This window comes from Melopsittacus undulatus, chromosome 1 (genome assembly GCF_012275295.1).
Source record: "Melopsittacus undulatus isolate bMelUnd1 chromosome 1, bMelUnd1.mat.Z, whole genome shotgun sequence".
NCBI classification, from domain to species: Eukaryota; Metazoa; Chordata; class Aves; order Psittaciformes; family Psittaculidae; genus Melopsittacus; species Melopsittacus undulatus.
The window spans coordinates 72,900,790-73,189,147 of NC_047527.1; the positions used below are offsets into that span (position 1 = coordinate 72,900,790).

The window sequence follows — 288,358 nt, forward strand, 5'->3', positions numbered from 1 at the left end:
TCTTCCATAAATTTTATTTGGTGCAGAGAGGAAACCAAGAGTTTATTACCATACAAGCAAAGCAGACCAAAGCCTACCATCCGGACATACCACTCTAACAAACACCACCTCCAAGTGCAGCTGCCATTTCTGATATGCATTAAGTCTGTTATTAGAAGGAATTTGTGGTGGTGATGCTGGTGGTAGTCTTGGAAGTTGGCTCAGATATGTGTGGGGCCTCACATTAGGTCCCACACTGATGACAATTGCTCACTTTTTAGTGATAGCTCTGAGTTCACTACATGGTATCCATTTTATTACAGAGAAACTGTAAGATTCCTGGCCTAGAGCTCAAAGTATTGGTGCCTTGTTACTGCTGGTCAGCACTTTTTTTCCCTCATGGAAGACTTTGATTCAGTGCCCAACAGAGATTTGTGATTCTTAGGAAAAAGAGGGAACAGGAGAAATTGGGTTTTATTCTTACTGTCCTCAAAGCCAGTGGCTCAAAAGAACTGGAGAGTTTTTGATACTACAGCCATAGGAAAGGGAAAACCTAGAGTTCCAGAAAAACAGAAAGAAAACAAAAAGAGAAATCCATCATTCCCATGATTTGTTTTGGAGATTTGCTTTCAGTTCTCACACACATCGCAAGGATAAGCTCTTTACACAAAGATAAGCACAAGAACTACTCTTCAGCATAGTAGGAGATATGGTGGGCATCTACCAAAGAAGCTGATGCTCTAGGCTGCTGATCTCCCAGGAGCTGTCTGTGAGTGGGTATCCTTTAGGAGGCAAGATTTTGCAGATGGTGCTTTAGCTTTTGCTAGTTTCTCTTTTGGCTACATTGAAACTTCACAGAGCACAGTTCTGGAGCACTGATGGCAGACCAGCTTGCTAGCAATTCAGTGGTACCTCTGTTAATAATCACTAATTGGCCCCTGCGAAGCTGATGATGTTATATATTTGATGAGGAAACCTAGAGGATGTTGAACTCAGTTTGTATGAACTGGCTGACTAACCCTTCAGATGCCTTTCTTCTGAGATACTAACACATTATTTAAACCAAATGCTGTGAGCACCTACTTTTCAAATATTGAGGCAACTCACCCAGGACACCTATTTTCTGTTTTGTGTTTACCTACCCGATCTCAGTCAGTGTGTGAGCTCCCAAGCACCAGTGAGAAACACAATCACAGGGAACATACAGAATGATATTTTTATCATTACACACACAAAAAGCTAAAACTATGATCTGGCAGTGACTTTAGCAGCCCTTTCAAAGTCTCCCATTGTCATACTGGACATGTATGTGCTTGTTTAGGTGCACATGTTGATGGCAGAGAGAGCATGTGGGTGCAGATAGACAAGGACATACGTGTTCTTTCACAAGCAGGCTATAAACAGCAGGTAAAAAGCCACAAGGCAATTCTGCAGTATTTTGTCTTTTGAGCAGGAACTTTTAGCCCACAGACATCAGAGAGCAAAGATAGGTACACAAGAAAGTTACACTAAAAAATCCAGTCTCAAATCCCACCTGCTATTGGATGCAGAGAACACACAGGTGAAATAAATCAAAACTTGACCTGCTCTGCAGTAGCAGTCTTTCTGCTTCAGAAAACTCTCAGGAAATTTCTTTGTGTTGGCTAAAACTAACACTGTTGTTTAAATGTTACATCTGTAAATTTTCCAGGTTGATAACAGGCTGCTGTCACCACACAGATCTTGCAACACAACGGAAGCACAACCTCTCTGCATATTAGGACACTTTCTGCTTGTTCACTTATTTACCTGGGATTGGTAAGCTTTTAAAAACTGTCTTTGTTTTAATCAATGCTGAAATCTAGATCAAGTAGTGCTGAGGAGGTATGGTGGATGAGCCTTCCTCTCTCAAGAATTCTTTGGCTCTGTTGTAGGTTTAGGTTTTTTGCTGTTTTCTGCTTTTTTGTTGTTGGTTGGTTGGGGCTTTTTTGGGAGAAGTGGTGTCTGTTTCCTTTTAATGAAGCTCCCATAAGAATCTTTATCACAAAGGCTATGTAAAATTTTGGCATCTAAACTATGGATTTCCATGGCATAAATACTTGTTTACATGAAGGGTCACACACCATTTTGTCTACTTGAAATGTTTTTTCTCTGCATAATACCTTAATCTTAAAAAATACCAACACCCTGATATCTCTGTCTGTCTCCAAGTACCCACCTGAGCACTCTGAAAACAAATGTTTGTACTAGAGCTGAGACACCTTGTCAGGTTAAGTCTGAAGCAATGCAGTTACAGCCAACCAGAGAATACACAGGTATCAGGTTTAAAGTTCATAACCAGAAAACAGCTTCTGACTTGAAGCAGAGAAGATGGTGGCAACCACACAAGTGTCTGGAAACTTGTGCTGGAATAAGGATTGCAAGATAGTGCCAACTTATTGTCTTAGCACAGGGTAACAAGTGAAAGGTTTTTGCAGTTATGGGTGCAGGGTGGGGGAAAGATTGCTATGCAGGACGCAATCCCATTAAGAGTCAAGAGTCCCCCTTTCTGTGAGGGAAAAAAAAAATAAAGAAGTAACATTTGATTCCATAGCAAGGAAAGGTCATCCTTTAAAAGGATTATAGCAAAGCAAGGAACAACTGAACCACAAATATAGATGCTCTCAGTTACTGCCAAGAGAGAGGCTTAAATATGCTTTTGGTCTTATCTGGCATGATGGCTCTCATTGTGGTACATTAACTATGAATCTATGTAAGGAATTTAAATTCCCAAGCCACTCCCAGCAAAACAAGCTAATCAACTTTCTCCATAATTGACAATGATGAGAAGAGGATGCCCTCTTCAACCTGTGCCTTTCTGCAGCAAGGTACATGTCAACAACATATTTAGTGCTAGAGAGTATCTATCTTCTGCTCTAATCTGTTCCTCAGGAGAAATCTTAGCTCAAGTTTTATGGGAAATCATAGGCAAAGATGGGTTTATTATGGCCATGGATAAGCAATTGATAAGGTTTCAAAAAGCCTCTCATAAAACGAATGGTCTTGGGAAGTTATGAATACATCTAGGAAATCAAGCGAATGAATGACCCTAATCCATAACTGGAGCCAAATCATGACATTTGAAAATATTTTTACCCATCCCTGTGGTGTCGGTTGATGGCAAATTTTATTTCTGGTTTAATATCAAACACCTTTATCATTTCATGCGATTAGGAAATCCCATAAATACAGCTTTAACTATACCCATTGTCTTGAAAGGCATTCTTACAGAGGAGGACTTATTTACTTTTCTATTCATTCACCAGGGCCCCCAAATAACACCAGGCAGGAAGCTTCAAAGGGAGTTTAGAAAGGTAAATAAGTTGATTTTTCTTTTCCTATGTACAGAGTCCAGATTTATCACTGCAGAACCTGGAAACTAAAAATGGAAACAGTACTGGCTTGTGGGTTAGTACTGTTTCCATTAGTGCAAACACCAAGCAAACAAAAATATGGCTTAGAAGATCACAGATACGTGACTGAGATTTGAGTATGTGTGCTAAGAATAAGTTAACTGATTTGGGGAAAAGTGTTAAATGAGCACAAAAGGAGAAAGTTCAGGTCATGCTGACATTAAATACCTGAAAAGGACAGTAAAATCCTTATTATTGAAGCTTGAAAAGACATAAAGTCAAGAGGAAACCGTGAATACTAATCAAGGCAGTTAAATAGTATCAATATGAGTCATGGAGATTAGGAAAGTGGTATGCTTTCCCCACCCCCCCACCCCTCACCTCCAACCTAAAATCAAATTTGATAAAAGCTAATTCATGAAATGAAATCATTTAAAGTATCAAAAAATATCACTGGAGAGGGAAATACAGGGTGCTTGCATATGACAGAAAAACATGGTCATTACCCTTCAATTGAGCTGCTTCGCTGTGTGTCTAAAGCATTATGTTAAATTACATCCCTGGAGTACTAAATAAGTCACCAGACAGCCATTACAACATGAATTTGGTGAGTTGTCTGAATAGGTGTAAATCCAAAGCGAGCTCTGTGTCAGTGGAACGAGCCTGCAGTCGTAATTGGCTTAGATTCCTGCACCCGTGCTTCTGTGCTCAAGCCACTGCACCAGTTTCTTCTTAAATCTGAATATTTTCAATGGCTCTCTGGGGAAGTTTTCTAAGGAAGCTGTTTTTGAGGGAGCTGATGGCAAGGCAAAATTATTCCCTATAAAGTTCTTTACAGGGTTCATTTACTCCCACTATTGCAATAACCAATGACATTCTCCTGATACCAAAACAAAAGCATTTACTATTGCTAAAAGTCTCTGGGCTCTATTTCAATTATTTTATCTTGGGTACATCACTATTAAAAACAATTTTTCCACAGGACATTTCACAAGGCCATGACATGTGAAAGCCCTTTTCAGCACATAGATATAAAAGCAATTTATTCTGCAGCTGTAGTGGCTTCAAAGCTTTATTTAAAAGTTGGGACCTTAAATTTCCCATTTATTTGAAATTTGATATGTATTTCACTTTCAGTTAGTGCCTACTGCTGCAGCTAACAAAAGGAAGAAATCATTCAAAACCAAGGGCTTAGTGATTTAGCAAATCTGATTGATGAATCCTGGAACATATAACCTTAATTACCTTCTATGATATTTTAGAATCTGAAGCTATTGTTGGATGACGTTTGTGGATAAATAGTTTGGAGAAAAAAAAGGAAGAAAGCCCAAACCCCAGCTGTTTTCTGCATTCTCAGCCTCTAGGAGCAGATTGTGAGAATGATGAAAGTTACACAGATTGAACTTTATTCTGAATGAGATTATGAAAATATCACCTCTGTAGTTTAGATGTTCCTTTCTGTTAAGGAATTGCCAGAGTACATTCAGCTTAAGAAAAATTAAGATAAACTGAGTATCAGTATAATAGTTTATGCACAGCCCTTGATGGTCAGCTTGCCTCTACAACTTTTTAGCAGACTTCTCTACTGGTATAAAGTCACTCCTTCAAATTGGTAAATCCTCAGCTTCGTAGAGCTGTTATCAGTTTCCCACAAGCAGAAAAGGAAAAAGTTTCCAAAAAGCCAGTTGGAAGCAAAGGTTTATCAGTTCCTGGTACACCTCTCACTGTGCCTTCATTTGCATCATGGAGCAGCCTCAAAGTATGTCATGTGGTATGTTGTGTTTTTCTGCTTGTTTCTGTTAGTTTGTTTGGGGTTTTAATGAATGAGGGAAACTAAACAGTACACTCTAACTGGCAGTCTGTGGGACTAAGACAGGTGTTAGTCCAAAACCCAAGAGTTCAGCATCAGCTGTTCTGCTCTACAGATCTGTTCTGGTTCCCCTAACCTTCCTGCCAACACAGATATTGCCAAAATGCCACCTGTTCTGTACTTACTGCCTGTAAAAGTACTTTGTTCCCTTTTTGGTTAACCTGGTGCTGAGAGTCTCACTAGTTCATCTCTCCCCCGATTCTGAGCAACAGTCACAACTTTGCACAAGTTCCAGTTGCAGACTGCCTTTTGCTTGGCCAGCTAGTTGGCTTGACAATCCAGGAGATTACAGTCTCAATGTCCTGGCCCATGGCAATTCCCCAAAACCCTCCAAATTTCTGTGAAAGCTTATGGACATGTTTGCCAAGCCTTTAGTTGCATTCTTCTATGTTTCTGTTTCCACTTCTGTCTATCCTTGCTACAGCTTTGGTTGAAATCTTTGCCAAACCTCCTAGGTTAGTGCATTTTCTTTTTTGTGCTATCCCAGCATGGCAACACAATGCAAAGCATTTCATTTAGTTACACAGAACACTCTAGCTAAGGGCGATTTCAGCTGCACACAGATTAATTTTTGTGGAGAACAGAAAAACAAAGGGGAAACATTCACAGATCCCAGAACCCTTCTTTATTTGGAAGAATGGCTTTTAAATGAAGTCAAGCAGTATCTTGTTTTATCATTCATTTATTTAGCAAAGAAAGGAATGAATTCAAATACCCCACACAATGAACACATATCTATTCCCTGATATCAAGATGCAGATCTGCTTGTGAACAATTTTAAATGAATCTGTTTTCTTACTATTGAAGTCATCTTGTACTGTGCATGGATTTGTGCAGAAGCAATACATTTTGGGCTCAATTCTGTAAACACATTAAAATAAGTAACTTCTTACACCCATACCACTGAACTTGGTGTGGTTACTTACGTGACGAGTAAAATCATACTCAAGAGCCTAGCTTTTGCAAATTCAAATTTAGGCATCCAAATGACTATTAAACATGTGTCTCTCCAGGCTCACTATAGCGTTGAGCAAGAGACACAAGCCCTCACCAGGATGTAACTCTGTCCATCTAAGGATGTTCTCCCAGGTGAGACATAGAGGGTGCTGGTGGCAGCTACAATCACAAGTTAGTCGGATGCCTCAAGCAGAGCAAGATAAGCTTGGACCAAACTGTTTACGGAACTGATCTCATACAGCAAAGCCATTATGCATACAGTTAACTTCAGGAATGTACTTATGTTGTGCTGATTACAATAAAACTGGTCCCACATTTAAAAAAGTGATTATATTTGTTCCATAATTCTGAGGAAAAAAATATTGAAGCATTTATTCCCATTAACATTTTTGTTGCATCTGGGACCTCTTACTCTCTTTCCTGATTTCAACAGCCATATGGTCTGATGCTCTCAGAACTTTCTTCACTTAACCTAAGTGCTTTGGTAGCTCTTGATTTGTACATTGACATGGTATTTTTCCAGAGGTTACTGTGGAGCTCTGGTCAAGCTAACTAAATCCACAGTATCCTATACCCATCTGAGACTTTAATCAGTACTGCTTAATAGCCTGGAAATCAGTGCCATTTAAGCCCCATTCTTTCTCCCACTCCTAAGAAAATCCTAATCCTAGTAAAAAATCTCTTGATTAGTTTTAGCTAAATAACACTGCTCCAACAGCAGGTGACTGCAAATGGCTGGAAAAGCTTCCATGAAAAGTAACTTTAAATGACCATAAAGGTCATTAGACTCAAATCAAAGTACAAGATAAATCTGCAAGCACAGGAGTCCATTTTCTAAGAAACTAAGGAATGTGCACTGTGTATCAGACACAAAAATAGGCCCAAAATGTGCACTCAAACACAATTCTACTTTGACTTATCCAATGAAAGTATATAGTGTAAAGACTGGCAATCCTGCTTCCTCCTCACTCTATGTAACAGGCTTACAAAGAAACGGATTCACACAGAGAATTTTGATCTATCTGTCAAAATGTTTGCATTCAAAATAGAGAAATTTTAAAATTTATGCAATCAGTATAAAAGTGGTTTAGTAATATTAACTATTGGTGTCAGAGGTAATACAATTATTTATTGAAAAAAGATCACTTTATACAAGCAAAAGGTATTTAAGCACAGCATTTAATTGGCAAGGGAGTTGGTTTTCCCTTTCCAAAAAGAGAACAATGCTCTAAGAACCAAAATTTTCCCTTCTGCACATTTGAGAGCTCTTTTGGCTTAAACAAGATAAGGAGGAAAATGCCTACTCATTACATTTTTGGCAAAAGAAAAGTAAGAGCTTTCATGGGGAAATCTGATTTTCACTATAATATCTGTAGCCTGTTTAGGAAAAAAAAAGAAAAAGAAAAGCTAAATAAAATAAATTGAAAATTAAGAGACTGAAATTTGCTTTGCTCCATGTCTTAGGAAAGGCTGTATTAAACTACCTGGACAGCTGTGTAGAATTCCGAAGGTGAAAATACTGATATAGGCAGTGCATCTGGGGTCCTTGAGAATTACTTAAGATACAAATACCTAATGGCTTTAAAACCTGTTGTCTCAGAATCTAGCTTGACCGTGAGATCTTGCCATAAATTTTTTCTCATTGAAGTGCTATGAAATTTCCATGTTTACCCTGCTGATTTAGACACAGGTTTGAATATACCTGTACCTGCAATTTAGAGCAATGAAATTTAGGAAGCTAAATGGCAAAAAAAAGTTGAAAAGAAACACTTTCCTAACAATTTGGTATGGTGTTTAAATGGCATCTACATGGGAGTTGCTCAAAGGTCTGGAACACGTGAAATACTCCTTGGGGAGATGGAAGCATGAGCAGCCTGAGCATCTGCTAAATGCACCTCTATCTATGATCATGCAGACTTAACCTAGAGTATTATTACCGCATATATAACGCAAATCTAAAATATGTATCTATCCATGAAAAGAATGGAAAACAGATGACTGCAAAGATAGGCGTGCTTCAGACTACTGAAGAGTTAAAAAAAATAAAGCTAATTTCAGATAATTTTCATTTTAAAAGCTTAAAATAAAAATACATAATTCAAATATTTTTAAGATATTGGTCTCATAACTAATAGTCTAAATATAAAATCCATAAGCCAGAATAATGTGCTTTTAGTACAGGGCAGAGAGGAACAGTGTTGTGCATATCAGTGTATGTGCATGTGCTGCTTTTTCCTGGCAGTGGCAGCAATATAGATTTTATTTATCTTACTAAATGTAAAATTTTATCTTTTGGCATGGACAGAGTGATTCATGTACTGGACTGGTTATGATTCCAAGGGCTTTTTTTCCCTCTATCTGTTTCACTACATTTTCTTACCCAAGGCAATCAGCTAATTTCCTCCTGGAAAACCAAATCTAATAAACAGTAAAAAAAATCACAAATTATACAGAACCAGTATTATTATACTTTCTGGGGATGAACTGGTGTGAGGGTGGGGTGGTTTCTTTTGACAGAGAGGGAGAACTATTCAGCTGGAAAAAATGAGTGTCAGATCTTAATTATTTTCATAGATGCTAAATGTGCATTCATTTTGCTGCACAGCTTTTCAAAGACCACTTACTTTGCATTTTTTCATTGTACTGCAGAACTGAGATAGGAAGCATAGTGCTACATTCAGCTCTATCCCCATTCAAAAATGTTGCTCACTGCTACCATTAGAGATGGTGTTTATCCTTGCTCAAATCAATGCTCAAAATGCATTCTCGCATGATCAATGTTTCTTGGTACTTTTTGCCTTTTTTTATTGTGAATACTTATAATCTATACATGTTTTTCTCTATTTGCTTATCATAGTGTAACCTAATGATCAAGGACTCTAAACACAGAACGGAAACATTTCCACTCTGTTTCTCTTTGCATACATTCCTGGTACTCCAGTGTGATGATCTCTGCATCTAGCATGCTCAAAAAACTGAAAGCCCAATTCTTTACTCCTTAATATTAATTTTTAATTTCTTTTCATAAGCTTCTGAGAATAGCAAATACTGCCTTACTACTAAGTACTCTGGAAAATCTGACCCGAATCCCTGCCCTTTTTTTTTAGTTATACACCTGGAATTTCAGATACAAAAATAACAATGTCATGAATGTGGGTGAAGACAGACAGAACAAAGTAAAACGGCATAAAAATTCTTTGTGTTTCCTCACCTGCCACTAAAAAAGGAATTAAAACTGATAACTTAAAACTCAAACAGTATTTTAAATATTTACATCAATGAAGTTCAACAACATAATCACTTAAAATACCATAAGAATGTTCCTCTAGGGGCTGACTAGCGTGGTTGGACATGGCAGCAAGATGAGATGCTTTGCAAATACATCTGCGTTTTCTGAGCCAGCTTTGCTTGTCAGACATGTGCATATAAAATGAAAGCAAAAAGAGAAAAGCAGATCTATGTCTATGTATCCCCAAGAGCCTGAGATGGTACACAAGATGGTGCAGTCATATCTTTCCATGACCAGCCTGATGGCGAAGGCTACAGCAGAGTGAGGAATGGGTTCCCATTCACACACACCAAGGAAAGGAAGCCTGGGGAATGCCGTGACTTCTGCAAACCTACGTGCTGCAGCAAGGCTGTTTACTAACCATACACAGAAAAACCTTCCAGTGTGCCTTTCCTATCTGCCCTCCTCCCTTGGCCTCTGTGTGGTCCATGCCCTTCCAGACCCTCCCAAAAATTAAACTGAACTAGGTGAAGGCTTTATGTGAATGGGCGTAGCTCACAACTGGAAACCACTAACCCCGTGGCCTTCTGGGTTAATTACAAGTTTATATCCCTCAAGTACGTCCTTAGTGTCTGCACTCTGAACTGCAGCTGGAGTGATTTACAGGCCAGGAAGATCAGCCCTACAGATCCCAGAGCTGCAGAGCATTGCTAAACCAACACATTTCTTCTTGCTGTTCCCAGCACCCCGTGAGCTGTTTTTGGTGGTGTGACTGCACAGAGGACTCCCATGGCTAACAGCAGAGATCCCTTTTCAGACCTCATGGAAATAAAAGACAATATTTAAAAAGAAAGTTAGATTTGTACTCCTGGCGTAGATTTAAGGGGTAACATTGTGGGTTCTTTTAAAGCTCAGGAATTACTTGTTAGAGCAATCTGACTGGAAGTTAATGAAACTGAGTTGATGTGATGCAATCCTCATGAGTGGTCCAGCGACATCGAGGGATCTATAGCTGCATCCAACACTGAAGGCCAACCTTGCACTCTGCAAAGAAAACATCATGTCACAAGCAGGTGTTTTGGGCTTTTGGCAGCAATGGGACATTGATGGCTTGGATCGTGCTTGAAATGTCTCTGAACTTCATCTCTGAAGCCTCAATCACATGAGCAGTCAAGTAGCACAGGCCTTGGGGACTGGGGAGTTACAGGAGGCCAGAAAATACACAAGCCCATTAGTACTCATCATAATTATTGAAATCTGTAAAATAGGTATTAGAATAAGTCTTTGCAGTGAGATGTGGATTGAAGTATTTGTTTCTCTCCTCCAAAATCAGGTTGTTCTTGTTAAATGCCTGGGGACAAAAAAAAAAAGATAAGAAAATGGGAAGGACAGAGGAACCATAGCTACTAAGCACCCTTTCACCAAGTCAATTTTTGTGGCAAATATCTGAGTATAATAAATCAGTCAAAAATATATTAAGAAATATCAGCACATTTACAAAAACTTGCTTTTGCATCTATCTTTTTGCATACTAACATTCTTGTAAAAAGCAAGGCTACTCAATAAAGTAAATCCAGGCAATATCTCCCAAGTATTATAAAACTAATTTTACAATTAAAAATAATTTTAATCATACATATCCAGCTTTTCCTATTAGAATAATTTGCTCATTACCTTTTTACTTGGTAAGAATTTTTTTTTTACTGCATTAATTCCTTGATTTTCAAATGCAACATGTAGGAAAAATGTCTGAAGGTCTTAAGAGGGTAAATCTGGCTTTCTAAAAAGTGATGTGGGTATTTAGAATATGAATTATCAAAGGTTATTTTTGTTTCTGTAGCTATCCAGAGAGACAATTAGTGGAGTTTGGAAAACCTTTAAATTAGGTACCTATTCCACTACTGATTACAAAATTTTGTTGCCATTTTTAATGAAATTCTTAACAATTTCTTTAATTAGGAAGAAAAATGCAGACATTTAAAATTGGATTACCCAGGTAGGATTTAAGAAAAATCCTCATTTAAAAACATGCATGAATAAACTGTGTCATCTGAAGATACAGAAACAGGTATTTTCAGAATGCTCATCCTTTCTTAATTCAGTGTATCTGAAAAGCTATTCTAAAAGGTCAACAAAAAAAATATAACTGTTTGGGAGCAGTTATCATATACAGATGTCATGCCAGATTCAGCTAATGTAAATCTGTACCATTCATTTACATATATTTTGGGTATGAACACTAGCTGAGAGCCTGACCCAGAATATATTCACCAGATACATCTCCTGTATAAAGACATAGGGCAGGAAGATGAACCATAGCATTGGAGCCAAAGGATTACCTTCAATATATGTCATGATTACCATTAATGGCCCAATTTATTTCTTGAACAAGCCACTAGGGATCACAATCAGGTTAAAAATCCTCTACAAAACAAAACTTGAGTGGCCTGTTTTTTTCCATGAAAGGCTGCTACCATATAAATTACACATGCACACAAAATCAAACTTCCTGTGTAATAGGGATTGACAATGGAAAGGATCTGTAATTACAATACCTCAAGTGAAATCTATTTTTGTCATTAACAATCAGCATAATTTGAGTCCAAATGACACTGCAGAAAACTAGCAAGTAGAATCCTTTTGATACAGCAGAACTGTTGTCTAGGACAATACACCTTGTACATTATAGATCTCCCAATCCACTTCTCACCTTGATGGCTTCTACAGAATCATATTTGTCCAGTTTGTTAATATGGTTGGTAATGCTGGTATTTAGAGGAGCTGGTGACACCGGATGGATTACAGTTGCATCATGGGACTGTTGCTGATACCGTTGGCAGTAAGTGTAAACAAGCAGGGTAAGAAGGCATCCAAGTATTGAGCTACTTAATCCCACTGCGATCATGTGAAACATATTGAACTCTGCAGGGGGGAGAGCAGAAGACAGTCTTATTTTCAAGGAAGCAGCAATAAAGGCTTAAGACTGGGGTAAAATGTAGGCAAGTGCTTAATTCAAATAAGGGTAAGGGAAATTTCATGTGTTTCCCAGAAATATCCTAAGTGCAATGGTTTTTCCCTACAGTAGAAAATGTATTGCACTTCCCTGAAGGGACCATTATAAGAATCTTAGATACCCATACATCTCTGTCAGTATTAAGACTGAGATTTTTTGAAAGATGCTTAAACAAGTTCAGAACGCAAATAACAGATGAATGAATTGCATTTTGTATATTTGAATAGCTCAGCATTTTTTTTCTTTGGACTGTATAACACCTTATTATATATAAATTATGCAGATAAGGTACATACATAGCTTTTTTTTTTTTTTTTTTCAGTGACCTACAGTATCACCTCCCTGTTGTTCTTCTAGTTCTTTCTTTTACACATAAGGACTTGTGGCGGAACTAACAAAATCCTGGTATCTTTGAATCACAGTCCTGCTTTCCCTAAAATGTTTTCCATATCCCCTTTATTTGGTACATGTCCCAAAGCAGTGGCACACATTTTTTTCCATTCCTGCTTTGATTCTTGCTAGGTCTCTTTTTCTGTCTTTGATACGTGGCTGACTGCTTTCCTTCTCCAGGCTTCAGATTATTTTCCTAAATGTAAGGGAGGGGGTAAGGAAAAAATGGTAGTGTTTAAGGGGAAAATGGGAAGGTGGAGTGGGGGCGCAGCAGAGAGAATGGGTCTTTAAAGCTCAGTGTGCTTTTAACCATTGTGACCAGAGAGTGCAAAGTCAACAGCTCAGAACCCACCAGTCTCCTGTCTGCTCTGCCCTTCAAAAAGATGCTATGGGATCAGACGAGGGGAAATCCTCCAAATATGCAAGGATTAAAACTGAGAGGAAGCTCACTGCTGCATTAAACTGTGAAAGGGAACGTAAAGCACAATCATCCCCTGATGTTACTGGACAGAGATAACAGGTCAGATGTTGCATCAGTAGGAATAGCTCAAAATGAACAAATTGAACTCATTTTCACTGTTATTTCAAACTGGAGCTGTGTTTTTTTATTAGGAAAGAGGTACTAGCAAAAAGCTCATGTTGGAAATTTCACCTTAACATTACTGAAAATTTGTTTGTGGTTGCCTAAATGCACAAATGAAAGATTTTAAACTGAAAGAATGGCACTAGTCTGAAAAAACTTTTGCTAGATGCTTTTCACTGTAATACAGAAAAATAGGCCAGCTCATGTGTCCCATTTTTGCAATGCCTAAGGTAGGACCTTTGCATGCCTACTGGGTATTTAGAAACACAAATATTTAGGTGACTATGTTGACTGCATCACTGACATATCCTTCTACACTTCTATGAGAATTTCCCACTGCTGCAGAACTTGGCAAAAGGTTTTCAGAGTACCAGTGCTACAGAAAAAAATCAAATCAGATTATTCTTGCTCCTATAACAAGTTACCATGCACACTTGTACCCTTGTATAACCCCTGTGTTTTTGTTGTCCGCTATTAGGTTAAAAATGCAGTTTATCTATGCATGGAAGAATACTAGGACCGGCCAGAGCTATTACCATGATGACACAGACTAAGTGTGATAGCTCAGCACAAAAAAAAAAACGGTCATTTTTCCTTTTTTGTTCATCTTACTGTTGTTTGTTTGAGGTTTTTTTTTAAAAAACAATTCTCTCTTTAAAGATTTGTTTTGCTAATATAAGGACTCTCTGGAATAGAACTTATCTTTTTTTTAGTTTTGTCTCTGGCAGTGAAGCTGAAAATGATTCCCAGACACAGTCTGAGCTATTAAATGGGTTAGCAGGCTGGCTTTCTGCTATTTATTTTGAGTCCCAAAGAGGTTTGTGAAATTATTATTCTGAAAAAGGTGGAGTAACTTTACAAATTTTGACGTATTGATAACTAGCTTATAGTAGGAATTTGCTTTTTGAGACAAGGGTGACTGCCATACTGAAAAGGAAGAAAATACAAACATCCAGTAATACACGTTCTTGTCTCAAAGGTCAGCAATGGCAGATGGATATTTAATGAGAAATTCTGTAGTAACTATTTCTCTTTTTCTCTACAAGTGTAAATAATGAGAATAAGGCATTTTGAAGTTAGAATAGAACTATGAGAGGGCAAAAGGTGAAACAAAAGCAAACAATGGGAAATCAATATTTCATCATTTAATACACATCTGGAGCTGAAAACCTTACCGCCACATCGTTTTTCTTCTATGCTGCTGGATCGTGCCACTGATATCTCTAGAAAAATAAATAAACCACTTATGCCGAGAAGAAAAAATATTACAGAGGACTACTAGCTTGATTAGAACAGTAAGGATTTAAAAATTCATTATACTATATTCATTACAACTCCAAAGTACAAAAGATTTTGATTAGGTGGCAGAATTAACAAAAAGGTCCCATGACATTTTCAGGTTTCTTAGTTTCCCAAGCAAAACCATCAACATATTTTTAATTCTTGACTCAAAACATCTCTGGAATTAAAAAGATGATGTGCAGATGAAAACTTTCTTTGTGGAGTTTGAACATGTTGAGGAAGTGTTGATTTTCTGAATAGTAAAATTAATGAGAGTTTAATTATCTTGTGTTCAAATGGGCTCATTACCTGTATAAGTCACATCTAGCACTAATGTGAACAGAGGGAATATACAAATCTTCAAACAAGATGACTGCTAATTTCATGAGTCTCAGTTGTACACTAATAAAATGTAACTCTAGCTTTTATCCTTACCATTTTGACATTGGACACCTTCTGTATAAATATTGAATAAAATCTGTTGGCAATCAAATTTTTCTACTTTTTATTTCAGAATCATGGCTTCTGTGAAGGGAATTCCTCCCTTACAGATCTCTTGAACTTCTCTGAATGTGGCAATGATCATGAGGATATGGGTGAGGTAACTGACAGTTTACCTGGATTTCAAAAAAGCTTTTAAATTATTTATCAAAGGCTATGCAAGCAACAAGTGAGATGAGGGAAAAGGCTGAAAACAAGGCAGTACTATGTACCCAGTTCTTACAATGGAGGAAGGTTACCATTTCTGCAGGGACCTAGGCTTTTTACCAAAGATCTAGAAAAGCAGGAAGCAAATGTGATTTTGAAATTTGCTGATGATACAAAGTTAAGGGTAGCATGGACAAGGCTGTGAAAAGCTACAGAAGGGCCTTACAAAGGTAGATAATAAAATAACTAAAGAAACAAATGTAGATTGACATAAAGCAGTAGAAAGCAATCCTGGCTTCACACATGAAATATGGGTGGTGAGCTGACCATCACTACTCATGAGTGAGGCTGGGAGGTTATGTAAAATTTTTCCATGACAGAATCAGCTTAGCGTTCAGAATCAATCAAAAAGGCAAACCAAATGCTAGGTACTACCAACAAAGCAATAGTTAACAGGAGAGGATATCAGCATTATGGCACTTTACAAATCTGTGTGATGTCCGCACCACAAGTGCTGCATGCAGCTATGGTTTATCCATCTAAGGGTGTCTCTGGTAGAACTAAAAAGCAGACCAGAGAAGGTCAGCAATGATGGCCATACGTATGCAACATCTTCTGTATGAGGAATTAATAGAGTAGGCTCTCCGCTGCCAAAAGATGATCCACATGCAGCTACTGCTAAAGGGACCATAATTTTTTACCTTACTTCAAATACTAAATCAATACTAAGTATTTTCAAAATGAGAAAGTATTAGGCCTGACAGGAAAGCATTGTCAGAGAGAGTTAAAGGCTGAGAGCATACTTTGTCAGGTTGAGACTGTTTATTCACAATCCAAACAAAAAAAAAATGTACCAGAAAATCATAAAACTCTGAAAGGTGATGTTGATAGTGATTAACTCAGGAAGCTGAGGAGTTGACAAGAAGTAGTAATTTTTGCACTCGTCCAGAATCACTTTGTATACTAAGTTCTGTAGAGGAACAAAGCTAAGGAAAGGCATGAGGAGGTAACATGAGGTTGGACATGCCAGCACACTGGATGAGGAAAGGAGAGAAGTGAATTAGAAAAAGGAATGGAGGGAGAGAGGGAGGGATGGACAGATGAAAGGAGGGAACTCTGAGCTGGAGGACGTGGAGGAGCGAAAGTGAGCTAAGCGATCATAAGAAAGCAAGCTAGTTTGTCTAAAGCGAGAGTAATGGGCATGACCTTATCTGCTATGATATGGGTATTTGAGGAGGAACGGCAAACAAACCAGAAGGGAGAGAGAAGAGGTATCTCATTTCAGATTCTGAAAATGCCTACTTTCCAAAACAAGATGAAGAGCTTATATTGGATTAAGCAGGGTACTGACAGAATGTGAGTATTAACAGGGCTGCTTCAAAAGCCTGAGAAAAGGGGGAAAATTCAGTGTGGGAGTTTTTGCTTTCATACTTGCATTTTTCACATTGGTTTTGGAGGAGAAGATAGTATTCAGAAATTAAAGCATTATGCACCATCCATAAAAACAGTATTTAAATTTGTTGATTTGTTATAGTGTACGATATTGTACTGCAGTCATGGGGAAAAAAAGGTTGCTGCACTGAGTAAACACAATTACATTTCAAATGATACATTAAAATGTAAATTTCTCTGTGAATAGACCACTAGCTTTTCTTAATGTACACAGGTGGAGAGATAACTGTTAACAGCAATTCAATGTGGCCACCCATACTGCTGTGTGGTTTTAAATGACTGCTGTGATTTAAACAAAAATAAACAGTACAATCATAAGTTTTGACAAATACTATAGAATAATACATGGATGTGACTATCCATCAGGTACTTAGCAGTCATGGAGGAGATGAGGACCTGAGGCACATTAATAATATTTACCTTTTTAAGCAGTTATTAATTTAAAGGACTTGTGAAATGATTTCCAGATTAACTACCACAGCACCCACGTTTGTACATTCAAACCACAAAGCCTAAAGGAATGTTCCTCTAATAGATGTAAAGTCTCAAAACCACTAAAAGTAAAAAGCAAACTGTATTTTCCCAGCTGCCTGTACTCATTGCTACACCCTGCTACCAAGCAGTAAGTGAGGACCCGCAGAATGCTGTGACAGTGACTGACCCAAGTCCCAGGTGCTGACAGTAGGGACAGCACCACAGCACTCAGTGCCATGAGGCAGATTTTCATGTAGACAGCAGACCCAGCAACATGGGCTCTACACAGTGGGCCAACACACTTTTCCTGACAAAAGGCAAGCTCTGCTCCAGCTCTCAGCTCTGCACAGTGCAGTCTGGGACAGTACTACACCTTGATCCTGAAACACTGAGAGATTTCACTAATCCTTCAAGGAGCAGGCTAATCTCACCTGGTATAAAGTTGGAGTCCAAAGCACAGGCTCGGCTCTCTGTGGTGTTGCCTGTGCACTGGCTGCCCACTGGAAACAAAATGATGCACTGACGAACACGGAACTGGAAGCCAGATGAATCACAGTCAGACCACTCGGACCACTCGGACCAGCTGTCTGCAACAGGCAGAGAGACACACACAGATGCTGCAATCAAATGCATCCAGTACACCGAACGAGAGACAAATAGCTTGCATTTCTGAATTATGACAGAAGGCCTCATCCCCAGCCTCCATCAAGTAGCAAAGGCCAGCTCTTTCATTACAATAAAACAAAGGCAGTTTGGCTTTGGCAAGTCTCTGAAATGTAGAGTGTGATGGTAAATTTGTCATAGACCTATTATGGCTTTGGCTTCTGCCATGGCCTTTGCGTGTGGAAGTGAGAAGTCAGAAGCAAGAAGTGGCGGTGACTGAAAGAGTGATCACTGTGAAGCTAATTCCAGTTTAAGTCATTGGCATGGACAATGACACTTTTTTTCATGCACCTGAGAAGTAGCAATGAGAGCTATAAGAGTATGTATTCCAGGTCTGAAACAGGATGCTCATAAACACAGCTGTATCTTGCAGACACTTACTGCTTTTTTTTTTAGCTTTTGTTATTTCAGGTCCATTTCTTTGCAACAGAGATAAAAGATCCCATCAAGTATTCTCACCTTCTCTTCCCCATGCGGTTCATTATCAGCTTCTATTGTTTCTCTATATTTCTTCCTCTGCCAATGTAGTTTTAAGACATTTTTATTTCATGCCTGTGTGATCTCAGAATACTTCCCTTAAATGCAGTGAATTGATCTCATTCCCATGATGCTCTGGGTTTACTGAGCTCAGCTTTCTTACAATTCAAGCACAAGCCTTGCCTTCATTGGAGCTTTCTGAGTTGGCAAGTGTAGCAGACAGTGCTCTCAAACTTTCTGCTTTCTTCCGTCAACTTTCCCACTGAGATAGATTTTATGGTTTTGATATGGAATAAACAGTCCTACTATCCCCAAACCAAACTTCTTCTTGCTTCAAAATTGTAATTGATTTTATGCCAATGTGAAAAATAAAATATAAATTTCATTTTGCTTCAAATAAAAAAATACATAGTAACCTAATTTTGTTTCAAGTTAAATCGAAGAACACTAAAATTTGCAAGTAATTTTGAAAATTCATGAAACTTTTGTACACTTTTTGTGAATCAGGTGAAAAGTCAGGAAAGCCTTACAATGTTTTGGACCCCTTTCAATACATTGTGTAAATCCAGCACAGAAGGTTCACAATTACTCATTGGCCATAGAGTAAAAAACTAAAACTCACAGTCATCCAAAATTTAACAGATTCTGACAGGAATATTTGAGCTTGCAGTCTCGAAAAATGTCAGGCAATAGGTATTTTCCATGACAGTATTGGACATTCACTAACTGATAGCACAGTAAAAAGAAATGGATGAAGGAGACTGACATAACTGTGGTGTGAAAAAATCTCAAGCTGTGTTCCTGGGACCATCTGAAGACAATAGGAGAGCGCTGGTTAGAGAGAGAAGCAATCAGTCCTAGCAGCCTATGGTTCAGATGCACACCATCACTTGTGGAGTTGTTCATAAAAGGGATTTACTCAGCAGCTCAGGTAAGAACCTGGATATTGGTATTTAAGGACACTTAGCAACTGTCTGGATTGGGGGCCTCCTTTGAACAACAGGGCAAATACCCTGACACAAGCAGCTGACGTCAGGCAGTAGGATCACGTTATTGTGAGGAGCAGGAATGCAAATCTCTGTCCTTTGGCTCTTCTACCTAGGAGATGTCCATGGAGGGCCTCATTTGCAGAATGGGTAGTAGGAGCATGGAGGCAGAGGATATAATGTAGGTGGGATCCTAAATCAGATGCTAAGAGAGCTGAAGTGGGAGTCAAGCAAATGGACACTACTTATACAGTGTGGCACATCCAGGAGCTGCTGTTGTCACTGTTAGTATCAGCTGCTGAATCTAAGTAAACTAAATACACAGATCCTTATTTTAAATATTTAGTAACAATAAAGCCCTCCTCATTGAAGTTTAAAGGAATGCTCCTCACTACAAATCTTAGCCCAGTTCTCATTGCTGGCAGAGAGCTTGCTTAAGCCAGAGTCAATACTCTTGCCCAGTCCTGGTAAAATTGGCATATATGCAGCAGCTGCCAAAATGTTCATAAGCATGCTAAATGCGGCTTGCTGGCTGGTACAGTCTGCAGCCCCATTTTGTCCAATGTGCTGCTGGCCCACCAGGTTCCTTGCTGAAGCTGCTACATGCCGTGATAAAATAGGAACCTCAGAATATGAGTAGATCATGCCAGGTCACATACTGGTTGGCCCACATAGGCTCACATACTGGGCAAGGCTGTTGTTTCAGTCTGCCCTTCAGGGGTCCTATAAAAGACACTATGTGAATTAGGACCTTCCCACATATGCAGTGCAGGACACCTCCCTCCCATCTTGAGTTCCACAGTGCAACCCAGGCACTACAGCACAGATAGTCAGTGGGTCTGGTGCCACGCTGATCAGCTCCACCTGGCACACAGAAGAGAGAAAACCTCAGTGCAAGTATGAGAAGGATGGACATCCATGTAGTCATGGATCCGGGTACCAAATCTGTGTTTTGAGGGGTGTCATTTATAGGATCCCAGAGTCACACAAAAGCAAGGCACTCAAGACAACTGCATCATTTCAAATTGTCAGACCTTCCCTTTGTGGACCCACTATCTCTGACATCACAGAGATGCTAAATCCACAGCTTTTGCACTTCTACAGACTCATCCTGCCTCATCCTTTTGATTTTATTATTTTCAAAGAATCTGAGGCTCTCTTGCACCTCAGGCAGGCTCCTCAACTTGCTTCTCAGTTCTTTGCAAAAGTCATGAGAATGGAAAAGAGGGAGTGAGCTGGAGAGGTGTTTAATCTGGAACTGCTTTTCACCTCTAACATGGCAAGACTTATTCAGTCTTTTTCCTACAGAGTCTTGTCTGGCCTTTGAAGCCAGGTTAACTCCAAGCAGTTCCTGAAAGACCCTTTGGAGAAGAATGCACCTCAAAAGGATCTGGCCATCAGTCTGTAAGATTATAAATTTCTTTTATGCAGAACTACACCATCATTTCTATAGGCTCGACTGCTTTATCCATTATTTGCATGTGTGAGTTAGCAATTCAATGACAGAAGATATCTTCCCCTCTTACAGCAGCAGTAAATAGTCTAGGTAAAAAACACTCTTGTATTGAGTATGACAGACACCATTGCAAACGACTACACTGACTGATAAGTATAAACCACTACTGATCAATAGTACAGTGCTTCCATTCATACTAATGAAATTGCAAATTAAAAGGAAAAAAAACCCAAGCAAACAAGACTTAGTGATACAGCTTTTAAAATGAAAGATGAGGAAAACTGATGTATTTTGCAGACACAAGTCTGTTACTTTCTTTTAAGTGCATACTTGCATACTTTCAGTTAGATTTGCCATTAACACTCCATGAATCCTCAAAAATTCCTTAGTATCGAGATTCCAGAAATTTCAGTTTTCTGCTAGTTGTATTTGGCCAAAAAAAAAAAAAAAAAAGAAAAAAAAGCGTACTATTGCAAATGCCAAGAAATCTTTGTTCTTTTCACAACTTAAGAAACATTTCAGTTTTTGCATATGCATTTTTGTGTTGGTTGGTTGTTCTTAGATTCCAAGTGTCATTACTACTCCTTTCCTATATTAAACATGTCACTCAAGGAGTGGATGTCACCAGCAGTACTTTTTGATCTGCACAAGGAAAAACCTCTCTCCACATATCCTCCTCATAAGAAAATGTCTCTGCAAGGATGCAGGAGCATGTCCAAACCTGACATGTGTAGCACTGCACTTATTTTTGTCTCATACCAATGTGAAATAAGAGCAGTAAAAAAACTTTTAAATCTACACTGTAAACATGAGGCAGAGACCATTCTCACAGTTAGCTGAGGATGTGCTGTTTCAAAAACCAACAGCAGCAAATTTTCAGTGAGTTTGAGATATTAATAAAACATTACGGAATGTGAGAAATCCACTTCACCATCTGAAATTTTATTGATTTATAAAGGTTTTCTCTTTCTTCAACCAAAATGAAACCAAACTCTTCCTGCACCCCCATCTACTCCAAAACTTGCATAACAAGCAGGTCAAAATAGATGAAGAGATTATTTATAAATGTTTGCAAACCACCATTTCAGAAAAAAGGTGGTAGAAAATAAATGTGCAATGAGAGAAATAGTTACGATAGCAGCACAATGAATGGCCAGTTCTGACCTTTTAAAGATGCCTTAAGGATACAAATGCATGCATGTAACTTCTACATACAAATGTACACAATTTGTCTTGAAAAATCAAACCATCAACTGATTTCTGTGTTTGGATTGTTAGTTTTTGTTTTGTTTTGTTTTGTTTTTAACACAATACAGTGCTGCATCTGCTTTAATTTTGACAAAGTAGGTACTTTTATTCTGCTTCAAGAGATGCAGTGCCCTAGAAAAGGAAATTAACTTAAATCGTAGTTCAACACAGCTAATAGGATCCACAAATTCAAACTCTTAGGGCTTATGCCTTCATGTGCAAAAACTCATCATATGAGCAGAAAACTTTTGCTATGAAGAGTAGAGGCTCTAAGGGAAACAAGTAATATAACGTGGCATCAGAGCTGCTTATTTAATTTTCTGTTGCCTGTAATCCATTCATCAGGAATAAATGAAAACAAATTTTCCTACTGGTTTTTCACTAATGATTTTATCTGGTATTATGTGGTTTTATTCTCTATTTTTCACTTAAATTTCATGAAAAAAAAAAACCAAGAGTTTCCTTTTAATATGGGTCAAAAGGCAGAGTCAAAATTACAAAGAAAAAGTCATAATATCAGACAATTAGCAGGAGTGCTGAGACATTTCATTTACTAAGTACTCCACAGTCATTTAAGAAGATGAAGCCTCTGCTACTTAACATCCAAAGTTGAAGAAGGTATTTTACAAAGAGCATTAAGTTTGTTTTGTGCTTTATACAAAAACAGGGCAAACATCTACTTGAAGGACTTTGAGATAACACATATTGAATATTAACCTCAGCAATTTGCTTGCTGTGAATGTTTAGTGTTATAACAAATGCACTTCTTTGGGATACTGTTATTAAAAGTCTCTCAAGCTATTCCCATGCTGCACTTCAAATATTATGCAATTTTAGTTTATCCAGACCTGGAAGCTGCTAATTTAAATTTTAATTTTTAATTTTTAAAGGGTAAGGGAGAAAGTGGTGTCCCCAAGGCTATAATCTGCTAATACTTGGTTTATTTTGATTGTAGCATGAAAGAGCTAATTGTGTACCTAATAAGGAAGAGAAATTATTTGCTCCTAAATGAAAGATTAAGGAGCATTATGTTGCCTAAATGTGAATGCCTGGTTCTGTGGCACATAACCAACAAAGCTGAATGGGCTGATTCTCCATACCTGGGCATGGCTGTGTGTTGCAGAGTGCTTCTTCAGTGTGCAGTCCAAGGCAGATGTCCCCTCCGTATGCTGGTGCTGGATTTGTGCATGAGCGGGTTCTCATGTAATGCCCTCCTCCACAAGTTGCTGAGCACTTTGACCAGGATGACCAACAAGACCAGCCTCCATCCACTGAAAAGGCACAAAATTTGTTCCAAGTTAATGCGTGATGCGACACAATATAACCCATCCTTCCCATATTCTGTGGATCTACTTCATGGCCTATTGAAATTATTGGACATTCTTAGGTGCCACTGAACACAAATTTAATTTTACCACAGTACAATTTAATTTACATATTTTAAATGTCCCAGTACAGGGAAGCCTAAAAAGTTACTCATCCTTATAAGGCACTTTCAGTGGGTACCATAGTATATTTAAGGCCAAAACTCTTTTCCTTTCCTTTTCTCACTTGTGAGTAGATAAAATGCCAAAGCTTGTTTAGCAGAAGTATTATAAGCTCAAAGTAATATTTTATTCATAAAATAAAGCTTAATAATAACTACAGAGGGATGGAATTCAGATTTTGTTTCACAACCCAGGTGAGATTGGCTGAACACTACAACCCATTTCAACAGATGTAACATAGTCTGAGAGTTTGATAGGCCAATATCATGTTGCATTTTTAATGCAGCTCTAGCATAGGTGCCAGCAGCAGAACAACGGCAGTAGCTCAAAAAAGTAAGAGATGAATGACAAAAAGGAATTGCCACTTAAGGCTTCAAACACATGTTGTAGAATAATTTGTGTCCCCCCTCCATTAGTATTTACTAATTTAAGTATGTCAAATTGCTCTCCAGTCTGAATTCTCACAAGGTTCCTCTGAAGTGTAAGCTGGATTTCACAGGGGCCCCATTTGTCAGACAGCTTTTGACACATGGCCACTAGACATGCTTCTAATGAAAGTTCACCTCATTGCCTATACAGGGCTGGCTCCTTTGCAGACTCTGTTCTTAAAGCTACTGCTCCACGATGTATTTCTGGCATTTATTGCCATATTGCAGCCCATCTGCCAAAGGTTTCCTATCTGCAGCCACATTACAAAGTCAGATGTTCTCATCCCAGGGACAGCATTCCCTCTGCAAAGAATCTCTATATTTTGTTAATTTCTCTTTCAATTATTCTTTGGGGGGGGTGGGGGGTGGGGAAGAGAGGAGGGGGAAAGCAACAAAACCCTAAACTTTCACATTTTCATATCTCCCACCAAAAGAATTAATTTCTTTTCAAACCTCTATTTGAAGTTTTATCGCTTGCTTTGTTAAGTGAGGAAATTATTTACTGTGTCTGCAACTGATTAAAAGAAATAGTGTGCAGTTCAACTGACAATAATAGATGACACCTTAAGTACAATAAAAGGAATGTGCCAGTAAAGTTTTGCTTTATGACAGAGCCCTAAACTGAGCAGAAGTTTTGTCTTTTTTTTTCTCCCATCATTCACAGCAGCAGTAGGCATTTTTACCACATGACAGAAACTCATTATTGCCTACTTTTAAAAATGCTAGGTAAGAACACATTTTCTGCAGACAGTTTTTACAGTGCACTCATTTAAGACATTCCTCGTAAGACTTCATTGTTTGTTGAAATAATTGATTGTCACTGAAGTCTCTAAAACATCCCTCCAGCATCTCACAATGACTCTTTTTGATCCTTTCTGTTCCATTAATCAAACAGCCTTTCACAGAGTAAATCAGTTTCCACTGGTTTATTGAAATGCTATTCCATAATTATCTCTTAACAAAAAGAAATTAAGTTCCAAATCTGAAAAATATTAACTTATGATGAAAATACCTGTGCAGTATTTACATTTAAATTCTCTCTTGGAGATGTAGAACATCAAAAAATACTCATTTCATTTGGGTAGCACTGTATATCACAAACACACTTTGTGAGTCAAGCAGAATAATTTCTATGCAAAGGTGGCAACAGCAAGAAAACAAGATAGGAGAATGTGGTTATTTTGATATTAAACCTATAGGTGCATATTTGAATGCAATTTCAGATACAGCATACCCTCAGATTCTCAACTGCTAATCAAACAGGTAATTCACTAGTGCACACCTAAGGCTATTAACTAATCCTGTAAGTGACACTGCTGAATATAAAAAAAAAAATATTCCCTATATTGATAGCAACATTATCCTACACATCAAGAAAGCATTTCCTTACTGAGAACCATAGTTGTAAAAGCTTTTGGAAGCAATATATCTGATCCCTGAATAGCCTGATTGGACAGATGGGATTCATGTAATCTGGTACTATATTCCAAGTATGCAATTTAAATAAGTTATTCCTATTATTAATTAATTCAGTGATTTCTATTTTTTTCTAGGCTATATTTATCAGCCAAATCATCTAGCTATGCAGATACATGAGAGAGTTTTATATCACCTGTCACAAATATATATTGCATCTTGGTAGAGTGCTTGACTTTTTCTTTTATTCATACAGTCACTGGAAAACAAATGTCTTTGCATGAGATAACTGTTAATATAGTATAATGCAAGCTCACATCTAAGGAAGCCACAGGTTATTTTTCTTCAGTGAAGGTGAAATATACTGTGTAATTTTATATCAATTTCAAGACATGGTGTCTTTTATTCAGAACTTGCCTTCTTTTCCTTTTTTCTTAAATTAAATTTCTTAAATTATGTCAAATAAAAGCAGAAGCTGTTACCTAAACTATTCATTTCATCGTGGTATGAAAGCTCTTCCTTTCCAGATACCTTTTTATTTTCTTTTATTTAATTTAAAATGATCCTTGACTAGCTTAAATGAATAATCTGAGGGCATCTGAGGGTATTCCTGCTGTGATGTATAGACCTGCATGAAACAGAATGACAGCCTGAGACTGCCTAGACAGCACCTGCAAATATTACATGTGGCTTGTTCACTGTAATGGAGACAGTGACCCCCAATACTTTCTACTTATTTTTCAATGGACTAGAGTAAGCATTACAAATGCTATGTATTTGAAACTGCCATCTGCCATCAATCTATAGATGGCTGAGAAAACAGAGACTGAGGTGACATGCAGGAATGTCACTATGTTCCACAAACGCAGTGACCATGGCTGTACTATAAGAATTTGGATGTAAAGGGATAAGCAGGGAAGATGGGAAAGGGCAGAAATAATATAATAGACAATATTAGATTTGATCACAGTTGAGCTGGACAGTGTAATTATAACTAAGGTATATAATTTCCATAGAGATTATTTACTCACAGGCTGCCATCCTAAATCTCTAGGAATTTCAAGGAACATCCTAAGTACCCTTTTTATTTTTCCTAGAACTTTTCCTTCTCAGCGGCAGAAGATGAAGCATCATGGTTAAATAAGATCAAAGGAGTGGGCATTTACTGCTTGAGTTTTTACAAGACCTAAATAGAGCTCTGTGGTTTCTTTCATCTTTCTTTAAAGTTGCTTAGCAACACAGCACCATCTGGGTTGGTTTGGTTTTTTTTTCCTCCTTTTTTTCCTTTTGTCATGGAGTCCTTAATGTTATTTCTGCTTCTTACAGGAGGAAAATAAAACAGCTGCAAGGAAAGCTCCAGTCCTTACAGTTTCTTTACATAACAGTTCTGTAGAGCTGTTGAACAAAAGAAAGTCATTAAAGGAGTTCCACAATGAAAGATACAAGGAATCTTTACCTTTTCTGGCAATTACTGAGGTGGGTCCCTTCGGGAGGAAAGCACCCTTCAGCTAGAAGGGTGCCTCAAACAATGTTCTTTTCTTTGTAGTAAAGCAAACAGGTTTTTGCCTGCTGGCTGTTGTTGCTGTTAATAAATATTTCTTCAGTATAATGAAAAAAACCAACCAACCAACCAAACACAGGGAGGAGGATATACTGGGGAGAAAATGTACACAAATAGGATCTCCTGAGGACATGACAAAACATCCACAATACTGAAGAATTTCCAAGAGACAAGTAAGTAAACTGGATACCCTGCTATGCACTTTGGGGTTTACTAGGAAATTGAAGGAACTAAGTGTGGGCAGGCAACACACTGACCTCACCTGCTTTCATGAGAACACAGGTGGAGATTGCAAGCTCTTTCCATATACTGTCTGGTCTCATTTCAAGTTTAAACAACAAAAAACATCTTTGGTTTTTTTTTGGTGTATGCCTTTGGGTTTATAACTTTTCATGTTGATCTTTTTGAAAGTGCAGCAAAAGAGAGTAAAAAAGATGAGAGAGCAGTCTTTTCTATATCCATGAAGGAGTATAAATAGATCGGTTGTCCATTCCAACCACAGAAATGCTGTTGTTGTGCTTCCCAGTGGCTGAGTTGCAGTTAGATCCAGGGGCACTGGGTGTTGGACAGCCTATAGACCCAAGAGATTACTGCTCCTTTTCAGAGACTTGGGGATCATTCCATTTCATACTACTTAACTCTATTGCTTCTTCTTGATCCTGTGGGGTACTGCTGCAGGTTTCTTGGAAAAGAAAAAATTTTATGTTGTAGTTTCCAAAAGCAAAGTTTTGTTTCTGTGGTGCTACAGATAACATTTACTCAGAAAAGTAATACTCAATGAAACAGTCTGCAGTGAAGGAAGGGAAGACAAATTAATTCTTCTAAGGAAAGTACAATGACAAAATGTATGGATAAACACAGGTTTAGGCCTATAACTGAGACTCTAAGTTAGAAAAGCAACAGCTGCTTCTAAATGGCAGTTCAGCCCTCTGCTCACTGGCTACAGAAGCAGCCTAGACAGATCAATGTATATGGAGAGATGGGCTTCATCAGCCTGAGAGGCAAGTTATGTTGGGAACAGTTTCTGTATGTTTCTTTAAACATATCCCTGTTCCCATGTAGCCAAGTATGACTGCAAGGAAAAAAAAAAAAAAAGCAATAATGAAGGAAAAAACAAACAAGCAATAATTTGCTTTAGGGATGCATATATAACTTTAACAGTCTTCCAGGGAGTTTTGTATATCTGAAACTATTGTTATTAGCACATTCAGTGATATATGAATTTGTTCAGTTCTTCTCAGGCAAAACGTCACAACTAAACCAAACTTCTTCAAATAAGTTTGAAACCACTAGGATCCCAAAGTACTGCCATGAAGTAACAGAACTGCAAATCTAAGAGATGGCAACAGTCCTTCCCTTCTGATCCACCTCTGTGCTCTGAGGAGAAGAGGGAACAGAAACTCCTGTAGGTCATGTTACTCAATGGCATTCATGCAGCTATGCTTTAAACTCCTACTTAAGGCACATGAGCCAAGTGTCCCTCTGTGCAAAAGAATAAAAGAAAAGGCAACAAGAAACAGAATGAAAGAAAAATAAAGCAAAAGGACCTGAAGAAATACACCCCTGGTCCTGAAGGAGCTGGCGAATGAAGTTGCTAAGCCACTGGCTATCATATTTGGAAAATCATGGCAGTCAGGTGAAGTTCCTGATGACTGGAAAAAGGGAAATAAAACACCCATTTTCAAGAAGGGGAATATAGACGACCCGGGGAATTACAGACCAGTCAGTTTCACCTCTGTGCCTGGCAAAATCTGGGAGCAGATTCTCCTGGAAGGCATGCTAGGGCACATGAAAAACAACAAGGTGCTTGGTGACAGCCAGCATGGCTTCACTAAGGGCAAATCCTGCCTGACCAATTTGGTGGCCTTCTATAATGGAGCTACAAAAGTGATGGACATGAGTGGAGCAGTTGACGTCATCTACCTGGACTTGTGCAAAGCGTTCGACACTCTCACATGACATCCTTGTCTCTAAATTGGAGTGTCATCAATTTGATAGGTGGACCACTCGGTGGATAAAGAACTGGCTGGATGGTCACACTCAAAGAGTTGTGGTCAATGGTTCAATGTCCAGCTGGAGATCAGTAATGAGTGGTGTCCCTCAGGGATTGGTGTTGGGACCGGTCTTGTTTAATATCTTTGTCGCTGACATGGACAATGGAATTGAGTGTGCCCTCAGCAAGTTTGCCGATGACACCAAGCTGTGTGGTTCTGTTGATACGCTGGAGGGGAGGAATGCCATCCACAAGGACCTTGACATAAGGATGATCAGGGGGCTTAAGCTCATCTAATACAAAGACAGGCTGAGAAAGTTGGGACTGTTCAGCCTGGAGAAGAGAAGGCTGCGTGGAGATCTCATAGCAGCCTTGTAGTGGGCCTACAAGGGTGCTAGAGAGGAACTCATTGTCTCAGGGACTGTAGTGATAGGACAAGGGGTAATGGGTTAAACCTAAACATGGGAAGTTCAGGTTGGATATAAGGAAGTGACATTGGAACTGGTTGCCCAAAGTGGTAAATACTCCTTCCCTGGCAGTGTTCAAGGCCAGGCTGGACGGAGTCTTGTGAGACATTGTCTAATGTGAGGCATCCCTGCCTATGGCAGCAGATTATCTTAAGGTCCTTTCCAACCCTAAACACTTTATGATTCTACAAATACTGTGAACTATAACAGGGTACCTTATGTTTGGTTGTTATTATTCTCAGGAAAACATTTTTTTTAGATAGTAAATATCTGTAATTTTTGTAAATTTGCAGTATTTACCATTCAAATAATGTTTCTCTTTATCATCTGTTTTTCTTCATAATGTATCTTGCAAGCCCCCAAGGATAACAAAACTTTAATATGTCTGATTATAGATGCCTTTCTTTTCATATTGATCACGTTAGTAACTCAAAGAAAATAGAAACATCAGTGAGTATTCACAGATCCTTTCCATAGTTATTGAAGCTCTTCAGTGCTTGCCAGCTCATCTCTATTCACCACATCTCTGAGCCATTAAAAAGGAGCTGAGGCACAGGGCCAAAGCATAATTTGCTAGTGCAAGACAACAGTGCAAATTCTCCTGCCCCTCAAAGTAGTTTAGCCACATAGAAACTGAGTACTGGGAACAGGCCTTACCCTACACTGACTCCCAAACTATAATTATTTGGGAGAGTGTTAGTCAAAGAAAAAACTGTATGAGGGATCATTCTGAAACTTGTACAATACAGACAAATCATATTCCTGGCCTTGGGTACAATTTCTAGCAATATTCTGGCACTGTTCCATTTACTATAATATACTGAGCCTTCAAATACCATGAAAAAAATAGTCTGCCCAGTGACTACTATCAACCTCCACATCAGTGGATCATTTACTTTGCTACAAGCTGTGGGAAAAATTTCACTGTTTGTCTCTTCTCTACAGACTCAAGAAAAATTTAACAGTAGCTGCTAAAGGCAGGTCCTTGATGGCTTCAGCATTTTTTTTAGGTTCTGGGATTCTGCAGCACCATAAATTACTGGCTATTAATATATTAGTAAGTATATTTAAAACAAGGCTGCAAGACACTTAACCAGACAGAAGCATCTTGTTGCACTCAGTGATCGCTCCATAGGCTTTTTCACTGTGTCATTTCTTCAGAGCACTTACTATATTCTGGGGTGACATTGAACCCAGATTCTAATTCATTTAGAAGCAAAAAGTCCTACTGACTTTCAGCATGACCTAAGCACTGATCAGTATGTTTCTCCATAACTCATCTTTCTCAGCAGTTTACATCACAGGGAGTTGATCCTGTCTGCAATAAGTAGAACAGGGAGCAAAGAACCTGAGCCTGCACTAGCAGGAAAGCTTCTGTATGGCTGCCATCTCGCCCCTTCCTATTAACCAGAAGATTTCTGAAATGCTCATTATTGGACTGAAACTAAAAGGTTCTGTGCCAGCAAAGAGCAAGTAAAACTGTCCTTAGACTGAGGGAGCTCAGGTAAATCTTAGAAAGCATCAAAGTCTTTGTTGCATCTTTGTTTCTAGTACTATGGCCATTACTCTCAAGTCAAGGCCAGAACAAAATCTCTTCACATGCATCAGCCTTTCTGTCTGCACCTCACTTATTTACATGGGCAAGAACGAACTGTGCAGAGTCCGTGTTTTTCTCCCTAATGCTCAGGCTAGCAATAAGGGCCTGATATGTTTACTCCTACTCAGTCCCTGCAACTCCATTTACAGCCTAGTCCCTATGAGGAGGGTGCAGTCAATACCACAATGAGACTCACACATGTTCCAATCTTTCTCAAAAACATCTGCAAGGGCTGTGTGATCAAAACCCAACAGGGACATTTTAGAAACTCACTTATATAGCATAGGTAAGACTGACATTATATAGCCGTCCTAAATATAGCTCTACAGAAAATGAAATCCAGTCTGCAGCACACTAGTTAACAAGAAGGCTGAATATTGATCCAGCCATGGGTTCTCTTTCTAGCTGCTCTCCCCTGTGCCACTACTGTGAGGTCTGCTAAGGTTGTACTCATGGGCCTGGAGAAAAGGCTCTTCACTCATGCATTACTTATGTTTCTCCTTTGTTTATGAGGTGTTAACAAATGTCAACCTAATAGATATTCACATTTATGCACCAATTTAACTTTCTGCAATTTTCATTAAAAATTAAGAGAACTGAATTTCATCAGTATGGCTCTCTAATAAAAATTTATTCCCTTTCTACAAATTTATAATCAGAGTTAATTTATGGATAAGCCTTATTCTGTAATCATTTTTTACTTTCCCATGTCTTAAGGAAAGAAAAATAGTCAATTACATCTACTGCTTGCAATGTTTTCCCTTTAGATTTATCTGAGATCTGACTTAGGCCCTTACATTTCTTCTTAATTACTGGCAAACAGTTCTGCAGTTGAGGAACTTTGTGATTCATTGCAGGCTATCATACATCTAAATACTTTGTTAAGCTCTACATCTTTATTCAATTTTGCTTTGCACTAAAAAGAACAATGCAACTTGTCTCTGAAGAAAGTTATTAGATATATTAGGACATCCCTTCTTGCTTCAGAAAGGCTTGCCACACTTTATACCAATTGATCTTTAAAAATATTTTCAAATTCAGACATAGCCAAAAAGTGAGTATTTTTATAAAAACACAATTTCAAGTTCTGCCTAACAACTTCATGTATTTTTAGTTTTGGGTTCTGGTTACCTCATAAACAACAACGGCTTCTATAACAAATTATGTCTGTGTAACTTTGTGTTTTACTTGTTGCAACAATTTCCTTTGAAAAAAAAAAACCAACAGTCTACCAGCTGTAGAGCTAATTAAAAATACTACTTCTGAAAACCTTTAACTTATTTAAGAAAAAAACAAATCAAGACGACATTCAATTTAAGAATCAATAGCAAGAGATGAACTACAAATCTGACCCCACTTTATAGACAATCTGGGCCCATTTAATGAATGTACTTCTGTTTCTACAGTATGGTAATACAATCACGTATCTCAGTGCTTGTGAGCAGACCTGTTAGCTATTACTACACTACTCACCCATTTCAAAGGAAGCTGAAAACAGTGTCTGACAGGGGGCTGCCCTTCATAAGGGAAGAAGAAACCACGAGGAGGTGCTATGCTCTAGCTTGTTTCAACTAGGGTGTGCATCCCTGGGGAGGTTTGCACATGTTAGTAGAGTGGTCTCCTAAGTCTCTGACCTACTGCATTACTGTCAGCCTTCACATTTTTTCACAGATGAACAGTTCAGCCACATGAAACAGAATTGTTTATAATTTTATTATTCAAGAAAAGCAAGATGTTATGATTTCAGTTTGGGAATTAATGGATTAGAGCATGCACCAGGGCTGTGGAAATGTGGAGATTTAGGCCACAATTCTATAATTTTCTGTCAACTGTTGGTTCTCTGCTGATTCCCCTCCACCTCTCTCTCACACTGTTTGGTGTAGAAAACATGGTCACCCTTCACTCACTATGCCTCTAGGCTCAGAAAGAATCCATCCCCTTCATCTCCTCAGATGCTTACACTGCCAGATGGAGAAGCTACACAATGAGCATCTAAAGGATGCAGCAAAAAATTTTCACCAGAAAGTGCTGGCTTTTTCTGCCCAATTGTCTCTTTCAAAACCGCAATGTCTCAAAGGACATTCACCCAGACCAAAACAGGGATTCCCAACTAAACTTCCCTTTGGCTCTGCCCTACCAGCAGGAGAGACAGAGGCCTTAATGCCTCAGGAGGCTGCCTGAGGCATTCAAGTTGCCAAGCGATCCTACCGTTCCCAGTAGGAATCCATAAAACTGCAGAAAAGTTAACTTTCACTGAACAAACAGAACACATACAGAGCTGCTGCATTTGTGGAATATCTGCCAAAACATATTCTTCAGGTCCAATTCAAGATGGAAGTGTTTTTGAAGAAACTGTATATTCCTGAAAGGGAAGCCCTGTCTTCTGCACAGATGTACTGCTTAAATTCTGATGCAGAGAATGGTCAGTCACTGTCAAAGGGCTTAAAAAGCTTAGGAAAAGCATTGTGATTTTAAGATTAGACAAAATACATTAAACAAATATATCTATGGTTTAGGGAACACAGTTTAACTTGTAACCATATATATAGACAGATAAATACACACACATATGTTTTACTATGATAATGTACTTATGTAGTATGTATATTTCCATAGTGATCCTTCAGGTCCACACTTAAGTAAATGCCAAAAGCTCCACGTGTCCACTACTAAAATATGCTGCACTGTTATACATAATTAATACAATTAAAGATGCATGAATGCTTATTTCTAAATTTACTTGAGTCTCATTGTCCTCCTTCCTCTCTTTTGTTTCTTAACTTGAATTTTTTCCTCTTGTTCCAATTGCAACCTTCTTTTGTTCATGTTTTCTTTTCTACCCTTCTCCTTTCTACCATAAAGCCTCTGCAAAGCTCAAAAGCTCTTGAATTTGGATGTGTTTTATAAAAAGTGGGGGGTGACCAAAATTTTTTCCAAAAAAATGTTTAAGATACCAAAAAAATTATAATCCAAAGTAGTTTCTTGGAAAAATATATTCTATTTGCAATCATTTTCAAAGAACCATAAAACAACATTCAAAGAAGGAGAAGCTCAAGATTCCAACAATCTTTAAAGGCCTACTTCAGTTACTATCTAGTTGGTGATCAGTCCTGAACATTGTTTGCTGGAGGCTCTACACTGAGAAGCTTGCATAAATTTAATGCCAACAACTACCGTGATGAAAATGATACTTTGAATTTAAATAAAGACTAGGCCAGATTTCTCAAGTCTCACCAGATTTCTTATGTCTTTTTTCTTCTTAAATTTACTCAATAAAATTGTATTTTTACAGTCTAAGTCTCACAAGTGAAAAAAGACATAGCTGTTAAAATTGTTGACGATAAACTGATATACATCACATGGGAATCTTACCTAAATTCACTTATATTATAAAGGTAAATTTGAGCTGTGATTTATTAAAAAAAAAACAACCAACAAAACCCAAATCCACCAATTAAAAAACCCCAAACAACCAAATTAGCTATTTCAAGATATAGCCTTGAAGATGAGTTATTTTCACATACTACTCTCTTTACCTCTTACCTGGACAAGGCAAAATGTTGCATTCCTGGTACTCTAGAGATGGGCCAAGGCAAGGAAGTCCTCCATACTTGGGCTCAGGATTGCTGCAGACCCGTTTGCGATTCCGTATACCTCTGCTGCAGTCACGACTGCACTGAGACCATGGCGACCAGGGTGACCAGGCACCATTGATGGTATGAGCAGAGTATCGTCCAGAACGCAAGAAGTCCCCTGACAATCCTAGTAAAATAAGGATTAAAAAACAATACTGAATTAAAACGGTATTTCACCTCAAAACAACCTTTTCCACTTCGAATTTACTCCTATGCTTCTAACAGGATTATTACCAGGAGTGTCTTGTCCTTTAGTCTCACAATCCAAACCTTTGTTTAACCTCAAGAATCAATTCCATAATAAAAATTTCACAATCCCTTGCACAGAACTACAGTGAAGACTTGGATCCAACTCATTACTTAAAGCTTTATAAGCCGTATTGACTGAACTAAAGTCAATTTACTCCGCCTGAGGATGATAAAAGTTCTCTCTCTCTTGCACAGGAATTGTCATCTGAAATACTCCAAATACACTGTAGAGGTATTACTGCCTCTGTTTTCGAGGAAAAAGTTGGCACAGAAGAGAGGAATGAGCTGCCTGTGACCACTCGTTGAGCCAGTTCCTCTTGGTCACACTGCACGATTCTGTCCACTTAATTTACTCAGCCTGCGCTTGTGCCCAGAGGCTCATGGTTGTCCTTGAAAGTAATGCACTGTATTTATCCTAACCATAATCAACCTTTAGATAGTGTATAGCAATAATTCCACAAAGTCTAGTAAGACTTCCCTTTTGTGTAGAGCAATGTTTTGCCACTTTAAAAAATAGTTTATTTTCCACTGAGTTGAAGTGTTCTACACCACATATAGATGGTTTCATATATGCTTATGAAACCAATCCAGCACATGATAGAATACACCTTAGTTAAAATAACCATCTGGCAAGTGGAAAACATCTTTTCTAAGTGAGTTTAGTACTAAGAAAAGGCATTAAACAGTGGTGGAAGTTGAAGTCTGCTATCTATCAGTGAAAGGAGAACACACAGAATCTAGTTCTCAGCATACAACCAATATGCCTGGATGTAGCTCCAGGAGAAGTTCTAATAATCTGCAATTAATTTGAGTATCTTTGTTGCTTTCAGTCTTGATCCCACATAAAAGTATACCTCAACTGTATTCAGCACAACACTGAACTCACTCTTGAGCTGTAGCATTACCTGTAAGCACCACTACTAAGCATCTCCAGAAATACTACTGGGATTTCCTACTGTTGCCAAAGCTGCTCAAACTTCCCCAGTGGAAACTGCAAACTATGCTCAGTGGGCCACTAACTGCTGCTTTTATTACAAGCACTTACTTAAGTAGTTGTGATGAGAGAAGGTGCTGTGAATGGTACTTAAGACAGCCAAGGATGTGCCTGCCTGCTTCTGCAAGAGCTTCAGTATTGCTAATATAAGTACACACAAACAGTATCATCAACAGTGGAGAAACGCAGGGGATTGTTAGCAGCTTAAACTGCAGCACAAATTCTCATTCTTAAGAAATTTCTTTATGCCCTACCCACAAGCACAGGCACTGTGGGAGTATCAAAGGGAGCTAAAGAAATTGAAGATGTACTGATTCACATACTGGAAACAGCTACAAGTAATATTGTGAAGAGTCTGTCCAGTAGGAGTTCTGGTCTGAACAGGACCAATACGATAGATAACCAGAATGGAGGATCCCCTTATTTGCAGTGTCCAGTACTGAAAAAATTACACCCTATTTCTACCTGTGGTTATGGCATTAGTGATAATTTTTAACTTCTGCCCTAATAAGTACACTACAACATCCCAAAGTAGACAAGGATTTGCATATTTTTATTCAATAACTGGCAACATTAGAATGATGATGCAGCAATACAAAAACACATCTAATAAGAAACTGTTGAAAAAGAAAACAGGAGAATAGCAATATAAAAATCACTAAAAATGGATAAAATCTTTCAGTGATTATAGAGACTATAGAGACTATCTATTTCTCTCCTGCTGAGCCAGATTCTACTACACAGATATTAAAAGCAGCATTTCAAGAATCATGGCATACACTCACATCCAAAAAGGGAACGAGTACAAAGAAACAATATGGGAATTATGAATACAGGGCCAATTTCCAGCTCTTTAAGACCATTATTTTGCAATATCACTTTGCTCATGGAAATGCCCAGGTTATGCAGTGGCTGTCAGACTTAATAGTGGTCTTCCAGTACCTAAAGGGGGCCTACAAGAAATCTGGAGAGGCACTTTTTACAAGGGCATTTAGTGATAGAACAAGGAGAAATGGCTTTATGCTGAAAGAGGGGAGATTTAGATTAGATATAAGGAAGGAGTTCTTCAATATGAGAGTGGTGAGACACTGTAACAGGTTGCCTAGAGAAGCTGCAGATGCCCCTTTCCTGCAAGTGTTCAAGGCCAGGCAGGATGGGGCTTTGAGCAACCTGGTCTAGTGGAAGGTTTCAGGGGTTGGAACCAGGTAATTTTCAAGGTCCCTTTCAACCCAAACCATTTTATGATTCTATGAAAACAAAAGTAATTTTTTATACCAGAATTTCTAATGCAGATATTTTTAGTTATTAAATTAACCACAATGCAAACAATGGGAAAAGTGTTATTTGAAGCAGATCGCCAGTTATTTTCTTTCTAAAACAATGCAGTGTGCATCACTGAATACCGATACTAGGATATTCTGAAGATTTTTGCAGGAAAGGTGTAGCTTTTTCAGGAAAAGGTGTGATCTTATTTGCCATTGTAATGTTAGATTCCTTGTGATTTAAATTGGGGAGTAGGGAGGGGAATTTTCTAAGGGAAAGCTATGAGGTACTTTAGCTCTGAAATAATTTTTAAAGAATCTTTTCAGTGTGGAATTTGGTCTGCAGCAAGTGTTCTCCTATGCTTTCTTCTTTTCAAAGCACTAAAAAAATCAGTACAAGGAGCAGCCTTTCCACCGTTTTACAGTAACTCATACAGTGCTCATAGAGGGGCTTTTAGAATTTTCTTTTCAGATGGAAACTGCACAGTAAAAGATTAACATTTTGCCACTAATGACATTAAAATAGCAAGATCAGTTTACGTTCTGGAAGTACAGTACTACATATTCCTTGAACAACCTTGTAGCCTTCTACAATGAGGTGACTAGTTTCATGGACGAAGAGAGAACAATGGATGTTACTTAGCTTTAGTAAGGGTCCTGATACTGACTGCAAGAACTTCCTAACAGACAAATCCACAAAGCACTAGCTAGATAAATGGACAGTGTGGTGGATCAAAAACTGGCTGAACAACTTGGCCCAGAGGGTTGTGGTCAGTCATACAAAGTACAGCTGCAGAAAAGTCACTAGTGATGTCTGCCAGGGGTCAGTATTGGGTCCAATCCTGTTTAACTCCACCATTAATTACCTGGACAAGTTGGCTAATGATATAAAACAGGGAGGAGTGGCTGATACACAAGGGGGTTGTGCCATAATCCGACTAGGCAGAGAGGAACCTCTTTGAGCTCAACAGGAAAATGTGAAGTCTTGCATCTGCAGAGGAACAACCCCATGCAACAGTAGTTTGTGGCCATTTAGAAAGCAGCTCTGCAGAGAAGGATCTTGAGGTTCTGGTGCATGCAAGCTGACTATGAACCAGCAATGTGTCCTTGTGGCAAAGGTGGCCAACAGCTTCCTGGGCTGCATTGGGAAGAACCTTGCTAGTAGGTCAAGAGAGGTGACCCTTCCCATCTTTTCAGTATTGGTGAGATCCTATCTCAAGTGCTGGGCGCAGTTCTGGGCCCTCCAGTACAAGGAAAATATGGACTTACTGAAGAAAACCCAGGGCAGGACCAAAGGATAATTAAGGGACTGCAGCATCTTTCATATGAGAAAAGGCATAGGGAGACAGGACTCTTTGACCTTGAGAAGAGAAGATTCAGGGGGATCTCATTAGGGTGCATAAATACCAGATGTGGGAGAATAAGGGGCTCTTCTCCGTAATACCCACCACAGGACAAGAGGCAATGGGCACAAATTAAAACACACAAAATTCCATCTGAACACAAAAGAAGAGAAACTAAGCAGGTGGTTCTCTCCTTCAGATACATTAAGGAAAACAATAAGAAAGATTTTGTTTCAGAAGATGGTAAGGCACAGAATGGCTGCCTCTGAAGACAAAACTCTAAACAGGACCTTTGCAGAAAACACACTGTGTAAGTATCTCATCAGTGCAGCCTCTTCATTTCTGCAAAAAATGTAAACATCTTGTCCATGGACAATGCAAAAAAAAAGTGCAACGTGAACAAAATGACTGGACATAAACACAGCAGCAGATACAATATGAAATAGATATGATACTAGAGAATAAATCTAAGAGAAAAGAATCCATAGTTGAAAATTAATGAGACAGCATTCTGTAACAAACCCCTTCAGTTTCAGGACCTTGTGCTTCTGGGGCATTTTCACTGCGTAAAATTCACATCATCCTGTTTTTAAATAAAAGTTGTTCAATATTCTCTATAGCTAATATTTCACAAGGGCACCCTGCAACAACTTTTTAGTATTAGAATATTGATACTCTCATGTGCTACTTAAAAAGCCAATACAGAATATGAATCTGCAGGGTGAATTTGCCTAGCATTATACCAGCATGGCGAAAATCCAATAAATCATACACATATATACATACACACAAATACATGCTTATACATATGCATGTATTATAAATAGATAAACACATGTACATATATACCCATGCATATACATATACATACAAAAAAGAAGACTTGTGGTCTAATCATCTTATGTCTGCAGAGCTCTTGTAACTGTCCATACAAAGACTGTTGCAAACAGAAAATCCAACTAGCCCTTTCCTTTGTTTTGGCCAACTGATATGTAGTGTGTAGTAACTTGTAAGATATGGAAAACAGATGGGGAATAAGAATCATTGAGTCCTACATCTAAGAAGTCCTTATTTTGTTTGATATGGTCATTACCTGAGGTGGTGGTGGGGATGGGGGTCAGAGATGGATAATACAAAACTAAAAGAAAAAATTACCCTCTAGAATTTCTTCAAGAAAAAGTTCAGAAAGTAAATGGCTATACAGAACCAAGTCCTATCTGTCTCACAGTTTACACTAAACTCGACAGGATAAGTTATAAATGTAAAAGCATTGTAATCTTTCAGATCAAGCTGCATGAAAGTATGAAAACTCCCACTTTTCTCATTGATCTGTGGTGCTCTTGCCACCTCTGTTTGTGATTTTAGGTCACTTCCTGATTACTCCACATCTGTGTCCAAGAAGAGAAAACAGAGTGTGCCACCCAACAGAAAACAACATTAAGCCTCCTGTATTTCTCAGCTTTTTGCCCCCAAGATGAAAATACCTGGCTAAAACAGCCTGCAACGGCTAACACCCTTGTCTTGGTAACAGCAAATGTCTAGTTTACACACCACCTAAGCTCTCCTTTTTAATGTCTATCTACAGAAATAGTTGTGAATATTCTAAAAGAATGATCTGTCATAGCATAGTCAGTGAACTAATGAACAGTTTTCCCAAGACAGACAAAACAGCTGTGAATCAAATACATATGTGGCCTTCATGACAGGTTCATCAGTCAAATGTTTTAAACTAAATCATTCTCAGAAAGCCCATGACTGACTTAAAGCCCTGTGAATGACTAGAATGTATGAGGTTTGCTTGCAGTTTACCAACAGGCTTATTTTCAGTTGTTTAGAAGTCATACTCAATTAATAAACTGCTGCATACAGAGGCTAGAAAAAGGGAATTTGAATACTTAATCCCAGGACAATTTAAAATAGGCAGCTGTGCTTCCCTAAAGCAAAAATTTCCACAAGTAACAACAAGTATTGCAAAAACTGCAGTAAAATCAATCGCAGGGATTTTGTGGACAAAAGAACCATCAACTTCTAAGACCAGAGAAGACAGAAGATATCAAATGATGACTCAATGGAAGACTATTCTCTCATTTTAAGTGCCTAAGCTCTGTTCAGTAGGGATAAAATTACAGAGAAATAAGCACTGCTTCATTGCTGACTTACTTACTTATCCCAGTATACCTAGCAAGCATATATAACAGAAAAAAATTGTCTCATTAAGTTACAAAATTCTGCTTCAAATCAAAATGATTTGATAATTTCTAAGTAATTTTTAGGGTTTTTCTTTATTGAATTTGAGTAATCTTGTAATTCCACAAGAAATTAATCATGTTCAGAGATACATTAACATGAAAGTCACCTGCCCTGACTAGTACAGAAGAAAGAACCTGCCTTTGCAAATGGCTGTAATAATACCTTAATTGGCTTGATTTTTCTTGAAGACGGCAACATTCCTAGCTGAGTTCAATTAATTTACCTTAAAAGTGAGGCTCTAATAAAGCATATATATCTATAATAATTCTCTAGTCTAGCCTGTAGCTAAGAAAGAAGTAGCAATATCTGATAAATTAGAGTCCTTGACTGATTTATGCCTTACGTTCTCATGTTCAAACCTAACAAACCTACAGAGTCAGTATGTTTAATGTAGATACTTAATGTTTCATAAGCACCCATTAAAGCATATGGTGATATAATTTCAAGACTTTTAATCTGGACTGTACAGACATTCACATTAAGATGTGCAACAATGTACACTCTCTCAGTTGACTTGAAATAGCTGTGCCTTTCCTATCGGAGCTCTATATGAAAACCAGAGGCAAAGAATGAAATCCTCTTAACAAAACTTTAAAACAGAAAAGCACAAACACAGTGTGCAAATACTACTGCTTGGTTAATTGAGATAGAAATCTTACCACACTCAGGAGGAGTCTAGTGGGTTTCTGGCAAGAAGTTGTTCCACCTCTAATCTCAGACTGCAAAGAAAGTTTGCTTTGCTAGCATCTGACAGTGAAACATGATTCTGTTTTACATTGCATGACTGTAGTTGAACAGTGGGAGATTATCGGCAATGAGAACATTTCTAACAAATGGCTTTCTCTGCAAAGAACAGAGAACTGATCTTTGCAGAACACATCTCTGGTAATGAGGTATTCCAAGCACGCTGTACCAGAATTAATCTTCCTATAAAAGCCAGCAAATTGCTACAGTTCAACATGGAGATAAAGAATGTTTCACAGTATCCAGGCTCTGGTCAGGCGGAAGTAAGTTATGATGCTTCCTTGCTATCTAGCCAGAAATTGTGAAGGTGCCTGCCAAAATTCATGGTTTCTCATTCTCATGAAATCCTCCTGTTCAAAAAGCTACAGCTATGCTACACGGTTCATGTATTTCTTTCCCATGAAATCAAGGAGCAGCAGATGGGTGGCATGTTGACCTAAATCCAAACCTGGGAGCAGGGAAGTGCTCCTGAATCCTGTAGTTTAGAGGAAATCAGTAAGTTTCATCACATCAGCAAATCAAAACAGTAATCCCCCTGCAAATGTTCCACCCCATACTATTCTGACATCCATAATCAGAAAATGCCTCTGCAAACAGGCTCAAAGTAAAATGTTGCCAAAGGAGACGTAACAGTAATTCTTTTAAACATAAGCATATTGGTTAATGCAGCCACTAGGAATGCCAATTTTACTTTTCATTTCAGAATAATTAAGGATAAATTAATGATAAAGTTATGAGAGAGCTCACTAGAAAGAAGGGACAGATGTATAATAGTTTCTGCCCTGTTGACTATTCAGTATAAAGTATTTAAATATTCAATAGTTTGGGGTTAGTCAGCAAAAATGCTTCTCCCAGACGAACATTCCAATTACTGTGCAATAGGGTCACTCCCATATATTGGTCCAATGATTATTTCCGAATGAAGCAAAGTACCAGCTTCAGCAAGATGCAACAAATCACCTAAAATACCAGGAAATTCAGGAATGTCATGTTCAGAAGTGAAAGCAATATCTTCAAGCTAATCAGGCAAAGAAAGCACCTGAACCCACTCCCTTGCCTCTCGCACTCGCAATGCTTTATTTCACAAAATGTAGGTATGTTACTTCTGACTGTATTCTGTCAGAAAGAGTCAGTTTATGCATCCAGCTCCAGGAGAGGACTTATGATTATGACTTCAGAACTGAAAAAGGTGTCTCCGTGCTTAATTTTCTTGCAGCAATGTGATTTAGGGGAAACTGGCTCTTGCACTGGTTTGTCCTACTAACCTGCTCTCTAAGTCGGTTTCATATAGTCCATTGTTAAGTTCTGATATTTCAGCTGTCAGACAAGAATATATCTAGATTCTTCTGTAGATAGAGTTGTAGATTCTAATTGTGATAACTCTCCGAATTCTGTACTATAGGGTAGTGAAAATGTTCTCTTTTTAATTTAATCTCATGAAATTTTAAAAAGGTATCATAAATGTCAAAATGATGAAAGACAGCATAAAAGCAGCAAAACCATCCAAAAGTCTTATTTAGGACAAGAAAGACAGCTTATACAAGTAATCCTAGCAGAGTAACATCTCTGCTAAACAGTAGTTTGAAACATAATTTGGATGAAAACAGGAGAATAGCAGGAACACTTGTTACAGGGGTTGCTCCTTGCCAAAATCTGCCTTGCTATTCACACCCAAAAAAACAAAACATTGGAGGCTGTAGATTGCCTGCAATGGGAATGACATAGAGTATGAAACTAAATCTCATCTGGAGTATCACAGGTTTTGTTTTATTATTATTTCATGCAGTTCTTTACTATGCATTTCATTAAAAAATTACTAACATCTTGCCCTATCCAAAAAGACACAGATGTCAAGTGAACCAATAAAGGGTGATCATCAATCACTATGAAGGGCATGGGGGAAGCTTCTAGCATCTTCTCACTGAAGGCACCCCTGCAGCCCCCCCCCGCTACCAAAACCTTGCCATGTAAGCCCAGCGCAGGCAGCACAGACAGGAAATGCTTAACACTGATTTTCACACAAGTAAGTCTGAAAAAATACTGAGAATGAGAAAGGCCAAGGACTCAGAAATCGTTCTGTCTTTGCGGCTTGAGATAAGCCAAACGCCTTCAGTTACACTTTTTTTTTCAGCTAACCTGGGTGTTGTGAAGATACAAAAAGCTTCATAAGTGAAAGCAGGTTTATAAATTTTAAAATATAATAATTAAAACCAGTATTTCATGAGATTATATAATTAAATGTAATACTTAAAAAGAAATGCTGATACATAATTAAACTTGGATAATTAATGAAATGCATTAATAAGAGTGTCAGATATTCTTCTAGTATTTTTTATATATACATATATACATTTTTTTCAAAACTATGTATTACTGATAGGGAAAGAACAAAATTCTGAAGAAAAATAATTCTAATTTAAAGTCATCTAAAGGTGAAAAGATTTTGAAGGAGTTCAGTTTTCCATCTCAGAAATAAACAGAACTTTAAATCACTACCAATGGCACAACATAAACTTATTATAACAGAAATTATCTAGTTCATAAACTCCTTATTTAAACACTTGCATGAATCTTACAGTTGTTATTTCAGAATTACTAAGTGAAAAGTTCTCAGCATCAATACTACATATTCTAGCTAAATATTTATCAAATACCTTAATGTTGCACAAGTTCTTCCCCAGTAAAAAGCTGAGAGTATAAGGAGGTGAAAGAGTCCTTCAAGAACCGGGCTGCCATGTAATGGCTCACAGATTATTGTAAATAATAGTAAAGTAACCTGGCAAATAACACAACTGGTGTAAAAGACCCTTGATTAGTGTGAATGATGAAACTACGTCCAGAAGAAATATAGATTCCCAGTTGTGAATCACTATTACCTATTTTTCGTTATCAGTTCTGTTACACAAAACATCAGCAAGCAAAAACTTCCACTCTGTGCTGAAAATGGAACTGCAGATACCTTGCTAGCAGGAGGCATCATTCGGCCACTTTAGCTTTTCTTACCATCTGTCGAGCATCCACTGGTGCCATCACTGGAACAATAACGCATTTCAATCCTTTGCCTTCCCACCTCTAGCAAATTTGGGTCAGGCAAGCGCGCTTTGCAGGTGTATCGGAAGCGTTGTTCATAGTGGCCACCATTGTCTGAAATATTGACTGGGGTCCAAGGCGTCCAAGGAGTTGTCTTTTTTAACTCTGGGCAGGCATTGGTGTTACAAGGCTGATATTCCTGACAGAAAAATGTTCATCATTAATATTATCATTAAATATGACTTAAAAAATCCCAAAACCCTCATAACAAACAAAAATAACCAATAGAATAAAACAGTTTTTGATATTTTTTCCAGCATTTCCAGTAGAAGTGACCATCAATAAGCTTTTAATTCCAATCTCAAACTAAAGTGGCTTTTTCTGCTTCTAGGCAAGCACAGTATCACACTCCTGAAAGCAATAACTGTACAAATTAAATCTATTACATCCATAAAAACAGTAAGCTGAATGCTATATATACCATGATAAAGTGCATCTTTTATAAATTAACAGCTCCAAATAAGGTGCAGCTAAATATGTTAAAGCTGTTAAGTAAGAGAAATTCTGATAAACTGCAAGTACAAGACACAAACTAGCAAATAATTCCTTGGTAAAACCCAGTGGCATATGGATAAGCAAAGCACTGTTCATTTTGCATACTGCTTATGCATTAAAGGGGAAAATGGACAAAAAATGTTTCCTATTAAAGAACCTGGCTCCCCAAGGTGCATGTTACCTCCAGCACAGCAAAACCTATAATCAGAAGTAAATTCTCTATGGACTGACAGCCATCAAGAGGACTAGATCACACATAAGAAAAGCAGATTGGTCAATATTCCCAAGCCCCACAATATATGGCTTCATTCATTTCCCACACCACAATACGCTTCATCTGATGCAAGTGCTTTGTAAACTACACAGGTGAAATGAAACAAACACTAAATATGAGAATTAATTCATGCTGACAAACTACTAAAGGCAAAAAGACTTCAGTCTTCAGAGGTACAATGTTTAAATAATCTCTCTGCCTTTGATCTCTAGAATGATACACAGTGGAGGGTACCTTCTGAAAAGGAGCCTACTAAAGTTTGTAATTCCAGCAAATATTAAAAATATGGATACAGTAAAAGTAAGTTTTATCATTCATAGTACAACCTCCTTCTTCTATAACCCCTACCCAAACTGATACCACCATTTTGCAAAAAGCAATAGATTACCTGCTCCTGTCATTCCCATGGTAATAATAACCTTTTTATCTCATACTTTCCCCAGTTCACTACCACTTCTCTTAGATAGTCTAACTTATTAATACATCCAATTAGGCTGAGAGTAATTCCTCTATATTTTGTTTTAAAGTCTGTGGTGCTATTTCAGATCTAAAAGGTGATTCTCTGCCTGAAAGCTTTTGTAATGTTTTCCATCTATTAGAGTTGGAAGAAAAGATTCTTCCACAGAAACCCTTGCCCCACTAGCAAAGCAAGACACCGCATAACCTATGGATATGTTCAGGACTGGTTTCATAGTTTTGTGGTACTTCAGCCAAGAAAGAGTTCTTAGTTCAAATATTTCAGCTGGACTACTGCTTGCTTCTCCAGGCTATGCAAGGTCTCTTCCCACAGTGGTGGCCATGAGTCATATCCAGGGTCATCTATGAAAGGGGATCCCTTTAGAGCAAAGAGGACTTGATCAACCTGTCCAGGACCTGACATTCAGCCCTGAATGCTTTTTTTTTGGATCAGAAGACAGCAAAGAACAAACAATCAGGTCTTGTGTACAGAGGGGAAAGTAATTTGCCCTCTAGGCAACTGTTTAAATAATGTATATTTTAGACTGAAGACAGAACTCATAAGCCTTAACTTATCTTTGCAGCACATGAGGTGTAAAAAGGAAATCATAAAATTAAGAGATCCCACCAACAGCCATAACCACCCTGTTTGCTTTCCCAAGCGGGTGTTCATGCCCAACATGCAGTCCCCTCCAGAGGCTGGATCACAGTGCATCTTTTAGCAGGAGCACTGTTTCTTTGCCTCTCTCTTTCTTCTTTTTTTTTAAAACAAAGATGTCTAGCACTGGTGAGTCTATCACCTCCCCACATCAGCTGTTATACTATTTACTAACCCTCAAAGCTAGCAAATTGCAAGATAATTCAAGGCTGCATTTCCCCTTTAATTTAATTTTCTGGTCACTGAATTTTGCTGTGCTTTTATCAGTGATACTGAAAGTGTTCCTTGTCCCATACGTACAAACAAATTTTTCATGCCCAAGTACCAGTACATATGGTAAACTAAGCTGAACTTCTTAAAGCTACATGTGATTTAAAACCTGATCTCCAGGTCCTGTGCATCCCTATGTCTTCCTTATGTCCCATTTCCTTATTTCCCTTAAGACTGGACACCAAAATTTGACTTGGCAATCTAGAAGCAGTTTAATCAATACAGCATTCAGAGGCGATTTAATACACACATTATTGTGTTAGTGCGGTTTTCTTCCACAACACTCTACAAAGAGCTTAAGTAGACCTAATTATCTTTGATAATATATCCTTTAACTTACAGCTTTACAACTACATATAGTCTCCTATCCCACACAAAAGACTGGTGTTTGGCAATATTAAAATATATTTTATTAGCTTTTGCAATTATCTACCATATTATTTACTAACTCAACAATCTCTGTCATCTTCAAGCTTTATTGAAGATGGTTTATATCACTGTCTAGACTGTTGATAGAAACGTTAAGTGCTATTGACCCAAGAACTGATTCCAGGCAGACCTTGCTAGACACATTCCAGTCATTTATAACTGTGCATTAACACCACATTTTTCAGTTTGTCAGTGAGCCAGCTTTTAATCCATTTAACATTTGCCATATAATTCAGTTTTCCAAATCAAAGTATTTTCTGTTGCAAAGACAAATGTCTTGGAAAAATTCAATGAAAGTCAAGGAGAAGTGCTGTATCACTTTCAAACATCTTGAAACACAAGCTTTTTTTTAGTAGCATATAAAGAAAACATTCATAGCGATCTAAAGTTTCAGTTCTTCATTTGCTGTTGATTTCTGTAATGATATTTTACAATCAAAAATAAAAGCTGCTATAAATGTGAGGATACTGGATATGACATAGACAGGTGAGGGTCATATACAGCAGAATGTGTGAGATATGCAGTGAACCCTCTTTCAAATTAAAATTAGCAACAAAGGAAGAAGTTAATTGAGTGGCAATGTATTGAATGCTGCTTTGCTAATACATATGAAATGAACATGTCAGCTCACTTCTTTCTAGAAAGATAGACTACCAGTAATCAGCATGCTTCAGGATCTGTAGTCCCTCCTAACAGAGCGTATACTCATACATTGTTACATGAGCCAGAAAAGAAAGGTGATCCTTAAGAACATCTGCAGAAAGCATTTGTTAGCTTTTCCTTTCTTCTTGCTTGATGCATAGCTTATCATACATTGTTACATGAGCCAGAAAAGAAAGGTATGTCTTAAGAGCATCTGCAGAATCCATTTGTTAGCTTTTCCTTTCTTCTTGCTTGGTGCATAGCTTATAAGAAAGTTTGTCTGCTGTCATGTCTGTCTATTTGGTAACACTTATGAAAGGCTCAGAATGGCAAGGGAAACAAAAGTATATGCAGATTACCAGCATATATTTACAGCAATAAATAATCTCTCTTTGAGAAAATTCAGAGGAATAGGTGACCCTATGAAGCTCTGCACTAATAATGACCTGGCAGAGCCTGATGGCTTCTCTCACAGTGAGTGCTGTGCTGCTCTACCAACTACTGTGTCTGCCATAGAGGAATCAAAAATTGCATTGTGCTTGATGAAAGCATTGATTTGATCTGGCACTACAAAAGTCCAGTATAAATAGAACAGTGATCTGGTCTGAATGGTCTCAGATTTGGAAGTATAGGAGGGAAAAGGTGCAATTCAGACCACACATGGGTATATATATTTAGTATTGCTAGCATGAAGACATAGTCTGATTGGAAGGATTTGTCAGGGACTGAGAATATGGACTGCTCTTCTCTGCCTGGATTATCTACTTCTCACCTTGTTGTATGCTTGAACAATTTCTTAAGTGGGTGTCATAGTTTAACCCAGCAGGCAGCTAAATATCATACAGCCATTTGCATCCCAGTGGGATGGGGAATAGCACTGAAGAAAAGGAACTATAAATTAAAACCCTAACCAATGATTATGCTATTAACCAGACACCTTCCTTCTGTCTTTACTAATAATATCCTAATATTTATCTATAATGAAAAAAGAATATTACTATCATGTTTTTTATCAAGATTGATTTAGAATTATTTGGTTGTATTATGTTAGATAAGGACAACTAAAATGTTATTTCCAAAACATTTCAAACTGGAAGCAACCTGGTAAATAACGTAGAACTAAATTCTACTGTTTTCTCATGGAAAAAAAATGTAACAGACTTTTTCTTTTTTTACCTCTGCATTGCCATTTCAGTCTAATTCCTAAAAATTTTGAGAATCTCTGAGACATCCACTCCTAGTTGAAGTTTGATTTTAATTACCCAAACAGCATGATAGGCTGATACCTCCTTAGGAAACTAGTCTAAAAACTTACCTACACCTGAACTACAGTTTTATAAAGAACAGAATTTAGATAGAGTATTCCCATTTATATATCATGATTTATATTATGGAGGTATTTCTCTGAGCAAACTTATTTCTTTGATATATATAGCATGTCTATGTTGAATGCACTTCTTATGTTCTCATCTGTGTTTTTCTTTCTCATTTGTTAATGTGAGAGACTATCTTCACAGCTAAAGCAACATTAAGAGTCCATTTAAGTATTTTCAACCCAACAGCTATCTTTTATGATTTTAATATATCGTATTAGTTCTAAAATATTTTTTTTTGGAATCACCAAACGGTCCACTGAATAAAAAATACTTTAATTTTTTCACTTTTTGTTCAACATGATAAGCTTCAGTTTTTCTGGCCCAATATTTTTTTTTTTTCAGATAATAAGACAGTGATAGAAAAGAATGTTGCCAGCTCATAACTTGAGTGCTGTAGTATGTCACCTGGGACAAAACAGGACCGTAAGATGTAAGAATCTGAGTCTCTCAGCAATCTCCCATGCTTTGAGTTTGTCACAGCAATTTGTAGTTAAAGGAAAGGATAGCTGTCACATGCAATCAAAACAAAGGCCAAAATGCATGTAACAGTGTTATAAAACTGAGAGAAAACTAGTTCCCATTTAAAGGGGGCCTTGTTTACACATCAAAACATAAGTTTCCAGAAGGGCTAATATCCCCTAACCCTCTCCAAGAATCAAAATATGGATAACATTTATCTTGCAGTGGTTGAAAAACACATTCAGTAAAATCCCTAATTGAACTTGAAAAAATAAATGGTTCATTTATTTTAATTACAGAAATGTAAAATATTTTCTATTTATAAAAGTATTTTCAAAATAAAACAAACAAAAGACCAGTAATTCCCTGATCATGTTTCTACTCATTTTCACAGTTCAAAAAGCCACATTCTTCAGCCAAATACCATTAGATACACCTTACTTTATTGTCATTTCAGTGTTACAATACTATTTTAAGAGTATAACCTGAAAGAACACCCAAACACCAGTAAACCCAAGTCCTTAAGCAAAATCTTTTACACTGTAAATTTCACAGTTAAACTAACCCCAAAACATTGCTAAAATCCTTATTGTATCTGAGTCATGCAAAGACACATCTATATCCTATATCCTAGATTATAGGTAGTATTTTAGCTTCAGTTAACACCACTGGAAGTAGCTCTCCTGATCCTAGTGGAACCAGGACTTCAGAGACTATTGAGTGCAAATGTAATCCTGTAGTGCTGTAAGGCAAGGATAGGTAAGTTGTGTTCAGAATGGGTTTCTTAAAATATTTTGATGGATAGAGGGAGGAAAATAATTTTAGCCTTAGCAAAAGGAACAGATTTCTTCTGCAGCAAACAGGTATCTTTTTTTGCTGTAATACTGAGCACAAACTTTTGTTTCGATTTTGAGTGTGTTTAAACAAAAGAACTGGAAAATCTTCAATTCATGTAAAGGGGAATGTTAAAGGAAATAAAGACTGGATTTAGAACCATTTTCCCCAGAGGAGTCTGGGGCCTGTTGGGCAAGTCACCAGACTGGGACAGTCCAGAACTCAAATCCTTCCTATAGTCAACATAATTTTATTCAGATAAGGAAAGTTCCCACTTTCACCATCTCTTCATAAAACCATCAAGGTTTGATGTGAGGCAAGCTACCACTTTCCTCTTATTTTTTTCTCTACCAGCCATTTGTGTAACTCCACGATCAAACACTAGATTTTATGTCAAAGTAGTCAAACTTCTGTGAAGGAAATTGTTACAAAAAATTAAATCACTTAATTGTGAGTAGCATAACTGGCACAGGGCACAGGGTTAGTAGGAACACCTTCAGCTTCACCGCATCAAGCAGAACAGCTATAGAACGATGCATTGTAGATAATTTGGATTCTTCCAAGTGTAATCCATTTATAGACCTGTGTTACAATTAAACATCTTACTCAAATGCACCTAGCAAATGAAAGTGTTATGTGATACAAGACAGAGCAAATTTGTCAAGATCTGTAAATGGTTTGCTTTTTTTTGAATATCTGAATACATCAAGAACTTATGTGTATTTCTGCATACTTCTCATTGAGAAATGAAAAGTAATAAACACACAGTAAATGCACAGCAGCAGGTCTGCCTGCTGACAGATGAATTTGTACCAGTCTTCCAAGACTCCCTATTGTGATCCCAGTGCTACCACTAGAGGAGCCACTTCTACACCTTATGTGCAGAGCAGCCTGTAAACACAGCGCCCTTCCTTGAACCTCCACACTTGCATGTCAGACTACGAGCTCCCTGAAGGAGAAGCCCCTTTGCCTCTTTGCAAGTCTTTGTATAATGGGATCCTGGTTCATCATTGAAGCTTTCAGGCAGCAGGACAACAGTGCTACCATAACTATAATGCTTTGGAGGCTAGTTTCCTGCTACGCTAGGCAGCAGATCTGCAATCTGATGGTTTTAAACCCCTTTTAGTGAGTTGCAAGTCAAGACCAGAGGATTGCAAAGGTGCTGTCCTTCCCAGAGTGCTAAGGCAGGAATGGGTCCCAAGCTATAGCCATTATGGGAACTCGAGCTCTAAAATGGCAACATCCTCTCCCCCCTTGTCAGTGCTTAATATTGGAAAGCATCTCAAAACCAGTCAAAGAACTGACTAGTGGAATTTACTGTCAGGTTTCATACTATGAATGAAGTATACTTCTAATGTGTTTCAGCGAAATGGATTTGGATTTCGGTTACAGATGTCTCTGCTGGCACTTGCCTGCATGTCCAATTCAGAATTAAGCGTTGTGAATAGACTGAAACTGGAGACTGGGTATTTGTTTTTAATTGGACACTGGCCTCACTTTCAGGAATGTGTTTCACAAGGGGAGTTAATATTCTGTCTGGTCATCTGGTTCCTTTTTAAATATGGATTTACTTTGATGTCTGGGCTTCTCTTACTAAGTTAACCATAAATCTTTTTTTGATGAACAATACCTTTCACATTTTGCCCACAATGACATAAGCCTTCTGTAAATTACCCTGTTCCTTTCACTCTCGGGGCAGTAAAGTTATTGAATGAACTGTTAACAGTTAGGAAACAAGCAATGCCTCTAAAAATGAATGGCCTGAACAGAAAATTCTTCCTCTCATTCTTCCTTCCCCTTTACTCTAACCATTGTCAGTGAAAAATCCCATAATATGGACAAGCTCTGCAATTTGCTCCAAAGGACCACATACTCAGCTACACGCAAGAACATAGCAAGCAGGTTTACCACAACTTAGGTGTACGTTTAGGCAATAAATTTTACTTTCCCGATTTTTACCATAGTCATGGAATGATACACCTACATTTGTGTACACTACTAATTTCAGGTGTCACACTTCAGCGGTTTTATTAGTAATGTAATTGTTAGGGACTTGCCACCAATTAGAAGTCAAAGATACTCAGTTGCCACTCCTAAACACTGAAAAATAATAGTCCGGGTCCTCAAAATGATTATATTGGCTTAAAAGAACCCTAGACAGGGAAAGGGGGACCATCTAATAAAGGAAGCTGATTAAATGCACTGGTTTATGCACTATCGTTACTAAGAGTGCGTCCCATCATTCTGAAAATTACTGTTCTGCAGGTAAGTTCCAGTTTAGCAGAGAGGTGTTCAGGGCTCATTTGCTCCAAGACTCTTGCTGCAAACTCCCCCTTATCTGTGGCTTTGTATGCAGCATTATGATCTGGCACAGCATAAACCTGCCTCCTGTAGTAGCAGCTCCACTGTGATGAGTGAACCAGAAGCAGGGGGGGTGAGGAGGTGGGGATGAAGCTGGGGACATCACTTGAACCCACTAAAATTTGATAAGCCCAGAGGTGCTTATCAAAGGACTAAGGATTCAGTTATTTTTGAGTGTTGTCATTCAGACTGCTGCAAAGCCTGCACAATGTAGGTACAAGATATTACTGAGCTGATGGAAACAGACCACACAGGTCCATAAATAATCAAGGCTGTAAAGCTGAAGGGATTGTTCACCTATAAATGACTGCATGGATTTACCAAAACTGACTTAGAAGTGATTTCAGTTAAGGAGGTGCTGTACTGCCATGTAGTGAAGGCCACAACTTGTGGTAAGAAAGGCATGACCTCCAAATTTGAGAAACAACAGACAAGTGGATGATGAAATATAAATATCATTAAAGATAAATGAGGTGCTACTTGTACATGAATCAATCTTTTCATCATTTAAATTTAGTGTGTAAGTATCAGCTTTGAAATCTATATTTATACATTTAATTCTAAAGATAGGAAATTCAGCTTTACCTTTACAATTAAGAATGTACTAGTTGCTGTTGGAAAAGACCATGGAAACAAACGTAGCATCCTGTGAGCTGTGATTTTGCTTACCTGATCACTCAGTACTTCAGATGTGGGAAAAAGGGGGATTGTTAAAATTCCATTTTGGGAGGTATGATCAGCTGATTGGAAACAAGTGAGCTGCTGCAGCTTAGTGAGTTACCACTCAGCTGGGACATGGTAATGATCTCTACTTGTGGCTTTATTCATTACAAATGCAAATGCAAGCACAAAAGAAATCAGATTAAGTCAGAGGGATAAGGGGTGATTTACTTTGCTGTAATAACTCAATTGGTTGCAATTACTTTCACATACTCTTACTGAGATGGTTAAACTTTCTCACACAAACCCTATAATTCCTGTCAAAAGTATTTTAAATTGCTGAAATAGTTATTATTAAGTTAAAATGCATTTTTTAAAACTGCTGAAAATCATGGCTATTCGAGTATTTATTAATTGAGAGTAAGAATGTTAGAAGATAATCCAATAGTCAAGAAGGCATGAAAAGGCTGTCAACTCATCAGTTTTACAGACTGCTGCTTTGTAATGACTGCAAATCTGTCATCATACATAAATTACCTTCATTTGTATACTGCAGCATAGGTTTTCCTTCATGTAGGCTTCCAGAAAGACAATAAAAACTATATTTTTGGTGCAAAAGAAAACCTCCACAAAAAATATTTAAACACCAAAAGTGGAAACAAAGCTGGGACAGACAACACTAGTTTTACTTGGTTATTTTGTGACCTGGAAAGAATTTAACCCTTAGATTCCTGATTCTTGGATTCACCCATGAGCCTTTAACTGATCCTAGGAATGGGAAAAATCTGCAAATGAGTTTCAGTTGGGTTTGTCTGCCACCACATATCACTGACTACACAGGGTGCTAAAACTGTGTAATTGCAAAACAATAAGAGAAGAAAGTAAAAGCTGCACAGCCTGTAATCATGGGGCTGAAGATAAGGCTGAAGATAAGGACCAGGGTGGTACTACTATGGAGAAAAATGGCTCATTTCTTTCACAAGGCAGTATCAAATTAAGCACAGTAGTAAAGTAGTTCTGGAAATTTACATACTGAGGACACATTTACTTCCATAATAATTTGACCTGGAAAATCAGCTGTGTGAAAAGCTCTCCAACAAGTAATGCAGAAAGAATACAACAGTTATTACTACTTTATATCCAGCCATAGAGCACATTTTCAGATACTTATTCATTTATCCATAGTCATTTAATATATCATCAGTGCAACCTTATATTAAAATTAATCCTTTTATCAGCCTGTAGATCATCATTAATCTTATTTTCTACAACTACACAATCTTTTAGGCTCAGCTGAACTTTCACGTTTTAAGCTCAAAACCTGAGGGCAAAACCACGACTACTAAAAAGCAGTGTATCAAAAGAGACCTAAGAGTATGAAATTATTTACTGCTTGTGAAGTCATTTAGTCAACAAGCACTCAATTGCAGCTTGTCTTGTTGTTAGTGGTTCTTTCCCCCCTGTTAATTATGAAGAGCTATAAACTGTCTTATACAAAAATTGAAGCAAAATTTGAGAAAGCTAATGTTGGAAAGAGCTGAAGTCTGGTATTGCTCACCAAATATTATTTTAATATTCTTACTGTATTTTTCATTCAAAGAATGGTTTGAATTAAATAATTTCAAAGAATGATTTAAATGATACACAAATCACTGGGGAAAAAAACCTATAATGTCACTGCTCCTGAGATAATACTCTAAATGTTACAGCAGCTGCTAAATGACAAATGTGTAAGGGATGGAAATGGTACAAACTGAATAGATGAGGAGCCATAAACTTTAATTCAAAGTTGGCAGTCCAAACCCAGGAGATGCAGTGAAAAGCAGGACTGCTTGTTGAAATCTAATAAACTATGCAAGCGTTTAAATCCACTGAAAATAGATTTAGCCACACAAATGCAACACATTTAAAGATTTTGATCATCTGTACCCTCTGACAGCAGAAAGGGTATGCTCTGTACTTCTGAAAATGAAACCACAGTGTAGGGAATCTGAGTATGGATTTGCAAGCCTAATGGAGGTGGCAAAATGCAGCTGCTGGAGCTATTTCCAGTTCCAGATGAATTGTTGTCTTCCCCCAAACCTCCAAAATATTAGGAAACTCTAACTACTTACTAGAAGAGAAATCAAAAATGGTAAGTTAATCTGTATGCGAACATTCCTAGCTTAAAGGCCACACTTCTGTAAATGAGTGAAAGAGGAAAACCAAACACAACACCCATCCCCCAAATTCCTTTCAAGCAAAATTTTTCTCTATTTAGATGTCAAAAGAGAGGACAGCACCTGTGGAAAATGGGTATAACAGGTAGGTTAAAAATATAATTATGCTATAAACCTCTTTTTCAGGCCTTGACCCAGACACACTGAAGAGAACAGTAATATAACTGAACTGAAAACGTACTTAAGCACGATTTAATACTTTATCACACTGCAGATATCTGCCTTTCCCCCCGGGCAGAAGTTACAGCAGAGCTGACAGACGTGAATGTGTGCCCACACCTCAATCACTGCTGCTGCAATCGAATGTATAAACACAAAACCATCTTCAGTTATAGCTTATAATCACCTGGAGAAGGGAGCACATCAACCAAGATGCCGACATGTTTGCTTCTGCCAATTCCACTATGGCAGAATATGACCTCCAGCAAAAGGAACACTTGAGCTGGTTATATCACTACCGCATGCATCAGTGTAACTCATCTGTCAGAGCCTCTGGCTTTGTGAGCAAAACCCCCCACAAAAATAAGAAAAAATCAGAATAATGGCATAAAATTTTACAGGTTGCCTGGCTGAAAAGCACAAACACAAACAGATATATTGTGATAATAAATGTCAATTGAGATTACCTACAAACTTTCATAGGATATTGAGAAAGTGAAACTGCACGGTGAAATATCAATACACAATAGCTCTACTTTTCTAATGAGTGAATATCAGCTTCTCAAAGCTTGTACCCTTAATATAGGATCAACTGTCCAAACTCAGGGCTCTGTTGGCATTTTAAATGCCAACAGTTATCTCACCTAGCTTCCAAACTGCTCTAAAAGCACATGGGTCTCTCACACATCCTCTGATTTATCTTCTGCTTTCACACAGATGTTATAGATCCTCTACTGCTTCTCAAAAAGCAATGTGTCTCTGTTTAAGCAAATCTGCATCCTGCTCTTGCATCCACCAGTGGTGTCTGTCATTTTTCAGAATCATATCAGAATTGAATCTCCTGTTTCACATTTTCCATTTAATTCACAGTAATCTGAAAAACTCTATAATTCCATTGCTCCTACATAACACTCTTCATTTTAGCTTTTTCAATATTATTGGGTTTAAATAAACTTTATTTACAAGGGATTTAATCTGTCTATATGGTATTTTTGAACACTGTGGTTGCGAATAAAACACTTTTTTCTCGATCCGCAGCCAACTCCTGGTAACACAGATGTTTTTGGGAAAAAAACCCGACCAAACCCTAATTGGATGCTGCTTTATATTGAGCTCTCTTTCCAATATAAGGAAGAAAAAGGCAAGAATAACTGTGTACCTCCTTTACATCTCCTCAAATATGAGCTGTTTGTAGCTTGCATGACCCTAGCATTAATCAGATCAGGTTTTAATTGGCAATAGCCTGTGTGTTTCAGCCCAGAAATGCTGAAGCTTATGCTCCACTCCTCTGGGGAAATTCCTTAGGGGAGGATTAAAGCCCTTTTATTTTACACCTTGTTTGAAGTCTCAGCAAAACGGCAAAGCACTATATAGTGTAAAGGTGGCACTACGAAAGATATTCAACCCAGAAGGTTAATGAAGAAAACAAAGAAAGAAAGTAAATACAGACCGTACAAAAAAAAAAAAAAAAAAAAAAAGAAGAAAGAAAATACTGTAGCAATGAAAATAAACTGACCAGGAACAGAATATGACTCCCTGGCAAAATTAAATCAAAGCACATTTCAAACGGAGCATTTTACGAGTTTCAACAAGTTAAATGTAAAACAATATTTTTTCTTAACACAATACTCATGAGAGCTTAATGCACATATGGGATCTTTAGCTTCCCTTTATACTTGGCTATGCTTGTCGCAGTCTTGTCCCAAATCAAATTCCACATGTTAGCTTTGCCCCAGTTGTTATCATAAAATTCACATAACCTAATTTACAATAGGAAGAAAAAGAGATGAGCAAGGACTGATTTACATTGCAGCGATAAAATTGGGCAGAAGAAAAAAAGTCAGTGAATATGTCATCTACCAAAATTCTTTTCAACAAATCAGAAAAGGGACATAAACTGCTACAAGTTATGAGAGTTCAGTTACATGTCAGAGATTGGAAAATTTAACAGTGGGCTATGCCTTCAGGATACTGAAGCTGCAGTGTGCCACTGCGTAGTAATGCTGTGCTTGCTTATCAATCAAAGCAATATGTAAACCCACATTAAATTATTGGACAGGCTCAGAAAACTGGGGCTATTCAGCCTGGAGAAGAGAAGGCTGTGTGGAGACCTCATAGCAGCCTTCCAGTATCTGAAGGGGTCTAACAAGGATACCGGAAAGGGACTCTTCATCAGAGCTTGTACCAATAAGGGGTGATGGGTTCAAACTTAAACAGGAGAAGTTCAGGTAGATGTAAGGAAGATGTTCTTTACTGGGAGGGTGGTGAGGCAATGGAACTGTTTGCCCAAAGAAGTGGTGAATGCTCCATCCCTAGCAGTGTTGAAGGCCAGGTTGGACAGAGCCTTGGGTGACATGGTTTAGTGTGAGGTGTCCCTGCCCATGGCAGGGGGGTTGGAACTAGACAATCTTAAGGTCCTTTCCAACCCTAACCATTTCATGTTTCTATTCTATGATTCTAAAAGTAAGGGGTGGGTAATACAAAATGTTGTATTTCAGACATTCCTAGCAGCGTGGAAAGGACTTAGTGCCAGTAACTGTGTAAACGTTGCTGGAATACACAAGTCAACTCAACAGGGATGAATTTTAGCTCAGTGTCAGTATAGATGCCTGGACTTACACTGTAAACTTTATAATTCAGGCTTCGTTTTGGCAGCTCAGTGAACATACCATCAGCTCTTTGGTATTTTCAGGCCAGTGACATTAGTAAATGGAAAAGAGAAGTGATACCTATAGACTGCAGATTGCTTTTTTGTAGAAAACAGTAAATACTTTGCATGCACATAGGGCTTTTACATTTGAAATATCTGACTAGTAAAAGGTTCTGACTTATCAAACAAAACACTGAAGGCAAATTTGCTGAGCACTATACTATTGGAACTGGCTGGTTTGAGTCAGGATGATTAGGAAGTTACAGAAGCTCATATAACGGGCTCTATTTGGGGAAGTCTGTGTTGGGTTTTTGTGACAAGGTTTTGGCAGCTGGGGGGCTATAGGGATGGGTTTTGTGAGAAGCTGCCAGAAGTTTCCCCTATGTCCGATGGAGCCATTGCCAGCCAGCTACAAGACGGATCCACCACTGATGAAGGCTGAGCTCATCAGTGATGGTGGCAGCACCTCTGGGGTAACAGAGTTAAGGAGAAAGAGTTACTGCACAGGAGCAACAGCACCTGGAGAGGGGAGTGAGACATGTAAAAGAAGCAGCTCTGCAGACACAAAGGTCAGTGGAGAAGGAGGAGAGGAGTTCTCCAGGCACTGGAGCAGAGATTGCCCTGCAGCCTATGGTGCAGACCATTGAGAGGCAGAAGATTATGACACTGAGCTCACTTTACATATCTATGGACTTCAGTTCATGTGACTACATGTGACATTTTACATATGACACTTTACATATCCATACTCAGTTCATGTGACTACATTAAATAAATGCATTAACAGCTAAAGAAATTCCACTGATAAGAAATTTCAGGTGTTTGCTTAGAATTTGTGATGCAAGTGTTAGGATTCAAGCAGTCAACAGGATCCCAAGGGAGAGGGAAGAAACGAAAACGACAGAATACAATTCTCCTTAATCTTTGCTGGGCAGAAGATCCTTAAAGGGAAGGATCAAATGTGTTGGTTTTGGGCTTTGTTTTTTGTTTGTTTTTAACGGCATCTAGTTTACCTACTCATATTGCTGCAGTTTTAAAAAAGCATAGGAAATTCCATCTTCTATCTTTTAGTTCCATAATTCAAAAAGGTGTGTAATGTGGGACTTACTTAATTTCGGTCACAGTCTCTAGGACATCTTAAGAGGGTAGTTTCTCAGCAAGGTGTGTTTTAGTAAATATTTTAGTAGCAGTGAGAGGGTACAGAAGATGAGGCCCACATCCTGTGCAGTTAATTCTTGGTTTATAAATGCAGTCACTCTGCAGACACTGAATGATACATGAACTCTGTGTTAATTATCCCAGTATATGAAACCTAAGAGACTCAACAACCCAGGTATTTCTGTACCAGTAGAGAGGCATGAGAGAGATGCCTTAAAGGATTTCAGAGAGGAGAAGCACATATGTTGTTTACAAAAGATTTTTCTAAGGTATACAAAATTATGCATCATTACCCTGCCTTCTTACTCTTAAGATCAAATATCACTTAAATGAGTTTTTCAATACATGCTATTCTGGAATCGAACTTTTTTTAATTGTTATTTTGCAACTGTTTTGCCACCTAAGATTGCATAGCTGCCTCTTCATGTCTGGACTGCTCTGTGACAAGTCACAGCTTTGAAGCTATTGTTCCTTAAACTGCAGCTGATGTAGCTAAAACATTTCAAAAACTATGTACGTACTTTGTTAAATCTCATTTTTAAGAAATGGAAATTTTAGTACTTGTTTCCTTTGGAGGAATCTGTGGCAGATGCATGAGGGTAATTTTTTTGTTTTTAAACAGGAACTCTGGAAAGAATCAGTCCAAGGTGGCAGGGTTTATCCTGCTCAGAGGTGAACAGACATTTCATTTTATATTGAAATGTTCCAAAGACCTAGTGCTAGCTAAATGCTATCATGTGAACACAGGATCTATAATCATATGGCTGCTCATATCTCAAAGACACACAACTTTACAGAAAATGCAAATTACATTTTTGACAATTTAGTGACATTAAGCCACAAAAAATAAAAAAAAATTAAATCATTCAGTATTTCAAGTCAAATGAGAATAACATTCTCAAATACCTTATATCCCCGTCATTCCTTCCATCACTTTAGCTTTAGAGAACAATTCTTAACATAGGAGGAAGCCAAGATAGAGGAACCACATCTCATGCTATAATAGTTCTAGATGTGATTATTACACACATCCTAAAGTTGTGTTTTATCTGAAAAATACCCTTCTTTCCTTTCTTCTACTGATTGCAGAAAGGACAAGTGGATGCAGAGATTGCATGCATTTCTAACAAAACAAAGCAATTCCTTGCTAGGGGTCACATGGATTTACATGAATACTAAATTCAGATTTCTCTGAGACTCTTTTAATGAGGTCCCATGTGTCCCTTTCCTATACTGAAGATTATCAATTTAAAAAAAAAATAATAATTTTAGGCACAGGAGTTTAAGAACAGCAATAAGAAGAGCTGTGTGTTTTATATCTGCTTTAATTGAGTGATAAAGGGAAGAATCTGGTTTGGAGAGGCTTTTGATAATAATACCAACATGTAATGTTAAGATGATGTAGTTTTTATCAGTATAGTATACCATCTTATTTCTGGCATCACAGATGATGAGATCTGAATGTATAACACTTGCATTCGATCAAGGCAGTTACCGACTAATCAGCAGTTACATAAGAATGGCCAGCCTTCCCCTACCAGTATCAAACCACCAGATATATTTGCTCATGGGATAAGACTACTAGCCAGCATTAAGAATAAGAAGCTCATGACATAAGTAATTTATTCAGAGGATATGAAATCTACTGCATAAGTTCCAGAAACTGGAAACTTATTTCAAATCAAGGTCTCTCAACAATCCCTAGTTGAAATGAGATTTCTGAAACATTGATGTGAATACTGAGACCCACTTACTGAAAACCCAGTGTGTTTTGTTTTCGTTTCATGGATATGGCAAGTACTATTAAATCTTCTGAGGAGCCATTCTTGCATTTCAGCATGGGTGGTCCACCTGAAATGTAACCCATAACAAAACTGCTAACACACATCCTAGCTTTGTAGCTCAGTAAAGGGGGAGTAACTGCTGTTTTAACAGGCCACGGGTTTTGCATTAAGCTAACAACATAGGCTTTGGGACCTGTTGGGCTTTCCTTGTGCTTGTCTTGGTTTGCCTGAAGATTTGTTTCTGCATTAAATAAGCAATTATCTAATTACCAGATCTCTATTCCCTACTTTGTTTTAACATTTCAACAGCTCTTATAATTGTGTGATGTAATGTCTATAGTGATATATATTTTGGAACTAATGGGTATTTGTCCTACTGAGCAACAACTAAAACATCAGTGTGTTAGCAGCATTGTTCTCAGGCTACAGCCAAAACAGAGCACTGCACCAGCTACTAGGAAGAAAATTAACTCTGTCTCAGCCAAAACAAAGGCATATGTGATATCAGCAGAGACCTATGCACACCCTGGCCTCCTTGGTGACAGAAAGGAATCCTCATCAGCATCAAGTTAAGGGGAATAAACCATAAGGTGAAGCATAAGCATGAGGCCTGAATTAGGTAGAGCTATTCCATCATCTGCACGCAGCCAGTCATCAGCCCTTGTATTAGTGGAGGAAGGAGGGAAAGTTCTGCTCCAACTCTTACTACAAACCAACCCATCAAAGGCTTGGGCAGTGTGAGTGAAAATTGTCCTCCCTTTCTTCTCTTTTTTCCAAAAAGCATGAGATCGCGTACCTCATTTGTTATGTTGTGAGGACCTAGCATGTCATGATCATTACAATCCAAAAAAAAAAAAAAACAAACCTGCCTGGAAAGTTAATGATTTTAGGTAGTGGGAAGCAAAGAACAGTAACAGAAGTCCCAGCAAAATTCAGCTCTAGTTTCCTTAGTTCAAGAACTTATGGAAACATAACCAGTGGTAAACTGTGAAGCTGTAGAATGTGCTAATATAGGTAAAACTGTATTCATTATACACTATCAGCTGTTTCATTTGCTTTTCCCTCACCAATACATATCCCCCAGATTTATTTGTAATTTTGAAGCCATTTAAAAAATGTTTTGAATTTAAAAATTGTGTTGAGAATTCTTTCCTCTAAGTCTGGAATATTTTATCATTAATTACATTACTTTACAATACTTTAAATCTTTGAATGTGTACTGTTTTGTCCTAGACATAGATTAAAGGTAAGAAAATGAGGACATCATAATTCAGAAAGTCAGGAAGGTGCCCTCCCAGTAAAACAGGCATCACAGAATCACAGAATCCCAAGGATTGGAAGGGACCTCGAAAGATCATCTAGTCCAACCCCCCTGCAGTCATTCCTCCTCAGTTTCCGATCTGAAAATAAAAGCATTGTTATTAAACAAGCTATTTAAGGAAACCTTTATGTTTCCTAATGCTGTCTTTTGTCTCATCTGCCTGTGTAACCTGGAATACTGCCAATATCATGATTCAAAGTCCTGTTATGCAATGCTTTCAATTATAGTTGGACTGTACAGGCTTTACGGTGACTGAGATGCAAATTTTATTGGCATTAATTCATAGAAGCCATTGAGACTTTGCTGCTTTTGATGAATGAAACAATCCCAAACTCATGCAATAATTGGTACTGTTCAAAATAAGAAAAATTAGAAAAATACCATTAACTAAGCCACTAACTGAAACAGGTAAAGTCATTCTGTCTCTAAATTACCTCTCCACAGCAAAATGGCTTTCAGGAAACCTATACAAATGTGGATTCTACAAAGAGCCTGACCCCAGCATGAATTACAGTGATTCAGTCAAGTCAAAGCTTAAAAAATCCTTTCAAACATTTTGCAATCAGTTTCATAGCCTTCACCTTCAGTATCCTTTACCTCAGGCAGCCACCCAGACAAAACTGGGCTAAGCTGCTCCCCAGGACACAGGTGTCTATTTTTCACTCCTGATATGGCTGTGCTCCTGATTCTTACTAAAAGCTTACAATATGCTCATCTATCATGTATGTCCTGAGCATACACACGTTTAAAAATATCTTTTTACAACCCCAAATACATCACAGATATCGCTATATATATATATGGAGACATACCTTCCATAACTTCAACACCAACTGGAAGTTGGACTCCACTGTTACATTTTAATTGGAAAGTTTTAGAGATGGCGTTTAAAGGCCTATATGCTTTTTTGGAAAAGGTCTTCTGACAGTATAAACTCTGCAGAGTTAAAAGCTTGAGTTTTCTACCACAGCATAACTGTACCACTTCCTCATATATCTTTCAAACCTCACATCCAGAAAAGCCCTGCAAATGATACCATGTTTGTACTGTACACTGAAAAATACACAGACATGGTTTGTTAACTTTAATTAATGGAATCGAATAAGCATGTATCCATTTATGAAAACCCTTTCTTTATGAACTTGTGTAATCTCTTCACCACTTCCTAAAAAAAACAACAAACAAACCACAGAGCACTTAACATTTTTTCCAGGGAAAATGTAGGGAAGGAATCAATTGGAACAGCTTTGTATTCAAAGTCATCTGTGAAGCATCAAAGTTATGCTTGTTGGCATCTGTGCTCCAGCTGTGGGGTATGGAGCTTTTTTATTTTTTTAATCACGTTCCGTTTTCCAATGAGTAAGTACTTGATTTTGTGCATTTACAGAGTTGAGAAGTGAATTCATCAGGGACTGTTAATACTCCCACAGCCTTTAATGGCATTTCACTGGAAGAATATGGCAACTCTAAAGCTTCACAGGACATCTTTTTTATGAGATCTTGGTAAGTGACAATTTTACAGTATTAAGCTAGATTTGAGAAAAAAATCTTGGTTCTACTCATTGAACTGTGTAAAGAGAAAAAGATGATGCCTAAAAAGACAATCAAACCATCCAACGTGCTTTTCATTGAATTAATAAAAAATGTTTCTGATGGCAACATGAACTAATTGGGAATCCATTTATGAACACAGTCAGAACGACAGAATGTCTGAGGCTGACCCAGGCACCCCTGAAATCAGAGAAAGACTAAAAAGACTTCAGTACTTCTTGGATTGGGCTCATCTTAGCAGTGACAAGCAAGCACTAAAAATTACACTTGTGTGTCAGTTTGTGACTCCATACAAAGTATAACATGACTGGGAATTGCTACAGAAACCCAGTCATGTATTTTCTCCATTACTTTCAAAGATCATGGATTCAGAGTCCTCTTGCTTCACCTCTGGTACCCACAATTAGATTATCAGGGTGCAAATGCGGGCAGGTATGATGTTAGGGGTAATAAAGTGTAATAAAGCTATTGTCCAGTTAAGCAGCTCAGAAAAGTCCTTCAAAGACTCACCATTTACCCTTGACTGAGACTAGGTTACTGGTTTATGTGTCCAAGGTTAAGAAATATGATTACAGTGGCAAAAAGGACTCTGTTTTGGCCAACTATTTTTTTTTCAGAGAAACATGACAGAATTTTATTTGCTGCTTTCTGCTCTCTTGAGAGGTGACTCCACTCAAGAGAAAAGTATTAAGGGACTAGTCCCTGGCCTCTTCTCTGCAGCACAAATGAACAAAGAATGTAGCTGAACTCAGAACAACTACTGGGATTGAATCAGGGATATGAACTATCAGAGTGCTATAGGAGGGAAGCTCATCATGGGCACTGTATTGCAGGCAGAGAGCAAATGCTTGCTGTCAATTGAGAAATCTGAAGAAGGGCAAAAAGAAATCAGCAGAACTACAAGTAGGGAAAGAAAGGTCATTAAAAGCACAAAGATGCTCTTTGTGTACACAACTAAAGTTGTGTATGAACAAAAAATTAACAGCAAAAGTCATGAAATCTGGCATATTAAATATAAAAACACATTAAGACGGGCAGGAAAGAATGCAAGGAAGACCTCTGAAACTCAAACTCAATCCTATTTCAAACACATCAGGGGCAGAAAGATTGCTACAGAGTCCATAGGCCAAAAATACTAAGAAGGCTACAAGGGGCATTTGGATATGGCAAGACCACAAAAGGCTGTGTTAGTTGGCGTGATTATGGAACAAATATATAGACAAAACAAACAAAAAATGTCACCAAACAATGTAACTAAGGAAACAGAAATAAGTAAACTGATACTAGGGGCACACAGCTTTCTGTTTAAAACTACCTTCCCATCTGAGGCCTGGAAGATGGGAAGATGTAAATGTGGCACCCTTTTCAAAAATACCTCAGGAAGTTCAGGGAACTATAAAACAATGAGCATGGCATCTGAATTGGGAAAATCAAGGGAAATTGTTGTATAGCATGAAATTAGTGGACACATGAACAAATAAGATCTACTAGAGAGCAAAATTATATATCCTGATTTTTTATAAAAGGAAGTTATGAACTTACCAGTCTCTGAAGGAGTCAATAAGCATAGATACAGAAGATTACTTGATACCGTTTACTTTGAGTTCAAGGAGACATTTCACAATGTCTCCAAAGTCTCTTAAGGAAATTTGCAGCCACAAGCTCAGAGAAGAGCTATTATCCTTTCACAAATAATTAACTGCTTAAAAGATGAGAAAGGGAAGAGAGGAATAAATAGCCAGTTTTCACAATGAAATGTGTCCAACATCATCTGTGTTGGGACCTGTGATCAAACATATACAACAGCACTGGAAGTACTGTATCTAAAATACAATCTACTTCCAAGAAAGCACTCTGTATCAGGCTGATACTGCAGGCAGAATGCAGTTCTAAGAACTAAACTAATCAATAAGTTTCCTCCAAAGAATCAAAGGTGTTTAACTTATCAAATTTGAAAGACTGACAGTCCATTTTCATCTCTACTTGTCTGACTATTTTAGACAAAGCCCTTCTGTGACTTTAGCAAAGACACTTTTCTAAATCTTGCACTCTCATGATTTAAATTTTTCTTTCTTCTCCACATTTCACCCTACCTGCCCGTCACAAAACAGGAAATTCTGCTCACACATATTATTTTGCCTATGAATTTTAAGGTAACATAAGCTAGTTTTACTTGACATTTTGGGATTACCATGGAAAGTCAGTTCTGACTTTATAGTAAAGGCATTTCATATTGTGAAAAGTGAAAACATTTTCCCCAACTAAAACCACCAAACGATAATGCATTCTTTACTTTTTTTTAATTACATTCATATGATCCCCAGCAAGGTTTTCAATGGATTAATTCCTATAATACATCGTTTGCTCTTTTTCCTGCATTCTGTGTAAGGATCATTCTTATACTTTGTACGAAATTGCTGAGGCTAGATTTCACTATATGTCTAATATCCCCCTTAGCCCTCCATTTCAGAATAAGATTATATGCACTGATATTACCTCTTTTTCTAAGTTTTTTAAAACCTCTAACAAAATATTCATGCTGCCAAGCTATCTCACACAAATGCTTCAATATGTGAATGGGGATTCTGGATCAGCTTTTCAATAAGGGATAGTGCACATAAATTAACTATTTTTAATAGGGAGCTTAGTGAATTTGCAAAAAAGGGTTATGTGCTTCTGTGTGAAAGCGTACAGTATACTTCTAGTTTTGTGAGCAACTGCCTGAAAAATTTTGAAACTTCTGACTGAATCTCTTTTCATGCTTTAAACAGAGTGAACATATTTCATTTCAGATTAAAGCAGGATTATAGGTCTTGGTTTTCCAGATAGAAAAACAGCCAGATACACTCACTGGAGTTCTGCTGGCTGATGTCATTCGAGGTTGTGGAAAGACTTAGCTAAGTCAGGCAGCATTGAGAGATGTGGGTCTACTGACTAACTTTCATGTTTTTCATGTAGGTTGTGTTGATTGGGATGGGGACAGAATAAACTCAGCTGTGGGAAATTAAATTTTTGCTCGTAAAAGGTACATCCATAGTAGTATGATATTACCAAAACAGTAAATTGAATACTATCTGAGCTCCCACATGCAGATCTGAGCTATATACAAAGTCCTCACAAGCACTGACACATAAATGGACTGTTATAAATCATCTCGGAGTCTGCCACTACCTTCATAAATGACCTTCATTTATGAAAAGTGGGGTTGCTTGTGAGTAAAGAAGCAAACACACGAAGAGTCTCATGTTGAGCACTGTCCAGATGTTGGCTATGTAACCATCTTGTATCTGACCTGGCTTCTGATAATTCAGCCTGCATAATTGAGCAGCCTTCTAGCTGGCCTATAATGGAAGAAATGCCTGGCCACCCATGCTGCAGGATGAACTGCGTATAGAGCTGGCAATGAGGGCACTCTGAGCTAGGGACTGCGAATGCATTTAGGATCATCTAGTCCTGTCTTATTCTGCATAAATATTCACAATTTGGAGACTGATATGTCAAGCTATAACTTGCACTTTTTCTCATGCATCTTAGAGGGTTTCATCAGTTTGTGTTTGCTGAGGACCTGGTCAACTCCCTTAATTTTAAATATAAGTAAATTGCTAGCAGAGTTAGCATATCTAATCTACCACTTTTTTCCACAAAACCCAAAGGATCAGAGTCTGTCCTTCTTCTGTATCATAGAGCTGAAAAATAAAGGTATAGTCTGTAGCTGATTTTTTCTCCTCTAGAGCCTCTCTGACAAAGCAAACCAAGAACTGCATTTTGGGGCTGACCTATTCCTCGACCACTCCCTGTCTACTTCGTGGTTCCACCAATTTCAAAGGAAAGATAAATCAACTCCTTTGTCTTCACAGTATGATAAATACCTAACTAATTTCTCATGCTAGAAATTGTTGCAAGTAAAAAAGTTTGAGACTTTCATAATGTAAACAAAAAGGCCTATGTTTATGACTTCAAATTCATTCACTTTTCTGATACTTCAGATGATCTAATAAGTATTGTTGAAGTAGAAAAAACTCTGTTCTGGAATATGTAGGCTTAATACTTTGACTTTCAGCTGCATTTCTTTGGCAGAAAAGAAACACACTACATGACGATCAAAAGCAGCATAGCCAGCAGGTCGAGAGCTGATTCTACCCTTCTACTCCTCTCTCATGATACCCCACTTGCAGTACTGCATTCAGCTCTGGGGTACCCAACACAAGGGACATGGCGCTGTTGAAGCAAGTCTAGAGAAGGTCCATGAAGATGATCAAAGGGCTGGAGCAACTCTCCTGTGAAGACAGACTGAAAGAGTTGGACTTTTTCAGCCTGGAGAAGAGAAGGCTCAGGGAGAGATCTCAGAGCAGCCTTGCAGTACCTAAAGGCAGACTATGAGAAATCTGGAGAGGAACTTTTTACAAGGGTATGTAGTGATAGGACATGGCTTTAAGCTTACAGAAGGGTGATTTAGGAATAAATTCTTTACTGTGGGGGTGGTGAGGCACTGGAATGGGTTGCCCAGGGAAGTTGTGAATGCTCCATCCCTGGCAGTGTTCAAGGCCAGGTTGGACAAGGTTTTGAGCAACCTGGCCTACTGAAAAGTGTCCCTGGCCATGGCAAGGAGGTTGGAACTAGGTGATCTTTAAGGTCCCTTCCAACCCAAATCAGTCTATGACTCTATGCTGCTTTCAAGTACCAGGAGAGGTCCTGATAAGGGGACTGTGAAACAACATCCTACCTCTAAGCTGCAACAACAAATCACTGTGTATGCTGGTAAATGAGCTCAGTGTTTGCATGAGTTTATATTCTCAGACAAAGAATCATAGAATAGTTAGGATTGGAAAGGACCTCAAGATCATCTAGTTCCAACCCCCTGCCATGGGCAGGGACACCTCACACTAAACCATGTCACACATGGCTTCATCCAACCTGGTCTTGAACACTGCCAGGGATGGAGCATTCACTACCTCCCTGGGCAACCCATTCCAGTACCTCACCACCCTAACAATAAAGAATTTCTTCCTTATATCCAATCTAAACCTCCTCTGTTTAAGTTTGAACCCATTATCCCTTGTCCTATCACTATAGCCCCTAATGAATAGTCCCTCAACAACATCCCTGTAGGCCCCCTTCAGATACTGGAAAGCTGCTATGAGGTCTCCATGCAGCCTTCTCTTCTCCAGGCTGAACAGCCCCAACTTTCTCAGCCTGTCTTCATATGGGAGGTGCTCCAGTCCCCTGATCATCCTCATGGCCCTCCTCTGGACTTGTTCCAACAGTTCCATGTCCTTTTTATGTTGAGGACACCAGAACTGCACACAATACTCCAAGTGAGGTCTCACAGGAGCAGAGCAGAGGGGCAGGATCACCTCCTTTGACCTGCTGGTCACACTCCTTTTGATGCAGGCCAGGATACGGTTGGCTTTCTGGGCTGAGTGCACACTGCTGGCTCATGTTCATTTTCTCATTGACTAACACCCCCAAGTCCTTCTCTGCAGGACTACCATGAACTTCCTTTTTGCCCAACCTGTAGCTGTGCCTGGGATTGCTCCGACCCAGGTGTAGGACCTTGCACTTGGCATGGTTAAACTTCATGAGGTTGGCATCAGCCCACCTCACAAGCATGTCAAGGTCCCTCTGGATGGCATTCCTTCCCTCCAGTGTATCAACAGAACCACACAGCTTGGTGTCATCGGCAAACTTGCTGAGGGCGCACTCAGTTCTATTGTCCATGTCACCGACAAAGATATTAAACAAGACCGGTCCCAACACCAGTCCCTGAGGGACACCACTTGTTACTGGTCTCCAGCCGGACATTGAACCGTTGACCACAACTCTTTGCGTGTGCCCATCCAGCCAGTTCTTTATCCACCGAGTGGTCCACCTATCAAATTGATGTCTCTCCAATTTAGAGACAAGGATGTTGTGTGGGACAGTGTCGAACGGTTTGCACAAGTCCAGGTAAATGACATCTACTGCTTCACCAATCCCGCCTTCTGGCATATTCAGGACTAAATATTATTATTTCAAATTGCTGCAATACAGAGTCATAGTATCTTGAAGATACAAAGTTAAACAAACACAGTGAAAACATATGTTTGTCTCTTGTAAGGCTTGTGAACATGTTTGTTTGTGATGAATGTCAGAGGCTTTGAATAACTTAATGCCTTTTATTTAGTGGCTGTAGGATTAGAGCAGAAGTCTTCTAAGCCAACAATTTAATGTGGAAGGGACAAGGGAATTAACCCAGGACAAAAAAACAGGTAGTTTTAATAACTCCATCAATAAATATTCCAAAGTTTTTTTTAAACTATGTTCCAACCTGATATAACCTGTGTAAGACTAAGGCTGCCTGACACTATTTTCAACAAATAGCAGAATCCTACCACTGCCTAGTAAATTAAAAATTACTATAATGCTCTGAGCCTAAGTGAAAACAAAAGCCATCAGATAAATATCATTAATTTGGACAGAATTCCATTTAACTGCACTCAGACAGGTAAGGACTACTGCCAATTAGCTCAGCTGACAAATCCATCTTGCACTCTTCAATGGTTGCTGCAGTAGTGAAGCTATAACAGCAACAGTGAATAATATTTATTCAGGCTCCATCTATCCCTCCATTTACCGAGGATGAAATAAAGAATGCTGAAACAAAGCTCCACTTCATCTTAACCCTCAGGTCTGTGTGTAAGCACCCTTTCTGGTATAAATGTGTAAACACAATTACTGTGTTTGCACTGTAGCATTTTAACTACAGGTGGCGAAACCTAAAAGGAACAAAATAAATTAGAGGGACAATTTGTTGTAAACTGATTCAACATGCACTTACAGAGAGGAACATTGGAAATGCCATTCTAGACCAGACATGTTGTCCCTGATTATTGTTAAAGGACAGTACAGAAATAAGTAGAATGCCCAAAGCACAGCTCTCTAATACTCAGAAAAAGATCTAAAACTTTAAAATGTGGTTTACTATGCTAACCTATTCTGCTTTTCTATTTTAATTTTAGTTCATCCTGATATCCTGCACAATTTTAGTGGTGTGGGATTTCTTTAATCTTTAAGACTTAAGCCTCAAAAATTTCATGCAAGAAGTTACATTTAACAATGCCCTGGTTAGAAATTAATTCCCTTAACTGACTTCATATTTCCTTAAAATTCAGTATATTACAATACAGTGCACAAAAATCCCAGTGTATTTATAATTTATGTATTAGTCCTTGATACACTAGAACCCTGCCTTCCCTGATTTATCAGAATCCCAACCTTTTGCCTTTCTTTGAGACACTTTCCAGGGCTCATCTTACTTCCACCACTTGTCATATCCTTTAAGGAAAGTAAAATTAAGGGTTTTGCATACTTGCAAAGATACATCTTTGTAACAGAATAGACTTCGAAAATTTGTAGATGAAATTATAATGAGGTTTCCATGACTTCAGTCATTGCTCCAGTGGTGTCTGGTGTTCAAAATAAGCTCAGCTTCGAAGATAACACCAGTGGTGGAGAAACCATAGTACTTGCAATATGTAAAACAAAAGGTGTGATTTCAACTAGCTACACTCCCAGCTGTAACAGTCATCTCTTCTGAGATTAGTTTGCATGAATATCCTTGACTGCCTTTTATTCTCTACTGGAAATACCTTGCTGAAACACCTTAAATGCTAGAACTGAATCTACATTTTCACTGTTGCACAGCTCTTCTGGCTTATAGTTTATCTTAAGCTATCCTACTACCATGATTGCTGGATAGAGGGCAGGAAGAAACATCCTCCCAGAAAGTATCTTAAATTCCCAAAAAAAAACATTTTGATTTCCAAAAAACTACACATTCCCAAAGTCTGCCGAAATCTCTGGGTTTGGTTTTGTTGTTGGGTTGGGTTTTTTTGTTGCTGTTGTTTTTTGTTGGTTTTTTTTTTCTTTTTCCACAGTTCTTCCTGCTTATGTCAGTTCTGATTTCATGGAAATGCTGCTTATGTATCGAATAATACTACACTACACATACTAAATAAGTAGATCTATCAGCACTGGAACTAATTAAGTCAAATTTCCTGTCAGTTTATATTTCAAACATTTTAACTTTTTTCCTTTTCTTACTTCCTCTTCTCCTGCCACTTATCAGTCCTACTGCTAAAAATTTAGACATATAGTGGCTAGTCCCAGGCTACATGTGTGCTAACCTATATACTCATTGATCAGCACCCTGATGTCACTTGGACCAAATAAGGGACTCGGATGCAGCTCTGCTTCTCAGTAGGGGAACTAATTTAGGCTTTTGTCCTCTATGAGGCCACTGTTTTTCATGCAACCTGTAGCAATTCCATGTTGTTGTCTAAGACCACCCCCCAATCAACAAAGTTGAAATGGGGGAGTGGTTTTTTCGTTATGGGCAGAAGAGTAAGAATACCTGACAAACTATTATATGATCCTGTAAGCCTTATTACTTAATGAAACTAAACTAAACCCATGCCACTTACTTTTAACTTTGATTTTTAGTGTTCAACGACACACTTACAGGTTACTCTCCAGAGACAGTTCTAGGTCCACGCCAAAGGAAAAACCTCAGGCTGGATGAAGTACGAGTCCCCAACTTCAACATTGCTCATTAATTAATTCTAAAATTAGTGTAGCATAAAACCTCAGAATCCAACATCTTTTCTTCCTAAATATCTTCCTCCTTTTACATTCATATTAAAAAAAACAGCCTGTTGGGTGCAGAGTGAGGGAGGTTTTAGATGCTTATGCTTTCAGTGGTTATCAGATACAACAATACCTACAGTATGGGTGCTAAATCTACAGCCTGCAGAACAGGACTTCCGACAGTGTCAACTGTCACAGGTTGAACTGAACTGCTTGGAGTCAGGAAAGTCTTCCAGCAGCTGAAGATTTATCAGCTTTAAATTATTTTTAAATTTACATGCGTCTCAAGAAATGGATACTTGCTCTGTTTCAAGCAAGAAAGCAAACAACTCGTGGTTTAGTCCCTTTTTCAGAATTAAATAAATCTAACATAAAAATGAACACTGGATATGTAGCTAAAGACTACCTTTGACACCTCACATTTGTATATATATATGCACATTAGTTCAACCAGTTTGCATTTCACGTTTAATTTGACTACAAGAGAGACACTGAGGTGCTAAGAGGGGCCAGAAAAGGGCAACAGAGCTGGTGCAGGGCCTGGAGCACAAGTGTGATGGGGAACGGCTGAGGGACCTGATGGGTTTAGTTTGGAGAAGAGAAGGCTCAGGGGAGACCTTATTGCTCCCTACAACTGCCTGACAGGAGGATGGAGCCAGGAGGGATCTGCACTCTGCTCCCAGGGAACAAGGGATGGGACAAGAGGAAACAGCTTCAAGCTGCACCAGGGGAGGTTTAGATGGAGATGAACCATGAGAGGGTGGTCAGGCATTGGAACAGGCTGCCCAGGGCAGTGGTAGAGTCACCGTTCCTGGAAGTGTTCACACACCGTGTAGATGAGGCCCTCAGTGCCATGGGTTAGCAGTGGCCTTGGCAGTGCTGGGGGAACGGTTGGACTGGAGGATCTTAAATGTCTTTTCCAACATGGTTGATTCTATGATTCTATGTATGTCAAGTTGATAAGTCATTTTAGTGAAAAAGTTGAGCACCACATTAATAAACGTAAGTATTTTCTGAAACTATTCCTTGTAATTTTGATTTTTTGCTTGTTTGTTTTACCCTCTTTAATTACTTGGCACTGCTTATAATTGCAGCAGCATGTGAAGCATCAAACGAAGACAGGCTTTACTTTGCTAAACTTTCAAAACATACAAAAACCAGCTCATGCTGATAGAATCATAGCATCATAGAACAGTTAGCACTGGAAAGGCCCTTAGGATAATCTAGCTCCAACCCCCCTGCCATGTGTAGGGACACTCTGCCCTACACCATGTCACTCAAGACTCCTTCAGCCTGGTTTTGAACATTGCCAGGGATGGAGCATTCACGACTTCCTTAGGCAACTGATTCCAGTGTCTCATCAAACTCACAGTAAAGAGCTCAATGGAGTTTACATTATTATCAGAAGAAAAGGTTGGAAAAGGGAATTACCATGAAGTAGCAAATGTTATATAAAAAGCACAATATTTTTGTATCTCATACTTGTGAGAATATGTTTTCTGCGTTTGCAACAAATGATGCATTATTTTGTTTTTCTTTAACACAGAGATGTCAAATGGAAACTTAAAAAAAAAAACCAACACATAACAAAAATCCTATTTTCTGGTCCCTTTTCTCTAGACTAGGCATTTTGAGTTTATTTTGTGAGATGGCAAATATTTTAAAGGCAGGCTTTTCTTTCTGATGGACAAAGTACTTCTGAAAATCTTCCATCTTCAAATTCCCATTAAAAGCGTAATGAAAGAAAACATTTCTGACATTTGTTTTTCCAACACTTTTTTTTGTCTTGTGTCATAAAAGAAACTTTAGAATATAGATTTTTTTTCCCCAAAGTGTATTCAGCACACTTCTGGAACATAGAATAAAAAATAAATAATAATAATAACAACAACAATGACAACATGACACTAGCAACTATTTCTATGAAACAAACAAAATTCCCCTTTTTTTTATTCTACAGCAAACCCCAATATTCTTTCTTTTGGTATATGGGAAGTATCTACACTTTACCAGTCTCCCATTAGAAAAACAGAAAGTAATGCACATGTTAGAATGACTGAAATGAGAACACAGACAAATATATATAAAGTATGTCACCCAACTTGAGCCTCAAACTAGATTTCTTATTCTAGCAATAATTCTTAAAAAAAGTTATTTTTTATTACTGGCCTGAGGCAAATTCAACTGAGATTATGCTTCTCAGGGGAAATGAAGCATTTTCTGAAGCAAATGTACAGCTTATCCGAGTATGCTGTAAAATCTGAAGATATTTGTCCTCTGAGTCATATTAGCACAGTCCATAGAATTCCGCAGTTCCCTCTTTAGTGCATGGATCACCTGAATACATGAGAGTAATACTTAGTTTGTGATCCACTTAAGCTTTATATTACCAGATTTTAGTTGGTCTTAAATTTGGCTGTGACAGTCCTATGTCCTACATGACAATTGCAAGCATTATTTACAAACTTTGATTAACATGAAGACTTTCACAGTTGCTTATGACTCCAGATTTTTATTTCAAGCTTCATCATTTTGACCCTTTGGTGTCTCTGTGGTCTAATTGTCCTATATCGTAACAATTTATGGTTTTCTATATTCAGCCTAAATGCTTTCAGTTCTAAATCTCTGGCCATCTATTTTCCTGTATTGAGTACACTTCAGAGAGACATATTCTTAAAACATCATCATGTTAATCTCTCTTTGGAATATTTATATGCATCAAAAGATTTATTACTATTATCATTATTACTTTATAAGATGCTACATTTGCAGTAATTGCAGGGAATGCTTTACTGAGTCCTGATAAAAATATTCAAGTGTCCTGGTTGATTTCTGCTCTAAGACGGATAAAACCAAGGAACCAAATGTTGAGAAACATGCAAAAAGCAGAACACAGGCAGTAGCTGCCTGCTGTGATATTACGGACTAAGAGCAATACAACCAAACTAAAAGGAAGGAAAAGTGCTCAGTAAAAATTATGTGGTATAAATCATTAGACAGACACAGATAACAGCCATGAATAGTGTAAAAGCTGCAACATAAGAACAGCTAAATAGAATTGGCTACCCTGCAGTCTCATAGCCTAGTTGCAGATTGGAAAACAGAAGAGGTAGGCTCTCCTATGACATAAAATCTGGTCCCCTAGCAAACAGCTGAAAGACTTACTTTCCTAAGCATTATAAAAACAGTGTCTGTTTTCCTTCCCTTACCCCCCACTGAAAAACAGTTCTAAAACCAAAGAATCGGCATAGTTGAAAGGGGTTCCAAGACACAAGCCTTGACTTTACAGACCACAGACTCTGAACTATACAGCTGCAGAAGGTCTGTGGCAACTGATGCCATTCAAAGATTTCCCATCCTCTCCTCACTGAAGATAATGAAACCTGTAGAATCTCTTTAGATTAAAGCTATCATCTAATGGTTGAAACAGAGAACTGCATTTTAAGTCCCAAAATCTATTCTCAGCTACACCTTTAATTCACTTGGTGAAAGTCTGTCTCATAATATCTTTTGTTGTAGACCAGATATCTGGTACACAGGGCAGATTACTACCACTTTCATTGCAACTTTTCCTGAGATTATTTAGCTTTAAAAGTGATCTGAGATACTCAGAATAAAAGGTTTTACCTCCTAAGCCTAGTTGCACTACAACCAGTAAAGATGGAAAATTGTAGTAATAAGGCTTAATAGTTTCTCCTTTATTCAATAATAAATAATTCTAGTAACAAATGATATATATCTACAACAATAAAACCAAAAATTTGGTTGAAGCAGAACCACCTCTTATGAATAAACAAGTTTTTCTATTCCTGCTCCGCATTTACTAGAATTTTATTAATATAAATATTTCATCCTTTCACCAATTAGAAGAATGCATAAAAATATTTCACATTGCTCTTTCCTACATTAATGAAACAAACTCTTAGAGAAACTAAAGTACTTTCTTCTCTAGGTACAGTTATTGACAAGGTCCAACTATGGTTGCAAAACTCTTGACTCAAGGCAGGTAACTTCCAGGTTTCAATTCACTGAAACAGAACACAGACTATATCAGAGTCCTTTGTCTTACAAGAACACACAAGTTTATAGCAAACCTGAGGCTGGTTTCTGTTTATGCTGATTGACATTCGCAGGACAACTACGTACTCCAAAACTAAGGGGGTTTTGTTGTTTTTTTTTTTTTAAACCGTCAATGCAATCATTTTCTAATTAATAAATGCAAACAAACAAACAAGAATTTCTACAGCTGAACTGGTAACTGTTCTGTGACACCACAGAGACAATGAGCTAAGACTTGTAGTCAATCACAGAACAAGTAACATTAATCTCAAATCAGTTATAATGAAGAAATTTAAAGTTTTTCCTCCTCATGGAGCTTCCCGATAAAATTACAGCTCTGCATTTTTCATTTCAGGACATGGGAAGATTATGGGCAAATCAAATACGTCTTTCTTTAACAGACATTAGTATGGGATAAATACAGATGACTAGGACAGAAAACTTTTAGACTGCGCTCTTTTCTGTGCTAGTCAGGAACAGACCTAGACCACATGTCTGCTTTCTTTGTGTACCATCAGGGGGAGACAAATATTTTGGAAAACTTGTTATAATTTTAAGTTATTAGGTTCATTTTTAAAGTTCAGCTGAGACAAGAACAAACCTGTTGGACATTTTCAATCTAATGAAAATGCAATTCCACCACCAGGATAAATGTTAAAAAGAGAACAAATGGGAAAAAATCCTGCACAAACCCTTACAAATAGAAAAAGCTAATAAATTATACTTTCTTTAGTATTGAATTACTGCCAGTCTAACAAATAGACCACAGACGATGACAAACCTCATAATTAAGCTTACTCTCTGAAATGAAGGCATATAAAAATTGATTTAATATGTGAAAAATACCCGTCTTTTCCTTCTACCTCTTTAATATTCTAAACAAAATTGAGTAAATGTTTCTTGGTGTATAACGTTAGGCCTGGCCATTAAGCACAACTTGGCTGAACGCAAACTCTCATTTTTTCCTTCGAACTGCGTTCATTATTGGTCACTGGGGAGGTTAACACCACCATCTGTCATTCACCAGCAGAATCTGTCATCTGCAATTTTGGCCACTTCAAATTTTCACCCACAATGCCCTCTCAGTGACAATCTACCACTAGAATTCAGATTACCAAGAAACAGCACCCCAAGGTTCATCTTCTGATATTCATCTACACACGCTAATGGTTTGGTGAAGTTTCTCATTGCCCTGCAATAATATTCTTTGCTTTGGTTCTGACAGTGTTATCCATGCAGGAATATTCATACTGAGGTTATCTTCCCAGCACACTGCAGTGAATGTGTCAGGCTGCTCTCTACATGTCTCCACAATGTTTCTGTCCTCCACCTATATATTAGCTACTATGCATCATCTCATTCACCTTCAAGAAAGCAATGTCCCTTTTTAATGTTCCCACCACATGAAACCTACCACCTAGCTTTGTTCAGATACAACAAAAAGGCCTCATATGCTTTTCCATATGTTTCTCTTCATATGCTGGGTATCCATAAAGCATTTCTATTTATTCAAAGTCATCCCACTATAGCTTCAAAGCCTGACAGCTGCTAGGCTGCTGCCATGCTAAGATGAATATCACTCTTTAAGCTTACTTCATCACTTCCTGGTGATTCCCTGTATTCAATTATTAGCTGCTTATGTACTTAGATTTTAAATTTATCTTTTTCTGTGCTGTACAGGACCTGATACACTGGAGTCCTGGTCTCATAACAAGAGTTCCTATGTGCTGAAAATAAAAAACATCATAAACCTACCAAGGACACATCCACATCCGTACCAACCTTGCCTCAGGAAGCTCATATTCTAGATAATAGGGTGAAAAAGCTGAATTATATATATTTCTTATTGATGAACTGTGAATTTCAGCACGCACAAGCAACACACAGACAAACACACTCTGGTGACGCATGTTCAGGGTAGAGCATACAGACCTACACAGCTGCCTTATGGACAGAGATACCTCCATGGCATATGGCTATAGGTAACTGCTGAAGGGAAAGATGACAGTTACTTACCACGCTGCAGCCAGGGCAGTCAGGACCATTTTCACATGTCCTACGCCGTGCCTGAATCCCTCCACCGCACTGAGCTGTGCAGCGCTCCCACGGACCCCAGCCTGTCCAAAACACATGAGGGGGGCACAACAAATGCTCATTGCAGTACCTGCGAGAAAAGGCAAAAAATCTATTTAGTACCAAGACAAGACCTACCTCAAAAGTTCCTCTTTGCATTATTCAGATAAATGTTTGTACAGGAAAATATTTTATACAAAGGGCCCCTCTCTATTCATAAAGCACTGAACTAACAGTTGTCACACTGCACAGAGTGTTTGAACAGTTGAGATTTTTTTTTAGGCTATAATTGCGTGGGTGAAGCATTTGTTTGCTTTATTCAGTGACTTTATACAATCCATGCAATGCAAACATGCTATTGCACTGTGAGCATGTAAGCAAGGTTGACAACTGCTTTATTAAAAACAGTTGTGGTTACACATCTGGAGCAGAAGTGAGTCGACCAAACAAAAGGCAACCATTTATGGGGAAATCTTTTATCAGTTCCAGCTAAGCACTGATTAGGACCCATTGCTCTACTCTTCAGAGGAGCTTTTTGCTTTCCACAGTGTCTCCACTTTTATGGGTAAAATCAAAGCTAAAACATTGATTCTAGGTATAATGAATTGTCCTGTTTTCATAATGTTATTACTTTATCTCCAAAGGGGTGTTTTTAGCTATTAAAATCTTTACAGGATCTCCCAGTGCTGCAAACTGACTCGGATGTCTATTAGGTTCTTGGGGGAAGCAGAAATGTTTTACAATGAGCTGTCATTATTGTAACAAAACATTCAGACATGTGAGAGGGTCCCATCTTTCTAGTTTTTTAATTTTTTGTAAAAACCTAAGAATCATGAGTTTTTGAGTGTGCCATCCAGTAACTCCAGCCATTGTATCTGCTGTTTAGTAAGGACACTCTAAACACATCTGAAGGGTCTGGGCCACCAGAAAATGTGACTGAGGCTCTTGAAGAGGCCAAGCTGTTATCTCAGATAAAGCAAAGCCATGACAGATATTCAGAAAACAGATGACCCTGAAGGAGTGCTCTAATATTTTATGGATGTGGCTGGGTGGCTTTTGTTCTGAATACTGACTGTCCTGAACTCACAAATCAAACTGTTACTATGTTTCCTCATTCTTTACACCAGCCATCCAAATTCCACTGTCTTCGTGTCCTTTTAACAAGTCTTCATCACTTTTCATTCTCCCGAGTGACTCAAATACTTCAAAAATTCATTTTCTACAAAAAGAGAAATGATAAACTTCTGTGATTTTCAACAAGAACCACTCTTTTTTTTATTGGTTGTTTTTTTGTTCAGTTTTGTTTTTGTGTTTCAGAAAGACCCAGGATCCTCAAGCTCTAATTCTTAATTACCAAGGAATCTGCACAATCAGAATTACATGGGAAAAAAAAAAACAAACCAAGTTGCTTCTCTGTGTTTTATGCAAAAGTAGGTTTAATACATATGCCAGAATCTATGATTTATAATATGTCCCTAGGTCTGAGCAAATGCCATAAAAATTTAAAAGCTTGGGAGTGGAGTAAATAAGGGAGTGACATTTGGTTTTGTGTTTCTGTATAGTTGAGGAAACTTCCAACAGCTTCTACTGGCCTGGCTCTCCAGTACAAGAGAGACACGGAGCTACTGGAGCAAGTCCAGAGAAGGGCTACTAGAATGAATAAGGGTCTGGAGCATCTCCCATATGAGGAAAAGCTGAGGGAGCTAGGCCTATTCAGCCTAAAGAAGATGTGATCAATGTGTTTAGGTACATGAAGGGAGGGTGTCAAGAGAATGGGGCCAGACTCTTCTTGGTGGTACCAGATGATACAATGAGAGGTAATCGGCATGAACTAAACAACAGGAAGATCTACCTGAACATGGGAAGGAACTGTGAGGGTGAGTGAGCATTAGAATATGTTGCCTAGAGAGGTTGTTGAGTCTCTTTCCCTGGAGATACTCAAAGAGCCACCTGGATGCAATCCTGAGCAATGTGCTCTAGGTAACCCTGCCTGAGCAGGAAGGTTGGATGCAATGATCTGTGGTTGTCCCTTCCAGCCTCAACCATTCTGTGATTCTGGTACCTGGTCTTCTGTTTGCCAGTAAAATGAGATAAAACCCCCCAAATCCTCAACACTTATGAATCTTCTTTCTCAGAATTCTTCAGTGCACGATTTGGATAAAAGTTTTTAAAGTTAAGCTTATACATAAGCTATGGGTTTTTTCCTTCTGCAGGTTCAATATTTGCAATTCACAGTTCACATACGCCAACACTAAAGATGCACAGGAATGTTCTGCACCTGGATATTCTTCCCCCAAAACTCCAAGAGCTGCACACATTCTTTGTCCCATGCAGCCATTTGTGTGAATGTTTGGGATAGTTTGTCTTTGTAACCATTTTTTGAGAATGAGCACCAAATGAAAGATAGATGTAACATCATCATTTATTTAGTGAAATGAGTTAATTTGACATACACACATAGGATAAAGCAAGTCTGCCATGAAGTTGAGAATTTCTAATATTCAGCCATGCAAAAAGTAAAATTAAGGGTGGGACTCATCACACCTTAAAATACAGGCATGTACAGTGTAACTGTTTAGAAATGAAGAAAGCCGTCTAAACTTGAGTAACAGTTCATGCAAATAAACCCTTTAAAAACATGATTTATGTCACCCTAAAGCGAATGTCTAATGTAGGTCATACAAATATGGCCTTCAATATACTGATTTTTCTCTATTGACTACAGAAGCTATGTGGGAGACAGACATCTAAGCTCCATTACAGTCAATGGAAATTTTGTCAATACAAGCTATGGAGACTAGAATGATTAATTTGACCAAATTTAGGAATATACAGCAGTAGGAGACAAATCACCCTGTTCTCCACAGCCTATGTTAACTAGACTTCCATTGGCTGTCGTGGGAGTTTAGATTGCTGTTTCCCACACAGCTTCTGTAGTCAAGTCACTGGACACATACATAAGCACCCACATTTGTATACACATGAAGTTAGGTGTGACAAATCTCACTTATATGACACCCATAACATTATACAGTGCCACTTTTAGTGTCAACGTGCCCTATCACCTGCTTTTTTATACTTAAACGGAAGACAGAAAGAAACCTAACTGACACAGTAAGCACTTCAAAGGTTGGCAGTTCTGTTAACCAAGGCTATTTAAAGATGCAGTTACAACTACAAGATGAAACTGAAAAAAGCCCTCAAATGTCTAATGCAAGCTTCTTAACTTCAATTTAGGTTTTGGTTTTTTTTAAGTCAACAACAGAAGTGAGTGTCAAGTTTTCCTTTTATTCTTTTTGTTGTTTTGCTGGGTTTTTTTTTTTTTTCCCGGAAAAAGGAAAAGAAACAAACAACACAGAACACAAGTAGAATCTTATTTTCAGTTCAGCCAACCAGCCTCTGAAAACACCAGGTATGTTTTCACAGCTAGAGACATCCCTGCAATTGATCTTTGAGAGCTGTGCTACAGCAAGGGGCTCTGAGCCAAGTTTCATTATATCTCTTCTTGGCTGCATTTCAAGTCATTCAGCAACCATTTTTCCCTTTTGCTCTTTCTTCCCCTCTTAATTTTGTTCTCAGGACCCACAGGGCTAACATTTTACAGTAATCCAACAAAACATGCAATGCAAGAAACATGAATCTATGAAATCACTGTCCTCTCCCCTAACCTAACTGCACTGAGGTCAGAAGGGAAAACAGTCTCAAGAAATGTGGGGTTTGTACAGTGACCCTTCCCATTTTCCCTTGCAGTGAATCCAAGTTCAAATGCCTGTCATACTGGGCGAAGTCCAGTTTATCCACAACCACTAGTTCCTACACTAATGTTTTCATTTTTACTCCAGGCAATTCCAGTACAACTGGAATTACTAATTCTTGTTCCTATGAAGATCTCAACCTTTAGTAACACATCAATTTATGTTAGTGTTGCCATGTGGCACTGAATACCACAGGCTAACTGCATGACAGTTAAAAATGTGTAACATCTCCAGAGAGATACTATTTAAATCAACCATATAGTTCTTAAGTTTGAACTATATTATACTAGCATGTATTTAAGAAAAACAAACTCTCCTTCACTGTCTGACCATTCCTATGCAATATACTGTCATGTGGTAGGTGACTACTAGCTGGTGACTTACTGGGAAGCACACACTATACAAAGGTTGATGGGAATGCTGGATTCCTTTAATTGAAGGCAGACACATGATGCACACAGATGTCTTCCTGGATTCAGATTGCTGAATTCACAGGAATCCCTACCCAGGAAATTGTGGACGGTTGAGGGGGCCAGGGCATGCTCTCTTAGGGGCTTCTGTGGAAGAAGAGGAGGGAGTAAAGAAAGAAAAAGGATGGGAGTACACACTTCCCAGCAGATAAGACAGCCATGGGAGCACAAGCAAGCCCGAAGACTCATGGTATTTGATCTGCTCTGCTAATGGGACAGGGCTTGTTCACACTGCTCAGAAACAGGAAGTGCTACGATGAACAGCACATAACTTTGATCTGTTCCTCCTTCTCATGGAAAGAAGCCCAAAAGCTCTGAATATCTGCTGAAGACTGTGCACTAAAAAAGGTGACACTATTTACTGCTTCTAATTGTCTTATAACCCCCCAAAATTTCTAGGGCTTTCAAATATTTACTCTTCATCTGCAGCCAATTTGGTTTTCCACTTCTGATTCACCACGCTTTTTTCTTTGGGTTTTTTTTTCCTATGTAATAAAAGATGAGGAAATGAACATGAGCCAGCAGTGTGCACTTACAGCCCAGAAAGCCAACTGTATCCTGGGCTGCATCAAAAGGAGCATGACCAGCAGGTCGAAGGAGGTGATCCTGCCCCTCTACTCTGCTCTCGTGAGACCTCACTTGGAGTATTGTGTGCAGTTCTGGTGTCCTCAACATAAAAAGGACATGGAACTGTTGGAACAAGTCCAGAGGAGGGCCACGAGGATGATCAGGGGACTGGAGCACCTCCCATATGAAGACAGGCTGAGAAAGTTGGGGCTGTTCAGCCTGGAGAAGGCTGCGTGGAGACCTCATAGCAGCTTTCCAGTATCTGAAGGGGGCCTACAGGGATGCTGGGGAGGGACTCTTCATTAGGGACTGTAGTGATAGGACAAGGGGTAACGGGTTAAAACTTAAACAGCAGAGGTTTAGACTGGGTATAAGGAAGAAACTACTGTTACTGTGGTGAGGTACTGGAATGGGTTGCCCAGGGAGGTAGTGAATGCTCCATCCCTGGCAGTGTTTAAGACCAGGTTGGATGAAGCCTTGGGTGATATAGTTTAGTGTGAGGTGTCCCTGCCCATGGCAGGGGGGTTGGAACTAGAAGATCCTAAAGTCCTTTCCAACCCAAACTATTCTATGATTCTATAACTACATTCACTAAAAGCAAGGAATTCTCATTCTAATGTCCCTCATTTCTGTATAGGTAGGACCAGCAGACTTCATGAGGCCACATCCACAGCAATTTCCACAGAAAGGAGAGGACAAATATTTTCACTCAATGAAAAAGCCAAGACAGGCTACTACAGACTATAAAGTAAAACATAGGGAGTTTTCCGGCATATCTGGTGAATATTTCTAGCACAGAAAAAGATAAATTTTAAGCTCCTAAGGAATTAATCAGGATATCTTCCACATGGAGTTTTAACTACAAAATAATTTTATCTGATCAGCAAATTTTGTTAAAATACTATTTTTACTCACTCTCCATATTCTGTCTAAACACACATCGGACGCACTTTTGACCTGTTTCTACAAAGCAAATTTGCTTTGTAATATGAGTCTTTATTGCTACCTCTCAAGTGTTTCTTCCCCTCTCCTACCCCTCACCCCCATTTAGCAGCAGCTTAACTTATCTGCAACACTTTAAATTGGCAAATATTGACATTGATTTCAGGGGACTGACCAGCAAGCACAGAGCTGCCTAACATATTACCCATGCTAGGATCATGGCTTTCATGGGGTAACCCAAATATAACCTAGACAAACATTTAGCTCTTAATGTATGAAAAAATATGCATTCACATCTGCAGGTGAATTTATGTCAGCTATATGCTGCTTTTTCCTAGTTTGCTTTCTATAGAGTTATGCTCTGGACTTCTACTGAAATCACTGTGTTTTTGGAAAGCTGTTTCAAAATTTGACACAATGCTGGCTGCAGAAACTGAATCCTGTATTTTTGCTCCCTGAACACGTGAAGGTGACATGAATATGTACTTTTATAAAGACAAAAGCACACAATATGTAAACCAACTAATTCTAGTTTTTACAAAGCCTACACGTATATCCATTTTACCTATGAGCTGGGCCATTAAGGAAGTAAAATTTTAGGCTATTTATAAGCATTGATTAATTTAAATGAGAAAAACTGAGAAGCTGCTTATTGGTACTTGGGATACAAAATTAAGTTTCTTAGGAGTTACTCCATGTTGAATACCTGCTCAGCCTGCCTAAATGTACTGGGGCTCAGTTCTCAAAGGGACGGCTTCCATTTGGTGCACATGTAGCTCCAGCAGTACAAAAACAAATCAGTGAATTAGAATTACTGTAAATACTGCTACTCCATTGCCCTTACAGAAAAAACTCTCTACAAGCTATTAGAGCCCTGAGGACACCATCAACACCCTAATGTTCCCAAACAGCCTCACCTGGGACCTCTACCCACACTGCATGGTCCCAAGAGCTGTATATACGCTCTGCCAGGGACTGTCAACCTCTGCCTGAAGTGCTGCTGGACCTTGTCTCTGTCCCACTATGGAGCCTCTTGATCTAGACTTCAGTGTGTAGACTGGCTTCTGGCCTTGGTCCTGCTGCTACAGACTTGCCAATGGCTGCTGAACCTGACCCTAATCCTGGTCTGTGGCTTGGCTTCCCAGCTGGACCTCAGACCTGCTTCATGGCCATGGTATTGCCCATGACTTAGATTCTTTGATCTGGCCACAATCTCCAGGCTACCCCTGCTCCCCTGCTGGGGGTGTTGGGATAGGTCCTGACTGGCAGCTTTCCCAGGACACTCTGCTTTTTACAGCTCTGAAGAGATTCATCCAAGTATTTGGCTTGAGACTGACAAAAATCCTGGCAAATAACCGATGCCTCATTCCTCTAGCTGCTTTACAAATCTTATGACAAAATTCCACATACCATACCTTCTGGACATAAACTTATAAATTATAAAAATACCAGCACACATCATAGATAGCAAACAAAATCAGGGTTGAGGTAGGAAGGTCACCTGTGAGCAAGCTGGTGAGTGAGAGGAAGGTGCAGGGTTTGTGAGGGTGAATGAAGGGTTTTGCAAAGAGATAGGAAACGGTAACAGAGGAACTACAAGAGAAAAAGTCATCCTGTCATAAACTCACAGGCACATACATCCCAGATTGCTGCTGAACTGGACGAAGAGGGAAAGGACAAGTAACCTGCAGGCTACAAAAGCAAAGTAACATAAGCCTGTTATTCCTTCAGAGCCGTTACACACCAAAAATCAATCCTTCTAGGGTGCTCTTATTTCATCTTGGATTAAGGATCATTTATCATTGTCTTAATACTGGACATTTTCTCCTATAATTATGGAAGTATTCATCATGGTTTTCCATATTTCTCTTAAAACCCTTATCGGACTTTTATTCCATGTTAAACTTAAAATGAACAAAGATTCATGAACTACTAGCATTCATAGCTTATGGTTATGTATAACCAAGAAGTCTATTCAAACTAAACTCTTTTCTTCTATATTTAGTCTCACTGTGTCCTCCTCTGGACTGACCTCTCACTTCAAAAAAATCAGTAACTGTTATTCAAGCTGGACAGAGCTACATAACAGCAAATACAATCTAAATTTCATGGTGATGGCTTTCTGGTTGGGCAACCTGTAAAAGCAATTTACAAAATAACAAAATGCTCCCCTATGCAATGAAATGATAAATATTTACAGTTCTGAAACAGCAAGAAGTGTTCACCTGTTCAGTGATTACAATCCTTTACCTTTAGAGTTAGAAAAACCAGGTTCCTGATGATTTGTTAATACATAAGTGTGTGATGCACCTTCCCTTCAATAGGATCTTGTCATCAGAGTGTATGTTTAATTAAAACCCTCACTGAAACTCATAATAAAGGTTACTGAATCTTGTTTTCATCCTACAGCAACATCGGATACTAAATCATGCATATAGAAATATTGAAGTAAGCTGCAAGTGCATGTGGAGAGAAAATGTATTCACACACATCTCTTTGAACAGATGACAACAGTACTCCAAATTCTAACACCAGTCTTCTGCTATCTAGCTTTTTGGCATGCCTCAGAAAAGAATATAATGCATCTAACAGTTGCAGTTTATCTGAATATATTCTAGTTTGATTTAAAGTGATATTCAATTCCTGTTAACATTCCTAACAATTACAAATTAGAGACATAAGGGGCATGTAAAATGGAATCAGAGGCCTGAACTTCACATTCTGAGCTAGTGACAAAAATACTCAGCCTAGTGTCAAAGCAGCAATAGTGAAACCAAAATCTGAGCTGATTTCATCTATTGAGGGTTTAACATATATATATAAAGAATTAAAAAAAAAAAAAAAGCAACAAACAAAATCCAAACTGAAACCTTGCTAAAAGATATTTGAGTTCAAGGTGTATTATATTTATTGAATATAAAACAAAGCCCTTGAAACTTCCTTTCATGTTGCATAGACACTTAACTCATTTAAGACAGAAAAAAATGAACTCACAGCATCGGTAACATAGTGCTGTGACCTTACTATATTTTCTCTGAATTCCAGGTCCTGAGGCTGGGTGAGTTACAATTCAAACATGATACAATCAATTTTCAAGGAGAATCAATTTTCAGGGTCTCAAGGGACAGCAGCACGTTGCTTCAGCACAATTCTCTGGCACTACCAGGAGCTCTCAGCTGGCTCAGGAGGGATGCCTCTAAGTGAAAGATGAAAGAACTGCTCCACACCTCCAGCCTTGTTAATGGAAATGGTGTCACTGTGCAGCAGTGGAGTTAAAGAGAGTGTGAAAGGAAAGGGGAAAGAAGGTGGCAGGTAAAGGAGAAAATGTCCTGTGGAATACAGCTGAGCAGAAGAAATTAAAACAGACAGTAACGAAAAGATAACTCACCTCTCCTCACGATTCTGTCCCACACAGACACGTCCTCCATGTCGAGGGGTTGGATTGCTGCAGGAACGCTGACGAACTTGAAAGCCTATTCCACATGTGGTACTACAAGGTGACCAAGAAGTCCATGGTGTCCAGCCTCCATTTCTGGTAGAATAAAAAGCTCAGGCTCTGTCATCTGTTATACATAGCGAATGGCTGATTAGGTGTGACTGACAGCAGAATCTGGCTATTAATATTTCTGTAGAAGTAATTAATACTGCATAGTGATCAATTTCTTAAGGAATATTTGACTAAAATAAAGGTGCTCTGATCCTTCCATATTCCATGCTTTGTAATCAGCAACTGCTAAAATGACCCATTTACACAAGTAAAGTACAAAGATACGAAGCTATTTAGTTGCTTTTGGTCACTTTATTCTGGGTAAACTCCATCTGCAAACTCCTGGATAAAAGTTCTGAAGAAAAATTTTAATTACATATTGTTCCAGTTATTATATATGGGTCTTCTTTTTAGGGAGATTAAAATGTGAAGTTTTGCTACCTGTTCTGAAAAGAAAATGATCAAAGCCTGGAGAAAAGGAAGCTGAGGGGAGACATTATTTCTTTGTTACAGCTACCTGAAAGGAAGTTGTAGTGAGGTAGGGGTCAATCTCTTCTCCCCAGTTACTAGTGATAGGACAAGCAGAAATGGCCTCAAGTTGTGTCAGGGGAGGTTTAGATTGGATATTCAGAAAAATTTCTTCACTGAAAGGGTTGTCAAGCACTGGAACAAGCTGCCCAGGGAAGTGGTGGAGTCACTGTCCCTAGAGATGTTTAAAAGTATTTAAAAGACGTGTACAAGCAGCGATTAGGACATGGTTTAGTAGTGGACTTGGCAGCGTTAGCTTAACTGTTGCACTCTGTGATCTTTCCAACCTAAATGATTCTATGATTCTAAAGATAAAAGAGTTGTAAGTGTCAAATGTATTAGTTCACAATTCCAACAGGATACTCTGAGAAGATGCCAATACCTTATTTGTAATGCAACAAACAGGTAACAATTCACATGCTGTACCTTGTGTTTCTGAACTTTTGGAAAGAACACCCCTGTCCCTCTGCAGTATGCTAGGGAAAATATACTAGACCAAACATTCATACTCTGTCCCTAAGCAAAAAAAAATATGCACTTAGCAGTTCCCAAAACCTTTCATCACTAGCTTGCAGTTTCTGCATTGGTGGAAGACAAACAGAAATCAGGAAAAAATAAAACTAAATTATAATGAGTTCTTGAGGTTTTATCATAAAAGCAAAAGTTAAAATAGTGCACTGCTTGATTTTGAAATCACTTTTTTTCTTTAACAATGAAAACTAATTAAATTTAGTAATAAAATTTATATGATTATTCAAATAATTTATCACAAATATTACCAGTTTAAATTTCACTCATATTGATGTCTCATTATTATAAGGGTTGATGACAGAGAAGAAAAGCTTTTGAAACAAATAACCAGCTATCACTGGTAACCCAGACAAAAAAAAATAATCTGTCAATACAATGCCTGACCCCAGCAGTAAAATGAACTAAGAATCTGGATCTCCACAAATTCTGGGAATCAATTACTAATATAGCAGTGTTAACAGGAGTAAGATTTTAAAATATTATGTGATACTGCCAACAGCAGTATGTGAATTGAGGCCCAAATCATATTCCAAATTCTCTTTTAAACCTGACTGTTAATAGCTGATTGTTCAGTATCTCACAGCATGCTTTTCTACCATTCTCCTGATATATTATATTTGATATTGTTATGCTTTTAACAATTTCCCTAAAATTGACTATTTCCACTTACAGAGCTTGCAGTTATCTTGTGCAGAAGGATAATCAGTTTTATTCACTACCATGATTTGCTTCTGATGTTAAAAAAAAGCAGAGACAAAAAGCAGAAAGAATCATTGAAAATAAGCAGAATGCACCATAAAATAAGTTTCATCTTGCAATTAAAGTAACATGAAGTCCTAATGCAGTTCAGAATATGTAGTGCCCTGAGTCTCTCTGAAATGATTTGTTCTTACTGTTTTTTCTGGGAGTGGTTATGTGCCTGAAGAAGACAAAAGAGTGGCTACAGAGTGGCAGACAAACTGGTAATAAATCTAAACGTCATGATACAATCTGATAGAATGAAAAAACTTTGCCCAAGGCAGAATGGGGGAATACAATGGTGACATGGGATGTCCTAAAAAGTGGAGAGCTCTGACATTCAGGAAAAAAGTTTCATGTTTTACAGAACTGAAAAAAAAAAGAATCAGACTTCGGGTATTACCTAATGTTGATTTTTTATTTTTTTTTCATCTGAGCTTTTGTTAGAATTAGCTGAGGACAGTATTGCTTGGTACACAGCATTCGAAATCACTGCATCTGCCTCATTCTCTCTCCACAAAGTTAGAGAGATACTAACGTCTCATTTACCGTGACCATTTCTATGAGCTGTTTCATGCACAGAGGAACAGGACCTGTGGGTTGCAGGTCCAGTTTCAAAAGGTAGGTTCTATTCTAATTAAATTACAAACTTTTAAACCATGAATGCCAGAATCTGAAATTGTTTTGTGTACCTGGAACAGTTGGCAATCTCCATGGTTGGTCCTTCACACAGCCAACCTCCACACTGAGGAGCAGGACTGTCACACAAACGTGTTCTGCAAAGGCAGGAGCCAACACTGGCACCGTCGTTGTGTGTGCAAGGTTTCCATTGTGACCATGTTCCAAAATGCCCGTCCACTGTCAGATTCCTCATCTAGAAACAAACACAACAGAAAGGCTTTACCTGAGGCCTGACATTTCCTTCATACAATCTCTTAATTCTGGAGGTACGGCCTTGAGACATGAACAATAAAAGCCTCCATAGGAGGGGTATTCCTTCCAGACAGCAAGCTCCCCTTATAATTTCTGTAGCTACATAACTCCCACCACCTCCAACCAATCTGGGTCACTGAATGCCAGCACTACAGCAACAACAATAATCACAACTGTTCGTTATGTTTCATAACCATGCTTATCCACAATGATTCAAATGAAAGTATAGTATCACTTTCTTGATTATTGTCTAATGACAGTATTCCCTATTTCCTAATATTTATGGGTGATTGGGAACCTGGATACTGACTGTAAACCAGCATGTGCAAGAATGTGTGGAGCCCCAAATATAGATCAAAAAAAAGAGGCATCATAGGACAAGGAAGAAATAGAGAAGAAATTCTTCACTGTCAGGGTGGTGATATACTGAAACAGGCTGCCCAGGGAAGCTGTGGCTGTCCCATCCCTGTTCAAGCAAGCTGGTCTAGTGGAAGGTTTCACTCCTCAAGCTGGGGGAGGAGTGGGAGGGGAGGGTTTGGAACTGTGTGATCCTTAAGGTTCCTTCTAATCCAAACCATCCTGTGATTTTATCATAGTCCAGAACAGCAAACCTGGATGAATCAAATTCAAACCTCCATGATGAGTGCCTTCTTTTGACAACAGTTTTTCTAAGCACATACCATGTAACACTACTTCATAAAAGTGAAATGTGGTTTAAAACATTACTCTCCTAAAACCACCTTCAAAAAGCAGCACCTAGCTTCTATGTGATGGGAGAATTTTCTCCCACTGAAGTAAATTCTCAAAACCTTTGGCTGGAAGGGTCAGACCATTCTCATCTTGACCGGAATGTTTTCATCATGCAGATATAACACATGTTCATAAGGAATCGTTACTATCCAGCTGAAACAAAATGTGCTAATAGAAATTATAGCAGCCTCCATGGTTACCAGAATTTCTAAAGAAAATGGGGCCCTAATATGATTCATTCTTTCAGCAAGGTGTTAATCTTGAAAAATCTGTGATCATACATGGAAATGATGGCAAATTTTTCACTTAAATACTAAAGGATTTTCCTTTTGATTATGACATTTTTAAACCTTCAGTTAAAGCAACAATACCAACAAGTGCAGGCTAAATAACATTTAAAGTAACTTTTAGATAAAAATAAATACATATGAGCTGCAGTCATGCATATTTTATCAAATGTGTAAGAATGTAACACTTCGACATTTGCTTAATTATTGAAATAGGAACTACAGCTATAGATTGTCATGAATGATCTGAAAAGGTGTATCCCTTTGCTATTTTTAGTACTCTTTCAACAGTGGTGAGAGAAGTATACATTTCAGTAATAATGTTAAGATCCAAGAGATTCGATTACAGCACGAGACATGTTTCCACTGCTACACTGGGTGCTGGCTGATTCTTTCCACTGTGGTAAAGGTTCCATAATTTCACTACTAATTACATTTCTTATGATTTATTCACAGATACAGATTCTCCTCAGAACAGCTATGTGTGTATGGTGCCAGCTACAACTGACATCAACATAATTCATCATTTCAAAATTCTGCTGACAGCTGTTTATTGAAAATAACTCTTCAACCTTTGCTCATGCAGAGTAGACGCTGTTGTTTTTCATAAAACAACAGGAAATACTTATTTCTTGTTAAGTGACAAGTAAATCCATTCTCTCTTACACTGCTAGTCTAAGACATATGTAGTCCATAAACTAGTGATGTTATGTACCTAACCTAATTAATGTCAGAGATTTCTCAAGTGCAATTGGTCACACTTTTACTTTTGGGCTAAACTAGCGTATAAACAGGCCTCTCTCTAATCCAAGTTTAGAAGAAACGCATGCATGCATTAATCTGACACATTCTCTGTAGTGTTAAAAAGATTTAGTAACAATTAAGATACTGGAACCAATTGGAAACAAAAGAGGGAGAGTAGAAGATTTCTAATATTTTGTTATGCTCTGCTTGCAACATTATCATAAATGTATATAGCAAATGTCAAGGATGCACATAGCTCAATTGCTTACAAAATGAAATTCATTACATCTTGGCTTATATATCCTGGGAATACAGCACATAAAAATGCTATAAAAACAAATATTTGAAAGCCTCACTAAGTAAAATTGTAATCAATTGCAGTTTGCCAGAATACAGTGTTATTTTAAATGAAAGTTTGTATGAAATTTACAAATTTGTTCCAATAATGTCTTACAATAATGTGTTCAGAGGTAACTAACAGAAGAGTGGTAAAACCATGCTTTTCAATTTAGACAGTTAATTCGAAATTTTTCAGTTAATTCTATTTTTTTCCCTATATTATGCAATGTCAATATGCTCAACTTCAAAAACCCTTTGGATGCTTGCTAAATCCCTTCATCTCTGATATGCAGTATAAGTCTCACAGCTGCAGACGAATTTCTGAACAATCCTTTGGTGCTCCCCTGCTTTGATTAGACTGACACATCCTATGCAATTGTCATATAATAGATACTAAATAACTGGTTTTCCATTTGAAGAGAATAGAATCAAATTCTGCTTTCTAAATCATTCCTCTGTCCCACACCAACCCTCTCTTGGCCTCATGATTTGTATATATGAAAGAAAATAAGGGCTAATGCCAGAATTCAGATGAAGCAGTAGACAGACTGTTCACGTGAATATCAACCAACCAACCCTTTCCAGTAATACTTCCTGACACAGCAACCCACCAGCAAACCCTCCACATAACTACATTTAGCCTGAGATTAACAGTCATTTATGATACACTGCATAGACTTAGGAATTAATATACTGTACAATGCATCTAGTTACTTGCCAATCAGAGAGCCAAGGACTTTACTAGTAACTGAATCCAGACTTTCTGTGAGACAACAACTATGTCTCTATTAGCAAGTGGTATGCACGCATGCAAATCTGAAAAATAAACCAGCTGGTATTGAAGATCTGACACATGCACCATACCTATTTTGTGGGCTTTAGTTTGGACTCACTCTGGCCATGGATCAAATACCTAGTAGTAGTTGGAGCACTTTTTTGTTTTAATTTCATCCAAAAGTAGTGTGGTTTGTGTGCTTCAAGACCGATTTGAGCTAAAATAATGAATCACATGCAAGTCTTTGTTATTAGGCCAAAATGTGAGAGCATGGATTCAAGGCACTGGACAAGATATTGCCTAAAAACATACTATTTAATGTCAAACACAGACAGAACACAGGAGCTTATTCTCAAGAACCTCATAATTAATCAGGGTAGTGATTTGCGTCCATGAGGCTGCTGAAACACATGTAAATGTCACAAGTGAAGGCTGGAAGAACTTTATCCTAATTTTTTACATAGAGTTCACTAAACAAAGCATAGCTTAAGAAAGAGGACTTTCAATAAAATGTTAAAAGGAGCTTCTTAAACACATGGAGAATAGAACATGGATGTTGTATGAACACAAATAAATAGATGCATGTGCTCCAGTGGCAAGCAGGGACAAGTTCAAGAAGTCCTTATTAGCAAAGAAAGCAGAACTGAGTTGGAAAGCCTCTGTCCACATGGGCAGAAGGCAGCAAAGATAAGCAGCATGAGTTTCCACAGCAAAGAGCTTAGTAGCTCAAGGAAGATCCTTAATCCTCTTTTAGTGCTCTTTGGAGTAACGGAAAAGAATCAATATTAAAACAACATTGGAACCACATTAGAAAGGAGAGATACAAACTTTGTTATTTGGTTTTTATTATATAACATCTATTAAAAATTAATATTTAAAGTTCTAAGCCACTGTAAATATTAATACTGAGTTTTTTATAATTATCACTTCAGTCATTTATGTGGGGGAGACTTAACTCATACGATTCACCCTTCAAATTCATGGGCTTTGAAAGATGTTGTATGGCCTTTCCTATTAGCAACAATGATCCTAAAAGAGAAAGTTATACCATTAGTGATTAAATTTTTTGAAGTACAAAATGGAGCAAAATCCTGCAGAGAAAAACATGTTTGTCTCTCTGTCTTAGTGAACTTTTGCTTTCATTGTGGGAACACAGACGTTATAGGTAAAATACAACTACCCTGGGAAAGTACTATAAATAAATTGATCATGTTATATCAATAGTTTGATAAGAAATAGAAAATAAATATCCTGTTAAAATGCGATGGGAAATCTTGAGTAAAATAGCATTAAAAACAGTTTTCTGAGCTTGACAAATCTATGTAAGCTCATTCTCATGAAATTCACATGGAATCAAAATTTATAAGAGATAAATAAATAAATGTATTTGGACTTACTGGACACACAGTAATGCTTTGCTCCCATTGACTCATGCTCAGACTTTCTTCCAGCGTTGTGCATTTCTTCATCACCATGTCCCAACCACAATAAGGGTCTTGGGATCCAATGCATGCACTGTGAATGAAAAACAACCAGAAAACATGACCATTTACCTTCCTCTGTACTGTCTAGAGATCTCTAAACAACTGTGTGGCATCTCTTCATATTTCACAGTCCTAAAACAGTGAAAGTGATCCCTGATGTGGATGGATTGCCACAGATGAAATGACAAAACAGAAGAGAAATTAATTTCAATGCCTATGCAAAGATAGGATTTCTTTCAAGTATACACCTGAATTTCCGGCTGCATGCATGGTATGACATCAAGACTGATTATTGTACTTAATTACTGGAGAATTACAGCAATTCATAAAAAGCATATGTTGCTAGCTCCAAGAAAATATTTCAGGAGTTACAGTTCTTAGACTTTTCTATCAGTTTTCATTTTGGAATTATAAATCAGGTGACAATGTCTATTCTTCTAGAAAACTTTGACTTGTTTTCTGCACTGTTACAGAATCCCTGGAAGTAAATTTAGAGGGGCTCTGGTGGCTGCCATCACATCTCTTGCACAACACATGCTGCTCTAGACATTCCCTCCTAGTGACGCATGAGGACAAAAATGGTTAAGAGAGAAGGAGATAGGCCAGCTTCCTACAGAGTCTAGTTTTGCACTAGAAGTGTGCACTAGAAGTGCAACTAGAAGTTCTTTTCACTATCAAATGACAGTTTTCTCTTGCTACTGCTAGGTCAAGCATCAGCAGTTGAGGCAATAGGTCTGCAGCTTCCTAGTTAAAGATACATAAGAAAGGAGGTTGAAATCCCATCACAATTAAGCATAATAGTATTGTTTTAACATTTGTAAAAATACCTAGAAATTATACATGAAAATAATAAATTCAAACATTTTGTCAAGATTATAAAAAATGCTAGAGTGATCATTCTTGTTCAGCTCAAATCCATGTGGATTATCATTCTCGTTTTAAGTGCCTGTTCACATCACCTTTCCTGTGAGAGGTTATGAGAGCTGGGACTGTTCAGCCTGGAGAAGAAAAAAGCTCAGAGGAAATCTCATCAACATGTACAAATACCTCAAGGAAGGTTGCAAAGAAGATGGAGCCAAGCCCTTTTCAGTGGTACCCAGTGACAGGGCCAGAGGCAACGGGTACAAACTGAAACGCGGAAGTTTCCCTCTGAACATCAAGAATAACTTTTTCACTGTGGGGGTGACCAATCACCGGCACATACTGCCCAGGGAGGTTGTGATATCTCCATCCTTGGGAGATACTCAAAAGCTGCCTTGACATGGTCCTGGGAAACTGACTCGAGGTGACTGCCTGAGCAGGAAGTTGGTCCAGATGACCTCCAGAGGCCCCTGTCAACCTTAACCCTTCCATGATTCTGTCCTTACAAATCCTGTGTTTTATTCATATTTCTGTTTATGTCCAGCATTCCTCATTCCACACTAACATCAGACAAAATGCAGACTTATTAATTCCCTAGTATGCAGTTCTGTAATACCATTACAGAGGGCTCTTACTGCTTATAAATTTTAAAGAATTAGTTTCTACGGTACATTTTGCAATGTGGATTGCCAGTATTATGTGGAAGGATAGTTGCCATCTGCAAAATGGGGACAGAGTAAGAGACATAATAGTCAAAACTCCCTAGGCACCCCTCATTAGACTTCATGTTCAAAGATAAAGCTTTTGGTTTAAGGAATTCAATGCTGAGAAGAGAGTTCCCACTGATGGCTGTTGCAACTGTGAACACTTAGCATTTCTGTAACTCAGGCTGCACATTTCCATTTAACTATATAGAAAGTGAAAAGGACAATTAATGGAAATTATGGAAAGTTTTAAGTGTCTTAGTCTTCCAGTATTTGTAAGACAAGATGTTTAACATTCTCCTTCAGAATATTTCTGATAATGCACGTTTTATGAAAAAAGAATACAAAACAAAATTAAAGGCTGACATAATGTACAATTGGCAACATTAGCTGTGCTATTTCTGTAGAAGTGTTCACTTTTCCAACTTCACTATTCCATTACAATATGTGTTAATAGTTTTAAATGCAGTGATTATGCTTTTGACGCTTTTTATCAAAACATAAAATATTTTAGAAGCCACTATGGTTTCACATAAAACTGCACTCCCTTCTTCCTGGAAGCAAGCTGATCCTTCTCCCACTCTGCTCTTAGAGCCCATTTCCTCTTTTGCTTTGGTTTCCACATTACTTTCCACTCAGGCAAATCAAAATGGTTTGTACCTGTCATTACAAGTCATTTAGAAGTTATAGGTAGGGCACTAAAAGCTATTTGAACCATTCATATAACCTCCTGGTATCAGAACAGATCCTAGTTTCATTGAAGAAATAAAGTTTAGAAAATGCTGAAAAGTCCTTGCAATGCTGTGACAAAGCCTGTTCGATCACTCTGTAAACACTGACCATTTCATTAAGCAACCAGGTTTGGAGAGCACTGCAGAAAGATAAAATTAGTTGAGTCTTTTCAGAATGTAGTTGAAAAAGTCCACTGAGCAGGTGAAAACTATGATTTTAAGAACCTAATAACTCTAATTTCCTCCTACACTGGCAATTCACATTTTTTACCAAATGTAAATGATAGGTAGTTAGATGAGTGTCACTCCTGCAAGGCATTCATTTGACTGTGATGATTCACTATGCCTATTGACAGTCATGCAACACTTAAATAAGGGATTTTGACTGACTAGTAACAGAACCATAAGTCATCTCATTCTAAAGCAAATGAGCAATAGTAAGTAATTTTCTTCATCAGTTTTATAATTATCACCAAGCAGGCTAGCAAACTGCTCTACTTTAGTTACGTTTGAGATGATATATTCAGACAAAAAATAAGGCAGAAATGCACATCATTCAGAGCAAAATATATTAAAAACCCCATAGAGTTTAAGACTAGAAAGAATTCATTGTGTGTTCTCCAAAGAACAAAAAAACCCACTTTAAATTAAAAGCTATATCCTGATACCATTAATTTCAAATAGATTTTAAAATCTCTTTTCAGGTGAAGAATATATTCCCATATTGATATATTTTGTAAGTGTTAAACAGGTATTCTCTTGAGATGTAACATTTCTTCTCAGAGAATATATAAACACAAGAGGTGCATCTTCAGAGACTGTTCAATGAAACATTTTTCTGCCTTTACCTATACACAGCATTTTGAAGAAGAGAGAATATTTCAGTCTTCTGATCCTTTCAATCATTTCTGCTGAGATAGTCATGCCTACCTAGTTTCAATTATTGTCAGCTGTGATCCAGACACTGTATACCAGGAACTGAACTGGGGTTACTATTGTATTTCACAGAAGACAGATTCCCCACTGCAAATTTGAACAGCGAAATGAAGATAAAAGCCTGTCTCATGCTTTAAATGTGCTGTGCTATCCATTTCTGAATGAATACATGAATCTGATAATAGACTTCTGTACAAAGGTATCTATCAGTGTTTTCATTACTGCTGGTTTTGAAGATATATACATATATATATATATATGTCTGCAATGAAGAAAGGGGATCTAAAGACACAGAGGAATGATGTAGATCATAAATGGTAGGCATGTAATTTATAAAGTCCTAGGAGTTCAAACTAAGATGCATGTCAAATATTCAGAATCCTGCTTAATCCTTGCTTGTATTGCTAAGAAAAATCAAAGCCTTTAATCATCTCACTCTGTGTGGACTACCGTTGTTTCCTCTTACTTGAATTTCTACAAGGCAATCAAACCTCATTTGGGTGTGATTCAATCTCACAACATGTACTGACAATACTAGCCTTAAATCTACCAGCTTCTCTTGTACTGGGCTCAGCAGCAGCAGTCATTTTTCTCTTTCTTAGTAGCTGGTGCAGTGCTGTAGTTTTGACTTTCAGCCTGGGAACAGCACTGATAACACTGATGTTTTTAATTGTTTCTCAGTAATGTTTACTCTGACCAAGGACTTTCTGAGTCTCATGCTCTGCAGGGAAGAAGGGAAGCCAGGAGGAAGCAGAGACAGGACACCTGACCCAAACTAACCAAAGAGGTATTCTATACCACAGCACGTCATGCCCAGTATATAAACTGGGGGCAGTTACCCAGAAGTGCTAGATCACTGCTCGGGTCGGGCTGGGTATCGGTCAGGGGGTGGTGAGTGGTTGTATTCTATTCCGTTGTTATTTCCCTTCTCATTATTATTATTGGTGGTAGCAGCAGTGGTTTGTGTTATACCTTAGTTACTGGACCGTTCTTATTTCAACCCATGGGAGCTACATTTTTCGATTCTCCTCCCCATCCCTCCAGGAGAGGGGGGAGGAAGGGGGAGGGGAAGTGAGCTAGCGGCTGTATGGTTCTGGGTTGCTAGCTGGACTTAAACCACAACACCTCCCCTCAAAGTCAGAATCAGGAATTTATGCACAATATGTGTAGTAAAGTTGTTTATAACACACAATTCTTTGAATCTTGGCATTTCCAAGTTGTTCTACTTAGAACAAATGTGAAAGACAATTTTCAGAGCATGCTCTCTACAAAAGAATGCAGGCTTGCCATTTGTTGTTAAGAAACAACATCTGAGGTCCCCATCCATGTCAATCACCCAAGGCAGAGTTTCCAGCCCTCTGGTTATGAGGTAGGAGCCTGGAAATATTGGGACCCCCAGCTGCAGCTAAGGTTTTCAAAGCTATTTTGATGGGCTGAAACTGGAACTTGCAAATCTGTGGTTTGCAAATAGGCTCTGAAAATCTGAGCTACCTAAGTGGCAACAAATTTGGGGATTTTCCCACAGGTTTATGCATTGAACAGCAACAACAGTGATTGCCCAGACTGGACATGTCTGCTTCCATATGGCATCCCCATATCTTTAAAAGACCTGTGTGTTTTTAGTGGATATAAATGTAAACAGGGTACACAACCACCATATGCTTTAGTCAGCTGTAACCTAGGTTATTGAACTTAAATGCTGAGGTTAACTTTAGACTAGAAAACAAATCATTATAAAGATAGCAAGCCCCAATTTAGGACATACAAATTGACTCCTTAAAAAGACTAACCAGATAGCAGCCACCGCAACATTTCAAGGGCACTGTTACCTCTCATTCCACAAGCAACTATAGATACCTTCACTTCAGTGTATTACAAGGAGCAGATGGCCTTCAAAGCCACCTAGTTTAGTCATAAAACTGAAGCATCCAAACTCCTGGAATCCTGCTCACAGCTCACACTGTTGCATCAAGAATATTCTCCTCCATCTCTCCTTCCCTAGCCCTCTTTCTCACATTCCATTCAATGGTGGACTCCAACCTCAGATATCAATTTTCTGTATATGTTCAAATAAAGGTCTACAAAAAAGATTGTAGAATGAGAGCTGAAAATAATTCTCATGAGAAAACAATTGGTGTGCAATGCAGAGCACTCTAAGCCAGGTTGCATAGGGTATGTACTGGTCTGACTGAGTAGCAGTCCAGTAGGTGATATGTTAAAGTATTTCCAAATAAAAAAACCTTCCATATTTGCATGGGGGGTTTTGTTGGGGTTTTGTTTATTTGTTTGCTTTCCCCTTATTTTCTTTTCACCATCCAATTCCTTTAACTTCTGTTTCCAGAGAATCTGATACTTGCCAAGTATCAAATGCCTAGTGAAATGACGACTAAGAAAGCAGGTTGCTTTATACATGCCAGGTGACTTTCAAGAAAAACTCAACAGTAACTACACTGAATTTGGAAATCCTCAAATGTTTTGGAATTTTTTTAAAGCAAAGAAATTAATTACATCATGACATATGAAAACCACATGCCTGTTTTAAATTTTTATTTATTAGCTTACTTCTTTGTTTAAAATAATATCCTAGCAATTATATCTGAATTGGAAATACATAGTCAAGACCATATGGTTTTCTTTCAACTTTTCAGACTAAAAGGAAAGGACATTTTCCTCTTCCTCATAAGGCTACTTCAAGAAATACACTGGGAGCAGGCTGTAACAATCTTTTCATTTATAAAAATTCCTTCTTGTTGCCAAAAATGTGTGCTTTACAATGCAATGCACATGTGCATAGATCACACATGTATTTCAGGTACGGTAAAGTGTAAATGCATAGTTTGTCTCTGGTGGATTTTATGGGCCAGACAGACAAAGATTTTCTGCTAAAACCTTGGTGTTCACAGAGGAAGAAATATAGGTCAACCTCAGATTTGTAGAGCTTGAATTGATTCCCTCCCCAGTATGGAACTAATATTCTACTTCTTTTGAGTGAGGAAAACTTTCAGTGTGCTTATTTCATGGTTCTGCTGACTCATAGGTTCACAATAATTGAAGATAATTTTCCAGTGTATCTAATACCTGAAAAAGACTTCCTATATTTTAAATGTTATTATAACCCAGTCTTGTAGCCAGGATTATGGTTTATCCCAGTCTGGGAAATGTATGAGGATTCTGACTCTGGAGAATACTCCCAGAGATAATCCCTAGAGAATAGTTCCAGAGATTCTCCAGATTCTCCAGAATACTTCTGTAGTATTCTTCCAGAATACTTCTCCAGATTCTCCAGAATCTCCAGATCCATAGTGATACTCTGGAATCACTAATTCAGATCATTCGTCATGTGGTTCCAACATTTTGACACAGATGTTTCTTTGATTTAAATTGGAATTAGCCTTGCGTATTTTCAAATAAGGAAATCCACGTGGATATCAAAAAATAACCATTCTGGAATTATTATTTCAAAACAGCAACTTCAATTCCATGTGTTGGCAAGCTCTTCTGGACACATCAGCACTTATTAATAATTTAGGCAACATTGCTCAGAATCACAGAATGGTTGTGGCTGGAAGGGACCACGAGAGAACATCTAGTCCAAACTGCCTGTTCAAGCAGGGTCACCCACAGTGAGAGTTCTACGAATGAAATAAAGCATAATCAAATTTGTAATAATTGTTTTCTTTTGTTAGTAAATCCAGTACCCTTTCTACTACTGCAGTGCTACAGTTATCTGTTGTATACATACAGATTGCTTAGCTGATGGCTCACGAAGACAAAATAAAAATGATGGAGTGCAGAGGGAGAGAACAGTTATGCTTACAGTGGAATAGCTATGATAACATTACTTAGCAAAACAGTCTTATGACCCAATAATATTTTAAGTGTAGAATGTAAAAACTAATATTCAACATTTTCCAGAAATTGTTGGGGTTTTTTTTTACACCAGAGAAGTCACTATTTGTACAGCTATTTACTTACACAAAAGTAGTTATAGTAAGACCAGCCCATGAAATCTGTCTTCCATGAGAAGTATCAATTCTTGAACCTTTCTTGGTAAGATATTGCATAACATTGGACTGATACAACCTTTCATTGCCCCTACTTTCAGAACTGATCCACTGACAACACCAGTACAAATTATACCATCGATAAAATTGCCTCCAAGAAATTACTGCCATCCAAAGTTGCTTCTGGAGGCTACAGCTGCCAATAAAAGACAGCTGACTGGTTCTTTTTACAGGGGAAAGTTTTTATTCCCCTCCTACAGATCTTATTCTTTATTACAGATGCATAGAGCCTTCAAAGTAAATATCAAACACTGCAGCTTATTTTTCTCCTCATAATGATTCTACTTATATTATAGTTAATTAGCAGGTATACAAAAGTCATTCCTGCTTTATGCTTGGCCTACTCAACTCTGAAGAAAGTGGGAAAATTCATAGTGAAAATAGTAGCTGCAGTGAATAATGCTGACAATCTTCTGTAAAAGGTGGATAAACATTTGTGAATTGCAATACCCAAGCGGTAATAGCTTGGTCAAACCTTGAGATTTTTCCCCAAGGACAGCCAAATCAAGGTAACTGCTTTGCTGCTTTCTCCTGGAGTATGAAGACATCAGGGCTTTTTGGGGAACTGTTTTTAAGAACTCAAAAATCTCAAACCATTTTTTCTTAGCTGACTTCTGAAAACAGCAGGATTATGTCAGGATGTTCAAAACTGTTCAGCCATTGGCCAAAGTCAGTGAGAGACCACCCCACCATGAAAAACGTCAATCCAAATAACAAGCATGGGCAACTCATAAACAGCAAAACCATGGCATGTGGAAAGTGCTGAGCAACCCAATCTACAGGTGTGACAACAGGCTCTGCCTGTAGCATGGTCTGCTGCCATGGTACTAAAGTGTACTGAACTGCACCTAGAACACATGCAAAAAAATAAAAATAAGCCTCCAAATGTAAAACTATATTTTCAAGGACTTCAATAACAGTGTTTGTGTGAGCGGAACTGTGAGTTGGTATGGAATAGGACTGGCTTGAATTAGAGGGAATGTCTGTCAGAGGCAACACCATTTCACAGAGGATTCCACTACAGGAAAGTGCTGGAGTGCTTTACAAGAAAATACAAATTAGCTAAATATGTACAGCATGTCAGAGTGATAATTAAGGAGACATAATAAACTGCAAATAAAAGCAATAAGCGCATGCTTTGAGGCTAGTACGTGAAGATAAAACAAGGAATAATGAAATAAATAGAAAAAACAGGCAATGTCAACATTATCTTCATATTGTGATATTAGCTTGTGGAACAGTTTGCTCAACAGAGGGACTGAAGTTGCATTGTCTGAAACCTTTGCAATAATCCTAAACAAAAAGACTAGAAAAGATTAAATGGTGAGCACTTTGCCATTAACACAAAAAGAGAGAGCAGATGTGCTGGTACATCTTGAGGCTTTGGGGTTTTCTAAGGCTGTTATTAATAAACAGGCATGTTTTATTTCTATTTATATGAAGTACATATTAAAGACTACATATGCCCTTGATCTAGGAAAAAAATCTCTAGTTATTATTGCTGCAAGTTCAGAAGACAGCCTTGGCACAGTTATACAGCCATAAGTATGATAAATGTGAATGGATAAAATTAAAACAATCAAAAAAAAAAAAAAACCCAAACAAGAACCACAATTCCCAAAGGCACTGCTGCAGGTGAGGTTTGCCCATTACTCTGTCCATTGCTATAGCGTAGAATAGTCAGCAACACAACAAGAAGGTGAGTATTAAAGCACTCAGCAATGCAGTGACTGTTTCAGATGTTCTACTACCTAGTGAAATTTATAACCCTGAGTAAGGTACCTATACTCTCTTCAAGTAGAGAATGAAATATACTTGAAATCTAGCGTAAGCTAGGAAAAAAATTAGTCAAGCCAAAAGTAAGTGATAATGAGAAAAAGACTATGTCTGTATTTTCCAGTGACATTAGTGCTTAATGACAGATGACAAGGAGATGTCTTATTTTATCCAGATCACACCTGCAAATCCTCTCCTTTCTCACAAAACTGCTAGAATTGACAATGAACACCTTAACCAAGAAGAAAGTGAATGGCAACCATTTTGATGCAACAGATATTTAATTACTACAGGGGAAGTCATACAACTACAAAAGATATGACTGGAGAAACCTACAAGGAATAATTTCACCTCCTTCTAAGTAAGTCATTCCAGCAGAAGACACGATTTCACATAGCTCTGGGCAACGGAATAAGTTATCATTTGAGCAGCATTTGAGCCATTTAACTACTGCCCTACTTAGTAAAGGGGAACAGCACTTTTTTTTTTTTTAAAGCAAGCTCTTAAAATCTAGTCAATTAGACCCCACTGTTCAAAGAGGGAGAGGAATGCTCAGCCTGCAGCCATGCATCTGGTCTATGATTTGAGACAGCAGTCCCACACTGTGAGGCCGAAAAGTTTGGGCCCTGCAGCTAGAATAGCACTGATGTGCCCCTCAACTTGTACTCACAGGTACCAGGGACCTTGTGGGACCTCCATACAGGCACCAACTAGGCAGGTGCTCTGGAAGTCTCATCTCTGAATTCTGAAGTTCACACCTCACTATTAGCATAATGAGACTCCAGCCTTGAACTGTCTGGAGTGCAGGCTTGGCATAAATACGGGATCTGTGTTTATGATTGCCATTACGGGTACACAGCCCCTAAGAAAACACAGGACACCAGGTTAATCTCCCTTTCTGAAATAAACACGTGTGCTTAGGGAATCATGTTTACTGTCTTATGCAACTAGAATGGCATAATCATATCATATTCAAGAAAAGAGAGGAGCATTAGAGTATGTCATTAGATTTTTTTTTCCTTCAGATATACACATATGCATACATATACACCTCACAATATATAAGGTCTTCACTTCATGGAAAAGAGGAAACAAAATAAAAAGGGCTACCAAACCACCACGCATCCTGTTTCAACTCGCTAAATACAATAAAGATGAAACTTTGTCCTATGTTGGCCCTTTAACAAAAAACTTGAGGCATATATATGCCTAACTTTCCCTTAAAACAAGCACTAATTTTTCTTCCAATGGGGCTTGGAGTGTCCTATCACTTCTATTTTAGTAGAAAATGCTTAAAATATGCTGAATAAGAAAACATAAACAAAAAGGGCTGGTAAAGAATATAATAAGGAGAATACTACCCTTCCCTTGTCTACTCCAGCTTTTCAGGGCACAGCTTTTCCTCCAGTCTTTTTTCTCAACCCAGTAGACTTTCATTGGGCTCCTGCATGGCACCAATCCTCATGTAGATCCAAGTCCCTTGGAAAAGTCCTTTGACTGTCCCAAGCCACAGCTCTATACCTGTGTCCTGTGGTCACCTCCCTGCTGTGACTGCATGTATGGTCCCTCTGACAGCCAGAAATGTCTCCTCCTGCAAATGATCACTGCTTTTGCAGGGAGTATAATCTCTGCCTGCTGCACAAACAACATCTCTGTTACCCTGAGTGTATCTGCCAAGAAAGACAACTGGCAGCCCTTTCTCTCTCCTTTAATAGCCCAGCTTTTCAAAGGAACGTATATTAAACAAGCCGAAAGCAAAATAAGCTAAAACACAACCAAATGCATCTGTTAGTGTTCTCAAAAAGCTCATCACACTGATTCACAGTCTCTGTGATGCAAAAGAAGAATAATTACACTTAATTACTGGAACCACACATCAAAGGGAAGATATAACGAATGACATGAAATTAACAGTCACTAGTAGTATATGTTTCGCAACCCAGAAGTGCTTTCAGGTAACCAGTACACAGAACTTTAAATTCCGTAACTACAATGATATAGTCTAAAAACCAAGTGATACTTTTTAACTTACTTTCCTTGTTTGACTGAACAATTATTAGCTGCATAACTTTTTCACCTAGTAGAATATTAACTTTTATTATGGTTTCCTGATCCAGCACTACCTTTAAATAGCCACTTTTCCAACCAGTCTTAACTTCAATTCTTGCAATCCAGTTTTATTTCTGAACTCACAGAGATAGTTTGCTCAGTTATATTACAGTTTAAAAAAAAACCCAACATCAAAGTTGTTCAGATTTCAAGTTTCAAATATATTAAACCAGTAGCTATATTGCACATTATCAGATACCTGTTTTGTATATAAACCATTTCTTAAAGTTTCATATCACAATTCAGAATCTGTATGATGACACTTAAATATCTATATAATTTCTTGAGAGTCTCATCTAGTCCTGACAAGTCAGTACAAGAAGTCAGAGACACTTCTGATAAACAGTGTAGATGGAAAGTTATTGCTGAGAGAGGTAAGTAATTTGGATTCCTACTTACAGTCATTTTTCTTCCCATTTTTCCACAACCCCCCGCAAGCGTTTTTCTCTAATCAAATCAAACTAGGTGATTCTTCATACCTGTATGTTTTGTAAAAGAGACATCTTTTCAGGGGGACTTTAATTACATGTTCCTGAAGGCCTACAAAAAGGACACTCTGGCTGTGCAGGATCTGAAGGCTCCTGATGGGCTCTCGCTGACTTTTTGGCAGGAGTTCAATTTCCTCAAGCAGGCAGCTACTTGAAGTCTGGTTCATTGGGGCAAGTACTTTCTTAATAGTACCATAGTCTGCAAATATAAGAGGAAAATGGGTTACTAAAAATCATTACAGGAATTCTACCTACTTAATGTCATTCAGTGGATAAATCTTCATCGCATACTGGATGTTTTCAATGAAGCCTCAGAACATGGGAGTACTTTGACTGGAGTTTCCTAAATTGCTTACAGTATGGTGAAAAGAACTTGAGAACAGTCATTAAAGTTTTCTATGTGATGTAATACAGTAAAAAACATAACTTCATTAGTGCATAACAGACTTCACAGAAGTAGTCACTGGAAAACAACCTTTCAAACTGTGATCATTATAAATGTACATTCATAGCAAGGGTTACTGATTTTAATTTACGAGATTGTACTGTACTTTACTATGTTTAAAGCAGTTTAAAAAGCAATAAAGTCCATCATTGTCCCAGACTGTTTTAAAATACTACGGGCTGAAAACTATGGGGTTTAGATACGTATTGTGTTCATAAGCATGATTACCTGTAGGTCTTAATTGGGTAAATACAATAATAAAACAAGGCTGTGTTCCTTGTTTTTACTTACCTGGATTTTGACCTTTAAAAAAAAAACCTTATCTTTTAGCATTTTCTCTTAACTTCTATTCTTATTGTGATTTCTAAGCAAAGACAGTTAAGCATCACAAACCAGTGTCAGACTACTGATGAGATTTCTGATTCTCTCATGCAAACATTTTAAATAATTTAGCAATATCAAAGAACATTTATTCTGAATACAAAAGACCACATTCTCGTACTGATAAATATTTTAGGTACTGCTCTGACCAAAACTGTATTATGCAATTTTCCATGTACCAGCAACAGTAAATTTTAAATATTCAACACAGCAAACACATACTGAGATTAGCTCTTACTCATGTGAGGTCTCAAAAGACTAAAATCTTTTGTGAGTTGGTAACAATTGCAAGACAAATGTTTGGGATGTTCTGCAGACCACTAAATATGGGGTTTACCATCACTAGCACAAAGCCAGCAGCTTGGTGGAGAGCTGGCTGTGCAGGGTTTCAGCACGGGTCTGGCCCTGCCTTATTGAGAGCTTCTTTCAGCCATGGCAGCAACTGCCTGTTGGCCACATTCTTGTTGCCTCCCTGTGTTGGCTTCACTCTGGTAGCACCTGGGCCAGGGGCTGGCACCTGTAGTCACTGCAGGACAAACAGCCCCTGCAGGGTAACAAGGTGGCACAGGGGCAGCGTGCCTGGGATGTACTGATGAACAGCAATTAAGCAAAATTAAGAAAATACAAAAAAAGTAGCCTCAAGCAAACTCCAAAACTGAAGAGGAGGTGGAGAACTGAAGATGCTAATTACTGTTAAAGTCTTTTCCCTTTTCGTGAGGAAGACTGAATAGTCTTAAGAACTGGAGAAGTACTGGAAGGGGGGAGATAACACCAAATAACATTCTGTAGGAAGTTTATGTATCAGATTTTAACCATACTATTAACAAAACTTTAATACTTGGATAATATGGACTTAACTTTATAAGACAGTCAAAACTAATTAGACGAACTACAAATGCTTAGCTCAGTAGATAAAGTGCATTTCCCTTAGTCCCTAACAAGATTTTGAGTGTAACAGATAATGTCTGCATGTTGAAGTCTTCTGACTGACCTCTCAATTCTTAATATAATCACTTTTTATAATTGTTTACCTTTTCCTCCTTTTTTGGTATAAGCAGTCTTGTCAGGACTCACTCTTGAGTATTTATTAGGAAAAAAACTTTCATTAAATTAGAGTTTTAATTTTCATTAAAACTTAACCTTTTTGCTATTAAAAATCACTCTAATCTGACTATCACTTTCTTTCCAAACAATCTAAAGTACAGCTATATAAAAAAATCAATTAAACCATTGCTAAGAATCAGTTTTGTCATAATAAAGTGATAACCAGGTCTACTGAAGAACCTAAGAAGCAGTGTTTCCCCTGGCACTGGTTGGATGTAAAATGTCAACTACAATTACAGTAAGTTTCAAGGCAAAAACATGGTCTGAGAAGTGCCCAGAAAAAAGAAGTCAGTGGCTGTATGGGTTAGACTTTATTTTTTGGAGCATGGAACTTGGAAGGGGTACTAGCAGCAAGAAAAGAGGAAGAAAAGAATAATCACCGAGATCATTTTACATATATAAATTAAAAATATAAAGTGATAAAGTGATTTTACAGATATGAAGTGATACCGATCACTTTATAGATGAGTGAGGACAATTCGGTATCGCCTGTCTAACTGGCAGCCAACAGATTCAGCATGATTCACGATTCATTGCATTTGGCTTGCCTGCATCTTTTTACTGCATGAAACAAAAATCAGGTACACATTCAGTGTTCCTCAAACAAACTAATATTTCTACCTGCCACTGTGCTGAGTCTGCCATCCACAGACTGAGTCACTTGCTGTCACTTCTGCCAAGATAAAAGGAAAAACAAAAACAGACTAGAGGCCTCTTTCCTCCATGCCTATATAGACTTTCAATTTAAAAGTGCAGCTTTGGACAAGAGAATATGACCAAACCCAAATACACAGTCCTTCTTTTCTCATCAGTGAATCTGTTTATTGCATAGGGCAGAATTCCAATTTTATTTTATTTTTTTAATATTGAGGCCTATGATCTTGGGAGTATGGTTACAGCAGCATACTGCTCTAGATGGAAATAAAACATTCTCACTGAGATCTGCAGCATTAATGCCTTCCCCAGGACAGCTGTCATTGCTCTTGTTCTTCCTTCTTATCTTGGTATACCTTCTCCATTCCTCCCATTTCCTTTTGACTTCTTTCAGCATCTAAACCATTCCTTTCCCATTTGTTGTCTAAAATCAGCACTTGCACAGAAATGTCAGAAGTCATAAACGACTGGGCTTTAAGTGAAGAAGCAGTTCCAGGGATCCTATGGATTATGAGGAAGAAACACTACTCTTCAAACAGCCATGTGGGTCATATGTAAGTTCAATAAAAAAAGAATAAAATGTTATCTGAGATCTACTTCTGCATCAGTAAACTCTCCTACTTCTGACCTTCTATAACCTATCTTCTTTGTTTTAAATTCCTCCTGCCTATGACTCTGATTTTGCATGGACCACCTGAAAGCCCAAACTAGGGTGAGGATCTATTTGTATATACAACTTGTGAGACAGACATAGATTGAATTGGTGGTTGTGTTCACCAGACTATGGTACCTAGGAAGTGTACGTAGCTATAAACCTCAAACTATACCTGCATGTAATAATGGCTAGACCAGGTTTCCTTACGGTGAAAAATCATTACCGTTGCATCAGTACTTTCAAAAGCCAGGTCATTTGCTCCAGTGTTTCCAATTATGCTACAATGCGTGCAAGATCATGCACCAAGCCTCCAGCAAAGATCACATATTTCCTAAAGAACTTGTTAAACTCCTATCCTTGAAAGTGTTGGCTGTTCAGTTTTTTCACACCACAGTTGTAAAGCAAAATAAAGAGAGAAGCGTGGAAAGAAATGTGTCTTGAATACAGCTCTGGGACATGGAGGTTTTCAGACCTGTCAAAATCTTTCAAGTGAATATTTACTTTATAATCAAACTCACCATCCACTTCTGCCAGGAAACAGCTAAGAAGAATACTAAACACAGACCTTCCTAATGGATGTAACTTTACTGCCATGGACAAAATCAAAGTTCCAGTTTCATCACAAATGTCAAAGCTGAATCCAACAGCTATATAAGAATTCAAATGAATGGCACCTTTGCATCTTGAGTGTAAGCAAGACATACTGGAATAGATGCAGACACCTGACAGCCTTGATTTAAGGATGACCAAGTATATACAGGAGTAGTAAAATACAATGGCCACAATGAGTAAATAATGTGCTTTGTTAAGCTCAATACATTTTAAAACACCTGTAAAACCAGCAACTGAACGTTAAAAATCTAATCACTGTGAATGAAGATGTAGAAGAAAAAAAAATTCTAGTTGAAATATTCCAATGTAATGTTTAGGAGACTATGATGAACCAAATGGAAAGCCTAAGATGGAGTCAAAGAGGAGGCAACAGAGTCTGTAATGAAAAAAATGATAATGGGACAAAATCAAAGAGTGGTCTCTAAAACTGAAAAGCAAAGTGTAAGCTGGAGCAACTTCTTGCTATGGAGGAGAATATATATTTATCTGAGCTACTATGTTTACAAAATATTGCCGCATTCTTCAAGCAAAAACTTCTTTAGCAAATAATCCAAAATGAGGGAGTGTCAAAGAAAGTTCATTTCACCACTTTAAAAGAAAGGAAAGAAAACTTCACACATTGTTTTTCAAGAGGGAAGCTTTCAGACCTAACTCTTGGACAGTGAAGCAAAATCTAATATTATCTACACTTTACATTAGTTCAGCATAGTATCTTGGAGAGAAGGATGGTTTCCAGAAAGCAAATGAACCAGCACCAGAACACGGAATCTGAGTCAATATTTTTTCAGAGGAGAAGCTTATGGCATTGTCTTCCAGTAATGTAGAAAAAAAGTCATTGGTGCCTTCTAAGCCATATGAGTTGCTAACAAAAGATACTTGTAATAGTCTCAAAGACATCCTCAGGGTAGCTTTATGTCTACATGTATAACTTTAGAAGTATTCCTGCACTTTCTGAGCACAAGAAGGTGCCTTTAGAGATCTGAAAATCTCCTTGCCTATACCAAGAAAAACTCAAAAGCAAAATCCACTGCAAATTATGAGCTAAGAATAGTAAATGTAAATAAAGGTCTATTTAGCCATCTTCCCACAAAATATTGTTTTGAAAAGTACAATGCTGCAGGTAGATGAAAAAAAAAATGTGGTCAATGCAGAGGAAATGGTCAAGACACAGAAAATAGAAGCTAAAGTTCTATTTGATATTGCAAGTGACGTTTGTAATTGAACTTCAGTAAGGAATAAGGTACAAGCTATGCAAAAAATATGCTACTTTGTATATTGAAAACAGACTCACTGGCATCTTTGATAATTTGGCAACATAATCAGTTTTTTGTTTTAAAGAAAAGTTTAAAATTAATAGATAGATATTCCAGAGAAAACATTGTAAAGTGTAGCTGAAATGACTGCAAATTACATAGGTTTTCAAGGAGTGTAATCTGAAATGTATTTTGTAAAATAATATTTATTAACTATTTTTATTTTGTCCCTTATACTCTGGTTTTGCATATTACTTGTTGTATAAAACCGATTTTTCCAGAGGGAAAATAAAAGCATTCAGACAGTATTAAGACTGCTGAAATTAAAGAACAAATCTGTTAATGTGAAGTTTCCTGTAAATATTATCCATATGTGTATATAAAGTGTTTACATTCACCATACAACATTTGTATTCAGCACCATAGAAACAGAAAAAAATAGGGTATTAGGGCTGCCTTAAAGCAGTGGTCTTTCAGAAGAATAAAATATCAAACAAAAATTGATGTACAGAATGTATAATTGTATGACATCAAAGAAAGTGGCAGGTGATTGATAAACATCCTCTCACTGTGAAAAAATGCATCATCAGTGTTTGCTTTCCTCCACTGCAAGAGCTGAAAGAAAGCCCTACTGCAAAGCAGAATATGTGTTTGTTTAAAAGCAGAAAATTAGTCCAATGACAGTATTAGATTGCATAATAGTTTAAGTGTGCTCAATGCAGAAAAAAATCCCACAGGAACAACTAATATAGCAGCTGGATAAGCATACAAAGAGAAAGCCCAGGACTTATGATTTAGCAATCTGTGTGGCATCAAAAAAGATGCATATGGTACACAGAATATTAAAGGATTTAAAACCTGTCCATTTTTTCCCTTCCTAAAATAACTTTAAAATTAGTGAAATCATTAGTATAATATGGATAATTAAAGCCTTTGCTATAATCTCTTTTCCCATAAGCGAGTGGGAAATAATTTGGTTTAAAGCAAGGGCATATTCAGAAGATAATATAACCATTCTCTGTAACTTAATTTATCTTTTACCTCCAGGTTTCTGAGATATGCATTTATACTTGATTTACTGGAATTGGTTTTTAATCACACTACTGCCTAAAGGACAAGTGAAAGACTGAGCTTCAACCTTTCTGCTTTAAAGTCTAAAAATAGATTATGGATAAGTATAGCACTTCTACGATGATGCAGGACAAAGACCCCAACAAAACAACAAAAAAAAACCCAATTCAAGGATATACTTTGATTTTAAAATTCCCACTTTAATTTACAGAATTTTACTTCAAATATCTTAACTTTTTACATGCATATTCATTACTTCTTTAAGAAAAAAAGTGAGATTTCTTTAAGAAAAAATATGAGATTCTGATGCTTTATCAAGACATAAATTATTTTTTTTTTTTCATTTTTATTTTCAGAGCTGGTTTATATGCTTATAGTTTGTCTCTCCATTTGAAATTAAACCACTGCTTGAACAATCTGGTCAGTGTGCTAACTAATTTGGGTTTGGTTTTTTTTTTTTCTACTTTTAATATATTTCATGGTGTAATAAATTATATATATGATTGTTCTACAAGTATCAGTCAAAAATGGAGATTAGAAATCTGAACATGTTCTGTCTTGCAGCCTTCATAGAGAATAAGAACTGTGATAAGCTTATGAAGAATTTCAACAATAAACTACTGTGACTGCCTTGCTATTACAGCTCATTCTCATGATGATAACAAGACAATGATGGATATTAACAGGAATATAGATATAAAGCATATTTTTTATACCACAAAGGCAATTATGTAACTACATAACAAAAGCTTGTAACAAATACCATAGCTGGAAACACAAAAATAATTTTGTTGCATTTTCCCAATAAATGCTGTAAATTGTCTGCAATGTTCATGTGAAGCTTCCTGTCAAACTATAAACAGTTTGCAGCAATCTTACAATTAGACATTCACTTGTCTGGTGTCCTGGCCATTATAAAGGAAAAAAAAAAAAGTGCTAAAAAGGTACTTATTTGCTTTATTTATATTTTAGTAAAACCTATCTTTAAATTATAAACAGTTACACTGCATAGTGTTTAGTGTATTAAGTTTCAAAGGACAGAGCACTTGGTTAAAAGAGATGTTTCCTCTTGCCTGACAAAAAAATAAACCCAAAGTAATCTCAACACTCTCAAAATGTATGTATTTTTCATGACTCATGCTCATTGGTGCACCCTTTATTTACTACTTCTATTTTCAATCTGATAAGAGATTTTCAGCTTGCCAAAGATGTGACTGCGAGAGGTAAGATACAAGTTCATAAATTTTGTCTGATTTAGAGCAGATGAACCTATCTATAACACTTCATAACTCAATTTAGTCAGCATGTATCTTCAGAGTACTGATAAGCAAAAGCCGTAACAGCTACAGGTCCTTAACAGGCTATAGTCAATAAACCCCCACATTAATGTTTCAATCTGTGATACATTATTTTTGTTTATATGACATAAAGCATTAACTATTTTAAGACTTTATGAAGTGATATCTTTTAAAAATCTTTTATTTGAAAACTCATGTAATTAATTTTCGATGATAAAAGTTTTAATAAAGAAATTGTCTTATGAATCAATTTGGAGACTTGTGAGATCTGGGCTCAATTGCCAGCTTTCTCTCCCTTAAGACTCTGTGTGTGAAACTGGTGTTCAGAACAGTAATAACATCTAAAGTGAAAAAAAAAATAAAACTTGAACCTTCACTTTTTGTAAAACTATTTTATGTAATGACAACAATATATAAATATAGATACTTTAACAAGTACCTTTTCCTTCTGAAGATCTGAAACATCTTTTGTTACACTGTTTTCTTGCACACTAACTTGATTTGCTGACAAATTAAAAACCAGTGACAGTCTGTAACCTAATTCTCCCTCAATGTTTAGGACACAGCTGAACTAAAGACAGAAAAGTCTCAGCTGCAGCCAAGAAAACACATGAATGTGATTTTTCTGATGTGATTTAGGTGCTTTTCATTTCCTTAGAGAACTTCAGGGAACTTACTGTTTAATTAAAAAGGTATTTAAAATACATTTTAATACCCCGTGCAGCAGGGAGCAAGGCATCATCTCTCTAGCTGAATTCTCTACCTACTTGGCTGTGAGTTGCTGTACTCCTGCATCTGCAGACAAGATGAGCTGTGTGCTCTGCATGTAGATTAAAACACTGTTGGTGAGCGGATCCAGAAGGGCTCCTCCCCATCCCACAGCAGCCCCTTCTCCCCTGGAGTAATCATTCAATATGGAAGCTGAAGACATAGGCTTGAATTCTCAAGCCCAGGAAGAATTAAAGCTCAGCTCTACATACCCCGTATGAGTGTTGTTACCATTCGCATTGCTGTATCATCAGACTGACCTTTCTCTCTCATGTTGCTGTGTTTATGGCAGAGGAGAAGCCCAAAAAGTGTATTAGATTTGCTCAAGGCACTGCTATCTGATTATGTCCCCGCAATAGAGGTATCACCATTTACATCCCCACTCAGAAAGTTATATTAAAAATGTGAGTAAGAGTACTTTAGATACTAATATCATTTTACGAAATGCTGTATAAGCAGTGAGAAAATGGTTAAAACTACTGCATAAAAATCTTTCCATGAGACTTCAATGAGGTGGGGGACAGAAAGGTTTTACTCCTGACTTGGCAAACAGGTGACTGACAATTTCAAATTTGGCTCTAATATGTCAGACTCTTTATCTTCCCTGTGAAGGTATCAGGAAATTTCAGGTAGACAATACAGACTAAGGCACAAAGTCCTTGATCTTACCAAGCAATAATCTCATTTTGAATTTGTATTTAATTCTGTTATACGGTTCTACTTATGTCTATAAAGTTACGGAGTAATAAAAAAATATTTACAAAGATCATGGCAAATGAAGCCAGCATCCTCAAAGAAGCCCAGTATAACTTTTTGTCTTGCATCAGACTGAAATAACTTGGTATATAAAAAGAAACATTCTTCTAGCTCAGAATTTTTTTCTCCCTAAGGACAGTCAGATGATAACTAAACAGATCCAATATAAAGAGCTATATGTGAGTAACACCTATTCTAGAGAATACCCATTTGGCAACACATTTTAATTACAGCCATGCATGTTTGCAACATCCAGCTTTTACTGTGCTAAAAATCACACATAAGATTTGAAACCCTGAGGCAAACAAGACACATGAATTCTTATGGTTCTGAATGGGAAAAATTACACCTATCAAGAGATGAAATATTTTGATATCCTGGATTTTGAAAAAAGAAAGAAAGAAAATTATAAGGTTGCTACTGGGTTAGACAATTCACAATGAAACCAGCTAACAAAAAAGTCTACATTAATTTCACAGAAACTTATCCTCAGGAAGAGAAAACATCCCAATTTTTTCAGACCTTGTAAAACATTTAATCAGTAGCTAGGACTGGACTTCTCAGAGAGCAAAGATGAACACCTCTAAAAAAATGTGTAACCTCTAACTAAAGCAGTAGAGCAGATAATAAACACAGATATTAATCACAAGATGAAATGGTTTGATGAAATGAAATGATTTAAGACTTGCTACCTGACACACAGCAGCAATGAAGAATGCCACACTGTACCCAAAGGCTAAAATTACTAGTGAATACAAGCTCTGGATCCCTGGCAGTCTCCCAAAGTTGAGATGTATTAACTCTGATTGGATCTGACTGGACAGGGAGTGCTTAGTGCTCTTATTATTTTTTATTGCCTTCCTTCATGCCACCGCAATAATAAATATGTTGTACTACCTAATACATGCTATGAATATGATAGTGTTTTCCTACTGAATAAATTTGTTAGGGCCCAGATCAAAGAAGTGCTTACATGCACAAGTGGAGAAAACTATTCTCAGATAACAGCAATAAACCTTGCCTCATTTCTTAACTGAGTCATATGTGGCTATTTTCATTGGAAGTGTCAGAAAGACAGCTGACTGCCATAGGCTGACTAGAATATTTCAGGGACTATCCTACACTCAAACTCATTTGCAGTTTGCATAGTACATGCCCCTATGCCTCAATTCCTAGATGAGCCAAAGACAGATATTGCGTACAAATCCAATACACGGTACTTCAGCAGCAATTTCACCATGAAGTACAGCTTTTGTTCAGAAATATAGATGGAAAGAATGATGCTGATTTCTTTCTAAAGTAAATTAGGAAGTAAATAAAGAAGTGACAGAAGCAAAGTTGGGATTAGAGACATGAACCTAAAAGCCTCTAGCCAGATGTTCACTGAAGCAGTAACAGCCATAGTATACAATACATATAATCATATTATATCTTATTTATATAATAGTCTAGGAGTCAGGACATCTGGTAATAACCAGGAAATCTCACACACGTTCTTAGTCAAAAAACCAGCTCTTGTCTCATAGGCAAGTGATCTAACCTCTCTGTTGGTTGTGGTCATGGCTATTCCTACTGAAGGTGAGCAGTTGTATTACCAAATTTACAAGGTTCATGAGATAAGAAAGAAAAAGAAAAATAAACTAGAAGAATGAATCTGTAGACAAATGAGTCTATACTCCAAGTATTATGACTCTTACCCAGTGACTTGAAACAGTAAAATACATATGGAACCCAACCTAACTTTTGTGAATCTGCCTGTAGGTTATAGGACTCTTCACACAAAGGCCACAGTATTTGGAATAATACATCTTCACATTTTGATAACTCTTACACGTCACATGACAAAGTAAATAAGGCATATCTGTATCAAGAAATTCTTTAGCTTATGAAGATTTGCCATGTCCTATGACCAGACCTGAGTAAAGACAAGAGAAAAAAATACCCACAAATACTATAGGAAGAAACTCCTACTGATTACTAGTGGCACTGCTTGTATTTGCATAGTTGTAAACATTTGTATTTATTGAGGTTTACTGAGAGAAATGCTGCAGAATGAAGAAGTTCATAACACAAACAGGGGTTCAACAGAATATTTAACTTTTGCCTTTCTGACAGCTCACACTGAGTATTGTACATATAATGTCATCATGCTTGTGATCCAACATTTATGGGTTTTTGTTTGTTCAGGGTTTGTTTGTTTGTTTTATGGTCAAGGATGAGTTTCATGAAGGGTTTGGACTTCTCCTTCCCTTCACCCCTCCCTCCATCATGATTTAACTATTCCACTTTCTTCCTTGGTTGGCAGAGGTTCATTGAGTCACTTTTATAAATGTCCACTTTTAATTAAAGACTTTGTAGAAGTAGAAGGCCTTACAGAATATTCTAAAGTTCACAATGCTCAGCAATGTGTCAACTTACCTAATCCTTTCTGAAAAGTTCTGATACAGCCAAGTCCCTTCAAAGGAAGGCAGGTTTCCTCCCCACTTCTCTCAGGAAGAGTCCTCAACACCAATTGTGTACTCACACAAGAGTTACACGGTTCAAAGGTCAGACTTTGTCCCAACATAAGGCTAGTTTCAACAGCTGTTTTCAAAATTAGAACCAGGTCTGTTGACCATCACTGTATGCTACCAGGAATAAAACAACAGATTTGAATATAGGCTTAGATCTAATAGAAAACTTAGCTTTGAAGACAGCAGGTCAACACTGAATACTACGTAAGATACCCCTTTTCACTCACAGCTTCACAATCTGTGCATTAGAAATATCTAATAACAAACAAATGTTATCAAGTCTAGTTTGCCTGCCAGGAAGAAGAGGTGACATTCCTGCAAAAAAAAAAATAGATAGGAAGAAGGAAAGGCTATTTAGTCTGTCTAAGTTTATAAGGTAGTCAAACAGGATTTGAAAACTCAGTGAAGAGGAGCTGGTCTCATTTTAATGAAAGGTTGAGACTTTGCCTTCAGCTCTTCACAATCTTTCCTTCCCTGGCCGGTGAATTACCCTTTCCCTTATGCAAGCAGAGCCAGTTCTTCAGCCAGTAACTGCTTCCCACAGCAATTCTGACCTTCGGTGCCTGCACAGAAGTGCACGCACCATATGTTCTTTGGACATTTATTTATAGTCTTTTTCTGATAGAGCTGGGCAATTACAAAGAAATAATGATAATTTGTGAGTGGAAAAAAAAGGGCTTCTCCTACTTAAATTTTTCCCATGAGAGAATAGAATACAAATGTCATCCACTTGCAGCAGACAATTCATGACCATGTTATCTAAATTATAAACAAACTGTATAAGCAAATATCAGCAACAAACTAATCAAAATCATGACCTATTTATGGGTTGATTAGAATAACAAAAAATGACTGCAAATAAGTGGTGGTTAATTTGTGAAACAAATAAAGGGCTATGATTCTCACAAATTGCTGTCAGTGAATAATTTAGTCAGCTCTGGTTAGAGCCATCTATTTATTAAAAAATCTTTAGCACTCTCCAACTGGAGCTGGCAGAATGATTTATCTATACACACAGTGATAAAGCCAAGGGAAATCAGTACTACTGGACATTTTAAATGTTGGGTTTGATTCCCTAGAGCCCTGTAGTATCATTTATAACTATCTAGCTGGACTTTAGACGTGACCATTCTCATTTGGTAACATTTTAAAGCCACTTTGCCCAGAACAGATGACACAATACACAAGGCAGCAGCAAATCAACATTTCTATGTTTAAATTACATAGTAAACCTGTGGTTTGCACTAGAAAATAACATAAACATTCTAGCAGAAATATACAGCAAGCATTCTTAGTAACAAGCATAAATTCCAGGACAGATGTTGGGCTCTTAAAGACAAAACCATGCTATCAATTTCCTAGAAAGATTAATATTATAAACAAAGTATTAATTCAGATAGGGTTTTCCTTTATCAGAGGTAGGGATCACTACAAAAGGAGTAGAGAATAAAGTTATTGATTTTAGGGCTTACTATTTGATTTTTTTTAAACAAATATTCAAGATCACATATTACTGTAAGGACTGTTGTCTTTCAACATTCACCAGCTTTAGACAGCAAAGTAACTGACTGTCCTTGTTTCAAGCCTCTTAAAATGACATTGTATAAGGCCAGAAGGATAAGATGTTACAGGGAAATAGTGTTAAAACTGTTGCAGGGGTGCTTCACAACTGTGTAAAAGCACACTATTACCTTGTCAAGGAAAGGCATAAGAAACAAAGCAACCATGTTTTCTTACAACAGAAGATTTTAAATAGTTTTTAAAGGATGACAACTGCCTGTCACAGTGTATATGCCCCATTATCCACCTGCATTCCAATTTCCCTGTTTCTCTTGTTTTGAACTAGAAAATATTAATACATACAGACTACCTTCCACTTTCACGCTTGAATTGTGACTGAAATTACAACTGCTTTGATCATCATCATCATTATTATTATTATTATTATTGCATTTATATTGCAATTTCTAGACTAAGAAGGTGCTTCTCAAAGTGAGAGGAAAATCTATAGCTCCTATCTACAAAAATTATCTAGATTACTTCCAACTACCTCAACACATTTGAAATAAAACAGTCAGAAATAGCAACAAATTAGAAAAAATGCAATCAATTTAAGCTTTGTTGCTGTCTTCACTACACATGAAATGCACATAAACATGTATTATTGCTTAAAATTTTAAGGTCAGTAACTTCACAGATACTACATATATTATGACATCATGCACATTAAAGTGTGAAAGTTATTGTCTGCAAGAAAATGACAATATTTCATCTGAGATTTTTTAGCCAAAACACACACAACTTTTTTTCTTGTTAAGACTTTGGGCTGTTCCCTAGCAAAAGGTGTGCTGTACAGATTATGAAAACAAGAGGAAAAAGTTGGAACTGTAACAAACATCACAAAGGAATACAATTGTGCATGACTTTTCATCAATTTACTCTCATATTTAAAACAAACAAGAGAAACAAACTGTTTTGATAGCATTTCTAAACTGAGTTTCATTAGTACTTCCGAATAGCTTCATCATGAAGTTGAGACTAGTTTCTGGATAATCTACAGTATTAGGGCTTCATGGGAAAAATGTTACATTTGTGGAGATTTACTACCTGTTATAACCCTTCTAAAAGCAAATGTATGGAACATTTATCTGCATTAAAAAAGAAAACAACAAAAAAACAAACAACCAAACCAAACCTCTTGAAATTTCTTCATGAAACCTCTCCATTTCTTCATAATAATTGCTGTATGTGTTTCATCAGAATTATTTTTATAATTATTCTCAACATTGCTACCTGTAATTTTGAGGTCTGAAAGGAAGGAAAAACACTTTCTAGAACTTCTTGGAAAGGGAAGTTCAAAATCCCTTGTAACATCCTCCAATCATCTTTAAGCCTGATCTTTAAACCTGGCTTTATGGCATAAAAATTCAAGTGAAGTTCAGTGAATGACCCACTCTTTAGAGGCATGCAGTGTACCTAACAATAAAACTTTCTTCAGGTTTCAAATTCTCTTTGTAAGTCATCCATACCCAACTTAATCAATGCTAACCTATAAAACTCAATAATCAAGATCCACCACTGGACACTTACTGTTTCTAATCAGGATACATAGAGGACATACTCTATCCAGTGGGACTGAAGAACAGAGAAAACATGGGAGTTTTTCCATCAAGTAATTTTTAAAATATGTCCTTCAAGTTTCTTTTCACACAGTGCAAATATGACCTTTTCTGAACTCCCATGAAACAGCAACCAGAAACTGCTTTTGGAATACCCTCAAAATAGATGCCATACCTGATAATTTTCTTATTTATTCTAATAAACCAATACATTTAGCCACAGTCCTGTAAATAAGGGCTAATTACTTTTGTTGCAGGATACTGTTTTATAAAAAAAAAAAAAAAACAAAAAAAAAAAAACCAACAACTTTGAAGACTTTTTGATATTAACAAAGTTTTAAACTATGTGGCACACAAGCATTTAAATTAAAAGCGAGAAACAGAAGTGAGACAATAAAAAGAGCAGTGTAAGGGACAAAAGGGAGAAAAACAAACTATGACACATATAGCACTATTTTGTTTGGATTATTTTCTAATAAAGTCTTTTAAACTTCAAAGTTGTCAAAATAATTAGTTGTTCTCTAGATTGCTCTGTTTTTCATTTACTATTATAGATGATTTTTAGTTCAGAACTTCTGTGAATGCTTTTCTTGACATCCTTTCTGAATCACTAAAAATGGTTTCAGGGATTTCAGCCTGTCTAAAGCCAGCAGCACTATGCCAACTTTAAGCAACACAAAATGTGCAGGAATTGATATATCCTTTAATTTTGAGTTAGAAGTCAGTGCAGTGAAAGATTAATATATATTTCTGAAGTACTGAAGTATATTTTTGGTATGAGCTGTAGCTGTTAAATCCCAGCACACCAGAATCCCCTAGCAGAATGATGAGTTGGCAAAAGTTTAGGAAATGAAGTCTGTTGACACAGCAGATTAATGAATTTGTTTGCTTTCTACCAGTCTCTCTTCAAGTAATATTATATCTATTTAATGTTTCATGAAATTAGATTACACTTTAATACTGTCAGAGTTACTCTCCTCTGTAATATTTGTATTTTAATAACAAGATGGATAGGTAAGTGAATGTGAGGGGGATGAAGAGCAAATTTCCCCTTTTTTACTGCCTATCTGCTACAAAGAATAGGATTTTTACTTTGAGTAACAAAGACAGTGGAGCATTCATTTGTATTCAATCCAATCTATATGCCCAGCTTTCCACTGAATCGGCTTTGTGCATTTTAAAAAGACAGTTTTTGTAAGAATGCTGCAATGAATTATAACTACAGAAGTCACATAGAATACATCTCACACAGCATGGGTTGGATCCATCCTGCTTTATACCACTAGGTGTAAATTGCTTACTGCCAGTAGTTATATTAGAGTAGTTAAATGCTTTACTTCTAGAGTAGTTAAATGCAGTACTTTCCTTCTGGCAGCAGAAAGTACAACAACATTTATTAACACAGTGCTTAGCAAAAATGTAATTTAGCCCAATCGATTTGCACATTGTACTGGCATATGATAAACAGAGGATAACAGGTTGTAAGGTACATCAGGAGGTCTCAATCACCTTCTGCTCAAAGGACAGTTATAACATAGACTGGGCTGCTGTCTGGTCTTGAAATCCTCCAAGGATGGAGACTGCATAACCTCCCTGGGAAATGCTGCCTGACATACACTGCTTGACTGTCCACAGAGTGAAAAAGATTGTCTTTATACCCAGCCTGAAACTCCCTGCCTGTTGTCTGTCGATCACCATACACCACTGTGAAAAACCTGGGTCTATTCTCCATGTAAACTCCACGTAGGCATTTGTAGACTGCTAGTAGGCCCCCACTGAAGCCATCAATCATGTGCCAACAGAAGTGTGCTCCAAAGAGGTGTGCTCCTTGATTTTCCCAGGGACTGAATGCAGACCTCCCTGATGTTCCTCAGATCTCAGAATCATAGAACCATAGAATTGTTCAAATTGGAAAATACCTTTGAGATCATAGAGTCCATGTGTTAACCTAACACTGTCAAGTCCACCACTAAACCACATCCCTAAGTGCAATATCTACACGTCTTTTAATTTCCTCCAGGGATGGTGACTTCACCACTTCCCTGGGCAGCCTGTTCCAGTGCTTTACAGCCCTTTCAATGAAGATTTTTTTCCTAATACTTAATTTAAACCTCCCCTGGCGCAACTTGAGGCCATCTCCTCTCATCCTATCACTTGTTACTTGGAAGAAGAGACCAACCGCCACATCACTATAACCTCCTTTCAGTAGCTGTAGAGTGACAAGGTCTCCCCTGAACCTCCTTTTCTCCAGGCTAAACAGCCCCAGTTCCTTCAGCTGTTCCCCATCAAACCTGTGCTTCAGACACTTCACCAGCTTTGTTGCCCTTCTCTGGACCCGTTCCAGTACCTCAGTGCATCTCTTGCAGTGCTGGGCTCAGACCTGAACACAGGATTTGAGATGTGGCTTCACCAGTGTCGAGTACAGGGGGATGATCACTGCCCTGGCCCTGCTGGTCACACTATTGCTGATATAGTCCAGGATGCTTTTGGCTGCTTTGGCTGCCTGGTCACACTACAGGCTGATGTTCACATGGCTATCAACCAACACCTCCACGTCCTTTTCTGTCAGGCAGCTTTTATTTCTTTGGCTTTTTTTTTGAGGACGGAGCATTGCAGCAAAATTTTAACTCCAAATATAATTTGATACAATATTTAATAATGCAAGTAAATTAAATTAGAAAACATACAAGAATTAAAACCTTTTCTGGTCTGATAGTTATTGTAATTCTTTCACCTCAATTACTGAATTCTTTCACCTGAATTACTGAATTCTTTCACCTCTCCCAAACATACAAAAGCTGTATGGTGGTAGGAGCTTGGGATAGATGACATTGCATGTGGGAGTAAGGCTGAATACTGGAGGAATTCAAAACTGTTGAACTTGAGCTGCTTCCAAAGTTACTGTTTACTTTTAAAGTTAAGGCTGCTGCCTTTTAGTTTCTGTTGTTTACAGAAACAGTGGTGTTTTCTCAGTAATCTTTTACCACATGCAGTTTAGGATCAAACTCAATAACAGCTCCACAGCTTCTACACAAGCAAATATCTACCAAAAAGGTAATTTTTCTGAAAGGTGAATACTAATATTTCTTGAAATATAAAGCTTAGTACTTTTGCTCACCTGGGGGGTGGGGGATAGGAAACAGAGCAGAAGGAATCCTAACAGAACCCACTGTGATTGAGTGAAACAGAAGTGAAATAGAATTAGCTATGTCAAGAAAACTTCAAGAATGCAATAATGTTACCTGGGGTTTTTTTATCATATGGTTTCTCACAGTTATAAAACATACACTGCCCAATTACATAAAAGCATGTGCTGGAGTCAGACTAAGGATCCAGCTAAGGTAGTATCCTGCTTCCATGAATGACCAAAAGGTGAAAGTGGAAGGCAAGCATACATCATAAGGACTATAGGAGCATACCTTTATAGCAGCAAGAAAGATTCATAAAAAGAACCTACAATCATTATTGAACACAATTTATTAATGCATCATGAAATGTAAAGTTTTAGATCCTCACTGAATTAAAGATGAAAGGAAACACAGCAAGGGAAACTGAAAATTGAAGACAATCAGAATTATGACAAATTACAAATGCAGTACATGTCTTTGTAATTCAGTTTCTGTCATGAGATCTCTACAATAGAAACAGCATCTAGTATTGACTTGATTCCATTTACAATGCTAAGGTTTACCAACTGATGGGTTGTTTGGACTGGGATGGTCAAATCCAAGCACAGTTTTAATCCATTAAAAGCTTTTATATTACTCCCTGTCTTTCAATGAGCACAAGAAGAAAGCTACAAGGATAATAGGCAAAGTCATACCATCTCACCTGAATGCACCAAATTACTATAAAATTTCGTCAGACTCAAAAGAAGCAATCTTCTCTGCAAAATGGCATCATGCTTTCAAGGGAAAATGAAATCTTATATTGAGCCACAATGCAAATCTTATCTAGGCACTTGATAAACTATAATCTGTAGAATATGATTTTTATTAGTAAATAATAATTTTATTAATTAAAAAGATTGTTCCAGTTTCTACTGACTCAATGATAATTTTAAAATTTACTTTGCTGATTGCAAAATCAAATAAATAGGATTAGGATTTTTTTCCCTCTTGTTGCTCAACAGATTCTTTCCTTACATTTACCAAATTCGGCACCTACTCACTTTGAGACAAACTGTTCATTATGGTTTCAGATGGGTAAATGAGCCATTGCTTTGATGAACTATTCCCTTCTAATATACACAGGACTACATATCTGAGAACTACTCCAAGTTTTATGCCACAGGACTCTAAACATTTTAGTCCAACTGAGTATTTCAGACACAGCTGGGACATCCTTTTTTCTCAAAAACAGTTCTCTGACACCCTTGCTATTTTTAAGATGCTTGAAATTTTGATCCAAGAAGGCGGTATTTCTAACCAAGGCAATTTTAGGTGGAGGATTATTTTTCTTTCATTGCTAAGCTCATACATAAATGGGCAAATAATAAGGCAGGGTGTGAAACTGAGTAATGAATGACTTACTTAAAAATGAGATGAAAAGGAAAGGAATAAAATTTATGTGAGCAGAAAAGTCAGAGCAACAGCAGTAGTAGTATTTGCTATTTTTAAAGTTACTTGTATTTCAGAGGACCCTAAACCATCTTATCTTGGGTGAGATTGTACCCTGAGCTAAATAAAGAGCAAAAGACAGAGAAACTTCTGAAGTCCTGTTTGTAGAATTTCCAACTATTCACTCCCTCAAAAGCACACAGGCTTCATATCTTCAAAGGAGAATAGGAAACAGACACCAAAAATTGAGTTCACAGTATAATATAAACAAAGACGTTGTGAACTGCTGAATTCATCTACTTGGAGAAGGTAGAAGACAGGTGAATGCTATCAAAGAGGAAAAGCTGTTGTTCAAGGTGCATTATACATATTTCATAACCAATTCACAGAACATTAAAACTCATAGACCTCATAAACTTTTGCAGTTTTTAGAGCAAGTCAGAGTTCATACCTGTGGCGAGATAAATGATATGGAAAAGCATGTCCTTGCCCTGCACGACATCCACAACCACATGGGAAAATCGGCTGTTGTCTTCCATGAAGTAAGGAATTGGAATAACTGGTTGAACAACCTCATGCATTAAAAAGAATTTTTGAGCATCTTGAAGATTCCTCTCTGTCAGATTCACATACAGTCCCTGGTCCATGGTACCACACTGTAAACACAGAAAAGTAAGTTACTATATACATCAATGATAACAACATATTTACTCTGCAATTTACAGCACAGGAAAAATAAAACACAAGAATATATTTTAGTGCTGACCAGACTGACCACACAGTGATTGAGGAAGCTCAGCTTTCCTGTGGCAGTACTCTGGAGGCTCCTTAACTCTAAACACCATGGGAGGGCACCAGACTGACCACCACAAGTAATATTTTGCTATATCATTGTTCCCAGGGCAGGAAGGAGAAGAGCTAACACCCAACAAAACACAGAATCTTCTGACTTGTTTGCATTATAATTTACACAGTCACAGTGCTAAAGACGGGAAAGCATTTATTAACTACATGCAAATTTCAACCATGAATAAAGAAAGCAAAATAAGAGGCAGTTAAATTTAGCACCTTTGCATTTAGGTCTTCAACCATCTAAGGACACAAAAGAGAAAGCTGCTTAGTGGATGTGAATGTCTAAACATCCACATGTTTACTCACACATAATTACATTAGAGAAGTAAAGCAGTACTTCACAGAATTTATCAAATATGTCAGTGATGTGAAAGGCATACCTAAGTCATACTTTTTTATTCTCTGTCATAAATTAAGCCATGAATTACAGCATGAACAAAATTATAGTGTGCAAAACCCTACCAGTTATTTTGTCATTATTGCCATGTTTTCAATCTGAAATTATGTGATCAGTTCAAATCCACAAATGTTAAGAAAAACTCAGATAAATAATTTCATAATGAGAGATAGTATGATAAGGGGAGGCAGTTAAGCAACTGTCAGGAAACAATTACTTGCTCTGTGTGCACACTGCATGTCAGGCCAGTGAAAAAAATAAACCACACCAAAAAAGAATTTTTCTGAATCTATCAATCAGGAAAGATTCCAGCTGGAACACTCATAGTACACTGAAATACACATGGTCCTTGGTCTTACAGTGCAAACTGTCCTATCTAAAGAGAAAAGCAACAATCTCTGGAGAAAAACAGTGTTCCTCAAAACTGGGACTCCAGTAGTAGTCTAATCTGGAAAATATTTCATTATTATAATCCAGTCTTGGAAGTGCAATGTCTGATGTAATTGTTACTACGTAGCAGTAGTATTCATTCAAATCACATGTTTTTGCTATTGCTGAGTAAGTGAATACTCTGAGGATAAATCTACTTCTGACGACACAAACAGAACTTCTGATAATTTATCATAAGGACTCTACAAAAGAAAAGTCCAAGTCCTCCTTTCTGGGAAGGAAACCAGACACTCAGCCAATGAATATATTCCATCTACATGAAGTATGTACTCTAAAGCATCATCAAGTCACAAAAAGAATGGTTACGCCCAGCTCTCAGCATTAGACTAGCTTCTGGTATACATCACTACTACAGTTATGGAGCCAGAAATCTAACAGGAATTTCAACAGAATAAAAGATTGCACTTGCAAAGAACAGAAGTTTGACATTACTAATGATACCTACAGATCAGCCAATGTCAATTGGCTTCAATACTGTGTTGTAAAAGGCTGTGTTACAGCTTCTAACACTAATGCTGGCCTGCTGATACAACTGGTGCCATTGTTTTTGTAAAAAGAAGTAGCAGCCATATTATAATTTACCAAACTATCCAAGCAAGAAACTTCTTCAACAGCTAAGCCTTGACTGGAATTTAGAAATCAGCACCAACAGCACTGTAGAGACTTAAACTGTTTTTATACAGCCATCAGGCTGTCGTCTTTGTGTGCACCATCTGTATGGGGTGATCTCACAATAACTATCAAAACATTAATACAAGGTTTGTAGGGAGGGATTAATAACTTTTATTGGACTTACTTTCCTAGTCAGAAAGATTTTTACATACAAGCCTTTCTTCAGGCTTTCTCCTTCAAAGATTTAGCCTCACTTAGACCCTCCTGATATCACTATTTTGACAACAGAAATATATAAAAAGCTATATACAAATATAGCTCACTTCTGCAATATGGCTTACTTAAATGGAGTCTTGTCTCTTGGGGCTAATGCCAAACACTATATTTTGGAAACATAACACAGTCTGGCCTGTAACTCAGAGCAAATTCAGTGTCTTATTTTCCTTCATATGCATAAATCAGGAAGTAATTAAAACTACCTACAATCCCCAGTGGGTGATTCTGTTTCATCCTTGCAGAGATCTCACAACTCTTAGAAGATAGGGAAGGCTGTTATTAGGAGTAGCACTGAACATGCGAAATTTCATTAATGGAGGGTGAAAGGTGGATAAAGGCAAACACAATGTATCTTGGTGAACAGCTATTGTTGTTAATTACTAAATTAATGCTGTTTTCCATTTCCCTTGCTAGAATCACACTTACTAAAATTTTCCTAGGAGTGGTTAATATGAAGAAGAAAACAATGCCTATGTGCTTACCTGAAATACCCTTTTCTTTATGTAGAAAACTAATTAGTTTTATGCTGTCAGTGAACTGCAAATTATTACACCCTCTGAGGGTGACAAGTTCAAATGAGGGGCACCCCACATCACAAATTCTTTTGATCAGACTATTCAACAAGTGTGGGCCACCTACACAGGAAAATCCTGACTGCTCCTCCTTTACCCCTTTCCCCTCTCTATCTTTTCTGTCAGTGTCCCCTTTTCAGGTTCAACTAGCACAAGCGCAGTGTAAAAGAGAATACCAGTTGGATCATACTTAGGCTAGGAATTAATGTTACCTTGACAAATAACTATAGTGTTTAGTGTTTCATTTTGACAGAAAATTGAAATCAAGCCTTTTTTCTCCTACCCTTCAAAGTGCATCTGCTTTTCAACACAAATTATTTTGTGGAAGGATAAAGTAAAGTATGTTGAAATAAGGGGACCTCTTAAGCCTTTCTTGTTTGGTTTTTTTTTTCTGTATTTCTTTTTTTTAAGATTGTAAACTGTAACATACCTCAAATCTGGACTTACTAACTATAAACCATACAACACTTTGAAAAAAAATCATGTAAACTATTGTCCTTCTCCCATGTATCTGTACCTGAAAATTAGGGTTAGGATTGGGATACGGAAGCCAAGCAGAGCGAGAGTTTTCCTGGTATTTGAAGGGTCCATTAAAGGCCTGAGTTATGGCACTCAGATTGAAAACACAAACTGCTGATGCGGCTATGCTGTTCCTGCAAAACAAATATAAACATTAACCTAAGTAGCAATATTAAGAAGTTGATTTCCTGATAAAATATTAAACCCACAATAACTCTCCAATCCTCCATGTAATTAACAAAGCAGATGTGATCAACCAGGAGACGATATCTCAATACAGCAATAAATGATGTGATGATTTTAGGCACCAACACTGGATTTAAAATTTCTGTCAGCCTTCCCAAGTAGCTGGTATGCAAGAAATGCAGAACTGCCTACCTTTTGCTGCTACTCTAATACCACAGGGCTATACTTCAACACATAAATACATGCATTAAGAATATATTTCTTCTAGTTACAGAGTTCAGGATGAGATTATTCCCAGTGCTCATTAACAATTCTTCTATACAACCAATGGCAGCCTGACAGAAGGAAGGATTTTCAGTGTATGGTATATCTCTAGACCCTAGGGAATCCCTGGGTAAGACACCTCCACAAAAATCCTCACTTTGAAGAGATATTGTCCAGCATTAAGAATGCAAGTTTCAGAAATCCGTCAAGAGAAAATAACTTGGACTGCATAATTCCCAAGATAGAGGAATAAATAGAAATAAACAGCAGCCAGGCAAAATACACAATTTCCTGTTCTTGTCTTGGAAATGTAATATACACAACAATAAAGTAGTTCTGCACATTGTAAAGAATATAACCCAGTGACTATGAGAGCTCACATTCATGTTCTGAATGCCTGCATGCATTGTTCTTTTCCACAGTTTGAGATAAAGGGATAGATAAGGAAGGTAACAGTTTCACAAATTTCCATTGTAGGTAAAACTGCCGACAATTGATCCACACAGCGTTCTTTTTCCCTTCTACACCCACCTCCCCTCCTTTTTTTTTAACTTAGCCTGTAATTTACAGAAGCATTAGGAAAGGCTTCTATAGAAACTCCAAAATGTTGGAAAGAAAAGCTAACCCTAGGGGATCAAATCTATCAAGAACTGAAAAAAGGAGCTAGGATACATGGATTTAATAGCAGGACAAAAGAACCATTTGCTTTCTTACACTTCTCAGTCTTATTTCAAATAAACCCCCAAATTTGAAGTTTCATGCTAACAATTTCTTTAGAAACAATTTTCATTTGATTTGATATTTCCTTGCCTACATCAACTATCACTAAATGCAGATCACTAATATTATTAACCATACCAATGTCACTTTTACTTTCTTGAAGTCCGTAAAGGACATTAGACTTATGCTTATAGATTTTCAGATAGTCTGAAAGGAAAAAAAAAATCAGCTTCATTATGAAGCAGAGGATACAGTGGGCTTAATCGTCAACGACACATAAAGAGTGCAGGTTTTGCTATTACTCAGTCTTTATTAACAGAAATGCTTCAGCTTTTTCCCCACAGGTATATCCAAGTATATTCACAGTACATTAAAAAAGCATTAGGGTACAATAAAATCATTGCAGTTCTGAAGACACTGAGATTGAAGAATGCTGAATGTGGTTCAATAATACCTGATGCTGTTACACTAACAGAAAGGAATATGTTGTTCCCCATCGTGGGTAACCCTGTTTCTGTGAAGAACCATTAGGTGCAGAGCTGAAAGGTGAATCATATGGGTTGTGTGGTATCTGAGAGCAGTATTCAGCATGGGGAAGTATTCTTAACTCTACAACATTGCAACAATGTCCAAAAAAATTAGTTACAATATTTGATCACATGAACAGTATAATTTAATGAAACTATCAAAAAACCTAAACCCAAACAGTTGTGAAGAATTCCACTTTGAATGGTCCATCTCATTTGGACAAGACAGAACGCTGAGTCATAGGGGAAGAAGGAATTAGCAGCAAGATTTCAAATACTGACTACTTTCATGTGGCAAATATAGCCTTCCATTAGCAAATCCATTTTCAGAAGAGACAAGGTGTGCTGATGACAGTCCTGATATTGTTGCTCAACCTCAGAAATTGGAATTTGTGTCCCAGGAAACTCCCTAACTCTCCAGATTGTCAGGGCAGCCCTTCTGAGAGAAGGGCATTGTTTCCCTTCCATGGGCACAGCCCTGTGGATTTTCTGGAGCAAAATTCCTCTGGTTAGGCTTTCAGTGGCAGGACTTTGTCAAAGCTATTATCTGATATCACAGGTCATGAGTCACCACAGCCTGATTCAAGCAGCCCCTCACTAGTCATGCTCACAGTATGAGTTGCCAGCACAGGGATGAGCCCAGGTCTGCAAGATGCCTAGATGTATTAAAGGATGGCACCAACAGCATGGAAATAAACTCAAGCTCAAATTTATGCTTATTGTAACATACAGGCTGCTCTCATGGAGCAACATATGAACTCCAGTGATAAAGTAACAAAGGACATTTCTGAGATGAATGTCTTTTATTTCCTAGGAGTTAAGCAAGTCTTGATATCAAGCTCAGAATCTAGGGAACTTTTATTATGTTCATCAAATGTCTTAATATTTTACCCCCCAAAAATATCATAACTAATATTTTACCAAATTGTTACTTTTAAGACCATATTGTACATTTTTTAATTTTACTCTATTGATATAACAGGTTCAGTTGAAAATTGGACTAAATTCTTGGTTTGACCTTCAAACTCACAGGAGTAGATGTTAGGATTATAAGAGCACTTCCTTTGGGTAAGGTCATCCTGAAATGGTCAAATTATATAATGTGAAATTCATTATTATGTCACATTATAAAATATTTATTTAATAAAGAAACAATGCATTTATGTACTACAGTAGTGTGCAAAATAAAAAAAATAATGTCTTTTTTAAGGATGCATGAAAAATATGACTGAATAGTCTTAAACACAACTGGCTCCCAGCTGTAGGGAAATATTAAGAATTCTTCCTTCTTTCATACACCTTCAACAATTCACATGGAAAGCAGTTTGGAACCAACACTTGTTTCACAAGAGGACACTGCAAAACGGTACTTTGGAAAGCTGAGAAAAACAGTAATTTTTATTTATGCTTACCCAGCACAAGCAGAATAGAGCAGCTCAGAACTTTAGTTTTTACTGTCATGAATGGCAAGAAAATAAAACATACCATGGAATTTACTTACACGTTAGTGGTAAAAATCCCATAAATCAAGTCCAATTCTGGCAGAAAGAAAGTGCTCTGTAGTTCATTATAGTAAAATGGAATTTCTCCAGGGCGAGAGCAGTTCAGCCGAGCTTTCATGAAGGTAGTCCAGGTATCCTCCAGCACAAACTTGCCACCAATATCATTTTTGCACACCCGAGCAGCACGAGAAAAGACTGTTTTCCCACAATCATGTTCCACTGCATTCTCCCGGAAGAAAAAGTAGGTAAAGTTCCCAATGTCATAAGATGACACAAAATTTGGCTCTGAAAATAACAGAAGAAAAAATTATTTATTACCTTCTTGCAATACATGCACTCATATTAACATGGAAGTTGGATGCATCTTCAAGCACTAAATTTAGAAAAACACACCTTTTATTACCCTTGCAGGGAACTGGCCCCATGATGTAGCTGAGTAGGAGCTACATGAACATGGCTAGACAGACTTCCTGCTTGAGGTATCTATAGCACGTGACTGTGCTGGGCAGCCCTAGCCCAGCTCACCATATTCTACCATCACAAGCATCACTGAGTTTATCTGTTAATTGTGTTTCTGCTTTGTCACCATACCAAAGCTCCAGATTAATGGTTATGGATGATAACTGAACATGACTAAGAAAGTGCTCAGAGGCTGTAATGAAAAGAAAGAGAAGGCTATACAAGAGCATTTGATTGTAAGATAATCACATTTCAGCCCTTTATTGCTTAAAGCTTTTGATAGCATTACAGTATTCTTTTTTTTTTCATTTTTCTTTTGTTTTCAATGATTAAATACTGATCAAAGAAACTGATAGTGATGCAGGAGGAATTAGAGAATATATTTAAAAAATCTTGAAAACAGTTGGCAATATTTTTTTAAAGAACAAAAGGGAAACAATGAATACTAAAGACAATAAACCTGTGGCCCATTTCCCATAAAGATTACTAAAACTGAGGAAAATCCATGACCTTAAGAGAGACTTACAACTTCTTGACAACTTTCTTAAAGAAAAGACAAATTTGATATACATATTTGTGAAGAAGAGCTGGCCTTGTGTAAGGAACCTCAGAAACAAGCAATTATAGAACCCCGAGAAACAAGCAGTTCTGGTGTCTTCGACATAAGAAGGACAAGTATCTGCTGGGACAAGTCCAGAGGAGTGCCACAAGGATGAACAGGGGGCTTGAACACCTCCCATATGAAGATGGGCTGAAAAAATTGGGGTTGTTCAGTCCGGACAAGAGAGCTGTGTGGAGACCTTATAGCTTCTTCTTGGAGGCCCACTGATCTAAAATGGTCTAGGACCTGACTGCAGAGCCAGAAGCACAACTAAAAGCTCTCAAAGTGTGGAGAATAATGAACTACAACTAAAACTTTCACAAACTTTAAGAATAAAAAAATCAAATGAAATGCATTCAGAATGTTCTCAGGGTTCTTGACAAATCCCTGGCAATCTTTCAAGAGACAATATTTTTAAAGTTGCACAGATAATCATAAAACCATGCGTAAATAAAAACTAGTACTCATATTTCATGGATATAAAACTGAGGAACAGTATATACATCTGCAAATACCTATATGTATACTTTATTGATTATAAACTGATGAAAATGTGACCTGACATTGAAATTTCTGAAAACTATTTTCATTTGCATGAAATGTAATAATTCCAGAGCTACCCCAGGGTATTCCATGGATATGGAAGGATTATCATGTCAGAGTTAATTTTTTTTTCATTTTCTCTTTGGAAAAAGTGAATTGGATCACTTCAAAGTTTCAAAGGAAAAAAGAGATTCTTGTCTAGGAAAAATTAGTTCATGTTTCTAAATATTGTGCTGTAAGCTGTTTGCTATTTGTTGACATGGAGACCTCCCATGAACATTTTTTAATGCAGCAAATTAAGTGACTCTCTTGTTTCCTGCTGAATTTGCAAATAGTTCTGGAAAGGTAAACGCATTTCATTTGTGAATTAGTAGATCATCACAGCAAGTGCAGGCATTTGGGTATTTGGCAGGATACAGCCAGTACAGAACAACATGAGAATGTCAACCTGTAATAATGTCACAAGTATTATATATGACCTTTATAGGATTTTATATATTCAATTTATGGATGCATCAGACTGACTAGACTTTCCTAAATTAAATGGAACAAATAGAATCAGGAAAACAAGCAAATAAACTTGCCAATGTGACACAACAAAGATCTCCAGTGTATAATAGGGAGCACTGCTACACAGATACACAAGTTCATGCCCTGAAAGCAGCCAGTGGCTAGTTACTGCTGCCTCTGGGCAAATACACTGTAGCATGCCATTTCCGAAGTTTGCTTACTCAGCACAAAGCCTGGGAATGTCTATGTCTTCCTTCATAAAGCAGCATCACTGTCCTGTAAGGATGTTTCCTCACAGACTCTTCTAAGTTAAATCAAAAAAGATGACTGAACCATATGAAGCCAAGACAGCACTTGTATCTGAAATAACCTAATTGTATGTAGGTTTTGCCTCCCACCTTTAGAAATTTTCCAGAGAGCACAGTCTCTATTGTTACTGAGAAGGCACTCACCAGGAAGAGACAATACTTCCTGTTTGGATTGTTCTCCTTTCACACCTGTCCAGTGAACTTGGAGATCAAAGAGATCAAGCCCATAAACACTGCCTGACAGGTGCTGTCTGACAGTGCTGACTGCTCCTTATAGAGACTGGCTGCAGCTCTGCCATGCAGCAAGTGGTAACACTGTGCTCTGGAGAATGGCATCAAGGCAACTACATGGTACATACCCTGGGAGGTGACATAAGGACAGACTGGGCTATCTGGGAGTTTAAAGCTTACTGGGAATGGGATGGGGCACTCTGGAGGGCAGAAGGAGCAAAATGGTGCAGCCCCACCTGTACTGCCTCTTGCTAAGGGTATAAATCAAACTTCTCCCCAAGTTGCACCCAACTTTTCAGTGGGAAAGCAGTAGCTGGAGTGGTCCAAAACAAGGCTACAAAGCGAGCCAACAATTAAGCAATACATATGATCAAGGATTTTGTGTGTAAGCTTGTTTCCTAGACATTTTTTTATTTAGTGGTGTAGATGTAGTCTGAGTTAGTAAAAGAATAACCGGGACTGGACAGGAACTTTCTCTACGAAGAATTATGGGAAATGGGAGCCTGAGAGAGCTTTCACAGAACATCTGAAGGAGCCCTGGTCTCCTCACTTCCTGAACTTTGGAGCAAGAAAGTTTGCCTGTGCTTTTTATAAAACTCCACATACTCTGAAGTAGGCTAATATGACTTAATTTACCCAGCTAGTGGATACTACTATTTCCAGAGTGAACCACGGAGTAATCTATCTGTTTTTCTGGAGGTAAGAGCAATTCACCTTAAGAATTATATGGTCTACTCTGAGCAAGAAAGAACTGTGATTTCCAGTGAGTATCCCTGTGAGAAGTGACCACTCACATCTCAAGTGCAATGCATTCAGAGACCCAGGCAAAAGCTAAATTAACCCCAGAAATGTGAAAGCTAGAGTTACATGTTTGCGAGATCTAGACACAAATGTGATTACATACATACACAAAATAATACACATATATTGATATAAATGAGTATGAAGTTTTGAAAATCTTCAGTAAAATACTGAAGTCTAGATACTTGTCTGATGCTGAACAACACCTGTCTGAAGCTTGTTCATTAACATGACTAGATCAATTAACCACACCCTTGTACCATCTGCCTCTAAGGACCCATTCCTTCTATTTGTATTCAGCGAAATACTTAATGGCATTAAATTCTAGGAAGATGCCTTTGATTTTTTTACTTTTAATAAAGCTCAAACTCCAGCTAGAAATGCTCTCTGAAAGGGAAGCTTAAAATCATGGAAAGAATTTAAGCTCCAAATGCAGTGGTCCACTTTTTCTTTCACCTTACTGACATAATGAATAAGTCCATTTTTTATTTGTATTTTGTAATTCCGGTATATTCATTTAGTGTAGCCCTCTGCAGCTGTTGGAAAACAGTATAAAACTTGCATTAAGATGACCGAGGCATCATTACTCATGAATGTTTAAGGTCAAATCTTAATCACAGAATAAAATTTTCCTGCAGTGTTAAAACATTGCAAAAGTAATATATAACTCGTAGTCATCATAGTTGTATCTATCCTCAGGAGCTGAACTTTAAAATGTTAAATAGTGGTATAAAGCTGGCCAAAACAATTCCTTAATAATACCTATTTTTCCTCTGTGTTTCAGAGTTATCTAGGACACGTGCTTAAAATGCTAGTATGACATAGCATAGCTGGGTACCAGTTCATTTTGACTACTGTTTCTTCTGCAAAGCTTCAGCTCTCCATGATTTCTTTTACATTCTTTTCCCTCTGCTAAATTGAACATTTTATGGGTATGGAAGAGCAAGGACCGCAAAATACACTAAAACTGTGTATGCCAGACATTTTTTTACCAATATTCTCTCATACTGCTGATAGGTTTTATAATACAATTCAGTATAATCATAAAGGTGGATGCATTCATTATACATTACATTTTACTGATGTACTCTAATAAATTCTGAAATGTAATTACTTCTTTTCTGAAAAACAGTTTTCAAATGCAGCATTACAAAATTCCTTGTTTTATTGCCTGTTATTCATTTCAAATAAATCTCCTTCATTTTCAAGGTAAAGTGTTCTTTCATGGCACAATATTTTGCAATTTATTATGTCATTTTGTTTATGCAAATTCACCAGTGACCTACTTAGTGACAGAAACCATTGTCTGTTCTGATCTAATACCCACTCAAGTCCTTGAGAGTCCCATCTGAAGTTCAGTGGATTTTGCATCACATATAGTCACTTGCATACTGACATACTGGGTGAGGAGCAAGAATCAAAAATATAGAGGACTACCTTAATTTACTCAGATCCTCTAGAGGTTTGGGCTATACCGATCTATCAAAAGATCCAGAAGCTTGGATGGTTACTTAAAATTTGAATACAGAGTTCCACATACAAAAGAACAGAAACCCCCATATTTCTTTAAGTTGATAAGCCAAACAGCAGGTATGATGGCTTACCCATTTATCTCCAAACGTTCAGACTGCCATTTTTTGGTTTTCTCTGATGCAGTCTTGCAGGGAGGGAGCTGATCAAAGGGCCTTCCCTGCAGACCTGGTGCTTTATTTTTTTTTTCTTTTAATGAAAAGAAAACCAGAATTCACTTTCATAATCATCCCCTTTTCCTTTCACTTTAAGGCTTGGTATGTCTGCTACTGAAATTCTATCTCTGCCTTCAGTATTTCTGTCCTCCCCCTTTCTTTGGTGAATGCTGTTTTTCATGTGTTCCTGTTTCCTAAAATTCAAGATTTTCTCCCTTCCCCTGGCTGAGACGTATTTCAGTTCCAAGTTCTTTCATCCTCTTTGGCTTACTATGTATTAGTTTTCTCCATTAATAAGGCTGATGCTCCTGTCATGCCTCTTTGCAGCTGGGCACAAATGATCTGCTTGCAGGGGTGCCTTTCTTTCTTCCTTCCTCGTTCAGCCTCTCCAGTTGGCACCTAACATAAGCAGGCTAGATGATATATGCAAGAACAGGCTTTGTCCTCAGTGGCCTCCTAGTTTTTTCATAAATGGAAGGTGGACCTCGCTGTTTTACTGAGGGTAGATAAGAAATAAAGAAATCCTGCCTTCATGGGTAGTGCTGCCTGTTCTCTAGCATTTCAGGTGGGTAAGGAAATATTATTAAGGTGTTTTCTAGTAACTTAGTCTGGCACTGGAGAAAGGAGGTCAGTGAAGGCACCTCCATCTCGCATCAACTTACTGCTCTACTACTCTGTCATTGCCACCTGGGAGAAGATGTACAACTTTGAAAGAAAAAACACAAAATAACTGCTCAACTTTTTTCCTTTGGTGGCAGCTCCAGTGAAAAAGCCTAAAGATGGGTTTCAAAATCAGCACACGCTGCCCTCCCATTTGGGGATACCAGCAAAAAGGATGATATGCATGAAAGAACAGAACTATCTCATGGGGGGCACAACCCAAGGAAAGTAATTATTTATCTTCTTACAAAATTAGCAAGAAATTGTAGCATATGCTTTGCATATTTTCAGTCAAGTGTCTTATCTGAAAGCTAAAGACCAAATTGCACGTCTCAAGAACACACTGGATTTGAGTTACATAAAATATTACATAAAAAAAAGCTCGCATTAGGTAATAACAAGGCTTTTCATTAAAACCCAGAAACAGAAAAGGATAACCCTGAATTATTATAGCCCTTTCCATTAATCCTTATAAGCAAAAGTGAATGGATTCATTTTTGATCTTAGGTCATAATTTCTCTCCACAAGGTCATATTTTCTCTCCACATACCCTACTATAAAGCATGTCCACTGACAAATAATGATGAGAATGAATTCAGAGCCGTATTGAACCCCACTAACCAAACTATCTTTGTGAGAATTTTACTTTCAGTGTTATTTTTGAAAACTAGAAGTTCCTGCTCTAGATTTATGAGGTTTTTTAAGTGAAATGTTTTTAGGAAAGTGATCTCAGAACAACCACTTTAATGGTACCTAATAATGAAACGCTTAGGGCAGCAAGAGGAAAAAGCGGTAATATTATGTCTACCAGCAGAGCAGAACAATCCAAACATTCCTATGCACTCTGCAGCTGGAAAGGCTTCTAATCTGTACTAGATTTTATTTAATTTTTTTTTCTGGTTTGGGACTACATCTGATATAAGATTACATTTTAATCATCTATAGTCTGCTTACTGATGGAGCGTCTTGACCTTTAAAACAAAGTTGTTACTTATTTAAAGTGTTCCAAAAGCATCTATCATTGTATACCTAGGACAAAGAAAACAGCTCCAGTGTGTTTCAAGATCATTGGAGACCCAAGCAATTGTAAGCAAAGGCATTTGGCAAATTATGAAACCAAGTGTTTCAGTGTTTCTCCATATGATGACAAAGAAAGGGATTGACTTGGATTTCATTTTTTTTTCTTTAATCTGCTTTGCCCTTTTATTGGCTAAGTGAAGCAAACAGACATTTTAGACTAAGGCTGACTTTCACACTGAGGCATCAAACATTTACTGATTTGAGGCTGTGGACTGAAAGGAGAAATATCTTTACTAACTGTAAATGCTGGATTACAGAAGAAGCTTAGAAGTCTAAGCAATGAAGGCTTTTCCATGCCTAACTGTATCCACTGCAGCTGTGGACTACAAATATAACTATTCAATTTACCTCTGTCCTCTAGAACAAATGGTGAATTCTGCCCCTGCTCCACTTTGCAGATCAACTCTAAAGCAGTCTAATTAGAAGCAGACTGTAACAGACAACTCTGGATATGACTTAAACTCTGTGTTACACTGAGAGCTTAAAGAGGCACAAATAGACAGCATGCCAACTGTAAATCAAGGTGTAATTTTTTTTTCCTTAATGAAAGATTTAATTTATTGGCTATCATTTAATAATGTCCAAAGCAGACTGCTAAGGCAGATTATTCTTCTTACAAAATACTACAAAGGTAATTTTAAAACGTTCTAGCAACATGCTGCCCTGTACTGACCTGAGCAGTTGGCTGAAGTTCAAGGTTTTGCTGATTGCTTTGGCCCAAAGAAGAAATCAATGGAAGAGCTGTCTGCTTTAGACATAATCCTCAATGTGTGCTGTATTACCTCAAATTGTTTCCCTGAAGCACAGAAGTACTTAAACACAGATTCAGAGAGGAAGAAAAAGGAGAGCAGGTAGCAGAACAACACACCTTTAAAAGTAAGTTACTGGTACCTTTCTATCTTCATTTGTTTATGGATTTATATATTCACATGAGTAACTTCAAGTATTACTTCTTTACTGTACATGAGAAAAGAGAACGTCAAAATATGACATCAAGAGAAGGAAAAGTGGGTCCTCTCTTCCAAATTTTTAGGTTTATTATCCTGAAGCCAGCTGGGCTGCTGGCTGTGGAAAGTACTGGTCTGCAGCACTTGTTAACTCAGCTGAGTGATCATGTTCCCCTCAATTGAGAATATTGACAGCTACAAAGTATTGACAGGTTGAGCAAGAAAGGTGACGATAACGTGGGTCTGTTTCTTCACTGACAGCTGATAAATTCTTTGTGAGCAGCCCAACCTGAAGGACTGCTGAATTATGGTGAATGCTCAGGTCATAGCATCAAGGTAGTCTGGTCTTTCAGAAGTGTCTTCTCATGGAGATGAGCAGAATCTCTGCATGGTGATGACTGTAGTCAAAAACCTACTCAGTGCATTTGTGCCAGCTGCACATTGTCAACAGCAGTGACAGGAACATAGAAATAGGGTCCATAAGCAAAGCATTCATTTCTTTTTCTAGAAGAGGAAGTTCTGAGGCAAAACAATAACTGTTGATCATATTCAGAGATAAGCAAGAGCTGAATAAATTACTACTCTTAATGTTACAAAAAAAAAGTAAGATCCAATCACTATCTTCGGGGGCTTCATTCTTCCATCACTAAAGACAATATGACTGTACATTCTAAAATCTTCCAAAATAGGAAAAACTTTTAGGAAGTAGCAGGTATCTGTAACACTTGGCCAACTCTTCTTTCTGCCATTAAAAATTGTCAAAACAGACAAAACTCAAGGGAGTCAAATCTCAAATATTTTCAGCAGGTTATCTAGTGGGTGAACAAAACACATATTCAGAGACCCTATAAGATGCTCCACAGTATGTAGCTCCAGTAAAAACAGGATTTCTGTCTTTGCAGTGTTGCATGCTGTGGACATGCTGTGCTGTCCATCTACCTTTTTGGATTAGTATTTGCTCAAGATCTTTGTGCTTCACATACTTTGGGCTCATTGAACTTCAAGATATTCAAGGCCCGCCTGGACAAGCTCCCGTGTGATGTACTCTAGGTTACCCTGCTCTTGCAGGGGGGTTGGACTAACCCTGAATCCAACCCTTAGGATTCTCTGTGATTCTGTGTGATTCCTGTAGCTTACTTTTATACATACCCTGAGTAACTGATATTTTTAACTAAGCTACCAAACTCTTCATCACCACAGATAACTGAGTGTTGAGTGCATCAAGAAAATAATACAGAAATGAAAGTTCACTGACTTGTCCATACTCTACTAAGGTTTAAGCACCTGATCAGAATGATGCTTAGCTGAAAGCATCATTATAAAGATACCTATGCTGAAAATAACTGCTAACTTCCTTTTCAGTTGATGTGGATTGCTTCCAAACCTAGCAAGCCCGCAGTAAAAGGCAGGACCTGAATATATGACTCTGGCTGAACCAGAATTAATAGGGAATTCAGACTATCAACTGAAATGTATTTTATTTGATATCTTTGATTCCAGAAACTGCAGTCACTGCATGCTAAAATGGAATCTCCAGCCACATGACACATCAGCTCTGCCTCCCCCTCCCACACTGTGTCACACAGTTCCTGTGATTACAGACCTTCTGATTATTAAGATTAGAAACAAGGTTTCTTCTGTGATGAAAATTCAGAGCTTCCCATGTCAAGACCCTTCACCATAAATTACAGTGAACACTGACAGCAGACTGTCTCAGCATATAGGCGTGTTCCTTTGGCCTGAGTGATCTCACTGAAAACCCCTGAAATTCACTGAGAATTGGCTAGCCATTAAAATCAACAATGTCTTCATTGCATAGAGGAAGATAATCAGCTGTGCTATAGAATACTGCCACTGCCCCCAACATGACTTGCAAAGTAGAAAATTTAAGTGACAAAAAACATTGCACCTCTGAGGGAAACATGGATGTAAAACAAAAACACGCTTCACACTGGAAACATTCACAGACACATGTGCACAGACACCTAAAACAAGGCTGAATTACAGTAACTGACAGCTACTGCCGCTGACCTACAGTGGCTAGGAAGCTTCCATTCCAGTTGATGTCTCACTTTTTTGCAGGATTATCTGTGTTACTTTCTCACCAAAAGCAGCATAGTCTTCCCTTCCATTCAAGCACTGGAAAACTAACAGAGTTTCTTGGCACTGAATCACATGTGAGCCAGCAAACTGACATAAAAGCAAAAGAATCCCCAACTCTTAGCCACCCGAAAAAAGATTATTCCTCCCTTTCATGTAGGTAACTTGGCTGCTTCCAGCCTTTTTATTGGATTTGCTTGAACTGGCTCTAATTACAAAACTAATATCATTCTTCCTCCCCAAAGATAAAAGCCAGTTTTGTGGCAACTTAATTCTTAACAGTTTTGAAGCAGAAGAATGAGCTCTAATAGAGAATGTATAGGTGCAGTTGAATGTATTTAAACTAAATGTATAGTGTAAGCTGAAGCTTTAAACAGACAAAATGTAAATACAGTGAATTTCATTAATTATAAGAGTCAGGGGCAGGGAATTTTAGTATAAAGTTAGCATATTAGCAAAAAAACTTTGTATAAAACATAACCGGTTAAACTGAAAATTAAGTGTGAAGAATTTTTTCCCTTTGACAGAAGCACCCAGGTGTGGCATAGCAATTAGTTTCAATGCCACAGCAGTGTGAACAAAAGGTGCCTGAGCAGGAATATCTATACAATGAGCTGATTTTTCCTCTCATGTTTTTGTGGCACTGCTATAATTCTGTTTTGTTGCATACAGTTTGGTTTTGTTAATTAATATTCTCAAATCAGCTGACCTTCAGAGAAAGTCACAAATTTCTCCAAGCTACCTCTGATGGCTTCTTTTGTACAGGAAAAATACACCAATCAAATATGCACAATTCAGCATTCAGATTATATGAAAACTGAAATATTCAAAATAAAGTCTGTCTCTTGTATCAGATCCTAATGTTCTGATGCTAGGATTTATATTTGTATGTCATTTCAAACCTGAGAATAATCCCATCATAAAATGAAATGCACTGTGGGGATAGCAACTGCATGCCACATAGCATACTTTATGAAAATATGTTTTGCTCCTACTGGGATAAGCATGAGTAAATTATAATAAAGATAATTTCACATTTTAGGTTAAATAATAATTTTCATTTTAGAAAAATTTGCTTCTGTTTTGAAATGCTGAAAATGGCAACTGAGCACGTTCCATCTCAGGAATACCTATCTGTTTACAGCTTCTCCCAGCTGGAAATCCTCATCAGGTGATTAACATCCATGACACAGGAGTGATTGCTGCAGTGCAATTCTATGATATATTTTGCAGACTAGACATATCCTTTGGCTATAATAAGCTTCCAAAGTGTCAGTCTGCCACCTAAACAGCTTGAAAGCACAACTTTTTCTGCTTGTCAAGGTTGGAACCTGCAGGCAAAACCAGGAGAATTCAGTCCATTGTAAACTGTTTCTTTTCTGCCTTAGGCTTTTTGAAGGACTTAACAAAAGAATGCTCAAGGTAAGTTACTGCTCTTGGCTGACTCAGCTTTGCCATGTAAGCACACCTGCAAAAGTGACATATATTTAAGTGTACATCTACAAAATGCAGCTCTATTAATTAAATGTCATACTTACACTTGTAAAATTAAAAATAATGCAAAATAATTTTAAAATTAGATAAATAATACTAAAAAAATCAAATTCTCAGAATGGAATTTAAAGACTGTAAATATGGAGAACACAGTTTAAAAAGAGTTGAGTGCCATGGTCCATCAGCACTCACCATTCAGCCACTTGGAGTTGTACTGGGCAGTGCGGAGAGGAGGAAGGGCCCCCAGACTGCGATAAATAGCAGGATCCCTTCCTGGAAAATCCATGGCTGTTGCAGCATATAATTCCCCACTGGAAGTGAGAAGAGCAGTGGAGTTGTGCTGGGGACTGTAAGGACAACGAGCCATGCCACTGATTTGATCGTGTATCTCTGTCAAGTTACTTAACTGCAAAAGAATGAGAAAAAGGGATTAAAATGATTTGAAAATTATCATTTTAGCCAAGCTGCATCAATCTGAGCAAAATCCTATCATAAGCACCAGTTATCTCCTTTGGTATTGCACAACTGTTACAATCTGACCTTTCCATCAATCTGAAACTGTCTCATACAAAAAAGTTTCACCAAAATGCTGTCTGATCTCACTTTTGCCTCTTCAATATGTGAAACACGCAACTTAATCACATTAGCATATTAGCAGCAACTCAAAAATTAATTATCTCTACACGGACTTTTTTTAATGAAAACTAAAACCAGATCTGATTGTCAGAATCAACTAAGGTATTTACTGCAGCAAGTGACAGACGATAAAAAAAGAACAAATCTATTATTTGTTTTTCTGCTGTGTTCTAGGAAAGAATCTCACATGAAAAATGTGATTAAGAAAAGAGGAGCTTTCCAGTTCAGCAGAACAATCTCTTTGATTTAGTAGCCCTAATACTTTCAGCCATAAACCACAGTATGATGTTAATATGTTATTTGAAAGTGAAGGTGCAACAGGTGTAAATATGATAAATGTGCAAAGGAGTTTTTGGCAATACAGCTATTTTTTGTATTCAAACACTTCTCCCCTCCTGAAATAAATAGCCACCTTAGTTCAAATGGTGACATCTTGATTTTTATTATGACTATTATTGATCCTTAATGGACTCTCTTTCTTTGAGACACATAATACACAACTTGGGATTTTTTTCATACACAGCATGACAGATCTTTTCAACCAAGATTTCTCATTCTCACCAGTCAGAAATCACTAATTCAGGTACTCTCATCTTCCTCAGGGCTACACATACACAGTATGCATCTACCCATCTATATTTTACAACTAAACCAGTTGATGCCAACTGAACTTGACACAGTGACAGCAGTCTTAGAAATACCTATGGTTCATGAAAATTGGCATGTAGGAAGAATTGAGGTGCTCATAGCTGTGTTCTCTCCCACAGCTGAGGAAAAGACTGCAAAAAGAGATAATTTATTAACACTCCTTTTTGACCTGCCAATAACTAAATCAGCCTTTTATACATCAGCTCACCCATCAATATACGAACAGCCTGGACTCAACCACAGCAGCCTTTTAATCTGCTGGCTCAGAACAGGGACTTGAGCTTGTGGGACAGAATATTTAACTCATACCGTCCGATTAGTGCAGATTGGAGTAAACGCGTTGGTTCCACAGGTAAAGAGATGGTTGCCTCCAACAAGAAGCACTCGAATGTAATTCTGGCATTCCTCCTGACACCCAGAAAAGAAAGACAAATACAGTGATACTTCAAAGCATAGAGGAGACTAATTACAATTTGCTTTCCATGGTTATACGTCCACACATAAAAATTTACGTGAATAAGGCTTAAGCCTTAAAGTAACGTTTTAATAATCATTATATACCTAGTTTTCCTAATTACAACATGTGCCCATCAATCTGTGAAACATTCTTAATAGGATAACAATAGACCTCTTCAGTACTGAAGATATCTTAGCATATTTCAAAGGTTTATCTAAACTCTGAAAAGAGAGATACTGATTTAAATAATACACTGCCACACCAAGAAATCAGACACTGGCTTTGAAGACAGATCAGGCCAAGGGAAGAATTTGTAAGGAAAACAGGAAAAAGAACAAGTTGGCAGTAACATAAGTATGTCGAAACCAAAATGAATAAAATTCTTGAGATGTTCAGATGCAGATTTGTCACTGACAGTTTTATAATTTGCACAATCTGTTTTATTAGAAGCATCTACCTTTCTGTTAATTTGAAGTTTCTAATGAAATCTCATTACCTCAATACATAGACACTCACATCTGAGGAATAATTTTACATGGTTTTTTTTTTTTTGCCATGAGGATGTGTGAAGGCTTTATGATGTTCTTTTCCCTAATTTCAGAAGCAAGCAAGCAACAGCAATTTCTATTGTTTATTCAGACAGAAAGCTTTCTTCTGCAATACTAAGAGTCTCTCAGAACTGTATGTAGGAAAGATGCAAACACTCCTGCAAAAATCAATGTCCCTATCTGATAAAATGACCAAAGCAACAATATGCTTGGAGAAAATAAATTTTCCTGGAACCTTCGATTTGAATGCTCTCTAGCATCCATTCACAAGGTAGTCTCACATAAAGCACTGAAAACACTTGTGAAAATACAGCTACTCAATTCTAACAGATATTAAGTGAAATCGTAAGTAAATCCATGTAATAGTAATGTTGCAGAAGTCCCATTTTTTGGTCTACAGCTATATTAAACATATTCTTTGTTTATCTTGAAAATAGACTCAACCTGGAAGACAAGAAATATAATCCTGTATAAATTGAACAGGCATAAAATAGACTGCAAAGCAAGATGGGCAAAATACTCCAAAAATCTCTGAGAAAACTCTTAGAATTTATCATCTGTACCTTTCCTCATGAAAATAAAGTTAAAAAGCCCTACAAACCTCCCACAAAATCTCAGAAAAAAACCTACTTCTTGAGAAAAATCTCTCTCAAAAATCACATTTACATTAGTCTCTCATGAAAATGTAGCTTTTAAAAGCTTCTCTTTGAGCATTTAAAGGCAAATGTCAAAAATCTTAGAATTAAGATTTGATGCCTACTGGGTAAAAATACAACATCACCTTTTAAAAATTATAATTATTTCACTTCTGTGCAGTTTCCCTGTTGAAGGTTGTTTTAACCACACCAAAATAAACAATAACAACAAAAACTGAGGGCAATTCCTTTTCTTTCTTTTCTTTCCATTTTTTTTTTTTTTTTTGGAAGGGTGCTCAGAAAGATCCATAGAATGCAATACAGAAATTCATTCTTTGGGTTGTTTCCATCCTGCCCTTTACAGCAAGCCATGGAATGTAAGTGTAGGAAAAGTAAGTGGGTTCTGACATTACAACCATCCAACCACTTTTCTTCATATTCCAGAGCTTCCTGAACTACTGCCATTGCCAAATTACTTGCACGCTGATCACCCACTCCTTCTGCTAAAAAATGTTAGTTTTTTAAACTCTGACATTCCTGGGATTCACAAGATTCTTCTCTCTAATATTTCCAAGTCCTGTGCCAACTTGACAACAATTCATACTGCAACAGGGCAAATAAGACATCTCCTATCAAATTTGTGTTGGGTACACAGTACAAGAAGATCAAAACTGAAAGAATAGCTTTTATAATTGGATATTTTCTTCATATGAAAGATCAACAACAATTCAAAACAAATAAAAAAAATAGCTGTGAATAAAATAATCACCAGCCAAAAACATATTGAAAAAAGACTCCATTATTTAATCATTTGAATTGTGCAGAATCACTTTTCTAGCTACAGAGTCAAGCTCAACTGTACTGGTTCACTTTTTCCATGTGCAAAAAAGAGATGTGTGTTGTAGAAGTGACAATGGTGAATGCAAATGACTTCAAAACCAAAGGATTTTCATATTTTGGAAGGTGGTGGTAGGTTTGGTAGCTATCTTTTATGCAGTCTTATTCTCCACTTTATCTTGACCGCTATGCCATATTTTTCCTATTCTTCTACAAAAATATCTCTGAAAGAAAGAAATCCATTTAGCAAATATCTTTTGCTTTTATCTCAACATCCCTATAACATAACTGAATTCCTGAATACAACTACTAGAAACAATTCAGCAGCCAAGCAGGCTAAGTTGCTACTTAAGTTTTAGACCAACTTGACAGTTCAAGGACAACCTGGCTGAACATGGTTATTTGTTTGCATCAATGTTTCTTGCATAGGCTAACATTTTAAATTCAGTCTCATTGGATTTTTTAATAATTTTATTGAAGTTTCAGATGCTAACACGCAGAGCCATTTGAATCTTAAACAAGTATGGGATAAGAGACTTCAGTTATATATTGTTTTAAATCTCTGTTTGGTTTATTGCATTTTTACTGTGTGCATTTATATTTCTCCTAATAGTCTCTATCACATGTGGCCAGCATGAATGGCCAAGTTTATTCTCTTATCTATGTTTGGTGTTTAGACTTCTAAATGCTAACACATGCTGGTCACAAGGACATAATTTTGTCTGGATCACTCTTGGAGCCACTAGTTATTTTGAGCAACAGCTTAAATTGGTGGATAAATGTCTGAAGCCTCAGTAACAAACATCAGCCTTCAAACATCAAGTGCGTATTACACTGTCAAATGTGACAGATGTCCCTATATATTTTCGCCTTCAGCACTTTCCCCTCGTTGACTCCTAAAGCATAAACCTCAGAACAACTACTGCTAACAGCTAGGGGCAAAAATTCTGTGCAGCTTCTTTTTCAAGAACAACAACAAAAAAGAGCTGTGTGTAACTGGCCATTATCTCTAAACCACTAGATTTGCTTCAGGGTTCAAAGCTAGCTTCTGGTTTCAGGACACTCCACCAGCAAACTGACTTTCAGTTTTACTGCCTGAACTCATTGTCCCCATGCTGCTCTGTGGTTAGCAGAACTTTCAGAGAAACCAGGATTTGAATGAATAATTTAGCCATAGCCACCACTGTAATCCTCATCTCTTTAGCCTTGTATATTTTGTCTACAACCTTTTCTGTCCCCTCCCTACAGTCACACGTCTGTCCTGAAATCTGAATTTGCCCCCAGAAATGTTACAGAAATGCAACCTCCAGCAACTCCCCAGTTTAAGCTGGATCTATTCATTCAACAAGCAAGCAAGTTATCTGTCTGATAATAGTAACTGAAATTGTGACAACCAGGGAAATTCCTCTGAAGAGGGACAATTCACTGTAGCACTAGTGTGAATATCTCAAGGTCAAATAATTCCTGGTTTTTGTAAAGGAGGGTTTTAGTAGTTTGACTAGGAGAAGAAGCAAGCCACAGATCAGGTCTTTCCTCACCTGCATTCATAAGCCCTCCTTATACAGAGTACAATGACTTTGTTTTAGTCTCAAACATAAGGCAATAAAAGACAAACATCATTAGGCTATCCTTTCTCTGGCCATAAATTTACCCTTTGATTGTAACCTCAATCACATCAGTGAAAGCAACAGAAGCACGAGAAGTGAAAAATGACAGTTGTCATGCCAGCTGGGTAGGTTGCCTCAGTTAATATCTCTGCATTCTCCAGCAACTCCCACATGAAGCTTTGGGGCCACGAAGTCTGCACACCAAAAAAAAAAAAAAAAAAAAAAAAAAAAAAAAAAAAAAAAAAAAAAAAAAAAAAAAAAAAAACCACCAACCCTATGGTAACAATGAGAAAAGAATAATTTTATCCCAGGACTGCCTTGGAACATAATGAAATACACAGATTGTACTTCTAGATTGTAAATGAGGAACAAGGCTATGGATACAAATGAAACTGAATCTGTATCCACCTAAAAAACAATACTAAGTAACAACTTCAGAGGTAACTATTAGAACACCATATATACAATTTTCCAGTGATGGCATAACTTCAGTCACCAGCTTCTTCAAAAGGGTGTACTGAGAATGAATGAAAATCTGAATGTATGTACCACACTAAGGTCCAATATTAAATGCATTTCACTGGTGCTGAGCATTTCTCCCAGAAAAATTATTTAATAGCAATATGTGCTTCTTCATTGTTGAATACAATGTGGATTTTACACCACAAAGTGTTGTCAACATAATATTAAAAAGTACACTTCTGTAGTCTGAAATTTAATATTACTTTCATCCATCATGTTAGGTGCTAGGTCACAGTCACTGAATGTGACTTTCAGACAAGCTTAATGTTATTCTCACGGTTTTAAACTCGAAAAATCACTGTAAACCAAAGGCATAAATGTTTAGTTACACACTGCATTCATACCAGGACAGTTTCTACTGCATGTGCACCTTGATCAACGAAATCTGTTGTATCATATTGTTCTTGAGCATACTCTTACTTCGGAGTATTGACATTTAAAAGCTACGGATCAAGGCTGGAAGGATACATTACATGAAGAAGCATAAATCTTCTAGAGAGAAATAACAACTCAGAAAATGAAACACTTCAAATATGAGGTCCCCTAAGTTTTTCTTACCTCTCCACAAACTGACAAGCATTCTAATATGCATTCTGATCTCTAATCAATTTCTGTCATTAAAGCCTTCACATGTAATTTGAGTCATCAGAATTTATCTACTCATATAAGAAATATTAAAGTAAAATCTAACCCTTTTTTTTCTCTAGCCATTAATACCTTTTATATACCTATCATATCCTGCAGTGTGATGACTAGTGAACAGTAACTCCTAAATATTTGTTTCCCACACTGGGACAGAAAGAAAAGGAAAGCAAGACAAAGAAGGCAGCACCATTCTTGATGTGTTTTTCCCAGTGTTGTAAACTCATTTCTATAGTGAAAGATGATCCTCCATAAAGACAAAAATCTTTCATGTATGAAGCTTTAAGATGTAGATTGACTACACTTGCTTTTTTCCCCCAAGTAATTCCATCTTTTTCTCTCTCTCCTCACAGTACAACATGGGCCTGCTTCTGAAGTGAGGCCCTTCTACCCTTTCAATCTCAAATGGAAATGGACAGGCCAACAGCACACTGCAATTTTATTTTCCAGAACATAGTAGGAAAAGCTGGAACTGAACTGTTTAATGAGAGAATTTGAAAAGTCAGTGATTAGGTCACTATGCAGAACAGATTCTTCCTCTACTAGATGCCAGAAGCTTTTGGAATATGTTTTTGAAGCCCAGGGATTTTTGAGTTTTGCATATCAATACTGTATACTGATGTGTTATACTGAACTTGGGTCCTGAAAGCAAGTGTGCTCTTTTGCAGTTATCACTATTGATGTGCTTATCCTTTATGCTTTATCTCAATTACTTTTAATTATTAAGCAGTATAAGAATCACAAAAATAAATTTTATGAAATTCTAACTGCTTGTTGGAGCAAGTCCAGAGGAGAGCCACGAGGATGATCAGGGAACTGGAGCACCTCCAAATGAAGATGGGCTAAGAAAGTTGGGGCTGTTCAGCCTGGAGAAGAGAAGGCTGCGTGGAGACCTCATAGCAGCCTTTCAGTATCTGAAGGGGGACTACAAGGATGCTGGAGAGGGACTCTTCATCAGGGACTGTAGTGATAGGACAAGGGATAATGGGCTTAAACTTAAACAGGAGAAGTTCAGATTAGATATAAGGAAGAAGTTCTTTACTGTGAGGGTGATGAGACACTGGAACAGGTTGACCAAAGAAGTGTTCAAGGGCAGCTTGGACACAGCCTCAGGCAACATGGTCTAGTTTGAGGTGTCCCTGCCCATGGCAGGGGGGTTGGAACTGGATGATCTTAAGGTCCTTTCCAACCCCAAACATTCTATGATTAATTCAATAACTAACTTCAGCTTAGGACAGCCACAAAAGAATACAGGTTCACTGATACAGGTTCCATTACACCTACCTGTGCTCAATAAAAGAAATTGTAACTGACCATATAAGGAATTTGTTCTGAATACTAAAAATATATCAAGTCCCACATCTAAAAAGTTTGTGAATTTCATATTATGTTCTTTATAGTGCCAGCAGACAAGAAAAATAAAAGTTCCTAAAGCTGCATTTAATACACAGGGAAATAAATTGAGGCTTTTACAAAGTAATTACAGTTACTTGGGATTTACAGCACTGAAAATGAAATGAGAATAAGGCCACTATGAGTGAGATGTTGTGGAGTCAAAACAGTAAACTGTTGGAAACTAAAGTACTTGATCATTTCAGAAAAGAATCATATATGACTGTACTTCTCACCCCATACTCCCTATATTCCTTTTTATTCCTTGGTTTATATATCAGTGTCAGACTCCTTTCCTACAACTCTCTTCAGAAAGGGATACTGTAAAAATGCTTAAGGTAGAGATTTATACACTGAATTACACCTACTATTAACATTTAAGTTTTATTAAAGAGAACAGCTGTCTCATGCTTACCTTTGATTTGCCTTTACTGTAACAGGCTCTTTTAGTAGCTTCATCACATTGCCATTCCACTGCCTGCAAAAAAACAGGGATTAGTTAGAAGAGCAAGGAACACAGAAATATAAGCCTCAGAGCTATCTAAGCCCATGCTTGAGATACTTGTTCCAGGCACACTGATGATTAGCTGCGGGTGACTCTACCCATAACTGCCTTATAAGCTTTTTCTCCTTAGAAATGTAGTTTTGCTGTTGATGTTTTTTTTAGTATCTTGATCTGAAGTGGACATCCTCATGATTCACTGTACCTACTGGTATAGCACAAATAACCACAGTCACATTTGACACTATTTAGCCACTTTTTTTTAGTCTTATTAAAGTAAGAAGTACACAGAGAAAGGCTGAACCTCTCTCCCCAGTAGAGCTGGGCTGCACCACCACAGCATCTGAGGTCAGCTCTGCTAAGAGAACTTGCACTGTGGGAAAGTGTGCTCTGTTGAAATATTTGCAGCATTTATCTCAAGCATCAAATGGAGATCTTAGTTTCTCAAGGTATGACTGCAGGACTCATCGGCAGCAGTAAAACATTCAGTCAGAGAAAGGAACAACAGGCAGACACATACAAGACAACAGTGAAATGGAGCACAGCAAAGCAGAAGCAATTTATCCTTATTTCTGAGCTGTCTCTGCTTCAACAGATTTATGCCAGAACTGTAATGCCTAGTCTGCATTACTACAGTTTCACTGCATGAGTTAATTCCAATTATTTCCATATTTAACATTCACCAGCTATGACTTACAAACTTTATTGTTCAGTGGAGCAGGTCATATGCTTGGTGTTTGTGTGCCAATACATGTACATATTTGAATGCCTGTATAAGCAGTGTAGTCAGAGTACAGTTTAAATTAATCTGTATTCTTTCACCCTGACAGTGTACATCCATATGTTCTTTAGATAAAAATGCCACAAAGCACTTCATGTTTTATCAGAATAAATGACATTTCTAAACTAATCAGTGCTACTTATTTATTAAAACCACAGCTTTTTCATTTTTATTTACCAGGAAATAATGAAAGACCATTCATTCAGATTTAATATAGGTAATGTTTTGTACCCATCTTTTAATGGAGACTATATTAGTAGCAAGCAGACTCTATAATTAATAAAAATAATAGGGTGAAAGCCTATTGAAACCAGGGGGAGATGCCTTCAGAGTATACTATGCAGGATTCCTTGACTTGTGTTTCAACAAGCCCAAGAATGAGCTTTTTCACTTCAGGAAAAACAGACTTACGAAAATTAATGCCACTATTTCTCTTCCTCCACCCCAAACCTGCCTATTTACAGCATTTGCTTTTACAGATGAACAGCATACTAGGGAATATATAGAAAACTTCTGGAAGAATCCACTTGTGAATGACCTTAAGTGTTTACACCAAACTGTATCTAGCAGCAAGAAAGAAATCTCATACTGAGTTACATGAAAAAGCAGCAATGTGTCAGACAAAAAGGTAACAACTTAACTCTTCTGACTCTGCAATGAAAAGAGTAAAGGAGATCAGAGTACAAAAGACTGCTCTTGGACAACCAGTGTAAGCTCCTAATCAATCAATTAGGACACATAGAAACTATATACTATATTGCACTAGATACAAGTATCTAGCTAGAACAGATTATTTCTAAAGAACCACAAAAAAAATTTAGATGGTGGAGAAATGCCAGAATTAGTTACCAGTAGGAAGTCAGAGTAGAAAGACTTAGTGGGATACAGGTGCTCAAAAGGAAGGTTTGAAGGGAAGTTCTTACCAAAACTGAGAAGAATATGCCAAACACAAATAAGAGACAGAAATATTGGATTAAAGATAAAATGTTCATCAATTAATCAATTTTCAGTGACAATAAACCCATTGGCTCTAAGTCCATAGTAAAAGAGTAAATTGAAGGAGAAGGACGTGAAATGCAAAAAACACACAGTATCACAAACCAAGCAAATTAAGTACATTTCTCAGGCACTGACAGTTTTGGAAAAGAGAATCAACAGACTTCGGAGACAGGAAACTCAGAGGTGACAATACTTCAAGTTCTGAGAAAAGCATACAACACATCTTTGCAAACAGGTCATGGTTGGAAAATCTGGGGACCACAAGTGCCTACTAGGGCAAGTAAAATGTAGGACAAGTCAGGTAGAGGCTTTATTAAGCCTGACCATAGTGAGAGAACACTGCGACAGCATCTCCCTTATGTTTCTTCTTCTCTGTCAAATAATCACAGAGACTCAGCCTATATACTGGTACAGAAAAAAAGAAAGATGTGAAGAAAAACAGTAATTGCAGTGTTAGCAACTTCAGGTATCCACCCCTGTAGTGATGGACTCCTTAAGGAGCTTGCCAACTGCCACACTTCTAAGAAGGAACAAAAAGTAAACAATGTGACAATACAGAGATAGGGCTTCTGGTGGAGCCTGCAGGAGTGGCACACCCATTATTACCTTCACTCAGAAGTGGTGAGTTGGAAACAATTACAGGCTGTTAGCTTTTAGGTGACTATTCTTTCAGTTAGGATAAATGTCTTAGCTAGATCCCTCAAATCTTAAATATTAATAATTTTACCACCACATCAGAAAACCACTAATACCATTATTAGCATAACTGAAAATAAACTTTCTTCTCTTTCTTTGACATTCATAAAATGCATAGATTTAAATAAAGATACTGTATATTAAAATATTATGTAATATTTATGGACACCATAGTTAACAGCACATACAAGAAACAAAACAGAATAAACTACTGTAACTATATATAAACGCATATGCTTGCAAGCTAGCCAAATGGCAAACTCTCCCCGTTCATGACAACATAGGCCAAAGGAGTAATATTGTCTGGACATGCAAGAAATAAGTGCAGACACACTGGTGACAAAACTAAGTGCCACCCTTGAAATCAAGTGTAGTTATCTTCCCATAGCCCTGGGTTCCACTGCTGGAGGAGACAGTAACAGAGCACACTGCATATGAGGTATATTGCAACAGCATCTCAAGACAGCTGGGTACTTCAGACTTGTACTTTGGTTCCTAAGGCTCCCAACATAGTTCAGTAATGCATACATACATCCTATTGCTGATTAAATGAAAAGAACTATTATAGACAACTGTCGCTATATAGAGCTAATATTTTTTTCTGTCCTTCAGGAAATTTGGGGGAGTTCCCACAAAATGGAAATTCAGATATTCAACACAGACTACTGGCAATATATCGGGGGAAGACAGGTATAAACCTCCTTAACTTAAATGTCCTTTCAATGTGGAAAAAAAACATGTCCTGAATCATCATCACATAAAGAAAAAAAAAAAAAGTCATCCCAACAGAAAATAGAAAATGTCAGTAGAAAATGAAGACTTTAAATTCTGAAAGACCAGACAGACACATACAGAATGTGTTATTTTAGAAAGCAAGCACAAAACCATGTTCACTTACAGATGTTACTGTTATGCACTGCTTCCATTAAATTGACATATTCTCCTGCTTGATCCTGTTTGCTGATAATTCCATGACATTCAGATGAGTGGTACAAATATGAAACGCACACCATGTCAAATATTTGATTCACCATGAAGGCCTACACAGCTAAATTTTATCCTCTTAGGATCTTTTCTTTGCTACACTTATTAAGAAGCAGCTTCATTTTTCACACAGCAAAATACAACCTTCAGCATTCTGTGTAGTGCTTTTCAATTAATATTATAATTCTACTTAAACTGGTGACAAAATTTATTGAACCAAATTATAGGCACTCAAGTTTGTTCACTCCAAGGAAAAAGGAAACAGAGATTTGAATGTTAGTGCTAGAGAAAGATGGGTAGTAGTAAATCAGATATTTTTATGCATCTCCCCAAAGAATGTGGCTGTATAGGTTAAGGAGTAGGGTTTAAAGTAGCACATCAGTCTGTTTCTGACAGCAACCTGATGCAACTTACAGCAGCCTGGCTTTTACAGATCCTACTATCAATATGGTCTTTCAAGCACCTCTATAAATTTAATGCCTTGGCTTAGGTTGTTTCTAATTTCCCTATGTTGAGCATAACTACATTCTAATAGACTGAAGTAATTATGTAACAGTCACCAGCAGAGCAGCGTGAAATGTATGTAGTGAGAGTTTTACACTGTGAAAGTCAGTGCGGACAACTCTAAAGACTGAACTTGACAGGTACAACTTGAACTTGATGCAGTGTACTCCAATGACAGTCACAGTTCACTTTTAAACACATACTGTTTTCTTCAATAAAATAAAAAATAAAAAAATACACAGACCACAAAGCTCCATACAGATTTGACATAAAACCAGACTGAGTAAAATCATGGCTTTGGTTGCACAGTTATCTCTATCAACTTTCAAACTGATGGGAGGCATCTGTTTGTAAAAGCTCAATTGTAAATAACAGTATCAGTGTTTTAAAAATTACATCATTGATATTTGTAAAGAGCCACAAAAACTTCAGATAAAATCTCTCATGGGATTTTCAAGTGATAGTGAGAGGAGAGAAATTCTAACCAAAGGAGAAACAAATTCCAACTGAAGCTATATAATGAAAATATTCTCTTTAAACTAAAGAAAAATATGTATCCAACACCCATCTGTTCAGTTAAAAATCACAGTATTAAAATTTGTCATATTTTTTGGAACAACAAATATAGAATCATAGAATAGTTAGGGTTGGAAAGGACCTTAAGATCATCTAGCTCCAACCCCTCTGCCATGGGCAGGGACACCTCATACAAAACCATGTCACCGAGGGCTCTGTCCAACCTGACCTTGAACACCGCCAGGGATGGAGCATTCACAACTTCCTTGGGTGCCAATTCCAGTGCTTCATCACCCTCACAGTAAAGAACACCCTCTTTATTTAGTTCATTAACTTCTCTGCTTGGATGAACAATAGCAATCTTGCTTAAAATTTAAATGACCGTGTCTTTAGCAGGCAAACCTCACCAATGCAAAGAAATTAGCTCCAACAGAAACCAAAAGAAAATCTCCACTGTGATGTGATTTATCCAAATACCTTAGAAGAACACTAAAAGAGAATCAAAGGAAGTGTAGAAGCAGTGAAGAATGTTCACATGACCCTCCCACCGAAGAAATAAGTGTCAAAGGGTTCTCTTCATGCCCAACATGCAGCAGCAGAGCAAATCTTGAGACAAGACATCTGGAGGTCACTTCCAGCCTAAGTTATTCTATGATCATCACAAAAAATTCCAAAATGCAAAAGGGAAAAGAAATCAAAACTCTAAGTAGTTAACTTTAATGCAGCTCCCTTCTACAGTTATAACTTTAACCAGTAAATGCGGACAAGAAGTTTAAACACAGTCAAGAAAGGACTGGGCAATTACAACATATTAAGTGAGATATGTATTAGTTATACTTACAGTCAACAAAAAATGAGTGGCTTTCACTTACAGTGGAAACTGTACACATAACAGAGTACAATCAGACATACTGAAAGAACCATGCTCCTTCCTATAGCTACACAGATACTCATAACATACACATGTAGACAGGTATACATTCCAATGTATTTTTAAATATGAACTTCTTTGAAGTGTAGAAACAGAATGTACTATTTCATTTCATACAGAAAGAAGTTAATTAGTTAAGAACCAAAAAATGAACACAACAGTATTCCAGCCAGATGGTCCAGCATTTCTTAGGCAGATGGCTCCACTAATTAGATACTGGCAAAAGATAACATTAAAGAAGATGGTTTAATTACACAATGCAGAAATTAACAACTACATGATATTTCATTTTTTTCTTTTTTCATTATCTGCTTTCATCTGTTATATCATGTATTTAAACAATACTCAGAGGAGTTGGGGTATAATGGCAATAACCATAATATATGTCAACACACATGAGTAATACCACTTTATTGTTCACATCAGTCCAGCAGTGGAATGGCTTCAAAATGTTGTGAGTTGTTTAGCAAGGGAGTCTTGCAGCCTGGTTAATTAGCTCTCAATGAACATGTATGCTGAAGTCCAAAAGCTGAGTTTAAAGAGGCCATAAAGAAGGTGTCAGGATCCTAAATGCAAAGAAAGAATGTAGCCACAGAAAAATATACCAGCAAGACATTAGCAACAAATTAGTAGCTACAGGGTTAGTGGTGGTTTTGATGGTTAACAAAAATTCCATGGTATGCTTTGGTATAATGACATCCTTGCTTCTAGCAAATATGTAAAGTCACTTAAGAAAGATTTATCTCTCCATAAAGGTTTTTCTGTGGAAAGCAAGGAATCATTTTCCTTGCTTTCCACAGAATCATGACCTTGCACTCATTATTGCTTGAGTTACCCATCTTGCAAACAGGCTTCTTGTCACAGTCAGCTTTGGAGAGGGATCATCCTCTGCGGGGAAAACTGGAGTTAAAACTAAAGTAAAATATTAAAAAAGGGACCTCCTTTTAATACAGCTTTCTCTTTTGGCTCAGCAAAAAGGAAAAGCTGGTTTCTGGAGACTAAAGGCATCCTGGTTAGGCTTTCATATGAAGTGATAAACCAGCAGCTCCTAGAAGAATTCCAACACCGTATGGACAGCTTTACTAATTGGCTACAGTCACTCCAGTGTTTTGCCACTGATTACCACATATAACAGCCAGTTCTCCTGGGAATGACATTATGTGTGTTTTCATTTGTTCAGAACCAGCTTTTACTGTTCATCTACAGTTAGAAAATTACAGTTTCTTATAAAGTAAGCAGTGTGAAATACATTAAACATCAAATAATGCCCAAATTTTCCAGGGTTTGGAATTCAGTAAGAACTGAGATCCCCTGAGAGATATATAATTTCGTACTTAAACCAAATAACATAAGAAGCTTTATATGGCTTCAAGAAGCTGATGTCAACTTAATTTTATTTCAAATATATTGGCCTGAAGTATATAAAAAGTGAGAAGTAGATACCCTGCCAATTCATGAAGGAGCCAAAGTTTTAATTAGCTTATTTTATTGGCTATGCAAACAATTAGTTGTTGAAAACTGAGAATGAATATGATAAAAATGAAATAACAGGTTAAGCATATTGAAGAAGAATTTAGAGTTACTAAGACTTTCACAAATCCTCAGTGCTGGGCTACTCCACTGACTTTAGTGACATAATACTCTGCCCAAGACTGAACCTTCACAGTTGCCACTTACCCATCTACCTGTGCATTTCCTTCTTTGTCTCTGCAAAGATTCCTAAATATCACAAAACATCCATTTGGTTTATATTTAGCAGAAACAGAAGTTAGCAACTTCTCAGAAGGAAGTTCAGAAATAGGGTTTTTTAGTCCTCCACCCAGAGAGTTATTAAAAAACAAAACCCAAAACTGTTGCACTGTGACATTCAAGTTTTAAATGTTCTAATCCAGTGTTCTGAGGCTTTTACAGGTTTTTATAGACATTTAAAAATCAAATGCAGAATTCTGCTGATGGGCTAAACCAACAAAATGTTCTTACATTACCAAATTTGGCAGCCATACAGCAGGTAGGAATAAGAGTTCATAACATATTTTTAATGTACATTCTGAAATTATACTACATATAGTAAACTTAATGTATTGAATAAATTATATGTGAATCCTTTAAGATTTAACATCTGTGTTAGCACATTGAGTTTTAAAGCGTTTCCTGCTTTTTGGCAAATAAGATTGATCTTCGTAGTCTCCAAGACCTTTTGAAAACAACATTTCATTTTTTTTTTTTTTTACAGAGAGGGTTTTAAATTTTCAGATGCTGATGAGAAATGTCAAGATTCTCTGTTTCAAGGAAGGGAAACGCAGTTCAGTGTAACTTCATACTCCTCAACCCCACAGTTTAAATAACAGAGTAAGTGGAAAAAAGAATACCCTTGCACCAGAGTGCTACAAAATGGTAGGTTTGAACCTTGAGTATAAGCATGGAGTTTCTTTTCCTGTAGACCTACTCATTGCTGCTAAGAAATACAGAATGCAAACGAGTCAGAGGCATTAGAATGTGAGCCATCTTGCCCCATGCTAACTTGCTATTCAAGACAGCCATGCTGCTATGGAACACAGCAATCAGCCCTCCTTACCTTTCAGCCACAGACAGTCAAGGAAGGTATGACACTTCAGAAGACTTTGTGTAAACCAAAACCTTTCCTGAAATAATTTCTGAGAGTCACAGCCAACATACTGTATCTTGCCTCTCTGATATGAAAGGCAGCTATATTATAGCTTCCAGGTATGAGCTCACAAAACCAGATGAAGCTGAGAGATATGGTGGAGGATGAAATTTGTAACACCTTTTAAGTCATACTGAACAGCTGACACTTCAAAAAAAGGAAACATTCTTATGTCTTTCTTACTTATTTATTCAAATAGTTTTGCCATCAAGCTTTAGTGATTGCAGGGTTGATTCTGTTAATAGTAATACCCATCCGTAGTTCTAGAGAAAACACTACAGTAACCTTTCAATAATCTTTTTTATTTTTTAAGTTAGTTTAAAATGACATCTTACAAGACAGCAAAGAGACAAAAATTATTGGAGGAATTTTAACAGCTATATGTTTTTCCATTAAAGATTTTAGACATATGAAAGCAGAAAGTAGAATGCTAACAGAGGAAGTGTAAGAACCACCAATTTATGCATATTGTCCAGTGAAAAGCCAGTGAAGAAAGAAATACTTCAACTGCAAAGAGACAAAAACATTATATTTTCTACATTCTTCTAGTAAAATTAGGTGACCAACAAGGTGATTTTGGAAAATAAAAGTTAAGTTTTCTTCTTTCTACTTGAGGAGAGCACATAGATATATAAGACGTTTAGAAAGTGGCCAGGGCAAAATGGAACACAATAAGAAAAACATCACCAAATTTCCAGAAACTTGCCAAGAGGGTTGATGGCAACACAAGCTCATAGATCACTCAGGGAATTTAACTTGACAAACACTAAGATAATCTGAGATACAAAATAGTGAGAGTATGGAGAAGAATAAAAGGTAAAGAGGCATGTAAATTATTGCCGTCAACACACAGATAGTATTTGAGCTGCAGAGACAGATAAAAGAAGAGCAGACTCAGAAATCTTCCATTAAACAGAAAGAGCAAAAGATGCTTATTAAAACAGGAAAGCTTGAACCTATGGCTACTAGGAAAATGACTGGACTGCAGCTGCACTGTTAAATTATACAGAAATCCAGGTTGAGAAAGACAAACAGGACTAAGGAGTGTTTCTGCTCAGATGCTCTGCTCAGAACATCTCATAGTCCAATTGCAATGGAAGGAGCAGTGGGAACAAGGAGGCCTATAACACAACTTTAAATGCAATTTCATCATGAAGATAAAGCTATGAAATAGTTTGAATGTTAGTTCATTTTTCTCCTTTTTTTTTTTTGGACACAAGTGAATAATCTGGAGTAATATCAGCAACGCATGGAGCTTTCCACCTCCAGGTTATGTGTGAAACATGATTCGTGTTATTCATTAGTGGAGGTCTATGACATCTGGCAACCTAGTATTAGCTATGTGAAATGATTGTGTCATTTCTATCAGATTTCTAGAAGACAAACATTCAGATCCAAATGAGTCATAATTGGCTGTTTTTTTTGCAGAGACAATAGAACAGCTGCTTACAGAGAAAACATATCCCAGTAATCCAGAAAGGTGTTTAACTCATTCCACATCAACAAGGAATCTTGGAAAAGCAGATAGTTACTGAAATCATCATCACTGTCATGTCTTCAACAATTTGTCTCCAACTTTTCTGTCATATTTCCCTCCCTGCTGACCTCATATGTCAGAAGACAGAACAGTTGTAGAAAGCTCTACTCAGCCTTTACACTCAAAGTGTTGAGGAAATATCTCCTCAATTTCAGCAACACGTAGAAATTTTAGTAACAACCTCACACAAATAGCCAAATTGAGGAAATTTATTTGTGAGCCAGCTGTGTAATGTCCTCCTCCTCCTGAGCCTCTTTTCCATTTTTCTTGGTTTAGAAACCTTTTGATTGCTGTATTGGAAGAACAATATTGTACCTTGGCATTTTTCTCCCAGAAGCTGAAAGCTCAGTGGAGGTAACTATAAAAGCATGATAAATAAAACTCATTCAACAGGATGCCCAGTGCAACTGTTAATAACACACTTTTATGCAGCCACAAAGTTCTTACTTCTTTTTGCAGACATCAGCTTTTCCCCCATCAAATTATACCTTATTAACAACTTGTCCTCTGATGAGTATGTTATAGCTCTTACCTTTTTAACAGTGGTTTATAAGGATACTAACTTATAATTACAAATAGAAAGTAACAAAAACTTTTCTTATTACTAGGAATCATTTCTTTAAAAACCTCCTGTGTTTTTTTCTGCTGAAGAGAGCCCTTTGAAGGCAGTGATCCAAATCCCAGAGCTTTTACGATAGAAAAAACACTCCAAAATCAAAGGGAGCTTTGTCTAAGAACAGAAGAAAGGTTTAAGATTGTAAACATTCTCAATATCCACTATAGAAAAGGAACAGCTTCTGCACAGTAGCCTATAACAGAAAACCCCCTTAGCTTATGCCTGGAGTATTGTAGAATTTTAGAATTAGATGAAAGTCCATTCATTCGTTGCTTTTACTTTCTTGTGAATAGTGAAATGGGTTTGAAACTTTAATCAGGCAATTCTTACTGCACCTCTACAAAGCTGCAAAGTCAGCTCCACAACCTCAAAAGTGGAGGTTTCTATTTTAAGTGTAATGTATGTCAAAATATAGATTTCACAGTATTCTTGAGGGGGAAAATAAAGGATAATCTCTACTGCCATTAAAAAAAAAAAAGAAGGCTAAAAAAGGAAAAAAATCATAGGAAAAAAACACCACTGGATTTGTATTTGCCTTAAAGTACAGGGAGGAATGTGTTTTATTTTAAAACAATTCAATGGCACTGACATTTGCTTAGCATTTCTCCACAATATTCATGTGTGATACACACTTAAGCTCTAGGTATTCACACAGTTCAAGAAGTAAGTTTGAAATATATTGTGAGCTTTAAATAGTGGCATTCTGAATAGTCTGACAGTCTCCTTGCAGATTCTGTGACCTTTCCTTGCAGTAGAGATATTTTCCAATAGAAAACACCCACTGAAATCACCTGGTTCTTTTACTCTAATTCAAGCACATAAAAACTCATAGAGAGCCCAAGACTCAGGGTAAAGGTTGCATCTATAGAAATGTTTCTTTCACTCTGAAAACAGAACGACTATGTATATCTAGAAGAGTTGGGGAAAAAAAGATTTACAGAACATAAAGATTTAAAGAAGAGGAGGGAACTTACACATTTAAAGTGAATCTGCAATGCAAGCAAGGCTATTGCCTCCTAAGGGAAGATATTTGAGGTCTAAACTCTCCCAGAACCAAACAAAACTTTCCTATAACAACTTTTCTTGAAGTACACTTCAGCTCTGAATTTTCAGCAGTTTCCCAGCACAAAGAGATTTGTACTGCTCATGATCTTCACAGGGAGAATAAGGCTCTAGCTAAAGTTACCTGCCGTAGCAGGGTCTGCATCTAAGGAAAAGGAAAGAGATGAATACACACACTTTAGCTTTACAATACTCAAACTGTCCTACAAAAAGAGAGCAAGTACATGTCAGTGAATCTTACTTGTTCTGTGTGACAAAGGAAACTGAGAAGTCCTTATTTTTAAAACCCAGCTAGAGAAATCGTTTTGGCCTTCATGTTAATTGTGACTGAGAACCCACATAACCAATTCCTTGAGCAGAATTGAAACTTCACATCAGTAACATAAGATAGGTGCTGTCTTACTGTCAGATCTTTCCAAGGACAATACTCACATACTTTTTCAAGTGGATTAAAACAATGCATTCTTCCCCAGACACATTCTGAGAAAAAGAACTAGATAATTTCTGGCAATGTTCATTCAGACTATCATGGTCATTTGAATTCAGATACTTTTAGTATTAATTCTAATCTGTGAGTTACTGGAGAAAGCAGAGGGAGGAGAGACAGAAAGAGTGTGTGTATGTTTAAAAATGATAGTAGGATGTAAGCAGCTTGGGTGGTTCCCAGATGCCCACTCAGTTGCTTTCTCATAAATTCATTTTATTGCCATTAAAAACAGAGTAGGATGATGAGAAACAAAGACAAATCTAAAACACTTCCCACCAGCACCCCCTTTTCACAGGATAAACTTCAACCCTTCACACTGGACTCCTCTAACTTCCTCCCCACCTGCAGTGCAGGGGGATGGGGGCTGAGGTCAGCCCCGAACAGCTCCTCTCTGTCACTCCCTCCTCACGCTTTTTCGTTCTCCAAACAACACTCAGAGATAGAGACCTTTTTTTAAAAAAAAACCTAGAATTATTTTGAAAGTTGCAGCTCTGTGAGAAAGCAATTCCAGTTAATCCCACAAAATCTATCCTATAGTGAAATGTGGCAGATAGATTTCAGTGTGAGCTGCATGCAAGCAAGGACTCTACTGAGAAACAGAAGCAAAAAAGAAAACCCTGAAAACTTGAATGTCATATCATTGCATTGGAATGATAGAATTATTACATGTGTGTAAATACTAAACATATAGTATATATATAAGCATATATATATGAAATAATTTTATTATTAATTTATTAATAGTTTTTCCATTTTTCTGCTTTGATTCTGAACTTTTTTTGATAATAGCTTGCATGCTTCCCTCTTCAAATCACCTAAAATCCAATGTGTCTTCATTCATGATGCTCTCTGTTTGCCAGAAGTCAGGTTAAAAAAGAAAATTAATTCTTATTACAGCCACTTTAGCTCTTAAAAAGTATTGTTTCTAATGAATATCTTCATGCCTTCTTTTTTTTTTAATCACTCTTCTAAACATATATGCCTGTTCCCACTTTTACACTATAGCCTTGATTACACTGAAAATTATGAAGATCCATTAACACACATCATATATTTATGACTAATCAACAGGGCTAAACAGAGCTTTAGTAAAATAATCTGCTTCTAACTCTTTGATACTTCAAACTTTTCTGAAACCTGCACCATTTAGAATGAAATTTTTCTCTGCTAGAGAGGAAACTATGAACAACAGAAGTTATTTGTAAGAATGAGAGTAGAGGGAAATAGACTTTTTTTTTCAAATGTTCTATTTGTAAAACTCTTTTCGGCCTCTTTTTCCACACACACAATCACGAAATGATTGGGGTGAATATAAGATAACATAATAGGCAGCTTTTTGAGAAGTTCTGTTCTGAGCTTGACCTCAAAACACTTCTGATATTACAAAGTTACTAGGTTCGCAAAACTTCAGAACAGAATTAAGATTATGAATGCACGTGAGCTTGACTATACATTTTTCACCTCATTTTTCTGGGATGATTAAATGATATCTCAATAACCTTATAATGATGGTTGATGTCCTCAGGCAAAAGACCTCAATTATTCAAAATAAATTCTGTTGCACCAAAAAAAAAATGCCCTTGGCAAGAACATCATACATTACTTAAAAGATAAACTGATGCTGCTAGCACTAATATGAACAGAGCCTAATAATAGCAATATTTAAAAAATAAGTAAATTATACAAGCTAAAAAGAAGTACCCCAAAATGAGATAGGTATATGATAGTACAGACTGCCCTGAGTTGGAACTAACTGCTAAAGCAGAACACTCAAAATACAGGTGTATTAAGAAAATATGAAAGCACTTAAACTAGAAGTATTATAAAAGATATCATACCAGCAAGCAGAAACATTGGAAGGCATAAGACTTTAGTCTCTGCTAGTTTTCATCTTCTTCTCTTTCTCCACTGTCCAAAATCCACTGCCAAACTGCTGCACTGGATTAGGAATTATTTTTGTACTCATCAATTGAATTCCTTCCTTCTAAACATACCCATGAACTCTATGGTGGAATTAACTCATTAAATGTGCTAAATAAATTAGGACATTTTAACTAATCAGACCAGTAACCCAGCAAATGCCTCCTAATGCTCACAGAAGCAACTTCCAGTGTGCAGTAAATACGAACTTGCAATAAATGGATAGAGTAATGCACATGTAACAAATATTTTTAATCTCAATCTAATTTACATACAAACTCATGTTTGATGTTGTACGAGCTGCAGGTTATTTTCTAACATACTCTATTTTTCCAGTATAGACGTAGCTTGTCACATCTTAGTGTCGAAAGAATGTTAGCCTTCCAAATGTGACAAGTCAAGCAGGAATCTCAATCACTTGGCTGTTGTTCTTGTTTTAATGAAGAGAGATTGGTATCTCAAGAATCCTGGTGGGGGGATAACACAGATGTGATGCAAGCAGGGCACAGATAACAATTCTGGCGTGGTAACAGTCTGAACATACTTGAAATGCATGCTTTCCAATCCCTCCCACTGTCCCCACTACAATAACATCTCTTATCAAAGTTTTGTCTATTTTAGGATGTAAGCTCTCTGAAAATGCTAATCAGTTCAGATTCAGTTCCAAAGTGAAACATGCACTTGTATACATTAAAACAACAGAACAAGCCAAAAATTTCAATGGGTTGTCTACTCTCTGCGCACAAGAGGCAGATGTATCATGCTGCACAGGGAGAAGAGGGAATTTCTTTTGTATCTTAACACAACAAGTCAACATAATGTTAATTTTGCTTCCCACATGACATGTTTCATGCATGCTCCTCAACCTAAACACTGCAAATGGAAGCAGGACTGGATGAAGAGAGGGCACTACTTAATATTACTAGCAGTCACACTGAGTAAATATGCTGAATCTCTGAAAGGGCAGGGTACCTCATTATCATAAGTGATTTTGTGCTCCAGTGAGCACACAGGGCAAGCATCTTTTTGCCTTTTTGAGAAAATTGCATACTGTAGTTGGGCAGAATCATCAACTGGAGTGAGAGTGGAGAAAAGTTGACTGCAAACACCTACAAAGGGACATTGAAAGCACTGAAATATTGAAGAATTAGATAAGGAGATATAGGTATCTGTTGAGATGACCTTCAGGGGCACTCCAGGCCAGTACTAAGCCCAAGAGAGTAGTCCCGATGAATGCAGTAACAGGTGACTGAGTGGAAGTATAGGCAAATGATCCAACGTTAGATTCTCTCTCCGTATGCTAATGTATAGGAGCAGAGAAGCCAACAAAAAGGAAGATAAAGTGAAGATTTGATCATTGGGTATTGCACAAAGAAGCTGAGATGAGTTTGGTGGGATCCATAGTTCATGCCATACATCATTTTCAAAGTTACTCATGAAAACAAAATAAGGATAGGAATGGAAAGAGAAAAATGAAAACTTCTCTCCAGTGGACAGCTAGGAAGAGACTGGGGTATGTAGATAAGCATCTTCTCCAGTGCAACAGGAAGTCTCACAACTGTATATTCTGAGGTATGCTAGTTGGTCAGAAAGTGCAGCAGCAATGGCAGGCTTCAGCTACCCTCAGTAAGGTTGTGTATGCCTTATTGAAGGATGGAAGCAAGAGTAAATTTTTAGATGCAAGTCAAGGTTTTCATGAAGCAACTCAACATGAAGCCCAAGAACGAAGCAGTAACTTTTGACTTTGTCCTGAGTAGCAATAGCACTGTAATAGCAACCACAATTTACTTAGATTCAGCATCTTGCTGGAAAAACTCAATACCTAAATAAACTGCAGCATATTCTGCTTAAACTAAGGTTGATAAAAAGGAGCTAACTGAGTTAAAGTTTTGTAGCCAACATTCAAGGACACATAGCTGGAGACACAGGACAAATGAACACTACCTACCAAAAAAAACCATACACATGAGGGAATGGGCAAAAGTCAATATTGTACAGATTAACAGAAGGGCAGAAGTAGTTACTAAAAGGAAGAATGCATCTTTTAGAAAACCAAGACAGTATCAAATGGAGAAAACAATATAGCAAAACTCTGACAGGTTGAATCTAAAAACCTGGCAATGTAGACCAAACAGAACTTGAACAATTTGCTAAAGCCATAAGTGTTACTAATAAATCCTTCTTCAAACACATTAAAAGCAGGAAGCTTGACAGTTCACAGAAGCAGTAAATTATCAAAGAAGTGCTTAAGAAGATAAAGCCACACCAGAAAAAATACATTTCCCCTCTTCCCAAGTTCATAGTGGAAAAGCTGAAGGAAGTTCTTACCCCAGAATGGGCATGACTGCTCATCAGAAACTCTGTCTCAAACCACAGTGCTGTTACAAGAGATTACAGAATACAGATAAAATGAAATGGATTTTGAAGATGGTTATTTAAGCAAGAATATGAAAGGAATCCAGAGATGAAAGTCTGAATGATTAATCAAGTGTAGGACCTTTAGATTATAATTGCTTTGGTACCCAAAGGCTGGAAGATAGCAAATGCAGTACCTGTTTCTAAAATGGGCTCCAGGAAGACCCATGAAATTGGCAGTACTGATGTCTGTACCAAGCAAATTATTAAAACCTACATAATAAGTCATAAAGATAGTGAACAAAGATGCAAGCTGTGGTATGCAAATTCAACACCCTGACTTCTGGGTTCGAGCAGTCCATAAGATTTCTGAAACACATTGATGTCAGTTCCTTGATAAAGGTGAGTGTCAGCCCAACCAGGGAAGATGATCTGCTGGACCTATTATGAAAAGGAGTGTGAAAGGTGAGGTCTGCCCTGACTGCAATGATCAGTGGGGTTGATAATTTTGAGAAAAGTAAAACAAATAGAACTGCAGTCATGGACTTCAGGTTAGCATGTATCAGCTTGTTCGGGGTCTTCCTGACATGATACTATGTCTACCCTGAAAGGTACAGGGCCTCAGGATAGTTGGTTGATCCTCAGCAACAACTTCTCTCATCATAAGAATGGTCCATTACAACATTCAGCTATCTGAGCAGGCATGACAAAAGGCTAGCAAACATGAAAAAGGAACTCCTGAAGGAGATGAAACACAAAAAAGAAATATACGGAGGGTGGAAAAAGATATGAGCTTTCCATAAAAAAATCTAGAGACATTACCTGAATAAGCAGTAATGGAGCTGGAAAAAACAAACTTGGCCAGAGTTGAAACCAAGATGGAAAGTGAATAGTATCAGAAAGAAATCTTTAAGAACTCAAGCTTGCAGCTCAGTGGGTAAAGGAGCTAATGACAAGTAACACAAAAAAAACCACAACCCTGAAGTACTTGGTGCTGCCTTTGCCACAGTTTTTCTACTGATAAGACCTGCCCACAGGTATGGCATATCCCTGAGGATATGAGCAGTCTGTGGAAGTGAAACATTACTAAATGCAGAGGAAGATCAGAATTAGGGGGCATCAAAATTAATTGAATGTCTATGGGATCAGATGGGAAGCATCTGAGCATATGGAAGGAGCTGGCCAAAGCGTTGCAAGACCGTTTTCTACGAAGTGTCATGGCAACTGTGGGAAGTTCCTGAACATCAGAAAAATTCTATTTGTCTTCCAGTCTTCAAGAAGGCCAAAGAATACCTGGAGAACCACAGGCCTGTCAGGCTCACCTCAGTCCACAAGCAGGTTATAGACCAAGTCATCTTAGAAGCTGCATCCAGACACATGGAAGACAAGATGACAATGGAACAGCTGGCACCAATCTGCCAAGGATAAACTCCACATTACCAACCTGATTGCCTTTTTTGATGAGAGCAGTGTACATTGGTTTACCTTATTTTAGCAGTATCTTTGCTGCTGTCTCCCATAGTATCCTTACAGTCCAGCTACTGATATACTGACTGGCTTAATATATGATAACACAAGTGAAAAACTGTCTGAATCATCAGGCTTAAAGGGTTGCATTCAATAGCACAAAATCCATCTGGTAACTACTTATTAGTCAGTTGAAAGGTGGTATTCGGACCAGTACTGTTTAATGTCTTTATTAACAATCTAGACAATGGGGCAGAGTGAACTCTCAGCAGGTTTGTAAATTATAGAAAAAGAGAGAAAGTGGGAGATCAATATGCTGGAAAGCAGGGCTGTTTTTTCACAGCACTTCAGCAGACTGGAGAAATAAACTGACAGGAGCTTCATAAAGTTCAACAAAGGCCAAGACCTGCATCTGGAATGGAATAAGCCCCTGTAAGAACACAGACTAGAAAAACAGAAATTGATATAGACAGAGTATGAATAAAGGGTATCAAGACGATACATTCTGCTTGGACTTCCAACAGGCACTGAACAAGTTCTCTTAGAATAGTTCTCCCTTTAAGAGCCTCTCCAAGACACTATGGTCAGAGCCTAAGAGGGAAGGTTCTTCCATGAATAGAGGAGGTTAAAAAGCGGTAGGGTAGGTATATGGCCAGTTTTCAGAGGGTATGAGATCAGCAGTTGAGACCTACAGAAATCTATGAAAGAACTCATATGTGTTAGCATATATTTAGGTGATGCAGATAAGAGAACAGATAGATAAGCAACAATACTTGCTAGATAAACCAAGTTATTCAGGTTAGCAGAGAATTGACTGGATAGAGTTCTAAATAACTGTTACAAGTCTGAATGACTAGTCATCTATATTAAATTTCATTTGCAATTTTAGTAAATGCACACCAAAAAAAGAATGTTAAATAACGAAATTGCATACTTTCATATACTCAGTGATGGGTTTTGAACTGAACATTACTACTCAAAAATGAGATCTTATGTTACAGCAACAAAAAAGAAAAGAAAGAGGAATTTAAGGGTAAATTATGAGAAGTATGGAGAAGAAAATATTATTGTACCACAGAATAAATCCATTTAGCCCCTTGTTTTGAATAGTTTGTATATTCATGATACAACCCCCAGTTTCAAAATTTGAAAGTAGAACTAGGAAATATGCACAGAAAGGGGACAAAGGATCTCCAGCTTTTTGTGTTTTCTCTACAGGGTAGGAACAAATGGACTGATTCCTAAGCCTAGGGAAATAAAAAGATATCTGAAGAGAGATAATAGACAGTTATAGAATCATGAGAAATGTGCATAGGGAATATTGTTCACTGATTTTTAACAGTGAATTCAAAGTGTATTCACTTTTCTTTGAATAGTAAAGAATATTTAATGATATAAACCTCAGAAGTTCTTCATTCGCATGATGAGCTGCAAAACTCTTACAAAGGACAATAAAGGTACAAAAAGTGGGTGTGAATTAATTGTCACAGGGTGAAGCCAACATGAAAATATCACTCAAGTAAGTAAGGTCTTGATTAAATCTTCCCCATTCTCATTACATGATTCTATTTTGTGCTACAGAAGCAAATCAAATACATATAATTGCTTAATTATTATTAAAATTTCTGCCACTGAGTGCTGTGTTTCTGTTCCTGTGGTTACCCCACTTTGCAAATCCCTTATGACAGCTGAAAAGCTGAATGGATAAAAAGCTATCCAAGACAATACCTTTATTTTAGCAATCTCCCAGATTTCAAACAGCTGAGAAAGTTTTCTGAAGAAATATCACTACATGTTTAGACTTTTTCTAGCACCTGCTGTGGACTGAAGACAAAGCAGTACACTAGGTATGACCTGGATCAATGCAAGGCATCAATATAATATATTCTAATTATAAGTCCAAGTTGTTACATCACATATTATCCACCTTAGGTTAATTTATTTGTAATGAACAATACACTTGCATCAAAATTATATATATCAATGTTGTTTAAAAAGAATTTCAGCAAGCATGAAAGAAAGTTGAACATCATTTATAATTAACGTCAGTAAAGTTATTCTTCATGGCAAAGGAAATAATAATATAAATAATATTAAATGCCTATCAAATATGGAAAAGGTATTTTCTTGCATTAAGAGAATAAAACCAAGAATCAAAATTCTATCTTAAGTCTTGGCTATACCCAAAATGTGTTCTGTTTTTATTCTAACATCCAGGTTCAAGCAGCACACATTGCCTCCTATCATATGCTGTTTATTTTATAGTGGAAGCACTTTTCCAGGGACTTACAATCTGCTCTTCTCTAGGCAGGTTATGAGTCAGAGCTCATAATCATGTTATCTGAATCTGAATTTGCCTTTCTACCTATATAATCCCCATTTCAGATTTGTTCTTGCTATATAAATTTCCCTTGTGCAAAATTTTGCATATTCTGTACATTTCCTTTTTCAAATTGCTTTCCCTTGTTCGAAACAGAGGGAAGAACATCCACAGATTGTTCTGTCTCCTGTCTGATAAATGAAAGTCCTGTTTTCTGTTGCCTGGCTACGCTCTGTGTCCATTCTGGCGCCTGTGCAATAAACACATTCTTGCTATCTGCACTGGCCTTTTTAGTTCGCCATTCCTGCTAGAAGAAGGCAGGGAAATGCAATACACATCCATTTCTGACATTTAGATCTGACTGGAGAAGGCTGCTGTTTGCAACACAGTGAGGGAAAAAGACTGTGAGATATCTTGGATGCTGCCTCACAAGGACAGAAAGAGAAGGCAGTCCAGAAAGAAGAGATAAGACTTGCCCATGGGTCTTGCAGGCCAGGGATTCTTGAAGGATGGTCTTATTGCAAATTCTGATGGAAAGGTGGCATTCCATATCATTTGTCACCAGTTCCCCTGGCCCGTTCAGCAGCAGGCCCATATTTGCCCTAGTCTCCTTTTTGCTGCTGAGGTAAATGTAGAATTCTTTATTGCTCTTCACATCCCTTCCCAGATTCAACTCAGGGTCAATCTGGCTTTCCTAAGCCTACCCCTGCAAGATCAGACACTGCTTGGGTCATCTGCCACTTCTTTTACCTTTTGTAGAATTCATTTTTATGTCTTCTAAGTTCAGTTAAGAGCTCCATACTCATGCATGCACTTCCATGTGCATCCATTTCTACCTGCCATAAATATTTTTGGCTGATCTACAGTAAAAATCCAAGTATATTACTTTGTTGAGGGGTAAAAAAAAAAAAAAGGCAGCTATTTTAAACCAGTAACAGAGGCTTTGAGTTTTTGTGTTCACTTTCTGGTGCTCAAGTACCTTGGCATTGGTTGCATTGAAGTGCTAGCCACCTGCTTTCATTTATATGGCACCAGTCCAGAAATCACACCACTCTGTTTCTGTTTAAGCTTTTGCTGTGCCTTGTCCTCGTTCCATATTATAAATAGGTCCACAGTCTCATGGAACTAGCTATGGACCCACCGGGCAGAAGAATCGTTCTGCATGCAGCAGGGACTTTATGTATGTGTCACACAGACGTCAAGGTCTGAGCTTTGAGTTTCTCACATGAAATAAAAATAACGTACCAACTTTCAAAGCATCCGCCATCTACAAAAGGAAAGGATTTGGGTCTGAGGTTTATTTTGAAGATCAAAATATCATTAAATTGTGATGTTAGCAAACACAAGCTCAGAAAGTAGAGGGAATAAATGCCTAAAAAGTCTCACAGAGAAATAAAAGCTAGTATTTGGAAGTCCAAACAGACTTATAAATTCAAATCTTCAATAGTTTTAGAGCTTTTTTTACTCAGTTAACATTTATGAGCTAATCTAGCTACAGCTGTACAACCCAATTTTTACCTGAAAGCTTACACCTATCTAAGCCTATCAGTGGCCTCCCTTCTGCTCTCCATTTTTATACTGTCAGCAGGACAGGATCCAAGACAGAGCTGTGTAACAATGGATATTTCAGTTTGTCTGCCAAAGCAAACACAAAAAAAATTCTTGTTCATTCTTCTCAAGAATTCACTATCAATTGAATCTTTAATCAAAATATGTTTAGACTATTCCTCCTTTGAGTTTCTAAAGCTGTCTCCCCTCCTACTATAAACCAAAGTCTATTCAAAATCAAACTATTCCTGAAGAAAAATTCAAAATGCTTCATTCAAGACATGCTAAAGTATGCTGAGATTTTGTGAAATAACCACAGATGTCCTTATTTTGGCTACAACAGCTCACTAAGAGTGGACAAAATTCACATTTTTGCATCAAGATTCTCAGCTATCCTCAAAAATTATCAGGTCATAGTCTTCATCTACTTCTGAACCTTTCTATCATTGTCTCAACTATTTCTCTCCAACTTCTAATATTCTCCTCCCTATCATGAAGGTTCTGTGACCATCATGTTTGAGTTTAAGCTGACTCCAAAATTTTCAGAAAGCATCTTTTATGAATACAGCTCATAGGCCCAAGTATTTGTCCATGATAAAAGAGATCAAAAAAAGAGAACAAGCAAGGAGTAAAAACCATTGACAGAGAGTCCAAATTAAAAACAAAGGGGTTGTTTGTTGGAAAATCTCTCTTATTGATCTCCAATCAGGCAAAGAATGATTTATCCTTTGCAATGCTAAGTTCTGGATTGGGAACAATCCTGAAAATACCAAATATCCTTCAGTCTCAAAACAAGCAGACAGGCAAGTGGGAAACTAGAGTCTGCTCAGAGTCAACAAGTCCTACCAGGCAAGAAAGGAGACATAGATCAAAAGATCACACAGGAATCCAGGTAACAATTGGAAATTAGGTGGAGAACAGGAAAGAAAGAAATGGTTACAGAGAAAGACTGAGGTTATAATTAGAACTGGTGCATAAATAAATGCCTAAATATACAACTTTGCTTTGTATATTTAGGAATAGGGTGAAACAAGCATTTTACTTTAGAGATGCTGTTTCTGAATATATTCAGTCATCTTGTTAGTCTTCCAGTCAAGATAAAGCTTCACATAATGCCAAACACAGGTGGGATTTCTGTTTCGCCCAAAGAGCCAACATGAGTGGTTGGTCACAGTGAGAAATCACAGGAAAAAAAATTCTATGCCTGTCACTGAGGGAAATCATCAGGGAGAGGGAATATGAAGAAGACCGAAAGTATAACTTTGTCCTGTGATTATAACACTGGTTAGAACAAGCTTACTGGTTTTATAACATAAGTAGGTCTTCCCCATTTTTTTCCTTCAACAACATTACCCCAAATCACATTATGTGGTATTGTCAAAAATGTCACTGTTAAAAAGAGCCAATTAAAATTTGATGAATGTCCACTTGCCAAAACAATTATCAAGAATAACAGTACATGGCTTCAGCTTTGAATTTAAGTATCTAAAGTTGCAAAACTACACTTGAGAGTTTACCCCACATGAACAGGCATAAACATAAATTAAAAAGCCTATCTTTTTATTCTGCACATCAGTAGCTCTGCACATCTGATACAGTGATGCATTATTGAAGCGTTCTGTTCAAGTCTCGGGTGAGTACTGGTTTTTACTACAGTGGTTGCAGGCTTCCAGCTGGGATGCAGAAGATCCAGTCCAAATTTTTAAATATAGGCAAGTTATTCAGATTAAGTTTATTCACAGACTATGTAAGATGGCACTTCGGTTTTGAATCTTTTATTTGATGATGGCTTTTGGCATCAGGGCACTTGCTTAAGCCAAGTTACTATTTCCTATTTGTTTTCCATTTGAGATGTTACGATACCGAAAGCCAGGATGCAGATTTACAGAGAGAAACACGCTGCTGTGACCAAGTCAGTGTTTCTCACAGGGATCACACTGGACTGAGTTTATTATCAGAAGTCTGCCAGGCAGGTCCTTGATATAAAAGTAGTAGGGTTGAACTGAAGTTAGATGGCAGCCAGAGCTCCACTCAGCTTCCTAGGAACAGGACAGACCCACACAGCTTCAAGTTCTGCCAATAAAAATGACAGAGGAGCTTGCCAAGCACTAGCTGCAACTGGCCTTTTAATCATAAAACTATTTTCCTAGATGTCTGTCCAGCCTCTGTGCTCGCCACTCAACATGAAATATTGAGGCATGGTGCAAATTCAAACAAAAGACAGCACCTTACTGTACAGTTAGTGTATAAAAATATGATTTGAACAGCCTGAGAGACACTGTTTAAACATTGCAGCATGGGGAGCAGATGGGAATCAACCCAAAAATGCAGGAGAGTGGGTAGAAATTACATACCTGTTTTGAAAATGAGGGTACTGTTGGCATACAGTGACTTTCCTCATTCATTTTTAACACTTTCAAAAAACATGATTTGAGTTGTTGTTCCTCAGTTGTGTTTTTAGAAAAAAATTTTACTATCAGTATATTTTCATTAGCATAATGGTGCCTAGTAGCTATAAATTCATGTAGCTCCATAGAATACAACTTACATGACCAGAAGTGCCCTCCAGGGTACAGAAAACATTACTTAGCTTAACAATGAGATTCAGGACAGTCATATTACAATCCTGAGTCACCATCATTGCAAAACTGCCCAACATCATCAGCTTCCTAAGAGGGATTTTTCCTCTACTGTGCCTAGGAGCTTTATTTGGAGTTGGTTTTGCTTTCTGACCGTTTTTTATTTCCTTATCTCAATTCTACATTCTTGGGAGAGCAAGATACCTCAAAGAAATTAAATTCTGAAACTTCCAAGGGTAGTTTACAAACTCCAGGCTGAAGGAAGACAAGGAAAACAGGTATTTATAAACTGGCAGAATAGATTTTCAACCTAAGTAAGTTACTCTGTTTGAAAGGAAACTAGGTATTTTAGTTTAATTTTTCAGTTCAGCTGCATCCAGAGACATGGATTATACAAAACGGCAAAGGCAAAAATGCCTTCAAGAAGATAACAGTTTATGAGGAAAAGTGATAGTAGGAGCTTGGAATCTTGTAAGTAAAGAAAAACAATGATATTGTATTTATTATCCCTCAAGCTCTAAACCATCTGAGTTTTTGGCCTTTTCAGGCTGTGCTGTAATCTCTAGCATCAGCTGAATAGAGCAGCTGAAAGGCTGGGGAGCTCTGCCATGCTACTACTTTCCAAACTGACGCACCCATCAATTCAAAATACTAAATGTTCCTAAGAGGTTTTGGATTCTTCTGGAAATTTTGTTTTGTTGGTCTTCTTTAACAGCATGCACACTCACAACCATTGCATTTTTACCTACTACTCAATAAATACATCACAGCTCTATCTCCTTCCTCTTCTCAATACACAGAAACAAATACCAAAAAAGATTAGTAAAAACAAGAAACAGGGATTTTTTGAGAGGATGAGTTCACGTCTAGTGTGGGAAAATGGAGGAAATTAGAGACGACCTCTTCCCAGTTCCCCAGAGTTGTAACACTAAGGAAACCTTAGGGTAAAATGTGGCTGCTATTTCCAGGATGGGAGGGAGCTGACATGCACAGAATCTACCTGGTGATAGCTTCCCAGGCAATCCTGCAACCTTGGTGCATGCATCTAGTAACAGACTGGTGATTTGAAGATTCCCCCCTTTGTTCTCAGTTTTGCTGTAAAATGAGAATGCTGCAGTTCCATGACCCCTTCAGGCAATCCCAGTGAGTCCTTTCAGTGCTCTACTTCACCTCCCAAATTGATCTTGCTCCTGGCCACAAATTCCTGCCTCCTCTTCTGTGCCATCACATTTGCATGGTCCTACAGTGAGCTGGTTACAGTGAACCAAAATGGCCTAAAAACATTCACCTTTTCCTTATAGACCAGAAAAGTAAGAGTGGTGCGTGGTAGAGGAAGGCAATGCTCAGCCACAAATGAAGCAAAAGAGGATGCGTAGGAAAGCTGACATCCCCAGTTAAATCAGATCGCACTGTCAACCTAAACAGCTTGGCCACTTGAGGATCTGTTAAACTGACACTACCATCATTCTCATCACAAATTAGGAGTTTTATTTACTTATAATTTGAAAACATTTGGTGATCCTTTAAAAAAAGCTATTGGACCTGAAGAAAATATAAGGCTCAGACACTCAAAATTAGGGAACTACTCTTTGGATGGATGCAGTCTCTACTTGCAGGTAAGAGGGATGGAGATAAAGAAAAACTACTTCTACACATCCTTTCTCTCTGCCAGTATCCACAGCAAATCTATCCCTGAGCAAGAAGACTCTGTATTTAAGTAATTAAATTTACTTTAAAATAAATACATCATGCCTTGCAAGTCCTACTGCTTGTAACAGAAAATAACTATGTAGTCAGCATTTTGAGGACTATTTCTTCGGTGTCTAACGATGGATTTATGATTCTGTCTATGAATCTGGAAATACCAAATGATAAGGCAAAGACATTCAATAGAAGGCTGTTCTCTATATGCCCCTCTGGCAGAAGAGTAGCCAGACTTCTTGATGTGTCAGCTTTAAAGCCTCTTTTGACATAAATCTAAATTTTGCCCTAGTCAGGATTACATGCTTAAACCTTCAGTATATATAATGAAAGACTGAAGCTTGAAAAAGATCAGTACACTTTTATGTCTTCAAGTTAAACTTTCATATATTGCAAATTATTTTAATGAACAGAGGAAAGAAGAGAAGGCAGTGGCATGTGGCAAGCTCCTACAGGCCATCCAGCTGTTGAATAAAAAGTTTAACATTTGAGGACTATCATCAACATCCCTCTAATCTTTAACCATCCACACTGTCAGGGTATTACAGTTTTCAAATAGGAGAAGAGAGAATTTCTAACTAACATTTAGGGAGCCATAAATTATTCATTTATTGAACTCTAAAAGGTACATGGGACATAACATTTTGTGATTCAAACCTTCAGAATTTAAACTTGAAACGAAGCTGTCTGAACAGTGTATCGTAAAGACCTTGTTATAAGAGGTGCAGCTGATAATGCAGCTTGATGCACTTGTATGCTATCATTCTATAAAATAAATGATCTAGAACTAGAGCAGAAAGATTTCATAAGCAACCTTGAAACAATAATGAGTGCCTTTCTACAGGTATCCTGTACACACCTAAAGTTGAGGAAGTGAGGATAGACATTTAGCAAACAGTATCACCTAGATCTATGGACATCTATGGAAAGTTTGCTGATATTGATATACACCACAGAACACCCACTGTACTCATATTTCTTGCTAAGAACTGGACTTAATGCTCTGTCCATGTAATCTCCTTCTCACTGATGGTTTCAACTTCTGCATACTGTCAAAAACTGGAAAGATCTTACTGTGACGTGAGACATTCAGTCCAGGTATATGAAGACACTGGATATTCTTCAACCGATGAAAGAGAGTTTCTTGTATAGAATTTTCTTTAACATTAGAAATTTTGAATATTGAACAAAAATAATCAGTCCTGAACTACATAGAGGATAATGTTAGAAATAGACAAATAGCATCTATGTTGATTTCTTTGCTGTGAAGCTTGATATAAATCTGTGCTGAGAAGTCCTACAAGATTATTTTTATCATTTAATACAGCTTTTTTGTGAAAACAGGTTTTAAATGTCAAGTTTGTATTTTGTCTTGGTTTTAAATTGCTCAGTTGACTGGATTACTGAATTAGAATGTAAATTCAGGCATAAGTATTTAACACAAGCTTTGTACTTTTCCCCCCTAATTTTCCATTTCCCCTACAAACAGAAAGGAGGCAAAGGTTGACAAATTTAATGCAGTTTCTGGCACCTAGTTCCACCTTCTGCCTGGGGTCCCTCCCACTTATGCATGCTATATGCATAATGAATTTACAGGAGGTACAAACACACAAGGAGTTTACAGTAAGACACATTTTTCCATGGCGAATGGACTTCCGACATTATCACCTCATCAGTACAATCATAATTCTCTTCTCTATCCTCATCCTGCTTGTACTTTACACAAATTCTAAGGACACGGCCCTGTTTGTCATTAAATAACACCAATAAGAATTTTGCATATATTTTTCATTCTGTTCACTTCAGAAAGTTCCATAAACAAAAATTCTATTTTCACAACTTGTTTTTAACATAAGTCAATAAAATGGTAGAGTCCTTTTCACATTTGATGTAGTTCTTCCATAGTAGTTTCTCGCCAGCTACTTCTAATGTAATCTGTCTGCTCTCCTCTTCCTTAATTTTTTTAACGCTTTCCTCTTTCATGTATAAAATACACTTGATGCTCCTCTTTGGAGTATGTTATCACTTCTGTTCACAACAACAGAACTCTTTATCTCTTCCTGGATATGTCCTATCACAGAGCCTTGACTACGACCAGTACAGTAAGTAACAGGCAAGCTTTTTCTCAGTATTATATTTTCCCTTGTCTATTTAAGAGTTAAATATTCTGAGATCTCTGCCTTCTAAGCCCAGAACAAATATCCTCTGTGCTTGCCTGAATTCCTGACTATGATCTCAGAGTTTAAAATGGCAAGACTAGAACTGAACTAATAACTCAGTCTTATAAGAACATGTGGAAGCCAAGAACGGTTCTGGAGAGAGGGAGAAAATTTCAAGAAGAAATACTGTAGGGTTTTTAAGCCCCCCAACCCCTCTTTTTTTGTTTTTGGTTGTTTTGTTGGGTTTTGGTTTTGGGTGTTTTTGCAATAGCAGTAATTATTATTATTGTTATTTTAAGCTTTTGGAGCCAGGATAGCAATATTGTTAAAATTCCTTGCATAAGACTACATGATAACAAAAACAACCATCAGGGGCGATAAGCTTTCCAGAAGTCTCATGCTTTCTACCTGAAAAAAAAACAAATACTCTAAAATAGACATAGAATTTGTACAGACAGGAAACATTTAGGGTGGCCACTGATTTATGTGTGTGGGATGCTACCATCTCAACAATATTATATGCCTTTTCTTCTGAAAAGTAATAGCTATCCAGTGAGACATATGAAAACCTTCCATTCATATAAGTATTGATCCTCAAGCACTGTAAAATAATGCAAAAAGCCTCTTGAAAGAAGAAAAAGTGCTAAAAATTTCTTCTAGTCATTAGGTAGGTACTAAAGCTTTTCAAAACATAACTAGCTATGCCTATTAAAAGCAGCAACCTACCCCCAGTGTTAATCTGTTCATAAATCAATTGCTTGTGTGCATTCAGACCCCCATCTGTTCTCCAAAACTAATGTTTTCCATTCTTATTACACCAGACAGTCCTGCAGAGTTGACACCACCATGAAAGAGCAACCTCAGCTCTTTCTCTTTGTCTACCAAAAGGATTATTCATCAAATTTCCAATCAGTCAGCTCATTTTTATAAGCTATTTTAAGGATTCGTTGAGTATTACCAAATATGCAATTCAACATGATAGACTGCTGGTACTAGCAACAAGAGATGGGAAGGGAAGAATATATCCTATCATAAATGGAGTCTGTAAGGGTGGCATTTTTGTTTGTTTTTCGTTACAAGACTTTATCAGAGCTGTTGCACCGCATAATGCACACATGGAAGACAAACAGAAGCACACTACCATTGTCCAAGTAATTTCTTCAAGGAGAAGCTTATTCTTCCAGCCCAAGTGTTCTGTCAGCAATGACAGCAACAGCAGCAGAACTTATATGAGAAACCAAACATTTTTCTCTGTGAGAGCCTTGATTTCCACTGCCCTGAAGTATTAAACACTCTGAATCATCTCAGGCAAGAAACAGAGGTCTCTGCTAATTAAGCAAATGACAAATACAAAAAAAAAACCACCAAAACCAACAACAAAACCACAAAAAACCCAATCCCCAAACCCAAAGAAAGACAATTCACTAATGTAAAACTTGCTGACTTGCAGGAACCTCTAACAGCCTATTTGCTTTCAAGAGAAGAAAAAGTAGATTTAGATACTTCTTTTACTACTTTTTTTTTTTTTTTATGTGAAGTATACCAGACATGGTATGACTGCTCTGGTGCCTATGTTGCAGAATTTGTCTTTGTCCTCCTCTTCTGGAAACACAAATTCCAGTAGGAATAGGGACTCAACCAGCATCCCCATGGTTATCATAACAGTGCATTAACATCAGGATCAGTAATTACAGTATTTATAAACTTCCACACAGTAATTACACTGTCTGTTCAACAGGCATTTTAGAATGATGTCTAAACCACAGACAGGTGAGATAAAGGATATCTCAACATGCTTTAATTAACACAAACATCTGCTACTCCAGTCCCATGATATTAGTAAGTCTGGTGCACAGTCAGTGTAGAAGTCCATGCTACTACAGCTAATACTGTCACCAATCCAGGCACTAGACAGATTAATGCATCCCCAGTATGCCACATGGATGCACAACCACTATGGTGCTTCTAGCAGGATCTATGTTGAACTGCAGGGGTACCAGAGCAGCATTATTCAAATCCACTCACCCATTCATCTGTCAGTCTTCCAAAACAGACATAAACTGCGAGATATGAAGAGTTACAAAACTTCAGCTATATCACATGAATGTCAGCATAACAACCACTACGAGCACTAGCAGCACACTGGCCTGTGGCTGCAGAAACATCCACCCAGCATCACCATTCTCAACACTTTTCCAAGTTTCCCTACCACTTTACTAGAAAAGCATCTCAGAGCTTGAATTAAGTGTCTGCAAAAAGGAGAAAAACCAAAGAGTCTTCTGTATTCTACTGCTTACAAAACTCAGTTAAGCTACAGAAGAGACAGGTACAAATCCATGCTGTGAATCAGATGACAAATAAAACCAGGAGCCAGATGCTAGCTGCTAGACTATTAACTCTGTTTCACTTTCCAGTTCTTGTTTTCTTCTATATGTTTCACTTCACACAGACAATCAGAAATGTTTATCAGAGATATGACAAATTACCTCTGCGTTCGACAGAAAATTAGGTAAACTCTTCAAGTAGTCTATGTAGTATATATTTCACTGGCCCTCTCTACCGTGTTTTATCTCAGAATAACAACAGAATTTCTGTGACTGAGACTGTTACAGGGTAGCCTTCCAACTTACCTTCATTACATTTTATTTTAGTTAAATTTTGCTTTGAGGTTGTGATGGCCCCAAAGTGAGTTCCAATTTAGATGCATTTAACACTTCTAAAAATGGGGTTTGATAAATTTCTGCCACATCCTGCCCTGCCAAAGAAGAGCAGGTAAGCTTATCAGATGTACTAAGTCTATTATACATGAGAAAATCAGTGGTTTCCCCATAGGAACAATCTGGGAATCACTTGATTCAGATGCTCTTTGTTTCAGTTTTCAGTTCCCTACTTTTGGTACTATTTTTATTTAAATACTCCATTTCACTGGCTGCAACAGCCTTACATCATTTGAGAGGCCAGCTACAGGGAACAGAGTGATAGTTCCGGGCTGTGTGATCCCAGATGCAATGTACAACATGCTGCCCTGACTTCAGATTTAGGACTTGTAAATAACTTCAGACAGTCCCTGGGCTTTGCTCAGCTCTCAGCAGACTGTATTTCAGCCAGGAAACTTGAGCGACTACACCCAGGATCTGCACAGCCATTTACAGATCTTTGTAAAGATGTGCATCTGGAGAGTCTCAACCACCTGTTCTGTAAGAATTTTGGCTCAAAATTATGCATCTCAGCCTGGTAAACACAGCATTAGCCTTTCTCCTTCAGTCTGCTCATCATACGTTTAATACTGTCTCCAACACCCTCTGAGTCTTCTCTGCCATAGTGACTGGACAGGTTTTGTCTCTCGCCTTTTTTTATGTGGGCTGGCTTCCAGAGATAATTTAGTTTTCTGACCATTTCGTGGCCATTTTTAACAGGCTGCATTTCGTGCAATGTAACCAGCTAGACCAGTTGTTCATGAAGAAACTACTGGTTTTAATCCTCTTTTCTCCCCAGATTTTATGTTCCAGAACTCCATTTTCTGGCCTACACTGACTAAAGCTCTTTCATCTCCTTGACTCTGATTCACTACATAAACCAGATTCAATTTGAGCATTTTCTGGAAAAAGTTACCTCTAGCTTTCTGGTACTTTTCCTTCAGCTGGCTATTTAGAAGCAGTGGGGAGTTTATGCATGGCTGGTTCTCCCAGTAAGAGCTTCAAAACCCTTTCTGTTCTGTTCTGCACTGTACATACACCTGCTGTTCTGGAAAAGTCTGGTAAATATTACTTCTTCACAGATAAAAACAAATAATACATTTTTACTTACTTCTTGCAGTAAACAATGAACTTTTCCTTCTCCAATCTCCCTGACTCCATCTGCAAGGTGCGTTCCCCCTAGCATGACTGTTCTCAGGATAAAAGATGTGTTTTCTTTCCCAATACACAAGGGTGATTGGCAGAGACAGGCTTTCCATAGCACCAGTCTGTCCATGAGTTTTTTATGTCGCATCCGCTCTAAAATGCATTTACAGTGCCTCAGTCTGATTGGATTCAGAGTGATTAATTCTTTTCCTCTGTTCCATTCTGTCTTGTTGTTCATCTCTGCAGCCTGCAAGTCTCAGTGAGAATAGCCCTTCTGGAAAACAGGTTTTCATCACACTACCCATTATTTGATCGCAGATGTTAATGAAGTTTTCACAAATTTGGTGACAACGACACAAATATTTCTTCAACATTTGTCTGAGTAGATTTAGCATTCTTTATTCCCTTATGTTAATGTGCACCTACATTAAAATGCAATTGTACAATGAATAACTTCATACATTTTTCTATGTAATTTTACAGAAATAAGAATAACTTTTTTTTCCTCTCCAATTAAAATGAAAGCAGTTCTTCCTTTTTGTGTGACATAGCTGATATGAAGCAGAAAAATCAATGAAACTACAAATTCTAATGAAATAATATTCTTGGTTTACACAGCAAGCCTCTTTTGTAGATTATTTGGACATGAATTTTCCTGCATCAGTTCCCAAGTTTCAACTTTCCTTCACAGCCTCCTTTACCAGATAGCTGGAGGATTACAAGAGTGTATAACTTGAATATAACTTAAAGAGTACCATGAACAGTAGTTGGCTCTTATCCAATTAATGTATTCAAAAATAATGTTCTTTTTGCTTTCCCTATTGCTCACCAGGTCCAGCTACATGTGCACTTTGGATTTCTTCATACCAATCAGGCCTGCTTGGCCTTGGTCAGCTGTTCATGCTTCCATGACTTGAATACTTCATTTTTATGTTTGAATTTAGTTGGGAGCTCCTTATACATCTATGCAGGTCTCCTGATGCCTTTGCTTCGTTTCTTGTTTGTCAGTATGGACCATATTATGTTTAAAAAAATAAAAAGTAATCTTATAGAGGATTTTGTCTATATACACATCAGCATGTGAAAATCTCCACTCAGCTTTTATTTGTCAATGCATATGCAGGGTTTTTTTAAGTACAACTCATTCAGCTTTATTTTCTCATGCTGAGTAGCATAATATTCTACAAGTAACATTACTGACAGCCATGTGAGAAAAGACTCTGCAATCATGCCTAGAGCGGTCCTTGTAAATATACGATGGCATATTTTTGATCTTTTATGAACTTACAGCATTATTGTTTCTTCAGACCTGTCCTGGTATATTATTAAAGCTTCATTAACAAATCCTAGCATAATTAAAGTAAGAAAAAATGCCACTGCAAAAGTTTTTTTGTGGCTTTGACAGCATAAAACTTAATTCAGATTTTTTCCCCCTCTTTTTTTGTTAATTGCCAAGGTACTCAGACAAAAGAGCATGAAAAACTCTTCCAGAGTAACAAAAATAACCATGCATCTAGGAGCTAGAAGGTTTCACTGAGAAAGCTTTCCTATCATCAGTGGAAATTAAAATGTGTGTCAAAATCTGCCCATTCATGCAGTTCCACTTCCCACAAAGCCTCTCTTCTCACTAGATCTTGGTTTCATCTCACAGTAACAGGGTGGGGAAAAAAAGTACAGACAGTTTGACCTGTCCTCATTTCAGCTTCATGAGATGAGCATAAGGAGACAGAACTGTTGCTGAGAGCTATCAAAATATCCAGGCAAAGACTTAAAGGTTATAGGCCTAAGGCTATAACCCTTGCAAACAGGATTTCAACTGACAGATATCCTAAAAGTAATGACACATACAGATTCTGGTCAGCTACTGTATTTACCTTCTACTGTGGCTTCAGAATGAGTACCTTCTTTCATTCATGTTTAAATATAAGTAACAGAAACCTATGTTAAGTGCAGGTACCAAACACAGCATTTAATTCAAAATGTTCACTTTAAAAGCTCGTAAAGTCATAAAAATGTAAGATGATGTCAAAATTCTGGAAAATCATACTCACCTTAGGTTTCATTTAGAGACTAAAGAATTAAGAAACCAAATTACATACCACAGAAGTGGTCAATGCGACAATTAAGTTGTTAACTAACAATTAACATAAATTTCATTTTTCTTCTGTCCCAGATACTGATTATTCCTACAACTGATTCCTGTAATGGTGCTTTATTCTGGCTACCCACATAAATATGGAATTATAAGATTTTCTCAGGACTTTCATTTGCCTTTTAATAAACCTAACTGAATCTGTCAATTTAAAACCTAAACCAAAACACTAGCAGCTTTGGGGCTATTTTTGAGTACTAAAACAGTAGCTACAGCCTGGGAAAAAGACTAAGAGGTTTTCATCAAGGAACTTATTTTCAAAACTGAATATGTATACAACTGCAGGTATAAATATTGACCTCTAATCAAACTCCTTTTCTATTAATCTATTTGTTTTCTTTGAACCACATTGTTGTCATCATTTGTATCAGGATAAATTACCAAGAATATCTCAATATAAATGAATAGGCCCAAGTAAAGACCCTACAGTTTCTCATTTCTCATAACTTTGTAATGATCTATTCCTTTTTCTTTTGGTATTTGCCAGGCACCAAACAAAATGTGAAATCCAGAAGTTCTGTCTAGAGAAGACAGGTTAATTCTATAATAGATAGCAATGAAGCCTTGCTTAAGAATGCACAATAGCAGTCAAACAGTCTTCATACTGATATTTCAGTTTAGAAGCTATGACAGAAATAGCTTAACATACATTTTGCACGCAATATATTCACAATAGAAGCCTGCCATACATGGGTGACAGAGAAAAAATAATCGCTATTGTCAAATTACATACAGATGCCTAACTCAAGAAAAGGGTTTATGCTTCCCTGTGCTCTCAGCATTTCTTCTCAGTGGGATTACATAGCCCAGAACCCAGATGTCAGCAGAACCTCTTCTTGAGTATTTAGTTAGCCTCGTGCTCTTGACAGAGAGCATAAGCACATAACTTCAGACTCCAAGTTCCATTCTGATGTCAGTCACCTAGAAATACTGCAAAGGAACAGGCAGGTCTAGACCCCACAGACCAAGAATACTTCCCAAATGCTCAATTTATCGAATTGCCCTCTAAAGGTCATAATCTTACCATAAAGCAACCAAGAGAACGAATGTAGCGGTTTATGACATCAGTTTTCAGTTTGCCTGTGTCATCGATGCTAGGGACAACCTGTTTTACTGGAATATGTGGATCACATGGCCTGGCACATCAGTCCCACCAGAGTATAAGGCTCTAGTAGGCAACAGTGCACAGTGCATGTTAATGCCATCAAGCTATCAAGGGACAGAACCCATTTGTATTTCTGGAGAACATGGGGATCCCAACAGCTGACTGCACTGGTGGTAAAGCACCTCATTGTGACTGGCCAAGAGGCTCTATGCGTGCCAGGAGAAGGTATTTCAAGGGCTTTTGGTATAGCTGCGTTGGAGATGGAGGAAATTAAGCAGCTGTCTACCTTGCCTGTCACTTATTCTTCAAATAAATCCAAAATAGCAGCTGAATCAAAAATTTTATACAGAAATCTCATATATATGTCTAACAGCAGATATTCCAAAACACATCTAGTTTTCAATTTTAATAAATACATTTATTTCCATAGTTTGACATGATTTATCACTCCCAGACTTGACAACAGAAGCATCATATTGTACAATCTGGGATGGGTAAAACAATACATGTCAAAAAAGAAGAGAACATCTACTAAAAACAGGGGAGGGAAAAGGCAGTAGCAAAATGAGGATAGGCAAAATGAAGGAAAAAGTTGTCTTAAAAGATTAGATAAACCTATCAGAAGAAAATTCAAAATAACTTTAGTCCTCTAAAGTAGAATGCCACTCATCACTTTCTTTAGGTTATAGCAACAATTGTCTATATTTACCACTCCCAGCACTGCTGCTTTGTTTCCCTGAATCCTGTTTTTCCTTAATCACAGCAGCAAAATCACTAGTCTCCTGACCTTGCAAAACTTTCCACCTCTTCCTTAGGGATGAAGGAAGCAAAACTTTTTGCCTTATGGAAACAGACAGTTCTTCCCACAGTTCAGCAGCTGGGTGCATCCTTTAAGAGCACTGTGTCACAGGCTCCTTAGAGCTCAGTGTTGAGATATATATCTGTCATGACTTAAGCCCAGCCAGCAGTAAGCACCATGCAGCCTCTTGCCTACTCCTCCATATGCCCCTGGCAGCAAATCAGGACAGTATCTTAAATTTTTATGTGGCAAGTGGACATAAGACTGCTCCACCATCTTCTCTTATTCTCAGTTTAAATGTTGTTTTTTTAAATTTCATGGTCAACATGCAATGGCAGGGGACGCTATGGACCACACAGTGCCCTTAGCTAGGTACTGATGACTGCTAACATACAGATGTAAGCTGAACTCACCTCCTATATGTAGAACTACCCAGAAGCATCTACGTCCATTAGCCCAGTGGAACTGCTAAATGAATTTCTGCAGCACTAGAAAGCACAATCCTCTCTGTGACTAAAGATACGCCCTTAAGACTACTCTTCGAATATGCATGGTGTACAAACTGGGGTTGAACTCAGATTAGTTATTATGGGCCAGAACAAACAATGACGTTCCATATCAGAGCCTGTAAGTAAAAATCGATAATCATGTTTGCAGATTCTGTATTACAGAGATAACCTCTTTCAAAGCATATTGCATATTCCATCTCTGTACTAAATTGCTCAGCCTTGCAGCATCTAGGTGTCAAAGAGCTGAAACTCTTCATCAGCAACTACTTGTAAGAATGAAGACAATGTGCCTTCAGTCTATATATTAGTATTTTTTGCTTTCATTTTCTGCACAACCTGATAACAGGTTCTCAGTATAAAGGCTACATACAGAGAGGAGAGCCTGTGTCACTCCACAAGTATTGCACTGTTGTCACAAAATACTGCTTTAGTCCAGAATTAGCTGAAGTATGCCACAGTCCTATACAGTCCAGATACTTAGAAAGCAGCAGCCTGATTTCTTTCCAAACAGATGCTACTTGGTGATTACTCTTAAGCAGCTGAATCGGTAAACTCATGTTTGTAAAAATGTAAACATGAGCACCACCTTCTTAGGAAAAGACATTTCCACAGTTCCTTGTAGTGCATATAGTGCAGTCTTGTTGACCACCAAACGTTCTGGCAAAAATTATCAGAAAAGGCTAAATTATACCACTATAAAATCCACATCAGCTGTTTCGTGAACATCTGCTGTAAAATGTATGCATATACCTTTTGAGATCATCTCTATTTCTCATGAGAACAAATGCATTTATATTACATAATTAGGTGATCTAGGCTTCCCCTTTACATTAGAAAAAACCCACAAAAGTTTAATACCTCAAGAAAAGAGAAGCTTTACTCCAATGGAAGTGAAAAACTTTAGTACCTATTTTTCTTCTTTACTGTGAAACCAGAACAAAATTTACTGCAAACATACAAGAAATGCAGTCTAACAAGCAGAGGTACAAAAGGAAAAACAGGAATAAACAAGCTAACTTCTCTACCTAAATGGATGTGTTCAGACTCATTTGTCTAGAAGTGCATTTGCACTTATATTTCAGTACTGGCACAAAACAATGACAGATACAGCAAATAAATTAAAAATGACATCTCTGCCTGGCTTTCTTTTTCTTCTCTTTTCCTCCATCTCCCAAAATACTAATGCATACTGATAAGCCAAAGCAGCATCAAAGACCTGTGAATTTGTCAATATTCTTCTGCTTCACTTAAACTCCTAAGTTTATGTGACAAATTTCAGCTGCACTGAAGAGTAGGCAATTGCATATTTTGGAGACTAAAACCTTCCAATTATGTAGAAGCCAAGTGTAAATGAGTAACAGAGATGAGCAGGAGTCATAAATCCACTTGGCTGCCACATATGCCCTCTATGCAGTTTTATAATGCTGGTCTGTATATGAACTCAGAAGGTAATACACACAAAACCCTCAAACAAATAGAAACAAAATGCATCTACACCTATAAGGGTGAAAAATCCCATGCGTAGCTGTAATATTCAGAATGAAGGGTGAATCAGTATTTGGCCAAATATGATTGCAGATGGTTTCAGAACAGCAGCCATCTTCTGTGTTAGTATGCAGGTGAATCTACGAACACCAGCTGTTTCAGTAGATTTTGCTTTTTTTTTTTTTCTAAGAGAAATGAAGCACTGTCTGCTGGTAAATGATTTTGCCACAAACACACCATAAAGTGAAGACCAGGAGTTCTGTGATCTGACATGTTTTATATGGCTTGAGGAAGCCCCTTTCAGCTGCACGCAAAAGATGTCATTTAGGTACGGATTAAAGCAGCCACCAAGTCCATCTCTACCTGCCACAAAGGACTTGCTCTGGCTTCACAAATACTTCTTAACTATTCTTTAAATTCACAGTTGTCTAATGTAATTATTTGTGGAGTTGCTGTATAGTAAAATCCAATAGTCTGCCATCAGAAAGGTATAAAAAAGAGAAAGAGGCACTGTATAGAACTGGCACTGTGATAAGTGGATTGTTCTGGGTTCCTTAAACCATGATACAGATGTACTGTGCTTTGTCATTTATTTCTTATTTTTTTTAACTCTGTTCTCAGCACCTCCTTATACAAAAGCTAACAGCTCAAATGCCTCCTTAACTTTTGCTCACCCCTAGCACCCAAGCAGAAGTTTGCACCTACTCTATCACCTTTTGTTCACTCGGCAACTTGCTCACCTCAGTCTTCTTTGGAAAAGTTGTATGACCACTAGTTGCTCCCTTCACTTCAAAGTTTTTGAGGAACTTGGAACAGCATCAAAGGTAACACTAACTTATCTACATGGCTTATCCATTTTCCATTCACACATTCCAGATAAAAATGTGAAGGGCCCAAATAGAATTTATGTTTTGGTGGTTCCCTTTACATAAAGAAGGGAAAAAAAAAAAACATCTGTAATAAGAGTGAGGGAAATAAAGAGTATTCCTCCCTAAGTATAAAGGGGAAATCAACAGAGGGGTTTAACTTTTTTGCTTGGTACCACATATACTTTAGGGACCCAAAGAGAATGTTTAATCTCAGTCTGATTTTCATTTCTATATTGCCAACCTACAACTGTTACAAACTGACATCCTTAGATTGGTTTATGCCTTCAAGAAATCAGAGAAAGTTTTTCTTGCTCTCCATTTTTGCACAGGTAGCTTCACCCCAAAATAAAATGGTAAATCATTAGGTTTGCTTCCTGTATTTCACAAATCAGACATCTATTCCATAAATAGTGACTGTAAGTAACATACATCACAAAAAATAAATGTACTGAAATACAGTGAATGAAAGTTTTAGAAAAAGCATTATGCTGCCTTTTAAAGGGTTCTGTTTATTTGGCAACTCAACAAATTAAGGAAATTAAAATATTAAATATTAGCTTTGTTACATTTTTCTCTGAAATAATGTATTTTACAGGTCCTGTAAAATAGCAACATATATTTGATTCTACACGATGACTTCTTACAAGCTTGAATTTTGTTCATAGTACTGTCGCAAAAAACAAGCCGTAAAGAAAGCCTGACTCATTTGCATCTCTACTCAAACATCACTTTCTCTAGACTGGACCAAATATCACCTTAGCTAAAAAGACAAACTAAAGCATGAAAGTCTGTCATAAAAGACAATATGATCCCATTTTATAATAATAAGCCATTTTTATTTTCAAAAGGGGATTACAACCCCAGTAAGTATTTGATTCATAAAGTCAGATTTCCTCTTTGTTTAACCAAGATAAAAACAAACTATATATTCAAAGAGTATTATAATTTACTTAACTCATTATTTAGCATAGTATCTAGCCATTCATGACTCATATAAAAGTGAACTATCATATGTAACAGGTAATCCTGACACTCTCAACACACAAACAATTTTCCACAGTAGCTCCTTTTCCTTACAATTCCTAGATCCAATCTTGCCTTTAATTCTTTGAATATATCCTTAATGAGCGTAACCCCCCATACCCATATACATATAACCCCAAAGTCTCAAGATTCCAGAACTTAGAGTTGAATAAAACACATGAAAAAGAACCTCCGATCTTCTCATCCTGCACAAAGAATGCAATTTAAATTTTGCAGTAAACGAGGGGCTAAAATTGCCTTTAAAAATGGACTCTGAGGTATATGTAGTTCTAACTGAAAGATGTGCGGATTCAGCATGAGAATAAAATCTCAGGATATTTATGTAACTACAGGAGCAGGTGGAATAGGCTTGTATTTAACCATCTGGGCATCTCAAATAGAGATCTCTGAGAATAGGTTTCATAGCATAGATAGAAGATTCACCGAGAGAGACAAACTCGAGCATGTGCCTTTTAAATGCTTTAATGATCTGAGTTTGCAAAGTTAATCTTATGGATAAAGAAAAAATGCATACATTCTATCAGGTTTGTGAAAAGCTTATACATGCTGGCTTGTAAGAACATTTATGGCAGTTGTGGCATGCACATTTTTATAAGCCAGCATGTATTAGTCTTTCACTCTTTACAGACATATCAGCAAACATTAAAAAAAAAAAAGAAAGAAGGTAAAAATAGGTACTTGTGAGAGCCATTCTCTCTCTCTCTGCATGATGGCAAAGCCCTGCTATTAATCCTGACATCGGCTAGACATCATCTTTTCTAAAAATATATTTGAAACCAAATCTATTAATTTAAACACTACTATTTAGCTTTCTGTTTTTATATTTTAAGGAACATAAGCAAGTTTTCAGGAAATTCACCTTTCATCTTGGCCAATACTTTTATGGATTATTCTACTATTACTTAAGGTGAACGATAGCAAAACTTGCAAAACAAAACCATGCGGAGTCAGGCCTTCTATGTCTGTGAGCCTCCTACGCTGTAGCAAGAGCAATAAAATATTTGTCCTTCTACAATAACAGTCCAATGAGTGCTGCTTTCCTAATCCATAATCGCTATACACACATTGTTCCAGCAGTCAACTTTGAACAATTTGAATCTTAGGCTTCACCAGCAAGAGCTTAAAAGGCTTTATTCTCTTTTTTCTACTACACAAAGGAAATTGCTGAGACATTTCAAATACTGGTTTGCTACAGACACTACCATATGAAACTTGCTTACTCAAACACCATGCTACAAAGTACAGAATACAGAACTATCACACGTAGGATGACAACTTTGATGTACCAACAATGGGCAAACAATGTCTCACTGCACAGGCCTAGCTCACACTTAGACACACTTCCTGCCTGATGCAATCTAGTAGCACTCTAACCCTCACTTTTACAAGGGATAAACTTTCATTGAATTGATGGAAATGTACCCTTTTAATACTTTAATCTCTGTTCTGCATTTCTCTTGTGAGAGCTTGTATCTCAAATGGCTGTCTGCTTTTGTGGGTTTTGGGTTTTGGTGGCTTTGTTGTTGTGTTGTTTTTTAAAGGAAGGTTATCTTGTGTTTCGAAAGCTGTTTTCCATCTATACACTTGCAGAAAACAGGACACACATGTTTTGCCCAAATACAATTTCTGCAGAAGTTTACCAATAAGGAGTCATTATTTTACTTTATTCCTTTTTAAAGATCTTTCCTATAATAAGCCAGTATCAGATAATACTGCAGTGTCTGATAACATTCCAAACAAATGCTTTATTTATAAAATATCTTCTCAAAAATATACAGAAATTTCTAAACAAAAGATTTTCAAGATCCCTTTGCTATACCTGAATGACTCTTACTGTTCCAGTTTGTTACATGCAACATAAAGCCTTTTTCTTCATAATATCAGTGTGTGAACAAACTAATGTTTTCTCCCAACAGACACTTAAGCATGACAGATGAGGAAACTTGTTTTTACAAAAATAACTGAAACGCATCAATGGTCAAGATTGAGTTTTAGGCATTCCCTTTATTTTCCAGATAGAAATGTGCTACGAGAAAAAAACAGAAATTTAAAGCATCAATGTAAATATCAAACAGTTATAAAAGTCTAACTGAAACTGTAGAAAAGTAGTATGCAAATTGTAACAATCATCTTTGCTTCTATGCTGGAAGCATTTGCTGTGCATGAAGAAGTCAGCAATTTTCCTCTTTCTTCAGACACACAATTGCAAAGCTAAAGGTTGAGCAATTTTCAAAAATAGATGACAGGTGTGTAGGTTGTCTTGTTTCTAGACCTTTTGTATTGTTATTGTGCTACAGTGAAGGTCTCTTACAGCTACCACTTCACCATGTGCTTTTTCTTCCAGAGGTGAAAACAGTTCTGTAGCTTGTGAAACATATGCATTCTTTTACAAAGGCTGATTCATGCAAAGAAACCAAAGTGAGCAGCATAAGTAGAAGAATTAAACTGGGGTTTTTACAGTATTATGACAGCAACTGTGTAGAGAATAAATAATCCTAAAAGTTCTTCTGTCTTACATAAAGTGTCAAAGTGTTCAGTACCTCCACAAAAAAAACCCCAAATATCTGCCTAGCACACAGTGCATTAATGAGTTAAACCACAGCATGCTTTATTTCTCCTGTGAAATTCCATCATTCTGCTTTGCAAAGATTTAATATAACTTATACTTTGTTTCTCACTTTTGTTTCTACCTCCCTTAACCATAATAGAGTTTCAAGTTTGAAAGATCTGGAGCTTTAAAATACTGTAATTTTTAATTCCTACTTGATTAACTTTATATCCTCTAATTCAAAATATTTCTTTCACCACATGTGAATGAGAGAAACTTCACATGTCCTAAAGTTTCAGAAATCAAAGTTTACTTCAATTATACCTGAGGTAACCCTGCATAAGATGTCGGGATGACTGGGTTGCAATTAGCATTCTGTCATTCCAACAAAACTTGTCGAAAGGCCTGTAAACCTCAGTGAATCATCTGGTTAACACACTTTTGGCTCTAGGTAGGTTTCAGGTTGGTAGCTGGTAAATTTGAGTTCCAAGTTTCCACAGGAATGGTTACCAACTCTTTCATTACCAGAGCTTTCGCACTTTCACCGTCTTCGTGTGTTTAACATTTCCCAACACAGGCTGAAAAAAGTTGTGCATCTTTATGACTAAAGACCTGTAAGAAGTTTTCAGACAAGTAACTGCCAGTAAAAACAGCAAAAAAAAACCTCACCTCTGATCTTGGCCTGGAGTATCTGGGAAGAGGATGGGAGAGCTAAAGGTCCTCTTGAGAACATTACCAAGCCTACTTTTATGACTGTAAGATCAGTGACCCAATTTCATACTTTCACACCAGATTAAAAGGCGACCCAAGTGTGTTGTGGAATGAGTCTGGGAGTCCTAAATAACCCACCTTACATCCTGGCTTACTTGCATCAAAAAAAAAGGCTTCAGGCATCTCACAGCTGATTTGGAGCTGCCATAACTGCCACATCCTGGCATACCCAAGAAAACACATCTTTTGGACAAAGGCTCCCCTGGGGCAATCTCACAGAACCAGAGGGAAATAGAGGGGAAGAAGAGGAAGATAAGATCTGTGAAGGACATATATGAAGAAGTCACAATGGTAGGTTTGAAAATAAAGGGAAAAAACTTGAAATACTGAGGGAGTAGGTAGGGGTTATAAAGATATGCAGGTGAAAAAGAAACACAAAATACATACTTGGGGTTTGATTTAGAAGCATAAACTCTCAAAAGAGCTATAGAAAGAGTTTCAAAAATACAAAGGCAAAACAGTGGTGCTACAGCACTGAAGACTGAATAAGAAACTTTAAACAGTCTTCTCAAGTTGACACATGGTAAAGGGTTCTGCACATTCGTAAGACCAAAACCTAGCAACCTAGTATCAACATCAACAGTATGATTTCTGTCCTCATTTTGTACTTTTGGCAGACTGAGGTGGGAGGGCATTTGTTTGAGTTAGGCAGCACAATTATAAACCTCTATAATCTACAGATTTCTCCCTCATTAGTGAATTCAGCCTACTGATACTTATGCTAACAGAGGGCAGCTGTGAACTTCAATCTATGATTTAGCAGAATAAACTGCACCAACATCACCAGAGACCTCTGGGAGTAGCCTCGCAATAAAGAGTCTTCAAGACTAAATTATTTGCCAGAATATTGAATATGTTACATAAGGTAGAAGTGGGCAGTCTGAATTCTGGACATAAGAAGTGCTTGGTGCCTCACAGCCTTAAGCAATAGCAACAAAACTGAATATTTATCAATACCATAATTTTGGTTAATTATAAGACAACCTCAGATCCTATTTCTGGTAGTCTCAGAGAGCAAAGGAAGTCTGCAAGCCTAATTAAAGCACACACAAGGTGTTCTACAAATCAAAAAGACAGCTTTAACCTGAATGCTTTTTACTTTTCAGTATTCAACTGTACAGCATTACTTAAAGAAATAATAGGCACAGTCCTGAATCTAAAGCTAGTTAATTTTAAACTGCATAAATGAAAAGATTATGAAAAAAACATACATTTCTATTGCATTGTAATTTTATATTTCCATACCTTAGCAAGTCATCCAACTTAATTACATTTACTAAAACTGTCTTAAAGACAAGAACAGAAGAATGCCGAAGGTTAGAAATTATAAGGTTAAAAATAATGAAGCAGAAAACCCTAAGCAAGTAACTCCACTCAGAATACTGAGAGAAGATGAGGTTGCTGACATATGGAAGTCAGGTGAAGTTCAGGATAAAATAAATTCATCAGGGATTCTCACTTACCTTTCCATGAAGCCTAACTGCCTCTAAAAGGCTTTGTTTCATCCTCCAAGCTCTAAACAAGTCTTAAACTATACATAGCTGTCTTATTTACAAAATAGGGATTTTGATGCCTGTGTTCACACTGTATTACTTTCTTGAAAATTTGCTGTTTCATTTGTTCAATTTAACTTCTGTAAGCATAAATTTTTTTATGCATAATTATTTTTTATTTCTTTTTTCTATAATAACAATAAATTCTGAATACAGAAGCTGCACAATAGTAACTAGGAACATTTTTATAAGAGAACATGACCCTCCTTTCCAGCATCCATTTTTATAGATTCACTTGAACAAAATCATAGCAGAGTAAAGTAACATCAGGTCTGTACGGCCTGGGACAAAGGCTAATCTGGAATTAAAATGGATAATATGACTTATATAATAAGGAGCCGCAAAGAGGACAAAACCAGATGCATACTTATCTGTAGTTATGAAGCTCATATATATTTTGATTATCTTTAAAACATCTGCTTACCTACATCATGCAGAGGAACTATGAGAACAAACATAAAACATACCTGTATTAGAGAGAGATCCTCAAGCTGCAATCTGAAGAGGTAGTTTCTGGAACAAAAAAAGTAGATAAAAATGAATTGTTACTAGCGCTTAAATAAATAAAAAAGTTACTAGTGTTTAAATAAAAACATAATAAATATAAAAGACATGAAAAAACTAAAAAGTGACTGGTAGGACTCTAAACTCTTTCAGGACTGTCTTAACATACAGCCTTTTGGGCTAGGGACTTAGGCAATTTCTAAAACAGATTTTCACCTTGAAAGACTGGCTGGATACGAATAAATGAGATATTTATACTGCATACATGTATGTCTGAGCTGTTGCTCCAGTCTTCCTTTAGAATCATTGGGAAGAAAAACTCAGTGCTTTGGTAGACTCGTGTGACCAGTGTTAGATGTCTAAATGAGAATAAGAGGACAGGGAGATTGAAGTCATCCATTTCTCTCCATGGTGATGGAAACCTTATTCAATTAGCTGAGTCACAGATGGGTAAAGTTTGAAGCAAAGGATTTCAGTATGATGGAATGTCTGTAGAAGACACAGTTTTCACAATTCTGATTGAAGTCCTGTCATACGTAGTCTGATTTTTTTCCATGTACAGCAGGAGTTGAATAGAAGCCAAGCATATTTTTCAAAAGCCCATACTTTTATTACAAAAGGCTTTCTCACTCTTGATTTTCTCTACAGCAGTATTGCTGCACCTGCAGAACTTGGGAGGAGTGCAGGTAAACCATGAATGAGAAGTGACACAAAGGCATTGCTTTAAACCTGGGGAAGTGATGGTCAGAACCATAGTTCTCTATTAATTTCTTTAAATGATCTCACAGGGTGGGAAACAAAAATCAACTGTGTCTAAAAAAATAAAACTAATTCAAAACACGTATCTTGGAAACACAATCACTATCATGGCCAGTTGCGTGGGATGCAACTGCGTGTATTTACTTATTGATTCTGGTACATAAATGTTTTATTTAAATTGTGGATGTACAGGAATTAGGTCACTAGTTCTTCCTTGGAATATTGCTAAAGGGAGTTACTCAAAATAGAAGAGGCAGGCTATTAAGGGCAAGAAATCATGAGAAAGTAAAATAAAGACAGACTATTTGTTATTAGCACAGATAAATAATCACAAAGAAATAACTAAAAATACTTGCTTTTGAGTCATTAAGAGACCTGAAGTGGGCAAACAAAGAAAACAGTACATTGCAGGACAAAGATTACACTAAGCTTAACCAACAAGTTACATGCAAGTTGACTTGACTTTCACTGAACATCAGAAGTGATGCACACAGTATAACATATCTGTACTCTGTCTGTAAGGACGAAAAATATCTTCGTAACTGCAAAATGTCCTTCCTTGGGAGGGAACATAAATACTTAGTTTGCTCCTCAACTCACTGCATATAAGGTTCCATCAACCATTCTCGATTGTGCTTGTTTCACTCCAGATATCAAACTTGAAAGAAATCTACAACTTTTTTTCCGCTTACAGAAGTAGAACAATCTTTTTCTTCCAGAGAAACAGAACTGCATCTGCAGCAGGTATAAACTGCTTTCTTAAGTTAGTGGTATCAGACTCAGAGAAGTGGCAAATAAATCCCATTACACTCTATAAATAAATGCAGTCTCTAGTGTAGAATAAATGAGCGGATACTGTGGTCTCACACTTCTAGCTTTAAGTAAGTACTTAACAACAGTGTCATGTCAATTTCATCTTGAGAAATCTAATGAAGATTTATCACCGACATGGTATTTTAAGCCATGTCTTCTTGTGGTCTTTCACCCTTACATAATTTCAGCCTATTAAAAAATAAGCTATTGTCCCAAACTGTAAAAATTCTAAATTAATAAATATTTAAACACAGTGTCAGCCTAAATAAAAACAGAGGCTAAAAGTTTTGTGGGTTTATTTCCTTGAATCCTATGCAATAGAGCGCAGCAGTTCTACCCATTAATACATCCACTGTGGAATTGGAAATACTGACCCTTTAAGTGTTAAGAAGACTAAAATGTCTACATTCATGTGAATGAGCCAAGAGCCAGAGCTGATTATTGAACTCTTTTCAACTTCCTGTGGCTACCAATAACCCATTAAAATATTATTTTTAAATAAGCCAGCAGAAAGAAAATGGAATAAGAAGGAAAGCAATGCGAAAAACACAACAAGACATTACACCTTAGCAACACAGAGGTAAACTGGGCAAATGGACAGCACAGGGTGACCGCGACTACGTAAATAATGCTAGAATAAGTGGCAAACTACTCCTCAGAGAGCAACCAGAGCTATTGCTACCTGCATATGCCCACTTCAGTGAAACTTGCAGAACTACATTTAGCTTTACAAATGCAATAGTTTAACATTCTAAGGCATGAATCTTTAATACGCCAGAACTATGAAAGGACATATATGAGTAAAATAAATAAATAAAAAAACCCCCATGCATGACACTAAAAAAAAACAAACCAAACCACCACCAACCCCAACCCCCCTCCGCCCACAGAATATGATACTAATAAATCTGGCAGTCCAAAGAAAAAAAATCACTGCCAATTTTCGTGACATGCACTGATGAAGCGAACAACCTGAGAATTTTCATTCCATCATGCTGCTCACAAGACAGGTGACAATATATTTTTCAGTATGTTATTGAGATAATGCCCTGGGCTGCCATTTTTCAACCTCTATTTAGCTTTATTCTAGTGCATTTATGCTTTAAGGCATACAAAGGATGTGAAATAAGAATGACCAAATACTTTCTGAAGCATAGCTACAGACCTCTTAGCACGTAGGCCTGTCTGTTGTTCATATATAGTGGTAATAAAAGGAAGAAGAATATAGCTTTACATGCTGGAATTAAACTGATTTGACACTGGCGGTAATTGGTAAATTTGCTTCCATTTGGTGCTTAATGAAAGAGGAAAGCAAAATATGTTACACAAATTTGCAAACAGAAGGATGCTAATGAGAAGAAAACGCAACTAACGAAAGAGCAGCATCCTATCCTCCTTCTGATAGTCAGCAGGCAATATGCATTTTGATTTATATTCACAGCAATAAACAAGTTTTCTAGCTGAACTATGATAACTAAAACTTGTTAATTAATGGCATGCTCAAACCAATGCAAAGACTTCCACTAGTATCAGTGAGAACTGAATGAAGCATCACAAAAAGCATGCTCCAGTAACCTCCTTCAAAACAATGTGTTTTGATCTATTGACTTGAATACATTCAATATGACTACAGATGAAGGTATAAAACTAACCTTCCGTATGTTACTAAGTAAGTTGATGACAAAAATCAGTTGAAAACTCCTGCATATTCAAAAGTACAGCATGTTAGGAATGGTTGTTAAGTCCAGCACTTTACCCCTTTTTTTGTAAAATGGCAAACTGTAAAATAACACCAATAAATACTGTTGCATTAAACACAGACATTAAAGGACTTTAAGGTGGCACAGAAAAATTAGGAAAATGTGCTATAAAATAAGCTTTTGAAAACCCATAAGATAGCAAACAAAAATTCTCACCCCAAACCATTATATGTATCTGGAATTAAAAGCCTGAATTAATAAATAGTGCCTGCAGCAAACCCAAAAACTCAAGGAATGACCAGACATCCTGCCAAATCTCCTGGAAATAAACCAGTAAGATTCCTTCCTGTGCACTTTTTCAAGAAACTATTTCACATGAAAGAAGAAAATTTTAGTCAATTTATTGGAAGAAAAAAATATTAAGACTGAAAATGAGAAGTACAAGCTCTGTAAGAATCCAGTATTAAGCAAAAAGTCATGATTTCATGCTCAAGATGGGAAAGTTCTGGGCATAAAAGCCAGTTCTAGTTCTGCAGTATAGTAAACCCAGCGATTTAGAATAAAATAATAACGATAATTTTAAAAAACAATAGGAGAAAAAGAGATGATCAATATGAATAATAAAATATTCAGAAAACTCATCTGGTTACATTAAGATACAATAGGGAAAATATGTGGAAAAGCTAAGGATAATACATAGGAAATAAAAGAAACCTAATCAAAGTGGTCTAGTTAAAAAATTATATGAAAATGGTCAAATCACAATAGTGAAAAGAAGAAATTTTTTGTCTGCATTTTGCAGAAAACAGAGGTCTCAGCAAATAAAGAATAATGAAATGAGGCTTCCTGATAAATGTAAGAATGTGAAAACAGCATATCCCCGCAGATAAATATTTTCAGACTAGCAGCTCATGCTAATTCAATGTAAAAAAAAAAATATGGGTTTTGGACTTCTTATTACGCTTTTTAAACAACTTCTAAAATTACAGGTGTTCTTGAGGAAGTAAAGACTAACCATGTAATAAAACATTCAAAATGGCAAAAAGGAAGACTCAGGTGATCATAGACTGACCAGTGAGACACTGAGCTTCGCAAACGGAAGAACACTGTAAGAGACAATTATGAAAGAATTCCATTATAAATTAAATTAATCCACTCAAAGGTCCTGTAAAATCTGATTTCCTTCTCTGATGGCTGCTCCTCAGGATTAGCAAATCTCACTACATCACTTCCCCGTAGCTTCGCTTACAGCCTCAGCAACGACTAGAGATCTTCAGATGCAGCACTCCTGCACACATGGCCAGGGGCTGGGGAGAAAGGTAAAGAGTCTACAGTAGTCAAAGTTTGGGCTTCTTTTTTTTTTATTTTATTTTATAAACAAAAGAAACTGCAGCAACAAAACAATAAACAACTCTAAGTGATCACATTAATGCTAAAGATACTTCAAGGAACGAGATACTAAACTTGATGGGCCATATTTTCAGAGACAGCCTTTAATTTCCCTCCTGTAATCATGCTTCAGTCCTCCAGTAGAGCCATTAATTTTCCAGCACAGCCCTTTCCTTCAGTGGAAGCTTGCTGTACATGGCAGCAGGCTGCACACCAAGGTATGCACATGATGTCAACAAATGACTATATATAGTCAACTCTATAAAACTAAATCTCGCTCCCATTAAAATTTGAGATGTGAAGGTCACATGCACAGTATGCATCCTGGCATCATGTTTTCTGATTGTATTCTTGGAATGAGGACAGAGACCCACATCTACCTTCTACATGAGCAGCCCCCTCACAGGAGGACTGCAGCCACTCAAGCACTGCACCAGCTACTAAGAAGGAGAAAAATGACTGCTACTGCTAAAGCCAGGACAAAAGTGTTGTAGTAACTCACGCAAGGCACCTATGTATCAGAGGCAGGGAGAGTCCTTCATAGATCTGACTGCTGCTCCAAGTGGTACCTCTCTAGCACTTCTATAATCTGATTATCAGCCTCTGGCCCACTGATAGCTCCCTGCCCTGCATTTCAGCACTGTAGTGGCACACTGGACAAGTTCAGAAAGGACCAAACTGCCAGTAATGTAGACCAGAAACCATACGCTTGGACTAAAATTCACTGCAGAAGAGATGAACAGATAACTGAAATGAGAACAGAGTCTAAACAGGAACCTAGAGAAGGCATAAATTGCCATATTCTGTAGCAGGACATGTACCACTGCTACCACAGATCCAGTGTGTACATATTAAGTCATTACTTCAATTAAAGACAGGTATCCTCAGAACACCATTCATCTGATGTAATTTCTAAAGATGGCTTACACCGAAATAGCAGTGTTCTCTGCAAAAGAAGTTCCATTTACCTCTGCCATTTTCTTTTCATCTTATCCCAAGTCAACTCAAGAGCTCTTCTGATGATGTGTCATGTTAGTTCCACTAATTAAAATGGCAAGACATTATATTAGCACAGGAGAAATTTTTGTGGCATTAGTGAATTGACTAGTGTTACTCTGCAACCAGACTATTAGCAGAGCTGGTGCAAGGGAGGAGAAAACTGAATAGTAGAAAAAGGCATGAGCAGGAAAGCTACAAAGCCTTAGCTTTTAAATGTATTTAGGAACCCATTAGCAAGGTAGGAAAAAGAAGCAATAGGGAGAAAGACCTTCCTCTTCCTGCAGCAGTAGGATGATAATTTCTGTTAGATTTAACATTAAACCATACCTTAGATTAGACCAGATCAATCTGTGAAAGGACTGACATTGATTACCTAGAACCAAGTGTTAAATGAACAATAAACCCAGATGGATGTTCAAAGAAAAAAGCACTAATTCCTGGTGCCTGTATATTCTTCCAATATGTTGGCACTCAGAGCATCTCATTAACAGGAAGCTCTGAAATTCTCCTGCTGAGAGCAGACAACAACAAGAAGCAAACCTGTACAGTTATTTATTCTGTTATTAGAGATTCTAAACCCACTGATAATGAATCCTCTAATTTCCTTTCTGTTATTATGGCAAGTAGTGGTAATGGTTCAAATTAACGTTCCCAAACACACATCTAATTAAGTAAAAACCCATACTACTACACAGTCCCTTCATCAGTGAGGTAAGGACTGATTGAGGCAATAAGCCACCTCAAAACAAATTTAATTAACTTACAGGAGAAAGTCACTGTTATTATGATGCTCCACGTAAAAAATAATGTAAGATTTTTCTAAATGTATATAATCCAATTAAAAAAAAAAAAAGTTTAATAGCATTGAGGGACATTTCTGATAAGTAACTGTATTATTTTAAAGTATAGCTGAACTAGCCCAACTTGAATTTTTCAAATATAAATTTCCACATCTTAAAAATTAACTCCAGCTAGGCTCCTAGCAGTTCATAATTTCAAGCACAAGAGACTTGAAAAGAGGAAGATTACTTCATTTTTCCCTTAAATAAACAATATTCTTCTGACATAATTCCTCTTGCATGGTTTAAATAAAATGGATTAAAAAAAAATTGAATCACAAAAAGAAAAAAAAGAAAAAATTGGAAAAAATAAGGGATTAGAAAATATAATTAATTATTTTGAACCTCAAGATTTTTGCCCTAACCTCTTGGTTTTGAGACATGCTTCCAGTACACTTTCATTTTACCAAAATGGCTGGAACAGTTTTAACAAGTTTTGATTTATAGAAACTAGAGTTGATAAGTGTTTGGTGCATTGTCAGGGAACAACGAGGAAAAAAAGGTAATTTGCCAGGTCAATTCAGACACCACTGTATGAGCTGGTCTTGTTCCCCCTCAACTGACCCTTACAAGAGAAAAAAAGGAACATATGGCAAAGCACTATCACATAGGGAAAGAAGGCAAGGTTGTTCTTGGGGAAATCCATAAGTCTGCATGCTTACTGGCATTCTGAAATACAGAAATCATTATCATATTTGATTAGATGCTAAGTCAGTCCACTAAATACCACACACAGAAATATTTGTCTGAATATTTTATCAGGATTTATCAGAATAAGATAAACAAGCAGTCTCATTTCCTTGAGCTTACAGAGGAGCTAATGCCCTCAGAGTAATCCTTCACTGATGCCACTTAATTATAAAAGTAAATTCTGCTCTGCCATATGGGTTTTTTTGAAGAAAACAACTGAATTCCCTAGAAGGTTTCAGATTGCAATAAAACTCATTTATTTTTATCTGCCAGGTCATAAGTGATGTTAAAAACAATGCCTGGGGCAAATCTCAAAGATACAGTTTCATGGGAACATGTATTGGATGATTAAAGTGAAGGATTCACAGAGCAGTGCAGAATGTATAAAGAAACTGAAATAAGGCTAGGAGACTGAATTAATCAACTCAAGACCTAGAGAAGAACGGGACATCTTGCAGAACAAAACAGAATATCAACCAGAGACTTCTCACAAGGACTGGAAAACAATCTGTGGGGTGGGGGCAAGGAGCCTCTGTGCAGGTAAAATTGAAAAAAAGTCTATTTTTGCACAGCAGACAGAAAACCTGTAGACATCAGAAAATCACCTTTATTTTCCAAACCTGAGAGGTGAGACTAATCTTAGCAATACAGCACTAGTAACTACCTTCCCAGTCATTGCCTGCTATAGCAAATACTACTGAATGATGTCCCCTTCATATATTTAGAGATCTCTATCTCAAAAATATTTCTGTTCCTATTCTGTTGACACTGGTAAAACGTGACAAAACTGTTTCTTGGCTAAGTTACCCATGGCCAACTTAAACTCATTTGGTTTTCTGCCAACACTACTGTAGTTTATACAGCTATTTCCTTCCTTAGATATACCTGCTGATGGATTTATGGTCAGGCTCTGTGCACACACTCAGCCTTTGTTTTCCTGCACTATAATTCCAACCCTCTTCATTTGCCTTTTAGTAGCCTTTCCCTACATCTCTTTTTAATTTTAGTTAACAGTGTTTAAGCATCAATAAACAGAATAATACACACTACATAGTTTTAAGTGTCGCCAAGGACCTTATGCAGTGATATCAATAGCTCTCTGTCACTACACAAGACACCTTTTGAAACATCATGAAGTCATATCTGCCTTTTTATGAAGCTGCATGACATTGGCAGCTCCCAGCAGGAATCCAGACTGGATCCCATTTGGGATCTTTGCTAACTTGCTTATTAAGACAAACAAGTCATAAACCTCTCTAGAGGCTTTAGAATTTCAAAAATTAAGAGAATCGTCTGCAGTAAGTATCAGTGATGGAAAAGAGATTTAAGAATTTCCAATAGTGTCAAATTTTCACTCTATTATTTTAAGAAAAAAACCCAACAACATCAGGGCAGCCAGTTGAGACCTGAAAGGCTGCAAACACCACATCTGTAAATGAGCAGAAAATTCAACATCATATTCACAGTGGAGGAATTCATTCTACAAAGAAGCAGGGACTACACTCAAAAGACACATAATCAGTAAAATCAACATTTGCGTTTTGGGACTACAACAACCTGACAACTCGTTGCTAGTCTTGGAATCTATAACTGCATGACATAACATGACTTTTGCCATATAGTCTGGCACAATACTTCAAGAAAAGAAAAATGTGTACTGAAAAGGACATACTAATATCAACAATATGTACAATCAGAAAAACCTACTGGCAAGCACAATCATTCTAAAGTCAGGTCTCCATGGTTAAACATTGTGGAAAAGCTTTAAATTTAGAATGGAAAATGTAGAATAAGGAAAGGAGAAATCCAACAAATTCTATGAACGAGTAGCAACCAGCTATAGTTGATGCTGGAAAACAACGATTTCTGTTGTGATGTTAAAAACATTGAACATTTTTAATTTTGCAATGTTAGCCAGAACAAAAGACATGAAGCTCTGAAGCAGTGTTAACTTATAGAGAAACCAAATGAATTCTATTGTTTTCACTGTATTGTTTTTTTTTTGCAAAAGGCAGAATTGGCACCTGGCATTTTTTCATAGTCACTGACTATTTAAGAAAAAGCTTATTCCACTGTTATTCAAAAGTCTTCATCAAAAGCAGAAGTTTAAAAGAGCATATTCTTTCGTGAGATTTGGAGCCCAAATGAACAGTATAGAGAGGAAAAAAAAAAAAAAAGAGGGGAAGGAATAAAAACCAAACTTTTGTTCTTCATTAGTTACTGAACTCTATACAGCATGCATCAATCCAACACACAATTCCACAGAACTGAGGAGAGGCTCAGAAAGCTCTGACTTATGCTGGCTGTCTTTACAGAACAGCACCAGTTGACAGCCTCATTTCATTTGGCAGCTTATAGAAAACAAAAGTCAACATGAGGGCACAGGATATCCCACTTCAGGTAGGCAAAAGACATATTATCTATCTCCACACTCAAAGTTTTGCCCCGTAGACAAGCAAATTCCAGCAGTGCATGGAAAAAAAATTCTCACAGTGCATTTTATCACTCTTCGAACCTCATTTTTGACTAAGAAACAAGTTGGGAAACAGCAGTATGTTCCAACACTGCATCCAACAGAAAAATTAAGTGACTAGAGCTTAAATGCAAGACTAAAATATATTCAGAAGGCAGATGTAAATAAGAAGTTTAAATGGTTAAAATTTTTTGCCAACCAAAATATTTTACCATACTTCACGTAAGAAAAAAAATGGTCTTCAGAGACTGTCAGCGCTTCAACACTGACACCTAAGACAGTGTCACTGTTGATCACAGCTTGCAAAGTACTGTCCTACTGTGCAAAAATTATGATTATCACCATCTTTCCTACTAATTCTGCAGTCTTTAACAGATCGTTCCTGCCATTGTACTGAATAATTATTAGGATCATCCAAGCACAAAAAGCCATATTGTGCAGCCAAATTTGGGATCAACATAAGTTTTATGCTATAGTAACTTTTGTCACATTGTCATGCAGCATCTGCCTCTTGTATTTTACACATCCAAAGTTTAAGACTGTTCCAGGACAGTCCTCTTTAAAATGAGAATAGTGTAAGCTATTAGGATCCTTGATACCAGGCAGCCCTTCTTTTAACTTTGGTCAGGAAATAAACATACATAATGTTCAGTTCAGTGGGCCTGGAAGCCAGGGGAGTCACACAAGGGCAAGCTCACACTAGAATTTGGCTCAATATTACCAATCAATAAAGAACAAAATCTAGTCTGATGCAACATGAAAACAGATTCTCACCTTGCTCCAGCAATAAGCTCTTTTTGTCCTGGGTCAAATGTTAACTGTGAGAAGTCCACAGCATCTTCTGCTCTGAATATATGTAACCAAGGGGCAATTTCTAAAAGCAATCAAGAAATACCACTGTTATTGTCAATGTCATCACTGTAGTACATTAGGTAGCCAACATTACACTTGCAGATATCATGGGGTTGCAAGTTCTCCCACTATGGTCCTCCAAGGAAAAAGAGGAGACTTTTACCAGAATACCATGTAATTTACACTACAGGCCTGTAAAATACAAAGAGCAGGCACTCAATACATGCTTGAATGAACTATTCAAATTTTGGACTGATTTATATGCCAGACGTGTTTTTTCTCCTTAGGTAAAGTAGAAAACACCACAGTACAATTGTAATTTACTGCTACATTCTCAGGTGAAGCCAGATTAATTTTCCATGCATCAGAAGCGGCTGAAGGGTTTGGGTTTTTTACTTTGTTCTTTAAAAAAGGATCTGATCACTTGGAAAACAATGAGAAAGACAAGTAAATTTGACTTTTCATAATTCTCACAATAAAAAGGCTGAGACATAACGAATGAAAACGGGATAATGCTTGACATGTATGTGAAATCACCACCACCACCACCACCTTTCTAGGACCAATTTAGTGCTGCATAAAACAGGGTAGACAAGTGGGCGAGTTGCTGAAAATTGGCAAGGAGCTTTGCTTGCATTCAGAATATGAATTTATTCTCACTTTCAAAGTGAAATGCAGATAAATAACTGTACACCAAATCCTTAAATATCTGTATTATTAGTATCATTTGTATCACTTGCTGAATACACAACAGTGTGGCTATATGAACACAAATGGTGTTCCGGAAACACAGCACGATTTATAGTTTTTCACACAGACACACAGAATATGAAACTGCTACACCATATAAAGAGTTCTCTAAAAAAATCGCACTTGTATAAAAGCCTCATCCTTTACAGATTGTCTCCCCATTCGTGGAACACTGAAGTGGGGTCTTTTCCATGGTGATTTCTTTTTTAAACGCAGTTGCAAATCAGTGGTCCAGAATGTATGTGAAAGGTGAAGAGGACTATGTATGTATGGCACAGTGGGGTGCAGAACTGTCTACTGAAGTCTATAGATATGAAACAGTCAATAAAAAGATCAAAGGTGAGCACATAGTCATGACCATTTAGAATACAGAGTAAACACAACCTCCCTGAGAGTGTCATAGCAGTGTAATTTTTAATGTTGGTATCACCAGCTGCAGCTCAGGTTGCTAACACCTATTTTAAGCTCCTTTTTTTGCTCGTGAGCAGATTTTTCCTTTTGTAAATGTCTGGGTTGAAATAATCTGTGACTGGTGCCTGTTTCAGGATGATTTGTTCCTAATTTAAATATTAAAGTTTTAGCACAAGGAAGTAATCCATTCCTAAGGAAAGGGCCCAGGAGAAAAATGTTATTCTGTGTCAAAACGTGTTCAGCTATTGCAGAGAACCATTAAACTCACCGTGAAGATGCTGTAGTACCATACTTGGAAAAACAGATGGAACGGTGCAGTAGAATCACTTGGGTGGCAGAAAACTAACTTCTGCATTTTTAATGACACCCTGCATGCATCTGTGCAAATCCATGCCTGTAGTGCCAGTTTGTACATGTTCTGCAGAACTTGTGGCTAAATACACTGTTGATTCCATCAGCATAGGATAGGTTCTCAAATCAGGGTCTGAACACCAGGCAAAAAAGAGATGGGCCACATATAACTGTGACTACAGCTGTCATCACCTACTACTGCAATTTTTTTTTCCATAGGAACAAAAAAAATATACCTATGCATATATACGTATATATATATATATATATATATATATACATATACGCACACACATATATCTGTGTTTTAGGCTCATGTAGCCTTTCTCTACTCATATACATATAATGCTGCATAGGCAAGTCCAAAAGAGGCATTTCTTTTTTTTTTACTTGATTTTGCAACCTTAAACTCTCAGTCTTGTATTTTATATGAAATAGTCAATTTTGAAGTTCTAAAAAGTTGAGAAATTAGGTGGGAAATGAAGATGAGGAAATCCAGATGTAAGTCTTTAAGCATCTCACTTACTGAAGAATAAAAAAAAGAAAACAGAGGTATTGCTGTGCCAGAACACTACAGGAAAGACAATTCCTTTCCACTCATCCTGCTGCCTCAGCAAGGTGCAATAAAGCTTCAAGGTACAGCAAGCAGATGATTGAGACCACTTCCAGATTTGCAAAAAGTGGGCAGAGGACAGGCAGGGTAAGGCAAGCCCAGGCTAGAGCACAAGAAGAGAATGAAGACTTGCTAAGAAATCTCTTTGAAATCAGATTCCCCTCTGTCCCTCAAAAAACTAAATTATTTTCTCCTGTCTTTGTTGCATTCAGCAGCTTTTTTGCTTGAGGGAACAAGGTTAGGAAGAGCACATTGGAGATGCGTTTATTTCAGCAGACAAACTGTATCTCATGAGTGTCACAGTGGCATCACAAAGTTACAGCTTTGTGATACCTCTGTAAAGGAAAACAAAAACCAACAGCAACAAAAAGACCATCAAACAAAACCCATGTAAACTGTAAAAGCTTATTGATTAAATTCTACTTTGAGTTTTGCTAAGAAGATTTATGTAAATAAATCAAGAGAATAATTATATTTTCATCTAAACAGCAAATTCTAGCTGAAAAGCCTTAGGTGAAATAAGACCTTTCAGTTCTCTTATGAGTCATCTCCTTAGAGTCAGAAATGCATAATGATCCATTAAAGGTCTACAAATTATTCTTCTTCACATTAAAAACTCATAGCAAAATAGTGAGCAATAATAATTTCACTTTATTAATGATTTTCACATAGATGAAACATGAAAAGCTTTATAAACTAATACAGCCATACAATTTTGTATGCTACAGCAGTACCACAAATAAATATGTAAGTTAAATTAAGCTGACCTGATGACACACATCTAATCATACTGCCTGCTGATCGCAAGTAATAAACCACAACATCCCTCCCCTTTCCAATTCTAGCCCTCCCCTTCCTGGCAGCATTCCCCTCCCCTTTCCTCTGCCTTCAGTTCACATGCAGCACAATAAAATACTTAGCTCTTCAGTGACTCCTCTCACTCCTGATACTGAAACACCTATTCAGACATACTTTCAACCTGGATATTATTTTTCCCCTCTAAAACTATGTATGTGTGTTTACCATTCTGCAGACATCAGTCTCAAAGCTGTCCATGGAAAACTAAATCATGGTATACATGCAGTCATGACAACAGCTGCTCTCCAACACATGTTGGGTCCTTTTGGTACAGTCAAGACATACTTACCTTAGCAAAAATTATTACTTTTTTTTTTTTATTGCTATTACAGCACTGAAATCTACAGGCCCCAAAAAGATTCCCAAAAGAAAAAGCACATTTCCCCATGGAACTAACAGTTGGATATTGAAAAAGTTGGTTTCAAAGAAAGCTACAGCTCTCTTCACATGCTGTGAATCACATGCTGTGGGTTTTCTCAGGGGTTTTGAGCGGGCAAGGGTTAATAGCTTAGATTTAATAGGAAACAAAATTTGCCATGGCTCATAAACATATGGCATAGCGAACATATCAGTACCCTCAGCTCCTAGGAAAGATCAAAGGAGCCTTCATAAAGAGCTTTAAAGACAAAGGAGGTTAACAATCAAAGCTGGACAGGAGGACGTTAGATACTCATACAAACAATGACATTCCAGAAACCTGTCTTGACCTTAACTTTAAATTTAGTATCTGCCCAACAGGCTACAGCTTGTTTGGTTCACATTGTCCAAGGACTTGCCAAGGGCTGAGCTCTACAATTTTTCACAAATTAAAAAGTAAAGGTCTCTCTAACCTAAGTTTCATTATTCTGCCCTTCAAAGTAGAGCTACAGTAAACAGTTAAATAAATTGAGAAATTACTAATAAGGAATAGTGTCATGTTTAGAACTGAATTCAGAAGCAATCTTTAATGGTACATAACAAAGCTAAAAGACTGTAAAGACCTGATTTAATTAAGAAATTAACATAGATATTAAAAAAATCACTAGTGTTTATGGTGTATGTGACACCTATTGTCATGGTGTCTTTCTTGAAAAGAGTGAGCATAAACATATACATGGTACCACCTTCTGAAGAAGAAAAATTAGCAAAATAATAACAGTAACAAAACTATTAATAGCAATAACAACAACACAGTTGAAAACTCGCAGATTTGCAATATTAACTGAAGTCTCTGGGTGGCATCAGTACAACAAATTGACTAATCTTATAAGAAAATTAAAATAAAACACCACATGCTCAACTTATTTTATAATTAAATGTATTTAATCTAAGGATGACACAATAATCCTCATCTTTCTGAAGCTGTATAATGATTTGAACCTAACTTAGATCCTCTCTTCCCATGATACTCAAGTTACATTACTATCCTCTTCAAAGGCAGTGAGACAAGTCAGAAGTCTCCTCAGTAAAGTGCCATGGTGACTCCATTACATCACCCCTGCTGCCCTTTTGCCAGCCCCATTAACCCCAAGGGAATCTATTAAGAGAGGTTTCACAGCTGGCAAGAAGTGATCCACCTGTTCATTCATCCAAAGCGCCCTGTTTCAGGATTTATTTGCAACATTCCCTCTTTAAGGACAGTAAGGTGCACTTTGCAAGCACTCTCCTGTGATGCTTCAGGACTTCATTGTCGTTAACTATTTTAAAACTAGGACTGAGTAAAAAGATTTTCTTAAGTAATTCCAGTGCATCATCAGTATGAGTTCAGTGTGATTGTGAAGTCCTCATTCCAAAATTCCCATGGTAACATAAATATACCCATGAATAATAAATTCACTCAGTATAACTTCAGCAAAACAAGCACTTATCTCAGGTTGGAAAAAAAAAAGAGAAGAAAAATGGCATGTCAGAGCATGTTGCATCTTTCATGAATCGCTTTTATCTATGCTTTATTTCTTACATTTCCAATCACAAGTCTTTTCTAGCCCTTTCACTGGATTCTCTCCCCACAAAAATACATTTAACAGCCCTGCTGGTAAGTCATTGACTGACCGCAGATGAAAGATAAAAAGGTATTACAGCTCAGGTGAAGAAAGGAAAGATGTGCAAATAATATTCCAGGGTTCTAACAAAACAAAAACAAAACAAACAAACAAACAAAAACCCACCAAAACAAACAAACAAAAAAAGACAAAACACCACCTTAGTTTGTCAACAGCTTTGAGCAACCTGGTCTCCTGGCATGTGTCCCTGTCCCTGCTCATGGCCTGGGAGTAGAAACCAGACGATCTTTCAAGTCTTTTCCAACCATAACCATTCTGTGGTTCCATGATTCTATGAACATAATCTATTTTTCTAGGACTTAATCAATGTGCTGCTCAGCATTCATCACATACATTAACATTCACATACAATGATCCCATGTTTTAAATAATTTTGTTCAATTTGGTTTTAAAAAAAAAGTAGTAATTAAAAGAAAAGAAGCAGCAGCTGTAGTGACAACATAAGGTATCATATGTAGGTCTTTTTTCCCCTCATATGAGCTTCTGAAAACAGCTGCAGACAGACTTCTAAGCTCAGGCATCTGGGCTTGTCTGGTTGTCACTGGGGCAGAGAGAAAACTACAGTACACCTGAACAAGCTACCTTGTGCACTTCCCAGGCTGCAGGGCCACAAAGCTCCACCGCAGCTACGGTGGTTCTATTTCTGGCACTTAGTGTTTAAATCCATACACATGCAAGCTATTCTTTATGTATTTGTTAAGTCATTCTTTACATATATGTACTTACTTTGGACCAAATTTTCCCTCAAGCCTAACCTAGCCCTACTGCAAAACAGACCAGAACGGGCTTTTCCCAAAGGGTATATTCCTGTTTATTGCACTACCCATGAAATCATTAAAAGTGCCATTTCTTTTGAGAAAGATAAGCAAAGACAAGACAAGCAAATCATAAAAAAACCCCACCCACAGCTCATCTACCAAATATAGCAAGCACAGCAGATACCTTTCTGTGTCTCTTACAAAAAAAGACTCATTCTGGAAGTTGGAAGCACCCCAGCAAAAAAAAAAAAAAGGCTAATTATACTCATGTCAAAATCTGAGCATGAACGTCTGCCCTGCCACTTGCTATTCTTCCATAAGGCCCATGGTAGAAGCAGCTCAGTGCAAAGCAGAGAAGGCCTGACAGGCTGCTTTTCCAACACCTGCAATTCCAGACATATGCTTTCAATATGTTGGCAGATCTGCTTCCAGGACCATATACCTCCTTATCTTTATGATCCTGACTCTTTAGGCAGATTGTCTTTCAGAATTGTATCACTACGGTGACTGTGTCTTGCCTGTGCTGTGGAACACTCTTCCATAGGAGGTTTGGGGTAAAGCCCACAGGGAGATGCTGTAGAGTGCCTGTTGCCTAGGCTGTGCATGAAAGCTCACTGTAGAATGCAAAGTCAGAAGTACTCAATAGAGTTATAGCCTCAGGTTAAAATTCTGGGCAATCATTAACCCTTTTTACACAAATCTTACTGCTGTCCTCCTTTAGCATATCTTTTAGAGGCAGGGAAAATAACTATGAATGATTCTTGCAATAGTTGAGCTTAAAGGTAGTACTGACATTGCATTTTAGTTCCAACGTAGAAGTATAAGGAGCAAGAAAATATCCTATAATCTGACCCTTAAATACCAAGCACACATATTGTCCACCAGGATGAATTAGAGGCCAGGAAGGTACCTTGTTTGTAATTTTTAGTATATCAGAAGGACAAATTACTGCATTAGAACCTTCGTCAAACACAGAAACAAGAAAAATGCCACTCTAATATTTAAAGCCTGCAGCAAGAGATAAATCTGCTCTGAAAAATAATAATAATAGTAAAATAATCAAAAAGCCTAGTCAATCCCAGCTCAATGCCCCAGTGAAATTCCTGGTCCACCTGTCGCTGAGATTAGAATGTGGCTTGTATGTCCACTTTTTCACTGATATGGTACAAACACACAGTTGTCAAGGCTAAGGAGGGTCATGGATGTAACTGATCTAAGAGTCTTTGATACCAGAAGGCTCTAATAATCTAAATGGAGTACACCAGGGCAGGCTGGACACAACATACATGGAGAAGTATACTAGTTCAACAAAAAAAGATGGCATCAGCTGACACCATTTCATGCTTCTCTGTAAAAAGTAAGGATTAGGACAAATAGCTCTGTCACCATACTCAGTATTATTAATAAAAAAGATATTACTTGTAGCCTTTATCATACAGAACACATTTATGTGAGGGCTGTGTACAGCACTGACTTTAGTAATTCAGAATTAAGAGTATATGGACACCATAACTAGGAAACAAAAGAATATGTACTTACAGTAGCTAATCCCTATATTTTAATAAAATTTAAGAGTATTTCTTACAAAAAAGAAGAATATTTTTCAATCTAGATAATACATTGAAAAATAGAGGGATTTCAGTAATCAGATAGTAATTAGACAGTAAGAACTCTGAAGTTTTCACAATAGGGATCCAGGCAGATATAAAAAATTAAAACATTGTTTCTTCCTGCCAAGGAAAAAAAATAAAAACAATTGCTTAGGCAGGGTTAGATAATGCAATCCAATCCTCTATAAAAGAAAAGATGGAGTTACAACTTTGCCCAGCATGATTAAATCAGCAACCACAAACTAAAAGATTCCTCTTTTAAGTCTTACCACACTACATTTGGTTCTGCTTTGGAAACATGAAAACATGTTAGATCTCCATCTGCAGTTCAGAGCTCATGTTTGCTCAGGGGAAGAGGAAAAAGAAAAAAGAAGAAAGAAAAAAAGAAGGGAAAAAATAAAGAAAGAAACAAAACCAACCTAAAACCAACAAAAAGATGAAACCAACCTAAAAATTACAGTTCTCTTTCAAGATCCAGTATTCTGAAGGTCTCTTCAGATCACAAACAAGGCAGCTCCCCTCCTTCTACTATCCAACACAATTTAACACAGTCCTGGAGTTTGCCTTTCCTTACAAAGAGAACTGCAGAGGCCAAGAAATAAGTATGTAGCTCTAGCCTTAATCTAGAAGCTCTGCCAGCTCTCCAAGCTCCCCTCCGCTTTAAATAATCCATAATAAAACAAATCCCAGGACCATAAACCTTTTGACATTTTCCAGAAAGTTCATCACTTGCCTATTGGGCATTTGTTTTTTAAACAACTCTTACAGCCTCAGAACTATTTTGAAGGTACTGAGGTAGGGCTGTAAGTAATTTATTTACTATAATGGGAAAACAGAAAATAAAGAGTACTTGAAATATATGTCTCCTGACTTTAAACAAGTAAACTTGAACTTAACTTTCTTAAGCCTATTGTAAACCTACTTCCTTCTACTGGGCTCCTCTCATGTCTCATTAGGCACAAAGTCTTTGTCTCTGCAATTTGCTTGCCACTCTCCAGTCAGGCACAGTTACAGCAATTCCAGGCCCTGGTTCCCTGACCTGCTTTCACCATCCGCTCTAACCTCAAGTCTCAAGGTCTAAAATCCAGCCTACATTCCTGTTTTCTTTGTCCTGCCAGAGCCTCCCCAGCCAGAAGTGCATATTTCTGCATTCTTGTGTGTGTGCAGATGTCTGTTACTGGGATAATTAAAGGGAATTTGGGTTTTGACTGTCTGTGCCCTTAGGGAAGAGACAGTAACATCTGCTGCAGTGACTACTTATTTCTTATTTTTCTGAACAAGGGTTTTGAATTGTTTATGCTTCATTGTTCCAACACACAGATTGCATACAAATACAAGAAGGTGTAATGGAAAAAAAGAATGAACCCCCACCTAGATGAAAGCGGTTTCAGTGCTATGGGCACAGTTTTTATATACTCAGAATCACTTTTGAGTTGTACAGAAATTATGCAGTGACAAGTTACCAGCCATGATATACAATTACAGTCCCTTTGAGTTTTCTTCCCTCATATACAGAAACAGTATGTAAGTGGAGCCCTAGATCATTCCAGAAAAAAAAAAACTGACAACAATAAAACCTACTTTGCAAAGTTGCAACAGCCAACTGGAAGAGATCTCATTAACTGTACCCTTCCCTCTTGTAAGGATATAACCCCTTGACTTAGATATTGTGTACCTGATGTTATAATACTTTAAAATTATACAGTACCAGTCATTTAAGGATAGTACTGTGTTAAAAAATTGTAACTGAGTATACTTAACAACAGTTTAAGTTGCTAAGAACTGTGATTAAAAACTTTCAGTTGCCTGATCTTCCGTACTGTCTTTTGAACAACAAACCTAAAGAGGCTGACAAGTAAGCCAAGAGTGGAAACAAGATGTCCAAATCCCAGTCTGTTTTAAAGCAAAAGCCCTACCAAGCTTTACTAATTGTTCAGATTAAGAACCATGAAAAAAACATGCTGGCAGACTACCATGAAGAAACAACTAAAAATTAAAGAAAAAGAAGAATTAAAACTGAGTTTGGAGGGATCAGTTCTGGAGCTTCCCCCATGGTACATTTCAATGCAACAGACTCATGTTCACCTACTTGCAGATTGCATTCAACTGTCATTTTTACTCTGTTTTGTCATTCCATACATCTGTTCTCATTATTTTGTAATGGAATATTCATAAGTATCAGCCTGAATGACATTACCTTGACATAAACTCAAACCCACTGATGTAGAAACACAGTAGGGATTGCAACCTGCCCTCTCACTGTTTAGATTCTCCACTATCTCAGCTGTGGGAAACTGCTGTCTTCCTAGTAATCATTAAACTTTGGGTTTTTTTAAGCTGTCAGAAGCAGATTTAGCAACCCTGCTCTTCTTGAATTGTGTACCTGGCTGTACAACAGACAAGAGCTCAGGGGCAGTGAAAGTTTAGAGGAGAAAACAAGCATAACAAAGACTTTTCAGATGTGGCTGGAGAAGGACAAGACATATTTTATGTCATGCTCCTAAGACAATCAAGGAGTCACTTCCATTGCATTTCACAGCTAGGATGAGTCCTCTGCATATCAGTAAATAGCTTAACATGCAATTAGAAGAAGGAGCTCAGACAGGAAGAGAGATCTGAAGGATCACTGGAAACTATTAAAACAAATTTACTATAGCAGGCTATACATGATGGAATGGTTAACAGGTTGCACCAGTTCAAGTCAAGATTCTTACACATAAACACAGACATATTTGGGCAAAGGAGGAGGCATCCAGGCCAGAAACATAACACACTTGTATGCACAGTTACAAAAAACCCAAACCTAATAGTTTTAAGATTAAAGGTGACCAGAAGCCTCTCATCATATTAGAAGCATATTCAAGAGGAGATGGGATGAGGGATGATGCTCAGGTAAGAAGGCACATGAAGGTATACAAAATAAAAACACAAACAGCGCAGTGCTAATGAAAGGTGCTGAAGCAAAGATCCAGAGAGTTTAAAATAAAATTTCAGGGACTGTTCCAGATCAACAGCACCATAGTGAGAAAGAAGTAAGGCTAAGTTTACATGCTTTAAGAGACATGAAAGCCTGGATGATAGCATATGCATGGAAAGGCTAAGTTATGCAAGATTTAGATAGAAGGCATAGAAGCAAAGAACAGAAAAATGATGGGAACACAGTGGGAAGAAGACAAAGTGGGGGAGAAACACAAGAATTATTATCCCACACCAAACTTATGTTCCTTCTCTTTTAATATCTTGTTTGTGTCAGCTGCTTGTTCAAGATGCACCCCCCCTCCAAAAAAAAAGAAATAAAAGGAAAAAAGATATAAGGAGTTTACTGTAGACAGTAGTATTATCAACCAACTATTAATATCTCAAATGTCTCAATCCAGTTTCTAAAAGTGAGAAATGGTCTATACCTGAAACATATAATTTAAGAGCAGAGAAGGGGGAGAACACAGAAAGTAATCAAAGCAAAAGATCTAAAAATAAATAAAAAAAGGGTGTGAAAATTCCAAGGAGAAATCAAAAAACATCAGTGAATGAAGAAGGATGAGCCAAGAGAGACTTTCATCCAATTTATACTACAAATCACCATGCAGACCAGCTGATCCACACTTCAGGGTAGAGACTCATTCATTGGGATAAGCAGAAATGAGCATGCTACTATAATTAGGACTTTTTCTGAGCAGTGAAAACTATACTATGAAGTTCAGTTGTGTTTTGATGTGTGGGAAATACTACTTAATGTATGTGCACTGGTGAAAGATTTACTTTGCCCTGAAGAGGTAAAAAAGCAGGAACTTCACCCCTCGACCAGCTCAGAGCCGCACACTCTTCCCAGGGAAAGCAGGTCCCCCTTCCAGTTACCAGTTCTGGCCCTTGCTCTGTCTGTCTTCCTGAATGTGACACAGAGGGACAGACTAACTGCATAAGACACTTGACATCCTTAGTCATGCCTTCTCTTCAGACGGGCTTAGCCTTTCACATTTTACACTTATATGCTGGCTTTGGCAACTGGCCACAGAAGTCATTTTGCAGAGAAACATGTTGTATGGTTATATAAAAAAAGTCTTTGTTCTCAACAAGGAGTTTTGTAAAGAAATCTGCTCAATTTTTATATATGTATTGCAGAGAACAGAAGCATAAAGCCAACTAGGCACAGACAGTTATAATAAAACCATGTTATTTTTGTGGAAAATCTCTATGTTGCAATTAGCACAACCTTGTTTCTGGAACTTACTGTCTCGCAATGACGCATTTCTATTTATGCTGGCATATGAACATACTAAGCTTCTTTATTTTCATTGTTTTAGCATAATACAATTTCTTGATTCTATCACTTCTGCCCAAGACGGCCCATAAAATATTTTCAGGTCTAAAAATATTTCATGCCAAAAATATAAAGACTGACAAAACAAGTCATATTGCAACACAAAGGGCACATAAGGTAAAGCCTGACACTAATCTTGGATAGAGCTTGCAGTCAGGACTTCAAAGTTGAACATACTCTCCACCCCCTCCATTCCCCCACCACAAAAACAAAGAGATGCCCCAAGCCAAAAAAGGAAAGTGAAAAGCAAGAAAAAGAAATGGAAAAACCACAACCCCACTAACAACAGAACACCATTTCTCTTTGTAAAAATTATTTTTGTTCAGAAGGGCACTGTCAAACTCCAGGTATTTGTCTTTATTTGTCATTATTATTGCTTTAGTCAATTTACTGTAGAGCTAGTTGTAAAACGGAGAGCTCCTAATTCTCAGAAATGGTAGAGAACTGCCGTTTCTTCATCCATAAAGCCTTCAGAACAAAACCTGAAGTAAGCACTGTAAATGGACAGACAAGCTTATGACAAATCAAAAGTGTGGTCTCACCTGAATGTGACAAATTGCCATGTAACAAGTAAGTCTACCATATTCAGCCATGCAAACAAAATCAGCTGATATTCAGCATCCCATAGTCTTGTCAATGGCAAAGGAGCAGTGCCACAGAAGGAAGGCAGGAAAGAAAGCATGTGAAAAACAAATCGCTTTGAAGCAGCACTTCTCTACTTCCACCCATTATGTCAAATAAACACAAAGTGTCTCTGGAAGTTTCAGATATCAAGAGGGAAAATTAGCAAATTTGAAATCATAAAGCTCCAGAGCGGGGGCCAGGGGTTTTTTCTTTCAGACGATGTAATAGCCAGCAGAAGGTGACATTAAAGGGCAGGTAGTAAGGGCAGGAGGTGCTACTGAGTGAGTGCAAGACGGGCTCTGCAAATGCTGCGCAGAACCTAGAAGGGAAGCTCACTGGAATGAGTCCTTCCAGAAACTGGTCACTACCAAGTATGAAAACAGAGTTGCCTAGGATCACAAATCCAGTAACTGCAGTTGTCACCGTCTATCACGAACTAGCAGTCTACGTCACTTCAGAAGAAGTAACAGAGAACTCAGTTGAAGCAGATTCTTGCAAAACAGAGCTATGTTGCTGCTGCTGCTGCTGCTCTGAGAGGCCACACAGACTGTGTGGGCTCCATAAAAAGCTGGACATGAATGGATTACACCAAGGCAAGTTAAAAAGGGCTGACTCACATCTTCTTAGCCATACAATGTTAACCAGCCACATATATGATCTTCCTCTTCAGTCAACATTCATTATCTTTGCAACATTTGCCATGTTGCAAAGCAGTCCCCGAAAAGGGAGAAGAATCAAATTCACATGAACTGGCATGGAGATTATGCATAGAGAATTCAGAACTACAGCAAAACATAATTTACACTTTGCCAGATGATTTAGAAACAACGGATATGCTTCATTAATGCCTTTTCCAAGGGGTAGATCAGTAGAATACTCACACTGACAGTTGTTAAGAGATGGGACAAAGGGCACCTTACATCTCATGGAAAAAAAAAAAATACTGTCTGGTGGCAAAAAAATAAAATAGAGAAAAATCAAATCAATATTGTGTTTTCCCTTGTCTCTAAACACACCAAAGCTTCTAGATGATGAAGGAACTTCACTGCTTAGGAGCTCTACTTCTTGGTTGCTGATCTGTTCCTTTAACATATTCCAGTTTGGATGTTTTACAGCCTTTCAGTAAAAATGCCCATCTCTATTAAAAATACATCCCTTTTGAAGACAAACAAAAAAGGAAGTACACCCCCCCCCCCAGATTTTACTTCCATCTGCTGTTTTGTACAGCTAGTGGAATGTGGCAGGAGCCTCTTTCTTACTTTGCTCCTTTGCTAACAACCAGGAAATTTAAAATGCTCCAAACTTCCATATTAGGCCAACAGGGAAGAAATCAGCCATTGAAACGCTCTGGAAAGGCTCATAAGACATGTCTGTGCAGCTTACTTGTCATTGCAGCCACTGCTGATTTTCAATTATCAGAAATGTATTACAATTACTAATACTCAGCGATAGTCTGGCACTTGGCCAGGATGCCGAAAGAACTGTAAATTGATGCTTACTTTAAAATATGATCAGTTCTGCCAAAAAGTGCTCTGCTTAGAGAATTCAGCCCCTTCCATATCCTGGATTTTATGAGAATGCACACAAAGACACTGGGTGATTCAGGAAAATAGTAAGGGGATGGCATCCTCCAATCTTCAAAGCCGTCATTTTTAAAATTAACAGCGAGCAGCTGGAAGTTGTCTTTCCCCACCAGGTGCTCAGTCTGCTGTACAAAAGTAAAGACAAACCTCATTTGATACAAAAAATATACAACTGGTGGAGGAATTATCTTCCTAATTATCTTCCTTTCTAAGAAGGGCTGGTTCTTGGCAGGGTAGTGTAAGCATTCTCATAGTCCTATCACCCAGACAAACCAAAGTTGCAATATCTAGCAATTGACTTTTCTTCACTGATGAATCATCTTTAAATAAAGAAAAACCCCAAAGAGGATAGGGACTGGAAAGCAGTACACCTCAATCTTGCTGTTGAAGCTGGCAGGAGTTCTTTACAGGGTATTTTTGAAAACCAGGGGAAAGAGAAGGTAAAAACAGTAAGAACTGAGCAGCTTAGTAGACAACTACTATTAGTTTAAACAGTAGCTTGCAACAAGTTTAGGAAAAAAAGAAGAGAGTACAAACAAAACTAAGTTCATACACCACGTACCATTCTTTGTTCAGCCCACATGTTATTTCCTCTTGGCACATGTTAAGTGCATGCACTCCATATACAAACCACATGATAAAATGAGCAGAGGGATGTACTGAGTCTCTATTACTTAGACAAACATCAACTGAGGGAATTCTGTGGTGGTTAGACAACAAGGTTAAAAAAATATATTTCTTAGGATTCCCGAACCAAAGAATCAAAAAATAACTATGCTATTTTTCTTTTCTGGTTAACCTTAAGTAGAAATGAAGGGTTTATGTTCATTTCTCATATGGACCAAGACATCTTATTTTTGAGCATGTTTATTCAACAGATAAGTTCTTTACAGCACAGCATGTATTTAAAATATCACTAAATACAGTTTCTAAAATTATGTCAACTTAGGCTTTTTTGTTGAGACAGCATGACTCAAAATTCAAATTACTTTATGGGAGGATGAATGAATGAGATTTGACCCAGAGCAGATGATCCCAGCTGCAGCCTCAATGTCAATTAAGTCACATTCACAACCGCACTTTATTTCTGACAGAAAAGCCTAAGAAATTCAACTTTAAGCTGGTAAACTGCAGGACAGTCAATACTTTTATCTTCACACCTGAAACTGGGGTTGGGTCCATTTTTTCTCAGCTTACCCTCACACACCTCTAAAGCTGTGATGGCCTCTTCAGTTCTACCTCATGGATGGGGTCCACCTACAGGACAAGTCTTCAGCTGAGTTAGTGACTTTTGACAGGCCTGACAGTTTGAAAGTTGAGCAAATTCTGGGGGGGACACAACAGGTGGAGGGAGAGAGAACAAGGTGCCACTGTAACTACTTTTACACTTTTGGGCTGTTTGTTTGAGGTTTTTTTAATCTAATAAAATACCAGCTCCACAGAGAGCTACCACTAAGGTTCTGTAAACCAGATGGCTAAGTGCTTTGAAACCTATGGAAATATTTACTCAGCTGGTTTGCTTTGGTTTTTGAGTAAGAAAAGTTCCACTTTTATAAACAGTCATTGCTTCTCATAGGCATCTTATTTTTGTAAACACTGTTTGCCTATGATTTACCCCTTCCTGTTCCTAGCCAGAGGAAATTTGGTTTTCACAGCCTTTTCCAACTGTTTAGGTTAAACACATCCCCTTTCTATATTAAGAAACTGTTTTCCAAGAAGAAACTGACCATCAGTAAACCCTATTTGCTTTAAAGAGTGAATATTTCATACTTGCATATGCATGAAAGCATATCTAGATTAATATATAATACTTCTATATATATGTATATAATTATAAGGCTCTATCTTTAATGACCAGCTTATTTCACCCCCTTTTCTTTCTTAATTCTTAAGTTATTTCAATAATAAATTTGTACATTTTTAACATATGGAAAAGTAAGCAAAGACCAATAATCTCACACTATGAGTCTCTGTGTGTTCATTCTGTCACGTGTACCTTGTTTCCTATGGGAAAACGCCCTATATGACATTTTAGTGCAGCTGAACAAATCTTGAAATCAATTCTTAACAGCTATGAAACCTTAAATTTGAATTCTGCAGCAATACCCTATTCTAAAAAGTAATTTTATAACAATTGCATATCTCCTCCAAGAGAAGAAACTTTAAAGACAGACTATGCATCACATAAAATACTGCACGCTACTGAGCTGATCCTGTCAATCCATCTGATTCTCAGAGGTCTGCTTTTATATAAGTGTTATCTCTATGATAGCTCCTACCAACTTTAAATAATGAGAAAATTTAAATTCCAGCTTCCAAGGAAGACACAAAGTAAGTGCCTTATTCTAGTCTAGGGAAGACCTAAGACAACGGATTATAGAGCTGAAACATTTTCAGATCTACAGTGGACTTTCTTAGTTTCTGGGAGAGAGAAAAGTTGCATTCCTAACATTAACTATGCAGATAAACAAATTACAATATGATTATTACTGTTATGTTTGAGAAACATAAAATAAAATATCTTATTGATCATGTAAAAAATCCTTCAAAAGGGCATGCATCTCCCCTGCTTCTGCAACTTCTCTTTCTTCTTCCACCAGCAGAATACTTGAATAAAGGTTCTCAATTGGGGGGTGAAATTCTTACCATTTGGTACCAGGAAATATATCACAGTCTTTCAGCTAAAACTATTGAGCTGGGAAAATCAGTGATAGAAATAGTATATGTCTCTACAAAAGGTAGCTTGACAGGATCATCACCTAAGTGAGCAGTTTTTGATGGGCAGTGGGGAAGAAAGTAAGCTCTTTCAGGAGATATGCTCCCTTTCCATATTTCACCACGACAGCTCCTGGGGACTACTTTTTCTTTTTATTAGTTTTTTGCAGCTGTTGATCCATACGCTACACCAGACTCTCACTCCATTAGTTTTATTTAATAGTTTACACTCCATCTACCATGCCTCTCAAAGGAAGACAAATCAAATAAGTACATTCTATTTTGGCACACCAGAACTACAAAAAAAGGCTTTAGTCAGTTATAAATAAAACAAAAGAGTTGATATCTCTGTAAAGTTAGTACTGAGTTTACAAGCTTTAAAGTACCTACCACTCAGTAGCACTCAGCCTTGGCTGATGTTCAGCATCTCATAGCATTTAGCTCTGGTGCATCTAATATTATTATAAGATGACATTACATGACAGTATTGCAGCATTCACATCAAAGGTTTCATAGTTGTTAACTGATTCCAGGACTCAGTGTTAGTCTAGCAGCATTAATAATGTCAATAAATACAGAGGGCATTTTCCTATGTGCATTCATGAAATTGGAAAATGCTGTAGGAAGAATACAGAAATCGGGAAGAGGGATGATAGAATCCCAACCACTCCTACTGCAAGATTATTTCACAGAGCAGCTCTTATCCCACACATCTTTTTTTTTTTTTATACTTTGATACCCCATGTAGCCAATTCCCAGCACACAGGTTGAAAGACAGACTTCTTAGTCATCTTTTCCTTTGGTCTCATATCTTCTGTTTTCCCTTATCTAGCAGTCCTACAACTACAAGTCAATCACTGTGTGTCCACACCAGTTATATTACCTAGCTATTACACACTATATACTGCATTTCAAGTATGTTTCTACATGTACTTTCTAAGATTTACTGATGATTCCTAACAGATTACTGTGGTCAGAATATTTTCATGGGAATTACAACTTTTTCAACACATGCCAGTTCATAAATTCTAAGATACGTCATGGATATGTACAGATTAAGGATATTTTTACCACAAAGGTCAAGAGGGAGCTTGGCATTAAAAATCTTCCTGAATATCATAGTAACAGTCTGACAATAGATATTTCTATACAATTCTATTTCCCACATATATTTACAGCAAAGAAAGGAATTGGTTTTGTTCAGTAAACTCCAATTGCAACACTACCTTTGGCTACTTTACAAGATGCAACTGGAACAAGGTGACAGAGGAGGTCTCTGTCCCCAAAACCCCTTAGTATAGTAACTTAGAACTGGAAGGACATCATTAGAAATTAAATAGTACAGAGAACAATAACGATATAAAAGGTAGGATCAGGTTAAATTCAAGCTATTCTCGTAAATGTTGGCTGAATCAGACCCATAGGCCAACACATTTTTAATTGAATTTCAGCACATGGATGAGTCTCAATTACTTGTTTTTACAGTTCCATATACAGTGGTTCCCTTAGTTTGTGAAATTAAGCAGTTAAGTGCCAGAATTTTAACTCTGCTATTTTAATATATAACATCGTGTACATGTATCATGATAAAAATAACATTTTTAACTAAATTATACACACAACACAAATGTTAAGAAAACCAGATATTTCATCAGAATAAATCATACTACTTATCAATAAATAAGAGATAAAGGTCCCTCCTTCATAATAGACTGATTGTTTGCTATTCCCAGGTACAGAGTGTAGCCACTTTAATTCATCCTCCAATATACTGGAGAAAGGGACAGCTGGTACCATTGCTCCTATGAAACCATTAAAATGCCAGAACAAAAATACTTTCTGCAGAAAAGACATTATTTTCTCTAACTTTACAAAAAGAATGGAAACAAATCTTTTTTCAATTAAAATTCAATAAATCCTAATTCATCAGAACAAAAAAATTACACGTGCTTTCTTAGAAAAACAGAAAAAATGCAATATGTAATGTAATACATCTCAATCTCTACCTCCTCATAGCTACAAACTATTTGTAATTTGTTCTATGTTGTGACCCTAATGGAAAAAACTCTCAATTCAAATAAATTAAAAAATCGGCTAAGTTATTAAATGCCTTGGGTTTTTTTTCAGACAACGTTCTCCAAGTATTCTTCACTTGTCCAACTGCTCCTCAGCCATCTGTCACAATAATCAAGATAAGAACCAGATGTATGAAGACTGGCTTGTCAAAGCAAGGAACTCATGGTGAAGTTCCAATGCAAAAAGGCCATATGTATGAGGTGTAAGCAGGGACAAGGTAACCAAGGAGTGATTTAGAAACACTACATGGGTATGTAAGGACTGTGTCAGGTTAAAGAAAGTTCAGTGAGAGTTAAGACTTGTATGGAATGTCAGGGGCAACAAGAGCAGCTTTTAGTGCTACAATATAACAAAAGGTCATACAGGGAAAATAGAAGCGTGTTGCTGAATTGGGCAGGTGATCTAGTGCCCACAGACACAGGTAAAGCTGAGGAACTCAACAGAGAGCTTGTTTCAGTCTTCACCTGCAATGTCTCAAAGGTATCTGGTGTTTAGCAAAACCATTCAAGAACTACCAGCTGTAGATGCAGCCTGAGTCAAGGATGACTTGCAAGACCTAAACCTATATAAACCCATAGGATCAGACAAGCTGTATCCAGGGACACCAAGATAATTGGCCACTCTTCATCTCTGAGAAGTCACAAGGATGAAGGAAGGTCCTCAGAAACTGCAGGAACATAACTGTGGGAACTACAGGCCAGTCAATCTCAAATTCCTGGGGAAGTTATGAATTTAGTCCTTTTGGAATGCACTTTTCTGGACATATGAAAGAGAAGATGAGCGAGAACAATCCAAGGTGAACTCATTCCTGACCAACACAATTGCCTTCTGTAATTAAATGACTCTAGCTTTAATGATGAGGAAAAGCATGGGATGTCATTTATTGCAAGGCTTTCAACACTATACCACTGCAAGTTAAGGTGTTACAGTCTGTCTCTTCAGGTAGGCAACAAGATGGGCAAAAAGCTGGTTGGATGATCAAGCTGGCTGAATTATCAGAGAGATAAATGCTTTACAGACCTTACTCTACCACAAGGCTAGTAACTACTGGAATATGACCAGGGCTGATCCTCAGGCCTGTTCTGTTTAGTACCTTAATCAATGAACAAGGGGAGGCATCAGAGTGGAGTCTGTAAAGTTTACAGAACACATTAAATTCAAAGAAACACTTCATAAGCTTGAGGACAGAGCTGCTGTCCAGAGACCCAGATGGGCCAAGAAGCCACTTCATGAAATTAAGCGTACACATGTAGCATCCTGCACTGGAAAACAATGCCATGCAATAATTCAGGCTGGTTTTAATTACAGAGAAAAATGAGTCACCCAAGTTTAAATGACACATACAGCACGAACTGTGAAGAAACTTTGCAAGCCTAGTTGTATTTAACTTGTATGGAATATAGTCCAGGTTACTATATAACAGCACTGAAAGAACTTTTTTCATATACCATTATGCATTAAAATCAGAGGTTTCCATGAACAGATTACATAATCGTTAGCCAGTTTCTGGAGAAGTTAATTTTTGAGCTTGCCCCTTACCTTTAAATGCAATGACTGGGTGCTCAGCTCTGTGGCAGTGGGTATCTTCTCTTGTCATTGGATCCAGTATTCCTAATACACCAAATCCTGCCAACAGCAGTGCAAGGAGGCAGCTTCCTTTCATGGTGGTCATGCTGTCCTCCACAGCAGTCACTTCTTTTAGCTGGCTACTTTTCTTGCACACATGTGGGAAAAGTGCCTGGAATATGCAAATAAATTACTCAAGCACAAGAGAAACACCCACAAAAAACAAACAAACAAACAAACAACAATCCCCCTCCCCCCCAAAAAAAACCCCAACAAACAAACAAACCAACAGAAACAAAACCCAAAAAAAACCCTAACAGTTTTTGATGTTTAAAACAAAACAACATCAGTTTTTTGGTTGTGTAGTATTTGACTCCTCAAAAGTATTCTATCAGCTACTCCTCTACTTATTTCATGAACTTATCAGTTACACAATTTAGGAATATTGATTTCTTTTATCACCCAGCAGGATTAAAAAACTGTTATTTATTCTCCCCTCTTCTATTTTAAAGTTTAATTTTATAATGTGTGTGGGAAAAGTAATGTTCTGCAACATTTTTTATTTTATTTAAACACAGCAAATCTATCTAAATTTGTGTTCCACATTCACTTGGCTCCACTGCCCCTTGATCTGCTTTCCTCAATGGAAAGAAGGTAAGGTAGGAAAGGAATTGCTCCTTCAAGTTACTGACTATTTCAACAGCCTTAGAGCATGAATTTTTTGCCTCTCCATGGAGAATGTGTAGCACAGCACAGAAAGCTGTAGGACAAGGTTCACCTCAGTGCTCTGATGAGGTACGATTGCTTTACAGGAGGGAGGGGCACTGGTTCTGACATCCCTATCTGTTTACCAAGACTGATGACAAGGTTGTGTATTGCAGATTTTTACACTGAAGACCCCTTTCTACTAAAATCCAGGCACCAGTCAACAATGGTTTTCCTTCAGTACCAGAATAAAGTTGAAGTTTCAACTCCCTGATTTTATGAAACATCCAATAGCTATACTTATTTTATAAGTAACAGAATATTCATGGTGTCAATATAATTTTAGACCCAATCCAATTCCTTTAGTTTTATCATAACAAACATTCTGAGCAGTAACAACCTAATGCTGTGATCCAAAAAAACTTCCACCACTAGCAGATTTACTGAGTCCCACATCCTTGCCTGCTGACAGCACACAGTTATGGGACATCACTGCCTTTCAGAGAAGACTGGTGTTTTGAGACAACTCCATAATGGCAGAAATGTCATTCTGCTAATTAATTGAGCAATTCAGGGAAAAATTATAGCCAATATTGAGTTCTAATGCATTTGATCTCACTGAACTGCATTGTGCTGCTTAATTATGTGGAAATTTTCTATTTGTGTAAAATGAACATCCTAAACACATGAAATAAAGGGCTGCTAATTAAAAAATACTGTACAGTAAGACCAAAGAGTTTTAAAAGCCCAGAAAGCAGAATGTTATTAAATGTTGCTCCCTAACATTACTGTAGCACCAGCCATCATAAGATGAACTGCTCTTCTCTTACCACTTTATTTTGCTTTCTTTAGAAGCCTTCCAGCTAAGACCTGGACACATCTAATCCTTAATTTCAACTAAAATAAATAGATCAAAGACATAAAATATCTTAATACATCTGAGCGGTACATCAATTTGATAGTAAATTTTATCTTCTCTAGTATGTTTAAGTAAAAAAAAAAAAAAGAAGAGAGGGAAGGAAGCTTCTAGGGAGTTAAATTCATACTCCTACCTTCCTTAGTGCATCTTATGATGTCATGTCTCAATATGCATCTGTCCCACAAATTGCTTGTAGCTCACAGCAGACAGTATCTGCTCATAGTAATTCTGTGCACTCACTTATATAGGGGTATAAAGCTCCTGTTCTAATGTTTTGATTGTTCATTTTCTGCAAGGGTGAGATTTTTAGTTTTATGCCCTATTATTATCCAAATTCAACCAGTTTATGTGGGTTATATCATAGCTAATTTATATTACTGACTTACAGATCATACAAGTACAATACTAACAGCTACTTCTAATTCAGGTTTCTGTAAGATTATGAACGTGCACTGAGCAAAATCAAGGACTGATACTGCATCACAGACTCAAAAAAGATGTTTTTCTTACAGAATACAGCAGAAAATATTCTAACACTTAGGAATATGGTACTTCCCCTTTAAAGAAGTACAAACTTTATTTCTTTTTATTTGAAAAGTCTCAGAAATGCCCCTAAATTTGTGAATATAATGGATATAAATTAAACAAGAATAAAACGAAACATTTGTACTGGAAGCTCAACCTTCTCTGTCTCCTTGGCTGTAAATGAAGACCCATGATCTTTATGTAACCAGGCTTCTATACCCCAGCCAAGTTTCAAAAAACAGCTCTAACAGCAAAAACAAAAAGAATCCTGCTTCTCCAGAGATAAAGACCAGTACTCTTCATACAGATACTGTGTCTGTACATATCTATGGACCCCACAGTTTCCATTATAAAAAGGTTACTGACTTTCATGGGACTAATCCTGATATTAATAAGGACTAAGATGTAAATGTTGACAGGTCTCATGTCTTATATCCTGCAGGTATTGTGATGATTTCATCTATCCCCTCTGTGCAGAACTCAGAAGTAAAGACTCCTTCACAATACTTTTCCTCATCCTGTAAATCCAAACAGCATCCTTTGGAAAGACAGACTACATATATGCTATAGTTAGTCTAGTTGTTTACATCTATAGTCATGCTGTGGGAGAATTTGGGGGTCAAAGAATATTTTTCCTACCTAGCTGAACTCCTTCTCTTGCTGCATGCATCTCACAGGGTAAAAATGAAGGCAAGAAACACTCCTTTCTCTCAATCAGAATATCCAAAGATAAGGTTAGACTTTGAAGAAGAGACAAAAGAGGATGTGAATGCACTCCTGATAATATATCTTAGAGATAACAGTCTTGGGTGACATGGTCTAGGGTGAGGCATCCCTGCCCATGGCAGGGGGGTTGGAACTAAATAATCTTCAGGTCCTTTCCAACCCTAACTATTCTATGATTCTATAAGTGTTTCTCTCTACTTTGACCTCTACCCATTTAAACTAATAAAATGGCACAATACATTTAAGTGTATTAATTATTTTAGATGTATTAATTTAAATGTATTAAATACATTGTGGGGAACAGCAAGCAGAAACTTCATTGCAACTATTCAGAGGAGTCTTCAGAGACCCTAATTGGACAAAAGAACAGTAAATCAAGGTAGCAGGTAGAAACATCATCGCAAGTTCTCACATGAGAAAAGGGCAAGCTTTAAGTTAGCTGAGCAACTGGAAGAAACAGGAATTCACTACCCACTTCATTACACTACAGCATGCACAGAAGGAGAAAGAAAAAGTCTGGAACTGCACTTAATACGCTGCTAGAGTAAAAGTAAAAATGAAAACTCCAACAAAAAAAAACAAAACCAAAAACCTTTAAACATGTACCCATTGCAAAAGCAGATGAACAGACACCTTAGAAAAGCTTTCAAAACCAAATCCTTTCCCTCAGAATTTGCAGGAGTTAGATTTTTCCCTTCTGCACACTGTCCAGTAAGGACTGCTGCACAAGTTCCATCTCTGCCTGAGACACTGTCTGCAAGAGCAAACCCATGGAGACAGCACCTTAATTTTGTACCCATGCGTCTCTGAAACACTGCAACTGAAGGTCAGAAGTCTTGAAGCAAGCAAAGAAGTCTTTGCTGAAATAGGCTCTTGTCCTTACTGAAAGGGCAACTGTGCCAAGAAGTGATGGCTAGCCTGGAGGGCAAGACATAAATGCCAAGAGAACCCTAAACATGAAAAGTTTAGGCTAGTTTCCTTGACTTCAGTGTAATTTCCATATGCAACTCTATCTCAACAATTAAATACAATGGTGAAGTCACAACTCTTCAAAACATACCCATTATAGTGACACGGACCATCTTTTTGACTACTATTTTTGGGAACTAGCACACTGACTTTTTCTTTATAGCACAGATCTTTAATCAGACTTCTGACAAATTGCATATGAAAAGTCTAAAACAATCTGAGGATGCAAAAAGAAAAAATTAATTATAAAATGTAACATATTTGGACTTGATGATGTTAGAGATCTTTTCCAACCTAGTTGATTCTGTATAATTTTATTTCTATGCATAAAGGGCCTTGTGAACTTATTCTCACCCTCGTTCACTTTTTTTGATCTAGCTTGCCTAGAAGAAATATGAATGAGGCCCATTAGGTAAAGTTATTATGTTTTTAGAAATATAGCATTTATTTTCTCTATCAACAGTATTTGATGAATAATGATTTAAAAAAAAGAACAATTCAAGATTTTCTTATTTAGCTGAGCCAGCAGAAGATACTTATTGCTAAAAAGAAAAAGTGTGAAAAGCTAAGCATGCGTGGCATGTAACTACTACTGTTAGGCCCAAGCAGGTTAATTTAGAGACTATTGCCTCCAGGAGCCAAAGTCATATATTAAAAATGAAATAATCAGGATGTCAATATTTCTAGATTGGTTAAAATACACTGTGTTGGAAGTACAATTTAACTGAATTATAAATTACATTTTCTTTTGTTTGATTAAAATAAACTGCAGTATTAGAATAAAAAAAAAATAGTTGCCACACTAACTGTAGGTGCCAGCAGCAAAGATGCTTTCAAATAACTATCTTTGATGATCGTGTGCCAGTTTAACTGCACTTTCGGTAAATAATAAAGTGAATTTATGTCAATATGAGTATACAAACAGCAGAGTTTGGCATGGTTAAAATATGCCACTTTCAGGACAGGTTCTGTATAAAGGCATCCACATGCATGCACACCGGTGTCTCCTCGCACAGATACTACCTAAGTATTTGTTGTAGGAGACTCATTCTACTTCCCCTGGGTACTTCACTCCACCTCTTGGTTGCAAAAGAGTACAAGTTTCATTCAAATTTACTCATGCTAACTAACTACCCTGGATAACATGCAGCTTTATGCATGAACCTGAAAAAAAAAGTACTTGTCTAATGAAACAGACTATACATTTTATGGGTTCATTAGAAGAGAATTGAGTCCAAAGAAAGTTTTTGTACCATATTGCTACTGTATGCACTTTAAACTAGTAATAATTATTTCATCTTTAGTCATGTCAATTTTATTAAAAATACCTTGTTTGTCTACTGTACTGCTAGTGGTACCATTTTACAATTTATCAAAATTATAGAACTTTAGGTTGCTGCTGCAAGTGATGAGCAGACAGTGTGAACTGTTGTTACCTCAAAAAAAGCCCAAGCTGTTGTATATTGCTAGCAAGCATATAGACAAACCAGGAAAGAGGGTATCAGCAGCTGTATGGTCATAAAACTGGAATACATGAAGAGCAGCTATGATGCAGCTCAGCCCCTGTTTCTGTAATGGCTCTTGATTTTTTTTTTTAAAGCCAAACTCCCCAAATTCATACAAATCATTTAAAAGTAAAATTGTTAGATAAAGAAATATGTAGAAAAGCCCCTGTCATCACACCTACCAAGAAATCTAGCTAAATTCTCAGGCAACATGTATGATCTCAATTCCCAGTCCTGGCAACACCACTAGTGACAAGCTCTGGAGTCCAGAAAGAAAAGGAGATGGCAGGGGGGATGACACATGAGTGCATCAAGAAGGCTGGTCCCCTCTCCTACAGCAAAAACTGTGAATGTTGAGTATTAAAAGCCATTCACATTTTACTTTTTTACCCAAATAAACTCTGATTCTTTTTTTAAGTCACCTTTGTCCTCATAATATACAGACACAAGACGAATAAATATCAAAATTCATTTAAAACTTGTTTCTTAAAAAAACCCCACCAGTTGTTTTTATTCTAGTAATTAATCCTCTTCCCCTGTCAAATGCACAGATAAAAGCCATACCTCTTTAGAATACAATTACTTTTAAATACTTTCCTTACTCAGTATAGCGTTAGAAAAGCAATTTGTATATCACTGATACACAATTAGATTAGAGCAATAGCTCAAAGATCACCTCATTAAGCATCAAGACAAGATTGGAAGCAATAGCGCTTCTTCAGTGAAATAATCCAGCCATATACTACCACGTCTCATCACTGGGCCCAATATTGCAGCCTGTTTGCTATGCAGCAGAGTAGCATATTCTAATTTGTATTCTCATAAAGTGAAAGTCAGCTTCAATTAACTAACTGATTACCCAGTTCCTTCAACATTTTTTAATATTGCCATTCATTTCAGCATTGGCACGAATTTTAGGATCTGCAAGAGGCAGTCACCCATCAGCTGTCATTGACCAATGCACTCAAATATCAATCCGTAAATTCCTAGTGACATTCTGCCAAAGTCTGCTAATATCTGTAGCTGATGGTGACAACTCCGAAAAGAAGAATCTGTTATCAAAGCTAGTTCTCCAGTACTGCTCAAAGAGCTGTGACTCTTGTGATTTACACAAAGGAATTACCGCTTCAAGAACAGTGAGCTGAGTGAAGCAAAAAGCTTGTAATAACACCTCAGATCCTATTTATCACTCAGTGGCCATGCCATGTCTGCCTCATCAGTGGCACATAGCAAGCAGTGGACCACAGCTTCCTCAAGCAAGCACCAGCCAACACACAGGTCCACACAGAAAAGCACCCCAATCAGCTTAGAGGTAAGAATAAAGCCACTTAGATCAGAGCAGCCTAGGCTCAAGTTCCAACAAAATCTCAGCTCTTGTTTTCAAATCCCTTTTTCTCTTAGCTATCCCTTAGCTCCTCAGCCTTTTTGCTATCCTCCCAAGACCCAGATTCCCACCTCTAGTTTCCTTCCCCTTTCGGCTAGTCTCCTGGTCAAGTCACCCAGAGCACTTCCCTCATCATTGCTTGGCACATTTGCCAAACTGTTATCCTCAGTGTGGCCATCAGAAGTCATTCTGAGGCTGTGGAAGGAGGGATTCTCCTCATAAGACTTCAAAGCCAGAAATTTTAGCTGTTGCATTCTGTATAAACTGGGAAGAGGCAACACAGAGATTGGAGTTGCACATGTTGAATAATTAAGAGAGAAGATCATCACATCACAGATTATCACTGTAGCCATCTGGACATACTTTTTTATATTTGTAAACTGTACAGGAAAACATGCCAAATTTGTACATGGATGTAAGGGAAACCAGAAGGAAGACAGTAACACAACAACTCTAAATAGCTGGGGTTTAAAAAAAAAATCATATTCAAGTAAAAACAGCCATCTACCATTTTGTATGTCACCGTACAAAAGTACTTCATAGTACTTGGGATTTAGCTTCCATAAGGACATAACATAATAATTTTTTTAATGCAAATTGCCAATCTAAAGGACAAATTGTACTGCTAAACCAAAACTATTAGTGGATATTCTGCACATTAATACTAGGCAAACTTCCAAAATAAAGATTATATTTAAGTAGTTACTACTCAAAAGAACTGCTGGATGAGTTCCAAAGTGTCATGAAATGACTACTGTGACCGCCTGTTTCAGTTAAATAATACAGGCAGATTTATCCTTCTCATAGTGGGTTCATTCCTTTAGTTCTTTGGTACAACTTTAAAGGGCAGTGGTTATTAAACACCTATCAGAAAATGAATGGTGGTCACAGATCACAACCAAAATACAGTGCAGGGGAATACACTTTTGTATGTCTTTGACATCTGCCTGCCCCCATCCCACCATTTGCAAATGCATTTCAGACTCCATCCTCCTCTCTACTCCCAGCTGATTACTAGCTTTTGATCTGTTTCTTCCCACAAATAACCAACATAGCCACTCTTTATAGTAACAGCTTAAGTAACAGTAAGGTTTAGCAGACGGATATGAAGGAAAGGAAGAGGTGAGGCAGTTCAGAGCTCCCAGCCCACATAACTGCTATAGAACATTTCTGCTCCCTGACAGTTTATACATAGCTTTCCTAACAAGGTAAGCACTCAAAAGACCCACTCATTTCATCAAACTTCTGGATTCCTTCTTCAGTTCTTGGATAAGCGATAAAGTATCCTTCAGGGAACACTTAGGTGGACTGATCTATTCAATCTCTCTGGCACAGGGTACTCACTTTCCTTGCTCTTTAACATTACCACTGCAAAGATAACAATTCAGATTTTTTTATACATCGGCTAAAGTTTCCCCACACACTTATGAAGATTTAATTCAAAAAGGAAAGCACTGTTTAATGCCCCTTCTAAGCTCATGATTAAGCCCCCTTGATTATATGCAATAGTGCTCAAAGGGGACCCACAAATCTACATGACTTTCTTCTATACTATAAGATTTTGCTTTTTTTCTTTTTTACATACTTTTGCATTTAGATCTCTGATTCAGTTGAGAACTGCAACTGCAAAATCATACAACTCCTTTCTGCATCACATTCAGTTGCATTAATATCCACATAATTTAGAGACATCATACAAACATGCCTCTTTTTAATTAGGAACATTAACTGTGTGGCTAATCATGCTGTCATTTGAATATGTCCATCAGAAACCCTGACAAAGCTATCAGAATCCTGGAATAAGAAGCCCGAAGGGGAAATTGTGTCTTCTGTTAGATCTTTCTGAACGTTCATCTACCTTTTGTTAGTTGTTCACTAAATCCTGAATCCAGATACAGATATTTCACACCTTCTATGAAAGATAATAAATTTCTTAACAAAAAAGAGAAAAAAGGTAAAATTAAAAGTAATGGAAAGTCTAGAGATTTTCAAAGACTATTCTAAAGCTCAAAGATCCAGTCTATCAGAGTCTTCCAAAACAAAAGGCAAAGTTCAAGATTAATACAATGCTTATACTTAAAACCCCACGTATTCACATACAAAGGTTTCACACGTGAGGAACATATATGCACATGCCTGAACTTCCTGTCAATACAAACTTGCTTATTTTTTACTATATCCTAAGACATGACAGGCAAAGGGAAAAAAAAAAACAAACCAAAAAAATTCCTTCCAAAGAGAATAAATCATAGCTGTATTTTCTCCCTCCAACATCACTGCTAAAAATTTAAGTTCCATTTTAAGTCTGTTTAAAAGTAATGAAACTTGGCACAACAGAAATCATGTACCACCTAGTAGAAAGCACCTGATAAAGCTGTCAAACAACAAATAAGGAGATGTCAAATAACTTAAGGTTAAATGAGGAATGGCTTTTGACATTTGTTTCAATACACAGAAGCCTCTTGTGAGCTTTCTTCAGAAAATATATTGTGCTGCTCTGTGGTTTTGTGTCTCAAAAAAAATAATGCTCTGTTTTTTCTAAGACTGAAATATCTCTTACAAGTTTATTTCAACTTACTTCCATTTGCATGTTTTATCTAATTATTAATGATGATGCTCTTATTAATGATTTCCGTTCAAGAGCTTTCAGGAAAAAAAAAACAAACTGCTACATAAAGTTATTTCACAAACTAATAATGTTGTGAAAATCCAATCTGTTTGGTGACATCCTTCCCAATGGCTTCTCAGCATCTGACAGTTTCCATCACTCAAAGACTAAATCACATGAAGTGTCACTGATGTCTCCATCATATCCAAAATCGCTATAGACTTCTGTAGCTTTGTAGCCATCTTTTTTCATTTATCACTTTAAAATCTTATGAGCATACAGTATGTATGCACAGATTTAACACACTGAAACACATCTTAGACTCCCCCTTTGGAAAATATAAGATTCACAGGCCAAATGTGTCAAAGTCACCTTGAGCTCATAAATAGAAACACGTAGGATGACTGCATCTTCCCTTAGGTTCTTCTAAAAATAAAGGCACTGTTTCAGCTTTCTTAGGCTGTTTTGCTTCCATCCAAATTGTCTAGTTACCCCCACAGGTGCTTAAAGGGAAACTTCCTAACCATCCCCAAGTCATATGTCACACAGTACACTCACTGGTGTCATAGCAATAACCTATAGAAAACCTCCCTCCCCACCACACCAGCTCTGCAGTCCACCACCAGGCAAGGTGGGATGACCTGCAGTCAGAATATCCTCAGCTAATGTTGCCTGAGACAATACAAGGTCTTAAAAATAAAAGCCTAACTAAAACCTGCCCTTCAGCAGGTGTCATACTGAAAAATTAAGTCAGAGCAGAAGAGTGCCAGTTAATGTAGTGCTAGTGCAATGAGATACAAGCATCATAGGTATGAGAAGGGTCTATGGAATGGAATTGTTGGAATTCAAAATAAAGAGCCCAGAAGTAAAATGCTGAGCATGCAAGGCCTTTCAGCTGCGAGCCTTGCTTAATAATGAAATTAAGGATTTTACCTAGAAAGGCACAAAAAGGAAGAGATAGGAGACAAAAAACACTAAACAAACCAAGAAACTTGCTGATATTGTGTGCATCTGGTCAAGTAAAAAACTGGCAATTTATGGCACTGTTAGGAAATATATAGCTTAAGAAGACAGATTTAAAATGTGGATGATACTCAAGAGTAGCAACAAACTTGGTAGCATGGTGTGCTTGCTATGTTCTACCTCAGCACGCTTCACTCCAGAGATGGGACTTGAATGCTATTGAGGAGTCCCAAAAGCAGAGTTTGGATACAGCAAGAGGCTCCCTCTATCATTTCATACCTGGCCAACTCTCTTCTCCCTCACATACCACTTCACCATGATGCTAACGGGACAGCTGCAGCAATCTAGCAGAGTACCTGTACTGCTAAAGTCACTATGATGCATTCAGGATTTTAAATTGCTAACTGTTTGAATATAAAAGATCACATTTTATCATGTTCAATTACTACAGCACTATTAATTTCTACAATACTAATACAACTAAAGACAAGCACACCTCTTTTACATGGGAAATCCAGTGCAGAGTTCATAGTTCTTTAATTTGTAGAGACAAAAAAACCCAAAACCCTATGTTTATATTTTAATAAACACATCATATAGAAAGATATTGAAAACCCAAATTGAAACATGACAATGTCACTCTGCAAAGTCTTTGCAAACATTCAGTACTCTGTAAATAATAAACTGAAGCAGAGGTCATCTCACCAGGTTAATCATGAGTTGTACTGCCAACATACAGTTTGGATAGATAGGCTGTGCTATTTACTCCATAGATAAAACAGGGATTTCAATTTCAGGACTGTCAATCTTGCATGTTTTCCAGCATCAGATTCCACCATGTTTTATGAAGATGCAACCTTAAGCTGAGTGAAAAATAATTCAAACTGCTTGCAATGGTGTTGCAGAAAGGGTTTCCAGAGAAAACATATTACACACACTACACTGATGTATACACTGCAAATACAAAAATCTGTGTCACGTGGGGAAAAAACAATAAATACACCAAACCTGGATCAAAGGAGACAACTCAAAGTGTCTCAAAACATTGTCCTTTTCTACAAATTATTTTGACATTTTTAAATGATCAAGGCAAGAAAAAGCAACCCATGAGAGTTCAGACAATTGAGAGATATCTCGAAAAAAAGTACAAAAAGAAAAAAAAAAAGATATTAAAATTATAAATCAAAGACTGTTTAGTTTCACACCAGGTGTTAAAACCCTGCTTCTAGATGCCATTAATCTCAGAGATTTAACAGGCTTTAATGGGATAAGTCTCATTCTCTGTAGCAAGAAACAAAGGTTCTTTCCATTAGACACAATGGCCTCATCCATTCCTCTCTGATCCTCCTTCACCTCATATGTAGAGTTAAGTACAGCACAATTCATCACTTAAGTACAAAGCTGTTTGCAGCTCACTGGTCCACAGTTATGTTTCACACCAGGCACAGAGTTTCCAAAAGAGAACAAAGCTCCTTCAGTACATTCTGAAATTGCTACTGCAGCTTTGAAGCAATGCAGGGTCCTTTTAACAAACAACTAGCACTACTAAGGAGCCTTTCATTGTTATGCTCCATTTGTTAAAATTCCCCAAGCCTGGCACAAAGAGAAACTTCCCACCACTGCACCCACAGTGCCACAAGGAAGACACCAGAAGAATTAGAAGGGCCACGAGAAAGGACTCTTCTTCACAGATGGATGAGCCCAAAGAATTACATGGATAGGCAAGTGGCTGATCTAAGCAATATTTTTAATTGGTAATGACTTATGTTATATACCTCCTCCTTTTCTCTTGTTATTGCTCTTATTCTGCAATTACCTTCCAGTTATCTAAAGCCACACATTCGTACGTCCTCTTGCTACAAGAAAATTACCCTTTCCTCAGGACTGTATATCTCTATTTGAAATATTCATGTATCTTTGTCATTGCAAGTTTTGGTCAAGACATTTAAAAATCCTTTGAGTCTCCATTTCAGCTGCTTTAGTCTTGGTTTTGATACTGTTATAATAAAACTGTTTTTACCAAGAGCAACAACCCTCTCCAATCTAATGAAAAACTGTTATTCATCCCTCCTGTGTGGTTTTTTTGTTTGTTTGTTTGTTTTATTTCAAGTCCCCTTGGAAAACTTCCCAGAGAAAGTACAGGTACTGGTACCCGAAATTTAAACAGTACTTACATGAATCCATCCATCTAGGGACCATAAGCCATTGACTGAAAATCAAAGACACTGTTTCTTTCATTCCCATCATCTGCTCCTCCCCTAAGCTCATAAAACACTTTTAATTCTTAAGAACTTTCTTCAGTAGTTTCTCATCCTTACTTACCTTTCAATCCCTTCAGTTCAATTTACCTTTTTTCCACTAATCTTCTCCCATGACACCTCTCTCTTCCAGGAGCCTTATCTGGTTTGGCCATTTCAACTATCATTATACAACCCTGTCACTTTCAGCCTTGTCCCCTCAACCATCGTAATACAACTCAAACATTTTGCCTCTCAATCTAGTTCATAGACACAAAAATATCTCCAAGTTCAGTGCTCTTTTCTCATTCTCTTTATACTCTCTCAAAGTTTTGCCATTTCGTCTTGCTTCTCTCTCCCTCAAAGTGTACCTTGTCCACACCGAAATGGGTGTCAACAGGAATATATGTAGTGAGAAATAGTGTTTTGATAATTCCTTGCTCTCTGACAGGCAGTGCAGACTGTACAGGGAACATGGTAAAAAAAAAAAAAAAAGGTGAGAACTGAACTCTCAATGAAACAGCTTGAACACATTAAGATGAATTTAACTGTAATTTATCAAGTGCCAAAATAAGATAAAAAGCATTTCTCTTACAAGGAAGGAAAAGTCTCCAAGCTCCATGTGAGACCTCAAATTACATGAGAGCTTAATATTTTTTTAGAATGGTTTCATCAACAGAGTTCTCTTCAGATACTGCACCCTGCAGCCTTACTATTTACAGAATAGCATGTAAGAACCACCACAGTGGGCCAGGCTGGATATTTTAACCCAAATGGAATGACCAAACTGGCTCAGACTAAATATCCAGCCCGACCCATTGTCCTGCCTCCAGAAGCAGCCAAGAGCAGATGTTTAAGGCAACAGTAAAACCAGAGCAGTTGTACAGAAACAATCTTCCCCATTCTCCCAACAGCACTCACTGCACAGCTGTCCATAATTTGCAGCTCAGTGACTTCCTTACCTAGAAACAATAACTTGGTTTGCAACCTTTTTCTTTTTCTCCCTCCTTTTCCAACTTTGTTCAGCAGATCTTTACACCCATGGAACATGCATAGCATCCCATGGCAAGGAATTTCAGAACTGACTTACACATCATGCAAAGAAAACCTTCTTTTCCTAGCTTTGTAACTGTTCTCTGCCTATTTCACCCGATATCTCTTCTAATACAAAAATAAGGCGGTACTGAGTATTCATTTCCCATCCAGACACCTCACAGCTCTTACAATTTTACAGACCTCTAACATTAGCATCTGGCCACTATCTCTTTTCCAGTCTGGCAACTCTCATCTAGCCAGTTGTTATTGCAGGGAAGCTGCTCCATCGATGCCTTCTGCACACTGCTGCCCTTCTTCATTCTTGCTGCCCTGCTCTGAACCTTTTCCAGTTCTATTCCACTTGTTCTGACATAAGGAGACCAGAACAGATTTAGAGACTGGCCTAATGATATTTTGATCTCTTTCCTTTTGAAGCAATTCCTGACATAAATTTGCCTTCTGATTGCTACGACAGAGCTGGGTTGTTTGGTTGTTGTTGGGGTTTTCTTCCATTAAAATACTGCTTCCCAATTTTAATTTAAATTACTGTCCCAAGATCTCAGGCCAGCTCAAAATATTTTACCATTACTGATCCTGAATTTCACCCACCATTTTAACAGCCACTTTGTTTTATAAGGTTCGTCTGCAGTTTTTAGTCTGCCCTGTTTCCTTTTGCCTTCTTTTGCCCTCAATAACTTAGTTCCAGGAACAAACCTTGTCACCACACTTCTGTTCCAATCTACTTATGAATATAATGATCTCCCTGGGCACTCACAGAGATGTCTGTGGAAATCCACCAGTGATATCCAACACAAATTTCTCCTTTGTTTCTTACAATTTAACCAATTATTTACACAGTTTGCAGTCCTCCCTCTTAACCTGTGCCTGTCCAGTTCTTTTAGGTTTTTTAAGAGGACTTTGAATATAAAATGCCTTTTCAAAAAGTAGAACAATACATCATAAAATCTCTTTCATCTGTATGCTGGTTACTCCCCTCAAAGAACCACACCAGTTTAGTAAGACTTGACTTCAAATCGCAAAAATGCTGGCAGGAAGACATCCCTGGGAGTCATCCAGTCTGACCAATCACTAAAAGACACAGTAGATCAGATCAACTGTTCAACTAAGTACAACTGTCCAACTAAGACCTGAAAGCCTCCACTCAGAGAGATGACACCCCCTGCTTTCTAGGTAACTTCTTCCAGTGCTGCTACCCTCCTAGTTGAAAAAGATTTTCCTATAATGCCCAACTGGAACATTTCAATCTGCAGTATGTGTATGTTAACCCCCTGCTACATGGTTTGCCACTACTAAGAACACTGGTTGTGTCATCTCTGTAAGCATCCTTGTAGTATTTAAAGGCTAATATTAACCCATTTGTAAATTTCCTCTTCATCAGGCTCCCCTTCACAGAAATTAGTTCTTCCTCATTATCTCCATCATATTTATCTGATGGCTTTTCTAAACCAGACGCTAATCTAATTTTTAAATTAATTCACTCAATTTAAACAAGAGACTTATTGGTTTCTAGGCTCCCTGATTCTACATGAATGCCTTCTAAAACATGGCATAAAACTAGACATAGAATCACAGAATCACATCTTCGAGTTCTCAACAGCACAGATACTTTAAAGCAAAAGGCTGCACACCGCAGTCAGTAGCTGGTCTACTTCACCCTTCCGTTCCTTAAAAACTTGGGTGAGATACATCTGGACCTGTTAAACAGGGAACACGCAATTTGTTCCACAACCTCTGCTACGAATGTTTCCAGCTGAGAAAGGCAATCTCATAAGCCTCCCACAGCAGGCTTCCAAAATAGGAGCCACCCCCCACTTTTCAGTAGTAACCACATCTACACAAGAATTATTTAGTTGTCTGCCATGGCTTTATATCAGATTGTTCATTTCATGATGTCATTATATGCAAGCCACGCAGACTCTTCAACTTCCTCCTACTGGTGGTTTTTTGAAAAAAAAAAAAGGCAAAAAAAAAAAAAGCATGTATTAATTTTCCATTTAGCCTGACAGCCAGGATATTTTTGGTCTTATTTCCTTCTTTGAACACAACCACACCTTTTTTTTAAGATGTCCCCTTGCTTTTAATAGTCTTTTCTACCTTGTCATTTACCTATAAAGGCTTCCTTTTCCTAATTCTTTTTTAGACTGATGGTAGGCATTTATGTGGAGCCTTCAAAACAGCATCCTGAAATAGTGTCTCTGCCACCTACAAACATGTTAGTCTTACAGTTGCCCTTTTAGTTTCTCTTTAAATAAACATCCCTATTTTTATGTAGTTTTCATTTTCCAAGTCAAGTGTAATTTAAGAGAGGGGAGAAGAAAGGAGAATTGCAGGTTGCTTTCCTTGCACTCCTCCCATTTCCATTTATTGCATTACTTTAGCTTAGGGAGGAAAGAAAGGCAGAATAACTGTAATGGTCTACAAAGCTATCTCACAAGTCTTTTCACAGACAGCATTTTACAATCTCTCCATGACATCATCAGCATCTACCCTCTGCACAATATCTTACCTACCTTTTATTCACCATTCCTCTGTAATCATCTACTGCCCCTGTTCAGCGTTTGTGCAGAGCCTAGTACAGTGGGGTCCTGGGTCTACCTTGTGGGCTCCTAGGAGATAAGGAAACATAAAAGAGAAATAATAGGTATTGAAAAGACAGCTCATCAGCAATTCTCAGACATTTATAGCAGTCATAAACAATCTGTCCCTCAAGACAATAAATTAGAGATGTAAGGCACTGAACCACACAGCATGAACAAGAACCAAACAAAGAAGCAGGAAAAATAATTCTGCAAAAATAATTGTCAGCTTGGGGTAAGAACCAGAAAAGAAGAGTACTTGTAACAGAACTAACAGAATCTATGGGACATATGAATTTGAGAAAAATCCTCACTGCAGAAATCTCCCTTGGAACTCTAACCACAACTTAAAATTAAACATGCATAATGCAGGACCTAAGTGAAATCTGTGACAAAATTCAGGTGGGCAAAACTTTAGTATTCTTTTATCTCTCCATAAAGCAGGAAGCTCAAGAGAAAACCAACGTTACTGTCTAGCGTCTCAAAACAATACAAAGACATTTTCAAGAAAAAGATGCAGCATCAAGAACACTTCAAGACATTAACCCATTTTGTAGGAATGACAAAGATAATATCAATATCAAAAAAAAAATCATCTTGCTGTTTTTTTTATTGAAACAAAGAAGGTACTGCTAATCAACCAAGTGTTATCTTTACGTGAAACAGGAAGACAGGAATCACAGAGCAGTTTCCTGCTCTCAACACCTTGACAAGAAGGTACTTCACTTCAGAAGTAAAAAACAATAATAGTCCATCTAATTTAAGCTTCCTTGAGGTTAAGAATGTCTACAGCACAGAACAAATACACTAGCAATCAATAGTTCACCCTTGAACCTAATCAGAGACCTGAGACAAAAAGGCTCATTGTTCCACTCTGTTTACTCATAGACTGTACAGGATGACTGGTAGTGCTTGCGATTTTTTTTTCCAGTGCTTTTCTGACCTACGAATGTCTCAAGAAATCTGCAAGATGCATAAGTAGTACTGCATAAAAAACATTTTATAGCAATGAATCATCATATGAACAAGAACTCCTTTCCAGGTTAGACAACCAAGATCCAGATTTATGTCCAACATGTCAAAATTTCTCGTAAGCCCTCTGCTCCCTATCAACAAGTTATTCAGATTTTTATCATTTACATATTTTATTCTAAATTAAGAATTTATATCATATGCACATATATACACACCCCTCCACAAAATTCAGCAATGTCAAACTCTGCTGTAGAAGTTGCCAAGAGCAGATTTAGGTAGCACTCTCCACAGCACAGAGAGACACAACTGAACATAAAGGATTGAAGGTCACTTTGAATTTCATAGTCCAAGTTGGTAGGTAAAGCCTTATATTGTCAAGAAGACATTGCATTACCTTTTCTTTGTCTCCCAATTTCAAAAAGGCAAGAGCAAATTTAAACCTTGGAAGAGGACCAAGTTCTGCTTTTTATATTACTATGTACCGGAGAATACTTGAACACCTCAGCACAAACACCCAGCACCTGTCCCTGTTGATGACAAAGTACTCCAAGACATTGGGTTCGTCAAGTAATTAATTATAACTGTTACCATACAGTAAGTTCTACAGACAACTACAAGCAACCCATCTCTAAGATGTAGTGTGCTAGTGATTTATGTATGCACTTACTACACCAGAATGAGCAGCTGAATTATGGAGCTGAATGCTCCATCCCTGGCAGTGTTCAAGACCAGGCTGGATGAAGCCTTGGGTGATATGGTTTAGTGTGAGGTATCCCTGCCCATGGCAGGGGGGTTGGAACTAGATAATCTTAAGGTCCTTTCCAACCCTAACTATTCTAAGATTCTATGATTCTATTATGCTTTGAAACATTACAAAGAAGGCTGTATACCTCAATTTTTCTAAACAAATGTGACAGTACTTATTCTTTCTATATAAACTTCAACTCACTGCTGTCCCTTCACTACTCATTTCAGAATTTGCGTTTCTACATAAATACCTCAGATTTTATTTCAGCAATAAAAGGTTTAGCAAGTTTATTTTTATTCTCATCTTAAGAATTACCTAGACAAGACGGGAAGGCAAATGATGAATCAACCTTATGGATTTATGGAAAACATGCATGCACACAGAAACAAAAAGCTTGGATTTTTACAGATTCATATATTGTTTCCCCTTTACCTCTTCATATGGCAACCCTGCCATTCTAATGACTGTGAGAGCATCCTCATCAGGTGCTATACAGTATATGTTGTGGGTAAGATAACACTAGAAAAATAGCCTGACTATTCATTTAGTTAATCTAAACTTAGGCTAACTCAGCCTACACAACTGACACCAGACCAATCTTACAGAAATTGTAAATTAAGCCACTAAAATCAGAAGACAGACTGAGGAAAAACAAACAAAAAAAAAAAACCAAAAAGAAAACCACACCACCTACTTTTTTTTTTTTTAATTTGGGGTATATAACCATGGTTTAGTTTACTTTTGCTTTGGTTTAGCATCATTTTCTAAAGTAAAAAGGCTACAGCAGCTGTGCTTCCTGCCTCTGTCTCCCATCGTTTCGTTTCAAAATGACTTTTGAAACTGATGACCAATTTCAATCTCACACAAAAACTTTCATGAAAATGACCAGGTAAAACAAGAGGCAAGCTCATTTTCCAAATAGCTGGTTTTCCCTGCTCTCAGTAACAAACATTTTACTTGCCAAGAAGCACATAAATTTTAAAAACTAGGGGGGAGGAGAAAAAGAACCCACAATAAAAGAACCCCACCTTCTGCAAATGGATTAAAATATATTTAGGTATATACTAGCAGAAGTTTTCCAGAAATCTTCACTAGATTTATTAATAAACACATATGAATGGTGTTTCCCGCTGCAGTTAGAATATTGTATTAAAATCATTGGTATAACCAAGTGGTACAATTAAATCTAGTGGGAACGTGAAGGAAAGTGAACATGCAGATATCAACCTTTCCTGTCATACAGACAGGGGCACTGCTCGCACATCTGTCTAGTGTATTAGGAAACATTTGGCTACACACTGAACTGAATAAAGAAATAATTGGGGCATGCCTAGACACTGCGGCTCGTCTGCATGCTGAGACTTCCCACTCCTGTTGCAGCTGCACGGCACTGCTCAGGCAGCATGCCACAGCAGCAACCTCACCTCACCCAGTCAGCTGGGCGCTTGCCTTGGTACCCAGGATTTTCATACAACACCTAATGGCAACCACTGCTCCCCTTGCAAGGTAAAAAAGGACATGGAGAGGGCTAAGAGCACACCTGCTCCACACCACTCCACTAGCCAGCCTTGGCTTTTGCTCCACAGAGATCACAACCCACATTAGGCAAGCTGCTGTAAGTGACCTCTGCTGATGCCGGTGGAGCTGAAGTGTCAACAGCAGCAGGAAGATGCTCCTGATGCTCTTTTTCACCACTTCAGTACTCTCACCACCTATGCTTAGGAGAAATGAGCATATATAAGTAACTTTATTTACTGCTTAAAGCACTACTGAACAAATTATTTGCTTTTGTTGCTATCTGGCAGCAGGAAAGAAAATCATGTAAGAACAGACGTGTACCAAAATTGAGAGGGAGGCAGGAAAATATTAATAATAGCAACAATAATAATAATAAAACCTGCCTGCATTATGCAAATATAGCCCACTTTCAGGAATGAATCAAGGATGAATGCTCAGAACAGCTGCCATATACAACCTTGTGCTCTTTTTACAAAAACTAACATTGCTTCTTATAATGTATGCTACCTAATATTATTACTGATTTTTCTCTTTTCATGATGAAGAGGTCCTCACATTAGGAAGGAGATCTCATTAAATCCAGTTTATTTGCTGGACTAAAGAACACATGCGGAGAGATGGCAATTACCAAGCAAAATCTAGGCACAAGGAACATGAAGAAATAGGAATACCCTTCTTATGACGCTGCAGTTTGTATATGTTTCTCAAATCACAGTATCTAGTAAAGTAAAATTAAACAAATGTAGGAAATTTTAGGAAAAAGAGAAAAAAAAAACAAACCCAAAAACCAATGTCCTTGAGTGTGTCCCAGCCATCATGTTTGTGACCACAGAACTAACCCAAAGAAGCCACCAACCAATCAACTCACACTGCAGAGGAGAAGCTCAATGTATGGAGCACTACATGCCAGGCTGGGAAAGTCCCGGTCTTCACAGATGTGTCTTCTGGTTCAGCTCAGATATCAGATCCAGGAAAAACAGGAATGGCACCAGGACTTGCTTAATCTCCAGCATTGTTCCTGCCTTGCTGGACTAAAGCTCCAAGTCATTAAGAATGGACATCAGCACACACATACATATACTCCCACATGCAAACCACATAAGTAATAGATCTTACTCATCCAGAGCCTGTCAGGCTTACTTCATAGGCATGGTAAATACAACATAATCAGAGTATGAGACATGGCCCATACGAAGATCATCTTTGGAGAAGAGTCCCATAAAGCAGACTCATTGCATTTGGTGGAACACATGCCAATGCTAAGGAGTATGAGCCCTAGGTAGATTCTGCGTATTGATAGCTAATACTATTAGCCATGGTACCTTTTTTCCCATTTTACTGAAAGTGAAGGTCTTGACAAAGAAAATTAGATTCATGAATAACCTACAGCTTTACTCTTGTTCACAGAATCACTTTATTCTCCATGGGGCCAAAATAAGAACAAATATAGAGACTGGAGTGGCAGGATGGGAAATGTATTGCTGACAGAAAAGCATAGACCAGAATGTGAAGTCACCAGTCAGTCACAGTTCTCTGGCTGGAAATTATAAAACAGAATGACATAACAGCTATTTGGTTTTGCAGGGATTTGACTAATAATGGCTCACTTAAAGCCACTGAACTTGCCCTGCTTACTTGCTTTAACTCCATCTGGGTCAAAGTGACAAGACAAGTTAGTGTAAATGTAACCTTTTAACTAACCACCACAGATTTATAGTCCATTTAGTTCTTGCCAAAAACCACCCTGATTCCCAAAATAGTCATTTTTAAAGTATAATACATTATTAAGACTGCTGACAGAAGGAACAGTATTATCTAGTTTAAAATGCTAGAGATGCAGAAAAACAGTAATAAATTATTGTGGTCTTGCTCCCACTGAAGTCATGGTTTTCATGAAAACTTCAAAAAGCAGGGAAAACATGGCCTTTATCCAACTTTCTGCAGATTGCACAACTGAGTATTTTTATTAAAATAAACCAGTTCTGATACACCTCTGATCTTGAGTTTGACAGCAAAACTTCTGAAAATATCTGTTCTTGAGCATAACACCATTTATCCTCGTGCTTTTTTGGTCTTTGAATTCTATAGAACATTTCAAGTGCACTGTTGCCACTAGTACTCACTCTCTACATGTCTTCATACTCTTACATTGTTTCCTGAACCTGAAGTTCATAGGATTGATAATCCAGATGGACTTTCCTAGCTCTGACATACTGACAAGACTAACACTTCTTACGCAGGTCATGTTAATACTGACAACACAACAAGCTGAGAGTTTCATGACCAAAGAAACCAATGTCATACTGAAAGTCAATGAAGAGGGTTATTAAACACTGTAACATAACATGCACAAGATTGTGTCTGTGTGTGTGCACGTATCTACAAGATTTAGGTTTAAAAAATGTTTCTAGGATATATGTGTGTCCTTAAGACAAAACTTAACAGATGAATTAACTTTTCTTTTTGTTTGGGCAGGGAGTTAATATTTCAAGGACATCACAGAACAACCTTGAGTCTCCTTTCTTTCTCAAAATGCAACACTGTGCTGCTTCTACCACTTCTACAATTTTCACCTGTAAGAAAAATAGTCTTAACATCACTCCATCCACACTGATGACAGCAACTGCCCATGGAATAAAATGGTATTTCTCTTCTGGAATTCTGCCAAGTAATTTCATGTCCTCACTAATTCTCAAATTTAAGTCACACTCTCAAAGCTCGTGCTAGCAAGTCAATCTTAAATTTCATTGATCACCACGTAAGTTCTACAATATCTATGTCAATTGAGGAAAAAACAAGGAAATAAGAATACCCTGTAACCTATGCATTTAGTCTGCATGAAACCAAACAGTTGATCCCTTTCTTGTATAGTAGCCTGTATATGGCTACTCTATTTTCCAAAGAATGCAAGTAAGCTAAGAAAGGTAAAACCAAAACTATGGGTATCATAGAAGAAAAATCCTAAGCAAAGCATCTTCAGATACTTAACAATAAAACATTATGTTTTTTCTGATCTTTTGCAAAAGCCAGTGAACCTTTCTCAATCTAATTTCAAAAATTCAATAATAGCTTAGGTGACACACACTGAGAAAAAGGCCCACAGCCCTCAGGAAAACTCTGAGTTTTATTTACTGTTCTGCAAGACATTTTCTGTACTGCAGGATAGCAGCTGATATATTTTCTGTAACATACTTAATGCAGAGACATCTGCTCGCTAGCGGACAAAGATGAAGCTTGGGGTTATGAGACCTGAATTACACTTCTGGCTTAGCAACTGATTTGTGGTGTAGCCTTGAGAACCTTGATCAGTCCCCATTTCATCATGACACTATGTAAAGATGTCTTTTAACATTTCCCGGTTTCCTTAAATAAAAAGCAAATTTTTATATAACTCAGTGAACTGCTTTGCAAAAACTGCAGTTCCAATTAACACCGAACTCCTAAGTACAGTGACAACTTCAGGAAACCTTTGTGGTTGCATTCTCTCTGTCAGAGAGCCCAGCTGCCTTCTAAAGAAACAGGACTAAACAGATTTATGTAGGTATTGCAGATGCCAAATAATAACGAAAAGACTAATCCTGAATATTGCAGCTGCTGCTAACACTCATTGCCTAACAATGCAGAAAGTATTACACTCACTATTGCCTACAGCATGCACTGCTTCAGAGAAAAAAAATGAAATTATATGTAGTCTAGGAGAATCCAAGATGATAGTCTGAAGAGAAAAATAACTCAGTGCATATAGCTTGAGGTTATGAGGAAAGTGTCTGCTAATATGCAGCAGGCTCCCATAATTGTGCAGCTGAAGTAATAATACCCCAATAAAATGCCATTACAATGTACAGTGTTTAAGAACTATGCCAGTTTTCACACATCAGTTTATTCCACAAGCTGACTTAGCCACTTAGGTAGTCTAAATGCTTCAAAATGATTTAAAGAAATCATACCCACTACATTTTAAAGACAGAAGACCATATTAAATCCTGTGTAAGGCTGTTAATTTCAATTGTGACATATCAGGTAAAAAAATAGATCTGTAGTCTGCTTTTCTAAGTGGAGGGAGATTTCTTAAACAATAGAGAGGGTGGGGGCCATGAGGCAACACTTCAACAAGCTGCAGAGAATTTAGGTTCCCAGCCCAAATGTACTGGAATAATTTATAAGAATAAGAGAAAGAATTAAAAAGAGTTTCATAATCTACAGTGCTTTCATATTCTGCCTCAATATTTTTTTCTGGGGGGAAGTGGGGAGAGGCTTTAAATTGTTCTTCAATGACGGATGCTTTCCCTTCTTTCATCTCAGCATGCATGAGACAAAGACAAAAATTAACATATCCATCACCAGAGCCAGAAAACACAGCACAGTCCATCTGGTACCATAAGATGCAAACTGATAGATGCTCTCCCCTCCCCAGCAAGCTCCTTAGCTCTTCTCTCTCTTCAGCACAAAGTTGAATGCTCTAGATTTTTATTTCTTTTCCTCGGTGGCTGCAGAGACAGTTATGACGGTTGTGATCTGGAAGTATTCCAAACTTTGTCTGAAACATTCTTACCCAAGGCCAAATGTTTTCCCCATCAGTAGTGAAAGCATCCAATAATTTGGCATTCTTCTAGCAGCCTATCCCTCTTTTTGCCACCCAGCATGCACGCACACTCCCATCTCCCTGGCTGCTCTCAGTGCTGAAGCAATCACAAATGCCTCAGGCAAAGAAAAGGTACAGAGGTAAACACTTTAATCCTGGGCATCGTCCCAGGAAGGACACACATAATAATTTCCAAGCTCCTCCTCAACAGATTCTTTTTTCCCTTGTGTTCAGTACTAACAAAATTAAGGAAAGAGAAGAGCTCAATGTACAACTAGGATACCTGTCAAGAATTTCATTAAAACGTCTAGTTTATCATAAGCTGTTACTAAAAGCAAATGTCTACTATTCCCTTTTGCGCGCTAGGCTTAAATGACACAGCATGCAGCAGATCCCAGCACTGCTCTGCACTGTGCCTACAGCTAGTTTCTTTTTACAGCCCTCCTTGCCACCCTCCAGTATCTCAAATCTTTGCAGATTCTACATTGAAAGTGGCATATTACATTAACTTTCTTTTTTAAGGGTAACCTTCTAAGTACAGCATGAAGTAACTGATTCTTCATTCGCCACACTGGTGTCCTATAGCTTCACTTCAGACAGCAGAAAAAGAATACCTGGATCTGATTTTGTTCCTGTATTTCAAGTCTGCTTGAGATACCCACTGCACGTAAAAATTTAAAAGACAGGAAGAGGTTTTGGTAGCTGGTGCTGGGGATGATATGCAGTTTGTGTACTCAGGTGGTTGGGAGAACTTATACAGAAAAGTAAGCAGAGAGATTAAGCATGTTATCCTGAGGGGCATTTATTAATATGCCATGTTAACTTCAGCATCTGGTATTGGTCCTTACTGTCTTCAACAACTCACCAAGCAACACTTCCAATTTGGATTTTAATTCACATCACAGTATGAATCAGTAAGGCATACAGAACTGCAGCAAACTGCCCAATAAACAGGAAACTCGTATTAGAAATGCCTGTAGGAATAGTCAACAACTTCAACTGTGACACAGATTTTGCTTACTAGGACAGGATGGGAGGATGCCTGTCCTGTCTGCAATCACTTGTACGATTCTGCTGTTTCTGATCATCCATAGTTATATAAGAAGTAAAAGGCATTTGATTTAAAACATCTGCACCCAAGCAAGCCCTTAAAATTTTCCTAGAACAACAGCAGGAAATAAATAGCACAAACAAGGAGAAGAAAGAACTAAGACACACCCAGACAAGATATGGAAATCCTAATGTTAGGATTGGTACTCTCTTCAGAAATACAAATAAGGCAGCTGGAGAAGTTGCCCTGTTCTAAAGTTCTCATTCTCCTTCAAAGGTAAGAGAACATGAAACAATACAACAAAGCAAAAAGAAATGTGCACCACAGATAAATCTGTGAGATAATCACACTTTGCCTAAGATAAGGTTCAAACTCTACCACTGACTAAATGCACACACTTGGTGCCCATGCTACATTTTTCAGTGCTTTTACCCATCCCACATCTTAACTTATCCTCTAACTTTCTACCCCAAGGTCTGAATTCTTTCAAAACAAATTAACTTGGCTTTCACATTACATTGTGCTGGAAACAGTACCGATACATAGAGATTGTAGATGAAAATTAGACCACACAGAATTATATACTACATTATCCTAGATAAAAACAATGTTAAAATGGGGTTTTAAAAAGAGTAACATTGAAGTAAAAGGGTAAAAAAAAAGTTCCATATCATTATTGTAGTATTTTACAATCATTATTGCAGATAAGAACAAACTGAACAAAAAGCTGAGAGCATTAGGAAACATGAAAGCACATTTAAACTCCCAGACCACTTTAAATTTCTGCTTTATGCTGTGCACTAAATGTGTATGTAAATACTGCTCATAGCTCCAGATCAGATGCAGCTGCATTTTAAGAACATTTTGGATTTCTTCTATTTTGCATTGTTTTTCTAGCTTTGATTCACTAAAGCAAAAGTTTCCATGGCAAAGCCACTGCTTTAACAAAATGAGGAATGTATCACATACATTCAGTTTACTTTGGGAGGGGTTGCCAGGTATCTGAAGGTTAGGGGCATTTTTTTTTTTATAACCTAGACACCAAGCTGCAGGGACACATTCCATGGCTCCCTCACAGCCTTCTCCTAAGGAAGAATTGTTATTCTTTCATCCAGAAATCTGATTAATAATTAAAATAAAATTTAAAAAAAAAGTTTTTCTATTCCCTCATTGTAACATGCTCTTCCCCAGAAGACCTATGGGCCTTGTACTTTGTGCTTAAAGTCCCAAAGACAGTAGGAGCAAACAGACATTCAGGCAGCCATTGTGGTTTAGGACACAGAGTTGGGCAGTTCTGGAGACAGACACAAAGCAGAGCAGGGAAAATAAATATGGGCACTCCACTTTTACTTTATTATGCACAGAAGCTAGAATCTGATGTCTCAGTAATTTCTTATCCTCCTATCCACTAAACTGCAGCTCAGAAAAATGCTAACACTGAAAGACAGTGATAAACACTTCTTGATAAGTGGTTTTAGGTACACAGGCTGCCTTTCTTTTCTACAGATCATCTGTTTTTATATTGTGTAGTCAAGACAAACACCTCATCTTTATATGGAACATTAATGGGAAAGTACTGCATAGACTGTAAATGCAAAAACAGATCCCATTTGAGAGGCAGGCATTAAGGCACAGAAGAGAGAAAATTCTGATTCAGTAACTGAAGGAAATCAAAACAAACATTGAAATTGAAAGGATAAGGCAAGTCATCAAGTGGAAGGTTAATAAACTCAGCATTAAGTATCCTGTTCTTATTTACACATTCGTATCCTGTTCTTATTTACACATTCTTACGTGCTTCAAACTGCAATGACAGTGCTATTTGCTCATTCCTGACAACGTCTCAATTCATGCCTCATTTCTGCATCCTTGAAACATCTGTAAATCAAAAAAGTCATTACAGACACCTGGATACCTAAAATTTGGTGAGTAGGCCATGTGCACTACGGGTTTGTTTGTTTGTTTTGGGGCTTTTTGTTTGGTTGTTTTTCTAATACAGTTGATTTTACTATAATTTCTAGCAGAGGATATAACCCTGGGACTTAAGACATTTGTTGCTTCTTCAGGTTCAGAGCTTTGCTTGCAGTTTGTAAATTAAAATCAGGTTTCTCAATAAAAGCTAAACTTAGTAAGAAAAAGCTAAAGAAGAAAATTAGTCATCACAATATTTTATCTAGCACCTATTGAGTGACACCTTTAGAAAAGTGAAAGTCTGTTGACAGCAGTATGGCAAAATTAACAAGCTCATTTTCCAGGCATCTCATCTTTACAACAGCATGCAAACTCAACAGAAGCAGCTAATGCTGCTCAACAGCACCTCTGTTCCGATTCCTCAAAGCACATAATGGAAATCTTCCAGGGAAACTTGTATGAAACCCAAGTTAGTTGCCCACCTAGTACTGCTAACTGTGCTACATACTAAACAGAGACACAGTCTGTTTCTTCAGAGATCTTCTCCCATTTGGCATTAGCCTGTTTCCCATCAAACAGATTATGTCAGAGCTTTACTAAAGCTTTTTTACTAGCCTCTGAGCATCAAAGATTCAAAGAAAGAAGAGAATGGGAAAAGTCAGAACAGTAACATAAGTCCCCCTTTTTAGAATGGACTCCACAGAAATTGCCACAGGAGGAACATCACCTTCATTTGCACCAGCATAAACAAGGGTGATCGGTTTTGGGGTTTTTTCAAGTTATTTTTACAGAGACACTACTTCCAATGTGTGGTCTACCTCCATAGAGAAAAAAAAAATGGTTAAGGATGCCAGAGCTGTCCCCTCAATGGCAAAGGAACAAGAAGAGCTGGAGAGTAGCAGCCATGGTAAGAATTACATTCAGGTCACTATAAGCATTCCCACTGGTCTCCACAAAACACCAAACAAACAAGACTGGAATTCATTCAACTTCAGCTTCAGCCTTTCAATACCTATAATTGCTCCCAAAGGGCTAATGAGGAAACCAGTTCTCCATCTCATAATACTGACAGACAATCAGAAAGCAAGACATTTGGTACTGTGCAGCAGATGAAGTTCACCCTTAAAATACTGGGAGAGGTACTGAGAGAAGTGGATTTTTAATGAATCAAACATTTCCAATAATTTCAGTCTACTGCAGAAAAGCATTCATCTGCTCTCTTTCTTCTCAGACAGCCCTATTTTTAAACCATCTGTTTCATAAAATGGCTGTATTTATAAATTACAAAATGCAGTAAGGCCCTCTGAAACAAATGGCATGTGAGACAAAGAACAGGGAGAACTACTGCATTAAGAATGACTCTGGATGGATTTTGACAACTTGCTCTGTTCAGACAAGTTACATCATTTCAGTTCCTTCCCTACTCATCCAAATAGGGCTTCAGACTTAGAAAAGATAGACTTGTATAAAGATGTGGCTTAATTGTTGTTTACAAAGCAGTAATTATGATTGATCCTCAAAGCTTTATATTTATCGAAATACTGGATATTCTTCCCCTTCGACAGAAGATCTAATACTTACACTCAAAGACACATTGTAGGAATGATTCTTTTTTGATATGCATTGTAGGTACTGGACTTCTTCAATTTGAGACATATTATAAAAATAGCAAATCAGCATCTCTGAAGTCTAGCACATCATCATTCCCAATAAATCACCTCCCAAAGAGAATTATTCTAGTAAAAACTCAATTCATGGCTCACTCTTAAAGGATTTTTCAGTGTTTTATTGCACTCTTTAATGATATGATTTTACAGTCTAATTATTCATTCCTTATCTTGGATCATCACCTTAAGCTCCAATTTCAAAGATCAGAAAAACAAATGTAAGTTGTCCCCTGGAGTTCTGAAACATTTTTCTGACTAGTAAGGCTAGTCAAATTAAGCTTCAAATGTCATGGCAACTCTTCTGAAATTCTTTTAAAATATATCATCTACCACACTTTGGGGGTAAAAGGAGCTTGTTCCAACAGATGTTCAAACCAAAAACTAATTTAATGTGCTAGTACCTCATCCTGCAGATAGCAAGCTTTAAGTTCCCTCCTAATTTCTTGTTAGGAAAAAAAAACCCATATCTTAGTCCTGCAAAACTAAGAACCACTTTTATGTCATGGATTATTAAACTGAACCAAAAAGATGAGCATGTTTAAAATAAAATGGAAATCAGTAACTCAATGAAAATTATCCCTTAAGCCCAGCCAGCATTTATTTTTATTAAACTCTCACTAAAATCCTAAGAAAACTTGGTCACTTCCAGCTACAAAATGAGACAATATTTATAGTTATTTCTATTGATGCTCACATCCCTTTTCGCTGCACTATTTTCCCATTTTCTAGAATGTCAATTTTAATAGTAAGGAGTAGGTAAGCACAAGAAAGCAGAAGTAAAACCATCACCAACAACCCTAAACACAGGAGACGATCAATTAATTTTATTTTGTAATGTTTGCTGGGATAGATAAATTGCACTGAAACAGAAAAAAAAATGCAGGTAGTATTTCTAAAACCATCACCCATACCCTTAAAATTCAAGGATGCAAACATTCTTAGATTATATACACACATATACACACATGCATGTATTCAAAATATAGAGCAATGATAGAATCACTTATCATGATCATCCAAACCATTTTATAAAGGTCTTTAAATATTTTAGCATGAAACAGTGGGAAAAATCAGTCACTAGAAAGTTGCAACAACTCTTTCATCCCTCGTCATTAGCTTTGTGCATAATTACTTTAGAACTCACACCAACAAACATCTTTCTTTTAAGAAAAAAAGACTGTGGTATACAATAAAATAACAACAGCCAGCAAGAAACACAAGGCAAGATTTTAGAGAACTTCAGTCTTCTAAAATTCAGGCATCCACATGCTGCATTGTCATTTTGCCTTCCACCATACAAGGTATCTCCAGAGATGCTGCTTCATCCTGGCCTAGGATGCAGTTGGGATACTGACGTTTGGAATCTCAGAAGCATATCAAGTCAAGGCACAAAGTCACCCTGCAGAACAGGTACCTTTAATGAAGATTCTTCTCCTGGACTGGGCAAATCAAAGTCCCTTGTTTGTGCAAAACTCAATACTACGGATCCTACCATTAACACTGCCACTGAGAAACAGCAGAGGAAAGCAAAAAAACATGAAAGCAGCAGCTGTGACTCAGAAAAATCTGGAAACTGAAGATAAGAATGGAGGGACAACAGAAACAACAATAACCAATAAAAAGGAGAGTATTCAAGGTGTTGACCAGAACAGCAACATTTTCTGTTAGTTACAAGAAGCAAATATTGAAAAAAGAGGCACAGAAAGGGCCACAATTTCTGTAACAAGCACAAAAAAAAATCCTCTTCCCAAAACCCCAAATTAAGCCTGCAGGAATGAAAGTATTAGAAATCAGCTCATAGGATTAACTGCATCATCATGAAGATGTTTAAGCTAATCCATTCTCAGTGTGCTAGTCACAAATTACAATTTACTGAGATCTGATTATAAAAAGCAGCTGTTCCACCAAAACCATGAAAAAGCAATGGCCTATTGACAAGGACTAGTCCATGTTCTGTGTTTGATCTGCACTATTTCTCAGCTAGTAGTCCTCATACTGTAAATACAATGCAAAAATGCCTTCCTGAACACAGGGAAAAATACCAGCAATGACTTCAGAAGGCCTAAGCACTAGTTGCACCTCTCTCAGGTGCTAGATAGGTGATGATGGGACAGCTTCTGCTTTGATGTCCCTGAAATGCATTGCTTACACTCAGCTGTTATTTACAATAAACCTTGTTGTACTTTATGAAACTTCATTTTAAATCAGTTGTAGCTCTCAGCATATTATTTAGAAGCTGTAGAAGAAGCAGCTCTTTTCCCAACATGAACACACACTTTTGAAGTTGGGTTTTGAAAAACCTAAACTCTCCAGCAAAACTGCTGGAAATAGCAACTGCTCATTAGTTTAAAACTTTCTCTAAGTACTGGTCACAGTCATCAATAGTCCAGCACTTCACCAGATGAAAGAGGACCAACTGAAGGGTACCTGAAGCAAAACAAACTTCCCCTTGAAAACTAAAGCAAACAAACAAACAAACAACAAAGACTAAATGTTTAGCAAAAAGTACTGGAGCTGGTCTCCTCCTAAGTACATCAAGAACAACTGGGGACAGCTGGACATCTAGAAATACTTAGAATAAATGTCTAAACACTGCCAGTGTCCTCCTCCTTTGTGCCAGACTTCCCATGGGCTGAGCAAGCTTTGAGGCACAGAAAGGTTACAGGGAAGAAAGGAACCAGAGGCCAGAAAGAAATTTAAACTGACCCAGCTGTAATAACAAAGGCATACAAGCTTGTATCACAATAAATTTGTGTTCTAAAGAAAACAGTTTAAAGAGGTTTAGCTTTTTCTCACAGAGATTATGACAAGAATTTCTTACCTTCCCAGTTTTTCTTTGTATGTAGCATTAGGAAAGCCTTTTAAAGGCAATGTGAAAAAGGTGCATAAATGTTAATACTGCTAAATTATAAAGTTGAATCCACACTGAAAATATGGACAACTTTACCCAAAGATGCTTTGTAAAATGATTAGCATTTTATCTCTTGTGAAAATTCCCTGAGAAACAAAACAATTTCCTAGAGGTCTGTAATTCCTGGAGGCGTAATTGTCTAAAAGCACTAGAATTCTTTATGTTTTAAAAATCTGTTGTAGGTTTTGGTTTGTTGTTTTCTTGGGACTTTGTGTAAGGGATAGGGATGCTCCTCTTTTAGAATGCTATTGCAAGTAATTTCTTACCTTAGCAGGCACTTTTCTAAAGCATGCTTTCCCCTCCCATCTCCACTACGTTTCCACAGCAGCTGAGAATAACGTGCAACAAACGCTTTCCTCAATACCTTCACATGCTGGAGGCTTTTGCAGATTAAGGGTATGAACAGGTATCAGGGTGAGTAACAGCATGTGGAGGCAATTCTCTCATGCCAAAATAGCAAACCTGCCTTTGCAACCAGCCACTGCTGCTAATTTAACATCAGGCCTTCCTTCCACTCAATCCCTCTTAAGAGAGGCTTCATGTCAGCATCTGCAAATCCCTTCACTGTTCTCCTATTCCTCCCTATGCTAATTTGCTGATGCCTTAAAAAAGACCTAGGAAAAGCACAGTTCTTTACAACATAAACCAGACTTGTTTCAGTGTTCCTGGGTACTCCCATTCATCATCGATTGCTTTGTTTTAAGGTGGAAACCTTTTGCCTTGTTCCAGGTTTCCTCAGTGGTTAACAGAACAATTCTCCTTATTTAGTTATTCTCATTACAATTAGTCATTGCAACTTGGTCAATTCTTATTAGTTATTCTCATACATTACAATTCTCATAGTTATTCATTATTAAAGATCTCCCTGTTTGTCCTCTACTTGAGGGAACAGCTATGACAGTCTGAAACCACTCCGTATGACAACTACCTTTTCAAAATAAAATATTCAATAATAAAATATCTTTCATAAATATCTGCATAAAATATCTATAAGCATACCCATACAGAAAATAAATAGCTTACATGGATGTATTTCAAAGCAATGAAGTGTGAGGCAGGAAATCACATGTAAGTGACCCAGTGAAAGCATCATACATCAGAAGGGGAACCACGGGAAAACAGAAGTCTGACCTCAGCTACCAGCACGAGTGTGAAACCCAGGAAATGTGGGAGAAGAAAAGCAATCTATTAACTTTGTTTATGTAATGGATATTATCTTTAAAAAGATACAGTCATCTATGATAAAAAGGTTTGCTTTTCATAAAAAATGCAAAGCCATAAATACATTGTTGGATTGTGGATGGAAAGTTGTATTAAGTGATTAAAACTTAATTTGCATATGGCAAGAAAACACAAAATTACCAGGATAAAAATTATCATGGCTTTAGGCACTTGCTAGAGCCTTTTCTCCTACATTAAAATTCCTAGTAAGCTAGTCTAAATCCTTAAACAGAAAAAACATCAACAAGTGATAGGAGATGAAGAATATTACTAAAATTCTTTATATAAAGAACATAATTCTCTTTTCAATATAAGTCAAAAATCCCTTTAAGCAAGAAACAAGACTTAACTTATTATTTCCTAATTATGCTACTGTTATTATACCACAGTGATTAAAGATAATCTCAACAACAATGAAGATGAAGTGGATCCACATTAATTAAGTACTCATTAAAGAGAGACAATTTTATCCATACCCAATGAAAAGCACTCTAAAACATCACAGAAACTCATCTCTGTACTCAGCACTAAGCATTTCAGCCATCTTGTTGATTTCAAAAGGCTCAGTAAAACATTCTATTTAATGCAGTTGATCAATACTAGGAAAACAACTGGTCATCCTATAGAACTGGAGCTACACTGATCAGCACAGTAGGTTTGTACAATTAGAAACAATGGGTTATAACTTAGAAATAAACAATACTTCAGATAGGATGACCTCTCATAAACTGTAGACATTTCACTATTATATTTCAATAAACTAATGAACCATGTGTCTGTAAGGGTTGCAGAGGATCACCCTCAAGAGAAGTTCAGAAGAGGAGTAGAGAGAAGACGAGACCTAGCTGCTGTGGAAGGAACAGCACAAGGCAAGATGAGGCAGACAACAGCTACTCTGGACTCTCAGGTCCATGGTTTCAATGCCTGAGCGAGGCTGCACATGTCACAGAAGAAATGCCAGGAAGGCCACACAGCACAAATCCTCTGTGTACCTTGAAGGAAAGAATTAAAACAATACTACCAAGGCTTTACAATTTATAGGACTGTCTGCAGGAAAGAATTTTTTACATAGAAATATGGTCCCATATCTCTATACAACAACACATACTTCTTTTTGTTAAGGCAAGAAAAGAATCTGTTATTTCCTTCCTCTAGATCTTTCTCCCTAAGAACTAAGTAAGAAATGTAAAAGTCTTCCTGTCTTACCACTCACCTGCACTATGCTCTTTCCTATATAAAACAATGCCTAGTCACTTACTGTATGTCTGTTCACATATTCAAAGCATATACATAACATGCCTAACACTGAGGACTACAAAAACCACAAAAACAAATAAAAGCATTAAAATAAATCATTTTGACATATTAAAACAAAGGCTTGTCTCTACTTTTAAGTGACTCAAAATATATTACATATTTATTAGATTAGTGCATATGAGAATACAGCTCACAACATTTCCAGTTACAATTTCATTTTTCTTTTTAAGACAGAAGCTTCATGACTTACTGTGTTTGAGCTTTTAAACTGAGATACAGCTGCACAAATTCCCTGTGCATCTTCTAAGATGGAGTGTTACTATCTAGCATGAAAAGTCACAGATGGTTTGCTACTGTAAGTGTACAGCAGATCAAAACAAATACCACATCAGGACTGTTTCTCTGCACATTAACACAGCAGAATTTTCAGTGTGATGGCTACTTTAAAGGTTACAAAGAAGAAAATGTTACTCAGTTATCTCTACTTGCATTTCCTACGCATTGAACTCACCCAGCTTCAAAAAAAAAAGAGGAAAGTGTTCTGCTGATCACTTATGCATTTGAAGCATTTTTCTCTATAAAGCAGGCATTCTGCCAGCTTGGAGATTGCCTGCTAAACTGCCCATCTTGCCTTGACTTATGAAAAAGGGGAGTAGGCATGCTTTTATAAGGTGCAGAACCAGACTTAGTAATACATTACAATTTATGTAATTACAGAAAATACACACTTGCTGAGATGCATAAAATAAGAAAACTTATTTCTATTTTTAAAAATCTGTCTCACTAGAAGTAGCTAAATACCCACAGCACTTAATTTCATGAAATTCTTTCGACATCTATTAATTTCTAATACAAAAAGCATTCCATAACAAACTCAGGGCAAGTACATTGCATCTTAATTACTTACATGCAGCTCTTTTTTAAAAAATATACTGAAACAAACTGACACTGGGGGCAAAAATAAGTAAAGTAAGAATCCAGGTGTTCAGTGCTCATTATCATCATACAATCAAACAGGTACCCCAGAAATCTTCTCCCCATACAGATTTTTTTTTTACATACAAGGCTTCACTATTTTCCCCTTATTGAACAATAAACACTGAATATTTAGGTAATGCTTATAAAACGCAAAGCACTAACTTAAGTGTTATCAACCACTATTATATTCCTCATTAAATATCCCTGTCAGTATGAGGCTATTAATCCTACTATTTGCCAGTCAAAGTGATCAGTAATTCTAGTACACAGCAACAGGGGTCTTGGGTACAAAGGCTAGAGAAAAGCAAATAGCTGTGACTTAATACAAGCATCATGAGAACACGTATATTAAGGCTGCAATACCAACACATTAGTACAACCTCAGTTTCTGGAAACCTCTGTCCCTCTGGTGTGGGTAATACAGGGGGAAAGAATCAGCCCTACAAAAAGTCGATCTCCAAAGCCCATATACAGGAAAGAAGATTATTTCTCATATAGCAAATCACCCCATATAACCTACATTTCCAGTGTTATGGATATAGCAACTCGGTGACATTTATACCCTGGATTTCCATAATGACAAAACAAAGGTACAGGTCCTTTTTTTTAAGGGTCAACAGGTTTCTTTACAATCCTGTACTTCACCAAAACACTTCAGGATTTGGTATCTACAACAATGGCAGGAATTTATCTCAGACAATCCAAGTTTGACTACAAATCAAATCTGTTCAAAAGTAACCTGTGAACTACTGGGTTTTTTATAACCAAAATTGATCTGCTTGAGCAGGGACAAGAGTACCTCAGTGGTCCCTTCCAGCCTCAACCATTCTGTGATTCTCTGATCTGTAATGCATGTGCAATTATCATAATTGGTTTTGCACGGGTATTATCTAGAGTTATTCTTCTAGACTTACACACAATTTTTTTCTTTTAATGAGACTAGAGCTCAAAAAAAAAACCAACAAAAAAACACCATTCCTCATAGATCTATTTTTCTCCAGATCCATATGTTGAATATATAGCAGCTGCTTTAGAACTCTAACAGGCTTCATTTTAGTTTGCTTATCTTACAATTCTTCAGATTCATAAAATTTCCATCAACTTCTATCCCCTGCTCCTCCAACATCTTGAACTTCTAAAACATCACAGCAGACTCTAGACAAACATGGCTCACCCTTGTGTTCACATCTACTGACATCACTGCAGTTCAATTGTCATATATATGTGTCTACACACACAGATGCACACAATGGACAAGATTCTGAGTCCACATGCAGTAGTTTCTGCCCCATTTTAGTCTAGAAGAGAGAGAAAGTTCTTACATATATGAAAATGTGATCCAATCAGATCAAGCTTCTCAAAAATCCACTGTAAACATCAAAAATTCATTACTTCCATCTCTGCATTGAAAAGCAAAGATAAAAATCAAGGACAAGAGACTATACTGGTTCCATTGTTTCTTATCATCCGTGATTCTTCTTAAACTCCATGTTTTTATGATTATCAGCTTTACAGCATTATTCCCCTTGAGTCAACTGGTTTACTGCCATGAAACCATTGAGTAATTAGCTGAAAACATACAAGTTACAAGTCCCTGTAATTGGACTCTACTTATTTATTATCCCCTCCTTATCAGAGCAAACATCTCTCTTCCAAACAGACATTTCAGGAAAATATTGGGGCAATCCTTTGCATGTGACTGAGGAAGAGACAAGTACAACCCAGATGATACATGTAGAGAGCATCAACCACATGCCATTAAAACTGGAAAGTAAGAAGCAGGGACATAAAAAGCAATTATCACAAAGTAGTAATAAACCACTTCCATTTGTCTCATGATTTCCAGCTGATAAATTTGGGAAAATGTCAAAGCATTAAGGATGTAGTAACAGTACCCAGCATAAGGCCTAAGTGCATTCAGCTGCATACTTGCTCCTGACTAAGTCAGTATAAGAATATCCAAAATACATCTCTAGCAATGTAACCAGCTGTTTATTCCATACATAACAAGGTTAAAATCATAATTTCCAAACTTTTTTCTGGACTTAAAAAAAAAAAGTCAATATTTGTCAACAATAAAAAAACAATAAGAATTAGAAAAACTAAATCATCCAATTTCTTCATTGAATATTCATCTTTTCAAACTACTAACTTTCTGCATTCTAGGAAGCAGTTATCCATCAAAAAAGCATGCAAACATATCACTGCAGGAAAAAAAAAAGGCAAAAAAGGAATACCAGTGAATGGATTTATTCAAGACATCTGTTTCCTACTTAAAAAGAATTAGGAAAGTTACAAACACAAGTTTCTCTTTTATATTTAGAATAGCCAGACCAACAACTCACAGGAATGCAACAAAGGTTGACGCAGTCCATGCTGAGATGCAGTGCCCTGGTAAGGTCACAGTTCAAGCAAGGACAGTATAACATATGCCAACACCTGAACTTCAGCCAATACTGAAATAGCAGTTATGACTAAAAACCTCATCCAGTTTTGGCCAGAGTAGAACTTGACAACTGAACTGGATTTAGAAGTTTCAGTGAAATTTATTGTTTGGTTTTTGAAACAGTACTATTTTTAAAATCACGTAACCCACGCTAGCATTTGAAGTTTCAAATCAGATTTTAGTTCTGAACTGGCAGGTATCCGTCATCTTTTGGTTCTTCTTTCACATTTCTGAGAAGTCATAAATACGCAGGTTCTTGGAGGCCTTGACAGTTCCAGCAAAGATCCAATCTCCAAAAAAAAACAAAGAAAACAACTCAACACTGGCCTGGAACTAGAGCCAATCCAACCAATTTCTTCAAAAGCCCAGAGTACTAGAAAGTACCCTGCTAACACACCACATGGTTATCCTTACAGATAGTTTGGATGCAGCAAAATAACAGCAAAGGTATTTGCACATCACTGAACAAAGTTAATAGATTTGTTTTTCATTCAGCCAGCTTGCAACTTGGCTAGTCAGCAGCACCCTAATCAGAAGAAGGTGCATATGCACAGAGAACAAAACAAAAAAGAACACAATTCACAAGAAAAAGAAATAAGGGGGAAATATTAAAAGTGAGATAGGGCTTCCTTTTGTTAAAATGCAAGACAAAAGTTCAAGTACGGGAAATTGACACTATTATGCTGGTGATGTACAATCGCCATACATGGATCTTTCTTTTGTGGTCCTCAGTAGCACAAGCTGCAAGGACACTTAGGGAGAAAAGTAAAAATACCAAAACTTCCAGGTAAGCAGAAACCCTTGACTTACATGGCAACTACAGACAAACTCAAGCCCTGGCCCTGATGCAAATTTCCTTCATAATTTCCCCCAAAATAAGAATGAAATATTAAAAACTTATGTGGGATACTCTGAGTAACAATAAGAGAGTGAGTGGAGAAATGCTGTGCCTACCCTCACGTAAGCTCATACAAACAGAGAACATGAGGTTGATATTTACATTACTGCCATTTCACAGAGATGGGAACAATCAGCTTCCAAGCATTGTGTTGCTCTTTAGACAGGTCAATAGCATAACTGTAATCTGTCAGATATTGGGAGGAGTGAGGTGGACAAGTGATAGAAAAGCATCGTGTTCCCATTTTATCAGGAAATAAAAATCACATTAAAAAACAAACAAAAAACCCCCACCACCACCACATTAAGTTCTCCTAGCTGGACTCTCACAGTAGAAGCTACCAGGTCATGGGCAAGTGTGAGCTGATCAAGCACAGCTGAAAATCAGCTGTGAGATGGTCTGTGGTATGTCAGTGGGCACACAAAGGAAATCCTGACTTTGTGCTTCAGTTCGGAATCTGACTTCCCAAAGTACTACATGTAAATAGGTGAAGTATCCGGAACAGAAAATACTTGAATTTTGAAGATTTCTTCTTATGTTTAATGTCAGGATGAGAAGAACTGCAGAAAACTCAAATTCCTGATTACAAGGACAGAGAAATTACTTTTGCAGGTGGATACAGTCTTTCAACAGCATGAATCTTAAAATTAAAACCGCTGCATTAATGTCCACTGCAAGAGTTTAATACAATTGTATAATGCTTACTCTAGGTGACTCATTTCAGAAGCCACAGACAGATCATCTAGCAACCTGACTGCTGAGACGATGGTGGTCTTTGGACTCACAATCCACAACTATTTGTTTAAAGAAACATTTGTTTCATTCACTGTGTTCATTTGTAAGATGACAAGGCTTTAGATCCCGTAATAAAAGAAACTGAATATGCAAAGAACACAGGCTTGTAGCTAACTTATTTGCTTAATTACCTTTGCACTGTACAGAAAAAAAAAAATACTTGTTTTATTAGAGATAACAACCAAAAGAATATATTGAACAAAGACCTATCAGTGGTAAAAAAAAAACAACCAACAAAGAAATCCGTACAGCGAATTCTACCTTTGCCTCCTTCTCTGTACACACATTTCTATCTTTCTTTGACAATTTTTTCCACCGAGAGAACTACATCATGCAACCATAAACAATACAAAGAAATGGGAAATGCTGAAGACATAGGGAATCACCTAACCTCACTCCTGATACTCAGAGAGCCACTGCAACATTGTTCTAGTGTGGTACATTTCTGGTTGGCCTATGCATGTCATCTTTATAAGAGTCTGTGCAAAAGATAGCTATCCTTACAAAAGCCAAGAAAATAATTCCCTTCACTGTACTGAAAAAAGTAGTGTTTATTTTATTTTATAACCTGACTAGATCTCTGTGAGGAAAACAGACCTGATTCTTAGTGCAACCAATGGACTTCTTATACCAGCATTTTACTGAAATAGAGTTTAAAATGCAAAATCATTTAAAGTATGTTTATTTCTAAAAATGCTACCTTGTTGTTATTATAAAGAAATTTACAACATTGGTATATAAAACAAAATATTAGGGAACAGTATTGGTTTTCCTTCTACATATCAAACTACTTTTCCTGAGTACAATAAATGGGCAAGGCAGTCACCTTCTTGCCTTGTTTTCTTGGGTCTTTCACCTGGCAACAGAAATAGAAAAAGAAAACAAAAAAGAAAAAAAAGAAACCCATAGTTCATAAAGATTGCATGGAAAGTGCAAATGCACAAAAAACAACATAGGAATTCCAAAGAAATTCACTGTTATTCCTTTAATCTCAAAAGTACTTACCCAGCCTCTACTAAATTTTCATTACAACAGTATTATCACATAAATATAAAAAAGCAGAGGGAGGAAAAGGACAAAGGTGACAAAGTAACAGCCCCCCTCCCAGCCTTGGGCTGCATATGCAGCCTGGCTGCATATCTTCAAGGCTGTTCTAGGACATATACACTTTTTCAGTGAAGCCAAGAATTTGCTTTGGAATTCAAGAGACTATCGGAATTCTGGACTTCTGTTACCTCCTTTCCCCTCAAAGATAACCCAAAATTCAGATGTAACAATTTTCAAGGACCAGCAGCTGAGGGAACTTCATATTCTTTTGCACTGATGGGTTAGGGAAGAGGGATTTAGTGAAACTCTTAAATCTTTAAAAGCTAAAAATGTTCCACACATCAAACACTCTCAAAGAAGTTAGCAAAAAAGCCCCATGGAGTCAGGCCAATGGCCTGTCCAGCACAGTTCTGCATCTCCAACAGATGAGTCAGAGATGCGCCTCAGGAACACCATAGGCCTGGCCAATTTCGGAGCCTATTCCTCCACCATGTGAAGCCCTTGAATTAGAGATGGCAGAAGTTTGGTATCTATTTATGGACTTGCTGTCCATGAATTTGGCAGACCCCTTTTTTCATCCCATCTCACACTACTGATCTCCACTATCTTCTGCAGTAACAGGTGCCAAGAACTCACCACCATCTGAAACATCATCGAGTTTCAAGTTTCTCTTAGTATGGGAATCAGAAAACAACAGTTCCATGTTTCTCATATTGTTATTTCTTAAAACTCAGTTAGGTCGCCTCCCCCCCACTGTTCCTCTCCACCAAATGAGTCCATTGCCTTTTTATTCCCTCCTTTTACTGCATTTATCCATCTCTCAGGGACTACTCATCCATCCCTGCTCTCAAACAGCTCCAGGGGAAGGGGTTCAGTTATTTGCTGCAGCATACCCAACTTGGAAAAATTTCAAAAGGAAAAAAAATGTGAACATCTGGTAAGAGAAGAAAGGAAGTCCCTCTTCGAGCCACCTGACTTATGTAAGCTTCACTCACTGGACAAAAGCTAACATTTGAAACAAAAAAGCTCATAACAACATTAGTTTGAATACATACATGGTAATATCATCCATTAATACTCAATAACATCAAACATTTTTCTGGTTTTAAAAGCATTTTTTACTTAGGAGTTCTCAGAAATACATCCATGTTCTTGAACATTCATAATAACCTGCTGATAGTTTGCTAGATGATTACCCATTTTACTCCTCTATACAAAAGCAGTCAGAGATGGTTTACTGTCTTTCCCAGAACTAAATAGATACAAAGAAACAGTATTCAAATTTCAGTGCCTTTCATAGGTCAGAGCCCATTTAATCTTTTTTTTTTCCTGGGCCCTTGCTCAGAACCATTCTGTGCTATGCTGCAGCAGCACTTCTTTGTACACACCTCTGGTCATATACAGGAATACTAATTATCACCATGAAATCATTTAATGCTCCAATTCCTCCACCTTTTCACAGCAAAGCTTCTAAACAAATTAATTATGCTTATCTGCTTTTGAATCCCATTTATGCCAAACAGTTCTCAAGAAATACTTCCTCCTTTTTGTTTCCCCTATCCAAAGAAGTTCTTCGTAATTACTTCTATGAACAGAATAAAATATCTCTTCAGGAGCAAAACAGCAACTAAAAACAGCAGAATTTGGATGCTTTTTTTCACTGCTTTCTTACAATCAACACCATTTTACCAAGTGAACCAATATAATGAGCCACAAGTTAGGAAAAGAAGTCATCATAGAAATTTACCACTGATTGGAAAAATATTAATAGCCTGAGGCAAATCAGTCATTAACTGATACTGATTTGGAGGGTGATATAACATTAATAATTCAATAAAAAACACTTTGAGCAACAAAAGCTTAGTTATTTATTTAACCAATTAGATCCTTTTTGGCAGCATCCCTGATTTTAAATAAACTATGCATGTTCTTCAATTAATCATGAGAATTGAAAACTACAAATCTGTAGTCTCTACCTTCCAATCAAAGAGATACATTCCTCAAGAAACCCAAAAGACTGAGGAAGAAAATAAGCATAATTTACGTTCTCTCTCAGTGGACAAAAGAGAGCTGGCACTTGAAGATGTGCTAATTAGTAAAGCATGGCTACTGGTGCTTAACGATCTGTTCCTCATGCACCACCTTCTGAATCCACAGAGAGACAGGTACAAATTGCACCTATAAAGAGTTATAATCCATTAGCATGCATACAAGGTGCATCTTGTTACCACTAATATTCAACTGTCGCTTCTGATCTACAAGAGTGGCAGAACGATGGAAACGTGTAACTAGAACACTATGCTGGATTATCACGCATGTAATTTATTAACAGCTTTATTTTATTCAGAAACCTCAGTATGACGAGCTATTACCTCCCTGACAGTCAAAAGTCACAGGGGGAAGAGAGGGGTCAGTGTTTTGAATGCTTCAGCTCTGGTCTTTCTCCAGGGAATCGCTGTGCATCTCACGGTACATATAAACCACTTAATTCTCTCCTATAAAAATTCTAAATTCCTTACAATACAATCCAACTCAAATTCCCTGGTTTGGGTCTCTTCCTCAGTGAAACAAACTAACTAAACTCCCTGGAGTGCACCCACATCCAGCCTTACAAACTGAATACTCAAATTTTTTCTTATTCCTTTCATTAAACCTAATTAGATTGGTTCTGCTTATCCAGACAAAAGCCAAAACTGGCCATTATAAATCAAGCATCTTCTCTTCTCTGATAACTGAACTAGCCTTAGCAAATGGGTGAAAGGAAAATATGAAAGATCAGGGTACCAAGCTCAGTCATAGCCCTCACTTCCAAAACTCATAATGAAGTTGTAAAGATACAACTAAGTCTTTAGATATTCAAACTGGGATTTCATGTAAAAACCAGAAGGTTATGTTTGTTTGCTTCTAATGTTAGTTGTTACAGCAGTAATGCTTCACAATTTGAAAACGAATCTTTGCAATGATCATTAAAAAAAGATTTCACCTTCATTACACAGACCAGGATCTGTCAAACTCACTTTTGAGAGAAATGAATGAATGCAAAAGCAACAAAGATCCCATGTATATATACCTGACATTAGAACAGTAAAATAGCTAAAAGTAATAAACAAACCTACATGCTTCCCCCCTCCCCGCTCCCCACCCGGTTTTCCAGAATGAATTAATTATCCCACCTCAAAACTATTTAATGTTATTTTAATTCAGTACAATTCCTAGTTTGGGGGGGAGGGAAAGTTCTTTGGGGGGGAGGGAATTGTTCTTTAACTGTAGTTACCTGATTTCTCTGTTATGCTTTGGCGTTTTGAGGGAGTTTGGAATTGTTCTTTGGGGGGGGGGGGGGGGCTTTTTTGTTCTGGGGTTTTTTTGTTGTTGTTGTTAAGCAAACGTTTAAGGCATCACTGTGCCACTGGCTAACCCAGCACTTTCAACAAAGTATGTTTATACCTCATCCATGTCTAATCACCTAGCCACATGTCCCAGTTTTCTGAGGGGAAGCATTTGGGCAACTGGCATGAACAAAGGACTTTTTGGTCACTACATCTGAATAAAACCCCAATCTTTAGGCATTTACTAAAGGCAAGAAGCTTTAGTGAAAGGAATGTCTCCCCAGCCTGATGAATATCTATTTTTTATTATTTTTCTATTTAAAATTCATCTGCTGGTTTTATTATGTATTCAGTCAGTTCTCAGTGCAAAATTGTGGTTTTTAAGTGAGATCAGTTGTGGGGGTTTTGGTGGTGCTTTTTGTGTTTTGTTTGTTTGCGGTTTTTTTAATGAATCCCCTGTGCTAAAGAAGCAAGGAAATGCTTCAAATCTATAAAAAAATTATAAAGAGACTTGGTACCATATGAAATTGCACAGTAATTCTTAGCATCTCAGAACAAAAGACCCATACATATGCCATACCTAAAATTTGTCTTAACAAGGATTTTAGTAGATACAGGGTATGTGAATTCAGGGGCAAGGAGTTAGAAAACAATCAACAGATTCAAACTAATGAACCCACACCAGGAGCACAATAGACTTGCACTTTGACAGCCCTGAAATGTCAGCAAAGGACTGAAATGCAGCACTTAACAAGTGACAGCAAAAATAATATTACCATTACTAGCTATTGCTCAGGCAGCTAGAAAGTACAATATATGGTTCCAATATAAAAGCCCAGGCCACAACAGAAGACAGTAAATTTGACCTAAGACAAAAAGGAAGAAACACAGAAAAGGTGGACAGCTGAACGAATAGCATCACAGTGACAACAATATAATCGTACAGTCTGTCAAGCCAGTGAAACACACAGCTGTTTCAGGAGATACTTTGGGCTTTTTCAAGTGTTCTCCTGAACTCTCATGAGGAAAACAATGTGGTGCTGCTTCCAGAATTGAGCTCCAGCATCTGTTCTGCTAAATGATGAGAATTCATTCCGTCCCACTGTTTCTCAATGATACCCAAACTAAGAGTGCATACCTCTTGTGGATAAGTAATTGAAGCTTTCAAGCCACCAACACCTGGTGTCAAACAGCAATTTTCTCCTTTCCACTCCTATTCTTTTTTCCAGTGTTCTCTTCCTGTCACAGTTGCTCACCATCACCCATTATCTCCTATTCTGCAGGGATCCTGTCACTACATGTCATAAGCATCTGTAGTGGAACAGGCATACACGGTTTTCTTCATCCTCCTCTCCTTTAGCCATGTAAATAGAGCAGAAGATAAATAGTGAATCATATAGTAATACCAATTAATTATATTACTACTGATTAATCTAGATGTGACCCTTGATTTGTAACCATTCCTTTTTCTTACTGCCAGACAAAAATAATTACTTCAAACAAGCAGTAAAAACTATGATTGATATGAGAGCACAGACCTGGAAATAAGACTGTCCAGAGAGGGAGCAAACCTTTATGAGCAAAATTAGCTTTAACTGAAGAAACATGATAGCTCTCACCCCAGAATTCTGACAGAATTGGCCCATGAAGCCACTGGTGTGACAGCAAAGAGTTTTAACAGCCAATCTATCAAGAGAAACAGAAATACCTGAGTGGAAAATATTTTGAGTGGAGAACAAAAATCCCTCCATCTATCTTTAGTCAAGCAGCAGGAAAAAAAGTGAAGCAGCCCATGGCGAACTACTTTCTTTCAAGATGGAAGATGTCCAATTACCAGAAGTGGAAACACACTAGAAACCTAGGAGGGACACAAATGCAAATAAACAAAAATAAGTCAAATATGCATGTTTATGACATTTAAAGGAAAATGTATTCCTTGCCTTAGAGAACAGTAGATAGGAGATTCCACTGCTCTTACAACTTTTCTTAGCTCTGCACCAAATTGTTCTCAGCAGTTTACAGCCTGCATTGTTTGGCTCATCATTTGGCATTTCATACAACCATAGTACCTTTTGGCTTGGAAGGGACCTCTGGAGGTCTTTAGTTTTTGCTCTTGTCAGCCTCCAAGAATGGAGATTTTACAATCTCTGTGGGCAACCAGTTTCCATGCTTAATATCTTCATAGTGATTGTTTTGTTTTTTCCCCTTTTGAATTGAAAACATCATGCTTCAATTAATCTCTCATTCTTCCACCATGTATCTGCTACTAGGCCTGCCCACACCACCTCTTCTGCAGACTAAACAAGCCCACTCTCCCTTATGTGCTCCAGTCTCCCACCATCATCTTGACTGTCCACTGGATTCACTTAAGTTTATCAATGCTCTGCCTCTGCTAGGAGTGCCAAAACCAAACACAGTATTCCACACATGGTCGAGTAAGAGCCAAATAATGGGGAGCAATCATTCCCTCCCACCTACCGGTTAGACTCCCATTGACATAACCCAGGACACTTCTAGACTTCAACATTGTCAGGACACACCTGATTCATATTTGGACTTCTGTCAGCCCACCCCCAGATCAATTAACTTTAAAATGACCCATTTTAGTCACATTACAATTTTTATCCTCACAATGATGTACTCAGATTTTCCCAGCCACAAAACTGATGCTCTGAGCTACACTATAAACTTTTTGATGAAACCTAGCTATGAAAACAGTGGACACATTCAAGAAACAAACAAACAATAAAAACAGATCTCTTTGGAAGGAGTTATTTGAATACAAAAGCTAGCCAAAACACAAAGGTATGGTAAGGCAAATAAATCAAAAAGTTTTAAACAGCTCAACAGGCACCTGAAACTGATTTTTGCATAGTAATAAGATTTTGTTGGGCACCTGAGCTCAGAATTCATGAAACAGCGCTAAGTTATCACATTATCACTTTGAGTGACTGTAGCACCATGCAGTGACTGCAGCACAGTACAGTTCCAGAGGCTGAGCTCTACAGTTGCAGAAGCATTTTCAAAAGTATTTTTAAGCAATCATTTGCAAGTGTCACGATATTTTTTAATGTTTGACAAAACTTGTTATAAGCCTGTATGTACACAAATCATAAAGCAGCTCCAACGCCTGACTTTGCAATTGCATTTGACAATTAGAGGAGTTTTGTTTCCCCCACTTCAATATACAGCAATTTCATTATTCCAAGGAACATCAAAGCATGCAGACATCTGAACGAGTCATTGACAATTTAACAAACATAGAAACATGTTCTGAAGATTAACCGATCAAAACAATGTGATCAACTAAATTATTATGCTTGCAGGATATCCAAGTAATTTCTTACTTCAATTAATCCAATATATTTAAATAACCAACTTAAATCAATAAAGATAAAATATTTTGTCTTCATTTTAGCACCCAGCAGTTCACTGGAACATAACAAGCACAAATTAATCACACAAACAGAATAAAAATTTCCCATATGGATGCTGGAATAATTCATTGTGCTCATAATTTCAGTTATAACATTTTTGACAGGATGTGTATTAGTTTCCAGCCTCAACACTAAATATTTAAACATGCAAGGTTTGAACTTTGTACGCGTGAAAGATTAACCTTACAAACACAGACAGATTTCACAGTAAATGTTCACACTGACCAATAAACTTCAAACAAATCACAATCTTTATCTCAAAAGTGTTGTCATTAAAAAATGAATAAATAAAAAAAAATCACAAACACTGTTTTTTTAAAAAATAAGAACTATTTCTGGTTGTTAACTACAGTCTAGCCATCTAAACACACAGCATTCTTAGAGTACATTAAAAACAAGTAATTTTCAGAGGTCTCTATTACCAGAACTACTCCCCAGTTTCAACACTCATATATCATTTTACGTGAAGTAAGAATAGAAACTTTTACTCTAGGCAATTTTTGTGGCCCTGACACCTGATCCAATGATGAAAGATAAAAACCATCTAGCCAGTAGGCAAAGAAAGAAAAGCATCTCCACTGCAGTGCTGCGCTCTCCTTCCAAAACTGAACCTCCTCCAGAGCTTATCTCAGTTGCGTTTCTTTTCACGTTAATCGCAATCCAGATTAATGGGTTTAGAAAGAAGAAAAGCATCTTATATGGATGCCTGTGCATAATTCACACTGCAGCCATGAGAAAATATTTGCATGTTCCTTTGATTAAAATGCAATGTGAACCTTATATTTAGCCCTAAAATAATGATGTGCTTAAAACACACTGTAGTGACAACTGGGATATGTTTTTAGGCCAAACACATACAAACAAAAGATTACATCTACACAAGCACACAGCCTGATAGTGACAAGCATTCTTTGAAGTCCTAACCCAAAGTTATACCTGCAAGGAAAATAGCATCAACCCTTTTAAAGGGTTTGTGAAATCTTCTGTCTTTCAGAAGGCATATTTGGAAATTCAGAATCAAAATTTAGTAAAGACACATTCAACTTGTGCATGCAATGACTTCAGAAGCAGCTCAGCACTACCATGCGAGATAAGCACTATACAAAGTTCACTGCCAACTCCAGCAAAGTAGGTAGAGCATGACTCCACACACATCCTCTAGACATAAAAATTCCTAACTGGAGAATGGCCACCTCACATGTGGAAATGGAAGGACCAATACCCAGGGAAGGCAAGCATCCATGTGCCTTGGCACAGCCTGTGGAAGCAGCTTTCACTGGAACGCACCAGGGCAAGGCCTCCTAGCATCATCATTCACAAGGCCCTAAAATCAGCTGGAGCTGGGACTAACACAGACAAAAATTAGTCTTTCTGTTTCTGGTTCTGCTCTTTCCTGTTTCTGGAGATGAATAAAAAAGCTTCTACAGATAATGTCTGCTGGCATCAGTGTAGCCCTGCAAACTCTGAGGGAGGAGGGCAGGAGGCTCCAGGTGCCCTCAAAAGATGCCCCGGCAGCACTGGGAGAGACCCTATGAGCAGGAGAGAGCAGCTGGCTGGGCATATGGCAGCCAGCCATGGTCAGCTTCTCACACATCCATGGTAAATGCCCTTAGACCAGCTGAAACCAGTGCTGAAAGCACACTATAACACTCTCAAAGGCTGCTGTGCACCCTTGTGTTGCTCATCATCCATAGTTAGTGCAACGTAGACACACAGGTGCAGAGTCAAATTATCAAACAACATAATTTAAGTTTCCTGTGTTGACTTATGCTCTCAGAGTTTTGGCAAATGGTGCTGCAAATCCTGCTGGCTTTTGAAGGACACATCCAAATGTAACACACTTCAAAAAATAAAATTCCTTGTTCTTTTTAGAAACAGTGTAGCTATAAAAGTGCAAAAGTAAGTCAGAGACCCAAGGTCACATATAACACCTGCAACTATTTCAAACTCACTGGATCTCAAATAGGTTCTTCATTTGCAGCCCACCTTCCATATTTTCAAAAGACTGTTTTATTTTAAAGTAAATTGTTGGTTTCTGTTTTGTTTTCTTGTTTGGTTTGGGTTTTTTTTCATCACACAACACTATTTTCTCCTTCTTCCCCTCCTTACTTAATTCTAAGAGCTCATAACCTACCACTATCAATACCCAGCATCCAGTATCACAGTTACCATCAAATGTAATAAGGCTTTGATTTCAATACAAGATTACTCCCATTTCTATTGAAGGTACACATGACCTCTGACAAATCAGCTACTCCAAAAGGATTTGCAAGCATACTAGTAAGCATGCCCTGCATGGCTCCTAGAAGCCTTCTTTAGTGACCCAATACAAAGTGATAGTACTTGGCTGCCAAAAGAATCTGGGGAATCGTTAATATGCATTGAATCTCTTCAATGCAGAAACATCTGCTACCCAGTGCAAAGGAGGAGAGTAGAAATGCTGAGACCCAATAATCATTTCTGAGACAAGAGGGTAAGAAAAATTCCACCACCAGAAAGAATAATTTAGTCCTATTTGTACCTGCGGCCACATATTTGAAGTGGTGCTACCTTTTTAGCTAAATGGACTTTTAGTACCCTGAATCATCAACATCTGAGCTAATAATAGCTTACTTTATTTTTTCATTAGTAAGGAAAGGACTTCCATTAGTAAATGAGACTTCATGAAGAAAGTACTGAGTAACTGGCAGTGTAGTCTGAAAAACATTACACTATCATTTACATGTCTTAACAGGTTAAATTAACTCCTTAAAGATGCAGTTCATCTGTAATAAGAGGAAAATTAAGCAGTTTAGCTATCACCACTTGAATGCTACAAAGCCCAGGAGGGTATAAAAAAAAATATATACCTTAGATATACAAACAATTGGAACAACTCACTATGAAGAAAGCAATAGCTAGTAAGTTTCTAAAAACTGGGAACAGAGAAAAAAGGAAACTCCTGCATGAGCCTATAAACTAAAAAACAGTGGAGCTAGTCAACTCAGAGGGCAATTGTTTTTACCATTTAAATGGCTTTAAACTGAAAGAGAGTAGTTCTAGATTAGATATAAGGAATAATTTCTTTACTTTGAGGGTAGTGAGGCACTCACACAAGTTGCTCAGAGAAGTTGTGGAATCCCCATACCTGGAAGTGGTCAAGGCCAGGCTGGATGGGGCTTTGAGCAACCTGGTCTAGTGTAAGGTGTCTTTGCCACGGCAGAGAGGCCAGAACTAGATGATTTTAAGGTCCTTTCCAACCCAAACCAGTCTATGATTCTATGATTAATCCTAATTTATACACTGTCGCAGAAATCTACAGGAAAAATCACTGCCTTAAGTGTGGTCAAACATAAGGGGCAATGAAAAAGAAGGGAGAAAACAAATAAATTAATCAAAACATGTTTTTCTCCTCCACTTCTTCACTTAACAGGTGTAGCAATTACATTCTACCCCTAGGGCCGCTTTCAATTATATTCAACTGCTGCAACCCCTACTGCTGGTCATACCAGTATGCTAAAGTTTCCAGAACAAAATTGTGCCAAAATTAAATGCAAGATGAAAAATGCAGTGCAGCACTATGCCAATAAACTTTGCTGAGCAAATTATTTTGGGGTGCGTGCTGCACAGCAGCAAGGATATGGCAAGGGGAGGGAGGCCAGGCCACTAAGCCAGCCAAAATGGGAGGTGGATGAGAAGACAGCAGCAGTTGTTTTGGAGAGGTGTCAGCAGCAAGAGCCAAGCATATCTGAGATGAGCTTGGGAGGCCCAGATCTGACCAAGGTCTGAACAAGTTCCCCACAGCAACATGCTTACACTACCATGCTGAAATGCAATGGTCTCAAGAAAAAACTCAATGTCTGCACATAATCTGCCACCAGTGGGTATTGACAAAGTAATACCAGAGTTATTATCCAAGCAGTCTGCAGATATTTATTAATTTTACTAGTACAACATACAAGGTATTTCGTTTTTATTTAATATATTTTCCTTTAAGATGTATTTCATTGAGAATCACAAAAATCTTCTTTCATATTATTTATAAGCTTACTGAAAGCCTGATATCACTTGAGTTAATGTTATTTACTAATGAGAAAGTTACTTATTAATAAGAAACTTCGCAACTGTTTCAAGTAAGTCCATTAGGATAGTTCTAACAGTTCAGTACTTCAAACAAGAAGGTGTCTAAAAAGTTACTATTTTACTAACATTTTACTAAAATTTGCTTTGCCAGATAGCTAAGAGGGGCATAAAAGGAGATAGGGATCTCTGTAGCAGGGCAACTGCTACAGAGAAACTGATTCCCTTCCTCCCTTACCCCCACATCCCCCCAAGCTTAGGTCCAAATGACCACATTAAGATTTAAATTTAAGTAAAATGAAACAGTTTGCCACAACCACACAATTATAATTTTAGAATATTCATACTACATTTGAATCTTCTAATAGGTATTCAGAGGAGAATTTATACAAATTAGTTTTGTATCAGTTTTAGCATTCTGGAACATTAGAAAGGATTCCACTAATAAAAAAGATGCAGTAGGGGAATGGGAATGCACAGTTGTTAAACATTTTAAACATATTTTCCTTTTATTTTCCTTTTCATTTGGTGATTTATCCCTAAATGATTTTTGAGACAGTTATATAAAAAAAATACTAACTTGTCTACACATATCAAGACATACTGACTTTATCAAAAATATGTTCTTACTATGTTCTAAGTCATAGCTTCTTATTAATTTGTACTCATCAACTCTCATTGATCATTTTAAGTACTAAAACAACTCAAGAGCTATCAGGTCTTCCATCACGGCTCACTTATTAACAATTCTGATTTGTTTTAACAGAGTTTTTACAGAGAAACCAAGAAGGATTTCCTCTAGGAGTGACACTGACCTTCAAAAATTATACCCTACTTGTGTTCCAATTTTACAGAGTAAGGAAACCCTTCAATTACACTATGCCAAGTTATGCTGAAAGCTTACTATGCCTTAGGGTACTAGAAGCAGCAACCTTCTCTATATCAGCACACAAAATTATAAGTATATAAATGCCTTTTAAGAATAAAATCCTGCGATTTTTCTCCTCCTAGAAACCTTGGGCATCACAGCAAGTTATACAAAAATAAAATGTCACTGATTAGCAGTCACTGACTGGAAGCAGAGAGTTTTCATGCTGAAGCATAGAAATGTTATTTCCCCCCACCAATTTATATCACTGAGTTTGCACCTCAAACTTTTTTTGATCTGGCAAAAGGTCTTCTCTAACCTTTTGCAAATAAAAAGGTTAATATGTATACTCTTCCAAAACATAACCAAAAGGCCTATAGTTTGCATTTTATAGATGACCTCTTTAGAGATTTGTGTAATCCCTGCTCTTAACATCTCTAAATCTTTAACAGAAAAAGTCTAGATCTCTATTCTATACTTGTTTGGGGCAATATGACAAAGTTAAACTTAGTGAAGTGAAAAAGAGCACAAGAATTGACTTAAAAAAGAATATACACACTTTACCTTCAACTGGAAGTATCAATAGACAAAATATAACTTATTCCATGAAAGCTGAAAATACAGTTCAGGAAGAATTATAAGCAGAGTTATCAAGTACACTAACTGTGCTGAATTACATCAGAACCATTAAACCATGAATGCACATTTCTTCTAAGTGAAAATTGCATTTTTTACACCAGCTTAATGTCTTCTGCTGTAGAAGTGTCATGTTTCATAACAAGAATTATAAATCTCTGATAAGTTTAGCTGTTCAAGGTTATGCATTTGTGGCAGCCATCTAGTTATGCTTTAATATAAATCACAAGTATTGCACCTAAAGGTTAAAAAAATATCAGTGTACACTAGTTTTAAAGTCCCAAGGTACTTTAGAACTTTTGAAATGGTAATTTCAAGCAAACTATCATACCAAGAGCTGGGCTGATATTTAAGTGTAAATTTTTAAAAAATACATTTCTATCACTGTTAGTTATATTTAGGATAAATAAATACATCCCTGCATTTCAAGCTATGAAGTTACAATGCCTGTAGTGCAGCTGTTTGCACAGGATCATTCACAGGCATTCTGGCACTGATGTATTAATATTCAGTTTGGCAGATTAGCATAAGCAGAAGCTGTCAAAAAGGATGAGTGGGAGGGTGGGAGTATAAAGGATATAGAAGATGACATCTATCTTTAGGAGATGGTTAGTTTAATTATCTATGAAGTTAATGATCCTGAGTTAGGAAGCAGCTGAGCAAGTGCTTTAGAGAATGCCATGAGCAGCCAGCTCATGATTAAAAGAACACTCATACCCTTAAAGGAAACTGGAAAGGAAAAAAGAAGTACTTTGGCAGTTGGGAAATGCACATTTAGTAGAATAAAAACAGAGACTTAAAACAGTTGTGTGCCAAGTCTATGGTGGATTTTTTCTCATACAGAAAATTCCACAGGACTTCAAATACAAGTTTTTAGAAATATTTTCCTACTTTTCTCATTAAACTTAATCAAAAAGAGTAAAGTTGAAAGCTGTTCTTGTTTCTACAGATAAGCTTTGTGCAAACTACAAGTTTCTGCTCAAACAACTTTCCCAAAAGCCACAGAGTGGGCACGCAAGTATTTTGTGCACAAGGAAAAGAATAAATGTTTATGTTCAGTGGAACAGAAAGCTAGTTTAGACCCAAAACACCACCAGCTAGGGACCCAAAAGTTCAACCCCATTCTATAAAACAAGGTCTTTTACCTTTTCTTTTTAATAAGGTGACCTTGATCTCTTTACTCAAACATACAAAATTAACAAGCAGTAGAGAAATCACTTCAGTTTGAGTTATAAACCAAATGCTGCCATTCATCCTCCCTAAATACCCATAAATTAAGCTTTAAAAGACTCAAAATTCACAAAGTAAACATATGACGCAGGATAAACAGAGTTCCTTATCTGTGACCTGCTATGGCCAAAGCCTCAGTAAGGTAGCAAAAGGCTGCACACTTATGGTCTTCAGAGGGCAGGGCTTGTTTACACAAGGAAACACCCACACAGTTTTGTGGCTATGGTTCTTGTGGCAGTTCTCGTAAATAAGTCAGAAAAAAAGGCTCCTTTCTCCTTCCCATATGCTGCTGCAAACCATCTGCCAGTGGAAACCCCTGGCCAGCATGGTTAGGGCAGCTTTTCACTTAGCTCTCTTTTCAGAGTTTATCTGTGCTGTAAACATACCAATTTAGCTCTGTATTGGTTAGCATATGTATCTATAGCAGGGCAGGCATGAACCTGATCATGTCCCTGCAGATCTAAACTAGAGCTGATGCTCAAGTCAGCAGTGTTTCCAATCTATCAGCCCCTGAAATAGATATATGAAAACTAGCCTGGGAACATCTGTTTGCATGTCAGTCATGCTTCCCCGCTACAGTATGGTCCTACCCAAGGTATAGTACCCACAGAACTAATATGTGGCACCTCAGCACTATTACTGAACTATTATTAGAACTACTATTGAGAACCATCTTTACAACTATTTTCATTTTTTAATGTGTGCTTATTCACTAGCGCTCAAATTGTGTGATTAGAAAGGACATAAAAATTGAACAGATTAGTCAGAATAATTTATTACATAAAAGAACTATGCCACAGGTCCTGAAATAGTATTAACACAACTGAAGACAAATTTGAATACTCTGCTCCTCTACGAATATTTGCTTTTACCTTTAATGCTTTTTCTTAAAAAAAAAAAAAAACTTTATTCATATCTCTTGATTCATACACCCTCAAGATAAGCTTTGAAAGCACAAGCAGACTTCTAAGTTAATGATTAATAGTGAATAATAAGCATGCATGCAGAAGAAAATGCATTTGGTTATTGCTAAATTACCGGTCTTCTCACCCATCCCACTAACATGCTTCATGAAAGTCTTGACCTCATCCTTTTGCAAATTTTAGCCTTACAGAGTCAGGAAGAATTTACATGTGACTACTATGAACTTCGTAATATGACATAATTCTCATTTTGGGGTATTTTGCATATCTGTGGGTTTAAAATACCATCTCTGTGAAGCATAAAGAAAAAAGGAGTAAACTCTCAAAATCTTCCTGATCCAAGCACACACTTCCAAATATTCCAGATTCAGCCATAAACAACCATTTCTTTACTCATTTCATCAACAAAATATTTCCTCAATACACTATCATACTGTCACATTCATATTTCCAACCCTTATGCTTCTAAGTTTTCAAAACATTTCACTATTATAAACAGTTTTCTCCTTGAAAACTATGAAATAAGATTACTTTTTTTGTTAAAGGGCAAATTCTGACACATGGGAGGTTGAAAAGTTTTCTTTTTCCCGTTTTCCCCAAAAATTGTCTTGATTCATCTCAATGTGCTTTTCTTTATAAAAAGTATGTCAAAGACTATAAAGCATATATTCATATTTGAAAATGTCTGAATAAAATCCTATTTTAACTTCCATTGCATAATGACAGCTTGAGTTTCACTTTTTTTCTTTGTATGATAAAAATGTGTAATAACTAAGTAATTATGAAGAAAAATGCCCACAGTGATTGTATTTCAGGAAAAGATGACCGGTATTGGTTCTTGAGAGAGTGAAAAGACTGGAAGGTCAGCAGAGCATTTCATAACCAAGGCTTCTCCCAAATCAGGTGCTAACAGTTAATTTAGGTGTCTTATTTTGTGAATATATGAATATACAAGTGCTATACACCTTAGCAATGAAGCACATGATGCAACTGAGAGTTCAGTTTCACTTCAGACAAGTCAGAAAAAAAACCCACACACTTATCTATGAAACTCAGAAATCCACAGTAATTTGAACTGTTTCCATTAGAAAATTATTTTCTTTAAAGTCAGCTATACAAACACTTCCCGAATCTCCTAAAAGAAGACAAAATATGCTTTTCTGCTGTCCCTGTGTATACTGCACAAACCAACACAATGCTTTGGAATGGCTACACAAGTCCCTTGCTCAGCACTGAGTACCACACTTAGCATGACAGGAGATTGCACTGAACAGAGCAGTCTGTATAGCAACAGAGAAGTGAATGTTTTATGCATCACAAACCAGAGACTGATTATAAAAATAAAGTGATAGGTGCTTTTTCCATGACTGTGATGCCTAGGAAGTGACTGGAGTCAGGTCCCTTCCTTGAACCTCCTTGCCATCTACCCTGGAGTCATTTACCAGCTGGATAAAATTTGCAGATGTGGCTAGACCCCATGCTGGCAGGCTGAAGAGGGGTTGGGAGTGCTGGGTAAGCATTGTGGTCCCTCTCATTATTCTTCCAGACAGCATTACAGCCAGCCAGGCATCAAGGGCACAAACATGAAACATTCACAACTCATTCATCCCCCACACCCAGTGAAGTCTGCACAAGGTTCTATGGGAAAAGCAGCTGGACTATTAAGGACAGTTTGCTTCTATAGTAAGCTCTGTTTGAAAGTCTCATTGCAACTACTACCTATACATTTTTATTTTCATTGTTTATTTAAAAAAAAAAAAAGCTGGTCAGTTTAGGACCAAACTTACTTATAACCTTGAGGATATTACAAAAGCCAAGAACTAGGAACAGTTCATTTTGGTAAGGCTCAGCTACTGAAGTTTATCCTATGCAGAAGGATACAGCTAAAACACACTTCATTTAAATGAAGTCAAAATTTGTTGATCTGTCGGAATGAAAACTACTAAACAAATATATCTGTTGTTTTATTTTGACAGAAACTAGCAAGCTTGTTTTTAGAACAGTATTACCAGCTATAAACAAAAGCTAGTGTTTTTCACATTAATGGATTACACTTGCCACACACCTGCCAGAAGAAATGTTTCAGAAATACTTTCTCCACCATCAGAAATGCAATAAATGCACATAGAGTACAAATTCCTCAGTGTTTCTCACCTGTAGGCACCATTTTATTTTTACATTTTTAAGCTCTCTTGGATCTCAGTGGTCACAAAAATTCCAGACTCCCAGTGCAAGAAGCTCTGCTAAATGTCAGTTCAGTGAATGTCCAGACAACCACAGTGCAGCCTTCCACACAACAACCTTACTCTGTGCCTAAACCCTTAGCTGGACGAAAGCAGCTACTGCAATGCAATGCAGACAGAAAAGGTACAGTGTAGCTTAACATATACAAAAGGTATTACAGGTCATGTCTACATTAAGAGTGCCTTACCGGTGTACCAACTCTACCCCTTCCACTTAAGAGGTAACTACATTATCAAAGCTATCAAAGGAGGGATGAGGTTGGCAGTGACCTCTGGAGCTCATCTGGTCCAGCCCCCCTGCTGAAGGTGAGCCAATTACCCAGGACCACATTCAGATGGCTTTTGAGTATCTCCAAGAAGGAAGACCCCACAACCTCCAACGGGAGGTTATAGTCTGTGTCATGCTCAGTATCAATACTGCAAAAAAAACTGTAACAGAAGCCAGAGAAAAGCTAAGAGTTTAGGTTCCATTTTAGTGCTCTAGAGGCTTTTCCTAGCAAAAGTCTATTCGTAACAAATCACACCTTTGCATCTTTCTGCACAATCACATTAGTCTTAGGGTACATAGGTTAGACAAAGGTCACACAGGTAGATAAGGTCGATATTAAACATCTGTCTGTCCTATCACTTGTGATGCATCTCATCAAACACAATTAAATCAGTCAGCATGATCCACCAGAAACATTGTGGCTTCCAGATCATACATAAAGGCACGAAGCCTGAGCTGCCCTAACATTCACAAAGACCCTGAGTTGAATGAACTTGTATCATCCTATCCTGCTTAACACCAGCAACTATCACATTAACTTGGTGTACAGCAGGTGGGAAGGGATGAACAATAATTAACCTGTGACTATGCTAGACTGAACCAGGATATTAATCTCAGCATAAAGTGTCCTTATCCACCTCGGGTGAGGTTATGTGGAAGATCACTGCAATGAAAAGTAGCATCTAGTAACTTTCTATTTGTAGGGGTAGCAAATGCTTTTTTGGTGAAAGTTTCCCAGATAGCTATTGCACAAAGCTATTTTTCTACTGGTATATATTCAGCCAACCCTTATTTCATGCAATATGTATTGTGCAGCACCATAAGGGAGCATTAAGGCTTGGTAAAGAAATTGGTTATGTTATGATAATTTGAGCAGTAAAACTTGGGAGAAAATAAATCAGAAAAGTAGGATGAAGTCTTAGAAATTAAGAGTAATTAAACAGAACAATTAACAAAAGAGAGCACAGTACTTTGCAGCATTTCTTTGTGAAAAAAAGCTATTCAGAAAGCTATATTCTGTTTCTACGGAAGCACACAGGAACAATTAAATTAAGCTACTAAAAATGTTTAAATTATATTGTTCTTAGTGAGAAGTTACATGGGCCATGAAGTTGGTCTGTGACAGATTGAGACTACTTGTCACAAAAGAAGAACGCCAGTTTCTTGCCAATATTGGGCTGCAGTTCCAAGTATCAGCAGAAGTATTAGACAACTGCTGCATTAGAATATTAAAGGATGTTATTACATCACAACAAGATTAAATATATGGCTTAAAGGACATTTTCATTCTCAACAGAATAAACTAAGAGGAAATTGAAACCAAAGAGGTTTAAATTTCCCATGCTTTCATCAGCTACTTTCTCTCATAGCAAAGTTTTATTAAACAGTTCTCTTTAACTTTCTGCATGTGAACAAGGAAGTAAATGCACAGGCAACAGTTATTGACAGAAAACTAAAGCACATTTTAAATACATTTCTAATGGATGTTTGGCAAGCATATTGGGATTCTGGTTTTTTCCTCCCTTTACTTAAATAAAGGGTGGAAAACCCTTCAAAATCTTGAGTTTGTCATACTTATGCCTGAGCAAATACAAGCAATTTGTCTTTAACTAAGACACCACTCTGCTTGAGGAAAAGAATAAGAGGATTCAGAAGAAGCAGATGAGAAGCATGCTTAGTACCTCCCCAACACTGGGGCTTCAAAATTAGTACCTGCTCGTACAGAAACCTTGAAAACTCCAGGTTCTTTCAGGTGCCATATCATTCCACAGCACAAAAGAGAGACAGTGCATTCAGGGAACAGTTAACAGGAATCAGAGCAAGGATGTCAGCAGGAATGTAAGAACAGTATAGATCTGTGCATAGTCATTCCTAGTTAATATAAGAACTGCTCCTGTGGAAAGAGAATTTCCCTAAGAGTTAACCTAGGACAAGAGCAAGGTTAGCTGGCCACATCTGGAATCTGTGGCAGAATGTAGCTAGAAAGGATTTCCTACAGAGCCCACTGTCATGAATGCAAAAGCATTTATTATCTCCAGGCATCTTTAGCTCAGATCTGAAGAGCTGTGTTGCACATCAAAGATTCTGAAGGCCAGACTGAAACTTTATAAACCTACAGTAACAATGATGTTACGGTATGTAACCATTATATTTTGCTATTCTTCACATACTGAGTTATGATGCAAAGATGACCTCTTCAGCCCTCTAGGAAGAAAACAAAAATAAATAAATAAATAAATTAATTAATTAATAAGCTTCACTGAAAGTGGATTTTCTCTTTTTAAAAGGCAAAAACTTCATCTTCATCTGCAGATAATAACAGGATGAGGAAAACACATAGGACGTGATGCTCAATTAGCAAATATCACATCTGTTAC

General features: G+C 37.4%; 1 protein-coding gene across 1 annotated transcript; it reads right to left on the bottom strand.

Moving 5' to 3' along the window:
• Positions 1 to 5,822: 5,822 nt before the first annotated feature.
• On the bottom strand, positions 5,823 to 228,970 carry SEMA5A (semaphorin 5A). Its single transcript, XM_034062463.1, has 21 exons — positions 228,786 to 228,970; positions 208,460 to 208,559; positions 197,987 to 198,032; positions 152,929 to 152,991; positions 146,183 to 146,281; positions 144,782 to 144,995; positions 133,170 to 133,455; positions 129,970 to 130,105; positions 126,745 to 126,949; positions 107,097 to 107,304; positions 95,350 to 95,467; positions 90,817 to 90,998; positions 88,229 to 88,372; positions 79,050 to 79,197; positions 44,507 to 44,732; positions 34,570 to 34,788; positions 23,178 to 23,348; positions 17,679 to 17,834; positions 14,568 to 14,615; positions 12,117 to 12,328; positions 5,823 to 10,757 (listed from the first exon to the last, which is right to left on the bottom strand). The coding sequence occupies exons 1-21, from the start codon at positions 228,916 to 228,918 to the stop codon at positions 10,638 to 10,640; spliced, it is 3,234 nt and encodes a 1,077-aa protein (XP_033918354.1). The 5' UTR covers positions 228,919 to 228,970; the 3' UTR covers positions 5,823 to 10,637.
• Positions 228,971 to 288,358: the final 59,388 nt, after the last annotated feature.

Bases quoted from the DNA above. Each gene is read 5' to 3' on its own strand.
- SEMA5A (XM_034062463.1), bottom strand. From the start codon at position 228,918: ATGACCACCATGAAAGGAAGCTGCCTCCTTGCACTGCTGTTGGCAGGA. The intron at 144,996-146,182 runs GTATGAGTTAAA...ATTCTTTTGCAG, and splicing joins CAATCTGCACTAATCGGACG to TTAAGTAACTTGACAGAGAT. The intron at 130,106-133,169 runs GTAAGTAAATTC...TTTGTTTTGCAG, and splicing joins GGGATTTTTACCACTAACGT to GAACAGCATAGCCGCATCAG.